Raw genomic sequence first — 275,858 nt, 5'->3', positions numbered from 1 at the left:
CACACACACACACACACACACACACACACACACACACACACACACACTCTATCCTTGGCTGTATAACACGAGCTTTGCTTTCTTTACTGCTGATTAAAGTTTCCAGTAGAACATGGTAAAAACTAAAATGATTGCATTAGAATCTGCTCACGTTAAGGAGGTGTAACCCACCCTGTCTTTTTTGAACAGAGACGAGCCACCAAAACCAACCTTAGCTTTGGAGTATACCTATGGAAGAAGAGCGAAAGGGCATAACACAGTAAGTGTCCTTAAAAGACACTCTGTCCGTTGACACCGGGCCAATCGTGGTAACTTTGTTTTTCCGGGTTTGCTCTGACTGTCAGTCTGTCCGCCCACAGGAAGTTGTGTGAGGCGTGCTAATTGTACATTCTGGTGCTCTCTTGGTACATGAGTTGTGCTGGCTTCTGTTACACCCCGGCTGGGAGGCAGCCGTAGGAGGCTGGGAAAATATTTGAGTTTCTGCTTTATTGTGTCTTGACTGTGAGGATCTACTTCATTTGATAATTTGATCATATCTTTCTCTGGCCTATAAAGTATTTCTTTGGTCTAGTATGACTCTTTCCCACAAGTGAAAAAAAATTGTGAACTATCATCTGTCTCCCAAAGGAACTGCTAAGGATGTTCCAGTGAGCTGTGTTATATTTATAAAAATGTGCTGCATGCATAAAAATATAAAAATTTGCATTTCAAGTATCAGATGCTAAAGTCAGTGATAATTTTTGCCTTGTTTCCCTTAATCCATAAGTGTTAGGGGATAAAGAGCTGGGACTAACTCAGGATCAGGGCAAGGAAAATAACCTGGGGTAAAAACCTAAGAAAAAATATACTGATGGCGGTGGAGGGGGCGGAGAAATCTGAGTTCTATAACTCACAAGAATCCTTGGGTCATCTTTTTGTCCTGAATCTCTTGAGTCTTAAATCATATATTCAAGTATGGGAAAGAATTTTAATATTTCATATAGCAAAAAGTAAATTAAAAGGGAAGTTTTCCAATGAGGAAAAAGAGAGAAATCCTTTTTCAGTCTGTAATCAGATACCAACAATTGAACAATTTAATAGGTGAGGAGTTGTTGGTGCAGAATTGGGGGGGTTGGTGCAGAGGAGAATATTAGCAATGAAAATGCTTCTTATAAAAATGGCATCAGTAACCATCAGCCTTTACCCAAAGTGTTAATTGACTCATGAAGGCCAGTGTTCATTGTTCTTATCTAACTTCCCAGGGCTGAAAAGAGGGGCAGGGAAGTTGGTACAGATTACTAGGGGCATGCAGGCCTACCATGTTGCATATATTTTTGTCTTTCTTGGTAGTATCATTATTTGTAATTTGTAAAACTGGTGAATTTCAAAGAAAATAATAATAATATATAAAATTCTGTCAGTTATCACTCTAATCAACCAAAGAACTACTTACTAAGAACAGAATATATTTTAATATAATTCTTAACAAAATAAAATTGTATTTTATGTTTAGTGCATGCACAGTTATGAATAATGGCTTGTGAGCTTGTGCCATGAACTGAGAATTTCCAAGTATTTTTCACTTTATATGGATATTATCTTCTGTTTTTTGATGGTGTGTCAGGCAGCTTCATCTGATAGTGTGCAGTCACAATTACCCTGCATTGATTGTTTATAAAATGTTGCCTTTTTAGGAATAAAGTCAGTTTAGGAAATTGAGGTATACATTTTTGTTATTATGGCAAAGGATGTATTTTAAGTTATTTATTCTTTAATTACAAGAGGTTAAAATAGCCAACATATAGATTTTTAGCAAAGATATTTATTTTGACTATATTTTTTCTTAGTTTTTAAGTAAACTAAATATTGTCAAAATTATAAAAAAAATTTTTAATTTATTTGAAAAAAAAAATCAGTTGCATTTTGCAAGTAGTTAATCTGCTCCCCTCCCCTCCTTACCTTTTCCCTCTTCTCTCTTTTCCTCCCTTCACTTTCTGGGGAGCTCCTCAGTTTTTCACCCTGATTGAATCCACTCTTTAAAGCCCCACTGCTTCCAAACGTTCATATGCCATATAGCAATAATAATAATAACAACAGCAACATTTATATGACACCTACTGTGTGCCAGGCACCGTACTAAGCACTTTTACAAATACTATCTCATTTGATCCTCACAACAGCCCTGGAAGGTAGGTACTGTTATTATCCTCATTTATACAATTGAGGAAACTGAGGCAAACAGAGGTTAAGTGACTTGCCCAGACACAGCTACTAAGTGTCTAAGGCTGAATTTGAACTCAGGTCTTTCAGACTCCAGGCCCTGTCCACTGTGCAAGCCAGCTGCAAAAAGTTTTGCTCATTTTTTCCTCATAGTAACCCTGTGAGGTAGGTGCTCCCATATCATGTTCTGCACTCTAAAATCCATCATGCCAAGTTCTTGTCCTCTAGTCTCCCGTTTCTTAGACATTTTGTCTGCAAGCACCCCAGCACCACTGGAGACAGCTCAAGAGACTGAGAGCTCCTCAGCTTGAGGGCTGTTGAGAGAGAGAGAGAGAGAGAGAGAGAGAGAGAGAGAGAGGGCATCAGCTGACAGTCAAGAAAGGCTTTCAGCTAGTGGGGAATGCTCCTGCTGCTTATTATTTGGCCGTTGTTTCTCATTTTGTATCAGCTGAGGCAGCCCCACGGCAAACAGAAGCAGCTCTTCATTCCTTCCATGGTCCCCAGACCACCATTGGATGATGGCAGTCGATACCACCAAATTCATCCTGAGCTTGGGCAGCAGAACATCTAGTTAGAGGTTCACCTAGGCACTTCTGGTTCATCATCCATTATTTCTGGCCTGTCTGTGTTGATGCCTTGTCTGTAAATCTAGTTGAGATTGCAAGCCTCAAATCTTGGTCACATGATGGCTATGTAGCAAGTGACAGCTAGGTTCTCAGGAGTATTGTCTTTATGTATGTGTAGAGATCCTGAGGGAGAAGGTACGAGAGGACCTGGGCAGGGAAAAACTTGGAAAGGGGGTTCTTCAGAGACTGGCAGCCTTTTCATCCCCTTCTGTATTCTTCCTCACCCTCACTCCCATTTGGTTATTGTTCCTGCCTAAATCTTTCTGTTCCCCCATATAAGTTTCTGAATGCTGTCACAAAAATAAGCAGTCAGCTCATTTTTAAGTAGAATTTCAGACATTGCTATTTCTTGAATCAGTATGTATAGTATTTTATTTTCTTTTTTGACTACATAATTATTTTATTCACAGAGGTACTCTTCTTTCTTAAGATTTCAAAGAACTTCACAAACACCAGAACAACTCTTGGGATATGAATATTGCTAATTCACATTTTTAAAAAAGGAAGCTGAGGCACGGGATTGATTACCTGAAACCCATGGAGATCTTTCCCTATTCCTTTCCCCATGCTTGAACTAGGGGACAATTTTATAGTATTTAATTTTCATTCTTACCCTATAGATTCACCTTAAATTTGGTGCTTTGGTGTCTTTGAGATTAGAATAGAGGGACCTAGAGAAGATAGAGGAGCCAAAGTCTGTTCCCAGAAAAATATTTATTTTGCTGTTTTCTATATGTAATTGTTACTGGTTAGTGTGCCACAAAGCATTGGAAACATCTCTGTGTCTTTGAGAAATGAAAGTGTAGTAATAGAAAGGAAATCTTCCCCTTTTTTCCAGCCTAAAGACATCGCTCATTTTTGGGAACTGGGTGGAGGAACCTCTTTATTGGACTTAATCAGCATCCCAATAACAAATGAGACTTTGAGGTAAGTGAGGCACCTATGTGACACAGAGGGTGATCTAAAAGAGCTAACAGTCAGTAAATCCTTAGGGCTCACAGAGTGCACATCAGTATGCCTTGATAAGCAACTTTCACTGTATGTGTATTTTATGTTTGCTGCATGTTGGTACTTCCTTGTTGACAGTGTGTGTTAAACTGGTATGTTCAAAGTGGTCAGCATTGCTTTGGCCTTGGCTCTCTGGGATAAGAAGCATTCCCACCATCTCATGTAAGGACGCCCGTGAAACAGAACAACATGTCAAGCCACACATAGGGGAAATTTTACAAATTAGTTGGGAAAGCATCTCTTTTTCCAAGTCTTAACCTGCAGTGATCCAACTCAGCCCTTTGGGCTTTGTCTTTAGCTAGAGCTTGTAGATCTCTGGCTTTTAAATGATCGCAGCTGGGACAGAAAGTTTGAAACAAGAGGAGGCAGTCTTTGGGGGTTTGGGGGTGGGCGGAGGTTTCTTGTTTATTTGCTGACAGTAAGCAAATAGGATTTTAAAACAAAACTCTCACAACCCACTGGTAATTGTGGTTGTGTTCCCTGAAGATTATTGCCACATGTTGGTCAGATGAGATGCGACATCTCTCAGTGTCTCTGGGAACTCATCCCAGCCAACAAAAACTGTGTTATCATCGTCTTGTCAGCGTTCAATGTAAACTGTTGCTACCATCGTGAGCTGTGTATCTGCACAAACATCCAGATTTCCCAAATCATCTAATTCCCACATTTTGACCCAGTTAAGTCCTCTGTATGCTACCAGTTTCCAAGAGAATTGGAAATCCTTCTTTCCTGTTTGTATGCAGCCAGAGGTATTCCTGTTCTTCCCGCCTAGCTCAGGCCCTCATCACCTCATGCCTGGACTAGTTCAATAGCAGGCCTCCTGCCTCAAGGCTCTCCCACTCCGATCCATCCTCCATGTAGCGGCCAGGGGATTTTTTTAGAGTAGTCTGACATCCCCACCCCCATTCAATAACTTCCAGTGGCTCCCTGTACCTCAAGGATCAAATGTAAATTCCTCTACTTGGGATTTAAAGCTCGTTGAAACCTGGCTTCTTCCTGTCTTTCTATGATTCTTACGCTTTACTCCCTTTCCCACATTTTATGGTGCAGCATGGTGGCCTAGTGGTTGTTCCTCACACACGATGCTCTCCCTCCTGTCTGCACACCTTTGCACTAGCTGTTCCCTGGGGTCTGGAATGCTCTCCTTACACTCCTCTCCCTCTTAGAATCTCTGGCCCTACCTCCTAGAAGTGGTAGAGTCTTCCCCTCAAAGGTTACCTTCCATCTACTCTGAGGCAGTTTGGATCAGTGCATGTGTGTGTGTGTGTATCAGTATATAAGCATGTAGGTGGCACAGTGGATAGAGTGCAGAGTTAGGAAGACCCATCTCCCAGAGTTCAAATGTGGCCTCAGACACTGACTAGCTGTGTGACCCTGGGCAAGTCACTGAACCATATTTGGCTCAATTTCCCATCTGTAAAATTAGTTGGAGAAGGAAATGGCAAACTACTCCAGTATCTTTGCCAAGAAAACTCCAAAAGGGGTCACAAAGAGTTGGACATGACTGAAAAATGACTGAACAACAACAGCAATACATACATATGGCAATGAGGCCATATATGAGACAAAATATCAGAGGCATATATGAGACAAAATCTGACGTGGTATGCAGTATTCCACATTTAAACTCCTTGAGGGCAGGTACCATTTTTTTTTCTTTTTCTGTGTATCCTCAGTGTCTGGCACATAGTAGGCGCATAATAAATGCTTATTGATTGTTTTGGTTTGCTAACTTTTCAAAGGCTTTTGTGGCTAGAATCAGCTTAGCAACATTGGTTTCTTGTGCTGGACAAGACCCAGTTTGAGAAATAGTCTTGCCAAGTTTTTACTGATACAGCTTATCTTATAAATAAATGGTTGGTCATAGATCAACTCTAGATACATTCCAGAGACATGAGACATTTGTAACAGAATGTTTCCTGCTGTTTGCTTCCTTGTTTGTGTGTTTGTGTGTGTGTTCTCTTGATTACATGTAAACAAAAATTTTTAACATTTGTTTTTTAAAATTTTGAGTTCCAAATTCTCTCCCTGCCTTCCCTCTCCACTCTATGACAAGGCAAGCAATTCTATATAGATTATACATATGCAGTCATGGAATGCATTGCCATATTAGCCCATATTACAAAAGAAAATTAAGACCAAATAATAATAATAAAGTAAGAAAAAGTATGCTTCAATCTACATTCAGACTACATCAGTTCTTTATCTTGAAGTGGATAGCATTTTTCATCGTAAATCCTTCAGAATTGTCTTGGATTATTGTGTTGCTGAGAGTAGCTGATATTCACATTTGCTCACTGTACAATGTTGCTGTTACACTGTTCTCCTGGTTCTGTTCATTTAACTTTTCATCAATTCGTGTAAGTCTTTTCAGATTTTTCTGAAAGTGTCCTGCTCGTCATTTCTTATAGCATTCCCTCACAATCATATACCACAACTTATTGTCCTTCCCCAGTTGATGGGCATCCACTCAATTTCCAATTCTTTGCCACCACAAAAAGGGTTGCTATAAATATTTTTGTACATGTGGGTCCTTTTCCCTTTTTATGATCTCTTTGGGATATAGACTTACAAGTGGTATTGCTAGGTCAAAGGGTATGCACAATGTTATAACCCTTTGGGCATAGTTCATAATTGCTGTCCTGAATAGTTGGATCAGATCACAACTCCACCAAGAGTGTATTAGTGTCCCAGTTTTCCCACATTCCCTCCGTTGCTTCCTTGTTTTAAAAAGAACATCAGATGTCTTTTGTCTACTAATATAAAAGTTAACACCTTGGTCATTTTATGACCTTGAACCATGCCATTTGGTACAAAAGGTTAAGAAACTTATCCAAGAAATGGAAGTAGACAGGTTGAATGGTCTGGGAATGTACCTGATTTAAACTCCATTAAAACCTGGGGGCTAGACTTGGAAAAGTGGACAGTTTGCCAAAATTATGCTTACTGTTTAATGTCACAGAAGCGTGATTTTGCGATGAAGAATTAAAGACCATATGTCAAAATCTTGTGAACTCAAAGCCAGTTATGTGACAAAAGGACATATTGCACATTGGAAAATTTTTGAAGACATTAATAAAAAGAAAATTGGTCGTTTTAATGTGTTGAAAGCAATATCTGTCATTAAAGAAACATTTTTACTAGGTTTATTTTTCTTTTATTTATAATAAAATTATTTACACATGTGCAATTAATCCTCCACTAGGGACCACCTGCTCTGGGGTCATGGGTTCTCCATGTAGGGTTGGCCTTGGGTTCTCAAAGACTCTGGCAGTGAAGTGTAAGCTTGGACAACTCATGCCAGATTGTGTGTCTCTTGTCTGAATACCAACTGGCCCATCTCAGGCTCCTTACTGGGTTGACTGTAGCATGATGAATTTTTTTAGCCTCAATAACTCTTAAGAAAATAAAAAAAAAATTAAAAATTCTTGTTTTCATCTCTTATTTTTATATCACCTGCATTCCCCAGGGTCTCCCTCCATCTTCTCCTTCCATGAGGCCCTGAGGTACACTGGTACACTCCACTTTCCATTTATAATAACAAAGAAGGGGAAGAGCTCAGCAAAGCTAGCCAACATCATGGAATCTGATGTGGTATGCAACATTCCACACCCATTATCCCCGCCTCTACAAAAGTGTTGAGCAGGCATCTTCATAGAGCTTTTCTTTAGTACCCAAGCTTGGTCATTACAATTTTACAGCATTTAATTTTTATTGTATTATTGTTCCTTCCATTTATGTTGTGGTCATTGTGTGTATTCTTTTTGTGGTCCTGCCTATTTCGAGTCAGTTCTTATAATTCTTCATGTGCTTCTCTGTAGTCACCATATTCATAATTTCTTATGGCATAATAGTATTCCATTAAATTTGTCTGCCACGACTTATCTAGCCTTTTCCCAGTCAATTGACATTTACTCGATCACCAGTTCTTTGCTATTACAAAAGTACACTATAAATATATTTGTATAGAAAGGAGCTCTTCTTTTTTACCATTGAGCTCTTTGGGGTACAAGCTTAATGGTGGACCCAGCAGCTGTTAATGACCACTTACTAAGTAATAGAAAGATTTGACCTGTGTCATTGGTGGGTATTATACCCACATCAGTAAAATTACCAGTCCTTGACTCATTTAAGTATGAAACTGATACCTAATAATTTGTGGTCAGAAAAAATCTTTGGGAGCTTATAATATGAAATATTTTGCCATATTTCAGTTCAGTTCAGCATTTATTGAGTGCTTGCTAAGTATAAACACCTTAACCTGATAGTTTGAAGCACTTTATGTTCTGGCCCTGTGGTAGATGGACCTACCATTTATTGGAGGAGGGGAAGCTGGGATGGTTTTTTATATTTTAAAATTTGTAATTATGGTAAAAATATGCATTTTCAAAATTTACCCCCTGCTTGCTTCTCGCTCTTGCCAGACAAGAAAACACCAGGCTGTCAGATCCAGAAGGCGTCCTCGGCTTGGGCTTCTTTTTGAAGTCTTCTGAATTCATTTGTAGAGCTTGACCTGGTTCATCTAATGGCATATTGATGGACCTTGAAATTTTTCCATATTCAGAACTTCCCATGTCTCCCTAACATCAATTAACAGACTGGATTTGGAATGCAGCACATTTTAAAGTTCTTTATAGGTAACACTCTCAGAAGCAGCAGTACGGAAATGATGACAGACTCCCTCTGATGATCTCAACCCCCGACATGGCTGTGACCTGGGCACTACCACTGCTCCTAGATCCCAGAGAACAGCTACCCTACTGCAGGCCATGGGAGGCTCCCAGAACCCGCAAGGTCCTAGAATACTCCACAACAAGAGCATTCCTAGACAGCCATGGCCCACTTCCACCACCTGGGCTCCTGGGGAGACTAGGTCCATAGCTATTGGTCTTGTGATGAAAATTATAGGTATTGCTAGGCTGCCTTGAGACCTACACCTTTGGTTAAAGCATTGAGGAAGCAGATTCAGGGAGGGGGACCACAGCAAGGGAGCTAAAATAGCCAGTATCTAGGAGACTCCCCACTTATGGATACTCTCCTCCTCTTCCTTCTCCTCAAATTTTACTGCAGTGATTTACTCTCTTCCCTGCTCCTTCAAGTCCTACATATGTTTAACTGTGTATATCATTAGTACAGGGCCTAATACATAGTAATCACTTAACTGTTTGTTGAATTAAATTAATGAGGTGTAGTGAAAGGAGGATAGGTAGGAGCCAAGAAGGAGTATTGTATCATTAGTTCTTGTGGTTTAAGCTCTAAAACTAGGACATTTGCAGCTTATAAAGCTTTACATCTTTTTAGCTTCCTATTTCTTGTAAGTTTTTGTAAGTTTTCCTTGTGGTGCTTAGTAAAAATCCCCTTCTTAAAACATCTAAGAAATATACTGCCTCTGGTGATTATCTGTAGAGAAAGGGAAAGAAGCCATGTCCATTCTCATACCTATCTGGGAATGAAAAATTTCAGGAAAAAGAGGGAAGGAGATAGTGCCTAAGACCCAGGAGATACTTCAAGTGGGAGAAATACTGGAATGCATTTGTTGGCTGCAGTCACTCAAAAAGTGGTATTATTTTAATAATAGCATAGATAAGTGTTGGAACAAAGAGGGACAAAAAGCACTTAAACTAATAAAACTACCCTCACTCAACCTGACCCTTCCCCAAGTGAAGTTTTATAACTAGAATCGTTGTGGTTTCCTCTCCCGCAGCTCCCCACCCCCCCCCAACCCCCTCCACCCCCTGCCTTCAATGCCTTTTGTGCTGTAGTCTCTTTCGTATTTTAAGGGAACATTTCAACATGGTCAGTGCTGGAAATGGGAATTGTCTTGGGACTTAACAAAAAGGAAACATCTTTTGTTTCTTTAGGACATTCTCTTTGGTTCTCGTTTTGGATCTTTCCAAACCCAATGACCTTTGGCCAACCATGGAAAGTCTGTTGCAAGTCACAAAAACTCACGTAGATAAACTCATAGTGAAACTGGGCAAGACCAATGCTAAAGCAGCTTCTGAAATGAGACAGAAGAAGTGGAGTAATATGCAGAAGGACCATCCTGTAAGTTTTCTCTAGGGATTTTTCCTGAAGGCCTGGTTAAAGATAATAGTTGTGAACCTCACAAACAAATTCTTTAGATTTTTATGCATGACGTGAAATCCTTTTGATGCAGATAAACCTGTTCACTGGAAAATTATATCAGCTTAATAAAATCTCAGTAGAGAAAAACAAGATAAAAAAGAATTCTTATGTCTTCTTGTTAGACATCTACTGTGATTGTTATGGCATGTTATACCAGTCAAAAGAAATAGAGTGTTAAAGTAGTAGTTTGATATTGATTTTATAATCTCTTTAAAATGATGATAAAAACTAGACTGTATAAAACTCATCTGGCAAGAGACTAGATGAAGGTACAAATTTAAGCAAAGAGTGGAGTTATAACAGCCTTCACCTCCACTATATATTTTGCATTCAATCAGATGTCTGTCACATATTCACTATCTTTTGATAGTCTGACAACTAATTAAATTATAAAGTTGCAGTGATGGTAATACAAGTCCTTTAAATGCAATTGTGAATATAATCTTTTGGAAAATTTAAGAGTGTCCATATCTGCTGCAAATCTGTCTTATGTGTGTTTTATATATTTAATAAGGCTCATATCTATAGAGTACAAATGTTACAATGATAACAATAGCTAATGTAAAATGGAACCCACGAGAAGAAATGTTTCATAAGAAAAAGTGGAGAATGAGAGAAAAAATATAGATGGATCAATGATGTAGGAATGAGGACAAAGTAGATTTTTGAGTTCACAGCTGAAGTCAAGTTTTCCTATTTTAAGCTCTGAAATATGTGACAATAAACAAATATTGGTATGAACTCTATTTCAAAGAAACAGTGTCAAGTTTGAAGAGTCTGATTGTTCTATATTCTCTCTTATGGACAAAACATAATTTAAAAGTAAATGGAAATTAATGTTCTTATAGTTTTTCAAGTTGTGGAAAGATTGTTTTTGTTTTTGAGAACATAGTAGGTGCTCAATAAGTACTTGATAGGCTGAATTGAATTCTACAAAATTTATTTGTTAATAGGATCGTGAATTAATTGACCCATTTCCAATTCCTCTGGTGATAATTGGAAGTAAATATGATATTTTTCAGGTAAGTAATTCACTTTTCCATTTTCAGTTTTGTTTTGCTATGCATGCTTATCTATGTCAAACACTGTAAGAGTAATTATGAAATCAGAAAGGACCCTGGTATAGTGATAGATTTAGGATCCATGGCTGAAGAAGGCAGAATAGAGAGCCACAAAAAAATAGCCGTTATGTTGGGAATGAGGTGGGGCAAATTACTTTGGGAGAAGACTGTAAAATTTGGATTTTTTAAACAATCAGTGGGACTTCCCTGGTCCTATTTTTAAAGTTGAAAATTAGGTTCACCTACCATCTTTTTTTTTGAAGCATTTGGGATCCCAGAAATGTATGCTTTTGTATAAATTGTCTTTAGCTGAAAGCCTGAGAAAACAAATTTAAGAGAGCTATTGCTAATGCCTTGTTGAAAATAATTAGAGCAAGAGTGTGCTTGTCAGGAAGGCTGAGGTAATACAAGGTATTACAAGAGACCTCGGAATACAGAGCAAAGAAGAGATGATCGGCTTCTCTACTTAATCATTGATATCTTCCTTCTCTTTGTATCTAATCCTAAATCTAATCATTTTTTTTCTCTTTGTGAATATACTTTCCTTTAGGATTTTGACTCTGAGAAGAGAAAAATAATCTGCAAGACGCTCCGGTTTGTTTCCCATTATTATGGAGCTTCACTAATGGTTAGTATAGTCTTGGTTCTGGTTGGGAGAATGGGATAAACCCAAGTTCTTAAAGACAGGTAGTTTGTTGCAGTCATTTATTTCCTAATACAAGTTTCACCCATCCTTAATATCTAGCCCTGAAGGCAGGAGATATATCAACCATAATGTTAAAAGACAGTTTTATTTAAAAGATTCATTCAAAATAGAAAATATTAAAAACACGTTTTTAAAAGTCCCTAAAATCACCTCCCCCCATAGAATGTTGTAATGTGCCTATTCCCCCGTCCTATTATGACAATAATAATGACAATAGCTAGTTAGCTTTTATGTAGCAACTTTGAGATTTGCAAAGCACATTGTGAGATGAATGGAAAGTACTCTGTCAGCATTACGTGAGTCTCAGGTGTCATTGTTTAGGGAGAATAGGATAATAGAAGGAGCACTGGACCTGGGAGTCAGGAGTCCAGGACTCAAGCTCCAGCTCTAACACTTAGAACTGTGGGGCTTTGTACAAGTTACTTAAACTCATTGAGCCTCAGTTTTCTCATACATAAAATGGGAATGATATTTTTACTTCCTATCTCCCAGTAGTTGTGAGGGTCTGTGAAACTGTAAACTGTAAAGCAATATATGAATCTGAGCTATTAATCCTAAAACATAATTTTTTTAATGTTTCAAATAGACTTTGAAACATTAAAAATATATTGCTAAGTTTGTGTGTCATTGTCTTTCCTGCTGAATGTTTTGCCATACTGGAAATTTTTCTAAAACACTGCAGTGCAGAAAAATCTAGTAGCATTCTGTAGTGAATGAGTGATGTATTTTCAAGTGTGTTTTCAATACTTTGTCTTTTGAATAAATGTTTTAAATAATTGGTCTTTTAGCATCCTGCTCTGTTCCCTACCTTCAGGACTAGGTAGTATTTAAAATATAAGTAATAATGAAGTCACTTTATTTGTTTTTTGCTTTTTTTTCTAAGCATCATCTTATCTGTTTTCTCAAAGATCATATTCATTTTTTAGCTACAATTTTCAATTTTACTTTACATGTGAGGTTAACAGGATGCTGTATATGTATCTTTCCATGAAATACCCTTGAAACTGAGATAGATATAGATGAATGTTACCCAATGGCCAAGACAAGGATCACTAATCCTCTAGTTCTTGGTTTCAACTGCTAGGTAGTGCCCCTAGCTTAGTTCCAGTCAAAAGATAACTCTCCTCCTTTTTCAATGCTGAAAGTGAATGGGATACCTATCCCCTGGGAGACATTACCATGCCTTTGCAAAATGCCCCTTCTTCAGTGGATCGGTGAACTTATCAACACGAAGACTCCTTATAGGAATGTCAGTCAAAATCCACCCTTTTCTTCCTCTGTGATTCTTGTTCATGCCCTCCCGTAAATCCTCCAGAGAAGGTCCACCCAACCTACTAGAAGCCTTCCTCTGTATTTTTTAAATATTATGTGGGTATAATATGCTATTTCTCTGTTGTTGCTTACCCTAGCTATACAGCTGGCTTGCTTTATTTTCCAATCATAACAGTTGGATGGATAGTATCTTTCATGCCACTTCTTGAATGCAAATTTTTGTTGATAATGTTTCTCTTTCGTTCATCTACAGTTTTCATTTCACCCTTAGAGCTGGTTCATCAGTCACAGATCCTGGATGGATACTGCAGATGGACTTGGAGCCAGACTCAGGGTTGAATTCGAGAAAGCATTTGCTTTTGGGAAATTGTGCTGTGGTTCTAGTGATTCCAGGATGTTCCCTTGGGGAAATAACAGCATAAAATTTTAGCCTGTTTGCATTTTTCCTTTTTTTTTTTATGGCCAAAGAATTCGTCATTCAATGATTGACCTACTAATGATGAAGCGTCATTAGCTGAATGGAACCTGGGCAACAGGCCTAGTCTCTTGCCAAGACCATATTTGGAGTCTCTCTGTTTGGTAGAAGCTGACAGAGCCTGTGATCCATTGGCACGGTCTGAAAATCCAGTGTTGGCTGGCGTGAACAGGGTGGGGATGACCATGGGTGTAGAAGAATTAGAAGTTGCAGTGGCCAGAGCTCTTGGATGAGGCCAAGTAATTCCCACACTCTGCAGATGCCATATCTTTTGTGCTGAAGGGTCACCAGCTCTCTCAGTGTCTGGTGTTATTTACCTCCTCCCATTGTGTTTGGTGGTTAGGGAGAAGAAGGTGATCTGTAGTTGTTTATACGTAAATAAGAGTTGATGCTGAACTTCACTGATACTTCTGTTTTACTTGCTACTTGGATCACATTTATTCCAGCTACCAAAATAAAAGAGAGAGAAGAAAAAAAATCTAGGGTTGTCCTTGTAACATGATGAGGCCCCAGATTAGAACCTTTTTTTAGGTACACAATGACCTTTATTCCCATTCCCCCCACAGAAAAAATGCAAATGACTGACTGGAGCCCATAAATAGTCAACAAAATTCTCCTCTTCCAGAGAGCCCCATTTTCCCAAGGGTCCCCAGATCCTTCAAACCTATGGCACTCTCTTGTGATTTGGACTTCCTTTGTCAGGGAAGCAAAACTGTGCTTGCAAGTGGGACAACTCCATGACATTTCAATGGGGCTTTCTTTCACCTCAAAGACCCATCTATATAGAAAAGTCATCCTTATATACTGTCCTGAAGGTATGGGCTCTTTGGGGAGGAAAACGTGGTTGGGGTTATTAGATAGGCAGCCAGCCCCCTTCCCATGCAAATGATTCTGTGGTTAATAAGAGGCCAAAATCTGAGTAGCTTATGTTGTCATGGCTATAGTTCCTGGCAGCTGTTCCTACATGGAGGGTGAGGGGAAAGGAGAAGAATTGTAGAGGGTAGAGGGGAGGCATGTATGGTCTTCTTCTTTTCCCTGGAGGATCCAGGCTGGATTCTGGATCTCTTGAACTTGAGCCTGCTGGAGAGGTAATATCTGAGGCCCATCGTTCACGCTCAGAGGCTAGATCTTGGCATCACCATGCACTGGAACTCCTTCCATCCAAGATAGTGGAGCTCTAGAATTCTCTGGCCCCATGGTTCCATTATCTGTGGCTGCTCTTTCTTGGGCTGAGGGATCGGGTTACTGTCTCTCTTAGCCTGAGGCCAGTTCTCTCAGTGAGCCTATCTCTGCTCCCATCTCAAAATTTTAGGATTATAGATTTAGAGGGCAAATGGAGCTCTCTAGCAGTGCCTCTAGTCTTACCCTCCGTATTTTACAGAAGAGAGAATTCAGGCCCCCGGAAGTGAGGTGACTCGCCCGAGGAGACACATTAAGTTAAGAACACAGTTCTTGTCCTTCCAGGTTTACACCCTTTCCGAAGTACCACAGCCAACCTTTCAGAGACTGTGCAAAGAACAAAATTAGCTGTAGTACAACTTTTGTGGAGGTTGCAGAATGCAGATAATCTAAATAGGAAATACACCGTTTTTTAAAAAAAATTTGATTCTAATAGCAATAAAGTCAGTCTGTTTCAATCAGAGTTAGAGTTTTAAAACATTTTATTTGTAGTCTGACACTCAAGATGTTGTTATTTGTATATGCCTTGAATTAAGATGTAAGGATTGCCTGTAATGTAAAGTCATTTGGACAAACATACTGGAACTTTCTCATCCACATGGAAGTTAGCATTTAACTCAGCCACTTAAGGGGGCTATAAACTTGTTTTCGTGGCACTATTATTGCTCAAAACATTCCTAGAACTTGCGTTTTTGGAACTGCCTTTAGAACCAGTTTACAAGTCACACAAGAAAGTGTCTCATACTTTATCGTTGGATTTTAATGCTCTGCCCAGTTTGGCATTCAGCCTTCCTCTACAAGCTTATTCCATGTTCCCTTATTTCACATTCTCTTTCATGCATTCTATGTTCCATGTAGACTGGCCTGTTTTTCTTTCCCATACATGACATGGCATTTCCCATCTCCATGCTTTTGAATAGGGTTGTCTGTGATATCTGGAATTCAGTCTCTTCTCAGCTCTAAATCCCTTAGGTGCTTCCAAAGTTTAGCTTCAGTGTCATCTCCTAAAGGACCTACCCTGTACCTTGTGGACATGTTGTTCCTATCCCGACTATCTACGCCCCCCCCCCCCCCCCCCCTGACTAGGAGAGGAACTGTGTGCTTAGCTTAATGTATCTCCTTGGGTAAGTCATTTCACTTTCCAGGGACCTGAATTTGCTCTTCCATAAATGACTTTGAAGACAGAGACTTTATTATTTTTCCTTGAATCCCCAATGTTTAGCACATGCCTGGCAGAGAGCTGATGCTTAATAAACTGAATGACTAGTCATAAAACTTTGTTTTCAACTCAAATTGTTGTTACTAGGCTTTGTCAGACCCTGTATTCACCGGAGTTGACTCCAGGTGACTTTTGGCCGTTTCCAAAACTCATATCTACTCAGGATGTTTCTACTACTGAGAATTTTCAAACTGATTGCCAGAAGCCTGAATAAAGGTTAACTGTCACGGAGTTCCAAGAATGTTATAACTTGTACTCTTTGAGCTTGGACTAGGTCTATGTGCCCATTCACTGATTAAGTTTGGGAAAATATCCTTGTGGTGGCCATTGCTGGTGTGTGTGTAGGTGGTCAGTAAACATTTATTAAGCACCTAACATGTGCCAGGCATTGTGCTAAGCATTGGAGATACAAAAAAAAAAAAAAAAAAAGCAAGCCCCTGCACTCAAGGAGCTTATAATCTAATGAAAGAAGATAATGCACAAAAGGAAGCTCAAGGGGAAGGGAAGAGAAAGTAGCCAATGAGGGGCATGGTTAAGAAGTCAGAGAAGTTCCAGAGTAGTCCAGCCGGGTGAGAAATGAGGATATGTCTGGGCTGAGCTCACTCCTTAGGTGGAGGGTTTGGAGAGTGTGGTGCCACACTCCAGTCAGAGGAACAGAAGGTGATAATGAGGCGGAATATCAAGGGGTGAGTGTATGTGTGCGTACATACACACATATACAGATATATGTATGTGTGCACATCTCATTTTTTAAATGATGCTGACAGGGTTCACGTCATGATCCATGTGTGTGGGAGTGACTGAAATGACAATTCCAGAATGGCGGACTCTTCCATGTTTATATACATACTCAAGAAGTTTGGCTAAGGAAAATGTCAAATCTTTTTTCTTTAATTTCTTCCTTTTTGCTTTGTTTGAAAAGACATAGCTAGCTTTTAGGTAAATGGTGATTGTCCGATTAAAATGTTTTTATTTTTTCTGTTTCTCTGATGAGAAGGTACAATGTATCATTTACTCTCCTCATTTCCGTAGTTTGCCAGTAAATCAGAAGCTCTCCTACTGAAAATACGTGGAGTTATCAATCAGTTAGCATTTGGCATTGACAAAAGGTAATGTAATAAAAGACAATTAGGACCGTCTTCTCATGTAATTGTCACTATTAGCTATTTTCTGTGTCTAGATTTTCACGAAAAGGAAAATGTCTCAGATAGTTACTCAAGAGATCATTTCATTTGCTTTTTTATATTTAGTAGTTTATAGATTTTTACAGATAAAGTGTGATTAATCATTTTTCATTGAAAGATAGAGTAAAATAATGTTCATATCTTATTCATTTCCTTGGTTTCCTGTTTTCCTCACATTTTACAAAAATCTGTAATCTTTTCCTGCATGGTCAATGTCTTACATTGATTTTTAAGGTGCAGAGAATATATTTAATAATCACCTTTATTAGTCCAAATCCAGTATTATAACAGAAATAATAAGTAAATTCGATCTCTGTTTTTCCCTGGAAAATTTCTTCTCAAGGAAGCACTTTTAATATTAGGTTTCATTTGAGTTAATAGTCATTTGAGGAGAGTGTTTTCACCAGGTTTCACAATCTCTATATATAAAACTTAGCTCTAGCCTTTATGATGAGAGCATTTGTGGCAGGTGCTAAAATAAATTGGATTCTTTTTCCTTCTTATCCATGTAGCAAATCCATATCTGTGGACCAGAATAAACCACTGTTTATCTCAGCAGGATTGGATTCTTTAAGTCAAATAGGTTGGTGAACTTACTAAGATTGTTCAATATTTTTTAATTGCTTATTGATTTCAACCTCACCCATGTTCATATAAAGCTCCAACACCAACATTTTACAGGTTTTCATTATCATTGTTACAATAATTTCACAAGTATCAATGTTATACATACTGGGCATATTGATGTTTTGAAGATGAGCCATCATGTAGCAGACACATTCCTACTCCTAAGCCACATTCCACTGAAACTGTGCGCGTATTCTTCCCTTCCCCTCATTCTGCCTGACTGTCTCTTCCAGAGCCCCAGGGTACTAGAAAGGGTGTTTTGAATTATTTCGGATTTTCCATGTTCTGAGTGGTGACTGACATCTTCTACCTCAGCTGTTCTTGCTCCGCTTCCACCCCCACTAGCTTAAAAGTGACTTGACTTTAAACGAAAAGTTTTTGATAGTGATTCAGAAGGTCGGAAGATGTTAAAAAAAAGGAAGGAGGTAGCTTAGCAGATTTGGTGACTGAAAAGGAAGAATTTTACAGTTTTTAGGAATGGGAATAAACAAACGGGTGAGGTTTTATTTGTTATTACATTGTTATAACGTGCAGTTTTCTAGTATACTTTTATAATTTGGAGTCAAACTTTACTCATTAGGGTCTCCTCCTCTCTCTGAGAATGACATTGGAAAGCTTCATGCACAAACACCAATGGAGCTGTGGAAAAAAGTATATGAAAAAGTCTTTCCACCAAAGGTATGAACTTTTTTTATTCTCTGAAACCCAGACAGTTGGCACTATTAGAGAATAGTCTTGAAATAGTAGCGTGGACTTGTTGTAAGCATCCTTTTACTCCTTCTGTGTAAAATCTTTTCATTTCAGAGTGCCAGTACATCCAAAGAGACCAGAGACCCAGCCCGAGACCCCCAGTATGCAGAAAGTGAAGTTGATGAGATGCGAGCACAGAAAGACCAGGTACTGCCTTGTCCATTTGCTTTATTTCGTAGGAACTTCTACCAAAACAGTGACTCCCAAATTCACCAGGTTTTTAGAATCCATTTGTTATTAGAGTTTGGTAGTGAATTTTACCTCTCTGCTTAAGAAACAAAATTAAGATCATCTCAGTCAAGGTGGGTTAGGGAATTCACATTGCACTGGTGAATTCAGAATTCCTCCTGGCTCCTTTGCTGTTCTCAAGACTCCTCTGCAAAGTCTTCTACTTAAAGAATTAAAGATGTTACAGAGGCCTTTTTGTGGTGCCCTGTAATGCTCAGTAAGTCTCGGCGTTATTAAATATTAGAAAAGATTTGTATGTGGTAAAGTTAGTTGAGGCCCAAGACTGTGCTAATTTGAAATGACTGAGATGTGATATTAAACATGAAATACAGGTGACTTGGTGAGCACTTTATGACAGAGAACTTTTGGCTTTTTATGACTACTCATATTTTATTAGGTACCTTATCAGTTTAATGAAATCACCAGACTGAATTTTTAACTGTGCAGGTGATCATGAGATAACCATTCTAAATCCTAAGCAAGTAATTACTTGATATTCAGCTAAACAGAGCCAGGCAAAGCAAAGAATTACTGTTCCAAGAGTTACTTGAAGACAGTTGTATCCTGGCTTGTTATCAGACAACCTTTTCCAGTATTATCTAAATACCTCTCAGGACCCATGGAACAAGACAATTTTTAGGTAGAATTATATTAAACTGGATCATTTAGATGTAATATTAAAAGCATTCTATCCATATGTAGAACTTTTTGTAATGAAGTTTCTTTAGATAAACCAGGGTGAAAGTCAACATTAGGAAAATGGTGCAGATGACTTTAAGTGACCCCAAGACCTCCAATTAACTCTCTCTCTCACTTGGCTCTAGAGACTAGCTGAGTTGGAAGTTGTCTTAGACTATATATCTAGTAGTCAATAATAAACTCTACCTACCTATGTGAGTATCTGATTATGGTACACAATCATTAGTGTCATCATATTTTCTTATATAATTGAATTAACTGTCACTAAAGGACAAAAGGATTTCTAATCGTTATGATTTATACAAGACCGTTTATATGAGACCGTTTAATTTTAAACATAATGTTCAACTACTCTAAGGAAATCAGTTTAAGCTAACCAAATCAGGCTGCAGGCAATTAGTAATTTCAACTTAGATGGGAAAAGGAAAGACTCTAACTCTGGTGCTGCCTTTCAGACTCGTCATTATCACTGCAAGGATAGGTAACACCATCAGTAGAAACAGCCGTAGTTGGAGACCATTTTTCCAAGCAATGACAGATTTTTTTTTTTTGGCCTGCCTGAAAAGTAAAAATTCCCTCTGGAAGCCTTTTTCACAGTGGCCAACCTATAGCTATATTACACTTGAGTCATATGTTTTAAATATCCAGGTGCCTCCTTGGTGTAATTTGTATATTTCTGCTTTAAAGGTACTTTAAAAATTACAAGTTGGTATTATTTATTTGGTTTAAAGATAAGAATTATCCCAAACGCATTCATATACTTTTTTATTTCCTCGCAGTAGCTTCATATCCTTAGCTTCAAGCTGAATTGATTGATATTAGAAAGGATTTTGATATACAAAAATACTTTATAGATTTTTGTACCATTAACAAGTTATTAAAATGATTTTCTAATGGTTGCTTGTTTTTTTAGATGTCTTGGGAAAAACACATTTCCACTTTTATGGGTTTTTGTAGACCAGGCCTGTGTTCTTTATACAGAGTGCATAACAAATTCATTGACTTAGATGTGGATTTTTATCTGGAAAAAAATATACCTAGTTATTTGCACGTATTTCCTCAGAGTGACTTTCTAAGTTTATTTATTACTTGATTATTGCTAAACATACCATCTTCATTGAAAATAACATTTTTATTTGATCTAAAAAGCACTGTGATAAGCTTCACCTGGAAAAAAACAATTCTCTAGCTACATTCAACTTTAAAATGTCAAAAATTTTCCATAATTACCTGAAAGTGGGTCGTTTTTACAGGAGCAACACTTAATTGCTTAGAGAAGCTCATTTTTCCTTCTTTTAAATACTGATACTCCGTCGATTAGACATATGTCTCTTAAAATACATCATTGCTTTCATGTTAAAAACTGAAATATTGCATTTTGATTTCTAACACATCTTACAAACTTGGTGTCAATTTACTTTCATGTAACAGGGCTTTTTCTGATTTCCTTGGGCTTTGTAGGAGGAGAGATAGTTTTTGGTTTTTGGGGTTTTTTTTGCATTGAACTACAGTGCTACATCATCTCTTGATTGGGCCTGAACATTGTATAGTTTGGGGATCCCTATCCCCAGCTTCTGCTCTACACAAAAACTTCCTTTTCTGCCTTTGGCTCTGAAGAAGAATGGATACAACACCATCATACCAACTATCCATTTTATTGAGAAGCAGCGATGCTGAGCTTGGAGTCAGGAAGAACTGAGTTAAGATTCTGGCACAAACATGCATTAGCTGGGTGCCCCTGGGCAAATAATTTAACCTCTTTTGGACTCAGCTCTTCCTCTGTAAAATGTGGGGGTTAGACTCAATGGCCTTTAATGTCGAATCTGGCTCTAGGCCTATGATCCTCGTGTTCAAATGTAGGAGGATTCTGTTCTAATGAGTATAAATGCTAAAAATCAAATTCTCAGGCAATATGAAGTGGAAGATAAAACAGATTTGGAGCCCAGGCTGTCTCTGAAAAGAAATGCCTTGAGTGTAGGAAAAGAATGTAGAGCCTGGAGTGCTGCCTTTACCCCTGCCTCTTTCCTCCATCAAAACTTTTGAATCTTTATTTGTAAGGTATGGTCATGGATAGAGCACTTGAGAATTTCTGGGGGTTGCAGGTCATTAGAATATTAGGAAAATGATGGGGGTAGAGGGGATCTACTTCATGAGCTCCCCTTGTTTGTAGCACAAATATTCATGCATCCAACAAAGTGTTATTAACCATCTCCTGGGAGCCAAGCTTGCTGGGCAGTGGGGGAGATGGAAAGACAAATGAGAGATATAGGCTCTGCCCTCCAGGAGCTTAAACTTCAGAAGGGGAGATAAAATAACCACAGTATTCAGAGAAACACAAATTAGAAAGTGACAAGTACGTAAGAGGTATGTAAATTGCTATGAGATCAAATGAGAAAGAAATCACTTCCAATAGAAGTATTAGGGAAGGACACTTCATGGGAAAGCAGTCATTTGATCTGGGCCTCTAAGAATAGATAGGGTATTAATATGGGAAACGGTAGAGAACAATGTCATGATCATAGAGAATGGCATGAACCCAGGTCCAGATACAGGACAGCATGATGTAATCAGGGGAGAATGACACAACAGGCCATGAAGCACTGGTGGTAGTGTGAGATATGGTTAGAAGGGGTGAGTTGAGGTCAGATTGTAGAGGACCTCCATTGTTGGTCCAAGGACTTTGGTCTCTATTCAGTGAGCTGTAGAGAAGCTATGATGGTATTTGATAATAGAGTAAGAATTATTCCACAATGTGAAGTAGTATAGAGTTCTATAATGGAATAATCATTATACCAAGAAAATTTACCTGGTGTGTAGGATAGATTATGTCAGTACCCTGTTTCTGTCTTGTCTGGAGAGCAGAGCAAAGAACTCTATAAAGAGGGCAGCCTTCTTTCTTTCCATTTCCTACCCAGCTGCATTTCTTTGGACTAGACTCCATCAACTCCCTACCCTCTTTTTAGCTTCCTTTTATGTGTTGTCTTTCCCCATGGGGGAGAGACTGTCATCTTTTATGTATTTGTATCCCCAGGGCTTAGCATGGTGCTGAGCATATAGTGAGTAGTTAACAAATGTTCATTGACTGACAAGAGGGTAGAAGGAAAAAAAAGTATAAATGGGAAGACTTGTTGGAAAACTGTTTTGATAGACTAGGCAAAAAGGTAATGGAAACCTGAACTAACATGGGCATTGTGGATCTAGTAAGAAGGGGACTGATGCAAGAGATATTGAGAAAGTTGGCTCATTGGCAGCCATGTGGGGAGAAGGAGGAGTCAAAGGTCTTTAACTCCAAGGTCACACACATGAACAACTGGGGAGAAAAGTAATCAGCTCAAGAAGTAGAACTGAATATATTAGAAATGGTGTAGGAATTAGCTTGGGGCCTCTAGGAGGCACAGTGCATACAACAGCACTCAACCTGGAGTCATGAAGACTCATGTTCATGAGTTCAAATCTGGCCTCAGACATTTCCTGGCCTTATGACCCTGAGCAAGTCACTTAACCGTCTTTACCTCAGTTTCCTTATCTGTAAAATGAGCTGGAGAAGGAAATGGCAAACTACTCTAGTATCTTTGCCAAGAAGACCCCAGATGGGGTCAAAAAGAGTCAGACATGACTGAACCACAGGAGGATTTAGCTTAGGCCTCTGAGGTCCCAGCCAGCCCTGAGATCCTGTGATTCCTCAGTATCACAGGTCAGCACCTTTATGATTAGGAAGTTGTGTGGACAATTTTCCTAAATCCCCTCTAGCAATGGTTTCCCACAAATCCATTTTCTTTAGTTCTACTCACAGTGATTTTGGAGGACCTCTTTACTCTCTGTGAAATTAGTGCTTCACCTAGAGCAAGATTGTTACTAAGAACCTTTCTGCATTCTCATCTGCAGATAGATGAACCTAATGCCTTTAGCTCTACCTCATTTGTTCTTTCTTCTCAAAGTCTCATTATTTTGCCGGCTTTGCTCTGGAACCTCTCCAGAGTTTCTCTGCCATCAGACTTTACTTGGGCCCTGAGAAAGAGCCTGGCCAGGGGGCAGCTAGGTGGCGCAGTGAATAGAGCTCTGGCCTTGGAGTCAGGTGGACCTGAGTTCAAATCCAGCCTCAGACACTTAACACTTACTAGCTGTGTGACCTTGGGCAAGTCACTTAACCCCGACTGCCTCACCAAAAAAAAGAAAGAAGGAAAGAGCCTGGTCAATGGTCTACTATTTTTTTTTTCAATTTTGAAGGTTAAAGTAATTCTTAACTTTAAAGGAATGTTAGTGCTTAAGGCATTTAGTTTGGATGACACAACTAATTTGTTTCCTCTATTTTTGGTGTCAAAAGAATCTTTTGAGGCAGTTTTAAAGTCTGAAGAAAGTATTCTAAAGCATTTATTCATCAGGGTTATTTTGCCAAAGGTGAATGAGCCTCATGTGTCTTCCTAAGTCCCCAAATTTAAAAAAAGTCAACTCATTTGTAGTTTCTTTGTTTCTAGGGCACTTTACTTTCAGAAATGTACTTGGGGAAGAATATTCATAATAGCCATTACTGAACCTCAGCTCAGTGTTTTTAACTAAATGTGAAGCAAGAATCTGTTTCTGCATCCTTTACAAATAAACTACTATTTGAACAAGAATTAAAGTAGTTGTTATTGTGTCTACTTTGTGCAAGGCACTGCCTTGGGTTCTGGGGATGCCGAGATAAAAACAAAAGATTCCTTGCCCTCTATGAGCTTACATTCTACTAGGGCACAGCCCTGCCTCACTTAAATCACACACAAGTCACGGCATCACCCTCACGATGTCATTGGTCTTCTTCAAAAACAAAGGACAGGATCGGAGGGCTTGGAATATGACATTCTGGAGGTCAAAGGAGCTAGGACTAAAAGCAAGAATCACCTACCCAGCAAAACTGAGTGTAATAAATGAGGGGAAAAATTGATAGTCAATGACGTAGAGGAATTTAACGCATTCTTGAGAAGCCAGAGCTAAATAGAAAAAATGACTTTCAAATATAAGACTCAAGAGAAGCATGGAAAGGTAAACAGGAAAGAGAAATCATAAGGGACTTATTTTTTTTAATTGAATTCATGTTTAATAATTACTGGCACCGTGCCCCCCCCCCTTTCCCCTGCCCAGGCAGCAGCAGAGGAGGTGTGGGGGTGGGTGGGGGGCTGGGGCGCAACGCCCCCAGCAGCAAGGACGGCCATCCCAAAAGTAATTTTCTTAAAATAAAAAAAAAGGACACCAGGGCTAGGTGGTGGTACCCCACCCCCACACCAATTTTTATGACTTTCTATCATAAGGGACTTATTAAAGTTGAACTGTTTACATTCCTATGTGGAGAGATGATATTTGTAACTCATGAGACCTTTCTCATTATTAGGATAGTTGGAGGGAATATATGTAGACAGAGAGTACAGGGTGAGTTGAATATGAAGGAGTGATATCTAAGGGGTGAGAGAGGAATGTACTGGGAGAAGGAGAAAGGGAAAGGCAGAATGGGGTAAATTATCTCACATAAAAGAGGCAAGAAAAACCTTTTATAGTGGAGGGAAGGTGGGGGGAGGTGAGAAGGAATGAGTGAATTGTACTCTCATCAGCTTAAGGAGGGAATAAGATACACACCCAATTGGGTATGGAAATCTGTCTTACCCTACAGGAAAATGGGGGGGAGGGGGATGAGATGGAGGGGTGATAGAAGGGAGGGCAGATTGGGGGAGGGGTAATCAGAAGTAAACACTTTTGAGAAGGGATGGAGACAAAGGAGAGAATAGAATAGATGGATCCAGAGAGGATAGAGAGAAATATAGTTAGTCTTTCACAACATGACTGTTATGGAAACGTTCTGCATGACTCCACATGTATGGCCTATGTCGAATTGCTTGCCTTCTCAATGAGGGTGGGTGGGGAGGGAGGAGGGGAGAGAATTTGGAACTCGAAGTTTTAGAAATGAAGGTTAGAAATTGTTTCTGCATGCAACTGGGAAATAAGATACACAAGCAAAGGGATATAGAAATCTGTCTTACCCTACAGGAAGATAGAAGGGGAAGGGGATAAGGGCAGTGGGGGGGGGGGGGAATAGAAGGGAGGGCAGATCAGGGGAAAGAGGAATCAGAATGCAGGCCATCATGGGCTGGGAGGAGGACAGGGATGGGGGAAAAATTTGGAACTCTAAATCTTGTGGAAATGAATGTTGAAAACTAAAAATAAATAAATAAATTGGGCGGGGGAGATCATTAAACTTGCTTTTCCACAAATCCTATTAACAAAAAAAAAAAAGGACAGACAACAACAACAAGGTACATCAATAGCCAAGATTAAGACTCAGCAGCTCTCTTACTGTCTCCTGGCTTTCTTAGTTACTCCAAAGTAGCTCTCACAAAACTTGTACCTGTAGCGATGAATGTAGCTGGATACAAGACAGTCTTCCTACCTCTCAGGCCTTTTAAAATAGGACTGAAATTTCCTGAGTTAACTCCAATAGAATTTTCAGCATCTGATGGTTCATTGATGCAACCATTATCATTAATAGAAAATACAATACGAAGAATTTGAGAAGGACCCCAAATAGTCTTCATTCCCTTCTTAGAATGACTTGACTTTCTGGAGGACCAATTGTGAATTGTTTTTTTTTGTCTTAATCTCAGTTGACAATTTGTGAAATATTCTAATAAGAAGGCATCTCAAAGGAGGGTTGTTAGTATTAGTAAAACCCTGAACACTTAGTTTTCATAAGGTCAAAATTTTGAGTTATTGTTTACACTTTATGGACTTGGTCTTTGAAATGGTAAACAGTAGATATCAGATGACCTAAAATTACCTGACTTAATTAAAATGGTAAGCCATAAGAGACTTTGAGATTTGTTAGTTTACAAGATCTCTGCAAAGTTCTTATATAGTTAAAGTTTAACTTAGGTTACAGGTATAACAGAAATCATCTGTAATTGTCTGGTAACAAGAAACTGAATATTATTCTCATAGAGGATGTGAACTTGAATTCTGATAGTGAGAGAACACAATTTATGTTCTTTCCTACAGGGTCATTTTTTTTTAAGTTTGTCCTAGGATCCAGAATGAGAATACTTGTATATAATTTGTATTGCAGTGTTGCTTGCAAGTTGTACCTACCTAAACTGTAGTACCCCTAACCCTAAATCCAGCCTGTAACCTATTTTGTCAAAGTTTAAAGGGGACAAAAGAGCTTTGTTAAACCAGTCCATTAATGGAAAACAAAACCTTAGGATTATTGCCAAAAATTCATGACACTCAGGATATAGTGTTTTATTAGTCTAAAGTGGGAAAGGTATTTTTTTGAAAGTGCTCAATGTAAAGAATTTGAAAAGTTGTTTATAAAATTTTTTATGTTTTAGGAACTGGAACAGTATAAAAAAAATTCTTCTAAATCCTGGAAACAAATTGAGTTTGACTCCTGAACCTAATACAAGTAAATACAGGCATCAGTAGGTTTGTATTTCTCTCTGAAATATAAGTAAGATTTAAAATTTTTTCATTCCTTGTGTTAATATATAAAATATTTTAATAGAAAATGTGTAACTACTATAAAAAGGCCAATTTAATAGTATAACTCTTCAAGTAACCTGAAAGTGTTTTTAAAAAAAAAAAGTAAAATCAAATACAAATATCTGAAAAAGATGAAAAAAAAAATATTGTTACCAGTGCCTCTAAGAATGAGATAATTGTGTTTAAATAATATTCTCCAACATATGTATTTGTATATTTTCTGTTTCTATAGTTTTATAGACTATATAAACTTATGTTTGAAATAGTTACAAATGGAGAATTGTTCTCTCATGTTATAGCAATATCTTTTATGAAATGGTTCCTCTGGAACTAAGGTACTTCTAATCTAGGCTCTGAAGTAGAAGGATACCCTTGAAGTGAAACTTCACCAGAGGTACCTCACAGTAGTTATTTTATTCCATCTCCTATAATCAATCTCATAAAACTCCTATCTGATAGCTTGGGTCAAGATGTTTGCTGAAGGGGTTGTTGGTATGACCAAAGTCTCAATAACTCTAGCGATGTAAGAATTAAGCTCCAATGTCAGTAGGGTAACCATTCTTGAAAAAAAATTCAAATCCACTAGCAGCATGTGTGTGTGTCTGCCAGCCAGCTTAAATGTGTAGAAATCTATCAGTCTGAGTACACAGATTAAAGTCTTTCAGTTGACAGATACTGAACTATATTATTGATGTCTCAAATTAAAAGCTAGCCCTCAACTTTTGGTTGGGTGGAAAGTATAATGAATATGAATTTTCCAAAAATTTAGAATAATTTGAATACTATGTTCATGTATTCATATAAATATTTCCTGGTAGCTAATAGGTAGAGAGGGTCAAGGAGCCTGTTTTATTTGCAGTTCTGCTACTGGGTTGGAAAAATTATTTACTCTGTATCTCAGTAAAATATATATTATACTTAGATTGCTTTATTTTTATTTTGCTTAGTGTGTGTTGTGTAAATCTGATTCATATATGCATCTGTAATTTTTTTAGATTTTGATATGAACCCAGAAGTCTTTGCTATATTAAAAAAAACAAATAAGTAAATTGTTATGTAACCTCTTTATAAAAACACTTAGGGACAGGAATCTATATTGGGCAATATTATTTGGAATCAAATATGGGCAATATTGTTGTGTTTTTTGTAGTATAGGGTCATTTATAACCAAATCCTAGTAATGACTGGATATATAACTTTTCTGTACCTGCTTATTTATAAAGAATTCATGGTCATATAAAAAGCTATTTGACATATATTTCATTGATGGAATTAATGCTAATAAATGTTGACTTTAGCATTAAAAAGAAGTATCACTTCATGTCCTAAACTTTATTCTCTATGCTTTTAACACAATTTAGCCTTTACATGCCAAACATAGATAAGAATAAAAATAGTGCTTTTAGTTCCTTTTCTCAATTCTCCTCTGTTCCAGGTTAAGTACTCATGCAGTCAGAGATCTGGATCTGGGAGGGTCCTTAGAAACCATTGAGTTCAACCTCCTCATTTCACAGATGAAAACACTGAGGCCTGAGGGATTAAGTGACTTGCCCACCATACTGAGTGGCAGGTGGTAAATGGCAGAACTAGGATTCGAGCCCAGGTTGTCTGACTCTTCTTCTATAATGCAGAGCTGGTGGGGGTTCACTACCCAAATATTCATGATCACTAAGAGTTCTATAATTTTGAGCTTATGCTGCATGTAGTAGTTTGAAAAAAAAAAAAGGGATCACTCTCATTTTATAATACTATGTCTTTAAATATTTGCATATATGTGATTGAATTTAAGATGTAACATGTCAGCAATAACTTGTGAAGGAAAGAATTAGGCTGACAGTTGTATGGGAAAGACGGAAGGAAGGAAGAAAGGGAAGGAAAGAGGAAGGAAAGGAAGAAAGGAAGAGAAGGAGGAAGGAAGAAAAGAAGCATTTGTACTATGCTAAGTGCTTTACAAATATTATCTCATTTCATCCTCACAACAGCCTAGGAGGTAAGTACTGTTATAATCTTCATCTTACAGTTGAGGAAACTAACAGAAGCTAAGTGACATGCCCAGGGTCACACAGCCAGTAAGTGTCTAAGGCCAGATTTGAACTTGGGTCTTTCTGACTCCAGGCCTAGAACACGCTCTACTGTGCCACCCAGCTAGGTGTGACATATAAAAAGTTCAAGAGACATGGTTTCTGAGTAATTAATCATTTTATTAATCATGCTGGCAGATAATTAATAAAAGGGGTCAGTGACATTCTTGAGGCCAAAGACTCCTCATAGAGCCCACTCAACCCTATATGCCTTTGGAAGAGTGGGTGTGCCTGAGGGTGGCAGTCAATTCTGATTGTTTAACAATTAATGAAAAGAATGAATATTATGAGAGATGGGCTTATTCCAAAGAGGAACTCTGATCATGCAGTCTTGGACAAAGAGACTTATCTCTTATCCAGACTACCCCATGTGGGTCAATCTACACAAAAGAGGCTCGACTTCTACTGAGACCTGACTGAGTGGAACGCAGTAGGCCAAAATTCACCTTAAATTAAATTGTAAGGTTTTTTAGTTGTGTGTCATCTCCCACCCAGGATCAAAAAGCATGTACCCCGGGGGATTTGGGCAATCTCATCCATCATCCATGTCCTTCAGAGACCAAACAACCTATAGGTTTCTGAAAAAATCTTGGTCCTAATTCAATGACTTATTATTAATGTAAGAGACTAATAATCATTTCTCTCATGGATTAATATTTTATCAGCCTAGTTCTAGTATCTTCTGAGCCATTTACTAAAATATCCAATCTCAAATTATGGGTTTGAGAGTCAGACACTCAAACACTTGCAACTTGGCAAAGAGTGACCAATGCCAGCTAAATGTTAGATCTATGAGCAAAACAACAATAATAAACCACCTGATTTCTATTTCCCTAACATCAGAAGACGAAAAATCGTGAAGGAACGTTTCATATATGATTATTTTCACTCATGAATAATAATGTACAGCACTTAGTAATTTGCACAGTACTTTTCCCACAGCAACTCTGAGAAGTGGGACAAGTTCTGTCATAACAGCTAAGGCTTGGGGGTGGCAGTGGGGGCAGTGTGAATGATGTGTATCAATACCTCAGTTGAGCCAAATGTGACCTTGGAGGTTCAGCAAGTCTTCTTTTATCGTTGTGTTGTCATGTGATGAGATGAGGAAAGTGCATTAAGAGGCCTGAAGTGCTCTGAAAATGTGAGGTCTCATTACAGTGCAGAACAGAGGTTTGGAATGGAAAGAATAGAATGATGGCCGAGGAGGAGGAGGTAGCAGAGGTAGCCGACTGTTATGGTCCAATTGAGGCTTTACCATGATGTAAGAAAATAAATCCGCCAAAATTTATTTGTGCTACATGAACAAGGAGATGTGAGGATGCACAGATATCTCCATGGGCTTTTCCTCATTATCTATAGTGCCGAGGAAATGCTACCTTAATCTGAATTTCAATCAAAGGGGTTAAGATTGGCATCAGGAATTTCTAGGATATCTTCTTTAGGTTAAGGCTTTCAACATCAACCTGACACATTTGATTTCTGTATCTCTCTCCCCATTACGCACCCTGTTGTTCCACCAAAATGACCTTCTCACACATGATGCTCCATCTTTTTTCTCTCTGCTTCTGCCCTGGCTGTGGATGCACTTCCTCCCCATCCTCTTCTCTTAGAAACCCTAGTTTTCTCCAGAGCTCAGCTCACCTTCTGCGTGAAACCTTTCCTGAGCCTCTTAGTGCCTTGCCACCCAAATTCTCTTGCATTCATTATGCACATACTTAGGCAAGCAGGCATGTTTTCTCTCAGTGTAAACACTTCGAGGACAGGGGCTGTTTTATTTTTGTCTTTGTATCTGCAGTACATCGCACAGTGTGTGGAGCTTAATAAACGCTTGTTGTTTGCTTTATGAAGAAACAAAAGTACAGAGAAAAAAATCTCTTATGCTTTATTTGCTGTCTTTATGAAAACATCTACTATCAATAGACCTGGGCTCTGGTAGCTTCTGAGCAGTTAATTGGTCCAGCATGTATATCAGTAGTCTTGAGTTGACTTAGTTGTACCGTAACGTACAGAAAGCCATCTACCTTATTTCTCCATTGCTACCACAGTGAAGCAAGGCTGTGCTTTCTACACCAGGAGATCTGGCCCCAGTGTATCTGAGAACAGGATGCTCATTGTGCTCCCAGCATCTTTAGCTCCAGGGAAGGAAGAGTCAGGTCCCTGCTTTTGTTCTGGAGGGAAAGAGCTCTATTCAGTCTAATTCTGAGCATTTCAGTTTTGTAACATCACCAAGTCAGGCAGACTTCATTTCAAAAAGAATCCATTTCGTAAGAATTGAGATTTTTTTAAATAGTTTATAACTTTTGTCATCTAGTTCAACATTTATTAAGGGCATTCTTATGTACAAAGCACTTTGCTAGGTCCTAAGGAGACAGAGATTAAATAATCCAAATTCTCAAGTATTTTATATTCTACTGGAGGGGGTGGGGGTGGGGTTGGGGGCAGGATACAACTTGTTAACAAGTAGATAATAGAGAATTTGAGAAGGGACTGAGTAGTAATGACTAGAAAGATCAAGAAGGGCTTCTTGAAGAGGAAGAGGAGGCTGATTTCTCATTACTGACACTTTTTCACTAGGGGGACAGATTATCATTGTCAATGTTCAAATGGCCTGTGGGAAGCCATTATTTTTTTTCCTAGAAAAGTATCACTAACATTTAGGAGATTGAATACACATACTATGTCAATTTTCCAAATGCTTCCAAGCTAGAATGAAATATAATCTGCATATGAATAGAAGGGAAATGTCTCCATTTATATTGTAGACTGATACTATGGTAAGTTGAAATCATTGATTTCAAAAGAGGTTCCTATGGGACTCTCTGTGAACTACTTAACAGATCAACTCCAGAAGTGTCTATAATGAGTTTGACATATATAATCTGTAAAGCATCATGTAACTGTTATATAATAATCATCAGTGTCAGGGACCTTTTGTTGAAGTTGACGATAATATTCTGGTAATTTCCCAATGTCTCCAAATCCTTAAATACCCTTCCAGGAATCAGGGTTTTACTGTGTTTTCCTTAATGAACAATTTTTTCTTAATGTAAGCTAGGTTACAAGCTAGGTAACAGTTGCTAAACAAGTCATGTAATCTCCAAGACATATTCTTCAGCATTACTATGAAAACACTGCCAAAGTAAATATACCAATTGCATATTTTCATTTCTGATTTGTGAAATTAATCACTTAAAATCAATCAGAAAGATATTCAGTGGCTTAACCAAAATAGCAAAATAACTTTTAATAGTCTTTTTTACAAGCTAGTTGCTTACCTAAAAACAGAAAATGTAGATGCTTGTTTTATATGGAGCTGTATATCAAACTTTAGATTTTTGACATCTTAGTAAGTAATGATTTTGTCCTCTTTTTTAGCATACATGTTGTATATACTGATAGGATCCCATGTTTATAGATATATTAAGAAACTCCTAAGAATATCGAGGAAATTAATGAAAAAAGAATGCAAAGGAAGGTGGCCTAGCAATACCAGATCTCAAACTATATTACAAAGCAGTAATCATCAAAACTATCTGGTACTGGTTTAGACATAGAATGGTAGGTCAGTGGAATAGATTAGGTACACAAGACACAGTAGTAAATGACCATAGTAACCTAGTGTTTGATAAAACAAAGATCCCAGCCTTTGGAATAAGAGCTCACTATTTGACAAAAACAACTGGGAAAACTGAAAAACAATATGGCATGAACTAGGTATAGATCAACATCTCACACTATATACCAAGATAAGGTCACAATGGGCACATGATTTAGACATAAAGGGTGATACCATAAGCGAATTAGAAGAGCAAAAAATAGTTTACATGTGAGATCTGTGGAAAAGGGAAGAATTCATGACCAAATAAGAGATAGTGAGCATTAACAAAATGTCAAATAGATAATTTTGATTATATTAAGTTAAAAAGTTTTTGCACAAACAAAACCAATGCAACCAAGGTTAGAAGGAAAGCAGAAAGCTGGGAAACAATCTTTACAGCAAGTTTCTCTGATAAAGGCCTCATTTTTCAAATATATAGAGAACTGAGTCAAATTTATAAGAATGCAAGCCATTCTCCAATTCATAAATGGCCAAAGGGTATGAACAGGCAGTTTTCAGATGAAGAAATCAAAGCCATCTATAGTCACGTGAAGAAGTGCTCTAAATCACTTTTGATCAGAAAAATGCAAATTAAAACAACTCTGAGGTGTCACCTTCCATCTATCAGATTGGCTAATGTGACAGAAAAAGACAATGATAAATGTTGAAGAGATGTGGAAAAGTTGGGACACTAATACACTGGCGGAGTTGTGAACTGATCCAGCCATTCTGGAGAGCAATTTGGAACTATGCCCAAAGGGCAACCAAACTGTGCATACCCTTTGATCCAGTAATACTACTACTAGGTCTATATCCCTGAGATCAAAGAAAAGGGAAAAGGACTTGTTTGTACAAAAATGTTTATAGCAGCTCTTTTTGTGATGGCAAAGTATTAGAAATTAAGGGGATGCCCATCAATTAGGGAAAGGCTGAACAAGTTGTGGTATAGGAATGTAATGGAATACTGTTGTAGAATAAGAAATATTGTTGTGCAATAAGAAATGATGAGCAGGAAGGTTTCAGGAAAACCTGGGAAAACTTATATGAATTGATGCAAAGTGAAATGAGTAGCGCCAAGAAAACATTGTATATTGTAACAACAACGTTGTGTGATGATAACTAGGAATGATTTAGCTCTTTTCAGCAATGGTCCAAGACAGTTATAAAGGACTCATGATAGAAAATGATATCCACATCCAGATAAAGAACTGATGGGCTCAATGCAGATCAAAGCATACTTTTTTTACTTGCTTTATTTTTTTGTGTGTGGTTTTTTTTTTCCTTTTGGTCTGTTTCTTCTTTACAACTTCACAACTGTGACTAATATGGAAATATGTTTTACATAATTGTACATATATAACCTATATCAAATTGCTTACCATTTTAGGAAGAGGGGAAGAGAGAGGAAGGGGCGAAAATTTGGAACTCAAAATCTTGTAAAAATGAATGCTAAAAATTGTCTTGACATATAATTGGGGAAAAAATTAAATGCTATTAAAAATAAGATAAAGAAACTCCTACCTTCTTGGTTGTCCAGTTGTTGCCCTTCCCCAGAATATCTACTTTTTCTATCAAATACATTTTTAAGAAGCAATAGCTCTATATGCAAAATAATAATCAAAACTAATAATGAAAACTTGAAAATCCTAACAGATCATGAGATGTTTGGGTGATGGGTGATATCTTTGTTAAGCCATTTGTTCATTTGTGAGAACTAGATGAAGGATACTTCCATGATTCCAATAGTTTTATTTAGAAAGCCTACTAAATGAGGCAGCTGGGTGGCTCAGTAGATAGAACACTAGACCTAGAGTCAGGAAGACATAAGTTCAAATCTTGCCTCAGACACTAGCTGTGTTACCCTGGACAAGACATTTAATCTCTCTTTGCCCTGATCTACTGGAGAAGGAAATGGCAAACCACTCTAGTATCTTTGCCAAGAAAACACCATGGAAAAGCATTGGCATGCAGTGGTCCATGGGGTCACAAAGAGTCAGGCATGACTGAACAACAACTAGACATACTTGGATGTGACCGAGGAAGGTCTAACTTCACCAAACTTCACCACATTGGTAAAAGCATGGTGATTTTTCTCAACCCTAGCAATTTTCGAAGACCAGCTACTAAGTTGTAGTGAATTATTAAATGTTTCAGTGGAAGGAACCACACTGATGAAATCATGAATCTTTAAGGAAATGAAATAAGAATAATGCAGTCTTGCCTAATTCCACAGTGTTTTTCAACCCACAGTTTCCCCACATGACTGTATAATCATTCCAACCATTTCTTTTCACAGATAGCTTTGTCAGAGTAAATGTGATAAATATTAGCATCATTATACTCCGTTCTTTTTCCATGACCTTTTTCTCTGTGTACAGAACCAGGAAGACAAGCTTAAAATGCCATCTCACTATGAACTATTATTACTGACGTTTCATGGAATAGCTGAGTCAACGTTTCCATACACAGCAACTCATGGGGTAGAATGATGGCAACCAGGAGCTCTTTTCCCAACAGTTAGAGGCCCACGTAACCATAGTTGGATCATAGTCTCCAGGATCTTGATGACATCAAGAATGAAAGTCACGGAATTCTTACTTCCAAAATTGTTAGATATATTTATCTTGTAGATTTTTAGTCTTTAGGTTTTAAACTACCCTTGCTTATCTAAAAGTAGGAGTTCATTTTTTTTTTTGAGTGGCAGCATTTGTCACTATCTGCTAATCAGATAATCTCTTATTTTGAACACAATTATTCCTAAAAAGACAAGAAGAGGGATAAATGCATATAAAATGACAAAGTTAGTTGTGAATCTTGACATTGCACCTGGACAGGTTTTTTCAATGTACATATTTCCTTGAGTGAAGAGACAGAGTGGATTTCCTACTGATCCACTTGAACCACCTGCCAGAGAAAAGATTGATAGTATCAGGTGTGGCACACACCAGGATAATTCAGTCAGTAAGCATTTATCAGATGTCTGCCTTGCCTCATCAGCACTGTGCTAGGGGCTGTACTTGATCTGTCTAATTTATCAGACACTCAGAACAGTTCAGATAGGCAGGAAGTCAAGTTTCATTAGATCAGATCATGATTAAAAAAACCAAAACATATTTGGTGCCTTAGGTTCAAAGTGGAGAAGCTTGGGCTGCTTTTGTTTTGGAGTGACCAGTCATACCTCCAGTGCCTTGATGAGAATCAGTCAAGCAGTGCTTGAGGGCATTCTAAAATCATTAATGATTTAACTCCGGATATTCAAAATAACTACTGAATACTACCCCATACATAACTATACCACCCCAAATGTCTGTAGTGGTTGCTGCCAACAGTTGTTCGACTTTGTCTTATAAAGCTTTCGGTGTAAGAAGAATAATGAATGCCAAATGGAATAGTCCTGAGGAAAGCGGATTGCTTCAAGTGAGGAAAGATGAACTAGTTGGGTTGGATTTGTATCTGGGCAACATCTTAGAGACTTAGGTAGATGCTGAGTATTACCATTTGCTCTATACCTCCTTTTAAAATAAGAGGGCTTGGTCCTTCCCCCTAGTTCAGGCTGCTTCTTCATATTCAAGGACCTAAGATGTGGCCTTCACTGAGCCATTTGGTAAGGTCTGATTAACATAGGTTTTCAAAGCAGGTAAACTAATAGAAATTCACAAAGGTTAGAAACTCACAGACAGATCAGAGCACATAGGGTTTCTTTTGTGGTAAACTATTGAGCTATTAGGGACACTAATAAACTATTGAGCTATTGAGGCACTAGGTGGTGAAGTAAATAGAGCACCAAGCCTGGAGTCATGAAGATTCATCTTCCTAAATTCAAATCTGGCTTCAGGCACTTCCTACCCATGTGACCCTGGTTAAGTCACTTAACCTTGTTTGCTTCAGTTTCCTCATCTGTAAAATGAGCTGGAGAAGGAAATGGCAAACCACTCCAGTATCTTTGCCAGGAAAACCCCAAGTGGGGTCACAAAGAGTTGGACATGACTGAAAAACAACTAAACAATAAAAATGAGCTGTTCCTGATAGAATGCAAAGAAACTACTTCAACACCTAAATAATTGTCCTATTCAAATAAAGAAAATAGAAATCTGCAACACGGATTTTGACATGCTTGTTATCTCTGAGAACCAAATGGAGATTTTTAGGCTTTAGAAATGAGGTGGTCAGAGTTCACTACAGCCCCACCACGATACCTTAATGTCTCCAGTTTACCTGTACCCAAGGTAATAGCCCTGAAGCATCCTGGAATTTCTAGCTATTGGTCTTTGTTAGGGGTAAACCAAAAGAAACATGAGGCAATTGGCAAACAAGTCTTTTATTCCTAAAAATGATCTTAAATCTAGTTCTCATGATGGGCAATAACTTAAAACTTATTTCCCCCACTGGTTTAACAGAATAACATACATGAACGATGTACAATGTTGGTGAAGACTTACCACAAGTGAAATTCAGTCCATAAAACTCATTGACTATTAGAATCTCAGAACCATATTTTTGAAACATAAAATAACCGAGGATTTTTAAAGGAGTGGGCATTTCATTTATGTTCCTTAAGAAATAGAAGGAAAAAAAGGTTAAGGTTAACAGACTGGTTATAGTCTCAACAAATGAAAAGTACATACTTAACATTGGATAAACGGATAGAAAGCCTTACTCTCATTGTATGGTATGGGTGACTATTGTTGTTGTCCTTCATTTTCTAAGAGGACCAATGACATCAGGGGGTGATGTTTTGATTTGTGTATGAATTGGATTTAAATGAGGCAGAGTTGTGCAAAGTCACCAGCCTCACTCTCTCTTCCTGAGTCATCAAAGCCCAGTGGAAGGACAAAAGTCAAGACAATTGACTATAACCTAGGATGCAGTGGATGACCTTGGTGTCTTTGATATATACCTACATACACACATACATACATATTCATATATACATACATGTAGATCTCTTGGAATATATGCGTCCTTTGGAAAATAATGGCTACCCGACACCTTGTAGTATGCTGAGCTGTTCAGTCGATATTTGTGGATTATATAGATGGTGTTATTTCTATCTAATTATTCATGCTATTCAGATGCTCCTGTTTGCAAGTGACAATAATGTTAATTGCATAAATCATGGACCGCAACAGAGCCTTTTGGATGAGTTCCATAACTACTCAAAGGAGTTTAACCTAACTTTCCACATAAGAAAATAACACTCATGAAAAATGACTGTTGTTCAGAGTTAGGTATGCAGTTAGATGAACAGCTTTACAGAACTTTTCCACCAGCATATGTATCTTGGATAACACTGAAAATGGACATTTAATTTGATTTTGGCAAATTACAAAAATAAATAAATATTTCTGGGGAGGCAGTTGGGCTTAAGTGACTTGCCCAGGGTCACATAGCTAGTAAGTGTCAACTGTCTGAAGTTGAATTTGAACTCAGGTCCTCTTGACTCCAGGGCTGGTACTCTATCCAATGCACCACCTAACTGCCTCTCAAAAATTATTTTTAACAATCCCCAACTTGTTCCAGAAGAATGTGGGACTTGTGACTGAACTTAGACTTGGAAACTGCAAAAACTAGCTTATAAGAAGGAGAGGGAGAGCAAGTAGTTATTGAGTGAAAGTGGTGGTGGAAGTAGTGGAAAGAGCCCTCTTTGAACTCAGATGGTCCAGCTGTACTACTTACTAGTTGTGACCATGAGCAAGTCACTTCATTTTTATGGACATCAGTCTTATCACCTGTAAAATGAGAGATTTGAACTAGATGATCACCAAGGGCTTTTATATCTCGAAACCCTATGGGGCAAGATTGGAGAGAGATTTGAATGGCAAACAAGGTCATTTGGACTTTTAAGGTGGGAAATCATTAAAGGTTCTTGGACTTTGATATTCTGATAATTCAAAGGATATGTGATCTCTGTGATGGTGGCATGCCCTTCAACCTATTCCTGCCTTCCCATTCTGTACGACTTCCCATTCTGTTCACGTTCTCCCATAGATACTAAAGGGGAAGGAGGCACACCCAATGTGTACCTTCCTCTAGTTATCTTGACATTGTTGGATACCAAAGGAACCCACAGGCCATCCATCAGTTCTCCATCACTCTTGCTTATTTGTTTGGTCTGTCTATTTTTTTTTTTTGTCATACAGCACTCTGATGACATCTTAAAAGTAGTTGTTTAGGAAGAATAATCTGGCAGGCTATATAGTCTATCTTATGTCAACCAGTGTCTACATAGGATAGATTTGAGTAGGAAAATGAATAATAGAGACAATAGTTGGAAAGCCACTGCAGTGGTTCAGGTGTTAGGTGATATGGGACTAAAGTAGTCCCATTGGGAATAGAGAAGCAGCAATGGATCGGGGCTCTCCAGATAGACTTCTCTTTGAAAGCTAGGCCCTTTTCTAATATTATCTCTATATAAAATCTAGTCTTCTATATCTATTTTTTAAATCTGTTCTTATATCTTCTTCCCAGGTAGCTAGCAGGAATAGTGGATAGAACACTGGATTTGGAGTCATAATTTCCTGAATTTGAATCCTGCCTCAGGCACTCCCTGGCTGTGTGACCCTGGGCAAGTCACTTAACCTCTGTCTGCCTTGGTTTTCTAATTTTAAAATAGGAGTAATAAAAGCACCTACCTTACAGGGTTGTTGTGAGTATCCAAAAAAAAAAAAAGGTTATCTATGTAAAGCACTTTCCAAACCTTAATGCTCTATATAAATATTAGCTATTATTATTCTCAAACCCAAGGTTGAATCCCATAATGATTACCTAACAAATTCTTGTTAATTGAGACACAACAGAGGCAAGGATTGTTGATACTTTTGTCTTTGTATTTCTGGAACTGGGCTTTACACATAGTAAGTAATAATTGAATGTTTGTTGAGTTGCTGGGAACAGTTGTCATAGCATTTGATGACTGATTAGATATAGTGAGCAAGGAAGAAGTTCAAGATTTGTCCAGATATTTATTAAGTGGTACAAAGCACCAACTTAGCATTGTAGGGGGAGAGGAAGATAACTAATTAATTATTGCAATGTTTTAAAGTATTTGTTGCTTAAACATTAAGACCATAACTAAACCAATAACATCCTCTTTTTCCCTAAGAACCCAACAATGGACACATATGCCATTAGAAATGGAAAGTCTACTCTAAAGTCATTAGACTTCTGGGTTTCTATATAAAAGGGCATGCCTTAGAATACAAGGTAGTATAAGATCATTAATAAGCACTTATTAAGTGCCAGCATGGACTAGATTAAGCCCTGGTGATACAGAGAAAAAATAAATCTCCTATCTTTGAGGAGCTTACTTCCTATCGGGGAGACAACATGTGTAAGCATAGGCAAAATAAATACAGGATCATTGAGGGTGGAGGAGGAGGCTCTAAGAGCTAAATGAATAAATAAAGGTCTCATGAAGGAAATGGTATTTGGGATGAGCTTTGAAGGAAACTGGGAATTCTGAGAAGTGGATATGAAGAAGGAGTAAGTGCCCAGCCATGGGGGGAAATTGTGCAAGATTCAAAATGGGAATTGACAGGGAAGGAAGGAAGTTTTTTTTTTTATTTTAAAAATTCAGTCTTTGAAGAGACTTAAGAAATCAGACTCAATAGAGTCTCAATATTTCTCAACAGAGAAATATCTTTTGCAAAAACAAAACCCAAGAGTGCTTTCCATTATGCTAAAAACACTCATTTAAGCCCTGTAACAGGAAATATTCATTAAATATGTGTATAATATCAGTCTGAAGAAAATAGTGTGAAGTGTCTAGGCCACTCATTTTCATGGTGACAATTGTTTAATCTTCCATGAGTTGCTATCAGTAACTACCATAAAAGTTACATTTAAAAATAAATTAGTGTTTCATGTATAAAACCAGCAAATAGGAGGGGAAAATTAATTATTGCAATGTTTTAAAGTATTTGTTGCTTAAACATTAAGACCATAACTAAACCAATAACAGCCTCTCTTTCCCTAAGAACCCAATAAATGAAAATGTTACCCAGTTGAGAACTCCTGGGAAAAGGGGATTGGTTCAGATGGTTCAAATTATGTAAATCTGAACTTGTTTCAAATTGGCTTATTGGTTCATGTGAGAATGAGGAAGATGTTGGGTTGGGTCTGTATCTAGATAATTATATGTTCATGACTTTTATAACAAGAGTGACTAAATAGTGCAATAAACATTGCAGATTAGACAGACTTCATGAACTGTCGATATCTAGACCTGCCTTATGGCAATATTCTCTGCAGTTACCAGCAATAAATCAGTTCATTGTAAGAACATGTCTAGATGCAACATCCAAATTTTTAGGTTACTATTGATTGGAAAAGTCATCCATCCTTGAGACAAAGTTCTTACCTCAAAAATCCAGACCCAACAAGGACTCCTATAACGCTCAGCAATGCCCCTACACTGTTGACTATATTGGTATTCTGAACCACACCAAGTAGCACAAGTGTTAGAAGTTCACCAGCTAGATGAGGCACAAAGACAGCAGCAGAGAAATACCCAAATCTGGCCACCTCGGGATGCATGCCCACAGACCTGTAAAGACAAACCCCTGCTTTTAGGCAGCTTTCTCTTTAGGGAGTGTATTGGTTTAGAGAAGGACAGCTAGGTGGCACAATACATAGAGTGCCAGGCCTGGAATCAGGAAGACTCTTCTTCCTGAGTTCAAATCTGTCTTCAGACACTTACTAACTGTGTGCCCCTGAGCAAGTCACTTGACTCTTTTTGCCTCAGTTTTCTCATCTATAGTATGTGCTGGAGAAGGAAATGGCAAACCTTTCCAGTATCTTTGCCAAGAAAACCCCAAAGGGGGTCACGGAGAGTTGAAATGGCTGAAAAACGACCAAACCACCACAAAATTGGTCAATAATGGTGTTATATCATGCCTCCTACAGAACAGAGTCATGGTTGATGGTAAGTTGAAGGAGTCTCCAGGACAGGCAGCACTCCAATTAAACAGGCAGAGGAGAGCCAACATTTCCAGGAGTTCATTCCTGTGGATTGTTTGTACTGGTGTAGGCCCGAAGGTGAGCCCACCTGTTACCAGTCTGCAGTAGTAATTGTCAACAACTGGGAAATGTTCAGTCAGTAGAGACACTGGTTCTTGGCTAACAGCTGGCCCATTGAAAATTACGGTCTGAATCTTCAGGGCTCGACTCCCTACCATCAGTTATGTTTCAGGCTCTTCAAAGGTGATATTCTCCATCGCTCACTCTCCCCGTCCTCATCCAGTGGAGTCTCTTCTCTCCAGCTTTCAGTTCAACAACATGGGAGGCCTTTGGTTCATAGACTTGTGATCTTCAGGAGGCCGACTTCTGAGCATTCTCCGGCTCAGTCTCTCCATTACTAGGTAGAATACACGCTTGCTATCAGGTCCCGTCAAACCAATAGTTAAGTTAACTTGTTTTTTTGTTTTGTTTTTTTTTGCAAGGCAATTGGGGTTAAATGACTTGCCCAGGGTCAAGCAGCTAGTAAGTGTCAAGTATCTGATCTGAGACCGGATTTGAACTCAGGTCCTCCTGACTCCAGGGCTGTACCATGTAGCTGCCCCTTAATTTAATTTGTTAAAAACAAGTTGTCCGACCAGATAGAGAGAGACTGTTGCTGGAGAACTTCCTCCCTCCCTCCCTCAAAGGACCTCCTTTGAATCTCTCAGATCCTCATGTGTCTAAGAATACCTTGTCTTATCCTGGAGTGAGAGGGGTGGGGGGAATAAGCATTTATAAAGCACCTACTATGTACTAGGCATGGTAATATGATCTCATTTGATCCTCACAACAACTCTGTGAGGTAGGTGCTATTATTGTTCCCACTTTACGTCGAGGAAACTGAGCCTGTTTTACGGTCTAGTGAAACACATACCACAAAGACTTTGGTTTTGGCATCCTTACCAATAAATCACGCTGCTGAACATCACCACACTGAGGATGCTGAAGGGAAGAATGTGCAGGATGTAGGCCAGCAGCATTTGCCACTTCTGATATAAACCATCTTGGCTCTGTTGGTCACTAACGGCCCGTAAAGCAGGAACTGTGCAAGGAATGTAGTTTTCATAAGTCAGTCACTCCAGGACTAAGAAAGAGGGGGCAGGCTGAAGCTGAACTGAGCCCAGGGTGCTTCAAGACTGGCAGATGAAGACTAGTTGGGAAAGATTGCACGTTAGGCAGGAACTCACTGAAGCAAGTGACCTTTTCCCAGCTGGGCAGAAAGGAGGTCAGGATGCATCCATGGGGCACCCTGTTTGTCCTCAGAGCCCAACGATTAGGGGTCTCTCAATCTCACCCTGGGCAGAGCTGAGAAGCAGGATCAGAAGAGCCCTATTTTCCTGGAGTACTAGAAAGAACACTGGCTTTGGAGTCATGAGACCTGGGTGTGAATTGCTGTTTATGTATTACTTGTGTGACCTTGGGCAAATCACTTTCGTCTGAACCTTAGTTTCCTTGTTTGCAAAACTGAGAATGGACTAAGGTCTCTTCCATGTCTAGAATGCTAGAACAGCACTGAATTATTGCATTTGTCTGTACAGAATATGAATTTTAATGTAATTTGGTGGTCCAAATTATTTTCTTCTAATTTGAAGTAGCAATTTCACTACCTCAATAGGAAATATATACAAACACCATACAAGATAAGCCCCTGGTGCTTCCCTAAAGACACAAAAGAAAAAAGGATAATGGGCCTTGGTCCCAGCCTAGATTCCAAATAGCTTGTGCTCAAACCCATTAATAGAATATGGCAGATCTCAGCGTAGAGATGGTAGGAAATACAAGATAATCACTGCATCTCAGTTTTTAGATCCTATTTCTAGATTTGTGCCATAAGGAGAGTCCACTGTAAACCAAGGGGCTATATTTTGGTACTTCTTCAGACTCCTGTATTCCTGAATAAATCAGGTATCTGGCTCTCTGCCCATATTGAAATTCTGGTTGTAGTTGCCTCAAAATAATACTGATAAGAATGTAAAAGTATGATATGGTGCAGGCCAAGGGTATGCTAATAAGTGATTTTTTAACAAATGACTCTGAAAATGTACAACACACTTCTAAGTTTAACTGTCATTATTAACATTTTCTGTATGTTAAGTCAAAACCAAATCATAAACCAAACCATGATTTATACATAGCATTTGCCGATTTCCAAGGTGTAAATGCTCACGCCGAAGATTTAACAATCAGCTAGCCAATAGGGGCTAGCTCCAGCACACCCTGGTTGCAGGCCTTTGTGCTCCAAGACATGGAACCCAAGGATAGTACCATTTGGCCAAATAAGTAGGTTATTTGTCTTTCATGCCCCTTAGCTCTCCTTTCTTTACTTTTCCCCATCAATCTCTCCTACCTCCAAGTGCTCCCCCTCCTTACTCTCATTTAAGGGCTCCCAGTGTGTCAGTGTTGCCCAAGGGCCCTTTTTATTACACTCTTTGACATAAGACATCTCATAGGGTAATTCATAAATAGGCTAAGGCATTAGTAAGTTGTTAACACCTTTTAAGTTAACATTTTAATGTTAACACATTAAATTTAAAAATTAAAATATTAAATTAAAATGTTAACATTTTAAGAATAGGGTCTAAAGAGAATAACACTAAATTCAAAAGGAACAGTCATTATTTAGCGGTAGAGTTTTTGCACCATGGAAACTGGGTAAGGAAGATTCTTCAGGGGAAGAAAGACCTTCCTCAAATCATACCATCACAGAATTCCCCACCTCTTGTTCCTCTATGTAAGGTTGGTCTTAGAGCATACTTACAGAAAGCAATAGCATTGAGCATGCCTGTATATGGTAATCCGGCCACACATGTATAAAGAAGGCCCACTCGGTCCTGCACGGCACCCTTCAGCACATCATTCCTCAGTTGAAGGATAAAAAACATCAGAGGCAAAGCCAGGATCACATTCTGAATGAGTCGTACAGATAATGCCATTTTATCTCTCAACAAGTTTCTCATTATTTTCCTGAAAGCCCAAGTAAACTTTTTTAAATTCTTCTGTTTTAATGCTATTCAAGTACCATGTAGGAAGACTGAGTGAAGTACAGAAGGACTTTTATACCAACAAGTTTTAAATGCCAAGATTAAGGTATTGTTAGCGAGTAAGTTCTATTCAAACCTGTTGGTTTCTGGTGGAGCTCTTACCTCAAGAGGATACCCAGTTTGGTGAGGGTTCCAGGAGAAGCCTTAGTTTTAAAAGGAACTGGTGGCAATGTTTGCAGATGTTTTACTCTTTTTATATTCTCCAAAGTTTGTTGATAAATTACTGAAGTTTTGTAGGCAGATCCAATCAATTGCACTCTCTTGTAGGTTTCTATTTCACGTTCCTTACTTTGGGTATCTACTGATGTCAGGTCCACTGGAATTTTCCCAAGAAGAAATTAGCAACTTTAATATTTGCATGTTTCTCTAAACTAGCCTTAATTCTCTAAATTAACATAGTGAATGGTTTTTCATATCTAATCAAAGTCAGCTCCTAAATCTTATGCAATCAGGATTATTATTGTAAAATCTTAATACTTTAGTCCTATATGCACTATAGACATCAGTATTTCAGAAATCTTTCATTTGAAAATAGGTCCAGATATTTCAAGTGGATATGGGAAAAAAATTAGTACTTTAGTGAAGTGGATTTTCATGTGGAGTCACCATAAGTGCTGTAGTTGGATCATAAACTCATAAAATATTAGTTTGAAGGGACTTTGCAGATTGGTCATCTAATCTAAATGATATTTTATAAAGAGGAAGTTATGGCCAGAAAATGATGATTTGACTTGACTTGCCCAAGGTTCCATATAAAGTCACTGGAAGACCTGGGACCAGATCCCAAATCATAGAATCCTAAGAATTGTAGCTCAAAGGAACATCTAGTCCAGTTGCCTGATTTTTCACATGAAGGTCACAAAGGTAGTAATTAGAGAAGCAAGGATTTGAACCCAAGGTCCTCTAACTTTTAGATCCAATGTACTTTCCACTATACCCCACTTTAGAAGTCCCTCAAGGTCCTATTGCTTGACTCCCAAGCCAGTCATCTTTCCGCTCCAACATGGTACATTCTTGCACAGTTAAAAACTATACAGCTTAGATACCATACAAAGCTAGTCCTTTGTCATTTACACAGGCCAAATGACATAGGAGTGAGGCTGCCATTTGGCTAGTGGATTTGGATCAATATATTTACGAGCACCAGCAATAATGAGGCATCATTGTTCCTAAAAGACAAACTCTCTTCATTACATTTTGTTACACAATGAAGACAGATAAGAGTAAGAAAGTCCTGTACTCCACTCTTTGACATTAACAACCTCCTCTAGTTCATAGAAGCTTTACTTTTCTCCACTTAAAATGAGGGCTTGGTAGGGACAGATTCCCCTACTCGCTTTGATTTCAAAGATAAATATTGTTAGTGAGATTATTTCTCTCTAGCTATCATGGTCAAATAGATGCAGGATAAAGAACCAAAGAAGACATGGGGGGCATTTTAGCAGATCATGATGCTTTCAGTTACAAGGATTTGTGATGGGGTGGCAAAAATGAGAAACTTACCATAAAAGTCAAATGGATTTGAGTGTTCAGGACAAGGATAGTTGCAGTCACTGAAGAAGTCAAGCATTTCCACAGGTGTCCCACAGAAAACCAACTCTCCGCAGCTCATGATAGCAATTTTATCAAACAGCTGGTTAGACAAAAGACTGGGTTAGTGTCTGATCATGCTAAGATGTCGATAACAAAAATAAGTTATGAGAGAGTCCCTTATGGATTCTATCCATGTGGAATCTTCCTTTACGGTTTTGGAGGCCACTGCTAACAGTGTTTGCTCTTAACTTTTCTGACTTCATAGCAATAGTGGGACTTGTCAGGAGCTATCGTGGAAGGGACAATTTGTGTAGCGGAAGCCAAGTTCTTGCATGTGACCCTGCTGTCTCATATGGAGACCAGGGAAGCAGCTGTCTGGGGTTGGGTTGTAGGTAGGGAGCAGACCTCACAATGCCCACATCTCAAGCAACAGGAGAGCTGTTATTCTCACCCCAGTGGCCGACAGAGAGATGAGGTCACTTACCTGGAACAGCTCTGAGCGAGGCTGGTGGATGGTGAGGATCACGATCCGATTTCGACGGGCCAGTGTAGAGAGCAGTACCACAATCTGATTTGCTGTCATGCAGTCCAGCCCTGTGGTTGGCTCATCAAACAGCATCACTTCTGTAGGCAGAAAAAGACCAGAATATGGACTAGAGTGATCTTTCAGAGTCAAGGGCTAAGTCTTGGCATGGTGTGATGGGGAAGTTTGAACTTTCTCATTGAACGTGTCTTGACAAACTTGAAGAAATAAATCAGACAAAGTCCAAATGAAGAGAATAAAAGCCAACTTCTACTGTTGGTCCAGGAGATAGACCATCCTGAAAATGACCCCACTCCCTTTTTGGATTTTAGTCACAGAAGATTCTCCATAGAGGCGGCTTTGTAAACTGAAAAATGCTAAACAAATAGGAGTACTGTTTTTTTAAGGGGTGGGGGAGGCAGGGCTAGAGAGGGCAGTGTGAGAAATATACTTTTTAGTAGCCATCTGTCCAGGTGATTTGGAACCAGGACTAGTGCATAGTAAGTCATAGAACTACCTTCATAACAAAGGGCAAGTCGCTGAACCATTCTGGGCCTTAAAAATGATTGGACTACACATCCTCTTCCATTCCAGCTTTAGGTCTATAAACCTATGATTAGAAAAGTTGATTTTGAAGAGCTGAGAGGCAGGAGACTGGTTTTTCTTTAAAATAGCAAAATTTTAACCTTCATCTGCTTTCTAAAACCTGCATGCATTTTTAATGAAGACTAGAATTGCATTTCAGCACAATTTTATCTGCTCATAGGCCTGAGATGCAGCAGAATTAAATGAGCATGTCAGTCTGATTCTTTGGAGTGTTTCATTTTTTTCCAAATGAAGAAAACACACTGTCTTTTTCTTACTCTTTCCTTCTGATAGATAAGGACCAGTTGAAGAACCAAGAGTCTTACTATTGTTTGAATATATAGGAATTGTAGAGATGAGTTTTCTCACTGGAAGAATGAAAAACTTTCCATCAAGAGAGGGTGGTTGCTACCTGGTTCCCCTAGTGCTCATCAAAATAACAAATGGCATCATCATGGGCAAGGGGGATTAAGCATACTATTTGCATTGGTTTTTTCTTCTCCCTTGATCCCTGCCACAAAAGGTCACTTCCACACCAAAACTCACTGAGTTTCCTCTCCTAAAAACTTGGCACAGCTGGGAGAATTGGGGGTAAGATAAGCATGAGAATAATAAATCCCTGTGCATCTGGGACATACAAAACTTGGGCTTCTTTCAATCTACTACCTGCCAATTTAACACTAAAATATAACCCTCAAGGTCCAAAGCTCCCTATTACAATATGTATTTTAAATTGGAGTTAGAGAAATCATCAGGAATTCAAAATAAGTACCATGGTATTTAGAAAATATTTGGGTTTCCAGTTTGGAGAATCCCAACTAATTAAATTTTATAAATACACATAGCCCAATAGGAGCCTTATAGATGGACTGGTGGTAACTAGATATACCATGAGAGACCCTCCAGGAACTGCTTTTGGGTAGATCTTGGTGAATACTCACTAGGATCCTGGAGGAGCTGGGCTGCAATGGAGATGAGGCGCCTTTCACCACTAGAAATTCTCCCAGAGGCTCGTTTCCCAATCAGCTTGTTAGCAAGATGGCTGAGGCTCATTTCCGCCATTACTGCCTCCACCTGCGGGAGACAGAAAGCCCAGGCAGGACTAGAGCATCACTTGTTCCACTTATGAAACTTAGTCCTTCTCAGGTAAAGGAAACACCAACCCTGGCTGATGGACAGAGTAAATTTTTTTTAATTTTTTTTTTTTGGACAGAGTAAATTGTAAATGACCCAAAAGATCCAACTCACCACCCTGTGGGAGTCAGGAAATCAGTAGCACTGTAATAGAAGTCAAATCAATTTGAAATGGGTTCTTTCCTGCCATCACAGAAAAAGTTCCTAGAACCAGCTCACATTGTTTCTTGGCCTTGGTTATGAGATGCCAAGTTCATGCAAATTTCTTTGCATCCTTTGAGCCTGCTACAAAGTTCCAAGGAACAATTCTCCTTGCAGAGAAGGAGTCATGATAGATGAGCTAGCCCTCCAAATGGATGTGAGATCAGGGCCAGAGCTGACGGTATGGACTAAAGCAGGTAGAGGACCAGAGTTGAAACTTGGAGATGGATTTTGTGTTCTCTTTAGACATTATGAGTCTTTAAAACAGAGGAGCAGGTGAAGTAGGGGTACATGAGTATGTGTAGGGAGGAAGAGAAGAAATGCAAATGCCACTAGGGGTTGTTGAAACCTCTAATCCACCACCTTCGGGTTATACCTTGACTTACCCTGCTGCTCTTTGACTCTCCCTAGAGAGATGAAGCTGCAGATTTCTCTGAGGCTGGGTCACTTGAGCATCATTGGAAAAGGAGCTGTTCAACCATGACCCTGTAAGAGTTACTCACCCTATTTTGGAAGAAGTCTTTGGAGCCCTCACGAATGGCCAATTTTGCAGTATAGGACAGTGTCTCTTGTACTGTGAGGTTACTCAACAAGGTTTCATTCTATAGCAGTGGCAGGAAAGAGGAGTAAATGAATAAATGAATGAATGGTAAAAAAGCATTTATTAAGCACTTACTGTGTGGCAGGTACTATACTGAGCACTGAAGATATAAAAAAGCAAACCAGACAATTCTTGCCATACAGAACTTCCTCCCTAATTCCCACTTAAATCAATAGATCTCCAGAGGATGGCTGACTACTACTCTCAGGATTCTAGAATCCTAAGGAGCTAGGTTTCAAATATTGTCCCTCATGAGCCCCCAGTAGTGTCCTTCCCCTAATAATCAGCCATAGTTATCTTTTTAGCAAAGGTATTTTCTGAGATGGTACATTAAGAATAATTACAAAAATATTAGAACTTAAGCTGTTAAAAGAGAAAGATATCAGATTTTCAGGGTTCTGTGTCAGCTCTGACTAGTATACTTTGTGAGTTTGAGATCAGAAAAGACAGAAACCCTACCTGCAGGACATAGGAGAAGCAATCTTGAAATTCCTCTTTTTTCAACTGCTGCCCATTCACACACACTTCTCCAAGGAAGGTACCTTTGCGTCTTAATCTGCCAGATATGGCATCTAGCAAAGTTGTTTTCCCAGAACCTGTGAAGGTAGAAGAAACATCTTCATCCACCTAATTTCTGGGGGTTTGCATTTGTTGTTTGCTGTAAGAATTCATTGCCTATCAAGATGAACCAAAACCAAACAAAAACAAAAACCCTTTTCATTCCATCCAAGACATCTCCCAAATCCTTGCCTGCTACAATGATGCTTCAGCTGCAATGGCCAATGATCCCATCTTGACTTCTGTTGCTGACTCATATATCAAACAAAACTAAAGGCATAAACCATTGTCTTTTACCAGGATACAAACTATGGTATGAATAAGGATATGCTGCTAGTGCTTTTTTAAAGTGTTTGTTCTTAATTAGGTCTTGGATCTGACACTAGTTGTGTGATACTGACAAAATTACCTCACCTTTCTATGCCTCAGTTTTCTGATTGGGGATTTTTTGGGATAAATTGGGGATAATTTTATTTGTACTACCTACCTCATAGGGCTATTGTGAGAACAAATTACATACCTTAAATTGTTGTATGATATAAGTAGTAGTAATTGTTTATTGTTCACTTTTGTCTGGTTATTGGTTTATGGGGGAAGGATTAGTAAGAGGATGCATATTGCAATGAACAGTGCTGGATCTAGACTGAGGAAAGACAGGGGTTCAAATACTGCTCTGTGACCAAGGGCAAGTCACTTGACATTTCTGAGCCTCAGTCAACTCACCAAGATGCTTTTATTAAGTTTTAAACTATCGGGCTGATGGGGCACTAAAATTTCTGCCTTTGGGCTTGTCTGAGCCAGTGGCAAAATGTGGAACGTTAACTTGTGAGCAATTTGAAACAGAAATTTTGCTCTGTCTACAAGCCTACAAGCCTGCACTTAGTGCTGCAAATTTTACATGACCAGAAATAATAAGAGGTACTGACTGTGGCTAAGAGGACTATTACTACAAACTTGTCTGAAGTTTATTTGTGGTGAGAAAGTATTTTTTCTTTGTTTTCACTGGGTCTTATTGGTGGGGTTGGAAGAGGAGTGGGGAGATATGTCTAGGATAGTCTCTTCCATTTGGGCTATAAGTCCAAAGAGGCTGCTGCTAACCATCAGTGAGCTCAGAAATGTAGAGGAGAAAATGTGAGAGGAGAATCTCAGGGATTTCCTGATGCCCTGGAAACAAGGGAGTAGATATCATTCAACGTGTACTTACTAAGTATCTACTTTTAAAATTATTATTATTTTAAACTTAAATACAAAATGCAAATATTTACAACCATATGAACAAAATGCTCCAAATCACTAATGATAAGAGAGTTTGCACACCAAAAACAACCCTGAAGTTTTATCTCACACCTTGGAAATGGGCAAAAATGTCAAAAAATAGCAATAGTCAATGTGGGAGGGGTTGTAGAAGAATAAGCACTGTAATACATTGGTGGAGCTGTGAAATTGTACAATCATTTTGGAAAGCAATTTGGAATTATGCAAATAAAGTGACAAAAATATGCCAACTCTTTGAACCAGATACTCCATGACTAGGCTCATACCCCAAGAAAGCTATTCATGAGGGGGAAAAATCTATTTATTTATAGCAGCACCTTTTTTGATAGCAAAAAATGGAAACAAAGTAGATGTTCATTGATTGGGGAATGGCTAAACAAAGTGTGGTATTTAAGAAATGATGTCTGTGATATGTATAGAGAAAGATGAAAAGATTGATATGAACTGATGCAGAATGAAGTCAGCAGAGCTAAGAAAACAGTATATACAGGGACTACGACAATGTAAAAGGAAAGAACTACCACCAAAAAATCAAAAGCAGACATAACAAAATTATAAAGATCAAACAGGACCCAAAGGAAGAGAATGAGAAGATACTCCTAAATTACCCCTTCGTGGAGGTGGGAAGTCCACAGGTGTTACACATTGTACATCCAGACTTTTTCAATGTATCAATCAATTGGGCTAACTTTTTTCCTTCTCTTAAAAAAATAGTATTTGTCATGTGAGATAGCTCTGTAAGGGAGAGGGGGAGAAGGGGAAGGATACTTGGAATAAGTATAGCGATATGAGAAACAAAAAAATATCAATAAAAACTAAAAACAAAACAAAACAAAACAAAAAAACCTGTGGGATGCTCCTTTCACCTATGCTGATTGTAGCTCCTCTTCTCCTTAGTAGATGGTGTTTGTGAGTTGCTGTGAGGAAAAAGAAAAACCTACATCTTGTAATTCACCTAGTATTTAGTCTTTTCCAACCTCACTAGACTGAACATTGGATAGAGCTCAGGCATCAGAAAAGAATCTGCAATCTTGGGGCAGCTGAGTGGCACAGTGTATAGAGCACCGGCTTTGGAGTCAGTAGGACCTGCATTCAATTCTGGCCTCAGACACTTGACACTTACTAGCTGCGTGACCCTGGGCAAGTCACTTAACCCCATTGTCTAGCAAAATACAAAAATGAACCAAAAAACCTGCAATCCCTCAGCATTGTCATTTGACTTACTTATAGAAGTTAAGAGCCCCTTCGCCTTGCCATCCACACCACCGTTTCCCTCTTCGGACTTCTGAACCTTTCCAGCCATTCCACAGCTAAATTTTATTTTAAATGTTGTGTTCCCCAATCACAATATTCCCAGTACTTAGCACAGTGCTTTGTACATAGTAAGAGCTTAATAAATGCCCTTTACATTCATTTATTAATTAGAGTGATTAGTTCATGCTAAGAATACAAAGATAGTCATTTTCAAATAATGTGCATGAATATATGTAATATACTCCTGTACTATGGACATATATGATGTATTCCTATAATATTCCTGTAATAAATATATACATACTGCAGATACATTATATATTCATATATGTATATGTATGTATATCATAGAAGAGCAACCCACAGATGTCTTAGAGGTCCCCGATGGGCCACTGGTGGTCCAGAGAAGATTTATATGAGCTGATTCAGATTAAAGTAAGCAAAACCAAGAAAACAACCTATAAAATGACCATAATAAAGAAAATGACATTGAAATATATCATTTTTCTAATTGATGCCTTGGGCAATCTTGACTTCAGAAGATTGATGGAGAAGGAAAGAAGCAGCTTCGCTCTTCTCTGCCTACAGCAGATGAAATACTGGTAAAACATCATCAACAACAACAACAAAAGAAATATTGGTGTAGAATGTCAGACATAACCAATATATTGGTTTGTTTTGCTTAACTATCTCTTTGTTATAAGGGAGGGTTCAATGGGCGATGGGGGTCATTGGGTAGTGACAAAGATATAAATAAAAATAAGCAGCAATCAAATGTGGTTCTCTAATCCATGCTCCTCCCCCCAGCCCCATCCCTAGGTAAGACTATAGTTAAATCATTTCAAAAGATAGCAGTGGAGGACTTCTGGGAGCCAAGATGGAGGAGTAAGTAGTAAATTGCTGTAGCTCTCCCTTATTCACCTCCAAACAACCATAAAATAGTGCCCTAGAACAAATCCTGGAACAGTGGAACCAGTGGAAAGATAGGGTGGAATGGTCTTTTAACCCAGGAGACTTGGATGAATGGCAAGAAAGGTCTGTCTCACTTGGGTAAAAGGGGAGCGCAGTCTAGGACACCAAGCATCCCAGCAAACTAGCAGCAAGCCCCACTTCAGCAAACTAGCAGGAGATCCTGAGCCCCAGTGTAGTGGAGGAGCCAGACACCAACACCAGGCCCCTCCACATGCCTTAGCATAGCCAGGGGAACTGGCAGACCCCAGCTCAGAGAACCACCCCATGCTTCAGTAGAGCCTCAGGCAAATAGGCATCTTTGGGCGACTGGGAATGGCTCTGGGCAGATAGGCACCCTCCAGTGGCCAAAGTGCCACAGGCTTCAGTGTAGCCCCAAGGAAACACAGAAAAATCCCACCGGGCCCCAGCACATACCAGGTACCACCACTAGGACTCCAGTTCAGCACCAGGTAAGCTGCCAGACCCTTATGGCCTCCAGCATCACCAGTCACCCCACACACAATACCTCGTTAACACAGCACCAAACAGGAGGGTCCCCTGTGGGCCTCAGGGCAACATCAGCACAGCACCAGGTAAACAGCCAGGACCTGTAGCCATTGGCACAAGAAGCCTGAGACAGAGCACCTTCCACCCTGGGAGCAGAGATCGAATTTAAAAGAAAGGAAAAAAGCACCCCCCCCCCAAAAAAAAGATGAGCAAAAAACAAAAAAAAAATCTGACCATAGAAAAGTTATCATGGTGACAGGGAAGACCAAGTCACTAACTCATAAAAGGACAACACTATCAAAACATTTATAGGCAAAACCCCAAAGAAAAATGGGAAGTGGACTCAAGCCCAGAAAGAACTTGTGGAAGATCTCAAAAAGGAGCTTAAAAATCATTTAAGAGAGGTAGAAGAAAAATTGGGAAAATAAATGAGAGTGATGCAAGAGGATTATGAAAAAAGAGTTAACAACTTGGAAAACTGTTTAAAAAATAAAACTGGCCAAATGGAAAAGGAGATACAAAAATCCACTGAAGAAAACAATTCCTTGAAGAGTACAATTGGCCAAATGGAAAAGAAAATGCAAAAGCTAATGGAAGAAAACAATACCTTAAAAATTAAAATTGGGCAAATGGAAGCTAATGCCTCTATGGGACATCAAGAATTGATCAAACAAAATCAAAATAATGAAAAAATGGAAGAAAATGCAAAATACCTTATTGAAAAAAACAACTGACCTGGAAAATAGATCCGGGAGAGACAATATCAGACACACTGGACTACCTGAAAGCCATAATCAAAAGGAGGACCTGGACAACATCTTTCAAGAAATTATCAAGGAAAACTCCCCTGATGTCCTGGAAGTAGAGTGCAAAACAGACATTGAAAAAATCCACCAATCACCTTATGTAAGAGATTCCAAAATAAAAACTCCAAGGAACATTGTAGCTAAATTTCAGAACTATCAGGTCAAGGAAAAAATGCTACAAGTGGCCAGAAAGAAATAATTCAGATATCGGGAAGTCACAATCAGGATTACACAGGACTTGGCAGCTGCAACATTAAAGGATCAGAGGTCATGGAACATGATATTCTAGAAGCCAAAGGAGCTAGGACTACAACCAAAAATCACTTACCCAGCAAAATTAAGCATAATACATCAAGGGAAAAAATGGTCATTCAATGAAATAGAGAAAGAATTTCAAGCTTTCATGAGGAGAAGACCAGAACGAAACCAAAAATCTGACCTCCAATATCAAGACCGAAGAGAAGCATAAACAGGTAAAAAGAGAAAAGAAAATATAAGGGATTCAATAGAGCTAAACTATTTACATCCCTACATGGGAAGATGATACTTATAATTCTTAAAAATTCTAAGGGTACAAGGTGAACTTGAGGGAATCACATAAAAAACAGATATAAAGGATGAGAAAGAGAAGTACAATGGGTGCAGAAGGAAGGGAGAGGTAGAATGGGGTTAATTATTTCACATGAAGGGGCACTAAAGACATTACAGTGGAGGGGAAAATGGGAGGGTGGGTGAGGAGCATCGCTTGAACCTTACTCTCATCAATGTTGGCTCAAAGAGGGAATAATATACACAATCAGTTGAATATATATCTTACTTGACAGGGAAGTAGGAGGGGAGGAGATCAAGTAAGAGAGAGGGCAGATCAAGGGAGGTGGTAGACAGAAACAAAACACTGGTGAGGAGGGAAAGGATGAAAGGAGAGAGAGGACAAACAGGAGGAGGAATAGGATGGAGGGCAATACAGTTAGTAATCATAACTGTGAATGTGAATGGGATGAACTCTCCCACAAAACAGAAGCGGATAGCAGAGTAGATCAAAAACCAGAATCCTACAATATATTGTTTACAGGAGACACACTTGAAGCGGAGAGACACACACAGAGTACAGTTAAGGGGCTGGAGCAGAATCTATTATGTTTCAGCTGAAGTTAAAAAAAAACGTAGCAATTCTGATCTCATACAAAGTAAAAGCAAAAATAGACCTAATTAAAAGAGATAAGGAGGGAAACTACATCTTGCTAAAAGGTACTATAGACAATAAAGCAATATCAATAAAAACATATATACACCAAGTGGTACAGCATCCAAATTCTCAAAGAAGTTAAATGAGTTACAGGAAGAAATAGGCAGCAAAACTATACTAGTGGGTGATCTCAACTGTCCCCTCTCAGAACTCGATAAATCCAACCAAAAAAATTAACAAGAAAGAAACTGAGGAGGCAAACAGAATATTAGAAAAGTTAGATATGACAGACCTTTAGAGAAAACAGAATTGGAACAAAAAGGAATATACCCTTTTCTCAGCAGCATATGGAATCTACACAAAAATTGACCATGTAATAGGGCATAAAAACCTCAGAATCAAATGTAAAAAGGCAGAAGTAGTAAATGTATTCTATTCAGATCATAATGCAATAAAAGTTAACATTGAACAAAGGACAGTGTAAATAGAGATTAAAAATTAATTGGAAACTAAATCTAATCCTAAAGAATAAGTGGGTCAAAAAAAAAAAAGAATAAGTGAGTCAAAGAACAAATGATAGAAACAATAATTTCATTAAAGAGAATTACAACAATGAGATGACATAGAAAAATTTATGGGATGCAGACAAAGCAGTACTTAGGGGAAAATACATTTCTGTAAATTCTTACGTAAAAAAAAAATGGAAAAAGAACAGCTCAATGAATTGGGCATATAGCTAAAAAAAATTAGAAAAAGAACAAATTAAAAATCCCCAATTGAGCACCAAATTGGAAATCCTGAAAAGTAAAGGTGAGATTAATAAGAATGAAAGTAAGAAAACTATTGAGCTAATAAATAAATCTAGGAGCTAGTTTTATGAAAAAACCAGTAAGATAAGCCATTGGCTAATTTGATTAAAAATAAGAAGAAAACCAAATATTCATTATCAAAAATGAAAAGTGATATCACCACCAATGAAGAAGAAATTAAAGCAATCATTAAAAAATATTTTGCCCAATTATGTGCCAGTAATTTGGACAAATGAGCAAAATGGATGAATATTTACAAAAATATAAATTACCCAGATTAACAGATCAGGAAATAGAATGCCTAAATAACCCCATCTTAGAAAAAGAAATTGAACAAGCCATTAAAGAACTCCCTAGGAAAAAAATCCCCAGGACCAGATGAGTTCACAAGTGAATTCTACCAAACACTTAAAGAACAATTAATTCCAATATTATATAAACTAACTAGGTGGAGTCCTGCCAAACTCCTTTTATGACACAAATATGGTGCTGATATCTAAATCAGAAAGAGCTGAAACAGAGAAAGAAAATTATAGACCAAAGGAATATTGAAGCAAAAATTTTGAACAAAATACTAGCAAGGCGATTACAGCAATGTATCACAAGGATTATGCACTATGACTAGGTGGGATTTATACCAGCAATGCAGGGTTGGTTCAATATTAGGAAAGCTATTAATATAATTGACCATATCAATAACAAAACCAACAGAAATCATATGATTATCTCAACAGATGTGGAAAAATCTTTTGACAAAATACACCACCCATTCCTATTAAAAACACTAAAGAACATAGGAATAAAAGGAGTGTTCCTTAAAATGATAAGCAATATCTATCTAAAACCATCAGCAAGCTTTATAAGATAAGCTAGAAGCCTTCCCAATAAGATCGGGGTGAAGAAAGGATGTCCATTATCACTACTATTATTCAATCTAGTACTAAAAATGTTAGCTATAGCATTAAAAGAAGAAAAAGAAATTGAAGAAATTAGAATAGGCAATGAGAAAACAAAACTATCACTCTTTGCAGATGATATGATGGTATACTAAGATAACCCTAGAACATCAACTAAAAAAATTACTTGAAATAACAACTTTATCAAAGTCGCAAGATAAAAGATAAACCTAAATCATCATCATTTCTTTATATGACCAATAAAACACAGCAGTAAGAGATAGAAAGAGAAATTCCATTTAAAATAATTGTAAACAATATAAAGTACTTAGGCGTCTACCTGCCAAGACAAACCCAGGAATTATATGAACACAATTACAAAACACTTTTCACACAAATAAAGTCAGATCTCAACAATTGAAAACTATCAGTTGCTTATGGGTAGGCCAAGCCAATATAATAAAAATGATAATTCTGACTAAACTGATTTACTTATTCAGTGCCATACCAATCAAACTACCAAAAAATTATTTTATAAAGCTAGAAAAAATAAAAACAAAATTCATATGGAAGAACAAAAGGTCAAGAATATCAAGGGATTTAATGAAAAAAATTCCAAAGAAAGGAGGCCTATCAATACAAGATCTCAAACTATATTATAAAGCATAATCATCAAAACTATCTTGTACTGGCTAAGAATTGGAGTGGTGGATCAGTAGAATAGATTAGATACACAAGACACCGCAGTCAATGACCATAGTAGCATAGTGTTTGATAAACTCAAAGACCCCAGCTTTTGGGATAAGAACTCCTTATTTAACAAAAACTGCTGGGAAAATTGGAAAACAATAGGACACAAACTAGATATAGCCCAACATCTCACACCACATACGAAGATAAGGTCAAAATGGGTGCATGATTAAGATGTAAAGGGTGACACTATAAGCAAATTAGAAGAGCAAGGCATAGTCTACCTGTCAGATCTATGGAAAAGGGAAGAATTCATGATCAAACAAGAGATAGAGAGTATTACAAAATGTAAAATAGGTCATTTTGATTATATTAAATTTAAAAAGCTTTTGTACAAACAAAATCAATGCAACCAAGATTAGAAGGAAAGCAGAAAGCTGGGAAACAATCTTTACAGCAAGTGTCACTGATAAAGCCCTCATTCCTCAAATATATAGAGAACTGAATCAAATGTATAAGAATACAAGCCATTCAACAATTGATAAATGGTCAAAGAATATGAACAGGCAGTTTTCAGATGAAGAAATCAAAATTATCTATAGTCATATGAAGAAGCACTCAATCATTTTTGATTAGAGAAATGCAAATTAAAACAACTTTTACCAGATTTTCTAATATTACAAAAAAGGAAAGTGATAAATGTTGGAGAGGATGTGGAAAAATTGGGATACTGATGCACTGTTGGTGGAGTTGTGAAGTGATCCAAATATTGTGGAGAGCAATTTGGAACTGTGCAAACCCTTTGATCCAATAATAGCACTACTAGATCCATATCCCAAAGAGATCATAAAAAAGGGAAAAGGACTTACATGTGCTAAAATATTTATAGCAGTCTTTTTCGTGGTGGCATAATATTGGAAATTGAGGGAATGCTCATCAATTGGGGAATGGCTGAACAAACTGTGGTATATGAGTGTAATGGAATACTGTTATGCAATAAGAAATGATGAACAGCCAGATTTCAGAAAATCCTGGTAAGACTTGTACTAACTGAAATGAGCAGAACTAGGAAAACATTGTACACCGCATCAGCAACATTGTGTGATGATCAATCATGAATGAGTTGGCTCTTTTCAGCAACACAATGATGCCAGACAAGTACAAAGGACTCATGAAGGAAAATGCTCTCCACATCCAGGTAAAGAACTGATGGAGCCTGAATGCAGATCAAAGCAAATTTTTTTTCACTTTATTCTTTCTCATGGGTTTTTTTAAAATCTGTTTCTTCTTTCACAACTATGATTAATATGGAAATAATTTTACATGATAGTACATATATCAAACTGTCTACCATTTTCAGAAGAGGGGAGGGGAGGGAGAAAGGGAGGGAAGGATGGAGAACAATTTGGAACTAAAAATCTTATAAAAATGAATGCTAAAAATTTTCTTGACATTTAAATGGGGAAAAAATAAAATACTATAAAAAATGTAACAATATGCTCTTTAAAATTTTTAAAAAATTTCTCAGCTTCCGTTGATAAAATAAAATATCAGGAAATAAATTTTTTATTTAGCCAAAAAATAAGCTCTGAGTGGATCAGAGTCAAGCTTAGTTTTTTAAAATAATGACCATTAATCAAAATATCTCCCAGGTTACACTATCTTAGGTCCTTTACAATAAGAAATTTCCCTCTGATCTCCAACCTCAACCTTCTGTTCACCACGAGCCACATCACAGCCCTTTACTCTTCTTCATACTTTTGGTTTGACATTTAGAACATTTCCAACTTACCAGAGTTTCCCAAAATCCCCAGGATCTGCCCACTCTCAACATACAAAGAGATGTCTTTGAGGATCTCTCTGGTCCATTTTTTCCAGTATGAATCAATGTCCCACCAAGGGCCAAAACGCTCCCTTGAAAGGAAACAATGTTGGGGTCAATGTAACACTGAGAACCAACAAAAAGATATCTCTAATTTTTCAACTTCCTTTCATTATCTTAGAAGCATCTTCCCTCCCATAGCACATCCAATTTGGTCCTTCCCCCAAACCCTGCCCATTATACATTTGGCCTCTTTGTTTTGTGTATATGTGTAGCCTTCCAAATCCTGGACCAGCAGAGAAAATTAGGCTTTGAGTGTTCAGAGACTGGCTCAGGTTGGAGCAGAATGGGAGAGGAAGGAATATCACTGACCACTTCCAGCCAGTCCAGGCTTTGATAGCAAGTTCTCTTCTAGAGGAGGTGGAGTCTGGAGGGAAAATGGAAGTGCAAATAGAGCCAGTGGAGTCTCCCCATTTAGGGAGGAACCGTTGGCTTGTCGCCTCCACGTACCCCTGGCTACCAGCCACCTACTTTATAACATCACTGTCAACAGCTCAGAGCCTAGAGACCAGGCAATGGAAGCAGGAATGGAACCCAGCATTTCCTTTGCTTCTCTATCACATTCTCACTCCTATACCATGGACTCCTATCACATCCTTAGTGGGTCCACCCACGGAGAGAGTCAAGAAAAGTCTCAGCTGGAAGAAGTAAAGAAAAGAGCAGGGGCAGCTAGGTGGTGCAGTGGCTAGAGTCCCAGTCTTGGAGTCAGGAGGACGTAAGTTCAAATCCAGCGTCAGACACTTGACACTTACTACCTGTACTAGCTGTGTGACCCTGGGCAAGTCACTTAACCCCGATTACCAAAGCAAAAAAAAAAGAAAAGAAAAGAAAGAAAGGAAGAGCAGGCCTCCATTTATCCCTTACCTGATAGTATAGGAAACCTGGTGAATGCTTAGCCTGTGGCAGGGAGACATGGATGACGAATCAGCTGGTTCCTCTGGCAGGTCCTGGCAGTTTCCCCAAGTCTCATTCCCTGTGCCCCTCATGGCTGTCAAAAGTTGGTGCTTCATCACTAATCAGGCAATGAAGACTGGCAGTTTCTGGGGCAGCCTTCTGCTGATAAGCAAATACAGCAAAAAAAAGCGACAACCAGTCACAGAATACCTTGTCAGGCACACAAAATGCCAACGAAGAGGAAGCCAGGGGCAACCTGTTTTCTCTCGATCAGTCTCACCAGCTAGAGTAAGGGGGAGCATGGGCCTAGCTGGAGTTTTCTTTATCAGATGTACCTTTAGCCAGGAAATTTTCCTTATCTCTAGAATGGAAGAAAATGCCTGCGTGGGCCAGTACTCTGCCCCCTGAAACATTTGCATAGCACAGGGCAAGAGGAGGTAGAACCAGGGCCAGCTGGATTCAAGCAAGAGAGAGGGGAGACACCCATGCTGAAGGGTAGCCATCCCATCCAAGAATCATAAGACAGGAGGAAAGAGAAGCGGGTGCCACCCTGCCCTATGAGGCACCATCATTGAAAACCTCCACCTACAGAGTGATATGAAGAATCTCTCTAGCCAGCAGGATCTCTCGGTAAGTGAAGTCTTGACCAGATTATGTCTGTCTGCTTAGAGTCTCGGAGAGTTTAAACTGAGTGTATCAACAAGGCAGACAGCTGGAGCCACTCTGCTGTCCCTGAGTCCCCCTAGGAAAGTGGTATTTGATCATACCATCAAATTCCTATGTGGCAACACAGGAATGAAAGGTGGCTCAAGAAACTCTGGAGCTGGTTTAAGGAGTGGGCTGGGTGACTCTCGGGTCATGCTTGGACATTCTCTGACCCTGCCCCAGGCGGGGAAACTGTAAGTGAGTGGGCGATGACCGATGACCGTTTTGTGTTTGTATCAGTAGCCAGAGGAATGAGAGCTGATACAGGAATCCTCCACCCAAACATCCTTGGTTTTGTTTTATGATGCTTTGGAAGCAAAAGTGACCATCAGACTGGGAAATGTACTGGAGGGTAAGACAAGGAATTAACATAAAGAAAGGGGCTTTTGCTGGATCAATTTCAAAATGATGGTAAGTCTTAAAATAGCTCACAGGCAGATCAAAGAGAAAAGGAAAGTTCAGAACCTGAGACTTGTTTTCAGAAAGGGAGAAGGGAAGAAACAGGAAGCAATTATCCACCCAAATTGTGTCACTTTTTTTTTTCTGACTGGTACACAAAGGCCTTACATTTCTCTCTTGGGATATGGGAGAGACTAAATGTGAACAAGGAGAGGAGTTAGAAGGACTTAGACCACCACCACCCTCAGCGTTTGGAGAACGAGGGAGGGGTTTAGCACCAAAGGACCCATGTAGATGTGAATCTTTCTTGTCTGGGTGCTCTAGGACAGTGGTCTCCAAAGTGAGGGCACCTGGGGGGGACAATGGGATGACCCATGGGGGTGTTCAACCTACAGAGAATTGAAGATGGGTGGCACCCCATCCCTCCCCAGAGTAGCTAGTTTGGAAGCTTGTCTTTAACACAACTCCTCCACCTCCTTCACCTGTTATTGCTCAACACACCCTTTTCTTCCTTCTACCAGAGTTCTGAAAGTTCTTGTCTTCTCTTCCATTCTCTACTACCAGGTATCATGATGCTCACCCAGGACAGTGTGTGTTTGTATATGTATATGTATGTGTATGTGTATGTGCATGTGCATGTGCATATGTGTATGTGTATGTGTGTGCATGTACATGTACGCGTGTGTATGTGAATGTTGCTATATATCTATGCGTATATGTTTACATGTATGCACATAAACATATACATATACATGCTTACATATATACATACACATATATCTGTGGGTGTATGGATGTATTTTACTATCTTTTTTTTTAACATCCTCATAGATTTTCCCAGTATCCTTCCCCCTCCCCCTCCCAGAGAGCCATCCAGTACAACAAATAATGTTTTTTTTTAAATTAAAAAGAAACAGATGAAAAAAATCAGCACAACCAATCAATACATTTAAAAAGGCCAAAAAACATGCAAACTGGTGTCAGTTTCCCTGCTACAAAAAGGGTGGGTTTCCCCCCAGGATTATGAAAAAAGCTAACTGTGGGCCAAGTACTCACCAAGCTTTCAGGTGCTCATAGGAAGATCCCTGGGAGGCAGCTAAGTGGTGCAGTGGATAGAGCAGCACCGGCTCTGGAGTCAGGAGGACCTGAGTCCAAATCCGACCTCAGACATATAATACTTACTAACTGTGTGACCTTAGGCAAGTCCCTTAACTCCATTGCCTAGCCAAAAAGAAAAGGAAGACCCCTGCTTCCCTAACACAAAGGTCTCTGAGCCAGTGGCCAGATCATCTTGTACCTGAGGCAGTCACCCTCTGTCTGGCTCTGGGCCTCCACCCCTCTTCCATTTGCATGAGCAAGCCTGGGTGGGCTCCAGCCGAGGTTGCAGATCCCATTATCTTTCCCCACCTGCAACCCACCCTTCTTCCAAACTTCCCTGTGTCTGTCATCACCTTGCAGTCACACAGGTTTGTAACCTCTGTCATCCTCCACTCTTCTCCCTCAATGATTGTCCAGATCTTGTCTTTTCCACCTCCACAACATCTCTTGTATCTGTCCCCTTCTTTACTAATTTAACCATTATCCTATTTCAGCACCTCCTACCTGTTGTTACTATTCAGTTGTTTTTCAGTTGTATCTGACGCTGTGTGACTCCATTTTGGATTTTTTTTTTGGCAAAGATACTGGAGTGGTTTGCCATTACCTTCTCCAGCTCATTTGATAGATGAGGAAACTGAGGCAAACAGGGTTAAGTGACTTGCCCAGGGTCACACAGTTAGGAAGTATCTGAGGCTGGATTTGAACTCGGGAATATGATCTTCCTGACTCCAGGCCTGGCACTCTATCCATAAATGGACTCCTAATTGGTCTCCCTACCTCATCTACCCTTTCCAATTCCTCTTCCACCTGGCTATCAAAATGATTTCCCTAAAATACGTATTTGATTCAATAAACTCCAGTGGCTCCCCATGACATCCAGGATCGAATACAAACCCCTTTGTTTGGCATGTAAAGCCCTCTGCAGCCTGGCCCTGTCAGGGATGCTGGGACCCCAAAATCAGACATGACGGTCCTGCCCGAAAGAATTCAACCGAAGTCTTCTTTCAGCCAAAGACAAGGCTTATTAAAGATGAGCCATACAAACCAGACTCTTAAGGCATCTGACCATTTGTGACGCTTATAAGGACGAGCGGGCATGAGGAAGGCTCAGCCCCTAAATGGCGGCCAGGATGGATCTTATATACAGAAAGACTATGGGAAGGATCTAGGAGTGGCCAAGTGGTTTGGGATGACTGGAGGAGGGTCTGGAAGAAGGGGTGTCTTGATGGGAATGGCCAGTAAGCTGAGGTGACTGGAGAGTCTAGGGAGGATATGGATGGGAGGTTGAATGGGACCTAGACAGGATCAAGGATGGGAAGTGGGGTGGGGCTTCCAGTAATAGGCAATGGAGGGCTATACTTAATTAGGGAAACAAAGAATTGGGAGATTGGGCCTAGGTGATAAGAAAAGGTCAATTGAGTGGATTATAGCCTCATGCAATCTCTAGAGACTTCTTTGACCAAGTGAGTTCAAGGAAAGTTCAAGGGTTTTCTGGGGCCTGCAGACAAATGGGACCCAAATTCTTTTTGGGGTGAAGGGCAAAGGTCTTGGCTTGGGCCCATACCGCATCAGCCCCAACTTACTCATCCAGCCTTACTGGCCATTACTCTCCTTCCTACACTTTGGAGGTCAACCAAATGAGTCTTCCTGCTGTTTTTCCTATATAATACTCGCCCTTTCTCACCACCTCTACACTGATGGCCCCCTGTCCCCTAGGGGACTTACTTCCTCCTCATGGCTCCTTCTAGAATCTTTGGTCTCCTTCCAGACTCAGCCCAAGTTCTGCCTTCTATGTGAAGTCTTTCCTGATGTACCCAGCTCCTACAGCTCCTCCAACTCAAACTGCTTGCATTTTTTTGGATCTGGATTCTGTAAATATTTATTCTCTCCACTAACAGATGGAAGATCTTCAAAAGCAGGGACAGTTTTATTTTGGTCTTTTTATCCCCAAGGACCAATGCCTGGTGCATAGTAGGTGCTAAATAAGTGCTTGGTGGTGGGTTTGTTGAGGTTTAGGGGTGCTGGGACCCCAAAATCACAACATGCAGGTCCTGCCCGGAAGAATTCGACCCAAGTCTTCTTTCAGCCAAAGACAAGGTTTATTAGAACATTCGCCATATTGGCCAGACTCTTGAGGAGTCTGAACATTAGCAAGCAGTGGAGTGGCTAGATTTTAAGAATCCGAGCACCTTAATGGTGACAAGATGGACCTTATATACAGAAAGACTATGGGAGAGATCTAGGACTGGCCAAGTAGTCTTGGGTGGGGGGGGACTGTGAGGTAATAGAATGCCAGGGACTGGACCACGTGGCCAAGAGAGACAGACCGAGTTAGGATTAAGGGTGGAAAGTGGCTGGGGGCCAGAGGGAGGTAAAACAATGGAGGGCTAAACTAGGTTAAGGGTAACAGAGAATTGGAAGATTGGGTTTAGGTGATAACAAAAGGCCAGTTGATGGGACTGTAGCCTCAGGGGAACACCAGAGATTTGGCCATGTGGGAAAGTCCAGCGTTTTTTCCTTTTTGGGGTCCAGATCCCATCCTCATCAGGTTGAGTGATTGGTGGAAGAAACTTCCAAATCCATGGAATCACACATCAGTTTGAGTGTTTGAGAGATTCATCTGCTTTGTTTCAAAATTTACAAATTTTACTGAATCTCCAAATTCATAAAACAAGACTGATGATTGAAGCAACCCATAGAAGGAATACTGAAAAAAGATATGAAAGAGGTTGCATGATTTATTAGATAATAAACTGGCCTCAGAGCTGTAGAGACATGGGTTAAAATCCTCCTAATACATAGTGAATTATGACCCTGGTCAAGTCCCCTTAACCTTTCAGCACTCCAAGGTGTTGCAGTCTAGAGGTGCTGGGAACCCTGAAATGCAAGGGTACAGGCAAGAGTCTGCCTTGAAAGAATTTGACCACTCAAGCCTTCCAGTCAAAATAGCAAGTTTATTTGTGACACCAATACAAGCAGGCCAGACTCCTAGTGAGTTTGCTCATTTGATAGGGACAAAACTGACATTTTTATATGGAAAAAGATTGTGGGAAGATTTGGATTGGATTTAGGAATGGCAAGTAGCCTGGAGTGATCCATAGGTAACTGGGAGGAGGGGGGAGGGGTCTGGATTGGATTAAGAAGTGTCAAGTAAGCTAATTAAGTAATCAAGGTGGGCTGGGGTTGGGACAGATGCCTTGGGCGGAGGCATGGGTGACTGAAATGTATGGGAAAATTCAGTGACTGGGTCTGAAGTAACAAAGAATGAAGGACTGGACTGGACTGGATCAGGGACACAATGAAAGGACAGTTGAAAGTGATGTGGATACAAAGGGTGCCCTAGGATTAAAAATAATGTTAATTATTCCCAGGCCCCCAAGGGGGTTTGAGGCTCATTCTGTAGCCCACCCTGTACCTTGAGATCCTGGAACTTGAGAGCTTCTCAAGTCCTTTATCCCTTATCTTAAAATACCATATAACTTGTACCAAAAGAGTTGCCTTTGTCTCCCTTACCCTGTCTTCCTTATCCTGTCATTCATCTTCCTCATCCTATGTCAAGACAATTTTTCCTTATCTTGTAAGCAACCATCTTCCTCATCTTGTTTGTTCTGATCCTGTCCCTAATCTTCAATCCCCATAAGAAACCCTAAAAATACATCATCATCCTACAGGTTGTATAGCTTTCTGTCTTTATAAGCCTCACTCTTTTCCTATATCGGGGGCTTTGTTTAGCTCCTTGCTAACCTCAGTGCTGCAGTGATTCAAACAGTGCCTCACACACTGTTGTTTTCAGTCACGCCCAACTCTCCGTGACCCCCTTTGGGATTTTCTTGGCAAAGATACTGGAGGGGTTTGCCATTTCCTTCTCCAGCTCATTTGATAGATGAAGAAACTGAGGCAAACAGGATTAAGTGACTTGCCCAGAGTCACATAGTCAGTAAGTTTCTGAGGCAAGATTTGAACTTGGGACTTCCTGACTACAGGTCTGATGCTCTATCCACTGTGCCACCTAGCTGCCTGCCTGGCACATAGTAAGTCTCTAACAAATGTTTGTTACTTACCTAAATGCCAGTGTAAAAAACAGCTACTCTTGTATTTTTTGAGTATCATTCCTTACCCCAAGCTTGGAGATTCGATTAGAAGTTAAGAATCACAGTACAATAAGTACGGAACTTGCTACCTGCAAATAAATTTACTTTTGCTTGTCTCTCATGTCACACATCAGTAATTCAAGAGACATTCTGACAGCCATGCTGATTAAGATGTCAGTAGAATAGATATTTTAGTATTTTAGGAATACAGATAATTTGTCAAAACCTCAGGAACGAACCCTAGGCAAGTACAGATTGGAGTAGAAGCAATTCCCATCTGGTACAAAGGTTGTATCCTAAAAGATGGTTGTTTAGGAACCAGCAATCATTTCCCTGTGAAAACCAGGGCATAAAGGATAGCTAGATTTCCAGGCCAGCTCACGAAAGTTCATCTGGCCCACAATGTAGCTGAATTCTAATACTAACGGGACTAGCCTGGGTTGTGGGTCCTGGGAGCAGTGTACCTTACTGTGCAGGAAAGAGGAAAAGGACAAGAAGTTTCTCCCCCATTTCCTGGATTTGGGACCAGGTGTAGAAAAAAAATGGGAATTTTTTTTTCTGTCTTTGGCATCCTCCCACTTACCTTTCTAAGTTCCTCTCCTCCCTACTACCCCCACTGTTCTAAATCCCCAAATACTGCCCCCATCCAGGCCGGCCTAGCCTCCCTTCCAAAATGACTTGTACCAAAATGTCTTACCTCCCTTCCAATTACTACAATTCTCTCAGTACAGATAATCCTAGCCTGGTATTAAGAGGGAAGGAATCTGATAGAACTTCAAAATTCCTTTATCTGATCATAATCTTTTATTATTCCACCTTTCTTTATGCCTTACAATTACCAATTCTGTTCTTTGCCCTTACTGTGATTCCCCTCCACAGTACTTTCCTTGGCTACCATCCCTGCACTGGCTCTGCCCTCCTCCTCCCCTGATCCTGATTCCTCTGAGAAATCAGTTCAACTCTCAGATCCCTTTCCCCCTTGTTTATCTCCTTTGTTTCTATTCAATGGAGTGAAACAAGGCTGTGTGCTTGCTCCCATGCTTTTGAGCATGATGTTTTCAGCCATATTGTCAACTGCCTTCAATGAGGATGAGCATGGCATCAAGGTCAGCTACCACACTGATGGTAGATTCTTCAACTTGAAAAGGCTACAAGTTAAGACCAAAGTGGAAGGAGTGTCGGTGCATGATTTTTTGTTTGCAGATGGTCATGCACTCAATGCAGCCTCTGAAGCTGAGATGCAACAAAGTTTGGATCATTTCTCTGCTGCTTGTGCTAATTTTGGCCCAACAATAACACCAAGAAAACACAGGTACTCCATCAGCCACCACCACACCACCCATACACAGAACCATCGGGTACAGCAAATGGAGAAGTTTTGAATGCTGTGGATGAATTCACTTGCCTTGGCGGTATACTTTCTAGGGATGTACGTATTGATAATGAGGTTGATGCACATGTTGCCAGAGCTAGCTCAGTGTTTGGAAGGCTCCGAAGGAAAGTGTGGGAGAGGTATTAGACTGCCTACCAAACTGCAGGTCTACAGAGCTATTGTGCTGACCTCATTACTGTATGTCTATGAAACCTGAACAGTATACCAGTGCCATGCTAGGAAACTAAATCACTTCCATTTGAATTCGCTTAGGAAGATTCTGAAGATCACCTGGCAAGATAAGATACCAAACACTGAGGTCTTTTCTTGGACTAAACTGCTAAACATTCGAACTCTACTGCAGAGAGTGCAACTCCAGTGGGCTGGCCACATTGTTTGAATGCCAAATGTATGATTGCCAAAAAGACTAATTTATGGAGAATTCACACAGGGCAAGCACTCACATGGTGGTCAGAAGAAATAATACAACGACACTCTCAAGGTCTCTCCGAAGAACTTTGGAATTGATTGTTTGACATGGGAGACACCGGCACAGGACGGCTGAATACGGTGTGCCCTCATCAGAGAAGAAGGCCATTAGTAGAGAACTTCCTCGTCTCCCTTCCTCATCTCACATCCTTCCAACACTATTCTCCATTCTTGCCTCCTTTACTCAAGTTTCTTATGATGAGATGGCCTATCTCCCCACCAAAGCCAACCCCTCTCTCAACCTCCCAACCTCCTTCTCATCTCTACCTCCTAGCTTTGCCAGCCTCCTTCAAGTTTCAGCTAATATAACATCCTCTGTAAGATGATGCCCCAAATCTTAATGCCTTTCCTCTGAGATTTTCACCAGTTTATCGTGTGTGTATGTGTCTTGTTTATACACAGTGGTTAGCGTATTGTCTCCATGTGAGCTTCTTGAGAGGAGGTACTATTTCTTGCTTTAGTAGGTAACTTGCTTAAGTAACCCCGGTGCCAAAGAAATCACTGTCCCAAGCCCATTGGTAGGGCACTCTCTCCTTACTGGTGGAGATTAATGCCCTCTGCAAGGGGAGAGACAGAGTTGGTAAGGGTGCCAGAGAGCTTTCATTTTTAGTCAGTGTTGATGAGATAGTGTCAGAGACTTTTGGGGATGGAAGGATGTTTTGCACTGACTGTATTTCCTATACCATCTTAGAAAATAACTCTTTTTAAAAGCTAATTAAAATGGATATCACATTGTCATCACACTACTGGAGACCTGTTGAACTATAGTACCAGAAAACCACTCCCAACCTTCTCAGGGTAAACCCCTAGACTCCTGAAGGTAAATGTAACAGCCTGTTCTGGGACCCCAGCCTGCCAGTGCCAGTGGGATCTGGGAGAGTCGCTCCCGAGTATCTACACCCTTCTCAACTAAAGTCTGAGAAATCCATCCAAACTTGCGGTTTCACACACTTTCCTCTCTCTCTTTTCTAAACCCTCTGCAATCTGATTCCTGAGGAATTGAACAGTGAAAGGGGAATTGGAGCTGGCACCATCAAACCCCTGACGACCCTAGAACTTTCCTGGTTCCGGTGCTTAGCACAGGGCCTAGAACATAGTAGGCATTTAATAAATGCTAGTTGACTGACTGACTGGACCCAAGGACTATGACTGACTATGCCCTGTTGGCTCATGGGATAGAGAGCTAGAACCTAAATAGATGTTTTTTCTTAGATTGGGGGCAGGGGATAGTCTTCTCCAGTGATTTCAATGATAGGATTGACATTTGGAATAACCATTTTGTCTAAAATTTTGCACCCATATATGTGGATTGTTTACATCATTAGGAATTGTCCACCTAACATAATTTTCTTTAAAAAGTGATAATACCTTGCTTCCTTTGAAAACCAAAGGTGCTCCAATGAGGCTGAATTCTTTATAGGACAGAATAAAATGATATTTCTCATAGGATGGTGTCTTTACAAACACTGTGTATGGAAGTAAAACTGTTCAAATTTATTCCTCTTTATATACTATCTTTTCAACCTCTCCCCATCCTTAATGCTGAGTCAGGAAAAAGAAAGAACCATCTCCAGGTAAGTATTGCTGGATCTCTGCTAAACTCTGGGAAGAGAGCCGGGTTGGGTGCTTCTCCCATCTGGAGATTATCCCCTTAATACAAGAAGTAGATGACACTTTCCAGAGCCATAGGATTTAGAGATTTAAAAGTCTAGCCCCCCTAATTTTATTTTAATGCTATTTATTTTGTTTTGAATTTTTATTCTGAACATAAGCATTTCCATAGAAAAAGTATTCGACACAAAAACTGTGAATTTCTTTTATGTATTATTTGCTTTTCTTTTAAGATACATCAGAAATTCAACATATAACTTTCAAAACTGTCCCTCTTGTTTGGGATCCCTTCTAGCCTTCCTTTTCTTCTCTTCTGTGCATTTAAAAATGTGCTTCAATGACCTCCATTTATTTTTCTTTTTTGGTCTATCTTATCCCTGCCCCCTACTTCCCCTCCCACCCCATCTTATTTAAAAAACAAAACAAAGCAAAAAAAAAAACAAACTAAAACCCTTGTAACAAATATGTGGTCAAGTCAATTCCCACATTCATCATATTCGAAAATGTAAGTCTTCTTCTGCATCTTGAGTTCATTATCTCTCTTTGTTAGTAAGAGGGTAAACATGTTTCATTATCAGTCCTCTATAATCATGGTTGGTAATTGTATTGATTAGGGTTCTCAAGTTTTTCTCTATAATGTTGTGGTTATTTACCCTTTCACTCTGCATCAGTTCACAGAGTTCTTTCCAGGTTTCTCTAAAACTATCCCTTTAATCATTTCTTAGTAATAATAGCAGCTAGCATTTATATAAGCACTTCAAGGTTTTTCAAAGTCCTTTACATAAGCTATCTTATTTGATCTTCACAGAACCCTATAACATATGTGTTATTATCATCCCCATTTTATAGATTATGAAACTGAGTCCCAGAGAAGTTAAGTGATTTTCCCAGGGTCATGTAGCTAAGAGTTGAACTCAGGTCTTCCTGATTGTGGTTCTATCCACAATGCCAGCTAGCTGCTCAAACGTAATTCCATTATGTTTATATACCATAATTGGTTCAGCTATTCCCTAATTGATGGCCAATTCTTTAATTTCCAGTTTTTTGGCACTACAAAAAGACCTGCTAGAATTATTTTTGTACACATGGGTCCTTTTCTTTCTTGCTTTCTTTCTTTTTTAATATCTTTAAGTAATGGGCTTAGTAATGATTTTGCTGGGGCAGTTTAGTGACTTTGGGGGTATGGTTCCAAGTTGTTTTCCAGAATCCAGCCCTTCATTTTAAAAATTGATACAATCAGAGCTCAGAGATAGGAGACTTGTCCCCCACATAGTAAGTAGCAGAGCTGAAATTTGAATGCAGATCATCCAATCTCAATCCTAGGGCTCTTACCTTCACTATTCTACTCCGATTTATTGCTGCTAGTGACCTACTATAAGGCCAGCATCCTGACTGTTCTTGTTCAGTCTGTCAGAAGGTATATCAGTCAGAAAGAGGGATGCCCTACCATATGCTTCCTGCCATGCAGAGGGCTAGCATTAGACTCTGTGGGCAGCCGACTTGAAAAAGGACCTCCTCAATAATGAAGTTAATGCTATGCAGAAAGCCTTTGGCTACCACTTGTATACATCAATCCCTTTGACCCTTGAATGGGGAACCATACAATCTAACTAGGTATTTTGCCCAATATTTCCCCCTTCTCTCTTGCCTCTTCACTAGCCTAGAAAGGACCCCCTAACCTATAATTTATTTCCTACAAATCCAGGACAGCGTGTTCTTCTCTGAAAATGACAACAGTCTGTATTTCACATACAGTGGCCAGTCCAACACCCTGGAGATCAGGGACCTCAACTACCAGGTAAGAGCACAAGTAAATACTTTATGACTGTGTCTGATGGTCTGAGCCTTCCCTGGCAGAAAATTCAACATATGAAACAAGACTGTAAAACTCCCTGAGTTGGGTCTCTTCTCTGAGGATGCAGAAATAGTACACTCCCTGAGAACTACTCCTTGGTGATGCAGTAGAGGACTCAGAATCAGGAAGACCTGAGTTCAAATTATGCCACAGATCCTTATTAGCTATAGCAAGACACTTAATCTCTTTTAGCCTTAGTTTCCTCATCTGAAAAGTGAGGCTAATAGTAGCACCTACCTCCCAAGGTTATTGTGAGGACCAAATGAAAAAATATAATGTAATATGCTTTATAAATTTTAAGATGCTATTATTATCATCATCATCAAATAAGGTAACATGTAAATTACTTTGTGAACATTATAGTGCCATATAAATGCTAGCTATTATTATTAATATCAAAGGAGGTAACATGTAAAGCACTCTGCAAACTTTAAAGTGCTATATACATGCTAGCTAATATCAAATGAGATAATATTAGAGCAGCTGTACAAATCTTAATGCACAATATAAATGTTAGCTATGTTATTATTATTATCATTATGCCAAACTTATCCTGGTTTCTGTTGACTTTCTCTTTCAAAGGAAGCCATCCCTTACATTTCCTTAACTATGAAGCAGGAATGTTCCTTAGCAACCTCAGTTAGAGTTGTGAGGCCCAAAGGCAGAATGAGGTTAAGGGTTTTCAGGGAGAAAAGGATTAAATATTATTATTCAGCAAAGACAAAGCACGGTTTGCCCATGAAAATGAAAAATCGTCTTTTTTTTGTATTTGCATTTGCATTTGCAAAATTCACAGGTCCCCTCACTCAAGACTGGAGACCTCTTCTTTCCCTCTCCCTCTGACTCTATCATTAGGCAGGGAGTGAATGGGGGGAGCTCAGCCTGGGGAGGAGTGTGCCTGGGACCTCCCACTTGGCTGTCTGGGTGGGATGGGCCAAGAGACACAAACAAGCTGGACCGTGGTATGTGTCATCCAGAAAGATGATACACCGACTTACCTGGGGATTCAAGTTTATTTCAGCTTTGCTGTTGTTTATGTCTTTCCCAGTCTCATAATCCTTTGGTTTGCAAATCGGGATGTTTTTGCTCTCTTGGTCTGGACTGGAGATTTCATGGAGGTGGGGAGCTCCCTAATGAAGAAACTCCCTTTCCGGATGCACATCAGCAACTGTTCCACAATTTTTAGTCTTAGAGGAGGGATTCTTAACCTTTTTTGGTTACGGTCCTCTTTGGTGACCTTTTGGTGAAGTCTATGGGCCCTTTTTCAGAAGAATGTTTTTGAATTCAAAAAATAAAATGCATGGGATTCCAAAGGAAACCAGTTATATTGAAATACAGTAATCATAATATTAAAAAAAAAAAACAGAACAAAACATGTTCATAGACCTCAGAACCCTTGTCTTAGAGTATTACTTGGGGCTGCTAGTATCAGGGGTGGGATCTGAACCCACCTGTGTGTGATAGTGCATCTATCCACCCCAGCACTTCACAAAGGGATGAACCACATAATCCTGCTCCCAACAAATGCTGTTTCAAGATGGCATCCCTAAAATATCATAAGAAACCCCCCCTCTACATGGCCAGACCTATGACTGGTGCAGCTGTGACCAGACCAGTTCAGGCCCCTGTTTTGCTTCCTCATGACTGATGAGACCTGATCAGAATCCTTCTCCCCTATCCCCAAGCCCTTCTCATAGCTTGACAGGGTGTCCACTCTGGCTGGTTTCCACTCCCTCCATGGAGCTCTGTTCCTATAGAATGGCTCCCTGAAACATTCTAGATATTATTTCATTCCTTGTACCTGTATCCCCAGGCCCTTGTGCAGTGCCCTGGCCTACTAGCACATAGTAGGTGCTTAATAAAAACTTGTTGGCAGATCAATTGTTTCACCAAATATGGTGATAACAACATGCTTGCAGCTATCTCACATTCTGGGTTCATCTGTGTCTCACCTACAACTGCTGTCTATTCCTTTATAGGTAGCAGATGTATTGTTGTTCTTTGAGCCTATTTTATATGGGCAGCACTAGGGTTTAAGTTCTGTTGTTGTTCAGTCGAACCCGTCTCTCCATGATCACATTTGGAGTTTTCTTGGCAAAGATACTACAGCAGTTTGCCATTTCTTAATCCAGGTCATTTTACAGATAAGAAAACTGAGGCAAACAGGGTTAAGTGACTTGCCCAGGGTCACACAGTCAATACATGTCTGAGGCCAGATTCGAACTCAGATCTTCTCGACTCCAGGTCAGGCATTCTATCTACTGAACCACCTAACTGCCTTAGGGTTCAAATGCTCATGGTCATCCGAGATCACGAGGAAGGAGGAAAGAAAATATAACAAAATGTGACCAAAGGAGCTAACAGCATGAAAGGTACCATCAAATAGACTTTTAAAGATAAATTCAGTTTGGAGGGCAAGACCATGGACCTCAAGACACAAGGCCCAGTGGGAGAAGAGATCCCAAGATATTGCATGGTAAAGGGTTGACAGAGAGAGTAGGACACTCAGAATGGTGGCTGGAGAATGTATTATCAGAGGAGGGAGTACAGCAGGGCTTGGCTAGAGAGAAGTTAGCATAAGGAAGGAAGTACACCAGACACTTTTACCTTATTATATATAGCTCATTATTCTTGCAACTAGGTACTAAGCAACTAGGTTCTCTCTGTTGCTTGTCTCTCTAAATTTTGGCCCCTCTAATTTGTGTCGATACTCCAGTCGCCCTACCCTAGTGGTGGTTCTGGGCAGTTGGACAGAGGCTATTGAGATGGGTCTAAAATGAGCCTATGACATACTCATCAGCATCGTTTAAGAGCATCCTCCATCCTTCCCTTCTCTCAGGTTAAAGGGACCTCCCACATGCCATGGTACGAGCAACTGAGTGAGTTCAAAATGCCTCGTTTGTGGAACCGAGGCCAGGATTCCCCTGTGCCTGTGATCCAGAATCTGAACCTGAAAGTGAGGAGTGGCCAGATGCTGGCTATCATGGGGAGCTCAGGTATGCATCTCCTCCCAACAGGAGGGACCAACAGTGCCAACGCCACTTCCACCCAGGACCCAGAATGGAAACGAACAAGGACTTCCTAGATGTCTACCTCACAACCTACAGCAGCAGGCACTCATTCAGGATGGCTCTACTAGCCCCAGGAAATGATCCTGGCACCACAAAAAGACATCATAAGTACTTAATGGAAACAGACCTACTGTCCTAGCACTCCTCCCCTCACAGATAAGTGTAACACCCTTTATTCTTACCGTTGCTGTTGAGTCGTTTTTTCAGTCGTGTCCAACTCTTCCTGATCCCATTTGGGGTTCTCTTGGCAAAGATACTGGTGATGTTTCCTTCTCCAGCTCATTTTACAGATGAGGAAACTGAGGCACACAGGGCTAAGTGACTTGCCCAGGGTCACACAGCTAGGAAGTATCTGAGTCTTGAATCTGAACCCATGTCTTTCTCACTCCACGCTGGGCACTCTATCCACTTCTGCCCTTCAAATTCACTAGTGTAAGAGAAAGTCTCACTAATAAGAAGGATAATTCACATTAATATGTGCTTTCCTCGCAATAAGTCAGCAAGGTTGGTAGCACAAGGATGGCAAAATGGAAAGTGGTCTAGCTTTGGAATCAGAAGACCTGAATTCAAATCCTGGCTCTGACATTTAATACCTGTATGACCACGGAGAAGTTGCTTCATCTTGTCGGGCTACAGGGTCCTCATCTGTAAAATAAAGGGGGCAGGAGAGTATTGGATGAGATGGCCTCTCGAGGCCCTTCCACCTCTCCATCTAGGAGCTTACAAGTGAAACTGTGTCCCAGAGGAGCAAAGCCCCCAGGCACAAGGTATTTTTCAATGTCCAAGAGTTGGCGGCTGCAGGTAGAACACAACTATGTTAGCCTTTTTTTTTCTTTTTTTTTTTTTTTTGGCTAGGCAATGAGGTTAAGTGACTTGCCTAGGGTCATACAGCTAGTAAGTGTCAAGTGTCTGAGGCCGCATTTGAACTCAGGTCCTCCTGACTCTAGGGCCCGTGCTCCATCCACTATGCCGCTTAGCTGCCCCTATGTTAACCTTTTATGTCTGATGACAGAATTTCCTTTTACATCACAGCATCATTCTAGTTTAACCTACCAGGTCTGTTATAGTCTAATTTGGTCACTCTGGGGCCAGCGGCTGTAGATGGATACCTACATGTTCTGAAATTAGAATCAGAGCTTCTATCTTTAAGAAAGGCGTAAATTGAGATAAGGTTATTAAAAAAATCAGCCCTTGCATACAGCCCACAGCATTCCTAAGTGTAACCTGAGCCAGATTAAAATGTAGTTGGAAAATATTTAACAAACTAAATGAAAATACATTAAAACATAGATAATAGCACATTTTAAAACTAAGCAACAGGCAGTAGGCAGAGCTTCTAAGGTTTCATGGACCCCATTTCCATTTGACAGCATTGTTCTATATAAACTTTGTCACTGGGGACCAAACAGAAGGTCATCTAAGGAAGGACGGGGCTTAGAAAGGAGTCAGAGTACACATCCAGGTCATCTCAGAAAATCAGCAGTACCCCCATAACCCCTGTTACACGAACATTATTTCTCTTGAACCTCATAACAACTCCATCAGATAGGTACTAAAGGCATTTTCATCCCCATTTTACAAATCAGGAAACTGAGGCCCACAGAAGTTATATGACTTGCCCTGGTCACACAGCTAATAATTGTCACAGGTAATATTTGAATCCAGGTCTTCCCGACTCCAAGGCCAGTCCTCTCTCCAATTTGCAACACTGCCTGCCTCTAGGCAGCTAGGGTTGGGAGGTAGGAAGATCTGAGTTTGAATCCTGCCTCATACATACACTTAATAGCTGTGTGATCCTGGGCAAGATACTTCACACTTTACTCCTTTAGCCTCAATTTCCTGGAAAAGGGGATAACAATATCACCTTCCTCACAGAGCTGAGAATCCTCTTTTAGGGGCAAGCGCTCACAGGGTAGTCAGAGGAAGAGATACAAGGACACTCTCAAGGTCTCTCTGAAGAAGTGTGGAATTGATTGTGTGACATAGGTGACACTGGCACAGGACCACCCAGCATGGTGTGCCCTCATTAGGGAAGGTGCAGTGCTCCATGAGCAAAGCAGAACTGAAATAGCTCAACAGAAACATGTAGAGAATTCACCCCAAATGTTTACATTTGTGCCGGACCTGTGGTAGAACATTCCAAGCTCGTATTGGCCTAATCAGCCACAGTCTACACACTGTAACTTGACTCTAGCATAGTGATAGCATTTTGGTCCTCTTCTAGAAGGAAGGACAACAGCCACTACCACCTCACAGAGTAGTTATGAGAATCAAGTGAGATAATGTAGGTACAGTGCTTTACAAATCTAAAAATGCAAGCCCACCTGTTTGCTGAAGTTGACCATGTGGTTTGGGCACCTCTTAAAATGTAGCTCTCTGCTCTTAAAAGCAGCCTGCCTTAAGGGGCCCTAAATTAAAAAAGGAGGCATAAATGACCACGGGAGGAAAATGTTTTGGGGTCACTAGTTGAAACTCCGAGTATCACATAGTCTGCAGTGAGTGGACAAGACACCTGCAAAGAGCAAACATTTTTCAGACACATGTTGGAACTTCCCCCTGGTTCAAAAAACACTTTAAGAAGATAATAAGTCTGTATCCCAACAGAATAAACAGTAATGAAATCAAAGTTGTACCTGGGGGAATATCACTGATAAAAGTAGCCATTCTGTTGGAATCACACATGATGAGGCTGTCTTTGTAGAGAGAACAACTGAGTCTGAATGCTGTTCAGCAAACTGCTCTCAAGCGCTTTTTAAGAGTTTGTGATACACCTTATCAAATGCTTTTGTGAAGTGGATCCAAATTGTCCCTTTACTTCTCTTTATCTGGGACAATCAATATGGCACTTGAGAAAGGATGGCTTTAATTGGACAGCAAGTGATGGCTGTCTTTAGGTACTAGTTTTAATTTTTTTTTTTTTGAAGTACACAAAGGAAGGTCAGAACATGTCTTTCTAATGGGCTGTAGTTTAAAAATAATTTCTAAACCCATTATTTCTTCTTTTTTCATTACTCCTCCAAACAGGCTTGAATTTTGCATTTTTAAAAGACACCCTATTAACGTCCCAAATTAGTCATTCCCATAAAATCAGCTTCTGAACAAAATACAATTTGAATGATGAGACTTTTGCTGGAATGTCAGGGAGCCAAAAATAGTTTTGCTTAACAATGCAATTAACTCCGGCCCTTTTCCAAAAGCAGAGGAAGTGGGGTTGGAAGGCTGAGCATCTTTCTGGCAAGCAAAAGTACGGGATGGTCCCTGTAGTCTTGCCTCCGTGAGAATCCACTCGAAGTGATCTTTGCCCCTGGCGTTGTCAAGCCCTGAATCTTCGAGCTGAGGCCATAAAAAAGTCCCAAGTTCAGGGCTGATCTTGCGGGTTAACTGATCTGTGTGTCTAGACAGCAGTTAAGGACAGCAGCATGAGTTTCCTCTAGTGCAGGTGTGGCAAGAATAAGCATTTGACCAAGGTGGAAATGAGGAATTCCAGCACCAAATTTGTTTGGGGTTCAGGTGGAGGAGGGTGAGCAGAGGCGGGGCAAGGCAAAGAAGGACAGAAGGCAGTCTGATCACTAGTGGGGTTATGGAGTTAGAGGTGCTGTCTTTCTCCCTCCCTGAGGGGTGGGAAGGTAAGGCAGGCCCTGGGAGTGAGTACCACAGCCACACGACCATGGGGGCGGCAGCCTGAAATGCAAGCTGGCAGACGATGAAGTGAGGTGAGGTGTAGGGGAGATGATCACTGCAGGGAGGAAACGAGCTCCGCACCATGTCGGTGCCCTGGTACAAACCCCCGTTTGCCCTGGAATAGTTCCAACTTTTCACATGATGGAGTCCTAGCGCATTGAGGTATCTGGAGAAGAGGCAAAGGATAAGAACCATTTCCCAAAGCTCTTGCTAAGCAGGCTCAGAACTGGAGCTCCCTGACGGAAGAATCCTATCTCTTGCCTTGCTAGGTTATGGAAAGTCTTCCCTGCTGGATTTGATAACCTGCAGAGAGCATGGAGGCAAAGTTAAGTCGGGCCAGATTTTAATCAACGGTCAGCCGAGCACACCCCAGCTGGTGAAGAAATGCATCGCCCACGTGCGGCAGCACGACAACCTTCTCCCCAACTTGACCGTGTGGGAGACCTTATTATTTGTCGCGCAACTCCGTCTCCCAAGAACCTCCTCACACGCCGAGCGCAAAAAGAGGGTGCGGAACTAACTCGTTGGCAAAAGAGGAATTTCACAGAATCAGACAATAATCATGCGCTTTGGGGGCCAGGAAAGATGGTGCAGTGGTTAGAAGCCGGGACTCAGAATCAAGCAGACCTGGTACCTGCTAACTGCGTGATCATAGGGAAGTCGCTTTCTGAGCTTCAGGCAAATCTAACATCATCTTCATCTTCTTCTTCTTCTTCTTCTTCTCCTTCTTCTTCTCCCTCTCCTCCTCCTCCTTCTCCTTCTCCTCCTCCTCCTCCTCCCCCTCCTCCTCCTCCTCCTCCTCCTCTTCCTCCTCCTCTTCCTCCTCCTCTTCCTCTTCCTCTTCTTTCTTCTTTCAAAGTGAACCACTTTGGTATCTTTGCCAAGAAAACCCCAAATGGGGGTCACAAAGAGCCAAATATGCCTGAACAACTACAATCACAACTTTTGTGCAAATTTCTCTTTTCCTAGAGAAAATCCCCTAACCTGCCCAAATCTTGTAAGGAGGGAATGAGTAAAGAAAAGATGGCAATGGGAAAAGGATTCTAACAAGGATGCTAGTTCCACTCTATTCCATATTTTATATTAAATATGAAACTTGGTTACCTTTAATAATAGATGTACACCCAAGCATCCCAATAGCTCTATGAGGTAAGTAATTCAGTTCAATCATTTTTCAGTCATGTCTGACTCCTCATGACCCCATCTTAGGTTTTCTTGGCAGAGATACTGGAGTGATTTGCCTTTTCCTTCTCCAGCTCATTTTACAGATGAGGAAACTGAGGCAAACAGAGTGAAGTGACTTGCCCAGGGTTCCACAACTAAGGAGTGTCAGAGGCCAGATTTAAACGCAGAAAGATGAGTCTTCCTGACTCCAGGCCCCGTACTGTCCACTGTGCCACTTTCATTGATTCTGATCAGAAGAATTCCTGATTTGCAAATCTGTTCCTCATAATGAAACTAATTAATTAAACTGCTACTTGATTACTGGCATTTTGTCTCTGGCCTGTAGTCATTCTCAGGTTAGAGACTGGCTCAGTAAAATCCTGTAAACAGTATCTATATGATGTTAAAAGAACTAGAGGAAGGCTGCCATATTTGGTAGATCCCCTAGAGATGATTTATGGGGGGACATGCACAAGAATTGCCCAAGATGAAGGGGCATGGATAGGTTGAGCATTGGAGGGTGTCCTCACATCTTTGAGATCAGTCAATCAATCAACAAACATGTATTAAGTGATTACTATAAGCTAGACACTATGCTGAGTGCTGGAGATACCAAGAAAGAAAACCATTTTCTGCCCTCAAAGGTTACATTCCAATGGCAGAGAAAACTTGTAAATAGCTAGGTATATACAAGATATATATTGAGGATATGGAAAATAATCTGAGAGGGAAAGGCATTGTTCTGGTGCAACTGGGAAAGACCTCCTGAAGAAGGTGAGACTTGAGATGAGTCTTGAAGGGTGGAGGAGAGGGGGCAGTGCATTCTAGGGAGAGGGGTCAGCCAGTGCAAGGGCATAGAGATAGGGGATAGAGAGTCATGTTTCCAGGGATGGCAAGCCTGCCATTGTAGCTAGAATGTAGAGTGTACAGGAAAGAGTGAATTGTGAGAAAACTGGAAAAGTAGGAAGGGGCCAAGTGTTAAAGAGTTTTCAGTGCCAAACAGAGGACTTTATATTTTATTCTAGGGTTATTGAAGAACCCCTCAAAAGTGTATGTGTATGTGTGTATATATATGTATATATGTATATATACATACATATATCTATATATCCATGCTTAATTGTAGCCTTCAGGGGTGGGGAAGAGTGAAGTAAAAAGTGCACAGCAGAGAATAAAAGAAAACTTACAAGGAAGCAAAGAAAAGATAGACAGCTCTCAACAAAATATATAGTATTTATTACATAGGCTCTCTTAAAAGGGAAATTTATTGCTATGTATTTTGAATCCTGTCTTAAGTTCTGCTGCACTCATGGCAATGCTTTCTTTTTATTTTCTTATTGTGTATTTAAGTTTTAGTATTTAAGTCTAAAAGAAGAATTTTGTATTTAAGTTTTAGTATTTAAGTTTATAATATTTCTTTTTCTTTTCTTATTGTGTATTTAAGTTTTAATATTTAAGTTTAAAATAAATTAAGTTTTAAAAACAGAACCCCCCAAATCATGGAATGATCTAGTTAGATCTAAGCTTTAAGAAGTCTCTTTGGCAGCTTGAATGGAGGATGGACTAGAATGCGGAGAGGCTCTTGCAGTAATCCAGGCAATGAGGGGCTGCCCCAGAGTGGGGGCTGTGTGAGTGGAGAAAACGGGACAAAGGTGTGGGAGACCTTTGGTGAAGGTGTGTGGCTATATACATGCTACTGCCATTAAGACACAGGAGGAATTACAAGCCCATTGAAGGAAGAAAAAAATACCTGAGAATAATGTTCGAAAAGCAAGAAATCAGTGATTTCACCGTTTCCTCCTTCTCAGGTAGAAGAGGTGATAGCTGAGCTCCGTCTGCGGCAGTGCGCGAACACCCGAGTGGGGAATGAGTACGTGAGGGGAGTGTCCGGTGGCGAGAGGAGACGAGTCAGCATCGGGGTGCAGCTACTATGGAATCCGGGTGAGGGGGCTGTTCTGGTTGGTGTGGCCCCGTGTGTGGGAGAAACATCTTTCCCACTCATGGAATCTTTCTCCATCTGATAAAAGTGGATAGATGGGGCAGTGGATAGAGCGCTAGATTTGGAGTCAGGGAGTCTGGAATTCACATGCAGCCTCAGGCACTTACTAGCTGTGTGACTCTGGGCAAGTCACGTAACCCCTATCTGTTTCTTCATTCTCAAAATGGGTAAAAATCTTTACCTCCTGAGGCTGTTGTGAAGATCACATATGTAAAGCCAAAATGTTACAAAAGGCTTTGAAAAAATCAGAGAATGTGTTGCTGTATGAATAAGGCTACATCATCTTCTTTCCTTCCTTTCCTCTTACCTCATCCGGTACTTTTAAGGCTAAAAACTATGTACCCTGCTACAATAGCAACTAGAATAAATATTGAAGGCATGGCCCAGCCCTGCCTCCACTGTCTCACCCCTCACTCACTCCTCAGCTTCTTGTAATCTGGTTTCTGTTCCCCGCCCCTACCACTATTCTCTGGAAGGGAGGCAGTGTGTTGTTCAGTGACGTGTTTCTGATCTTCCGTTTCCTCATCTATAGGCAGCTACAAGATATGGTGGACAGAGTCCTAGTTCCGGAGTCAGAAAGACCTAAGTTCAAATGCTGCCTTAGACAATTACTAGCTATGTGACCCTGCAGAAGTCAACTAACTGCTCATAACCTCAATTTCCTCATCTGTAAAATAGGAATAATAATAGTGCCTATTTCTCAGGCTCATTGTCAGGATTCAATGAGACAACATACGTTAAGGTGCTCTATAAAGTTTTAATAAAGAGCTATACAAATACAAACTGGTATTCAAGTTGGCCCTGATGGCCAAGGGCATCAACTCCAGTGGCGTTTTCTTGATCCCAGCACTGCAGAATGGGCCCTTCTGCCTTGAAATTCTCCCTTCCCTTGGTTACTGTGTTTTGTCCTGCTTTTTTTACCTTGCCGACTTCTCTATAGGTCTCTCTGCCATCAGTTGGTACTCTTCCCTTCCTGTAAATGTTGGTGTTCCTATTTTTGGCACTTTTCTCTCTTTGTGCTGGCCCCTTCCCAGATTCAGCTGTAACCTACCTACAGACATCCCCCCCAAAGTGTATCTCCTGCTGCCACTTCTCCCAAGATCTAGACACATTTCCAACAAATTCCACCAGTATGTCTGGCTGGCACCTTAAACTCAGCAAATCAAAAACTCTACCTTTCACTTTCCCCCAATTTCCCGTTTCCTGTCCAAGAATAAGTGTTTTTGTTCAAAGACTTCCCTTCTCCCATTTACTCAATCTCAATCTTTGTTCTTTGCCTCCCACATCCAGTCAAGATGTCAAATTCTATTGATCTTCCTTTAGCAAGAGTTCTTGCTTCTGTTTACTCTATTCTTTCACCACTGCCTACATCCCAGTTCAAGTCCTCATCATCTCTTGCCTGGACTACTGTAATACATCTCCTAACCGGTCTCTTGGCCTCTGGTCTGTTGCTCAGTTGTGTCCCAATCTTCATGATCCCATGGACCATGCAGTATGGTCCATGGGGTCTTCTTGGCAAAGACACTGGAGTAGTTTGCCATTTTCTTCTTCAAAGAATTAAGTCAGAGGTTAAATGACTTGCCCAGGGGCAAGTAAGCTAGTAAGCCAGCAAGTTAGTAAGTGTCTGAGACTCGATTTGCCAGTAAACCATCTAGCTGCCTCTTGCCTCTGGTCTTTCAATCTCTGCTGTATAAGACACACAGCTGTAAGTTTAATCTTCTTCAAATGCAACTTCAGTTCTATCATAGACCTCTCCCACCTCTAGCTTCCTACCTGCATGTCTTTTGCCCATGCTTTTCCTTCCATTTGGAATGTCCTCCCCCTCTCTCCTCACTCTTCCTGGCTAATTCCTACCCATTTTTCAAATCTTAGTTCAATTCTGTCATGATATATTATTATTGTTAATAATAATAAATAATAATAATATTTCACATTTGCATAGCATTAGAGTTTACCAATATTTTTACATTTGTTTTGATTTTTTTCAACATAATCTTGCATCAGCATGAGAACAGGTATTATTGTGCCTATTTTACAGATGAGGAAACCTTCCTGAAGGAAGGTCAAGTAATTTACTCAAGGTCAAGGTGAGGCTTAAATCTTCTGACTCCCAGTCCAGTGCTCTATAATATCACATTGTCTTGGATATCCTTAGCAGGAAATGATCTCTCCCTTCTCTGAATTCCCAGAGTGCTTTGCATGTACCTCTCTCAGGTCACATTTACTCTCTTGTATATATGTGTATGTGTATATAAACACACATATATACACAAATATACCCACATATATACATATATTTATGCACACATATATGCATACATATATATTAAGAATAAGGTATGATCCTTTCCCTCACGGAGCTTACAATCTAATAAGAAATGATACATACACGTATGCACATGCATGTATACATGTGTATAATATGTAATATATGTGTATATGTGTGTTCATGTTTGCATAGTCTCTCTTATTAGATTGTAAACTCCATGAGGGAAAAGACTTGTTCTTTCTATATCCTCTACAGGGTCTTAATGTTTGTTTAATGAATGAATGAATTACTAGATTAATGAATGAAGAAATATCCACAAGGGCCCAATCCTAAAATGAATCAAGGGAGTTTAGTATTGCTGGAAAGCAAGATATTCAAGGACCTAAACTGAGTAAATTATTCTATGGAACTTCACAAGTGGTTCAGAGAGGGTAGGAATTTACTAATTCAGAAACAGTGAGAGAAGAGTTAGGATAGAAACTGGAAACCTTTTTTGAAATATTAGCTAGAGGCCTGGGAATAGAAATGTAGCACCTGTAGCATCTCCTCTTATATGTGGACTCTCAGGTTTGAGGCACTCTGTGAATCTACATCTACTCAAAAACCACAGCTCACCAGCCCCACACCAATGTGTATTCTTTAATTATTTAGATATGGTGGCTCATAGTCTTGGCAATGGACTAAAGATCTATTAGCCAGCCTTAGTCAGGCAGAGGCTTTCTAGTCACTACATTTTAGGTGATAGGAGCAGAGCCAGTAGGTAGCCCTAAAGAGCTGAAGCCCACAAGAAGGTAACAAATGCAGCTCAGCAATGAGAGAACTCAGCAGACTAGATGATCCCCAGCAAAGAGATGACACCATTAGGAAAGGGGGCATGCACAGTAAAGAGCAGAAATGTGATCCCAAAGGGAGAACAGCACTTTGCAAACCTTAAAGCACTATATAAACTTAGATATTTTTGTTGTTGTTACTAACTAGAGAGAGGATACAGTGGTTGAAAACAAATGATATTTAATAAAAGAACAAAGCAGATAAAGAGACATAAAAACCTGGGCATATATGAGGTATCTCCCTCCTCAAGCTAACACACCACCAATGGAGGGGGCACACACACACACACACACACACTCACACACACACACACACACACACACAGAAAGAAAACACTCAACTAGAGTACATTATAGACAGCATAAAAGGAGGAGATACATGCAGGGGTTGCTGGAGCCAGCTCTTACTGGCTTTTGAGGGGGGTTTTTTGGAATGAATTTTCAGTGTGAGCATTTATACCTCAGAAATCAGCAACCATTACAAATCAGGGTTGATTTATTGTTTTGCTGATTGTCTAGACTTAAGAAAATGTTAATAATGAAGATTAAACTTAAAGATGTATGAGTACTTACATTTTTTCCCCCAGAGCATTCTTGTTAAACATTTACCAGCACACCCCTGTATTGCTCTATAAGCATGGCTTGAGTTGAGCAGGAATGTAATAGAAGTTCAAGAAGTGAAGTCATCATCAAAGTGAAGCCCTGGTGACTGTAAGCTAACAACAACAACATACAAAATAATAACAACAAAAAAAAAAACAAATGGGTTTAGTCCATTGCCAAGACTATGAGCCACCATATCTAAATAAGAGTAGCCAAAAAAAAAAAAGGAAGAAAAGGAAAAAAAAAGAAAAAGAAAAGAAAGAAATAAAAAACCAACCAAAGAGCTGCAGACTAGGATTAAGTCTAATTTTTTGACTGCCAGTGTCTGGTGCTTGTTTCATGCAACTAGACTTAGAAATTTAGAAATTAGATTTAGATTTGGAAATTCCTTGTAACTCCTATTTAACCTCTGATGGACATCCAGTGTACTGACTGACACCCATTTTGAAGACTCTGTCCCAAACAAGACTGTTGTTCCAACGAGAGCCACCAATGGGTAAGAACAATTAAGGCTGCTTGTCTCCCCAAATCCTCCTTGGCTGGAAAAATGAAGTTAAGTAAAAACAAAAGCTAAGAGAAGACGGTAACTACACTTTCTAGGCCCATATTCCTGCCTTTGTTATGTATATCTGTCACTAACACCACCTCCACTACCAACCGAACCAGGACTCTTGGCTTTTGAGCTGTATTCAGGTCAGTGCAAACCCACACTATCTCCCTACAGAAATGTACTGTGAATTTTCTTATGGAGTGTGTTTTATGTGGGGTGGAGTAGAGGTGGGGATTATGTATGGAGAAAGGAGCTCACATGCCTATTTATGGAGATTACTAAATTTAGGATACGTTTATCTTTAAAATAGTTTAGCAATAGTCATGCTTGATAGCTGGGAATTAGTCAGATCTTTGTTGTGTGCCTAGCACTGTGCCATGCCTGAATTGTGATTTGCTCTAATTTATATAGGTAGGAAGGAAGGGGAGGAATTTCTGGCTGGGAACTATTCCTCTCTAAGGTCCTGCCTAACCTGGGGGGTTTTTAATTATGCTTTTTTTCTGTCTTCCTAATCTGTTTCCTTCATTCATTCTACTTTTAAATTTTTTTTAAAGCAAAACATAGTCACAAGGGAGGGATACAAAATAGATAAGACAACTGGCCTCAAGGAGCTTACAATGTACGAAAATATCTATAATGCAAAATAGAATAATACAAAAAGTATATAACTGGGGTACAAATAAGCTACAATGTGAGTTTATAAGAGGGAGAGATCTTTTCCAGTTGGGATGAATCAAGGAGGGCTTCATGGAGGAAAAGGCATTTGAAGGATTGATAAGCTTTTAAGACATTAAAATGGGGATGGGTGGGATAAAGGTATGGAGGCGGGAAGGTTTTCTCATTTCAAGGAAAATGGTTCAGTGAGGAGCAGGACCCAGGAATAGTTGCAGAAACATGGCTTACCCAAGAACTTCATTCTATATGGTCATGCTTAAATCACTGGTACTAGCGGATTGTTGTGGTCTTTTTACTTGGCAGGAATCTTAATATTGGATGAGCCTACATCAGGCTTAGACAGCTTCACATCCCATAACCTTGTGAAAACTTTATCCAGGCTGGCGAAAGGCAACAGATTAGTACTGATATCGCTTCATCAGCCACGCTCAGATATCTTCAAGTTGTTTGATTTGGTCCTCCTGATGACCTCTGGGACCACCATCTACTCAGGAGCAGCTCGGGACATGGTGAAGTATTTCACAGAAATCGGCTACCCCTGTCCCAGGTATAGCAATCCTGCAGATTTCTATGGTGAGTCAACAAAAGCCTTCAGATTGAGGTGATGTGGGTACCTCATCTGGAATGGTCAGCCAGCATTTCTCTTCCCCATCCTAACAGTGCAGAAAACACCAGCTGAACTATTCATGAACATTTCACAGCTTGCTATGAGGCAGGTACTACAAATATCATTCCTATTTTACAGATGAGAAAGTCAATGTTTAGAAAGGTTAAGTGATTTTTCCCTTGAGTAACATGAACTTGGATCCAGATTTCATGTCTACAAAGTGGCTGTTCTTTTCTCTACATCATGAAGCCTCAGAAAAATCTTGAAGGCTATAGGATAATGGTGACGTATAGCTAAACATTGATTTGCTTACTAAATTCCAGATTCTTAAGCTGGGAGGGGTTGGAGGTGGGGTTCTTAAAACCTGAAAAGAGATATTCTTGGGACAAATGACAGGCCTGCTCCAAATTCTATTTAGATAAACTCATGGATATTGTTACCATGAAAGGTGATATACAGGCTGATGGAAGGTTCCAGGAAGGTTTCGGAAAATTTTATCATAATGGGCTATTAAAGCAAGGTTGAGATCAGAGCCATAACTAGAGGCAGGGTACATTGTTTCTCTGAAATGATGCTCCCCACAAGAGAGGAAGAAGAAGGTCCTTGTGGGTAGGTCCCAGGATAAAGGAGAGGCAGAAATGGGGTCTGTGGGAGAGAGGCTGAATCTGGGCAGAGGAACAGTGAAGATCTGAAGTCCAGGCCTCTGGCCAAACTCTGCCTTTGGAGAGGCAGTCATTAAGCATTTTATTAAGCACTTACTAAGCGTCAGGCATTGTGCTAAGTGCTGGGGATACAAAGAAAGGCAAAAACAGTTCCTGTACTCAAGCAGCTTACATTCTAATGGAGGAGACAAACACAAAACTTACTAAGTTACGCAAGGTATATACAATATAACTGGGAAGCAATCTCAGAGGGAATATACTGATAATTGGGGGTGGGTGGGAAAGGTCTTTTGCAGAGGGTGGGATTTGGGGTGAGTCTTGAAGGAAGCCAGGGAAGTTCAAGAGGTAAAGCTGAAGAGGGGGGAGCATTCCAGGCACAAGAGATGGTGAATACAAAGGCGCAGTCAGGGAATGGAGTGCCTCATGTGTGGAACAGATATCCAATATGACTGGATTGTAGAGTGGAAAGAGGGCAATGAAGTGTAAGAAGACAGGGAAAGAAAGGAAAAGTCCAGATTGTGAAGAGCTTTAGTGCTGGAGGGACAGGACATGGAGCTATTGGGTAGGGGAGATGCTTCACTAGCTGTAGGACTTCTCATAGAAAAGGGGCTTGATTTTTAGGGCCATACGGCATTCAGAGACACAAGCATTGCTTCTCCCGGGTGGGGGATGTGAAAGCCCAGTTACAGGGCAGCTTTGGGACTTGTGGTGAACCACAAACCTTCCCCTCTTCCCACATCTCCAGTTTTCCCCAGGTGTCTGAATTCCTACCGAGAGACAACTTTTCTTTGGGAGTTGAGATGAGAGAGGTCTAACTGTGTAATCTCACAATTGTCCTTTGATGGCAGAACCAGAAATCTGGGTTGGAGCCACCACAGAGGGGTACTGAGGCAGGGGCATCCTCTGAGCATCTTGGCTGTAGGATAAACCTCAGTGGGAAAACAGTTTCACCCATCAGCACCAAGTGTCTTTCTGAACAGAGCTTCGGAAGGCAGGAGTGTGACACTGAGGGGAGGTAAGGTGGCGGGTCTATAAATAGGCCCATGGATCTTCAAAGGCAAACTGCCTTCTGAGGTTCTCTCTGACAGAGCTGAGAGACAAGGGGATGGGAAGATGCTATGCTGATGGGTCACAGGGAAGAGCGGGAAGCTCAGCATGCTCATAGGAGGTCAGGGTGATCCAGTCTCCAAGGACCCCCACCATTCCCATCCAAAGCAACGATGGGGTCTGCCATCATGGGTGAGTTAGGACCTAGCCAACTGGTGGCTGGCTCCGTGGCGCTCAGAGGTGCTCCCGATGCAAGGTGCCCAGACTAGGCCATGCATGACCTGGACGTCTGTCAGAGCGCCGGGAGCTGCGGCTTCCAGAGAGTTCCATTATTTGGCACAGGCGCGGGGTGACGTGGAGCGGGCCCACCTCATTCCTTCTTGCTCATAGGATCAGGCTCCAGTCATGGGTTTAGAGCCGGAAAGGGTCTTAGAGGGCATTTTGTCCAACACCCTCATTTTACAAAGGTGAGGAAAATGAGTCCTGATGAGATGGAGAGATTTGCCCAAGGTCACATAACTAACAAATAGCAGAGTTGGGATTCAAATCCAGATCCCCTGACTCCGTGTCGTTTTTGTTGTTGTTCAGTTGTTTCCGTTGTGTTTGACTCTTTGTGACCCTATTTGGGGTTTTCTTGGCAAAGGGGCTGGGGTGGTTTGCCATTTCCTTCTCCAGCCCATTTTACAGATGAGGAAACTGAGGCAAACAGGGTGAAGTGATTTGCCCAGGGTCACCGAGGCTGGATTTAAACTCAAGTCTTCGCCCCTCCAGACCTGGTGCTCTACAGTAGCACCTGGCTGCTCCCAGACTCTATGAGTCCAAATCTAACGCTCTTTCTTCCCTGCTACACTGTTGATGCAGTGTATATGTGTGTATGTGTATCTATGTGTGTGTGTGTGTATCTATGTGTGTGTGTGTATGTGTATCTATGTGTGTGTATCTATGTGTGTGTATCTATGTGTGTGTATCTATGTGTGCATGTGTGTATCTATGTGTGTATCTATGTGTGTGCGTGTATCTATGTGTGTGTATGTGTATCTATGTGTGTATATATGTATCTATGTGTGTATGTGTATCTATGTGTGTGTATCTATGTGTGTGTATCTGTGTGTGTATCTGTGTGTATGTGTATCTATGTATGTGTATGTGTGTATCTATGTGTGTATCTATGTGTGCATGTGTATGTGTGTATCTATGTGTGTATCTATGTGTGCGTGTGTATCTATGTGTGCATGTGTATGTGTGTATCTATGTGTGTGTATCTATGTGTGCATGTGTGTATCTATGTGTGTGTATCTATGTGTGTGTATCTATGTGTGTGTATGTGTATCTGTGTGTATGTATGTGTATCTATGTGTGTATCTATGTGTGTATATCTATGTGTGTGTATCTATGTGTGTGTATGTGTATCTATGCATGTGTATGTGTGTATCTATGTGTGTGTATCTATGTGTGCAGGTGTATGTGTATCTATGTGTGTATCTATGTGTGCATGTGTGTGTCTATGTGTGTATCTATGTGTGCATGTGTGTGTATCTATGTGTCTGTGTGTATCTATGTGTGTGTGTATGTGTATCTATGTGTGCATGTGTATGTGCATGTGGAGGGAAGTATGGGGTGTGGTAGGCAGCAGTAGTAGGGTGTGCTCTGTGGAAGAGGAGCATTCTTTGCCAGAAGCGCAGAAGGGAGGGAGATCTTAACCAGTTTGGTGTCTGGACAACTAAGCAAGGAGGCAGTCTTAATGGACTTAGCTCTTGGACATGAGAGCTTAGTGTAAATTACAACGATGCCAGCAGTTCGATGCCCTACGTCCAATTTCTGCGCTTTTTTTTTCTATCACGTGTTTTGTTAATATACCCAGAGATGAAGGAGACAGAGCATACAATCCAGCATACAAGCCTGAATCAACCCGATCTGGTGTGATCCTTGGTCTGGGGTTAGGAATCAGATGCATCCAGTAGCTTTGACAGTCAGATACAGAAGGAGCCTCTTTATCCCCAAACGCCTGAATGCTGAGGAGCCTGGAGGGTCCTGGGCTGTACTGAGAGTGTGGCTGCTTAATTCTGCAATGTTTTCCTGAAGAAAAAACTCTCTTCACCCACCACTTTTTAGAATACCCATCATATGAGAGACTGTTTGATGTAGTGGCTGGCAAGCTAGCCTGGAAACCAACTTGGCTAGGATTTCAAGTCCCACTAATCACCCCTATGGGCTGTGTGACTCTGGGCCAATATCTTAACCTCTCAGGTGCCGACCGGTCTTCTCATGAGCGTTTTTGATATCAATGAAATAAGTCCAGGTCCTGAACCAATGAACCATTTTATAGTATTTTCTTGAGCATTATCCTTGCTTAAGCAAAGTAATAGAATGTGGGAAAGTAATAGAAGTGGGAAGATAGGAAGGGGGTAGAGGAGAAAATGGAGGGAGAGAAGGTGGTAGAGGGAAGTTAATCAAAGCAGAAGAAAATAATGAGGACATGAACTCCATGGTGAGTTTGTCAAGACGTATGAGAGTATGGCTGCTGGTCAAGCCTACACTGGTCAGACCACACGTGGACTGCTCTGCTTGATTCTGGGTCCTGCATTTGAGGAGGAGCATTGACAAACATTCATTCTAGTATCATCCCTCTGGTAATTATTTTGCTGTTAGTTATTGCCTGTTTATCCTGTATTTGGCTTGCTTTGTGTATATTTGTTTGCATGTTGTCCCCTCCATTAGACTGTAAGCTCCTTGAGGGCAGGGACTGGGTTTTTTTGCCTCTTTGTGTATCCCCAGAGCACATAGTAGGCACTTAAGAAATCTTTACTGAGTGATAGTGTGGACAGATGAGGGTAAACAGGAAGGGCAGGGGGCCTTGCAACTCCATCACATGAAAAACAGTTGAAATGCATACTGAAGGAAGGACTCCTAAGTTGGGATTTTATGACTCATCTTGACCCAGGGTCATAGATTGAGAACATTGACAGATCATTCTGTCCAACTTCCCCCTCCTCCCAGTTTTGCAAATGTGGAAACTGGGGCTTAGAGGTTTGAATTGCCAAAATCACAAAGCTGACCACTAGCTGGATAGAGACTAGGACCCACATCTCCTGAACTCCTGGCCTAGGGCTATTTCCACTAGAGGAGGTGGATTTTCACTTCCGTATGCACCAAAACAACTCTATCTCCTATAGCCTGGGCTAATAATCTGTGAAGTCTTTGCCAAAGCTTCATGATGCTATGAGTGGGCTTTGCCTCCATGTGGCTCCCTCAGGTTTTGGAGTATCTGAGCAGCTAGGACAACTGACTGGAATTTGGCACTTAGAGACAGCAGAGGTATCTGCCCATGGATTCCACCAATCGGGCCATGGAATCTTGAGCTTTTTGGGAAAGGTTTAATGGTGAGCAAATGCTAACTGCTGATGCACATTTACAAAGCTGTGGAGCAGTGGATAGTGCACCGGGCCTGGTATCAGGAAGACCTGAGTTCAACTATGGTCCTGGACACTTAGTAACTGTGTGACCCTGGGCAAGTCACTTTACCTCTGTTTGTCTCAGTTTTCTCATCTGTAAAGTGAGAATAATAATAGCACCCACTTCCCAGGGCTGTTGTGAGAATCCTATGAAATAAAAATTGGAAAGCGTTTAGCACAGTGCCTGGCACATAGTCAGTGCTATATAAAGGTTAGTTCTTGATATTATTGTCACAAAGTATGTGCCCAGACAGCCATTTGCATATGAGATGATATTCTTTTCAGACGCCTTAGTTAGAAAACTTTGTCTGGATTTTGATTTCCTGTTGGCCAGATGGAAAGCCCAGTCGGTGCTAGGGTTTAGACAAAGTCTTACAGGCCATGACTACGTGAGAGATTTAACGTTATGGAGCAAAGGGACGTTTAAAGGAAGGATCCATGGAAGCCAGTTGTGAATTGCCTCCCATTGCCCTAGGTGAGGGCTTTGTAACCTGTGGTTCATGCACTTATAATTTTTAATAATTTGATAGTTCTATTTTGATATAATTGCTTCCTTTATTATTTATCCTATGAACTTTATTTTATGCTGTTAGAAACATTATTCTGAGAAGAGGCCCAAAGGCTTCATCAGACTTTTGCCACAGAGGCCCATGACACTAGAAAGCTTAAGACCCTCTGCCCTAGAGAACCTCACAGAAGGTCCTGAATTGGGGGCCCAATCACCCATGTGGTGGACCCTGGACCCCAAATTCTTTATTACAGGAGAAATCAAAACCCCTGTCAACTGGTAGGTGCATAGGGGGCAGTCAGGACAGAGACCCCATACTCTGTGGATGATTTGATGTTCTGGGGTGGAAGGGACCGAAATCTGTAGCAATGCCCTTGTGATGTTGTAGGAAAAGTCATCCCAAGGGGAGGCAAAAGTCTAGCAAGAACTTGTGATAAGAGGAATATGGCTTACTGTATATCTGGTAGGGGTCTATAGGAGCCAAGAGAACCTAATCCCTAGTAAAGGGTGGCTTGTGCTGGGCTCCTCACTCTCTGTCCCCCCAATCAGTGCCAAATGTTGCCATTTCTACCCTCACATCTTTTCCATCTGACCCCTGTTCTCACACTGGGACCATCTTGGCTCAGGCCCTCATCACCTAGGTTCTTTTTACAGCCTCCTAACTGGTCTCTCTACCTCACGTCACTCTCCACTCTGGCCCATCCTACACATGAACACTAAAGCGATTTGCCACGAAGGCAGATCTGACCATGTAACTCCCCTTCTCAATCAACACCAGTAGCTTCCTAGTACATCCAGGATAAAATACAAATTCCTCTGTCTAACTTTTAAAACCCTTTATAACCTGGCCCCAAACTATCTTTGCAACCTCATTAAACATTATTCCCCTTCCTGCATTCTTTGGCCCAGCCAAATTGATCTTCTCTCCCATTATCTCCTACCTCCAATGCATTGGCCATCCTATGGACTTGGAATACGCCTTCCTTCCATCTTCCCCATGGAGTCCTTCTCTTCCTTTAAGATGCGGCTTGAATGTTGGGCAGCTAGGTGGCACATTGGATAGAGCTCTGGCCCTGGAATCAGAAGGACCTGAGTTCAAATCCAGCCTTAAATACTTGACACTTACTAGCTGTGTGACCCTGGGCAAGTCACTTAACCTTGAGTGCCTCAAAAAAAAAAAAGGTAGCTTGAGTGCCGTATTCTATGTGAATCTTTTCCTAATCCTCCCCAATAGCTAGTGCCTTCCCTCCCTCTCTTGCTACCTTTTATTTAAAGACTATACATACATTTGTATTAATTTTCTTTATGCTTTATATATTTACATATGTATATGTCTTCCTCATTAGAATGAAAGCTGCTTTCCAGTAGGGATCGGTTCATTCTCTGTATTTATGTCCCCAGGACCTAGCAGAGTGTCTGGCACAAAGTCAGTCCTTAATTAATGCTTGTTGATGGATTGATTGAATTCAAGGACTGAGTACGTGCCTATCATAGAGCTACTTGGAGTAGGAGCAGGGATTTGGGAGAGGAAGGGGTACTGAGTTGGGTTCTACAATACGAGGAAAGCTAGGAGAGAGGAATAGTTTGGCGGAGGAATAGTTCCTTGGCGTCAGGAAGACCTGAGTTCAAATCCTGCCTCAGACCCTTACTAACTATATGACCCACCATGGGCAAATCACTTCACTGTTCTCAGCCTTGGTTTTCTCATCTGTAAAATGGGGAAAATAATAATACCTTCCTCACAGGGTTGTTGTGAAGGTCAACTGATGCTACATAGAAGCAATTTATTGTTCTTATATGTATATAATATTATAATATATAATATTAACACATTCTATATATTATGTAATATACAATATTGACATATAATCTATTATATAATAATATAATGGTAGTAGTATTATATATCAAGAAGGTAATAAGACATCTAGGTTTTATCCACAAAGTTGCTTATTGACTTCATTATTTTGAATAAATCAACTTCTCCATACTCCCTATCTTCAAAATGGTTTATTATTAATGATAATAAAGGCAATGTGGTCTAATATATCTTGAGTCAGGAGGCCTTGGGTTCAAATCTTGCCTCTGACTCTAGCTGTATTACTCTAGGCAAGTCACTTAACCGCTATTGACCTCAGTTTCCTTGTCAATAAAATGGGAATAAAAACAGCACCTACCTCACATGGCTGTTAATGAAGATTAAATGAGATAATTGATGTAAAACACTTTATGAACTTTAAAGTTTACATAAGAGACAGCTAAATGGCACAATGGATAGAGCACCAGCCCAGGAGTCAGGAGGACTGAGTTCAAATCTGGCCTCAGACACTTACTAGCTGTGTGATCCTGGGCAAGTCACTTAACCCCGATTTCCTCCAAAACATAAAGTATTATATAAATGTCAGATATTATTTTAAGTCACATATAGTGTTTCAAGATTTAGAAAAACATTTCTCATAACTCTTAGAAAAAGGCAATGCTATTATCAGGCACAGGGCATAGAGCTCATGACTTGGAGTCAGAAGGATGTGAGTTAGAGTCTTGCCTCTGACAATGCCCAGTTGTCTTTCCACCACACCCTGCTGGTTGTTAGCTCCTTATCTACACAGACAACACAAATATAACTATCGTAACCAGTTCATTTGAGGGTCTCTTTTATTTTTATTTTTTTGAGGCAGTTGGGATTAAGTGACTTTCCCAGGGTCACACAGCTAGCAGGTGTCTGAGGCTGGATTTGAAGTTAAGTCCTCCTGACTCCAGGGCCGGTGTTGGGGTCTAACTCTCTGTGTGTGTGTGTGTGTGTGTGTGTGTGTGTGTGTGTGTGTGTAGACTTGATATCTGTTGACTCTTTAGCCTGTAGGCCATGATAGCCACATTTCTTACAGTGGATTTGATCAGCATTGACAGAAAGGATAGGCAACGAGAGATGGCCACCAGAGAGAAGGTCAAGTCCCTCGCTGCCTTGTTTCTGGAGAAGGTTCAAGACTTTGATGACTTCTTGTGGAGAGCTGCCGAAGGGGAAAGTGTGCTGAATGTGTCGGAGGAAACATGGTAAGGCGAGCGTCTGGCAGAGAAGGGCCCCTGACTTTCTTGTTGGAGGCAGTTGCTGGAAACAAAGACCCTGGCCCTGCTCTCTGCTTTCTGACAGGTCTCACATCATTTCAGAAAAGACCATTAACTCATCATCACCTTCTTACCACCAGCTACCAGGATCAATGCAACAGTTCATCATTCTAATTCGGTAATTCAAAGACCTCTGAAGTTCATTTTAAGAGGAAAACTGCATTTAAGCATTTTGATGGTAGCCAGTCAATAAACAATTTTTAAGCACCTGTATGTGCCAGGCACTGTGCCCAGAGGTGAGTTCTAGCGGTAGATAATTGTGGTCCCACACTGAACAACAGTAGGCCCATCTAGCTTGTGTTTCTGAAGAAAGTGGAGTTCTCCTGAAAGTAATTCATTTCAACTCAACAAATATTCATTAAGGAACTACTGTGTGCAGAGCACTGTCCTGAGCTATGGGAGAGGTATTAATCTTAGATAATAATTACATGTAATACCTGCTCTCTTGGAGCTTCCGGTCTAGAAAGGAACTAAGATACATGCTGCATTCCCCCCCGTCAGAATGCAAGCTCATTGGAGGCGTGACTATTTTGTCTTTATATCCGCAGTGCCTAGAAGCGTGTGTTGCATATAGTAGGTGCTTAATAAATGCTTGCTAACTTAAGATAAATAACTATAATAACACAAAACAACCCCTGATCAGCACATGAGAGGCAGGATGCTCTCTGTCAGGTCACTGGGGGGAAGGTGATCACTCCCGGCTGCTGCTAATTTGGTGTCATGCTTCTTAAGCCGACAGATTTCCAATGACTTCAGGGACCTGCCAACGTTGCTGATCAATGGGTTAGAGGCCCTTCTGATGTCCATGATAATTGCATTTCTGTATTATGGCCATGGAGAAATCCAGCGCTCCTTTATGGACATGGCTGCCCTCCTGTTCCTGATTGGGTCTCTGGTTCCCTTCCCAGTGATTCTGCATGTTGTTGCAAAATGTAAGTGCCATGTTAGTTCTGACTATCGCTAAATCCTGAAAATAGCTCAAAGATGGGAAAATGTCATTCATTTGGAATTTACTGGGTTCAGTATCTGTGACACTTTGGACTGGGCTGGCTAGAAGTATACCTTTCTTGGACTTATAAAGAAAGATGAGGTTCACTAAGTAACTGAATAGCAATTACAAGGGGCATAAATAGCCTACAATAACTTCTTTCCTTGAAGCAGGCTTTTAATTTAATTCTGAAACAGCTACTATGTGCAATGTACTGTGTACAAAGAAGAAAAAAACAGTCCCTAACCACATGGAGCTTACATTTTACTAGGACTTGGGCATTTTCTGGGCAATACTTACTAACTTGAAAGTTAAGTTGGGGATGAGTTGTGAAGGGCTTTAAAAGTCAAACAGAGAAGTCATTGTTTTATGCTCAAAATAAGGGTTATACTCAAAAGGTAAATGAGTTGCATTTTTTAAAAAGTCTGTAACTTAGTTTTTCCCCAATTGGATTGGACATTTCCCTGGTCAAAAGCCTCTCCTGGTCATTACACAATAGATGAGTGTTCAAATCAATTCCACCATCCATTAAGTACTCACCGTACGCAGGGCACTGTGCTGAGTGATAGGGTTTACAAAGACCAAACCAGAAATAGTTTCTTCCTTAAAGCAACTCACATTCTATTTGGGAGATATAACAGGTTAAGACTGATCATCTGAGAAGGGAAAAAGGACTGACAGGGACAAGGAAAGGCTTTGGGGAGAGGAGGCAGGGGAGCTGGGCCATGAAAGAAGTGATAAATTGTAAGAGTTAAGGCGAGGCAGGCTCAGAGCCCAGAGGGGCAGCTAGAGGCCTGCAGGGGTTGGGCAAAACCTCAGAGATGGGAGTTATTCTGTTCAGGGAGCAGTCACCTGGCTAGTTTGGCTAGATCAGCCCCTTACACAGTGAGCTCTCCATTCCATAAACAAACACAATTTGGCTCAAGGCCACCAAAATAACTGTTAGCTATATATACAGGGTAATGCAGCAGAAAGTCAGGAAACTTGGATGCTCGAATGATTCTGAATAAACAGATGTGTGAAATGGAGCAAAGTATTGACTTCCCTGCCATAGACCTCAGTTTCTTTATTTGGAAAATCAATCAATTGAAAATATTTATTAAACATCTACTTTGTGATGGACAGTGTTGGAGATACAAAGGAAAGGAACAATTAATCCTTCCTAAGCTTCCAAGAGCTTACATTCTGTGTGTATATGTGTATGTGATATACATTATATATCATATATTATATGGACATTCTTTGGGGATAATATACAACACATATATACATTCTGTGGGGAAGATAACATTATATGTATATATATGATGTATAATGTATCCATATATATTCTAGAACATATATATATACAACATGCATATATATACACACACATTATAGATTAAACACAATGTATATATACATATATATCTTATACACATTATAAAATGAATATAATATGTATACAGCAATCAGTGAAATTTATTAAGCACCTACTATGTGCCAGGCACTGTGCTAAGCGCTAGGGATACAAAAAGAGCCAAAAGACAGTCCCTGCCCTCATGGAGTTTACATTCTAATGAGGGAGACAACATGGAAACAAATACATACATAACAAGTTCTATACAGGATAAATAGGAAATAATTAACAGAGGAAAGGCACAGGAATTAGGAGGGGGTCAGGGAAAGCTTCTAATAAAAGATGGGATTTTAGATGGGATTTGAAGGAAGTTGGAGATTTAGTAGTCAGAGTGGATCCTATTTTAGTTGTATTAAAGGTTATTTCCGGAGACACCAATAAATATTAGTAACTTTGAACACTTCATTCTATATGTACTTCATTTTTCTTCTTCCTTTAGGTCACTCTGAAAGGGCAATGCTTTATAATGAACTTGAAGATGGAATGTATTCTGCTGGTCCATATTTCTTTGCTAAGGTAACCCATTTCTAGGCATATAGGTGTGTCCGCCTGCATATGAAGTGGGCTGGATTAATGCCTGGATCATATTGTTGTGTTTTTCAGTTGTTTCAGTTGTGTCTCACATTTGGGGTTTTCTTGGCAACGATACTAGAGTGGTTTGTCATTTCCTTCTCTAGCTCATTTTGCGGATGGGGAAACTGAGGCAAACATGGTTAAGTGACTTGCCCAGGGTCACACAACTAGTATCTGAGGCCAGAATTGAATTTAGGACTCTTCCTGATTCTAGGCCTGGTACCACTTAGTTGCCTCAATATTAAATTATATAGAAATTATATTAATGTTATTAGGACAAAAATACATGGAACCAAATAGCAAAAAGAATATATTATAACCTATTGTACACTTTGGAGAAGTATTGTCTCTCACAATTCAATTAAATCCAGCAAGCATCCAAAGATCTACTATGAGTAAGGTGTTGTGCTAAGTACTGGGGATACAAAGACAGAAATGAAACAGCTCCTGTCATCAAGGACCTTGTATCCTCCTGGAATTGAATTTTCAGCAGCTACAGAAAGGATGGCCCAAAAAAGGAGTCTTTGCAGAGTGGGGCGTTTCTTTTCTTTTCTTTTTTTTTTTTAAAGGCTATATAGTAAAACTTTCTTAACTTGAACTGACTGAAGGGTAAGGAGAAGGGAGAAGACCTGCCTAAACTAGAAGACTTTTTTTTTCTAATTAATATTGTTTTTATCATTTTCATTTGTATCATTCTATTCTCCCAGTAGAGCATAAGCTCTGAAGGCAGACTTTCTTTTGCACAGTGCCTGACAGAGAATGGTGTTGGAATGCTCATTGGATTGAATTGAATTGTGAGAGAAACTACAAGCATAGCAGATGCTTGATGAATTGGTTTTACTGGAAATGGGTTACCCGTGTGACCTGGCAGAAATGTCATTTAGATGGATAAGAAAAATGTGCAATCCGATTTTGAAAAGCTATGAACAGGGCCATACTGGCCTCTGGCTGACACTGCAATCATACTACATGTGTATATATAAAAGGAAATGCTTTTTAAAATGCTTGAAATGCAGACTTCCCACTCGACCTTTTACTAATTCATTTACTTAGAGGCAACGTTCACTCAATTCCACAAGCCATTTACTATGGCACCAGGTGTTGATGAGCTGGTAGGGATACAAAGAAAACAAAAAACACAGCCCCTGTCCTTCAAGGAGCTTACATTCGAGGGGGCAAAGATGAATTTTAGCCCAGGCTCTAAGTCAACAAGTGAAAAAGTATTTGCTCATTCCGTGCTGGGCCCTGTGTTAAGTGTTGGGAGCACAAATACAAACAGAAAGACAGACAGCTCCTGCCCTTTCAAGGAGCATACGTTTTAATAGTGGAAGACAACCAATGAAAGAAGCTGAAGAGCAAGAGGAAGACCACCTCTTTGGAGATGAGTTGGAAAAAGATGTCTGGGGAGTTAGGAGCAGAGGCTGGAGAGGGGGAAGTGAACACAACTGGCCGGGGTGCTTCCTTAAAACAGAAATTCCGGGAGTAAATGACCAGAGGCGGGGCTAAAAGGAGCAGTGGAGGGATCTTCCAAGGAAAGGTTGAAGGATCACAAATGGAAAGGAAAGAAAGGGAAAGGAATAAGCATTTATATAAAACCTACTGTATACCACATTGTGATAAGTGCTATTAGAAATATCTCATTTGATCCTCACACCTATCCTATGAGGTGGGTGCTATTATTATCCCCCATTTACAGTTGAGGAAACTGAGGCAAAAGAGGTTTGTGACTTGCCTAGGGTCAACTAGCTAGGAAATGTCCAAATTGGTAAAGTTTGGATAGCTACAGGTTTTGAGAGTGAACAGGAAGCCTCTTCACTTTATGGCTCAGAATCTCATACTATAAAACGATGTAAGAACGAGCCTATTTTACTCTTGTAAATCCTGGTGAATTGTTTCCTCTAATTTTTTTTTTTTTCCTCCCTAAAGACCAAGAGGATCCACACTGTTTTAAACCCACAGTCCTTTCTCTTATCAGGTTTTAGGAGAGATTCCAGAGCACTGTACTTATGTGGTCATTTATGGGATTCCGATCTATTGGCTAGCAAACCTGCGGCCGGAGCCAGAACACTTCATGCTGAGCTTCTTGCTGATGTGGCTTGTGGTCTACTGCAATCGTACCATGGCGCTGTGGTGCGCGACCTCACTGCCAACTCTCCACCTGTCCTACTTCATGGTCAATGCTCTGTTCAACTCTTTTTACCTAGCAGGGGGCTTCATAATAAGCCTAGACAACCTATGGACAGGTAAGGCAGCAACCATGGTCTCCCCTCTCAAAACAGAGGGACTTCGAACTACCTTGTACTTTGATCCCCAGGCTGGTAGTATGGATTGTAATCCAAACAAATGGGGATCGTTTTCCATCACTGTGTGGGAGGACATAGGGAGCCTATGAGGACTCATACTCCAATTGTTCGGCCACTCACTGCCTGTGGAATCTCAGGCAATGACAAACTTCTCTGGTCTCAGGTTCCTCATGATTTCTGTGGTTCCTTCCAGCTCTAGATGAAATCATGAGTTTGCCACTTTTACAGGTTCTGCTTTAAGGAACAAGTATTGATGGATTTTCCCACTTGCACCAAGAGGGCTTTCCCACGTTTCTTCACTCAGTTTTCTCACTGCCACCAAAATGACTAATTTGACCAGTGGGGGGAACCCACAAAGTGTTTATTGATCTACTTTCCTGGTGGGATTTTGTTCTGGCCTTAAAAATCTCTAGGGAAGTGCATTTCAAGTCTAATCATTTATTTTTCATTCTCAGTACCAGCTTGGATTTCCAAAGCATCCTGTCTCCGTTGGTGTTATGAAGGATTAATGCAGATTCAATTTAATGGACTCACTTACATGATGCAGGTTGGAAACATTACCATCCCAATAAAAGGAGAACGTGTGAGTGATACACAGTATTTTAATTTCTTTTAAAAACAAAGTGAAAAAAATGGTTTTGCTTTAAAAAGAAAGATGATTGCAATAACATTTCTGTTTTTAACCACAGATAGTTGATGCTCTGGATCTGAATTCACACCCATTGTATGCTAGCTATGCTGTAATTACTGGCATTAGTATCGTCTTCATTGTCTTCTACTATTTGTCCTTACGGTTTATCAAGCAGAAATCAAGCCAAGATTGGTGATAAAAGGTTGAATGCCTGGAATGTGCTGCAGGTTATGGTGTAGACTTGAGTTATGCCACTAACTCTTCTCTCCACTGAGAAGTCTTTTCGTAAAGATTCCTACTGGATGCAGAGCAGTCAAGAGACTCATCCATCCAAAGCACTGATCCTCATCCTCCAGATCATCAGATGATGCAGTGGTACTTGCAAGCCACAGGATGGCAGCAGAATAAAGACAGTTGAAAGTCAATTTCAAGTCTTTGGACTGATATCCTGCTGTTTATTAGAGCATCAATGTGTCTGTTTGATGGAGCTTACAAAATTAGCTTTATTTTCCTCTGGGCCCATGTATTTATATAGGTACAAGACATGGACAAATTACATCTGCATAGGTTCCTCCTATTATTTTGACACATAAGATAGGGTCAAGTGGAAACCTAGAAAAAAAGATATTATGCATACGTAGGGTTTTCCCCCTAGAAATAATCTTCAGGTTAAAGAAAATCTTACAAAACGTATCGCTGAAAAGCTGTGACCTGAGAGGGGTAATAGTCTCCCAGTGATTTAACTGAAGGATGTAGGTAAAAGAATATGTATATAGCAAAGGTGGCAGCTAAGCCCATGCCACCAAGTCCTGTATAAGGGCTTTGGGTTAGAGCTTACAAACGAAGAGTGCTGGCTTTGGAATCAAAGAATATGGGTTCAAATCCTGATTCTGCTACTTTGGGTTTGCCCTTGGGCAAGTCCCTTCCCACTCTGGGCATGTTTACAAATGAGGAGGTAGATTCTGATCTATGTCCATTTCTAAATATCTGTGATCCTATAATACATTGTAGGATTCCCCCACCCCTGCCATGGGCAATTCCATTTTACTTATGTGGAACACCTTATTCCCCAACAATGCCAGATAAATATGAAGTCCCTGAACACAAACAAGTATGTAGGCAGCTAAGTGGTCCAGTGAAGGATGGAGTTCTAGGCTTGGAATAAGCAAGACCTGAATTCAAATCCAGCCTCAGTTTGCCTTGGCATCTATAAAATGGGGATTTTAATAGTACCTACCAACCAGGGTGGTTGTGATCAAGTGAGCAATTTATAAGCAGTATATAAAGGGATTACACACAGAAAAGGGTAGTCACGTGAAAATGTCCCACTTGGTTCCCACTTTGCTGAATATGGAAGCATGAACTGGTGGGTGTGCCTAGTGCAAATTTCCTAAGACATATCTTCAAACTGAATTCTTACCACACCCTGCAAAGTTAATCTGCAGGTGTGTATGGGGTGGGGGTGGAAAATCACTTTCCCAAGTCTGTGCCCTCTTAGAATCACAGAATGTCAGAGCTGGAAGGGATCTTAGACTATCTAGTGTAATTCCCACATTTTCCAAATGAAAAAACTGAAGCTGTGAAAAAAATATGCCCTGGGCAGCTCGATGGCACAGTGGATAGAGCACCAGCTCTGAAGTCAGGAGGACCTGAGTTCAAATCTGGTTTCAGACCAAACACATGACACTAGCTGTGTGACCCTAGGCAAGTCACTTAACCTCAACTGCCTAAAAAAAAAAATGGGGGGCAGGTAGGTGGCACAGTGGATAGAGCACCGGCCCTGAAGTCAGGAGGACCTGAGTTCAAATCTGGCCTCAGACCAAACACTTGACCACTTACTAGTTGTGTGACCCTGGGCAAGTCACTTAACCCCAATTGCCTAAAAATGAAAAAAAAATATGCCCAAGGTCGGTTTTGTCAGTGACCATCATGAGCAGGTAGGTGCTGGTGCTCCAGGTCTGGCTCGAGGCCCAGAGATAGCAGTTTTCTATGTCCTTCCTGCACTGTACCTCCAAGACAATCTCCTGCCTTCCTTAAGGATGCTACCAGTGTCTGGGCACTAACTCCACGCTGTTCTTTTTCCTTATACTTTTTCTAACGGCTGCCATGATTTTGGTAGTAGCAGCAATGGTATTTAAAACATACTTAAATTTACCTAACACACGTTACCACGGAACCTGGTGCTGATGTTCCATTGGGTCTTGAATTAGTCATTCTGATAGCAGCAGCTTAGAGCTCTATTTTTTTTTTTTTGTTTAGAGCTTGACTTTCCTGGGCCTAAGCTGTCAGCAAAATCTGACTGAGAAAAACGGGCAGTATGGCAAAATCATAGCCAGCATTTCGTGAGCTATCAAGTGTGACCTGGAGAGGCGACTTGCTACCTATGCATCAGTAAGTCTAAAAGGATGCTGTACCGGGTCAACCAGACAATAAAGCAGCCATCTTTTGTTGCTGAGATAAACATTTTGAACCTTCTCACAAACAGTGTCTGACTACGTGAGCATGTGTAGCCTATGTAAACAAGCCAAACAGAGACGAAATGACTGCCCCTGTCCGCCAGAATCAGAAAGCATCCGCATCCAGCCAGAGTCAGCCCTGGTGTGCAAATAGCAGACATGCACCAAACCCAGTGCTCTGAGACAATGAACGCACTTTCATTTTTACCAGAGAACCAAAGAACAACAGTTCCCAGTGTTAACAACTATTAATTAAAGCAATAATATTTAAGTGGTAGGTTGAAATATTAAAAAAAAATCAATTCCGTTAAAGGCTGCTGGTGCTAACACTGCTCAGCTTTTCTGTACAAGGCCATTTATGTTTTAGTTCATTTTGTATGAATGCCATCAAGTTGCAAAACTGTACCTTTTCCCTATTTCACAAAGCTGTTTTTAAGAGACTCTTGCTGAAACTACAAAATCATTTATTTTTGTTGGTTCCCCCATTAAGCAAGTACAGCTCGTACTAGGAATACATTTTAAATTGGGTTTGTATTGCACAATAAGGTTCGTGATCCTGGCTTCCAATTGCCCCCTGGCTCTGCTATTCTCTGGCTGGCAAGTTATATACAGTGAGTAGGTGCGCGCGTGCGTGCGCACACGCACACCCCCCCGCACACACACCAGCTCCCTCATCTGTAAATGGGAGGGGGGAGGAGAAGCAGAGTCCAATTTTATGCTACTCCATTTTCAGGAATATTGTGGAGAAATCGCTTTATAAATCTTAAAGTGCTCTAGAAGTACGAGCTCTTATTATTCCCTCCTAGCTAGCTGCATTAGTCTTCCTCTAGAAGGCAGGAGGCCATTCAGCCAGGCCTGCAGTGTAGTAGGCTGGTTTTAAATCCCAATTAGCAACCTTATAGACAATACATTGATTCAAAGCTGAAAGGGCTCTTAAAAGTCATCTAGCCAGGACTCTCCACTTTTCAGAAGAGGAAACCGAGGCCCAGAGATAGCAGCAACATTTTCAATTATGGGAAATGATAAGTGAACATAAACCCAAGATTAGGAACATAAGACAGGGAGAAACAGAAATACAACTTACAGGAGAATAGAACAGTCCTTGAAAGGATGTGGGGGGTGTTGGATGTGACCCTCAGTGCACTATCACACAACCCCAACGAACAACACAATGACTAATTCTCTGGTTTGCCAAACATGCGGCTAAAAGGAGGTTTACTGCCTCCTTCTGAGGATGGCTTCCTACTGGGAAAGGCCGATACACATTGTACTTATGGAATGGCTTGATTTGGTCAAATACTGTAGCTCTCTTCAAATCAGGTTATTCCTTTCCTCCGTCAAAAAAAAAAAAGGCTAAGTGACTATATTGTGTTTGATAATGCAACCATTTCGTATATTTGTACCAGGACTGCATTATGTGGGCTTTGTAATATGCTCAGTGCTGAAAGCATGATACATTTCTATTGGAAACGCTCATGTGCATGACTAACAATAGAGAAGCTAAAAATTACCATAATTTTCATACCCCCTGCAGCTACCAGTTCAACATACACTTTGGGATGTTGTTTTCACTTGCTGAATTTATGGGATTATTGGTCTGTCAGAAAGACACCAATATATAAATATGAAAACTGTAATCAGACGTGTGAGAGGGTCCAACTGCCATGCATGCCTATTGTAGGCTTGAATAGTAGAGTGTAACTGAAGATTGCACACTTCCATTTTCTAAGAGTTCATTTAACATATAAGAATCTAGGTTATGAAACTTGGTGACTGCCTTAACCACCAGAACAAATCAAGTGTTCGAAAGCTGAGTGATTTCATCACTAGGGCCAGATAATGCTTCATAGATAATGCTCACAACCCTTCCATAGTAGTCTTTCATGAGTTATTTTTGCATTAACCAGCCAAACCAACCCCTACTGCCTGGTGATTCCCATTAAGTTATTGGATTAAACTGAACAGAATCCCTTTATAATACACTGCTTGTCAGGACACTGGAAGTCACCTGGTATAGGTGTAATTGTGTATAAAACCTTTTAGGGTACATAGATTCAGGGAGTATGTTACGACCCGGCATAAATTATAGTATGGTCTCTAACCCTAGTCACTCTTGCAATAGAAGCTAGGCCTTGAAAAATCCCAGGAAAAACAACTTAATTCTTTTGGGCTGCAAACCATCTGTTAGGGCCTTTGTTTTGGATAGTGATACAAATGATATCCTGAACCCACTCATCTCTACCCAAGGATGGGTTACTTGCTCCAACCAATGGTATAATGTTCATAAATATGATCAGTGCATTGAGGATGCTTTTTAAGTATAAATGTCTACTTTAATTATTCTTCTTGATATACAGGATTATTATATATAATAGTACCTCCTAATTTTAACTAAATCATAAGATTCAATAAGTTCATCTTCTCCATCTAGATATAACTTGGGGGATTTTTGTTTCCTCCTCCCAGAGATGAATGCTTTGAAAGCATTTTGATGTCTTTAAAATACATTTCCCTCCTTGCATCAAAAGCACCAGAAAAGGAACAACATAGTAGACATCAGTCCTGTAGTGATTGTTGAAGCTCAGATTCTTTTGTTGGGGGTTATGTTAATACATGAAGGGGCTCTTAGCAAATACTTCCCCCATTATGGGTAAAACAAAAATAAAGTTGCTCCTTGGTTTTTGATATGCACTATTTATTCACAATATTAACAGTGAGAAATTCTCCTTAAGCTCCAACACAAGAATCCACCATTTCTTTGAAAGCACTTTCCTAACTCAAAGCTTATCCTGACACAATGCTTTTCTACAAGAATATTTTTGCCTTTTCCTAAAACTTACCTCAGAAAATATACTTTAAGATGTGCTCTGTGAAGATATTTTGCATTTTTCTGGAATCTTAAATTTAAATTCATTCTAGCTTAGCTAACAGTATGCAATTGGTGAATTTATGGGAATGTAATACCTCTATGATATAAAGTACTATAATTGATCCCCAGCCCCCCCCCCCCCCAAAAGCCCCAACCACAAACTGACTTTTCAGGGGAAACTATAGCGTTGTAAGTTGATACAAAACTGCAAAGACTGGACACTCAGGGGATATGCATGAATCAGATCATTGCCAGGAACTGCCTCTGGGGTCTGGCCCATCCCACAATTCTTTATGATTACATCTCTCCAAAGAGAAAGTCAAATCACAACTGTTGTCCAAATGGGTGAATGTTGGCCGATCCCACCTCAGAGGAATGCAAAGCCCCTCTTCTTCCCTTCAATCTGTAGGTACCAAGTTTACCTAATGCACAATGAAGAGCCTGAAAAACATTTCTTTTCTCCCCCTTCACAAATCGGAATTCTTGGGATAAACAGATGAAGCCAAAACAGAGGACAATTACTAATCCCAGGGGAAAAAAGAATAAAAATGACAAGAAGCTCCCCAAAAGGGGAATCACTAAAAGGAGTAAGCTAAGAGAAAAACATTTTCAACTTTTTTGCAATTAACTTCCCACAATAAAGACAATGAATTGTTTTTTATTCTATTACTGGTCAAGAGATTAAACTCAGGAAAGACTTTTAACATTAAAATTCAGTTAATATATAGACAGTTCTTTCTTCCTTTATGTGGAAATACGTGAAAAGTAGGTATTGGTCAGTCATAAAGAGTGACTACAAAACAGGGAGCCTGCCTGGAGTGATGGTGGAGAGCTGGGACTGCCTGGGAACCCCTGCATGGGGGGGAGGGGGGGGAAAGAGTAGCTTTGTTCTGCCATGATCTTCTGGGCCTCAGCTTCCTCATCTGGAAAGGAAGGCTATTAATGCCTGTTGGCACACCAAACACTATAGTGTCCTGTGGATCAAAGGGAGTCTTAGAGGACCATAGGTTTGCAGCTGGTTTTGAGGTCTGTGTGACCCTATATGGTATCATTATGATTATTTTCATGTGTGGCTCATGGGACCAAACTTTTTACTTCAGTCCCAAACGGAAACAAAGAACAATTATGAGAGATCTATATTGTTCTGGAATAAAAACCAGGAGACATAAACCATTTAGAGGAAGACTTAGGCTCAAGTCCTGCTTATGACACATACCAGCTGTGTAACTAAAAAGAAATCACTCAATCTATCAGTGCCTGAGGCAACTCTCAAGACGCCAAGTTGCATCTGAGCTATCATTTCTCCTAGTAGAAAGTGTATTTATACCAGAAGTGTTCAATACCAGTAAAAGCACAGGTCCATCCTCCAAAAACCCTACAATCGCCATCAGACAAAGAAAGACATCATCTGGCAGCACGGTGGATAGAGTGCTTGGCCTGCAGTTAGCAAGACTCAGTTCAAATCCATCCCCCAACACTTGCTAGATGTGTGATCCTAGACAAGGATTCTTGCCTTAACTGATCTGCCTTAGTTTCCTCAGCTGTAAAATGGAGATAACAGCATCTATACCTTGCAGGGTTGTTAGAAGGAGCAAATGAAGTAATGTTTTTAAAGCCCCTAGCACTCAAAAGGCACTAAATGTTTATTTTCTTCCCCTCCTTTTCCTTCCTTAAGATATTTCTTCTTAAGAAAAAATGCCATAAGAAATGTCAAAATACAGATTCACAGGAAACTGGAAAAATGTCTACAAACTACTACCAAATGAGCAGAACGAGTAACAACATAAATGATGACAATCACATTATAGAACAACTTTAAAAGACTTTAGAAACTGATCAACCCCAATGAGTTTAGAAGATGAAAGAAACCTCGTCTCCTTTCTCAGGGGGGATGATCTCAAAATGCAATGAGATGTACTTTTCCAGGCATGGCCAATGTGGACCATACTGAACTATGCGTGTTTATGATGAAAGCATTTATTTTGCTTTATTATTTATTTATTTTTTGTCCTTTGAGGGTGATGGGGGCATAGTAGAAAGGACTAATTATTTAAAGGAATTCATGTTTTCATGAAATGTAGGTAGGGAGTTGTAATACTCAAATTTTTGAAGACTACAGGATCTTTCAGTTTTAGAGTAGAGAAACTTCAAAGAAAATGTTGTAATAACCATTCATTGAAATAAACAGTTAATAAAGAAAAAGAATGGAGTTAAACATGTTGAATTTATTATTAATACAATTGACACGTATTGAACCCATGGTAGATTCAGTAAATAAAAGTACATAAACAAAATTAGTTTCCCATTTTTTTCCCTGACAAACACATTTTAAAACAATGTTTCCATCACAGAATTAATAAAAGCTCAGCAATGCGTAATCCCACCACCTCATGAAGGAGCTTGTACCTCTTCTTTCTTCAACTGCTCTAGGTAGAATTTGAAGCTTTCCTGTTAAGCAAAGGGGAGAAAGGAAAAAAAAAATCAACAAAACCCCAAAGGGGATGAACATCTAAACTTTAAAACTAAGCTTGATACTGGCAATTCAGTCGTTAAGACCCTTGGGGCCATGAGTTACCACCAACTGTTAAGTTTCATTATTATCTTACTATGTTTAGTTGTTCTTTCACTGTCCAAGCCTGATCAGCACAATTATTAAGTCTGAATCATAAGGGTAATCTGATAATTTGGGAGATTCCTGCCCCCCAATAAGGGCAGTCAGGCCAGGGAAGGGAGGCATTCATGTACCAGTGTACCACCATTCCCACCTCATCTTAGTCTTTTCTACTGGTGCCAGGATTAGGTGGTAAGTAGGTAGGCAGGTATTTGAGAAAGAGAAAGAAGAGTAATCAGTGGAGGGGGGAAAAACAATAAAAGGATACTAATCTTATTTAGTATGTTTTTAATTTTACTGTTGGAATGATATGAGGTACTTGCATATATAACACTTCGTGTGTGTTCATACACACACACTCTCTCAGGGGGAAGGGAGACAGAGAGAAAGAGAGAGAGCTAAGACTACCTAGGTACAGAAAATACTGGGAAACCTCCCTGAAATTCAATACCTTTCTCAGACTTCAATCTGTTCTGGTCAACAGAGAAGGTGAAAAGGGAGCAGTTTTTTGGTCACTGGTCCCTTGCCTACTACCTCTTTCTCGATGCTAAGTTTTCGCTAACAGGGAGGGTGCCCTGTCAACTGGGGCTGTATGAAGGGAATCAGGAAGGTATCCTTCCATTGTGAAAGTGATGTTCACCCTCACACTTAGGCCCAAGGAGAAGTGATGCTTATGTCTGTTCTACCATTCCCTCCACCTAGGGAAATTGCTCTCATTTTAAAAATATCAAACAATTCATATTTACAATCAAACAAGTAATTACTAACAACACAACCTATTTGGCTGGCTACTGAAATAACATAAAATTCTATTTAAGGTAGAAATAAAGGGATAACTGCCCCAAGAACATTTGACAAACTAACACCTACAGATGCATAACTGATAAAAATCTTGTATTTTAAACACAATAAGCCCCAGAAGATTTTCTTCTCCCACAAGTCAAATCCAATGCATGATTATACAGTGCCTGTAACACTCAATATCTTAAATATCAGTTCCACTGAGGGCTCTTCACAGAGATCTAATCCTCATGTAATTAAATATTTGATTTTTTTTTATTAATACAGTACATTTATAAATCTGTAGAGGTATTTTTCCTTAATTAGGAAATACTCACAGGGGGTTCGGTGAAAGGGACAGGCTCACCAGCATCCTTCAACAAAGTAGCATACTGTTTTAGAAATACATTGTTCATTTCTATATTCTTTGCTTTCATTTCCTCATATAGGGCTCTTGCAGAAACTACATCTCTGTCCAATCCTGAAGAAAAAAAATTATCAATAGGAAACTTGAAGTCCTTAAAAAAATAACTTATGAAAATCTTCACAAATAAATGAATAGATGCTTAACATTTTTCAAAAGAGTTTAAATCAAAACTACTATGTAACACAAACACACAACACACTACACATTTCATTTAGTACAGGTTAGTCTAACGGAGAAAAAACCAAATATACTACACCTGAAGGTCTTTTGTATAATAATAATAGTCTTACACGCATGGAACATGAGAGAAAGGCTCTCATGGAAAGGAAAAGAGGACAGAGAGAGGTCCTGGCTATTAAGGAAGTTTCCACTCTGTTAAGTCCATCACAGCCACCGTGCCTCTTTATGTTTACCGTGTTTCTCTCATTAGAAAGTAAGCACTTTGAAGGCAGGGGCTGCCTTCGCCTTTTCTCTTCAGTGTGGTGCTTGGCCCTACTTACAAACTGCTTACTGACTGACGGAAGCTCAGCGGTCCTTGGCAACCTCTCTACGCCCGGGGGACTGGCTCAGAGGCTTTTCTGCACTGATCGGGGAAATGTTCTCACTGGGAACACCGTCCATGAAAGCCCTCACTGGCTCTCACCGCCACACACCCTGGCTCAAAGAGTACATAGATGTTTACTCTTAAACAAAAGGCATTACTATGGGATATAAAGACAACAGCTCATTAAATCTCTGCGATGAGCCAGGCGCAGATGCCCTGCAAACACTTGGGGCGTATGCTATTTTCACAGAATCACAGACCTAGCCCTGGAGAGGACCTCAGTGGCTGGCTAGTTCAATTTCAATATTTTATAATAAGATAAGGAAATTATCAAAGTGAGCCTTCTTTTCTTGAACATGCTTCTGTTTGTTTTTTCCTTCCCCAAGCATCATGTGCAAGGAAAAGCAATTTTGGATCCATTTATGCACACACTGTAGAAGGATGTGAATCTAGAATTTCTTAGGTTAGGCTTATAAGGAATCTGGAAATACCCATTCAAAAATCAAGTTTGCCACAGAAAAACCATCCCAGCACAAAGATGGACCAAAGACCAATGCTACACCCACACTACAATGGATTGTTTCTCCAGATAGTGTACATGTCTTTTTTTTTTTTTTGGTGAGGCAATTGGGGTTAAGTGATTCGCCCAAGGTCACACAGCTAGTAATAGTGTACGCGTCTTTAAGCACGGCCGCATGTGTGCTTGGTCAAGGCTGGGAGCCTGAACAAGAGAAACACCAAGATTCAATAGTTCTTAGAAACCCAACTCTTAATTTCTTTTAAGTTCATTTAGTTCATATCCTAAAAGGGATAAATGAACAGTGTGCTTAAATATACCGCCCCCCCCCCCCCAACAAACAAGGACAACAAAACACAAAATGATGACTTACAAGCTGCTGTTTACACAGTCAGGGAGAAACAGCACAGATCCCTGATGTGTCTGCAGCCTGGCCGTGAAGGCCAGGTTTATAACCTAGTACCCAAGCAGGAAGTAGCTTCAATTTCAAGTTCTCTGCAAGGAGAGACTCTGTTTTGCTTTGTCTTCATCTTCCTCTATTCACTGCAAAGAGGCCTTCTGCTCTACAGGCACTTAACCCATCCCCCTCCCCACAAAACTCTGGGCTCTTTGGGAAATAAGAGGGCAAATCTTGAATCATCTGGAATAACCCCTCAACCTTCCACACACCAGCTCCTAGTCATTCCCCTTCAAAGTTCAAACAAAGCCTTCCCTGGCCTCCTGATCCTTTGCATTGGTACAATGCTGCAATAACATACCAAACAATTTGGGAACTTATCCTTCGTTGCACTGGACTGTTTGATATTTCTCATGTATCAGTCTTTCTCTAACTCGCTTATAAGCTCCTTGCAGAAGTGGGCCATGTCTGATCCTCTTCTTGTCTCCCCATGAGGACTCAGTAAAGACAGCCATTAAATCTTGCCTATCACTTACTAGCTGGGTGGCTTCTCTAGGCCTCGGGTTTCTTTTCATCTGCAAATGAGGGCATCCAACTAGAGCAGGGGTGGGAAACCTGTGGCCTTCTAAGTCCTTGGGTGCGGCCTTTGGACTGAAGTTTTACAGAACAAATCCTTTTAGTAACAGGATTATTAATAATTAATAATAAAATAAAAATAATTAATTATTAAGAGGATTTATTCACAAATGAAGTTTGGATCCAGTCAAAGGGCCGCACTTGAGGATCTACAGGGCCACATGTGGCCTTGAGGCTACAGGTTCCCCACCCTTGGACTAGAGATTCAATTTGGTCTCTTCCACCTCCAAATCTAGGATCATAATTGCTGCCTGTCTTATATTGAAATATAAGGCTACAAACACATTGTACAAATACTGAAGGTGAACGACTTTGGAATCATCCATTCTGAATCATTCATGACAATGATCTCCTTCTCAAAACACGAAAAACCCAAGAGCTGGCTTTATAATTTGCTTACCATATCTGCTGTTTCCTCTCTTTCTTCATAAAAAATAGCACAATTCACCATTCACCTAGATTGCACCATTACAGGGGATCAACTATATGATCAGAGGTTCCTACTAGCTCTAAATCTATCATCCTATGACTATGGTTACAAAGAGTTCTGAAATTTGAGAAGCAGAAAACACAGTACCTTCTCTCTATCTCATTAAAACATTTGGATGAAATGTGAAAAAAGTAATACCAACAAGCCAGCCATTCATTCCTCATCACTAGTGCATGAGAATCTGTTCCTCGGCACAAGGGTGCCTTCTTGATACCTGGAATCCCTGACATTTGTTAGCAGCTCCAGCAGGAAATGTATTTTCAGAGGTATGCACAAGGCAGAACAAAAAACAAAAACAAAAACAAAACCCACAAACTTTAAAGGGTAAACAACACTGAGATTGAATTTAATCTTCTGGTTTTCAAAGGTTATATGATAATTTCTTATTTATGAAGAACAATCAAGCAGAAGAGGTTTTCTATACCAAACCAAGCTCTGAAGGGAGATGCACAGACATGTCCCATCAGCTAGACTAGCTTTCCTTCCACACCAGGAAGGAAGATAAAGGAGTTCTGAGTTTTAGAATAGCGTTAATGGTGAGTAGCACTCATTAACTGAAAGGCAGCTCTTATTTCACAGGGGATGGGCAAGGCAAGTGAGAAGCAGGATAGTGGGTTATTTGGCATAGGAGCAGTCTAAAGGCAGAAATGTGCTTTGATTCAAGTTGTCCCATTTCATGTTACATTCTAGTCTGAAGGATCCTGATGAAGACAGGATTGGCACTAGGTACTGAGAAGTAAACTGGGTTCAGGTTCAGTGAAAGCCTTGGAACCAATGTGGTCTTCTTCTAGGGATCATACAACTTTTGAATAATGGAAACAGACCCCAAATCACAAAATAAAATTTGAAAACCAACTGAATAACTTGGCTGATGTTTGAGGTTTTGGTATTTGATTCATTAACTAAAAATTGAATGTACGTAACAATATACAACAAACATCTTATATACCCCCTGTGAATTTTAGTATATTACCATAGCTTCTCATGAGGAAACTGTAGACTTGAAGATGTGCAGTTAACTCAGGAATCACTTCTAATAAGGATTTCAGAATATGTGTCTAGAAAATTAAAATACGTAACAAATCCATTACCATAAACTCGAAATAAAGAATCATAAAATTACAACACTGACACCTGCCCATTATTTCAGAAAGTCTTTTTGGTAATAAATACAACAGAATAGACAGCTCAATTGGAAGGCCACTTTCTCTTTTCCATTTCTTCATATTACAAGCAGACTCAATAATGTAGGGAGGAAAAAAAGAAACTATCATTAAAAAAAAAGATCTCAATGCTGATTATGCTAATTCAGCTACATTTACATACATGCTAGACTTCATTATTTTCCAAACATTAAAACTGTTTAAATATATGTTCAGTTTTTAAAAGTGAGTGCAGTGTGCTGTATGGAAAAGGCCTTTAGAGGTGAAAGACATGGGTCTGAATCCTGACCTTATTTACTTGGTATCTACCTGTATGACCTTGGCTAAGTCACTTAAACTCACTCGGCCTTGGATTACACATCTGCAAAGTGAGGCACGTTGAACATTTAAGGTGGTGACACTGCAGCAGAGTCAGGAGACCCAGACACATGCAATTTTTGTTGAGTTCTTCCTAAGTTCAAGGTCTGACGTGCTTTCATACATGGGATAGGTGAATTTGGTTTATCAACTAACACTGGGCTAGATTATATAACATCGAGTGTCATTCTAGTTCTAAATCTCTGCTCCTATTGGAATTTGGTTAAATAGTTATAGAGCAGGAAGGGCAACGCCTAAAACATTTAGATGAAATGTGAACAACTCAGTTTTATATATGTATATAAAACTGTGTTTTTCATTTTATTTCTGAATTGTATGATGTTACAAATGTCCTGCCAAGTTTTAGTAGATAACAAAAATATACGTCCAAGCATCTATCCCAACGTGGTTGAACAAATAATAGTAGCTATGTGCTTTTTAAAGTTTTGTGCCCTTTCCCCATCTCTACAACAGACAGCAATGATGATTTAAAGATGTGCGTACTCAATCACAGCAGAAAATGTGTACAGGCCACTTAAAGCAATTTCCTTTATTTGCCTTAGGTAGCCCTTTCTGGCCCTGGCCCTCTCCATGATTTCCTATATCTCCATGCTACTCCTGGGGGGAGCGGGGGGGAGGAGACTTTTCAGAGGATGTATTAAGTCACTATGTATCTTTTATCCCATCTCTTACTAACAGTACATTAGGAGTTTTTCAGAATAGCACGATGGAGACATACTTCGAGTAGCAGAATGGGTACATGTGTCTTAAATTTATTATATTTTAAACTCAATTTGGCCATTTTTCTAAGAAAGACATAACAACGATGATCAAAGTCCTATGCAGTTTACATTTTCACACATAAGTCACAGCTTTCAAATGCTTCTTTAGGATAATGAGAGGAACTTGCTTTGTGGCAATATGAAGGACATTTTTTTCTTTATCACATAAACAAAATGTTATTATTGTCAAGTCAGGTTGAAATCACACAATGTACTCAATCCAAGTAGGAGCAGATAATGGTTTTCAATGCTCATTTTACAGTAACAAGACTGTAGGCGCTAGGTCTTTAGGGTGTTTGAAGTTTTTACAGTCACTTAAGCCTGAGACGGGATCACAATGACATGAAACCAAAATAAACTGATGTATCTGGTGTCCTCCTAGGATCACAGATCTATCGGGAGAAAAGACCTTAAGGGTCCCAACCCAACCTCTCACTTTACAGCTAAGGAAACTGAAGCCCAGGGAGGTTAAGACATTTGCCCAAAGTTACAAAGGTAGTCACTGTTAAGTTGGCATTTGAACACAGGTGCTTTGACCATAATTGGGAACACCAAATATTCATAACTCACTATTTGTACCCTTCTTAGCTCCTGTCAATAGCTCCACCACAGTGAGGACAACATAAATGGTACATAGTTTTAAATTCACATTTTCATCGGCTATTTCTTAGAGCTCAATCTATAGCCATAAAAGCAAAAAACTCAATGAGTAGAACTGCTCTACGCTGCTAATACAACTACAGAGATGGACTCAAAGGAATACCCTAGAAAATAAAAGGGTACTAGAGAACAGTTTCTATTCAAATAGGAAAAAAAACAAAAAACAAAAACAAAAAGAGAAAAATTTTCACATGAGTGAAAAAAACAGGCTCCCTTTCTCTCCTCCCAAGATATTAGGGATACTGATCTTTTCATCGCATTTCCTATTTCATAGAATTTCTTAATGTCAATTAGAAATTTTAATTTTATAGAAACAGACATTTTAGAATAAAAGTACTTTTACAAAAGGTCCTTGCATCTATAACAGACAAGCAATAATTTGGAATTCAACATATCCAAACTTGATTTTAATACTCACAATAAAGATATAGAGGAGGTAACCTGTAAAGCATATTACCTGTCCTTGGATCTTAGAGTTCTTAAAAAAAAATCCCAAAAGGACTGGAGTTTGTTCAGCTATTGCACCACACCTCTTAAAAAGGGAAGAGAAAAATTAAAACAGGATTCAATAAGTGCAGGTTCTTCATCAACAAGCAGACTAAGGTGAATATTTCCAATTAAGAGAGTTCAAAATAATACAGCAATATATTATTACTACCAGTAAGGCCTAATAGCTGATCATTTATTTTTTAAAAGAAAACAAGTACAACCCATGCCAAGCTTTTGTAAATGATGTCCTTGGCACTGCAAGTATAAAGTTTGTTTAAAAAGAACAGTAAAAAATTAAACTAATGCTTCAACATCCACAGAATAAGGTTTAGGACTGCAAAGAAAGAGAAAAAAAGAAACACTATTCCTCTCCAATTATACTGCCAAGCATTCACAAGTGAGCTAGGGATCATAAGGTTAATTATACATTTAATAAGGTGTCAGGGAGATAACTGCTCGTTTCTTTATAAAAATTAAAATGTACAAAGCAAGTTCTCTTTAAAGTATAATTACCTACACTTATGCATACAAAAGGACTGATTTCAATCTCTCTATTTTATAAAAGGCTTTCATTGCAACAGACAGCCAGTGCTTGAGAAAGAGACAAAAGTTAAACTCAAAAAAAAAAAAAAAGTTTATGTGACAGACCAGATAAATCAAGTGTCTATCCCCTCTCAGAAGCTATAGTAAAATCAAATATGGCAAGAAAATATTTTAGTTTACACTCATCATAGATGTCATTCTTATAAGTTTTTAAAAGCACACTGCCTTTTACAAGCTTTACACTGTCAATGTGAAATGGAATAGTATAAAAAACACTTTGGGGGGGATACAGAATATGTACAGTATAAGCGGCAGTTTTCAGCACAGTTGAATAAGGTATTCTTCCTTCCATGATCCAAGAATGACCTACAGTGGGCCATTCTCTGTTTGACAAAGTGGTAAAAGGGCCTGAAGAGAGGGTTTATCATTTGAAGTTTCATTCTACTCAAGGGGCGGACACAGTTAAAGGGTCCTGATGTGGGGTGGGCAGTGCCTTGTGGGAACCACGCCCTCCCTGAGGCTGCCGTAAGCTCGAGCAGCACTTGGTGGAGTTGGCACTGATGCTGGGGATCGTCATCCTGGGGCACTTGAGACAAACAACAGTCCTTCAAGATTCAAGGGTCATAACAGGCTTACAAAAGGCCTGCACAGCCTCATCTTCACTAAAGATTATCACCCCAAAATGGTTCAGAGATTAAATGAAAGCAGATGGATAGATCATACAGGGCCAGCCTAACATGACGTTATCCTCAGAGCCAACAACTACAAACACGTTATACCACCTTATAATTTATGGAGCACTTGACATAAAATATAATGAGATAGATATTTTCATTTAAAGATACATTATTTATCAATATGAAAAAATATAAAATGAAAAAGATTCTAAGATTACTGTTTTTAATAAAAAGAAATTCATTCTTTAAAAAAAAATCAGAAAAAATTTCTCGCTTAAGCACATGGATACAGACATAGAAATGGGCCCGTCTGTTCTATTACAAACGGCATACTGTTTATCAATATCTTTCCTTTCCTGTCCTTCCTTCCGCTTAACAGCCAAATGGCCTTAAAGACCACAGAAAAGCTCCAATGGGTGGGCAAGGGTTGCCTTCCTTTTTTCGTACTTAAGACACTTAACAGCTGGCAAAAGCCTAAGTGAACAGAGTCGTATTTACTATCAGAAATTGGTAACAGGCCTCACTTTGACACAGGGAGTCTACACAAACACAGCAATCCCCGGCATCCCCGTGATTGTTTGACTGCCACCTGCTGGGAAGAGACTCCCCGTCTGTGCCTGTTTGTGTACACTGCCGGTGGCAGCTCTTATCACCCACAGTTCATTCTGCACTTGGTGCCGCTTTATATTTAGCGCTGTTAAAATGGCATGAATGCGGTTGTCTCGTTCCCTGAAGATTGCTAATTTAACTGAGGCTCTGGGCCACAGAGACCTGCATTTGTCATTTAATGTGTCTGTGACACACAAGTGAATAGAAAGCAAATTCAACTCTTAATAAACCCTGAATAAAGTGCCGAGAACGTTTGCGGATTCAAGTGAGAGGCTTTACGTGAAAAGCAAACATTTCCTACTTTTTGTTTGCAAACTGTGTTGCTACAGTGATGCACAGTATTTAGAACATTAGTAAAATTAAGGGAAGAAATGAAAACAGATTGTGATATCGTGTGAAAGGATTTTTATCAAAATGAGCAAAGGCCCCAAGGCACTGATCTCACACAGGATTTCTGGAAAATGCTCGTGTTCAGACATTTCTAAGTGCCTGAGAGCCAGCCTTTCTTCTCTTGCGCAGTGAGGCCCCTTTTAACCTTCACAGTGTAGGACTCTGGCTTCTCATCCAGGGCTGTGCTGCCAGGGCACAGACGGCAACTGCTGGGCCCTAGCATCAGATCCCCTCCTCCTGGGCTCTGCTCTCTATACGCCCGAGGATAAACTAAAAGCAGGACTGCCTCACCTCTGGGATGCTATTACCTGCAGTAGAGCTTTTGCATCATCCACCCTGCCTGAATACATGTACTCGAGAAACAGATCCGTGACGGGCCTGTAAATTGCAAATTGATTGGCCAGTCTCTCTGCCATGATACTCACTGAAACACAGGAAGTAAAAGTTTTCATTAGAATCATAAAAGAGTCATTTTTATAAATTTAGCACTACACAACGTAATTAACTTACATTTCTCAGTAGCTGGTTCCAACTTCTCTTCTAGTACTTTTCTGAACACGTAGGCAATACTCGACTGCTGCTTATCAGTGTCCAGAGGCCCAGAAGTAAATAAAGCCTCAAGAAATTTGACTGCGGCATCTGGGTTGTTGCTGCGAAGGAAAAGTTTTGCTGACTTAGTTTGTAACATCATACAGACAATGAAAAGAGGACATTAAAAAAAAACACATTGCTATTACATTGTGGATAGTAAAAAAGGGTAGAAACCTAGTGGATCTTCTTGGTTACTGAGTGGAAGAATAAACAGTGATAAACACAACTAGATTTCTTTTGAGAACATACTCTGACCTCTACCATATATAGTAAGGAAACGTGATGGATGTCTTTATAAAACGTTGTCTTAGATGCAGAAATGGCAATGTGAATAGAAATACTCAAGTAAACAAAGTTTAACTCAAAGTATTTTCATAAATCATAGGCTTTAATTTTTCATCTCTTTGGAAGGTTTAACTATCATATACAAAATATGGTAAACTACAAGGGGGTACGCTACAACATGAAAAGAATAACACACAATGGTTTGAAGACCCTCAACACACTAAGAACTGCATGTTCAGAAGTCAATAAAGGTTTGACTCTAAACGCCATCTGGTATAACTGAAATGTGGAGAATATTTTCCCTTTATATGTAAATAAAAATGAATTATTGTGAAAACATTTTTAAAAATTTTAGTGGCTTAAAATTCAGTCAATATATATTTTGGCACAAAGGATTTCAAAAAATGAAAATTAATGTTAAATTGAACAAACATTTAAAAACTTATGGTAAGGTAAAAGGAAAAAGTTACTTGTCTAATATTCTATTTATAAAAGAAATCTTTGCTGAATTTTAAAACATTTTATAGCATTAACATACCAGGAATAGTAATTAACCACAAGGTACCTTAGAGTTAAATAGTTACCAGAGCATCCATACTTCTTATAACTTGTATTTTAAAATGAATATGAAACCACAGTCTATGTAATATTTAAATTGGCCTGCACAGGGACTATTGAACTCATCTTATTTTTCCTTTGGTCCTAGGACCTATCACAACCAGTTATGCATCCTCTCTTAAGTGACTTAATTATATGAGATTATATGAGAAGTATTGAAGTGTTGCTTTTTGGAGCCTGAAAGAAAAATATTTTCAGACACTCTAATAAAGAGGGGAAAAAAATACCAGTTAAAATAAGTGAGTGTAAGACTGTGCGTTTCTGATTATATATAGGTCCATAATTTTTTTTACTATACAAATCATATTGTGATACCATATCACAGGAAAGTTAGATAAGGTACTAGAGGTAAATTAACATTATTTAAAGGATATCATACCCTAATTTTAATAATTACCCTAAATTTAATGATTTAATTCCAAAATGAAAGATAATTTAAAAAAAAACATGTAAATTAAGTATGCTTGCTGTGATTTATGAAAACTCAAGTACTTATTGAATTCTCAGGGTAACTTCAAGAGCTATTTGACACAGCAAAGAACTGTGCACCCAAATTACTCAATTTTAGAACAAAATGTTAGAATGAATAACATAGCTGGATATGCTTAATATATGCATGAATGAGGGCCTAAGAAGTATGGTCCTCAAATACAAATGGTTGTCATTGTTTATAGTGGAAGTAAAAATAAGAAAAGTACATCAAACCTCAATTCCTCACTGCTTACAAGGCATCAGTATCTCATGTAACTTACAGGGTTGCTAGACCCAATTAATAATAAAAGGATTAAACTTAAAGGAAAGTTATAGTGATGACAGTAATTTCCTTCACCAATTTCCAATAAAAGAAGATTAAATGATATTTGAAAATACTTACTTCTTTATTTCTGCAAAGGCATTATTATTGATAAAAAGCATGCGAGAAAGATGAATTGAATCTTGAAGGCCATCTACCATCTTTTCGATTACTTGTATACTTTCTTTATCACCCTTTGAAGCAAAAGCCTGAACAAGGCGAGTAACCGAGAGTGAAGAAGGTACCTGATGAGAATCTAAGGCTGTCTTTAACGTAGTCAAAGCATCTAAGACAGAAAAGAAAAGAAAAAAAAAGCAGGACAAGTTCATAAACTCAGTGTTTTCAAGCATTTTGCCTTACTTTTAAAATATTTTTTAAAAAAGTGTAAACCATGGATTCCTGAAAGCTTGCCTATACTGTGAAAACTTTTTTTTAAAGCTTTTTTTAAAATTACTGACAAGGGGAAATATAAGCTAGCTTTTTCCTCTAAATTTTTAACTCCAAATGATGGGATAGAATAAAATTCTAATTCAAAAGTTAAAATTATGAATTAAATCCCAAGATTGTTGTCCAAGGGAGAAATATAAAAAAATGTAGAAAACCCAACAATCTAATAAACCTTCATTGAGCGCCTATTTTTTACCAAACTGCCACAAATGTGAAAATTCCCAAAGCCCCTAAGAATCACAGGTTTCAGGGCCAGAAGGGCCCTTGAATATCACTTAATTTTATCCCCTCACTTTACAGGTGAGGAAACAGGCCCTGAGAGGTTATGTATAAGCTTCTCCAGGGCAAAGATTAATTGTTCTATGCAGAGTCAGTATTTGAACGTAGGACTTTTGACTCGACATTCAAATTCTTCCAATCCCAATATTTTTCCATAAACTCTAACTCCATTAAGTTCTTAAAGATATGATTATTACAAACTTCTAATAACCATTTTTATTAAACTTCATTAACTGTGATGCTGTCAGTATTAATGATAACAGCAGGAGCCAAAGGAACATATTAAAATTGTTCTGTAAATTATGCAGATTTCCGTGTTGAGAAACATAGCAAGAAAGATGTGTTCAATTCTTATACCTATGTGTACTAGTTAATAAAAAAAATTTTATTTAGAAAAGAACAAAATTATGGAAAACTAAAGTGAACGAATTAGACTAAAACCTTTTCCTTTGCTTTCATTGTAACTGTGTAAGCAGTAGCCTCATTTTTATGGAATATCTTATGCAACTTTATCAAAGAGAACACTAAGCCATAATGAATCCAGGAATAGGCCCTATCACTGAGTATATCATTGCCCATTATTAAATCCAACAAATATATAAAACTTTTTTCCTCATGAAAATTACAATTTTCAGTTGAACTTTTACTTATTCTCCCCCAAATTCACAAAACATGAAGCCATGCCCCTAGCAATGGTGAGCCTTTTGAGTTTAGTGAACTTGGAAGTAACAATTTACACTGATTTCAGGAACTTCTGGAAAAATGTTTCTCAAAACCATTCTTCCTTTCCCAGCAAACTCTCACATTAATGAAGGAAAGCACTCGGTTAAAATAAAATAGGTATTTCAAGGGGCACTAAATTATCAGCAGGCATTAAAAAATTTCTCTAACTAGAGGATCAAATTGGCTCATCAAATCAGTTCTAAGGGTGTTTACCGAAGAAGACAAAAGTGTTTTCATTTCTTTCAGTGGGTGGGGAATGAGGACATGGAAGTTACACGAGGGTTACAGAAGAGCTGTCTTAGGGAGATCCAAAAGGGTATGTGGGTAGTTGATAGCCAAGGGCAGTAAACCATATGGCCTGTGGAAGGAGGGGCTGCCAATGAGTGTAGGAGCAATGTAGCAAAGGGGGGGAGAAGGACAGCTGCCTAATTTGAGCCAGCTTTCTGCCACTGTTTCTTTATATCCACATCTATTTCATGAGTAATGACAATCTAAAAATAGAACAGAAAGAAAGTTATGTATCGAGCACCAATTATCAGCTCAGCCCTGTGCCATAATATTAGCCAGAAGCAAAGAGAGGAGGAAAATGAAGCATAAAAAAGTACACGAGTGAAAGACATGGTCCCGACCTCAAGGAGCTTATAGTTGATAGCGAGGGAGAAGACAATGATCCATGATACAACGTCAAATATAAGACACCACACAATTAATGGCTAACCATATACTAATTATAAAGACAGGAGGCAGCTAAAACAACATATCCATACTCAGATTCTGTATAAAAACTTTGTAAAGCTCAAGTATTCTAGTTTCTGTTTTCATGTCAAAAGAAGTAGCCATCTGGTGTGTACCAAAAATGAACTTGCCTATATAGTCTCATTTTGATTTTTTGATGCATTTGAAATATTTAACATTCTGAGTAAATGATCAATTTTACATAAAGTTATACTCTGCTCATGTCCTCTACCTCATCTTGCTCTAGAAATAAAAAAAAATTGTTTATCGTAACTATCTCCCCAACACCATTTAATATACAATATTCCTTACTGATGACATGCAGAAAGATGAAAGCCAGCCTGGACTGCCCTGACTAAGGAAGGATTAAGACTGGAACTGGGGGAGAAGGACTTTAAGGGCATCAATGATAGGGTGGTAACATTGAACAACTTAAAAAATTAATCTCTAAACAAATTTGGGCTTAACTAAAAGTATAAATGAAGTCATGAATAGCTAATATACTAAGTTCCCCCTTACAGCACTACAGTTGGGCTGCGCGTGCATTTCACACAGGAGTCTAAAGCCGCCTTATAAAAACTCATAGGTAAAGTATTTTAATACTACTAAAGAAAAATACAAGAACGTAATAAAACAGTTAACGGGAGCATTTTCATCTAACCTGGGAGATCTCTAACCTATGTAAGTAATCACAGCTTTGTCAAATTGCAAACACTGTGGCTGGGAGGAAGAAAAAGGGATACTGTTAAGAGATACTTGTTTTGAAGACCATATCTCCTTGCAAAATAAGCCTCATCAGTTCTAAATCAAAACTACATTGCAAAAACAGAAAATAGCAGTACCATAAAAAAGGACACCATCTTGACTCAATACAAGTTCAATAACCCAACCACCATTTCCGAGATCCCTTACTAAAACTGATTTAAAAATCCTAAACCCTGAGACAAGCACTCTACATTTTATTACTGTTGGTATTGTGAACTATTAAAAAAGTATTAGATTAAGTTTTTTAAATCAATATTATAATCATTTAGTGCACAATCATCCACATTTAACACTCAATTTAACTCATTTGCTATCTCACACAACCAACACAATATGCAAGAAACAACTGCTGAGAATTGTTTCAGATGCTCTAAAGTATGTTAATTTCCAAAGCAAAATGACTTGTGCTGTGAATTTTAACGCACTTGAAAGCCTGTACTTTCTCTCGTTTTGGAGTACAAATTTTGCATGTCTGAAGAGCTGTGATTCATCTTAAGAAAACCCATCTTGTGTTAAATGGAATGGAAACTGGACTAAGTGGTCAAATGACAAGTACATTCATATTCAAGCTGTATTATAAATGCATGTACAGTAATTTACGTCTCTCAGCTACCACAAAAGGCTCTTGATAAGCAGGTAATTTGCTAAATGGACTCCTTTATCCAAGTATTCGAAGGGCGTTACAAGAAAAATCTGCAGAGGCATTAATGTGACGTAAAGGTCAAGCATTGTGACATACCTTTCAAATAATCCCGCCTAACTTGCGTTATGATGAGGAGGCTGTTGGCAGCATCGTTCAGTGTGAAGCCCTTGATGTGGGTCTCAGCACTAAAAGAAGCAGACATTTAGAAAGGAATTACTGACATGCTTCTGATACGATAATAAATGGTTGAGCACCAAGGTGAAATTATAAAAACTACTGTTCGTATGTTAAAAATATTGCTGCAAAATATCGACCTGGAGACAGCTTTTGTGTTATCCTGTCAATGGTTATAGAAGGATAATTTTTTTTTGCATTCTGACAGATGACAAAGTTGGAAATGAGCAACAAAAGAAACAAAGTACAAGATTTTTTTTAAACAATCGGTTCAGATTCTTGAATGCTGACATATTAGATGACTAAAATAACTGCATGCCCTGCATTGTTCTGCTGTATCCTAAGCTGGATACTTTTTCCTCTTTTTATTTTACGTTCACCATAATTATAAAATGTAAAACTATTCTTTCTGTAATAAAATTGAAACATTTATTTTCAGCACTGTATATTTTAAATATAAACTAAAGCATATTATGAACTAACACCATATCATTTGGTTGATTAATTTTCAAATTTCTGTCATGTAGATGCATACAATTTTTAAGCTGAATATGCTGTAGTACTAATGCCTTTGCCACATCAAAATGGAAATGACATATCAATTTTGTGTTATCCTTAAGCTAAAAAACTTTTCTAACTCAAGAGCAAAGAAATATTTGATCACTAAGACCTACTTGTTTTTAAAAATAGACTAATTTTATGCTTTTAGTATACTATTTCTAATGAAATTTAGACAGCCTTAATACCCAGGGATAACTTTACAAGGTTCATTTCCAGATTAAAAAAAATCTCCACAGGCAAAAAAAAAAAAAAAAGCACAAAAGCAATTGTTGCCATTTGCCATATCAAAAATCAAGATAAAAACTCACTGATGGATGTTCTTGTGACAAACAACTGAGCAGCCTATGAACCTGAATTTCTAAGCCTGAGCGGATTGTAGGGAAAGCAAGGTCATTGCTAAATTATTCTCATCAATCCAAGAAAATCCTCCAAAGACACCACAACAAGACTATCCTCTCAGTCACTTTCAGCCTCTGAGGTTCCCCAATGCAGTCAATGAATGCAGGATTTTCTTACTCCCCCAACCAATCCTCTTAATCTCTCCCAAAGCACCCATTGCTCAGTTTGACTTTTTTCCCTTTGTCCCATCTGTCAAAGCCTTTAAGTCAAGTCAACAACTCGAGCATGGGACCATAAATTGCATATAGTAAAGGATTTACTTTCTCCAATCTTTATCACGATTAAATAAACATTAGTCGCCACCATAAAAGCTTTTTTATCATTCCAATACTAAAAAACTTCTTACTCTGTGTACAGCATACTTACCTAAAAGGAAGTAAGATTATAAAGAACCAGAGATTTGCTTTAGATATCACTGAGATATAAGTTTTTTCTAGTCTCAAATTAAGATAGTAATTTTTTTTTTAACCCTTCTAGCTCCCCACTCCCAATTTTTCCCCAGACTCTAAAGAGCTGAGGCTTTGGCAAAAAATTCATAGTATGTATAACACAGAATGGTCTTTGAGGCATTATATTGGTTATATAGCCTAAATAAAGGCCAAATAGCAGCATTCAAAGTGGCAATGTGAAAAGGCATTCTTATCAGGGTACATAAACTGTTGAAAATTATTTACTTATGATCCAAAATTTTGGTTTTTTAGAGGGAAAATCTACATTACTCTTCATTTTTAGCAGTTAGACCAAAGAAATGAACATTCCTTAATATAAACGCATCTACAAAAATGATGAAAATACAACCTATCCTGAGAAAGGAATATTTGGAATATTTTCTCATAACCTTACAAGGAAAGACATAACTAATGTTGAAGAGCATGTATTTACAATGATGGAAATCTGCCTATGGGCTATGCTTAGACAACATACTACAGTGAATGGGAGAAATTTGCACTATTCTAAATAATGAAAACTGGCTTCATCCCAAGGAATACCGGTCATGGCCAAAATGCAATGCAGCATTTCACCATCATCACAGGTCTAGATCTGGAAAGGTTCTTAGAGGCCATCTAATCCAAGTCCCTTGTATATTCTGAACAAACAATACACTATAGGGTTACTTCTATTTTTTCAAACAATAACATGACTAAATACTGGGATTCCATATATGCTTGGTCACTAGAACATTTCCTACTGAGAATTTTTTTTTTCAGTCCAAGACAAGGTGTATTAGAACATCCGTCATATTGGCCAGACTCTTAAGGAATCTAAGCCCTTGGCTAGCTTATAAGAAGTTGAACACCTTAATAGAGACAAGATGGACCTTATATATAGAAAGATTGTGGGAAGGATCTAGGAGTAGTCAAGTAGTTAGGGGTGACTGGAGGAGGGGTCTAAGAAGGATCTGGATGGGAATGGCCTTACTGAGAATTTCTTAATACTCATTTAAAATGGATAAATGCCATAAAATAACTCCTTAACACAGTCTCTTCAAAACCCGGGAAAACTTGTACTAAGTAAAACAGAATAAAGTGTGCAGAATTAGGAGACCAATTTACACTGACTAAAAGGTAAAGGAAAACATCTTTGAAAGGAATCAAGAACTCTGAGCAATGCAATAAGCACCCATGACTTTAGATGGATTGAGGACAAAACATGGTTTCAACCTCTTGGTGAAAAGAGGGCTCTAGGTGACATGGTGAGAGATATATTTTCAGACACAACCCTTAAAACACATTTGTTTCGACTATAATTTTGTTGCAATGAAAGGAGCAAGCATGTTCTTGGGTTGCAGGGTCTGAGTAGCAAGGGAAAACAAAAATGATATACAAAAAAAAAAAAAAAGAACACCAAAGGAACATTTAAAAATACACTTAAGAAGACAGAAGTCTGAAAGGGGACAAAGACAAGCAGGGCAATTTTGGTAATAACATATTAAATTTAATGCCAATTTTGAAAACAAGCTGTATGTAAGAGATTTTATGATTTCAAGTTTGTAGCTGACTTTCTGGCTTATAATAAAAATAAATTTTTTAAAAAGTTAAATATTTCAGAAAGAAATGGATGTGGCCTTAAAAAAAAAGGGTGGGGGGGAGAGATAGACAGACACAATAATTAAGACTTTTATTTCATAAAACGAATAGGGAAATTCCTCACGAAACTATTGTGAAAATGGAATGTTATTTTTAAAACAAAAATTGCCAGGCTATGGTCATCATCTACTACTACATCTACTACATGTACTACTACTACTACTACTAATCAGCATCTATTTAAAAATAAAAATAGAGAGGGATGGTAGAGGCAAGAGAAAATAACTTAGAACATTCAAAGGGAGAAGGGTACATTAATAAAGAGTAGATATATCACTATGACAGTAAAAACCCTAAACTACAATGTTCTTTTATTAGTACAATCTTAACTTTTATCAAACTCCTAATTTTATAATTTTTATTATTCATTGCTGCTTTAATTCCATTATTATTTCCTCATGCTTAATTTAATTTAGACTAGAGAAATTCTGATTGTGATGCATAGAAAGTATAACAACTGGAACTTCGGCAAAAAGCAAAACAAAACATTTTCCTACCCTATATATTCAAAGAGTATAACTGGGCTGTAACCAGCAATTTTAACAAGGAAAAATAAAAACAAAGTTGCCTTCATTTACATTATTGAAAGGTAGCTGTTACTATTATTGCGGGGGTTCCATTACTAGGCTAGAAGGGTTAAATAACCTTGTGGGAAAAAAAATTAAAAGAACTATCACTAGAGGTCAACTGTAGCTACAGCACACTAAAGGATAGCAAAGGTATAATAAAAACAAAGATCGAGTTTTTAATTCATAAGAAAAAAATCGTTGCTCTTAAGGTTGAACAAGTGACATTAAGTAGGTAATTATAGCGACAGACTGCTCTTTTATGAATTGTGAGTAACTGTGCCATGGCTGACATTAGGGCTAGATTATGCTGTCTGTGGGGCTGTGCTATCTTGTCACTAGCCTGCAATAGGTCATTTTGGTCAAACCATGTCAGAATAAAGTTACTTCATCACCAAATTTTTAAAATCTACATTCCCTTTTTACTGATCTGATCCAACTCCTTGATTTAAGAGATGGAAATAAAACAATTTGTCCAAGGCTGCAGAGCTCAAAAATGAAAAGAGGAAAGACTATTGACTCTTCATTCAGTTTTGTTTTGTTTTTTTTAAGTAGAGAATGTAAATTAAATGCAAATCTCAAAGACCTATACTAGAATTGTTTCATCACATTATTTCCTCATCTAGTTCTATAGTACAGTGGAAAAACTGCAAAAGAAAAGGGTCCACAGGAAAGAGGGAGACGGGATAGCTTGCCATTAGAATGGCCTTGGTATTGACATCTTATCTTGATGGGATAGTACAGCAAAGACCATAGTGGTCAGTCCTGCATGGCTGTGAGATAAAACTCCATAAAGATGAAGGACAGCAAGGTATAAACTGAGAAAAAAGGGGAGACTGAAGATCAGAGGACTGAGCTTAGAACTATCATACAGACAACAGTGGCTAGTTAACTGTGCAGGATACCTCAGAGAAAAACTACTCAAGCTCTCCTGCACTTTTCTTCCTCTTTCTACAAGTGATTTAGGTAACATCATAGGAAACAGGACACAGGAGCCATATTACTCTTTCAAAAGATTACAACAGGGAAAAGATGAAGAAAAGGCTTTGAAACTCTTTGGGTTTGGGAAGGGGGGCAAGAAATCAGTATATACACTGCCTACTACGTGGTACTGTGCTTTCAATACTATGCTTTACAATTGATTATCTCACTGGATCCTCATAACAACCCTGGGGGATAGGTAATGTTATTTTTCCCCATTTTATACTTGAAGAAACTAAGGCAGACAGAGGTTAAGTGATGTGATCACATCACAAAGCCAGTTAAGTGCGAGGCTAGATTTGAACTCAGGTCTTCTCAATTCTAGGCCAGTGTTCTATCCATGCATCACCAGCTGCCACGGGACCCAACATGTCAAGGTGGCATTAACACAGCTGGAAAACAAATGCAAATTTCTAAGCCTCTGTTTCTTACATGTTATATTTTCCTACTGGTCTCCTGCCATTTTTTTCTAGCCTTTTTACCTCATCACGTCATTCCCATTTCTTAAGACAAAATGCATCTTTCATTATTCCCAGGGTCTTGCATTTCTCATTATTTCGGAGGAAGTACCAAATGAGGAGAATAGGCAAGAGTTTTTTACTTTTTATTATTTTTGGAAAAAAAATGTACTTCCTTATATTTAAATGGTGAAACATATCTATTTAATAAAAACATTTTTGAGCCACTTATTTTGCTTCAGCCTCAGTAGATTTAAGGAAAATGTATTCCAAATGCATATTTAAAATTCCTGTTTTAAATATGTGTTTAAAATTCGTATTTTCTGTTTGTCTTGGTCAAGTCCTACATGGCTGTCCAAATCCCTGTAAAATCTACACATAAAACCTCCCCAGGATATACACTGAGCCAGAATGCTACAGGGAAATGACTTCCAGATTTGTAAGAGGATCTGAGTTCCAGTTCTGGCTCAGCTACTTACTGTATGACTAAGCATCATCAGGTGTTAGTAGCTCATCTATAAAACTGGGAGGGAGAGAGAAAAAAGTGGAGGAGTAGAGTGGAGAGTGTTGAACTAAAGGGCTTCTGAGATCCCTTTCAATTAAAAAGCTACTATCTGTAACACAAGACATCCTTTCATCTCATCTACAGAAACAGAAAAATTAAAAGGAGACAAATGTATCATAATGGGAGAGAACAAGGTTTCCTTTAAGTATTTTAATATATATAATTACAAGTTTTCATTTCTTATTTGGGTCTGTGTTACGTCTTCCAAAAGAACATAAGCTCTCTGAAAGCAGTGGTGTTAACTCTTTTGTCTCCGTATTCTTGGTGCCTAACATGGACTGGAACATACTGGTGATAATAAAGGCTTGTCAACTAGTTTAGGACACGTTAAATCAGTAAAAGCATAATTTCTGTAAGAAGAGAGAATAAAGTGTCTCCCTCTTTTTTCTACCTAAATTTGTAAGCTAAAAGAATATGGTTAATTTTTTTAAAATTTTGATTTCTGGAAATAAGTAACAGAAAATATCAAAGGCCAACTAGGCAAATTTCAATTACAGTTAAAAGTACTCTATTTCTTCTCATACCCAAAGTGGCAAAGATACAAGAGATATAAATATTCAATAATGGAGAGTATACCAATCCATGACTCACAGTTATATATCACTACAGGAAAAATGTTTTTATTAAAAAGGTGAGCACTTAAAAAACAACAAAAGACAGAATTACTCATTTTTAGAAGGGCTTTAAGAAGATTAATGCAGATTGATGTAGTTAGTAAACACTTTGGAATTATGGGAGAAGTCATCAAATTGTTCATATCCTTTGAACCAGAGACCCCACAGATAGGCATAAACTTGAAAGTGTTCAAAGACAGAAAGGACCCATATAACAAATACATATTTTGTGGGTTTACAAAAAAAAAATAAATAAAAATCGGTAACAAAGTTGATGTCCATAGACTGGAAGTGGTTGGGTAAAATATGGTCTATAAATGTAATAAAATGCTATCCTGCCATAAGAAGCAACAAATACAATGAATTCAGATTAGCATGTAGGAACCCAAGTAGCAGTGAGAAGTGGACTCAGAGCAACAATATGGAGAATAACTCAATAACATAAACAAAAATAACATGAAAAGATGGCAAAATTCAAGTTATTTTCAAGGACCATTCTGGGTTCAGAATAGATGATGAAACTTGCATTCCTTATTTTCAATACCCTGCTGGATGACTATGGGTATGGAATGGTGCATGTGCTGTCAGAAATGGTCTTTGGTCAACTTTCCTTAACTTCTTTTTTTGTTATAAAAGTGAGGTTCCAAACAGATGCTATATAAGGAAATAAATAAGAAAAAGAAACAAGAACTGTTCTAAAACTTCAATTACTTTTTAACCTGGAATCACTCGTGTACATGAGGATAATTGAGCAGTAACTCATTATTCAGTCTGTAAGATAACAGGAAACTAAGCATTTTCTTGGGAATCAACTGGTGACATTTAAAAGAAACAAGGAGCAATCATAATCACAAATATACTTACATGTTTTTCACATTCAAAGCTTCATCAAGACTACCAGAAGCCAACAATAATTTTATGACTGTGGAATAAGCAAGTGCAGAAAACACAACATTTTTCTTCTGTGCCTCCAGAAAAATAGCATATGCATCTACAAAGAAACAGGAAACAAGAAAAACATCCACAAATGTAATTTCAAATAACTGGCAGAAATGGTTTTCAGATTTTACCTAAAGAAAAAAAATTTTTTGAAACAAATCCTTTTCATTCTCCTAATCTTCAGGACAAAATTGCATTAAAAACATATATAAGTTAGACCAAATGGATGTATTTAAACTTGAATTCTTTTTGTTAAAAAATTATTCTCATTGGATTTTTATAACTTAGTAAATTATATATCCATGTCAGTATAAAAATAATCCATCAAATTTAGGTCCATCACTACGATGAGCCAATGTTTCAAAAACCCTGCTAATATTTATTAAACCCCAATCACAGATATATGATTTAGTCTGAGTGAAGGAAAGGAACTATTTTAAAGCTATCTTTAATCTATAGGTGGGTGGTTACAATAGTCGGAATTGCAGCACAACAGTATTAATGTGAATGTAGCCTACAATTCTGGAATTGGGAGATCAAATTATTTGGCTACGACAGGACTTACACAAAAACATACAATTTTCAAATATACTGATATCTAACAAGTAAACTAAGCAACATCTGTTTGACTGATTAACAGTTTTATTTCACTCGTTCACAATAACTGTCAGTGAATGAAAAGATGTTACCCAAAGAGAAGTAACTACACTTTTCAGTCACTTACTTTTCTCAAATAAAATTGCCTAGCTGTAAACATCCAATTGAGACTATAATCCACTCTCTACTGTATACAAACACATCACAGTAAAGATGGTGCACAACTGATCTGTCACATATGGCCTTCAACAGATGTAAGGCTCTTGTTATCAAATATAGCAGCAAGCACACACAAACTCAGAACTAAACACTAATGTTTTAAGAACAATCTAAGCTGATTTGAAGGATTCCTAAGAGAGTATATATATTTGCAAGCTCAGAAAGGGTAATGCCATTAAATATGTTCAAACCAGCAATCAAGATCAGGCTCACATCTTTGACCAGAATGAGAAAATGGGGCACCTCCTCAATAGGCCTTTCAGGTCATCTTTACTGGAAAAAAGGCAGTATAGGGCAGTAAAGACAAGTCCAAGAACAAATCAGAAACATTACAACTTATCATTTCAAAGAGTAAAAACATTGCTACGTATAACTAGGAAGTTTAAAAACTGGGTTTGAACATTTTATTTTACTTCAACATCTGGAAATGACTGGGCTAAAATAGGTAACTACATTTCTCCTATAACATATAAATTAATGTTCAATGAACATTATTATAATTATAATTATTTTTCTTATTAAGTTACTGTAGAAAAACTGTATTTGTGAAAAACATTGTATATTCTACAGCTAGCCAGACGTAGATTATGAGCACTACTCCCCACCCTCCCAAAAAAGGTGAAAAGATAAAGCTTATTTCAATCATTTGACAAATATCATATTTCATAGAAGGCTATAGTAATAAATTTTAAGTTGAAATAAAATAAAACAGATATTCCCTCACACAGTTACTGAAGTACTCTATTAAATTTATTTTTTATTCTACAAATGAGATTTTGTATTCAATACAATTATTTATAGAATACTGTAACATTGTATTCCCAAGAGATATCATCATTTTATTGCAAATCATTTCCTTACAATTATAAAAGCTACTGCTGAGCTTCTCTTATGGCTCTATGAACCATGATATATCACAGGTGAAGACAGTGTTTATAAAATAGTAGGTTTCAGAAAAAAATACTATGAAACTGTATACTGCCATTTTTTATATCACTGTACATTCTTCAGTACATGAAATAATTTTAAAATTCAATTTTACAACTCAGTATCTAAGGCATTTGCTAATTCCTATGAAAGTTCAGTAAAATTGTATATTATATAAGGAAAATATAAGATATTTTAATTGACCTTGAATAATTAATAAGAATAGTCATTGTTTGCTATCTTGTAAAACTTTAAAAACAAGAGAAAAAAACTGAGTCCCGAGTTACTAAAATTACCACCTTTTGGTGAAAAATTATCATGTCTGTACTAAATGTATTTTTCAAAAGACTGCTGCTGTATGGATATAATATGTAAATGTAATTTCCAGTAGTGAAAGCTACAAATTGCTACACATAGTAAAATTTCACGTTGCAAAGCAGCTACATTTGGTACAAAATTTTTTTTTGCTCCTTTTGCTATGTGTGCAAGGCAACTATTGATTTGAGAAAACTAAACTAGGTAAATGAGTTTAAAAAATTAATTAACCCTTATTATCTACCATTCTGCCTGTAAGAATGGAGTTTCAAATAGCGTATTATTATTAAATTAACTGTGGCTGGGATAACAAGGGTTTAAAATTTTTTTATATAAAATATACTTCCCAGAATACTATACTCTATTGTAGTCACATGAAACTTATATTGGCTGTTTACATAAACCTAACAATTTAATTTTTTAATATTTCCTTTTAATAAGACATTTCACAATAGTTGAAATTATTTTTTTAAGAACGATCAAGCTAAGTAAATGGTCAAAGGATATGAAGAAACGATTCTTAAAATAACTGCAAATTTTTAGCAATGACATGAAAGACTGCTCCAAATTAACAGTAACAGAGATGCAGATCAAAACTGAGGTTTTAGTTCCCAAATTGGCAAAAGTGACAAAAAATGGAGTCAACCATAGAAGTGCTGTGGAAGAATAAGGATATCCATAAACAAATGGTCATACACTGGTTTAATCATTTTGGAAAGTGATTAGGAGTTATGAAAAAAAAGTGATTAAAATGACAGCACCTTCTTACCCTGCGATTCTATTGAGAGGAAGTTAGCTCCCAAAAGTCAAATAAAAGTCTCAGAACCACCCAAACGATGTAATATTTGGAAAGTACTCAGCACAGTGCCAGGCATGTAGCAGGCTTTATAAAAATGCTTATCCTCTCTTCCCCTTCCCAAAATATTCATAGCCACATTCGTTGTAATAATAAAGAACTGAAAAACAGAGATGCCCGTTGCTTGGGAATATGGCAACCAAACGTGGTACAGGAAAAGAAGGAAATATTACTACATTGTAAGAAATGAATATGAAGAATTCAGAAAAGATTAGGACATCTAAATTGAAGGAGAGTGAAGTAAGCAGAACCAGAAGAATATAAAGGAGAAAAAAAGGTAAATTTAAATCTTTCCACTTTGATGGAAGTTTCCCCTAAGGCTAGGCCTTAGGCCTCACTTGGTGCCTCAAGTGAATTCTCAGGGGACCAAACTGGCCACAGCTGGGTAGCAGTCCTCTTTGCTAAAGACCATCCGGTTATCTCTGCTCCTCAGTCCTCTGGCTGAATACCGTTATAACAAAGAATGCTTCCTCTTCTTCCTCCTCTGAATAAATTACATTATTCCTTCAGGCCTCGTGCATATACCTGCCTACTCTTCTCTCTTAATAGTCTCCACCATTGAGAATTCTATAGCTCTCATGACCAGAACATCCTGAATCCCAGTTTGTAGAACTGTTTTCTGAATCTGAATTCTAAAGCATCTAATTGATGCAGGATATTTCCAATTACATATTTCTGAACAACTCAAATTCAGTACGTCTAAAAGTGAACCATCATCATCCCTACAAAACAAGGGGCCCTGCATACCATTCTTGTTTCAGCTCAAAGTCTGTTCTTGTGGTCACCTCAAAATAATAATTCACTCTTACTGCCCCTCAAATACCTACTCAGCAAGCCTAAGTGAATCTTCTTTCACAGCACCCCAAAAGATCAGAGGGCAAATTAGGCGTCAAGACCTGTATCCTAGTGTGCAACAGTCTACACAGAAGGTCAGGAGAGCTGAACGAGGTGGGAGGAATGCCACTATGCCAACTGTAAGAACAAAGGTGATGACACTATCGCTAAGATTTGGGGGCTGATAGTTGGTGTTTTGTGCAAGGATTTAAAGTATTGCTATGTAGCTGAAGAGAGTTATTTCTTTACCTTCGCTTTTCTTCTTCTGGCATGCACTCATAAGCTCTTTCTTTAAGACTGCTTCTGGGGGCAGGGGGAGAGCGCTGTGGTGAGGATCAGGTTCAAGTGGGTCATCATACCACAACTTAAAAACAAAATTATTGAGTTTATTTTTTAAAAAGATCATGTCTATAAAAAACATATCTATAATATTTAGATCTGCAAAGTTCTATAATGCACAAATACATTTTTTAAAAGAAAAATTGCTCTCCTCAAATTACCGTGGGCATATCAAATGGAACGTCCTGATTGTTATTTCTGAGGATTTCACCCAACAACTTCAATGTCTTCTGACGAGGAATAATATTTTCTTCTTGCATTTTATTCCAAACAGCATCAGCTCTCTGCCAGTCATTATTTTCCTCTGCAAAATATGATTGGGTCCTGATGTCAAATAAGTTCAAAACCACAAATGTCCAAGTGATGCAAATAAAAAGGTCTAATTTTTAATAAGGATACAGACTTTCTAGTCAAGGCTATTATAAATTAAAGGAAGTAATGCTGAAATCTATAGATTTAGATACTTGATAGAACCTTCAAGATTTATTCTTAGCAGTATCATTTAATCAGAAGCCTTCTGATTTGCATTTCAAAACAAGTGACACAGAAACCATACATAAGCCATGTAAGCAATGAGGCTGTAACGCACATTATACTACTGTAACTATTATCATGTCATAGTTACTATAGCTCAAACACATGCAACATCTTTATGATTACAAAGCATTTTTTATGACAACCTTGTAAAATCATCCTGTGAAAACAGAGATGGTACATTGGGTCATTTAGGCCTAGACAAACAACAGTATCTCTGAGAAGTTCAATGATTTGCCTAATGTTATAAAGCTTAGAAGTACTAATGGTAGTACTCAATGCAAAAGCCAGTGCTCTTACTATTATGCCAAACTGCCATTCTAAGACAAAAGAATTTGCACATGTTGTCTAAGGAAATAATTGTTTTTAATCAAGAAACCGTTTCCCCCTGATCAAACTAGGGGATTCTTACAAGTCAAGATGATTAAATGTATGTTCCTCTACCCCAAAATACATCTCTAGAGTCATATCTTCCTCGGTGTTGCTATGCAGAATCATATAACTGTTGCACTGGAAAGGAATTTAGAAATCAATTTTCTAAAGCCAATAATCGCCTCGGTGAGCCTTCTAATCAATTACATATATGATGGGAGGTTTTGAGAGGAAATGGAGAAAGTCAAAACAGGCAAATGGCTCTGTCTTTCAATATCTATAGCAATCTTATTACTGGACATTATAAGAAAAAAGATTTGTTTCAAGTCTACTTACTCTACTCTGAGAATTATGTTTACATAAGACCTTTTCTTGCTTATGTATTTAATTCAAAAGTCCATAACTGAAATGAAATTCTGTAAGAAGTGACCATTTCTCATGTAAGCCTGCTTAATAACTTTTGGCATATAACAGATGACTATATGAAGGATATAATACATTAAGGGTCTAAAATAATGGAAAGTAGGCAAGTGGTTTATTATGTTTAAAATGACATAAAGCTGCAAACCTTTTCCACTTATTTAAGTAGCTAGAATTGACTGTGTCTTTTCTTGTTGATTGATGATTTGTATGACAGAATTTAATAAATTCTAGCTTATATTTCTTGTCTCAGCAGACATGGCTTGTCAAACTGAGCAACTGGCTGGTGGAGACTATTTGCATTGGGAAGTAGGATTCCCTCCCGAAATGACATTGCTTCTTAAGGACCAGTTGCTTTAGTATGATAAAACAATTATCCATGGAAGCAGAAATAAATTACCAATTAAAATTTATGCAGTCCACAAAACTAACTAAAAATAAATTTTAAAAAAATAGCTAACATTTATATAGAGCTTACTATGTGCCAGCCGACCATGTGCTAAGGGGTCATAATCATCATCTCATCTGATCCTCACAACAACCCCAGGGAGTACATGCTATTATTATCATCCCCATTTTACAAATGAGGAAACTGAGGCAAGCAGAGGCACAGTGACTTGCGTAGGTTTGCAAAATGGTTCTGAAGTGAGGTCTTCCTGACTCCAGGCTCACTGTCACCAGCTACCCAATAAGAATTATTTCTCTACTAGGTTATTCCTTAGTTCTTACCAAATACCTCTTTCTTAATAAGAGTTAATAACTACCCTGATTGTCTCAAGACGACAATATCATGCATACTTAGCACATCAGCAGAAGCCAAGTAGGGATCTTAATGAAAGGAGATAAAGATAACTGACTTCCTAGTACTAACACACAGTGACATAACCCATAACTGAGATATGGTGATGGGATGGTATTCCCTGTTTGAAATGAACAAAAAGAATTAAGCCTACGTTAAATGCTTATTATATGACAGGAGCTCTGCCCTGGGCTAGGGATACAAAGAATAAACAAAACAGTCCCTGCCCTTGAGAAGCTTACATTCTTATGGGAGAGACAACATGAATATAAGTAGGTAATATACAGAGTATCTTAACGCAACCACACCCTGAATCTATCTTCTATGTATCTAGTTATTTATATGTCATTTCTCTCATCAGAATGCAAGTTCCTTGAGGAGAGGGACTATTTTTGCCTTTCTTTGTATCTCCAGAGATTATCATCATGACAAGTACATAATAAACACTTGTTGCCCGCCTGATGCACTCACAATGGGAGAGACAGGGAAAAGTCTCCAAAAGAAAACGGCAAATGAACTGAGTTTTGACATATGAAGCAGAAGTTAGGAGGAAGGGCATATAAAGGTATGGAATGCCAGTGCATGGAGATGGGAAATGGTGTGTAATGTGTGAGAAAGACCCAAGAGCCCAGTGTAACTAAGGAAAAAAAAAAACCAAAACCAACATCCAAAAGTATTAAATAAATTTGTAGCAACCGATGAGCTATCAGTAATCTTTGAGGAGTTAGAGAGAATATTCCTGTCCTTGCCTCAATACTGGAAACAGGCAAAAGTTGATTTTTCAAAAGAGGAGGAAGGAATAACTTTATTGAAATTAAAAGCCAAACAGCTTAACATCAATTATTGGCATGTTATTATGAGTTGGGTTTGAAGTTTATATTCTTAGGGAAGGATTATTATAATTGATCATTACTGAGTCAGCATGGATCAACAAGTACTGATTAATGATATTTTCTTTTTTTCTTTAGTTACAAGATTGGTGAGTCATGGAAATGTTGCAGACATCGCTAATCTAACACTGGCTCATAATATACTAGTAGAGAAAACAAATATATTAATTAGAAGATGGTATACCTAAGTATATTTGGAAGTGATATAATATTCAGATGCAGAAGTAGCGATTAATGGATTGACAGGGAAGAAACCTATTTAAGAAGGTTGAGGGCTTTGTTAACCTTACATATTTACCAGTGATTTGGACTAAGAAAATAAAAAAAATCTATAAAAGGAACATCTATAGCAAATACCTTGGAAGGCAGAATCAGGACACAAAGAGATCTTGATGGACTGGACCAAATGGCCAAAGACAGTAAGAGGAAACTGAACAAGGACATATGCCAAAGTCAACAATAGGCCTAAACAAATCAACTGTACAAGAAGAAAATGGGCAATGCATGCGTAGGCATCAAGAAATTCAGGAGAAAACCACCTGTATATCTTAACTGATTACACCCCCCAAAAAATCTAATATTGTCTTAAGTCTGCATCAATACAAACAGCATATTAACTAACAAACATGGTTCTAGTTGTGATCTACATGCCTGGGTGAGATCACATGTCTGTAATAATAATAGCTTTATCATAATATTAATCTGTAATTTGCCTCTCTGAATAGTGGAGACCACATCTAATCCTATTTCCATTAAAATCTCTCAAATAATACTTGAAGATAGTAATAATAGTTCATGATGGTACAATTCTGGGCATCACACTTCCGTGAGAAAAAGGACAAGATGAAGTGAGCGTCTACAGAGTAGAGCAACTTAAAAACTATTTTACATGAAGATGGTGGAATTTGAGACCTGGAAAGAACTCAATGGTCATCAAGTCAGCCCACAGAAAAAAAAAGGATATCCCACAACAACATTTTTTAATGAATGGTCATCTAGTGCTTGAATGAAGATCAGCTCTGAGGAGGAGGAACCCACTGCCTTTTGAAGTAGCCCATTCCACTGTGGGATGATTCTAATTTCTACCAACCGATTTTTAACTAACATCAAGCTCAAACCGCTCCTGGTCCTGCCTTGTGGGGCCAAATGGAAGAAATCTAGTCCCTCATCTATCTACATGACAGACTTAAATACTTGAATATACCTATCATATCCTTTTTGAGTTTTCTTTTTTCCAAAGCAAATATGACCAGTTCCTCCAACCATTCCTCATGACATAATATCAAGACCCTTTGCCATCTTGGCTATCCTCCTCTGGACACTTTCCAGTTTATCAATGTCCTTAAATTGGGGCACACAAGACAGAACACAATATTGCAGACAAATTCTGACAGAAGCAGCTATGCCGCTCTTAATGTGGATCAATATCTCATTAGCTTTATAGGCTGCCACATCACTGTGACTGACTCATGTTGAACGTGCAATCCACTAAATCCTCAATATTTTTTGGATGAAGGCTTCTCATGTGTTAAGAGAGATTAGACTAGTTATGCATAGTTCAAAAAAGTAGAATTAACATATGTAGAAGACATAGAAAGATTTGGTTTCAATAAATGATAAAAACTTCTTGACAATGAGAGCTGTTCAGAAATGGACAACATGGATAGGTCATTATATAATGAACTGTCCATCACTGGAGGTCAGAGGATCAAGACCTGAAGGAAATTACAGACCATCTAGCTTAACATCCTCACTTTACAGATGAAGAAAAGAAAGCCCATGAAGATTAAGAATCTTGAACAAAATTACAGTAAGTAAAGTGGCAAAGAAGTAGATTGAACCCAACTTGGTCTTCACTGCCTTCCTTAGGAAGCACAGTGGCTGTCCACTCCCTAAGTATAGAAATATTGGTGCCAGACTTAGTGTAAACACTCAACTGACTTCAGCCCAACTGTAGGTACCAACTCTGGAATTCAAGCAATTCAACAGCCCCAGTAGCAGAGATTGCACCACCATGTTGCCAAACTAATTAGTTTTTAATGCAAGGCTCTGATATTAAATATAGCACATAAGATTCTACTTCCATACTGCTAATTTAAGGTTTTAATTGCAAAAAACAAAAACCCAAAACCAAAACACAAAAATAAGGACAAAGCAAAATACAGGCAAGATTACTGAATTACTTACTGCAGAGTGTTAAAAGATTGTAGTACATTTGGTCTCTGTCACATTCAAATAGTTTCTGTGTCAAATCGACCAATTTCTCCAGAATTTCAACCTTAAAATCATGGAATAACAGATCATTATATGTCTTGATGGCTACATAAAATGTCTTTAAAATCTAAAACAGAAATCCTTGACAAATCCTCAACAATATTTGGTAATACACATGAAATCAATTCTCAGTTACTTAGGAAAAATAATCCTTTCTGTTAGGCTTTACCCCAGGCTGATGTGGCACAGGGGATAGAGAAGCACCCTGTGGAGAATGAGTCCATACCAACTTCTCAGAGTTGGAACAAGCAGCTGGGTAGTACTCAAGAACTCTAGGACAATACATAGATATAGTTAAAAAGTTAACCAAACTAATTACATTGTAACTAAAAAATCCCACCCCAAATGTCCCTAACCACTCTGCCCACACCCAATTTACTGTTTTAGTTCATAATAAGGTACCGTGTGTATCACAGAACAGTTGAAGAGAAATTCTACCAGACAGGAAGGCTTTTCTTTAAAATCTCTGGAAGACTGAGGGGAGTGCAATAATTTTAGGTTGTCAAATCAGTGGGGTAAGAAAATCAACCTGGCATTAACAGATGAACATCAATTTAGGACCACGGCTGTAGTTTTCTAAAATTCTCTAATAATGGTAAGTGATGATAGCTCATTTTTACATGCGTTATCCCACAGATACTGTCTCCACTTTACATTAGGCTCAAAGTGGTTTGGCGGCTTGATGACAGTCCCACAACTAATAAAATAAGTGCCTGAGCTGGGATTTGTACTCAGTGTTTTCTTGACTCCAAATTCTGGACTCTTTCTATTCTATCACACTGATCCTAGGAAACTGGAGAACTCCAGCTCACGGTCACATCTATGCCATATTTAGGGAACAAGAGAAGATAAAATAGTTCAGAAATAAATCACTAATAAACACAAACCTGGTTATTTGAAATACATCTTTCACAAAACCATTGAAGTTTCCCAGGACGAGCTCTAATGCCAGGAGTCTGCAAAATAAAATATCCAAAGTGAGCAATTCAATAAGGCCTTGTTCTTCAAAGATACACATTTATCATTCTTCACCACATTTCTCCTACCAACCTCAACCACCAAAAATCAAACATGAACCGCCAAATCAAAGAAACCCCACTATCCTTGTGAAATCAATCTAGAATCTTATTCCTATTGCTATTTTAATTAGCTTTTAATTACTAAGAATAGAGAACAAGTGAGCTAAATAACCATCTTCTTTTAGTCCAAAGGTTCCTCTCAATAGTGACCTAAAGTATTCTCTAAATGTGCAATCTCATTAGATAGTCCACTGATAAAAAAGCTAGGTATGTTTGACAAAAATTTTAGCAAGCCAACTGTCAATATAAATCAAACTCATTAAAAAACAAACAAAACAAACCAAAACAAACTTCCCAATAGAATCTTGTTTGTTACAGCTCAGTGAAAGAGGTATGATGTATGTGTGTATGTGTGTGTGTGTGCATGTATGTATGTATGTATGTATGGCTTTAAAATCAAAGTTTTAAAGACTAGGAAAACAGCTGAAAATCTAAAATCGAGTTTAGTATTATATTTTACAGTATAATTATGTTATAATTTATGATAGTAAGAAGGAAAGCATTCTCTAACTACAATTAGTCAAGAGTAAAGTTCATTAGCTGGGAAGAAGGTACATTTTGAAAAATAATGAGGATGTGAAAACAAAAATAAGTGTATTTTTTAAAAACACTAAGATTTAGCTAAGCATTTGTCTTTGGGTGCAAATATTTCCACTTAGGAAAGGGAATTAAAAAAAAATCAGTTCAAATGATTGATTTGTCACACTCTGAAATATTTTAATCATCCATAAGAAGGAGTCTCTATTATTTCAATCAGTTTACAGAAAAAAAATTTTTAGAAACATCCTGTTAACACTAACTGCTACATTCAAGTGAGCACTTGGTTCCTTCCCTCCTTGTTTCTGGAGAGGAAGTTAAAACCAAATATCTTGAGTTCTGATTTACAGATCCTAAACTCAATTTTCTTTTAGAAATAAGGCAAAGCCAAGGTGGAATGGGAGACCAATGGGTATGTCAGAAAAAGGGACTATCTATAAAATTCTATTTTTGAATTTCATATATAGTAATTCCAAGTTTTTTATACATTAGGATAAAGATTCTTGTAGTGATTAAGTTGATTTCCTATATACTCCTATATAATTGCTACCATAAATATGAACAATTTTCACCTTCCTCTCAAAAATATTTATCCTTATTAAAAAAAAATTTATCCTTCTATTTTGACAATGGAATACCACATTATCACAATTAAACCTGAAAAAATAGTGGGGTAGTTGAATCTGTATATAATTTACTTTAGAACATAACAAAAGTGCCCTTCGACTCAGCAATAGCACTTCTAGGGCTATATACCAAAGAAATCATACAAATTGGAAAAGGACCCACATGTACAAAAATATTTGTAGCAGCTCTTTCTATGGTGGCAAAGAACTGGAAATTGAGAGGATGCCCATCAATTGGGGAATGGCTGAACAAGTTGTGCTATGTGAATGTAATGGAATACTATTGTACTATAAGAAATGAACAGGCTGACTTCAGAAGAACCTGGAAAGACTTGTATGGTCTGATGCTGAGCGAAGTGAGCAGAACCAGGAGAATGTTGTACACAGTAACAGTCACATTGTGTGATGACTAATATGGATAGACTTAACCCTTCTCAGCAATACAAGGATCTAAGACATCTCCAAAGGCCTCATGATGGAAAATGCTATCCACATACAAAGAAAGAACTATGGAGTTTGAAAGCAGATCGAAGCATATGATTTGCTATTTTTTTTCTTCTGTTGTGTTTTGTTTCCTCTTTCTGATGGTTCCTCCTATTGATTCTAATTCTTACTTACAACATCACTTATGTGAAAATGTTTAATAGGAATGTATATATATAACCTATATCAGATTGCATGCCGTCTTGGGGAGGAAGGGAGAGAAAAATTTAAAACTCAAAAGCTTATGGAAGTGATGGTTGATAAATCAAAATAATTACACACACACACACACACACAAAACAACCCAAAAAACAACAAAAGTGCCAGAGCAACATTAACTTAAAAACTTCCCTATCATTGTTAGTGCAGATGCTCTAGACCTAAACAGTCTCAATGGTGAACATGTGCATATAACAAAACTTCTCCATTTTAGGATTGACTTGGTGGTGCCAGCTACAAAAGCAGCTGAGTTATATACAACAGCTATGCTCTTCAGTGTTTTGTTTTGAAACTACAAAATGTTTTCACATAAATCTTTGTTGTCAAAAGAACATCTATTTCAGATGTACAAAATCTCCTATGCTTTCTATGATGGTCCACAATCTCCTGGAATCTTGGTGAATTTTAAAACACTGCAAGTAGAAATCTGAAATGGAAATAAACTATAATGAATGAACCCAAAAAAGTATTAATGCTAAGCAAGATCTGAATGAAATTCTCAATGTGAGTTACCACATAATTAAAATACTAAACTTGCTACCTATCTTTCCTGATCTGTTGAATAGGTAGTAAGTAAAAATAATTATTATAATAAAAAGATGGTCCTATTTGCTTTTATCTGGGCCAGTTTGTTTTAAAATGTTCCACATTTGCAAGTCCTGGGTATATTTTTTTGCAAGGAAAAAAAAACTGAATAAAAAACATAAGGGACTAAAATGTGCTTGTAAAATGTGTCCAATTTATAGGGAAAAAATCTAGACATATCCAGTTTTTAATACAAGTATAGCCTCAAAAAAAAAATCAATTCACCTTAAAATCCCAGGCTTACCATGAAATAAACTGTGACCTTAGTATCCCAGAATGATACTCATCACCTCAAATGACGCTTCACAAATGCCAAAATAAGCACCTACATAATAATACAGGAAAAATATATCCCCAATTCTCTTTACCTTAGAACATGTGTAAAAGAGCTGTATTCTTTTAGCACTTGTTAAGAGTCTATGAAGGGAGAGGATACAAGCTCCAAACACAGTCATAAACTGATTACACAGAATGGAAAGTTTTAATTTCTCTCAGAAAGATCAACAATGTCCTGAGTACTATAGGAAATTCATTCATAAAAGGTTTGTCTACCCAAATTAATGTATATGCTAGTAAGAAGGCAGCAGGATGAGGATAGCCAATGAGATGGAATTGGCTATTCAAAGTTGGGTAGCTCTTCTATATTTCAACTAAGCTCAAGATTTGCCCTCCTTTTTTTCTAACCTTTCAAAGAAGGAATGAAAAAAACTCACAACAAGGAAAAAAATAACTGAGCAGGTCTAAAGCTGACGTTTACACTTTTAAGTTGGTATCCTTGCTTGGTACTGTATTTTCAAAGAAGCTTAGAAAATGTTGTAAAGGTCAGTGTTGGCAGGGAATAATTTTCCCCTACCTTTTGTCCCCTAAGTTTACAAGTCCCTACCTCAAATATTCAAAATAACAGAAAGATATCTTTAGGCTAAATTTTAGCCCAGAAGGTTTCACAGCTTTTTGAACACGCAGGAAAAACTAACCTTCTCCACTAATTTCTGAAAACCAAATTAACTTCCAATCTCTTTCTTCCTCCAAAGACAACATTTGGGACAAAAATTTGACCTTTACAGGGACCTAATTTCATGTCTACTTCACACTTGGAATATAAAACATGTATTGATCAGTGGAATTCTTCTAACATAAACAATTTTATTACATAAAAGCAATCACCAAAAGGTCCCATAGGTTACCCCTGCACAGTCTTGCTTCCACTACAAATAGAATTAGAATAGAAAAGCAAAGAGATGGAGGGAGGGACAAAAACATCTGGTGGATGAGCCAGTTTGGTGACAGCATAGAGTATATCCAAAAACCTAGACTTTATTCTGCATAGAATGAGGAGCCCCTGGAATGACATAATAAGAGCGAGGCAACAGGAGTCCCTGGGTAGTAGCATAAAAAAGACCAACGAGCAGGAAATCATTTAGAAGGCAATTACAATGAGATAAGAAGGTCCTGAATCATACAACTTCTTGTGGGAGTAACAAACATCGAAGTTTCTACCATGGCTTCCCTGCCTCAGCTGACTTGTCACCTTGGAACTTTCCTCCACACCTGTGGACTCTTTTTGTTTTCATTGATCAGTTCCTCCCTCAGTCTCCATTTTGGACCACCCCCCCCACCTGCCTCAGCTTCCCCATTTTTCAGCTTTGCACTCTGTCTTCTCCAATTAGAATGTAAGCTCCTTGAGAGCAGGGGCTGTCTTTCTTTTTGCTTGTACTTGTATCCTCAGCATCTAAGTACAGTGCCTGGCACAAAGTAAATAACTGTTGCTTGCCTGCCTTCACACCTCTTTACATGCAGCCTCTCCTCTTCACTTATACAACTGTAACAGAGCTCTCATTGCCTTCCGCCTCAATCATTGCAACTGTCTTCTAACTAGTCTCCTTGACTCAAGTTTCTCTCCACTCCAAACCAACTTCCAAACAGCTGCTAAGGTGATTTTTCTAAGAGCACACCTAGTTGTGCAGGTCATAACTCAATGCACTCCCATGCTTTCCACTACCTCAAGGATAAGAGAAAACCTTCTGTTCTCCCAGATTACTTTTATCATCTTTGTATATACCCTTTATGTACCTAGCTGTCTCCCCAATTCAAAGGTACCATTTCTTGGCACCCCACACTTGGCCCACGGCCTAACATACAGGGAAAAAAAAAAACTTGATAAACACTTTTTGACATCCTGGATAATGAAGACTGGGCTGGGATTAAGAGATCAATATGAGACAGGTCCTAAGCTGGCAATTAACAAAAGGATTGGTACAAATACTGCAAGTCTACCTGTGGGGAAAACCAGTCAAAACAAAGAAATACATTAAGAGAGCAACATAGTGACATTCTGATTAGGGAGAAAAGCAAATTAAAGTAAAACAGCCAAAGGGGCAATCCAAAGCTAAAGATCTTGATCAATCAATAAATGATCATTCAGTGAGTATCTGGCTCTGTGAAAGACACGGTGCTAAGCACTGGGATTGCAAAGATAGTCATTGCCATCAAGGAGATTACATTTTAAGGTTATTGAGATAATTGAGTTTTGGGATTTTTAAAAAATGATTAATTATGTGTTGTTTTCCTAATATTGAACCATCCTTGCATCCAAGATAAAAATCCAATTTGGTTATAGTGAATGCTTTCTTAGATAAATTATTGTAGTCTGAGTGGATTTTATTTAAAAATTTTGATTCATTATTCATTAATGATATAGGTTGATAGTTTTCCTTTTTTTTTTTTAACTTTATCCTTCCCTGGTGATGTATTTGGACTGTATTTATATCATAAAAGGCATGAAGGAAATGTTCTTCACGTAAGACAGAACTCTCCTGTAAATCCATCAACAGCATAAGCCCCTTCTTCCCCCTTCTGACCTTAACTGTTTAAGATCTCTATTTAGCATTAAAATAATGACAATAATAATAGCAACTAGATTTTATATAGTGTCTACTCATTTTCTGAGTTCTTCCCATTGGATTCTTTTTGTACCTCCAGTGCTTAGCACAGTGCTTTACAAATATGATTCACCTGATCCCCACAACATCATTGGGAGTTAGGTGCTATTATTACCTCCATTTTATGGTTGAGGAAACTTAGACAAAAGGCGTGAGTTGTTTTTAATTCTTCCTAGCCTGTTCTGTTTAACTGGTCTACTTTTCTATTTTTAAGGAGTACCAAATAATTTTGATGATTACTGCTTTATAAAAGAATTGGAAGTTATATCAGAATTAGAAGTATTAGTTTCCCTTCCTTTCACTTCTTTTTTTCATCGTTTTGGGTTTTCCTAATGAGTTGTTATTTTGCCTAGCACTGTAAAATATCTCCTTGGTAGTTTGATTGGCATAGCACTAAATGTGTAAATTAACTTAGATAATGCATCATTTTAATTTTATTGTGAGCTCTGAGCACTGAATATTCCTCCAGTCACTTAACTTGACCTCTATGTCTTTAAGGCAACTGTTGTAATTTTTCTAGAGAAGTGTTGAGTGTGTCTTGATAGGGTGAAGCCCAGATATTTTAAACTTATTTAAAATAACACTTCTTTTTCTATTATTTCCTCCTGAATTTTGTTATTGCTGCATAAAAATGTTGATTTCTGTGGGTTTATTTTCTATACTGTTATTTTAATGAGCTAATCTAAGACATGTGTAAGTAAGTAAACACATGACTGGCAACAGCAACATTTTTGTCTCGTCATTTCCTATCTTTATGCCTTTAATTTATTTCTCTTGTTTTGATAGCTTACATTTACCTATTATGGAATGCACATTTTAATAATTTTATCAAATGCCTATATCTTGGATCTCAGATTTTTATTTAAGGAATTTTATTGATTTTCCTAGCTAATTGTTTCCCTAATTTTAGTTGCGCTAATTTTGCTTGTGAAATAGGCTTAAGGAGGGAACAGTAGCAGATCACCATAAATGACAACATTGCCCAGGTACCAGTGTCATGAAATGTATTTATCCTAAGTACCTCCAGAGTAGTACAGAAATAGGGATTATTCCAGCTGTATTCTAGGTATGCCTGGCATTGAGATATCTCAAAAGAATTGCAAACTATTAACCATGTGAAAGAGTTCACTAAATCACAAACAATAAGAGAAATTCAAATCAAAATTACTGAGGTTTCACCTCCTAGCTAGAAAAGTGGCCAAGATGACAAAAGATGGGGATGATCACTGTTGAAGAGCTTGTGGAAAAAATAGACAAACTAATGAACTGCTGGTGGAGCTGTGAAGTGATCCAAACATTTTGGAAAGGTTTTAGGAGTTAAATGATGAAAATGACTGAAAAGCAGGAACCTTATGACCTGTAGACCTGACTGCTAGGCATATATCCCAAGGAGGTCACTAACAAAAAAAGAAAGGCCCCATTTACCACCCAAATATTTATAGCAGTATTTTTTGTAGTAGCAACAAAACTAGAAACAAAAACAAAACAAAAGCAGACACCCATCAATTACAGACTGGCTAAGCAAGTTGTGGGAGGTGAATGTAAGAGAGTATTAATTGATCTAAGACATCTCCAAAGGCCTCATGATGGAAAATGCTATCCACAAAGAAGAAAGAACTATGAGTTTGAATGCAGATTGAAGCACACTATTTTCTAGTTTTTTTTCTGTTGTGTTTTGTTTCTTCTTTCCGGTGGTTCCTCCTATTGGCTCTAATTCTTACTTACAACATCTCTAATGTGAAAATGTTTAGTAGGAACATATATGTACAGCCTATAACAGATTGTGTGCCGTCTTGGGGAGGAAGGTAGGGAGAGAAAGGAAGAAAAACTTGAAGCTCAGAAGCTTATGGAAGTGATTGTTAATAACTCAAAATAAATTAATTTTTTAAAAAAGTATTAATTACTATGTTATAAGAAATGACAGATATGATGAGTATAGAAGCAAAGAAAGACTTCTGTGAACTCAAATCAGAATCAGGAAAACAATATACATACTGAAATGGAGGAAATTAACAACAAACAAAACAACGCTGTGAAATAATCATGACCAAACCATTAAGAAAATTAGTGGAAGCAACCCAGACTAGTTCTCTCACATAGCTCCTCCAACCAAGATCAAGCCAGGGCATCTGGGAAAGTAGGAATCAGAAAATCCAAAGATAATGCCTAATTCAACATGGAGACACAACCAAAGGCTTGCAGGAATTGGGGAAGTTCTTGACTAGGAAGGCTCATGTAGGGAGTAGGCTGGGGGGGGCTACAGGGCTGTGAACCACCACAGCAAAGAGCAAGTATAGATAGGGCCTGGCAAGGAGCAGGATAAAGAGTTAGGCAGCAGCTATGTTTTCCTGGGACTAGAGATAGGTCACGGATTCAGCCAGCTCCAACCCAAAGGGAAAGTGCCATGTTACTGATCTCTACCTGTAGAACCTTCAAGCTAGATGAGGAAGGAACTGGTGCCAGCAGTCTACTGGAACTCCAACCAGAGGTAATTGTGTTTCCCAGATCCAAACCAGGGTCAGGAGCTCGCTCAGAGTAGCAGACTAGATTTTGTTATAGATCAGACCAGTTGGGTAGGAACCACCGAAAATTTTATAAACTCTTCAGTCTGAGCTGACTCTGAGATCATTGCAGAAAACAAACACTCAAAACCCAGAAAACGCAGCAGCAGCATCATAGAAAATACAGATTGAGACTGTGAATATAAACGTCAGCAGGGCTGCTAGGTCACAGGGCAGAAAGAGTGCCAGGTCTGGAGTTAGGAAAACTCATCTTCTTGAGTTCAAATGTGGCCTCAGACACTTACTAGCTGTGTGACCCTAGGTAAGTCACTGAACTCTGTTTTCTTCAGTTTCCTCATCTGTAAAATGAATTGGAAAAGGAAATGGCAAACCACTCCAGTATTTTTGCCAAGAAAACCACAAATGGGTCCCAAAGACTCAGATACAACCGAAAAGCCTAAACAACAAAATAAACTCCATCAGCAGGCAGAACCTAGCCATAACACTAAAAAAGACGGCCTGGATAAAGAGCTGTTACAGAGCTAGAGATACCCAAGACACAAACTCAGAAAAGGAGGAGTTCTCCAAACGTCTATATGCATATACACTGCGGAAAGAAGAGGAAAACAATTAGGGTGGTCTCAGACAAGGATTAGTCATAAGCAAAATAAACTTCATCCCTGCAGGTTAGAGAGTAAAGAGGGGTTTAAGAGAAAAAAATGAGAAAGAACTATGAATGTCATCTGGAAAAAGGGAAGAAAAGAGGGTTAAGGAAGCACAAGCAGATTATATCAAATATACACTGCTACTGCTGCGCATACTCCAATCTCAATACCCAGCTACTCTCAAAGGGGGTGGGAGGCAAGGAGAGCTGAAAGAAAGGAAAAGCTATAAAAGGACGCAGAAAAAGACACAACTGGCAACAACTATAAACACTGATGGGATGAATTTGTTCATAAAATAGGATAGGAGAATGGATTAGAAATCAGAATCCTTATGGTCTTTATAAGAAATACACTTGAACTATAAAGAGTTACAATAAGGGGCTGAAGAAAAATATATTATGCTTTAGCTGAACTAAAAAAAAAAGCAGGGATAGTAATGATGGTATCAAATAAGGCAATAATAAAAACAGATTTGGTTAAAACAGTGGTAAACAGCAACATTCTGCTTAAGATCATCAAAGACAACTAATATAAAAATATAATACATATGCACCAAAATGGCATAACATCTAAATAATTAAAGGAAAAGTTAAGATACCAGGGAATTAGGAGGCTGGGAGAAATACATTAGAAAGTGGGAAAAGTTATGGAAAAAACAGGCATGAAAATGACAACTGGCTTCTCTCACAGGAAAGGTTATCACTTGGGCAACAGAAACTATTACAAAATGGACACAGGCAGAGCCAGGCAAATTCAAGTAAGCGATTAAGGCAGGATTTCCAGAGAGGACAGTAAGAGTGAAATCTGAAAGGGACGAGGGAGGAATACCTGAAAGCATCAAAGCAGGACAAGAAAAAGCTTCAAACACATATGAAAAATCCACACTTGGTGTGGCAGCTAGATGGTGCAGTAGACAGAGCACCAGCCCTGGAGTGAGGAGGACATGAGTTAAAATCCTGCCTCAGATACATTTCACTTACTAACTGTGTGACCCTGGACAAGTCACTTAACCAGATTGCCTAGCCAAAAAAAAAAAAGAAAGAAAAAAAAGAATTCACACTTGGGCTGGGGGAAGGGCGCTTGAACAGAAGAAGGAATAAGGAACTCAGGTATTTCTATGCATTCTCCCATAGCTTTGGGTGAAGCCCTACAGGCTCATAGAGGTGGCAGGAGAGAATGTTGAGATGCCAGGAGGCTGGCAGTATAGCCTACAGAAATCTCTGTAGGGTAAAAAAAAAGTACTCAATAGATAAACGCTATCAATTACACAACACTGTAAGGTCTTGAAAGGTCTGGGGCTAAGGAATGTGGAACAGTGGGAAAGCATGGAGGTAGGTGTTCTCTAGAACAGCTTCCTGACTTCTTCCCCACCTAAAATCTGTCCTTTAAACTTTTATTAAACCAAGATTTCTTAAACACAATTCTGATCATGTCATTGTTATGCTTAAAATCCTCAATAACTTGTTACTATCTTCTGTCTTCTTATTTTCATTGCTTTAAAGAAAATAAAAACTATTCTTGTATTTATTTTTAAATGAGCATTTTAAACTCAATTTAAACTTTTACAAGTACAAAGCACCATGCTACCTGTTAAGGGAAATAACAAAGATAATAAAACTTTTAGAAACACAGTACCTGCTATCTTCAAGAAACTTAAGCTTGCCCCCCTAACCTCCCCCAATCAGTATCATCCCTTCAACTGATCCCGACATTTCTATATAAACTCTGTCTGCCCTTTCCTCTGTTTTCCACTGTGAAGAAACTAAGATAGCCATAACATTTATATAATAAATGTGAACTACAAGTTAAAACTAACAAACTTTTAAAAAGGTGAATCTAAGAAGCAGTGTAGCCCTGTAGACAGAAAGCTGTGCAATAAAGACCAGGGCACAGGTCCCTCCCCTGACACACACTAGCTAGGTAACTCTGGGCAAGTCACTGCATCTCTCTGTGAGTGGGCAACTGAGTAAGAGAATGAACTGCGATCAGTTATCTGGGTTTGAGAGTTTCCTCACCAAGCTGCTCTGATTAACAATGACATCACAGGTCTGGGCAAAGAAAAAGTGAAGAGTGTCATAAAGGAAAACAAAGCAGACAATTAAATTCTCACTCCAACTAATGCCTGCTCACATATCTATTGACAAGCCCACCATCTTTCCCATCTCCCTGTATGTCATCTCAGCGTCTGACTCCATGCTCTACCTCACCGCCCCCATCCAAACAGCTGACAGAACTAGCTATTTCTTCCATTACAACATCTCTCGTTTGCAGCCTTTTCTCTCTAGTGGCCCCACTTTTCGTGCAGGCCCTCATCACATCTCACTGCCACACCATCCCAACTGGTCTGCTTGTTTTGAGTACTTCTTCCCCAACTCTGGAATAGCTTATATGCTGCTTGCTGCCACATTAATGTTTCTGAAGGGCAATTCCAGTTGCCTCTAGGATCAAATGTAAACTCTTCTGTTTAGCTGTTAAAACCTTACACGATCTGACCCAAGCTAACCAGCCTGTCACACGGGACATTATTTCCCATCTTCTACTTGGTGATGCAGCCAAAGTGGCCATGTCTCTGTCCCTCACACACAATACTCCACCATCCTTCTCCAGGCCTTTACACTGACCACTCCTCATTCCTAGAATGACCTCCCTCCTCATCTTTGCCTCACAGAGTCCTTCTTTCCCTTTAAGACAGAGGACAGGAACCATCTTCTGCAGGAAACCTTTTCTAAATCATCCAACTACTAGTGACCTCTCTCCCAAACTACATTATTAAGTATATATTGGCTTTACATGTACAGTGTGTGTGTGTGTGTGTGTGTGTGTGTGTGTGTGTATGAACTGTATTAAGTATATGTATGTATGTGAGTTGTATAAAGAGTAGCAACTATTTCACCACAGTACCCTTTCTTAATATAATTACTTTATTTTCCTCTCTCCCTCTCTCTCTCTCACAGACACACACGAATGTAAACTCATTAATATTAGGGATTGTTTTCATACATTGTAATTGTATCCCCAGCACCTATCATAGTACCTGGCATATAGTACGGACTTAATAAATACTTGTTGACAGATTCACCAATTAGTATTTTACTATATGCAGTTAAAATAAAAAAACTAACCCAATAGATACAGGGTTGTTTTTATAAGAGAACCAAAATTTCTAAAGAGAAAACAATCATAATTTGGCAACATTCTACCACTGTCCCTTTGACTTATCAATTGCACTTAAGTAAAATTTCAATCAAGTCTAGATAAAATATACTAATCCCAAACAGACTAAGTTTGTCACCTACCACTTCCTATAAGCTGCTTACCATAGAAGGAAAAAAAAGAAGAAATGCTAAATTAAATGCCAAACAGTTGCAGAAAGCACTTGTTTGGCTGATTAACTTGTAGACAAGCATTACAAATAAATCTGAGCCTGGTCTGCAACAAATTAAATTCCAGTGCTTTTAAGAACAAAGAATTCCTTGGCAAAGAGGATTAGCAACTTTACACCCAGGAATGCCAGTTTAATTTAATTGTTCCACAATCCAAGATTTAATATGCAAATATCATTTTGATATATAACAGTGAAATTAACAAAGTAAGGAAACAAATTTAATATACAACCAGACTGTCTCTTCTGAACTGTAATTATACACAATAAAGAAACTGGCCGAGTTCTTTTTTTTTTTACTTCATTATTGGGATTGAATTCTATTAACATGAATCAGAACAAGTCTAATTAAAGGTTAAAATTTTTAAATGTATTCTAATTAAGAGTCTAAATAGCTGCACGATTAGACTACTATAGTTAAAACCCCACCTCAATGATCTTCTTGGCCTCTTTGTAATTTCCTGTCTGCATGAAGGCAAAGAAGAGATCATACAGCATTGTCATTTCCCCTTGCTCTTGGCTCACAAAGTCCATAGCTGGAGAGGACAGGAGAAAATGAATTAGTCTACTATAACATGCACATAGAAATATATGATGTGATGAGAAAATTATCATATAAACTGTTGTTTAGAGAAACTTTAAATGTATGACAAGGCCCCCTTAATTTGTCAAGCAGTTTTTTTTCTTCTGCAACAGACAAATTAAACATCATGCACTCTAGAGCCTGCAAACTGACGATTTAAGTTCCTTTTAGCAAGGAAATGGTTGAAGTAAGATGTAGGTGAGAGAAAAATGCTGTTCCTTATGAAATTCTATGAAGGAGAGCATAAAAACTGTAGCAACAGTATTTTACCATAGTATTCTTTCTTAATGTAATTTCTTTCAATAATTTCTTTTTTATGTCTGAAAATAACTTTGGGTGGTTTTCCCTCTAAAAATTCAGGCCTGAAACACAAAAGCAGTCATTTAATAGGTTCTCTGCTGTTTGTCCTTCATTCTCAGAGGACCATATAGGGAAACTGAATACTATGTAATCATAAGAAGAGATTAGAAAATGTATCTTCCCCTTTTCTTTAGAGAGGTAAGGAACTATGGATGTAAACCACCAACCACCATAACCCCTACACATTTAGCCAGACTCAGATAAGGCCCTTGATAGCTTGGTAGAAGTGCTTCCCCCCCTCCCCCCCCACCTTTTTATTCTATGTTCCAATCAATTAATGAGCATGTATTAAGCGCCTACAATGGGCCAGGCCCCATGCCAGGCCCTGGAGATACACATACAATAAAAAATATAAGGCACGGTTTGCTGCGTGGGTTGGGGAAAATGAAGGTGTTATTAAAAAAAGGATTATCTGTGAAAACGGAAATAAATATTTCTAAAATGTTTATCAAAACTTAATTTTCTGCTCACATCTTTTCCTGCTGAAAGAAAAGGGTTTAGAGACAGGACATCAGATCTGTGATTCAATCGACATAGGGAATTCCCAAATGAGGAACCAATACAAGGTACACCTTTTAGTTCTGTATCATTTAAAGCACTGAGGGATTAAGTGATTTGCCCAGGGTCTCAGAGCCAATGTGTCAGGGTCAGTGACTTCAATACAGTCTTTCCTGATTCTGAGGTCAGATTTAACAACTATGCTACACTGAAAGGATTTTTTAAAAAGTAAAATAATTACACAAAACAAACCTTTTTGAATTAGATCAGTTTCTCCTTTTTCTATCAGTTTACATAAGACCTCATGGATCCTGGGCATTACGCCATATTTCTTATAGCAGTCAACAGCGGCTTCAAGAGCTGCAGGTATATCATCCCTAAAAAGAAAAATGACCAAATGGAAATTAAGATAGAAACATATTGAACAGTGATATCAAGGACACAGAGAATGTACATCTTAAAACTTAAAAGAAGTCTGCTTGTTTATGATCTAAACACTAGGTATTTAAAATACTGGCGTGAGGGGGCGGAAAAGTGGTCTAAGTGCTGATATACAGAAATCTAGAAGACACAAAAAGTTCATCTTTCTTGTCATCCTCACTTTTAGCTTAATAATCTGCCTTTACATATAAAAAAATTAGCAATTCCTGAACATACAGAACAGATGCAGGTGTCTCACAAAAACCTTATATTAAGATACCAGGGCTAGACACAGAGAGTCCAAATGTAGAATCTTCATGAATCGTCCAAAAAAAAACCCTTTGTACTACAATGTATCATTATTGACCCCTACAAGTAAATATTTGGAAAAACCCAACAGACGTTCAATAGCCAAGGTATCCTCAAGGGTATAACTTTTATTTCATCACACTAACACTTCTAGGACAAAGTAAATAAATCACTCTATAAATCCCAAGTTTATCATATATACCTATAGAGTATGTATGATAAAATACCATCCTGAGAACTAAGCAGGTCTTTGAGGAGCAGAGGGGAGAATGCTAGATGTGTGATTTCACTGGCTTCAGAGTAATAGGGATGTCTTTGGCAAAAAAACATCCTCTATCATATATGGCAGCTCTTTTGCAACTTAATTCTCATGGAGCTGCCTGAGTCACTGGAAAGCTAAATGAATGACCCAGTTCTTCCTGACTCTGAATTAGGCTATCAATTCACTATGGCAAACGACCTCAAAAAAGGGACCATGCTCACCTAGTTAGAGGTCTTCATTTTATAGGATAGAAAACTGATGCCCCAAAAGGGTAACCAACTTGTCAGTGGCTGAAACAAAACACAACCTTATGACCCTTTTTAATATATATGTAATCTCAGCTGATGCTCTCAGGAACCACAGGTATTAATCTCCTTAAAAATCCATTTCCCTGTCTACACAAGGTAGATTAGTGAATTGTTCACCAGGCTACTGCTAATAAGAGGCAAGAATCAAATCTGGGTCCTTCCTGTTACCAAGTCCAGTCCTCTTCTCATGAAATCATGCTGTCTCTAAAACTTACCTGTCTCCTTGCCCCGCATACCTACATTCCCCACCCCACATCCACAGATTATGGTCTACAAAACAGAAGAAGAAAAAAAGCTGAAGAAACTGGAGATGTTTAGAGGGGCTATGAGAGTTCTTTTTAATTATTAGAATTATCCCTTGATTTGTTCTGTTTTTTGTCTTCCTTGGTATGCCCAGAACTTCGCATAGTGTTTAGCAATAATAAGTACTTTAATAAACATTTGTTGACTGACTAGTTGGCCCACTGAATTTAGAAGTAACAGGAAGCTTCAAAGAGAAAATCTGAAGTTGAACAAAAGGAAAAACTTCCAATGTTAAAGAGGTGCCTTAGGAGGAAAGATGGCTCCCTTTAAGTCTGTGAGCCAGAGCCGGACACTCATTGTTGGGCCTACTGTACAACGTTTGTTATGAACAAGCGGTACTGATGGATCCTGAGGTCCTTCCCAATTTTGATACACTGTGATAATGTTCAAGAGTTGTAGCTATTGCTGTTCAGTCGTGTCTGACTCTTCGTGAATCCATATAGGGTTTTCTTGGCAAAGATACTACAGTGCTTTGCCTTTCCTTCCTTCAGCTGATTAAGGCAAACAGAGGGTAAATGACTTGCCCAGGGTCACATAGCTAGTGAGTGTCAGAGCCTACATTTGAACTCAGGTCTTCTTGACTCCAGGCCCCCTGCTCTATCTACCTGTTCAAGAGTTAGGTAGGCAATTTATGGGAAAAACTTGTGAGTAGAAAAAAGTTATGGCTCAAATTCACAACCTTTTTGGAGTGAAAGTAAATGATCTCATACTTGTGTAATAGTTCGACAGAATAATCTCCCATTTTTGCTAAACCACTAATATTCTGTCCATTACACAAATGATCTGGTGCTCCAGATTGAATGACTACTTTTATCAAGAACAGGATTTTCACTAAGGATTTAGAGTAAAATACATTCTCCGAAGAAACCCTAATTTTGTTGCAATAATACTGACACCCCGTGAAAATGAGCCGATGGCGGAGTCCGCTCCCCCTTCTCAGCTCCTCACTGAGCCCTGTTGACAGCGCATCTTCTGGCACCCCACAGAGGCATGTGGATTTTTGTCATTTGGGGTGAAGACTAAATTACAGGTTAATTTCAAAACTGCAAGGAGATGCTGCAGGCTAGATTACTGTCATACAGGAGAAATGCAACAGTAGCTACCACAGATGATATAAAGATTTTTATGATCACTCATTTATTTTGCTTTAGATCCAAGTTCTGTTAGCATCTTTCTGTACATCCATTTAATTAACAGCCATTCATATTCCCTTAATAAACAAAATCATGAAATAAATTTTAGAGTTTTAGTAACAAATACAATCTGGGGGGAATGACACTCCAGCTTTATTTCCACACCATTGAAGTAACTTTTTTTTTCAAGGTCTAAGCTATCAATAAACAATTGAATAATCGCATCAATCAAAGAGAAACGTTTATAATCTCTGGCCTCTATATGTATGCTTCTGAAGGTATTTCTATATGTGTAAAACAACAACAACAACAACAAAAAGATAGGTAATAAAATGGAAATTATTTAGATATTTGTTGCTAATTCCATGTGCTAATTCCAGATAAAGGTTTCCCCCTTTTAGTTGCCAATAAAATAAATTAGGGTTGTGTAATAAAATCCTTCGTGCAAAGTACACAGAAAAATTAAAATGCAGAGTCAAAAATAGACTACATGACCCTTTCAGATCTTTTCCATCTTTAAGATCTATTATTTTCACTTCTGACTACTATTCATCACTTGAATAAGAAAAATATCAAACACATTCTTTAAAGTACAATATATCACTAAACTTTTGCTTTTATGGCCTGCAATTACCTTCTTTAGCAATGAGAGAAACACTGTCAAACAATACTCCCAGTAGTGTCATAGATCCCCTTTACAGTCTAGTAAAACGTATGGTGTCCTCAGAATAATGCATCTAAATGCTAAAATAAAATAAATAAAAATACAAAGAAAACTAATCATATTGAAATAAAGATGAACCTATTTAAAACTGTTTGGCCTCATCTCTGAAAGTCATTGAAATAATAAGTGAAGGAGGCGAGCTATAAAGGATGGTATTACTCAGTAGCAAATGAAAACAGTAACAGGAAAGGTAGAGAAAGGAATATACCTGTACTTACACAATTGAAGCCCAATTCACTGCATGTCTAACTTCAGGGGGAAAAAAACAGACACTGAGGTTTAACTCATATGCTCTTAAATCTTAGCTATCATTCACTGATTTTGAACTCTACAGCTCAACCAATCCTGCTAGTATAACAACAGGCATATGAGACAAACTAATATGACAGTCACCAAATTTCCCTTTGATAAGTTTTCTAAAATTTGCTCCAGACCACAGGGTCTTAAATCTGAGGTCCAACATAGATTTCAACAGGTCTTTGAACTTAGACAAGGGAAAAATTGCATCTTTATTTCAATATGATCAGTTTCCTTTGTATTGTTATGTGTTTTATTTTAGCATTTAGATGCATTATTCTGAGGAGACTGTATGCTTCACCAGACTATTAAAGGAGATTCATGACACAAAAAAGGATGGGGAATCCAGGCTCTAAACCTTTAGGAATGTTACTTTTGGAAATAATAGCTTTCATGTTTATGTTAGTACTTTAGTATTATTCCTACAGGGAAATTTTATAGTTTCTTTTTTTAACATGTGAATAAAAGACCATTTAATCTACAAAAGGACCAGAGAACTATAGGCTAGTCATGTAATAAGGAGGAACACAGGCGTTGGAAGAATGGTAAAGAGCCCCTAGATCAACTCTTTCACAGGAAGAAAAAGGAAAGGAGAGAAAAGAGGAGACTGAGTGGGCAGGAGGAAAGGAGCAAAGGTGAGGGCACCTGTCATGGACATACAGCATTAAGGTCCAGAGCTAGGATTCTTCCAAGGCCATTGTTTTGCAAATTAAGCCCCTATTTCTTCCATACTAAATGAAAGTATGGTACCTCATGTGATGTTCTGTGTTATAAACACATGTACTACATCAGACCTAGAATGGGATTGTCCACACCTTAAAAAATGACTGTTAAATTTCATTTTCAGCTATGAAGATTATGAAAGGACAACATTGTAATCAAGTTTAAACTAGTTGTGACTGCTGTATATTAATTTAAGCACAAAGGAATGCCAACAAGATTTGGGGGCTAGGTAGTGGAAGAAATAAAAAATATATGAAATATGGACATCAGACTTCATCGTAACATTATCCAAATCTCAAATTCAGAGACCATTTGAATAAGTAGGTTTTATAAGAAAACAGTAAAGGAGAACTCTGTTTGCTAATGGATGATATCAACAACTGAAAAGGTCTGCCTTTTTTTGAACTATATTTTATTCCATATCTCATATGCTGCTTTTAATTTTATAAATGGATATGATTTAGAATGCACACCTATCAAATGGCATAGTTTCTGTACTAAATGGAAGGAAGTCTGTCAACTCTTCCAAACATACTGCATGTTGCCAGTATACTTTATATACTACCTATCTACCTGAAATAGCTATTTACAAATAAAATTGCTGTATGCCATAAAAACTCAAATGATTATAAAAGTATGAAAGCTATGCTTGACCCATAAAAGGCCAAAAATTCTTAAAGTTATTTTTTTCATATTTCTTTATAAGATAGGCTCAATTAAGTCAAAGACAGCCTTAACAAGGATTTAAGCAACTGTACTTGCAAGGACCAATGGCAAATAATCATAAACTGCTAAGCTTTATGTCATTTCTTTCTATTTTCCACAGAACCTTTGAACCTAAATGCTTTACTTGCAATAAATAACTTTCCAACCCAAAGAATATGCTTGATAAAAATAAGACTCTAAATATTGATTTTAATTGGAATGAAGTGCTTCAACGTTATGCATAAAGCTTTAGTGAAGTGGCAATTTACCTAAGGGGTTTACTGATTGAAAAGCTCTCAAATCTAAAACCACTAGAGAGAGAGAGAGAGAGAGAGAGAGACAGAGAGAGAGGAAAGGGGACTCTTGGGGGATGAGGGAATAGGTGAGGAGCAGAAGTTAAAAAAACACCCACAATTAAAAACACTTAAAAACAAATTCCACGATATAAATCATAAACAGATGTTAGTGTGGAGGGAAATCAATTCAGGAAGAGGCAATCAGCTTTACAAAAAATTATTCTGTTAAGAAAACCAGCTCTTGAAAGAACTAAATGTTTTTTCCCCGTCCTGTTCATCAGCTATAACGAGGAATCTTCAAGGAGACTGGTGTTGCAATTACAACTAATCCTCCCCAAAAAATTAACTGTGTTGAAGGCTTTGTAATTTCCCTAGGTACAATTTAGCTGTCACTTACTTTAAAATTTACTCAAACATGCGTTTCGAACAGCACTAACTTCACATGTCAAGTGCTTTCCAGCCAATTGAGTCTAAACTGGAAGTCGGTGTTAAACAACTGAATGATTAGACAAGATAGCTCATTTCCCTGCTCTTTTGTTCAGAATAAAATGCCACATTTACATTATCAGGCTCAACAGGATTTTCTGACAGAGGGAGAAAAAACCCTAGTGAACACTGTCCGTACTAAGCACATGAAGCCTGTCATTTACCAATCATCCTTCAAAAAGCAATAGCCATGAATGTAACTTAATTACGACCCAATGATCCTTGACGAAAAATCATCTTATCACTGTCCTGTCCCCCTAGGGCAAATGAACCACTTTGTCCTTTGGCACTGATGATGCTAAATTCCTAATTGCAATAATGGAGTAAAAGAGCCAAACCTCCTTAATTTCCTTACAGCACTTATAGAATTTTAAACTAGAAAGCAAGCATTCTATAAATAAAGACAATATCAGTTAAAACAAAAAAGGGGAGAAAGAAAGCAACTATTTCACATAACAATAACTACATATGCAAAAGATTTTTAAAGGTACTCCTTAAACTTATTTTATTATAGCATCGACTTTTTGAAATGCCTTCTGAACCACTGACACTTAACTAACCAAGAGCTTTGTACATATAAATAATCAACTCATGGTATACTTACATATCTGGTGAATGAGACATAAGTGAAACACTTATATGCACATACAGGTTGTGACACAAATTATCCCAAAAGAATCCTTAATGAATAGCACAATTTAAAGCACCTTTGATCACTTGGATCTAATATAATCCAGTTAAATAGTTTTGGCTATTTTAAAAATGCAACGAGACCAAAATAGATCAGTCAACCATGAAATAGGTAAATCAAAAATAACACACAAGTTTGTACCTAACAAACATGGTTTTCATATTATCTCTCCCTTTGTCATAGCAATAAACCTCAACAAAGATTCTTTTAAGATATTTTAAAACAACTCCAAACCAACATCCACCAAAATATAATGGATAAAAGTCTTTTCTTTGAATCATTCACTATTTCAATGAAAAAATAAAAAAAAAAAAAAAGAAATCTAGGTTAAATAACTTGTAGACAAAGGTTATATAGCTTTTAATGTTTACAAATCTGCTTTCTAAAATATAATCTATTAGCAAATGAAAGCAAAGACCAGAACTGTTTTGTTCTCTGAGCTGTTTTCCCCTTCAAGGAAAAGATTATCAAAAGAGACTACAGAAGCAGCTTATTTTTACAAACCTCCTTATATTTTTGAAAATCTGCTAATGTTTGAGAATCCCCCTGAACTGTGGACTGTGGGGGGAAAAAGCATTATACCCATATCCACAAGGATTTTTATATGATTCAGGTAACACAGTCACAGTATGAACCTCTCACCTGTGATTTAATATCTTCAGAGTGACTTTTTTTAAAAAGCTAAGACCTGAAAAAATCTTCAAGCTTATATCTTTCTGGGGAACTCAATATCTCAGACTGTTCAAAATTAAACTTCCTAAGTCACATCCTCTTAGATTATTTTGCAATGCTAGTCCAAAAAGCTGTTCTGATTTGAATGAAAAGGATGAAGAGCTATAACATGTTTTGAGTTTTTTTTCTGATAAATCTGTATCAAGTTTAAGTACGTAGGGCTGATTTCCCAGATGAATTTATACTCCTGCTGGGGTCAATTACATGATACTACTGGAGATTTAAACAAATTTAGTCAAATCAAATGTTTGTGGACTTTCTGCTTTCAAAGAGGATGAAATGATTAATCTAAATAGTTCAATGTAAAGTGTCTTATTACATGATTCTGACACATAGCTAGAAAACAGTTAAAAGATGTAAACTAATCTTTCCTAACATTTTACCATTTCACCATTTAAGTGTCTCATTATTATTTTATACCATTAAATAAAAATGTCTTCATTCCTAAAAGACATACACACATGGGTCAACAAGTGGCTTGTATTTTATTGTATATTAAAATGCAAGACATTTTAAAGAAAATGCTTTTTTCTTTTAAAATATCTCTTAAGAACTCATGGTAGGTAAATAAACTGCAAAAACTTGTGTAGAGGAAACAGTGGATGAGTACCTGCTGTTGGGCTGGGGGCGTTGAAAAGAAGACAAAGGCCCCTTAACAGTACCTGTTTAGGCTCCCAAATAGCTGAAGGGAGCAAAGGTCTAATAAGAAAGTCAAATTTTAATAGCATTAAACAAAGAGGCATCCACATATAGAAACCAATCAGGAGGTTGGGATGCAACAGTAAACATTATCAACTACCTTTATTTGAGCTTGAAACTCTGTGTTCCCTCCTTCCTTTTTTCTCTGAATTTCCACTTTAGCTTGCCAAGTCCTGCTCAGTTCACGAGCCCCATCTGCAGACCTCTTCAGGAAAGAGCCTGAGATCTCCCTTCTCATCAAAGTATTTATAAGATATCTCTAACTAATCTAGCCTCGCTCCTTTCACTGCTACTTATTTTATTTCTGCCTAGTAGTGAAGAAATGTTTAATACTTCTGGGCATTGGGCCCATTTTAATTAAATTCTTTCTAAAGCCTATGCAGAACCCAGTTACTGTTTGCAGAGATGGGTGCTTTATAACAAAAAAAATCTAGTAGGAAACATATTAATTATAGGATTTTCATTTTCAGTAAAGGCTGTGACTAAAAAAGCTCAGTATCCCAATAGCTAGTTGTGTCAGTAGTTCTTAAAAAGCATCTAAGCCTGTGAGATGGTGAAGCTGATGATTTGGCCAAGAGTCCAACACACCCACAATTCAATCTGAAATTTTTCTACTAGTCAATGCAAAGTAACTCAAGGTCACTTTACAAACCTTAACACTCAACACATACGGCCCTGGGAAAAATGCTTTCATTTCAGTGTTCTTTCCTAAATGGAGGCAGTTTGGCAGTTTACTTGCTTTGGACAACTTAATCATTGGATAAAGAAAGAAATGTTGTTATAGTTGGCTATTTTGGAACTGCTATCCAAATTGCCCATGTAGGTTAAGAAAAGAGTCCCAAAATTCTTTCTGATGTTCAACTTAAAACATGGAAATATACATCTATATTAATATCAGTAAAATCAATTTATTGTAAACAGATTACAAGACCCTAAAGTTATAGAATATGGAAGTACATTCAGGACCTAAAAAATAAAATGCAGACCACTAAATAAAGGAAATGGATATGTGCAAGGATTACTTTTTTAAAGAAATGTCTTCCATTACTACAAGGCCTTAAGCTGATTTCTAACACATCAAATTTTTCTGCAACGAACCAAGCACAAAACATTAATTTGCTCTGCAAGTCTATAGAAGTCATTAACTTGTAGCAAAGGAAAATCTTCAAACTCAAAAATTTCGGATTATATCAAGAAAATTAATTTTCTTCCCAAAGCAATATTCGGGGCTCAATGAAAACTCCTAAACATTTACATAGAACAGCAGTATTGGAATACACAATTACAACAAAATACCACATGGAGGCGAAAAGACGCTTCTACCTCATTACCCAAAGAGTGCAATTATGATGCTATAATGAAAAGCCCAGAGGACATTATTTCTTACAATAATCGCAACACTTCGGGAACCCAAAACTGAGAGTAAGGTTAGGAACAATTTAATCTTCATCAGATCTAACTCTACCTAGTTTATAAGGAAAAAAAACCAAGATAGCTAACATTTGTGCAGTGCTTGACGGTGCCATAGTGTTTTATGTGCATTATCTTATATGAGCTGTAGAACTTCTTTGTGAGGTAGGTATCTTGAATCATACTGTCCCCATTTTACAGATAGAGGGAGACAGAAAAGGGGAGAGTAAGCAACAGATGAAGAAGATCTGTGGGAATGCCGAGGCCAATAAAGGTTAAGTAACTTGCCCATGGCAAGAGGACTACTGTCAGAGGCAGGATTTGAACCCAGGCCTTCCTGGCTCCAATTCCACCACATAACTTTTGGGTATACTTGAAGAAAACTGGCATAAACAATTTACTTTAGGACTCCTATAGGGGAAGTAGAACTGAAAGGTGTTTTTATTCAATTTGTTATTTCATAGAAAATACAATACAAAATGATTTTATATCACCATAGATGATTTATATAGACAACCCTCCCCACCCTGCAAATAACTATATTCTTGAAAACCCATATCCAAATTTCAATTAACTTACTTTTCAAGGTGAAGAGTAACCAAAGGGGAACATAGACTGATGCTTGGTTTTGCTAACCCCAGGGTCATGATGGCGTCATGTAACTGCTTAACTGTTTCAACTTCTCCTAGGAAGGCTGCCTCATTTAGGATGTGGAAAAAGGCTGTTCTGTCTTTGAGAAGAACATCCTTCTCTTTTATCTCCTTTAGAATGTTAATAGCATCTACAATGAAGTAACACAAAAGACCCTTAGGTAATTTCATGTAGGGAAAACAAACTGCTATTAAAACAGCATTTCAAACCCAGCAGGAATGCAAATTCTGGTGTATAATGCCGATTTCAAGTTAATTACTACTTGCATTTCTAAACGAGACTACAATTATAAATCCACAATAGCATGGTTTTATCATTTCGCTGCAACTTTGACTACAAATTATAGATAGAAACCGTGTGCCCACTCTGCACCACATAACCTTGTACAGTGTGCCCTATAGCTGCAAGATCCTACTAAATGGATGCTTTTATCGCTCAATGCTAACATCTGCTAAATCACACCATTGTTTCTTCAGCAGATGGCTTGTCAGGAGGCCAGATAATAAAGATGTGTTTACACTGTATATACAGCCAGACTAATGGTCTGATACCGATAGGGCCTGTTTGCTGTGTCGATACTAATTAGCCAAGCAGAGCCAATGAAAGCTTTCCAAAAGACTGAATGTTAAAACATTAGGTTCATTAAGCTTCATTAGGAAGGCAGAAACAAACATTTTCGTATATGGAATAAGTGCATTTTTATAACATTTTTCTTAATTATTATACAGGCAAAATGTTTTGACCACTTTATATGCAAGTATCAAAAGTAGATTAATTTTTAAAAACAGTTTTCAATGTTGTGAATGCTCCCATGGGAAAAAAGGCAATCTTCACATCTTTCCCATAGTGAAACACTGACTTTTGTGGAAATGTAATAAAGAATAGATCACAGCAGCTATTCACACACAGAAATCAAAGAAACTACAAAATCAAGACTTTAATAATACCAAGTATGATTAAATTATTTTTACTTCAGTGACAAGAAAAATGGGTCACAAAAGATGGGGGGCTACTTGAATTTTCAAGTAAAAGAAAAACCCCAAAAGTTGGTTCAAGTGAAGATATTTTAGTGGAACCGACGGGGCGCAGAGGAGAGAACTCTCAAAGTTATGATGAAAACCATTTCTTATTCAGTTTCCTTTAAGGTTATGTTTCTAGGTTTTATGTTCCACCTTCAAACCTTCTTAAGCAAAAACAAAGCCATTAGTGTAGGCACATATGCCATTTGTGCCATAAGTCATGAGTTTCCAACTCGATCCAAGCAGCAATGCTAATAAGAGCTAGCTGCAGAAATGCAAAAGGCACTGAGCTGTGCAAATGTAAATGACAAGCTTGCCAATCCATTAAAACTAATGGCCTGCACTGTCCAAGCATCTCTGGTTGAATTCACATGCAAATTTGTATGCAAAATGTTCAAGCACTTTGCAGGACATGATACACCATTAATATCAATTCACATTTTATTCCAGTGGCAAGACACCTTCCCCGTCCATTTCTATTTCACAGTCAAAGGCAGCAGGCATACCTTGGAGTCGGCCATGCTTCACCAAGACTTTCACAAGGCCTATATACTTGCCCGGGTCGAGAGTAACCAAAGAATCGATTCGTTCTCTAAAAATGAAAGCATAGCAATATTTTGTTAGTCAAGAACTCCTTATTTTTCTAAAGCTGTAAAAGCAAAATCATAATAAAAACAGATAGTTCTACCTATTTGCAAGTTGCTAAGATGTTACCAAATTAGACTTTATTCTGATTTTAAAGTAACAAAATTGAATGACCCAAACAGATGCTGATAGTTATTTTGATAAAGAAACACTTGACTTCTCAGAAGGATCCCTCTCTTACATAAAGTCTAGCTTTTAAGTACGGAGGTATTAGGTGAAGGACTACATATGTAGGCAGACAAACACATTACTCGTCAGTAGGTTTGACTTAACTTTTTTCTTTGATAAGGGCTCTCTTGGAGGGAAGTGACTATGTAAAACAAAAATCATAATTAAAATGTTTTTTAAGCCAAACATCAAAATTAACAATGTCTTTTTTAACGGTCTGCGTAAGCTAATAATTGAAAGTACTGCAGACACCAGAGAAACATCAACAACAGTATCATTTACTTCAGCTCATTCTTCATCATAAACATTCCAGCAGAAAAACATCCTTTTAAAGGTAACAAATGGATTTTTAGTGGGACCAAGACATAAGGCAAGGTGATCAAAAAGCTAACTGACAGTCTAGTCACCACTGGATACTGTTAATTCTCTTCTACAGTTTCCTATTTGACACCATAATGAGATTTCCCTTGGCAACTGGAAATGGGAGTGTCTGTCAACAAGCCTTACGATAGAGTCCTCAACACTGGCTGCCATCTTACTGTAGTGAACAAGCAACTACAGCAGCAGTGGAGAGATAAACTGGAAAATGGGCAAATAAAAGCCTTTTTAAAGATGTGGTCTGAAATGCTGGAATTCTGATGACATTAAACACTACAGAAGAAGAGAAGTAAAGACTATAGGAGCAGGCTGTCAGTCAGCCTGGGTAATTTCAGCCAGGGCTGTGTATCAGCACAAATCTCGGCGACATGTTTCAGTGCCGGCGTACTTACACTTGCTGTTTCAGGTTCACTGCTTCTTCTGCATTATCGTGTCGACAGCACAGACTTATTAAAGCTGCATAACCACCGACAACCATGTCAGATTCATATTTTGTTTTTATTTCAAGAGCTTTCTGCATATTCTAAAAAGAACAAAAGAAAAAGTGAATAAATATAAGTTAACAATGTGCTTGCTTTTGAGCCTGCTTAGTATAAAAATTGGTTTTATCTAACAGACTATATTTAAACTTAAATAAACTTTACCTGTGACGTGCTATTTCATCATGAGCACACAGATGAGGATGAGTGTTTTTAACCAAAAAAACATAAATAAAGTTATATATACTATCATGTTCTAAAATACCAAATGTCTCATCTTTATCTTTCACACAGTAAAAGCAAAATAAGAAAACCTTAAAATTAAATAGAAAATAATCTAATCAGTTGCAGCCCAGTAACTGCAGTATTTTCATAAACTGCAATAACTGAAATCATTTAAAACCACCTCCTACTGTATTTTTGCACTTTATATCAAGGCAAGACACCATATTATCATGTGAAACACAGTTACGACTCTGTTTTAGAATCCCAGTTCTATGATCAAATCACACTGAACTAGAAATTCAACAAAAGTCTAGTGATATCCCACAAATTGCAGTCACACACTAAAATGAATAAGAAGTACAGCTGGACGCCCGCCGAATGACGGCAAGAGCCCCTTTATCTCAGAAAGAGCTTTCCTCCAGCAGGAAAATGGAATTTCAATCCCTGCATTAACAACCTAGTAATATTTGACTTGCAAATGACTACTGCATGTATCAGTTGCTTGACAATCTAGATATAAGAGACCGGAGCCATGGCTTAAAAGGACATTTGGCATGTATGATAAACCTATCACAGCTGTTACTATCATTCACTTTGCAGATTATTGTAAACAAACTTCAGCAACCCCAAAACATGCCATTCAAGGTGTAGCAGAAATTAGTTAATCTTTCATTTAATTATTTTTTGCACCTATATTTGATTTATAACCACAAAGCAAAGAAATCATAAACATTCTACTTAACAGTGCTTAATATTGCTTACAAATAAATTATATTCTTAGAGAAAGCAAATCTTGGAGTTTTCTAAAATAGACTGTATTATTCAAGTTACCTCTTCTGAACATAGTATTAGTATAAGTTGCTTTAGGACATCTCCTATAGGTCGGTTTTCAGCTTTCAAATTTTCAAGTTTCTGTTCCAAGTCAGATGAGTTTTCCACTAAAATCTATGGAAATGAGAAATTCACCAAGAATTATACTTTGTAAGAAAATGTCAATATTTCTTTAAAAAAGAAAGTGTGTGTGTGTGTGTGTGTGTATATTTTTTCCCCTCATTTAAAAATTCTTCCAATAGTGCCAAGAATATGGCATATTCTTTAGGAAGACTACATGACTGAAAATTTGAGACAATAGTCTAACAAGTAAAAAATGTAAGAATTAAAATGGTACTTTTACAAGGATAAAGTGTTCCTTTAACAAATTATTTTACTTTTTTTTTGTAAAAAAGGAAAGAATAATTTTTTTCTACCTGTTGGGAAATGGAGACAACAGAAACATGCTGTCTTGTCATACATTCTTCCAAGTGCTCCAAATCTCTCTTTTCCCCCTCTTCTCCTCTAGTATTCCCAAATAATACTCAGGGGAAAGAGAGGGAGGGGACCGCAGGGAGAGGAAGAGAAGAAATCTGCTGCTAGAATAGGTGGGCAATATAAATGTTTTCTGGGGTTGTCCACTAAATGTGGTTATCACTACATGAAAAGTAGCTAAGACTTACTTACTTTTGAAGAGCCTGAAGTTTGTCTGTCAACCAACAGGGCCACATCCTAAAATCCAGATTTATTATCATGTAATTAGAAACTATGTAAAGTAGATTTGAGTTGTAATTATTTAAAATAAGATTTGAAAGTCAAATTGTCCATCTCGTTTGAACAATCCTAAAGGTAGAGCTCAAAATAATCTCTAAAACGTAAAAATAGTCAAGTATGTAAGGGAACATTTGGGTGTTTGCAGATTAAAAAAGGTTTATTTTGTATGAAGGTACACTGAAAATAAATTTAAACATTTCTGTAGTAACAGCAATTTATTTAAAATAGTTACTATTTCACACACACACCTTAATTAATTCAGGAACATGATGGTTGTTCAGGCGATTACGAATCCCTTTGTAGATGCTTTCAGGAATTGCTATATTCTGTACCAAGAGGTGGAGAAAAAATTATGAGTTTTGAAACACAACTAAACTGAAATTTGTCTAACAGAAATTATCTCAGACATAATTTAAGTCTCTAACTCTTCCATGTCATTGAGAAGTGGTCTGGTTGTACTTAAAAGCAGCAATTTCAAATCTAATAGATACATGTCAGGCAGGACAGGCATTATGTTGCAAAAAATGAAATGGTACCATCTTCTTCAGCTGATGGAAGTATTGTCTCAAATGCTCCTCCTTGGCCTGTACCTCTGAGTCACTCATGCTGTCAATCAAGTTATAAAGAAAATAGCCAACAGCTTCTGTGGAAAAAAACAAGAGAAAGCATTCCACTAAAATTACTGAGACTGTCATGTTATCAAGATTAATTTATAAGAAATCATTTTGGTGTGAGATGTCACCCTGATGAGAGGCTCTGAAATGGCAACAATGATCACTGAGGCATAGAGATTATGTGGTTTGGGAGCACATATCTAACTGGTGAGTGAAAGGAATATTAATTATTTTCAGACCCAGTGACAGCTTTTCAGTACTGAATCTTACTTCAATCTATTTTTTCCACCACTGTGTGACAGAAGTGGTACTGCCCAAGGCCTCCCACCCTTCCCTGGCTACTACAGCAAATAGTAGCCAAAAATACTGTGTAACATATATACATTTTTGAAGGTAAATATATCACAAGAATTATTAAATGTTATATAAGGAATGAAGCAATTATGACGAAAAAATCCATAATGCTATAGAAAGCTGACTTACTGTCAATGGAAGAAAAAAAACCCCAAGATTAAAAAGGATGTTTTCTAAGAACAATAATTTTCCGATGTTTTTGAGCAGAAAACATAGAAGACCAGTTTTTAATGTTTTGGAAACACCTGACCTTTCAGAAAGGTTGTCTTCTTCTGGAAACACATACATTAACCATGTAAACTTGCCCTAAAAATGTTTCTATGCTTCATTATGTAAAACAACAAAAGTATTCAATACAAAATAACAAACTTTTTCCAATAAATTATTCTAAAAGGGGAGATAGGAATAAAATAATCAACAGCAAAATGTAAACATTTAAGTCTGATAGGTGACATAAATAAATGTGGTTAATGTCTGAGCCAGGACTTAAATCACAATTTCTAAAAAATTTATTGCTCTCTTAAAATGTTGTGATTATCATAGTGATTTATATACAACATGTTTTCAAATTTCACTTTTAAAAAATAAGCACTCAGAGTTTATTGTTGTAATCCCTGTAGTCCATCATTACACAGAAGAACAGATTTGTGGATAAGTTACAATCATAGAAATTGAAACACTACCAGTTGGTCCTGGAGGTGCCTGGCAATAACGTCCATCCGTGTACAACTGTTCTGTTATCTGTTCAGAGAGAATAATCATGAATTGCAGCCAACAGAAGCAAACAAGGGCAAATATAATCTGAAATTGAATTCTTGAAATAAAGCATCTCTCCAGTAAGGTATTACTCTATATTGCATCATAGTAATTTAAGATGAAAAAAAAAATTACAAGGAATTTTTTTTGCTGATAAATAAGTTTTCTTTTTAAAAAGTGCAAATAAAAATGCTTTCAGGTGTAAGTCCACAATAATCTAAACCATTTTGCTTACATATCACTTCTTCACTCACGTAATTATAAATAAAAATTACCTACAGAATTTATTGAGTCTGTATTTATAAATTATTTGAGATTTCTAAAACAAAAGTGAAACTGAAGCATACTGACTTTACCCCTTCTATTTAAAATAAAGTTACATGGGAAAAAATGAAATGCATCAACTTGCAGCATTAGTTTTAAATTAACTATGGTTTGTTTTAATCACCTGCAATACACTGCTTAACAGTTTAATAACATTAAACAAAAGAATGTATGCGGGAGGAGTCATATATGAAAATCTTCAACATTTTAGTATATCAAAAATTCACGTGAAAAAGTTTTAATTTATTTCACTTTAAAGGGCTAAAAAATGTGGTTCTGTAGACAAAGAATGGCTAAAAAAACACAGATGATCCCTTTAAGGGATAGTAAGTGTCCCTATGTCTATAATCACTTCTTTCTACCAATATTTTACTCTTCAATAGAAACCATAAAAGTCCAGGAAAATCCATGCTACAGAATATGCTAAAGTAATGCTGAAATGAAGAAAACCAACTGCTTTATCTTCATTTCTAGTGTGAACTAAATGACACATTTGTCTATCTCAACAAAAAATGTCATGTATGATGAGCAAAATATCAAAGTAAACACAATAAAAATCCTAAAAACAAATACCACAGGCAACTATCATTTGAGAAGATGCATTTTTATCCTTATGAACCTTGTGCAAATGTGGCCAAAACTGATATTTTATCAGTACATTGCTTCAAGTTATTTTTTTGTTTCTATATTAAGAATTAAGTACAATATTGTACTTGAGTAAATAAACTAAATTATCTTAAATAATACCATATCCAACTGGTATCTTTTCAAAATATTTAAAAGAAATCACACACCATGTCTAGGCACATTATACTACAAAAGCCACATATTTTAATAGTTCAGTTTATTTATACACACACACACACACATATGCATCAAGCTATATTGATGATTGCTGATAAAAGGGACATTTAAATAACATTTACTGATGATGAATGTAGCATTTACATGCATCATTTCATCTGCATAACTACCCTGTAAATAGGGAAGTACTTCAAACATCATAGCTAATACCAGTAGCATAGTATCATACCTATTTTAGATGAGGAAACTGAGACTGAGAAATGTTAAATGACTTGCTCACAATTACATAGATAGTATGTATGTGAGAGAGGATCAAAATCCAGACCACTTCTGCCTCTGCCTCTAAGGTAACTATCCTTACTAGCAACTCACTCAAAATGGGGAAGTAACTTTTGATACCAGCAGAGAAGTAGAGACCGTACTATGGATTGATAAAGAAAGCCATGGATGTGTAATTGCAGCCATGTGATTTGTGCACTTCAGCTCATTCTAAAATTTGGAACTTGGAGGTACTGGGACCATGCTTGCACTTTCCCTGAACCAAACAATGTACAGCCACACCAATCAATTTGAGATGGGTTGAAAGCTGAAGACCAGTTTCCAGGTTCTACCTCTGATGTCCTTGTGATCTTGGGCAAGTCATTTACTGCTGTGGTTTTAGGTAACTCTTTGAGACCACTGAGTTGTGGAGATGGTGATGGCTTCTACTGGCAGAGGAAGTTTTTATCTATGAGAGTTTCCTATGTCAATGAAACCACACAGGTCTAGTCAGTAAGCTGTTGAAATTTCCACACTTAAAGGCTGCCACAGTCCTGTTTATATTAGACAGTCCTACTTGGAAGAGGAAAGCCCCCTATTGTGGGCAACGAAAGGGAAGATTTCCTTCATGATCCAATTTGTGTTCAAAACTACCTACTTCAGAATTCTGAATTTAAAAATTTACAAAATAAACATTTAATACCTACTATCTTCCAGATGGCATTCGAAAGCTTACAGAAAAATCAGAACTTACCTTACTCCAAAGATTGATATCATCAGACCTGAAGAGGGCAGCAGAGGATAATGAATTATCAAATAACAAGTGACTAAATCAATTTTCTTTGTGAATATAGCATGTAATACCAGAAACATAAAAGAAGTCACTCAAGGTAATGCATATAGTATAGATAAAGGCTTGTTTACAACAAATATCTCTAAACAACAAAGATTTTAAATCTCAGCCAAAATTCCAGTACAAAATAATTGAGAAAATCCCCTGGAAATGCTGAATACAAGATTTAATAAGCACAGCTAAATAAGAAACTAATGGCAAAATAGAATCACATTTTAAAACAATTCCCCTGAACATCTAAGTTCTATGACTAATAATTAAATTCCCCCAAATACCAACTTTTAAATTGTAAAAAATAAAACTATTCTTAGTAAATATATGATTCAAACAAAAACCAAGTGGCATTACATATGTATTCACTACTAAGACTGATACATAGATAATATTCACTTAGATTGGAGGGCAGGGTTGTTTGCTCCTTTGCAAATTTTAAAAAATGAAATGCAAAGTGTCAAAAATGCTCTATGAGAGCATTTTCAGTCAGTCAACAAGCATTTGTTAAATTCCTACTATGTGCCAGGTTCTGTGCTAAGCCCTGAGGATATGAAGAAAGGCAAAGACAAAGATAGGCAGACAAACATGCAAACACCTATGTACATCAAAGGACAGAGGCAGGTGGTTTCAGAGGGAAGGCACTACCACTAGAACCTGAGCTCAGATGTGAAGGATCACTCCAAGCATGCCGAATAGCTGGTGAAAAGGCCCCCAAGTGGAAAAAAAAAAAGCCATATTGCTAGTTGACTCTACTCTGCCTCACACAGTCCTGTGGTGAAAGAATCCACTTGTGAAAGTCTTCTCATTTTGAAAACAACTCATTCTATATTAACTATTTACTAAAGGCATTAAAAAACCAAAACCAAAACCCTCACTGCCAGCCTACACAGTGATAATGTGCATTCTTTTTAATGCCTGGAATCCTATATTTCACAATTAATCTTATTATTTAATGGTGTAAAGCCACAATACAGTATTTAAAGCTGATTTATACCACAGGTATTTCTTTTTGCTCTAAATATTATATCTCTTCTCCCTACCCCTGCTAGCAAATTAGTCCACTCTAGAAACAATTCATAGCTTTCTTCAAGGCATAGACTTTTCTCTAAAATAATTTTTTATTCATCTTGCATACACTTATCTGTATAAATGTCTCCCTTCTACAGAAAATAATCCTGAGGACAGGGGCTATTTCATTTCTGTCTTTCCATTCCCAGCATTCACCACATGTCTGGCACAATTTAGAGACTTGTAAATCTTGTAAATCATCTACTTGACTATAAGAAAGCATAAAGAACTACTTTCCCCCCATCCCCATAAGACCATCATTTTCTTAGAAAATAGATGATAATCTTAATTTCCTTAATGATTAAATAGTTACAAGTTGAAAATTTCCAAATACTTAAAAATGAAAGTACAAATTTTTTTGCACCTCCCTACCCCCTTTTCTTGCATTATACAGACATCATCAGGACGTATGCTGTGCTTTATAAGTGGTATAGGACATCACTTCAAGATTATAGGTAGTACAGGCCATACACTGTGTTTCTATCTTGAGGCAACATTGAAGTGAATTCTCAGATAAAAAAAAATTTGAACTGGTTCTCCTACCCTACCAACCGTCTAAGTACAAAGCAACATTACTGACATCTCTATGCAAAAAGAGGAAGGCAATGCTTATAATGCCCAATAACATCATTCAACAAGGAAAGTTCGAAATTCCTATGGGCAGAATATTTTCTTCCCCCCTAAAAAGGAAAGTTGAAACCTCAGAATCATCAAAAACAAGGAGATATTTTTTGTGAAGTCTTAGGGCAAAATCTAGAATTCTAGCCACTGGAAAGCTTTCAATACTGGCCATTTCTCCCTTAAGGGGCCTGCCCATCCCAGAAAGAAATTCTTACTGTCACACACTGCAAATGACCATGATTAAGCCTCCTATTTCCTTTTCTACTCTACTAAGGCTTATACCTCAGTGTCTCAGTCAAATACAAAAAAAGAGAAAGGATAAGAGAAATGTTTGAATATAACCAATCTAATCTGTGATATCAAGGGATAAAAATTAACTTACTTCTAAACAAAGAGAGGCGCCTTTCCTCTACTTCTCAAAAGATTCCAAGTAAGTTTAGAGGTTAAAAATGATGGTATGTTTTGGCTGACTGGATTTAGCTTGGCATGTTATTTTACATTATGGTTTGAGGCCCCCCTTTGCCTTGTGGAATATGAATAAACAGTCCTCTAAAGAACTGCCAACTATAAATAGTCATATACAAAACAACTAACAATGGAGGAAGGAAGGGAAGGAGGATAAGAGGGATGGAAGAAAGTAAGGACTGAAAAGTTACGAAATTAGAATGACTGATCATGACCAGAAGATGAAATCATTAAATGCACTTTCCTCCCTTCTTTGCAGAGGCGCGGGGGGGGGGTATGGGTGTGGAACACTGCACCTGGTGTAAGGCTCCTTAACACATAAGTTTATATTTTCTTAACATCATCTTCCCACCTTCTCACCTTACTTTTTATTCTTTGTTATAAAGGATGGCTCTCTAGATAGAAGGGGTGTATTTGAAATTAAGTGATATAAAGATATGAATTTTCTTAAGAGACAAAAAAATAGCCAGACAGTTCCAAATCACCAATAAGAGAAATACAAATCAAAACTCTGAAATTTCATGTTACATCACCAAAGTTGCAAAGATGACAAAGAATAGATGGAAATAGTGCATGAAGGAGGCGCTGTGGGAACACAGGTACATTAACACACAAATACTTGTGGATGCATGAATGGGTCAAACTATTTTGGAATGCAATTAAATTATCTTGAGGCTTTGCTCCAGAAATCCCACTGTAAAGCAGTAGCAATCAATGGCAAAGAGACCCAGGATATTCCAGAAGATTTATAAGCAGGACTTCTTATACGAGCGAAGAATTAGAAACAAAGTAGATGTCCATCTACTGGGGAAGGGCTAAGCAAATTTTGGAACATGAATGGCATGGATTATTACTGTGCTCTAAGAAACAATGAATATGATGAATACAGGGAAACATAGAAAGAAATACATATTAAGTTTAGGTAAGCAGAACTAGGACAACAATATTCACAATAACAAAAAACAATGTAAATAGAAAAAACAAGTGAAACTGGATACTTGGAAACATCAAGATGCCAAGAAGGTACCTCCTAGCCTTCTTAGCAAAAATGAGGGACTGTGAGTATAGAACACTGCATATGTCAGACTTTTTCTATGTGCTCATTAGTTTTGCTGAATTTTTTTTACTTTTTTATCCTTTGTTATAAGGAACTGATTTTAAAAAAGGCAACAATGAATAGATTAAAAAGAATAATCAAAGTACCATAGTACTCTCTTACTATCGTGTTAACAAGGCTACAGAGAAACAGTCCTCTAAATATTTTGGATATGGCAATATAGTGGCAGGACCTATATTATATCACTGGTATAGAGATTAGGAAATGCCCTCTACAAAAATACTGGAATCCTTCCTGTAACTCTTGGTCTTAAAGGGCTGCCTAAGAAACTAAATGTCTTGCCTATGATCACACAGTGAGGATACTTCAGAGAAAGGACTTGAATGCACATCTTGCTGGATGCAAGGTCAGTTCTATTCACTATGCCATATGTGCTGCTTCTCATGGCAATATAGAGTAAACAAAGTCACAAAACCGAGTATCTCCTTTCCCCCAAGGTCCTATTGCTAGGATTTTTTCTTGTAAAAAAAAAAAAAAGAAAAAGAAAAAAGGAAATTTCTATCAATCAATGAATCAACACCTAAAGCACCCTTCTATGTGCCAGGCACTGAATTCCAAGCTGATGATACAAAAAGAGGCAAGAGACTGTCCTTGCCCTCAAGGAGCTTACAATCTAATAGGGGAAATGATATGTAAAAAAATATATACAGAAATAAGACATTAGAATTAAAGAGGGTTGGGAAAAGCTTCTAATAAAAGATGTGATTTTAATCTACCTTACCCTACAGGAAAACAGGGGGGAAGGGGACAAGAAAGCAGGGGGATGATAGAGGGGAGGGCAGATTGGAGGAGGGGGTAATCACTTCTGAGGAGGGAAAGGGTCAAAAGAGAGAATAGAATAAATGCGAGGGCAGGATAGGATGAAGGGAAATATAGTTAGTTTTCCACAACATGACTACTATGGAAGTGTTTTGCATCACTACACATGTATAACCTGTATTGAGTTGCTTGCCTTTTCAATGAGGGTGGGTGGGGAGGGAGGAAGGGAGAAAATTTGGAATCCAAAGTTTTAAAAATACGTGTAAAAAAAAAAAGTATGTGATTTTAGTTGGGACTTAAAGGAAGACAGGCAAGTCAGTAGGTAGAGTAGAGGATGGAAAAGTGTTCACACAGGTCTAGACATGGGGACAGCCAGGGAAATGGACAGAGCTGAGATTCTATTCTTGTTCCTAGAACAGCCAGGAGGTCATTGGATCAAAGAGTATGAGTCTGGGAGTAAGGTGTAAGAAGATGGAAAGGTAGGAGGAGGGGAGGTCATGTGGGACTTTGAATACCAAACAGCACATTTTGTATTTGATTGTGGAGATGATAGGGAGTCACTAGAGTTTATTGAGTAGGTAGATGGGTAGTAGGATCAGATCTGTGCTTTAGGAAAATCACTGTGGCAGCTGACTGGAGGATAGACTGCAGTGGGGAGAGGCTTCAGGCAGGCAGACTCACCAGCAGGCTACTGTCAACAGTCTGTGCGTGAGGTGATGAAGACCTTTGTACCAGAGTGGTAGCAGTGTCAGAGAAGAGGATGGAGCATATTCAGAGATGGTGCAGTGGTGAAATGGACAGGTCTTGGCAACAGCTTGGATGAAGGTGGGGAGTGGGGGAAGAGTTGGGTAGAGATAGTGAGGGGTCCAGGACATCTCCTAGGTTGTGAGCCCAAGGTACTGGGACTCTAAATCCAATGATGGTAGAATGGATAGTTGAATAAAGTTCATTACAATATAGAGGAATATTGTGGTCCTATTAAAAGATAAATATGCAAAACCCTATCACAAGTTATACAGAGAGATTATCAGAAGAATACACTAACAACTTCATTTTAAAAAAAGAAATTAAAATAAACTTTGGAAAGAAATGGAAAGGGAGAGAATACATCCTATATTTATCATTGTTTAATTCATTTGGTTCTACTATATTAAATGCAAAGGATTTTGGGTGTACCCCCTCACCCCACAATTCTGTATGTTTGATCATTTCTTAGCAGCTATTAAGACTGATAAAATTTTAAAATTATAAAAAGGAACGATTAATTGACAGGACAATATGTGAGTTTAACACAGGGAATGGCATCACATTTTTGGTTCCCTATTCTATACCACTAAATACATCCTCTTTCAGAAAAACTTTGAATAAAAACAACTATATTTAACAAAGTTTTATTTACTATCTTCCAAATAAGTGACACTGGTAATACTAAAGGACAGCAAAACTGCCCTCAAACATTTGAAGACCATAAAGGCAAAACAGATACACAACCTCAAATAATTCGACATGGGAGAATAACACAATCATACACCAATTCTTAAGGCCCACAACTAGTATGTCACACTTAATACAATATTTACAGGATCTCTAATGTCATCTCTGCAGATACTCCCTCCATGGTGGCAGGTCATAACCCCCTCCATATCTCAAATGGTTTCCTAAGCTGATGTGGCCACAACATAATATCACTTAATGGCCAACCCTTTGAAGACAGTCTCTCTGAACAAAACTACAGTAGACCTAGAACCAAAGCCTTTCCAGCTGTGCTGACTAATTAGATATGGGCTAGGTCATGTTTATACCAAAATGAGGCATTCAGAATAAGCCTAGGATACAAGCCAATGGCTTGGTTAAAAAAAAAAAAAAAGATTCTTGTTGAAATGAAAAATTATTTTACTCAAGGTGATGAAAAAATTTTGGGCAAACTACATTTATCCAAAAGCTAAAGACAGGGGAAATTATTATATCTGACTTGTAGCTGAAAAATAAACATTATCAAAATATAAAAAAAGTCAGCTCATTTTTACAAATAATAATAATAGTACTTTGTATGTACAAAGGACTTAACAAACATCTTATTTTACAATCAAATACTGTTCCAAGTATCTTGACAGGATGTACATTGGCCTTGCCAAATCTCTGGATGAACCCACAGAAGAAGTCCATATATTTATAGGGACTAGACCTATGATTTCACCAATTCCCGGGACCTTCTAGGAAAACTCCCCTCTACAAATCAGCACCTTCTGAGGTGTAAAACATGTGGCCCTTAACACTCTCAAGGGCAGTTAAAATCAGATTAAAATGTAGTCAGAAAATATCTACAAAATAAATTATAAAACATAAACAATATAGTCTTTATGACTAGTACAACGTAAACACCAAGTACAAAAGAGATCGAGGGAATTGAGTGTCACTTTGGTAAAGAGCCTGGCCACAAAAAAGAGATGTGCAATAAGCCCTCTGTTCTGGGAAGGTTGAGAACATTCCTTGTGATATCGGATTTGGCTGACATGCTGGTGAGTTTTACTAAACCGTCTCTTGTGTTTTGTTTTCTTATGTATTAGGGACAGAATTCTGGAAGAGGGCAGAAGAAGAAATATGTTGGGAAAAGTAGATAATATTAATTCTTTCCACCCTCAAACAATAAATTTCAAGACTCTCATAATGCATTATGGTTCACAGGACCACAGACTTAAAGCTGGAAAAGATAATTTAGTCCAACTTCTTCATTTTACAATTGAAGGAACTGATACCAGTTCCATGTAAGCTCCTCAAGAGCAGAGACTTTCTCTTGCCTCTTTTTGTATCCCCGGAACTTAGCACAGTGCCTGACACATATCAGGTGTTTAGTAAGTGTTTACTGATTGACTTGGAAACAGAATTAGGCTTCAAACTCAGGTATTCTTACTCTGAAACCAGGTTTTCACCACACTAACTCCTATAAATCCTTTAAGAACATTACTTCCCTTATTTAAGGTATCCTGCCCTTACTCAAAAGAATGACCTTAAAGCATAATTTCTAAATCCCTACTATTTTTATCTGTATTCAATGTTAGGCATCATCTGGTCCCCACTAAATAGACCTCTGGTGGCCTTTGGTTCACACTGTTCAAAGACTGCATTCCCTCAACCATCCTGGCAGGTACCCCTAAATTCTTCAAGTGGTCAGATGACTAAAGATGTGTCAGTGCAGAAGTGGGCTCTGAGAAGTCACAAGAGCAATCATGAAAGCAACACGTGGAAATACATGCTCTTTCTCACACAAGCGATCTTCCAGCCTCTGTTTGGCTCAGGGTGAGGGAGAGAAGGACAATGGTATGAGAAAGAATATTTCAAAGTGGGGGATAATGAGAACATAAGCACAAAACACTCCAGACTAGATAATCCACAATTAAAAGTTGCTTAAGCTATTGAATTGACAATATAGCTACCATTACTTAAAAGGAAACAGTGCATATTTTCTTCTTTATAGCAGGATTTGTGCCAAAGACATGCTATTAAGCTGGAAAAATAAGTTATGAAATTGCCTATTATTTGAGGTAGTTTTTCAAAAACCTACATAGATGAAAAAGAGACAGGAATCACAAGGACTGCTAAGTAAGTTCCCAACTTACCTCCTAAAGCCTAAAACCAGACTGCCTCTAAAAGAATTCAAATCTATAGACGATTTAGATGATACCACTGAAAAAGAAGAAAGTTTCATTAAATCCCAAGGAAAAAAAAACAGCACACTGTTCTAAACTATAAATTTATTTCCAAATATGTTTTGTTGATTACCAATGTTTACTTTTTAAGATTAGCTTCATTATGAAGATTAAAAAAGCATTCATGTAAAATAAGTAGTGTTGATGATGCCCCCCTTCAGCTTGTATAGCCCTTTTAAATGTTCACATTATGTTCACATCTGTGTCCATACACATTTTTCAATGCAAATGGCAAATACCCACAGAATTAAGTCACGACAAATAGTCACTTAAAAACATAAGTTCTTGCTTATGTGGGGAAATACTAAATTGGACACTAGAGAAGCACTGAGCAGAATCCCTGTCCTCATGGAGTCTAAAATAGAAAACGGTGAGAAAGAAAGCATAATGAAAAGTTCAAAGACATAAAATAAAAACTATCCTTTCTATTTAAGGATGATTAAGTCAATAACATCAGTAGAACACGCATTCTGAACAGGTTTTCAACACAGTGGTGATGGCTTAGACCATTTATTGAGCCATCCATAAATAAAGATTTGCTCCAGTTGTCCTTTTGATCAATGGCATGCATTCATGATCTGCAAATACAAAACAGATCTAACTCTGTGCAAAGTTAATTGGCCCAAACTAATCTCTCACTTCCCTGAAATCATACTGTCTTTGTTATTCATTTTTGTACTTAGGTCATATATTGCTATGTAGTTGTTTTGAGTGCACACGTCTTATTTTCCAATAGACTGTAAATTCTTAAACTTTCTTTCCTATCTTCGTTATTCCCCCACATTACCTTCTATTCGCAAAGAACACAGATTTGAGTTTTAAATTCAATTACCAATTATTTGTAACAACTGTAGACACGAGTTTTAAATTAAATTACTCCCTAACTTTGCATTCAGTTCTTATATCCAAATGATCTTGCCTGTCTTAACTGAAATGTGACTACAGTGACTAGAGAAGATGGAATAACTAAAGAAAGGTAGACTACATGAAGAAAATTAATTTTGAAAAGTAACTGATAAAAATATTATGTATAGATATGCTGCTAGTTATAATTCTACACCCATTTTTAAATATAGTTCTTAAAATTCTTAAGGAAACTCAGCCACCTTTTTTTAAATCAGTTAATCAACAATAACAAAAGCAAAACAAGTAATACACCTAAAGGTTAAATACAATTCAATAAGTACTTATTCTGTGCTTCCAATGTACACGGCACATGCATGGGCTAGATGCCAGAGATACAAAAATTTTTACAATGTACTCCCGGCCCTCTTTTCCCCCCCTCAAATATTTCAAATGTTTTGATTTCAATGGTTTAAGTTTTCTTGGAATGGTTCTTTTCAGTTCTGAAAACTGACACCCATAGAACTAAGTAGGCTCTTACCTATTTTAAGAATTTTATACAGGGGATACAGATAAATCTACATATATTTCATCAATCTCTAATACAATTGGATTTAAAATTTTTAAATGTTCTATGGATTACAAAGTAAAAAAAATTAGTTTAAGGGTTTCAACCTACATTCTGGTAAACCCTTAAATACAGCATGGCATATACTGTAACTTAAGAGATTCTACTGTTGAGCAGGTACCCCAAAGAGGGTGTTGCTAAGGCTCCAAACACACCAAAATATTTTTTGTAGGAGCGAAAAACTGGAAGAAAAGTAGAAGACACTCAATTGAGGAATGGCTAAATAAATTATGGTAGATGAATGAAATGGACTATTACAGTCTGTAAAAAATGATGAATGTGATTAATACCAAGAAGTATGGAAAGGCTTATGTGAACTTATGCAAAGTAAAATAAGTAGACCAAGAAAATATACTTGATGACTACTACAACGTAAAGAAAAATCACAAAGTAATAAAAAAGTTAATACTACAAAACAAAGAACATGTATGGTGCCAAAGAATAGGCATGAGAAGGCAACTCCCTTAACTCCTTTACAGGGGTTGGGCTGGGAGGAAAGTAAAGGTTCCCCAGCAGATGAAGAACATTGCTTATATTGTCACATTTTTAAAATGTATTGGTCAGTTATTCTGATTTCTCTCTTACTATTTTTCTTCTTAAAAAAATCTTTTAAAGGACAGCTATCAAGGAGGCAAACAGGGAGAAGTCTAGGGGATGTAAAAGCAAAAGATTTCAATAAAATTTTATTTAAAAAAATAGTAAGACATAGTGAAAAGACTACTGTACTTAGAATTAGGAGACAGGTATAAATCATAAATCTGCCAATAGTTATAGCTTTGTGACCCCCCCAAAAAACCTTAAGTTCTCTGGGTTTGAGTTTCTTTCTCTATAAAATGCTACCTGCTTCATGGACTTATTGTAAGGAAAGAATTTTGCAAACTATAAAAGAATAATGGAATTATTATACCTGTAATGCCTGTTCACTAAGATGATTACATGACTGATAAAAATACTTTTAAAATTAAGAATGTTAAAAAAAAAAGTTATTGGTAGGATATATTTTCATGCTATCAAAGACTATCTCGTACATTATTAGTCTGATACGGTCTTAGTTACTAAACATCTTCCCTTAACTGACACTCAGAAACAATGTACTGTCCCCATTTCAACCTATATTATGAATGCATCTCTTCCCAAACAGTGTATGATAAAACAGAAAAGAATGAATTCAAGTTTTCTGAGCATAGACAATATAAAGAGCTATAACACATGCAGAAACAAATAGGGAAATTCTGCTAGTACTTTATATTAAAATGAACACATCAACGCATCTTTTTTTAAATAATAATACTGCATATATCTAAGGGAGACTACCGTACTTCAAAACAGTTATTCTACTAGACAGTATACTAAATACTGCTTTGTAATAAAAGCTAAGTTTCATATATAGTAAAAGTAAAATCACTTCTTAGTATTCAACTTATTATTATACTTCTTATTTTACACAGTAACATTTAGCTTTCTCTACATATTGTCAGATTATTTCAAGGAAGGTATGGTAACTTTTTAAAAAATGATTTTCAAGATTTGTCTGCTCGTGCCTAATGAAATCAGTGTTTAATAACAAATCATAGGATCTGACAGGACAGGTCATCCTTCCTTGCTTTTAGATGATACAAATAACTTTGAAGGGGGCACAACAAATGACACTACATCTATTTTTCTTTTCTTTTTTTATTTTTAGCTAGGCAATGGGGTTAAGTGACTTGCCCAGGGTCACACAGCTAATAAGTGTAAATTTTTGCCTATTTATTTTTCTTAAATGAAGAAAACTCGGACTCAGAAATCTGCAGTGAACAGTTCAAGATAACTCACTGAGTAGGTAAGTGGTGGTGCTCAAAGAGACCCACTCTTTTCTTTGTCCAGTGTTCTTTTGCATTATTTAATACTGCATGCTATAGAGAAGAATGAAGTACCCTAGATACATTAAACTTTAACTTAAGGAAACAACTGCCTTACAGCAATTTACAGGATGTCACATTGGTTATGGAAAAACAGAATACTTACATAATGATAAGACATGTTCAAGGTTTCCATTTACTGCTTCATTCCTCAATTCAGCTAGAAGCAATATGTCGTCATTAACTGGACACCCATTTTCCTATGGACATGAGTATTTACGAACAAATTAGTTTTCTTAGTTAACAACAAAGAACATTTTGATATACAATCTCCACCTCTTTGCACCACTGTATTATTTATAACACCTCAATCTACAATATACAATTTTCCAAATAGAAAGGAAATCTATTAGACCAACTCTTTAACATGGAATTGAACTAGACATTTAACCAATGAAGAGTTCAACAAAAATAAGAGGTCTCCCAATCTAGGATTCTTATACATGGGAGGTTACTTACCTCCTACCTTGAAATTATATGAATAAATTAATAATTCATGATAGGTGCTTTCTCTTTATGAGGGGCTACTGAGGGGATTAGAATATCTCCTTTATCAAAAGTGAGGCAAAAAGTCACTGCAATACATACTCCTGTAGACAATGGAAACTTCTATATTTAATGGAATGATGAGATCAGAAGCCAAATTGTCAAGGGTTGAAAGTGAGAGGAGAGAAGAAGATAGGTACCTATTGTAGATGTCCTTTTCAAGGAGTTTAGCTATAAAGGGTAGAAGAAATACAGGATGGTAACAGGGATGGCAGGGGTTGTTAGCAGGGATGAAATTAGAGTTTTTTGAGAATGGAGGAGACAAGGGCATATTTATGGGCAGCAGAGAAGGAGTCATTAAATAAGGAGAGATTGAAAATAAGTCAGAATGGAGATGACAGAGTGGGGAAGTCTGTTGGAAGAGAAAGGAAAGAATGGGATTGTTCTGGCAGAGAGGAGTCTTGGTTAGGAGTAAAGCTACCTCATCATGTAAGACAGGAGTTAAGGAAATGGTGGCGGAAGGTATATCAATGATTTGAAATAAAGAAACAGAGAAGAGGTGACTTAGCTGATAGGAGGGGAAGAGGTAGATCCACAGAAGATTTCAGGTGGGAAGAAAAATTTGAAAGAACTATTGCCCAGAATACGGGTGTGGAACCTGCGGCCTCAAGGCCACGTGTGGCCTTCTAGGTCCTTGGGTGCAGCCTTGACTGAGTCCAAGTTTTACAGAACAAATCCTGTTATTAAGGGACCACATATGGTCTTGAGTTGCAGGTTCCCCACTCCTGGGATAGCGTGTTGATAAGGGAGTGTTTAATAGGATTGCCTAGCAACAGTGAGGGCCCAGTTGAGGTTGGGTAACAAATACGTAGTGGATTGAGTCAGAATGGTTGTGTGATTTACTCTACCTTAGTTCTTAGTGGATGGTGGGAGTGATTTGAGGCCAAGGCTTGGCAGGGCACAATCAGCTACTGATAAAGGGTTACACACTCAAGATGAGGACAGTGTAGAATTGAATTGGTTCACCAAGACATCAAGATGGGGAAGAAAGAGAGAGTGGCTAATGCAAGAGAGATGACCTTGCAAAGAATTGAAGAGTCAAGGAACTGGAGGTCACAATGTGGATGAAGGGTAGCATTTGGTACGGGAAGGCAGAAGGAAAGGTCAGAAATCAACAGATTATGGTCAGATAAGGAGATTTTGGAATTAGTACAGTTGTGGGTGATGGCAAGATCAGGAGTCATAACCATCTTTGTGACTGAGGTGAGATGCGGGAGTAGGGCATGAGAAGTGAGTAAGTTGAGGAACTGAGTAGTTTAAGCTATTTGAAGAAGCAGAGTCATGATGTATATTGAAGTCCCCTAGTATGAAAGCAGGAGTTTTGGAGAAGATAGAAATTGTGAGCCATGTGTTGAACTCATTGAGGAAAGGAGAGTTAGCTGGAGGTCTATAGACAACAGCCACCAAGATTTTGATTGGACCATAGAAATAAACAGCACTAACCTCAAAGGAAGAGAGAACCTAGACCATAAGAAGCGGCAGTGAGGAGCAAAAGGACAGATGGGCAACTAATGGGTTGGAAGCAGGAATAAAGTACACGTGGGAAAGATAACGGGAAAAATCCATGTGCTGTACATTGACAAATGTATGTTGTCACATGAAGAGTCCAAGCAGGTACCCAGATTAGTGAAGCCACAGTTTACAGTATAGTTGAGGATAAATTTTTTAAAAATAATAGCTCTAATACATGTTACATAAGTACATTAAAGAAATTCAAAACAAAGTTGATGAAATGTGAGGGGCAAGTTGAGTATTGATGGGATGGGCAAATGGGTTAGGTTAGAGATTAGGCTTCATGGAGCAGATGACATTGGAGCTGGTTATTGCTATTTATTTTTCTTTGCCTTAGGAGAACCAGATTCTGTATTTAAAAGTTCAGTGAAATATTGAGCAAATCCAAATTAAGTAAATAAATAAAGTAAATAAATCATTCAATATGTTGTATTATTCACGTCCTTTCCCTTAGCAATAGAATTTCATTAAGATTTGTTGAATGCCCATTACATAAGTTTTCTATTAGATCCCTAATGGGAGGGATAATCTCAATTCCTCACTCTCTCTCATCCCCCATATCCAATCTGTTGCCAAGGCCTGTTGATTTTACATTTGCAACATCCCTTCAAATACGTCTTCTTCTCTCCTCTTATATTGCCACTACCCTGGCGCAGGTCTCTATCATCTCACACCTGCATTACTGCAATAACCTGCTGATGGATCTGCCTGGAATATCCTTTGCAGTCTGCTCTGATACCATTCGCCTCTACATACTAAGGGAAAAGGTCAAGATCAAATAAAAGACAAATAAGATTAAAACTTGGTGCAATTTTGATTACATAAAGTCCAACTTTTTGCTGCTACAGTTAGAAGAGAAACAGTTAACTGGGAAAATATCTTAATACCAAAGTTCTCTGATAAAGTCCTGATTTCCAAGAAATACAAGAAACTGGTTCAAAATTTTAAGAACAAGAGACATTCCCCAATGGATAAATTGTCAACATATATGAACAAATAGTTTTCAATGGAAAAAATTCAAGCTATCAGTAGTCATATGAACTGATGCACAGTAAAGTAAGTAGAACCAGGAAAACAATTTATTCAATAACAACAAAATTATTAAAGACAAACAACTTGAAAAAACTTATGATATTGATCAATGCAATGACCAAATATGATTCTAGGGGACCTATGATAAAGCATGCTACCCAGAGAAGTAATGAACTTAAGCAGAATAAGAAGACATGCATTTTTGGATGAGGTGAATTGGGCATTTGTTTTGTTTGACTATGGTTACTTGTTTTTTATTTTCTTTTTTTTCCCCCCAAAAGGTTTAGAAAGAAAAATACTTCTTAGTGTGGTTTCTTTTTTTGGGTGGGGGGGAAACGGGACTATAAGAAACATCAGGGAACTAACAAATGGAGAGAGGAGAAAAAGAACAGATGACACTTGAAGAAAAAATGATTATCACATAAATCTTGCCTTTATCATAAATTTCACGTTAATATTTATAATTAAGTCAAAGATTGAAAAAGCTTTTTAGACATTATAAATGTCTACAAGCATGACTGTGAAGTCAGGAAGCCCTTGCTCGATTCCTACCTCACCCTGTCTATCTTTGTGGTCTTGGCCAAGTCACTCAGCCATTTGGTGGTTTGGTCCACTCTCTACAACTCCAAATGTGAGAGAAGGTACCCAGCTGTGTGGGATCCAGGTGCTCCCTGTACTAACAAAAGGCAAGGATCAGCCCCTCCACCACCTTAAACATAGAACTGGCATGGCAGCAACTGGTTCCCAGACCTTCTCTAAACTATTTTTTTTTGGGGGGGGGGGGGAACATAGGACAGACTGGGACAATGATCTTCCACACTTTTCGCAGGCCACCCAAAATCCTTTGGTGTGCCCGTGGGCCACAAGCAACCCATGGGCCGCAGGTTGTGCTGGCCTGATCTATAGTCTCAAGCTCAAGTATTTGGATCTATATTTCAAAATCAAAAGCCATATTTGACTCACCTGTAGTACAGTACGTGCTGATTGTATACTATCAAAAGCGGGAAAGATATAATTCCCATATGTTTCAGCATCAGGATTTACTCCCAACTCATGCATTCTTTTGACAACTTCAATTATGCCTAAAAAGAAAAATACAGAAGCACAGAACAGGGATGAAGCAAGTGGAATAAAACAGAAAAGGCTCAGTTCAATTTTCCTTTAAAAAAAAAAAACACTGAAGTTTAAATCTTCATAACATAATTTTTAAAGAGACAATTAAATATTGGCAATATCTTGATAAACACAGAAAGGTGGGAAAAAAGGAAAACAAGACTGCTAGACAGAAAAATAATAAAGCATTCCACTCTCACTATGAATTTAGCATGGGGTCCTCCTGAACCAGAGGAAGCAGTAAGTTGGATAAATCCCAAGCATCCCGTTAATCACCTTTTCAATTACAAAACATGTTTATGACTCAAGTATAATAGTGTAAAAGTACCACTTGAAAGAAAAACAAGAATCCTTCATGCGCTGCTACATAGAGGACACACATGTCCTTCATATTCAAGTCAAGCAAGTAAAACTGCATTTCACAGAGTATGTGCCGCATGACAAAAGAGTGGCTCTGGCCATAGTAACGCTGGGCTTAGCCATGTTCCTGGGACAAGGTGCTGGGTTGTAGACTCAACAAGATGGTGGAAAGGTTTTCTTCAGTATGTTCAAAGTAAGGAAACTTCAAAACAGGATTATCATGAATACATGTGGGAAAATCTACTTGCTTCTTTCATTTTTTCAGTTTTAAAAAAACACAAGTGAAGAACAGACGTTTTGCATTTTAATCCAAACACACTAGTTTTTCATTGCATTTAAACCTGATGCTGTGTGTCTTAGTTTTTAAATAATTTCTTGATAAGACGTTTCTTTTACCTCTTGATAACAGACATCTGTCTTTTTAAAAGCGGAGTATGCACACACGCTTAGAGAATTTCAATTTTTCTGAACAAAGTTTATTTCCTAATTGCAAAAGTCTACCTCCTTTTACAAGAACTATTTAGTCATTCTTAAGAATAATGTCTAAAGGGGGCAGCTAGGTGGCACCGTGGATAGAGCACTGGCCCTGAAGTCAGGAGGACCTGAGTTCAAATACAGCCTCAGACCAAACACTTGACACTTACTAGCTGTGTGACCCTGGGCAAGTCACTTAACCCCAATTGTCTTAAAAAAAAAAAAAATACTGTCTAAAACTGGTCAGGTATGAGAATGAAATAAAAATGAACTGGCAAATATTATGGTCAATATACCTAACATCAAGATTATGCTTTTGCTTTAGCAAAGTTAGAGGAAACAATTTCAAGTAATAGCAAAAAGATATTATTTTTATTATTTATCAAACATAAATTTCTCCCTTAAAAATCTATGCCTTTTTCCCAAGGAGTCACCTACAGGAAAGTGACACCTAGTTGAATATTTTATACAATGCACCATGGTGTGCCTTCCCTCTAAGCCCTTCATGATACAGGAAAGACTAAATTCTGCACCTCTGCACAAGGATGATTTGAACAAGATTCTATTTTTGGTTCAAAAAATCAAAAAATATAAAAGAATTATTAATTTTTTCTACCATTTTTGAAATCTTAACTATCAAAATGTTTCTAAGAAATAAAATTACTTTGAAAATGTGGCAAATTTAAAAACCAGCAAGTTATCATATTAGGAAATAATTCAGGTTAGCAGAACTACTCGAGCTCTCAACACAAGCATAAGCACAAAAGTCCACATAACTCTGTGTCTGAAAAACACAAGAGAAAATTGACTGTCCTAACTTTAGGAAACCTGTGTTTATTCTGATGCGGACAACCTATGAATACAAACATATAACACAATTTAGATCTTTGTTACATAATATGACTTTATTTGCAGTTTTCTTAAAATCTTTAAAAAAGAAATCCAGAAACTATCAGTGTCTCTTGTATACACAGTAACTAGCAATTTAATTTGTATATAATATGTTCCTAAACACTACTGAATACTTACAAGTTCAAATCACACTATTGAAATGAATTAACTCTTGAAAACAATGAGGAGTCAACTATCACAAATATTTAATAAGAAGAAACAAGATTTAAAAGAATCTGGATATACAAAAAAAAAAAAAATAATAATCACAACAAAAAGTCGCTGCTCCAAGGAGCTCATATTTCTATCACCTATATCTAATGTAACTCTTCTATAGCCAGCTGTTTTTAATCTCTGAGACAAAGGGTGGCCAAAGAACATAGTATGGCTAATGGATCAGCATAACCATAAACTGTTAACAAAAACCAATTGAAAGTATTTAAGTTTTATCATAGTCATAACTTAAAGCACACACACGTAAATTCTGCAATAAAACGTAACTCTCCTGCTATTTCTGGAACAAGAAAGAAACTGGCCGTTAGTAAATTAAAAAAACCAAGTACACTTACTTTTTATATTAAACACATGATTTCAACTTCTTCATTTTAATTGCACAGTTGCTCTTCCAACTATACAACATTGCATCCCTTTGGCAATTTGAGGAAAACATCTTTTTTTAGTACTATTAACCAAAAACATCTCTTTAAAAGGGTTACTAAAAGTGATTCAAAGTAGATGCAGAAAATATAATTGAGTTTTCATTGCCTATCAAAATACTTTTTGATTTAAACAAATTTTGGAAAAGGTATGATTTGTCCAACTAAGATTTTTGCACACAAGGAATACGAAAGCTGTTATTTTGATCTCATTCTCACTTTCCCTGATGAGATTAAAACAGAAATGGTGCTGGGACAAATAACTGTCCTATTATTCCTGCACATTTAATGTTCTACAGAATACTGCAAGGATAGATGAAATAATTATTTCTGGTATTCACAGGTATGTGAGCTCATCCTTTGTAGACTAACTGAAAGTACCTTTGCTACAATTCTAGGAGCAGGCTGGATAACTGATTTATGTGCTCATCTTGTTTATCTTGGACATTCTTTGTTCTCCTCTGCTAGATCTCTGTGTTTGGAAAGTGTTCACACACCTTCCCCCCCATGTAGCAACGACTATGAGTAATATTGAAAGTGCTGTTCTTAAGACTTATGACTCAATATAATATCCAGGCAACCATTGGCAATAATGTGGTTAGATACTGCTATAGTTGTAATGGTTGAGTTCTCTAAGATACTTCCAGGTCTGTATTTTCACTATGGTAATTTTGTAAGTCCATGAAAGACAAGTGAACTTCTGATGGATCAATTTTACATTGCAAAGTTTCTAACCATTTCCCTGCATTCATCTACATTGACTGTTAAGTTTGAACTCCTTAAGGATAACCCTTCTGTAATTTATGGTAGCAACAACCTGGTCCTAAAACTGCAATCATCATCATCATTAAGCACTGTTCTTCACTTTCTGTAAAGGTCAATTCCCTGTATCTTTAAGTGTATAATAATAATTCTTTATGTCATTAAGTTTTCACCTTTCATATTCATTTTACAATTCCACAATGCATCCTGATCCTAAATTAGTTTGGTTGTTTTTAGTTTTTATCCATTCTCAAAAACTGAACAGTGAAATAAGCTAGGTTTATGAGGATTTTTGCATTTGTGCTATAGAAGACAAAACTAAGAAAAAACACCATGACCCGTCTGAAATTGGAGGTTAAAAAGCCAGAATTCTTTCAAATTTGCTTATGCTTCAGTGGGATATGTGTAGTCAGTTTCCTGGCAACCTTGAGATACTTTATTTGGTGATTTAAAGTTACTTCTTAACAATATCTGTTTTTTGTAGTTTTCTACTCAGATGTATACCTTTCCCTCAACCAAAGCTGAATCTCATTTAAATTACTTCTGTCTGTGTGTGTAAGAGAGAGAGTACACATTTGGCTTCAGGAAGTTTAACAGAGCAAAGAACAACACTTATTCACCTTATGTCCAAGAACAATCTGTCTACTATATTAGTTAAAATGAATGTGCTCTTAATATTAAAGAAAAGTGTAATTATAAATCCTGTCATTGGTAAAAATAAAGGCCAAAAAAAAAGCATATATACACACACATACACACAGGAGAATCTCTAAAAAGAGAAGTCTAGAGTTCTAAAGACTGACATCACTGAGAATCATATAAATTATTGGCAGGGGGTGGGGGGTGGCACGTGTGGGAAGAGAAAGGATTAAACTTTTCTCCATACTCTTATAGGTAGGGCTTATTGTAAAGTAAAAATAGTATTGCTTAACACAATTAAATTATATGATAGGAAAAAAGAAATAAGAACCAGAACGTAGCCAGCCACAGCTGTGTTATTAGTCAAGATGACAGACCTCAAAGAGCCATCCCATTCAAGTTGGGAGGGTCATACTTTTCTCATTTATGAAATGAAGCACTTTAATTAGATAAGTTCTAGAGTCCCATCCAATTATATGATTCTATGTTATTATACCCTAGACTAGGGAGTTAGGGAGACGTGGGTTCAAATTTTGCCTTTGACATTTACAGCTGTGGGATCACAGGCAAGCCACTGAATCTCACTAAATCTTAACAAAGTCCTCAAAAGTAGAATTCTCCACTAAGCAGTAAGTGGATTTGTTGCTAATAAGATCAGATCTTTGATTTTAGATTTAATTGGGCCTGGATACAACTAAAGCTTCTTTTAGGGGATAGTAGCATAAAGTACAAACGAAGAAAAGTGATGTCTGACAGAAAGTAGGTCCTTGAACGTATTTATCCACTCACTTACCTACCATGAATTTAGCAAATCACCTACAGTGATTTAAGCCTAAGGTTTGTTCAGGAGAGCAAAGACTTCACTGACTAACCACCTAAACATTTCAACAACAGTTATCAAATATATTTTAGGATTTGATAATCACAAAAACGATAAACATATTTGAAGGTTGTTTTTAAAAGATCAAATCAGAGAGATAATACATGAAGCAAAGTTTTCACAGAATGATACTAACTTTTTATCTCAGAAACACGAGGTTATAGGTGACCTTGGAGTTTCAAAACTATAAGATATGCAAAGAGTTAATAAAAATGCATAATGTTTTCACAAAGATCTTTCTAAAAAGGATTTAGAGACTTTTATAGTCAGAAACAATTAGGGAATACTTGTTTCAGCATTTCTTCTAAACCCGAATACAACTATATATTTAAAATAAAATTGCAATATGAACAGTCTGCTAAAAGCCCTTTTTTTGTGTTTGTGCGTTTTGTTTGTCACCCAATGTCACACTAAGAACTCTGCATCTCATTCTAGAACACATTATACTGTGAGATAAGAGGGAAAAGACCATTTTTTGTTTCCCCAAGGGGAAAGTACTTCTGTTAAAAGCATCTTTTTATGAGACTACTCTTTCTGAATTACCAATAACGCAAACCAAAGAATTAGACACTGTACTCTAAAATTTAATATTTGTTCCATTCTTATTCATAGCCCATAGACATCCCATGTGTAACAGGGAAAAGTGTGCTAAATGCTGAAACGTACTTAAGGACCCGAAAGACTGCATTTCTGTCCTTCAATCAGCGTGCTGTCAGGTCATGATCACTCATCTGGCAACAGGAGTTTCCTTGCCTTTTCTATTACTGTAACTAAGCTCAAATTTAGCTCATCAGTTAAAAGGAAAAAAAAAAAAAGATGTTTCACAAAGAAAACTATTAAGCTTCTCAGTTGTTTTAGTTAAACCTAAACTTGGGATGTGGCTTCACTTTGAAAGCATCTATAAATATTTAATTTTATAGAGACTGTAATAGCAAGAAAGAAAAGACCTCATTTTAAAAGTTAATAATGGATACTATTTTGCCATTATGCTTTCATTATGAATCTGAATTCAAAAATTAAAGACTAATAAGTAAAATAAATGAAATTTAAAACCATATGTTGTTTTTAAAAATGATTGAGAGAAATCTGCATGAGAGTAAACATTCCCATATGTCCAAAAGAAATTCTTCTACTCTGAATAGTTATCACCAAAGAATTTAATTAGGCTTGCACAGATGCTCCAAGCAGTTATAACCTTTCAAAATGAGTTACTGAATTATGCCTTTAGCAAACATGGAAATAAAACAGCTAACCTTGAATATTTTTGTCTTTTTGATGTCCAGTTAGCAATGGCCAAAAATAGTGTGGTCTGATAGGAGCTTGCTGTTCCTTCATTGCCTTCATGAGGTCAGTTGCCAAAGCTGGAAAAAAACAGGGAATATTATAAAGACTATTTCAAGATAAAATCTACTACATTTTTTTCAATTTAAGAATGGAATACCAGTTTTCTTGGCTTTCAGAGCACAGTACAATGTGAACTGTAAAGGGGCAACATGCAGCTTCTCTTCTTTTAACTTTTCACAAAATTCTTCCAACTTGTTGAAGGGCTAAAAGAAAATGAATATATTTTGTCAGCCTTCTCTCATCTTCTGCAAGTATCCAATATTTTTTTTTCAAAAACAGTGTGAAGGAAAAAGTCTCTATTGGTAATATCATACTCTTATCACAAAATCCTTAGAGCTTCAAAATTTTCTCAAAGCCTATTTTTTTCCTCTGTAATTCTGTCCTAAACAGCAAGTTTCAGGAAGTCAAGAATGAACTGAATACCGTATTCATGGAGACACAATGTTGTAAAAAAAAATTGCCAAAGTTGTTTAGGTTAGAAGCATTTTCTTGAGCGTTCTCCAGGAGTGATTTCGGACATGACACTAAAATTTGCATTGCTACATCTTCCAATCTTTCCGTCACTAAACTCAGACAGAGGTTCATCACATCTAGAAAATAAACACAGATAATGTATTTGCTGTAAATTAAATAACATTACACTTCAGCTACCACTCAAGTTATCCCTTACTTTGAACCACAGTCTCACATTCAAGAGCAATCTGCAGCACTGGAAAACTGATTATCATCCAGAAAACATAACAATTCAAAGACACAGATCACATACATCTACCTTTAAAAAAAAAACAAACCTGATTTTAGAAGTCAAAGAAAACATATCTAAATTAAAACATCCACTTAATTTATCTGAATATAAGTTCATTTAAAATTGAAGCTACTTTTATATGTTGGCTTCAAAGGATTTCTAGGTCCTATGCCACTAACCATAGCTTCGACTGAGATACTTTTAAGAAAAAGTTTTTTCCCCCATAACATTAAAAGATACAGTTCAAATTTTTATCAACTATAATATATCTTTTAAAAATCAACCTGGAATATATCTTCTTTCATATTTCATGCGTTCCAAAATTTCGGAGACGTACTGAGGATAACCAGCCTTGCTGAAGCTAAAGACAATTTGCATTAAGTCTCTGTCCATAAGGTAGTTATCAGTCTTGTCCATCATTTCCAAAGTCTGTAGATAGTTCCAAGATAATAAAAGTTAAGGCTTTCATTCATATTTAAATTTAAAAGGTTTTCTTTTCCAAAACTAAAATAATCACCATTTCTAAAGGTAAAAATAGTAGTTGTTACATTAAAAATAATATATTTAATTTCAAGAATATAGCCATTACATGTTAAAATAACATTAAGTTGCTAAATAACACACAATTCTCCCTAAATAATTCTGACCACTGGAGAATGTTTCAGATGGTAAAATGGGAATAAATTCCACTTCTACTTTCTTGCCTTGTTACATAATCAATTTAAATGTTAGGTGTTTTAAAAAAAAAATCTCTTCAATGTGTAATTAATACTGCATAATTCATACCTGTTTAACATGATCAATGTCGCCTTTCTCAGCATACGCATTCAATAATGCCAAATAAGTATCTGGACCAGGCTCAATCCCTGCTTCTCTCATCACTGAAAGAATGTTTTCTGCATTTTGCATATCCCTATAAATTATTTGAAAGATTTTTAAAAGACATATGTTTTTAAACAAGTCTGCTTATATTGATCTAAAATTGTTTTATTATCTAAGATGGCAACATGTGAGATTCAAGTAAAAAGTAACTTGTATGTATCAATACAATGTTCCAAAGCTTAAATGTATGTAATCACAGTCCAAGGTTTCGGAAATATCAAGATAAATAAAAAGTCATTATTTTAATGAACTTTTACAAATGATCAAATAATTAAGGGGATATTCAGGTAGGACTGATTTAACATGATAAACTACTCTTGGCACCAAATTTACCTTTTCTGAGAATAAGATCACCACTTAAGTAACTTCTTTAACATTTTCAGGAACTAACCAATTAATTACCTCACATAGATAAATTGGGTGAATCTCAATACTTGAAATAGAAATTAATTCTATATTAAGATTTAATTTAATTTAATGGAAGTAGGCCAAGTGTAATGGAAATGATGTACACATTCTTTCTCAGAAGATAATTCAGACTTCAAGGAGATGAAGAGTTAAGGTTTAGGATTTTTATGTCACTAAACAGTTAAAATAGCTTATTTTATATTACCCAGATCTTGCATGCCCTGTAACAAGGGTACTGAATACTATTTCGGTGACTGGAAGATCCTTTGTCTTCATAAATCCAAGAATCTTGCTGAAAGAGAGAAATGATGTTAATCAGAAAAACTATAATGCAATAATGATGGTTTTTGCCATAGTTAGGATTAATCCGTAAAAAAACTTCTTAAATGATAATATAAAAATATTTCCAAAGTGATTATCTGTTTTACTAGTCAAATTTACTAGTCAACAGTAGAGGACCAATTTAGTGAAAATTGAGGATGAAGCAAAGGGCTTTTTCTATGAGCAAAGAACTAGCTCATGGAAAGGATCGCAAAAAGTCCCATGACTAGTCGTTGGTCCAACAGGTAAACAGTGTCAGAGACAGGACTTAAATAAATCCACGTCCTCAGATTCCAGAATCACTTTTGTTTGATAGATGAACTAATGGTAACCATAGCTCTCCCATCTTGATGCAAAGAGCAAGAGGCAAAACCAAGAAGCAACACAAAACAATGACAACAATGGAAATGCAAAGAATAGCAACTGAACAGTATAGTCATCCTAAAAAATGGGAAAAGCTGCAAAAGTAAAAGTTGAGAGGTAAAGGCCTAGGGATGGGAAACCCTGAATTTACAGTTATCAGAAGGGGCAGTGCGCTGCTAAGTTTTCACATTACTTTTTTTAATTCATAAACAAAGGATAGATTTCTGGGCACAAGTAAATGACAGATATGTTTGGAAAGAAAGGGAATAACAAAGCAAGATATCAATAATTTTTTTGAAAAAATACAGTTGGCTTGCATGGGATGGTACTTAAAAAGTATAGGACATGGACAAAAGGAATCTCTCAAGTAGCTAAGTTTTCTTCCTAGAAAACAAATTACAATGAGATGGGTGGGTAATCCTAAACTAATCATCTAGGTCCTTGAGTGTGGCCTTTTGTCTGAGTATAAGTTTTACAGAACAAATCCTTCTCTTAAGGGGATTTGTTCTGTGTAGTTCCCCATCCCTGTAAAACACTAGCCTAAAAAATGAATACACCGGGGTAGCTAGGTGGCGCAGTGGATAGAGTACCGGCCCTGGAGTCAGGAAGACCTGAGTTCAAATCAGCCTCAGACACATAACACTCACTAGCTGTATGACTCTGGGCAAGTCACTTAACCCCAATTGCCTCACCAAAACAAAACATGACAAAACAAAAATCAACATGAAATGAGGTCAAAATGCCTATGAGAGACTAATACTTTATTTTCTTTTGGTGTAAGGATTATATTGTCTGCCATGTTACCAAAGATCTTCGAGTAAATTGTTCCTGGACTTGCTTTTCAATTCAAACTGCATAGTTTTCATAGTAATTCTATGTGATCTCCCCCCAATTTAAAAAAAGTTTTAACATAAAAATGAATACATGAAGTCATACCTGGCACCTTCAATATCTCCTTTATTACAATAAGCAGCGATCAGCCTCTGGTATGTAACCTGTCAAGAAAATGGAAAAATTGGTTTTTTTTTAATTTGGGGGGGGGGGAAGTGGGAAGGGATCTTATTATGTATTCCCCACAAAAGAGACTACTTACTCGATTGGGCTGAATATTTGCTTCCTCCATTTTTGCCAAAAAATCAGTTGGTGAGAATTGATGTTCATTCTGAAGATACACTTTAAGTAAAGCATTGTAGTGACTTATATCATATGTCATACCTGAAAATGAAAAAAGGTTAAATTATCTGAATCATATCATTCTCACAAAGTAGAACATAAGAACTGCCATCTCACAAAAATATCAAACACAGAATGGATGGGCAACAATATCACTTGTGAATTTGAATTTAGAATTATCACTAAAGCATCTTAAGGAGATTTGAGCCTGCCTATACAAAATATCTGCTAGAACTAAGTGCTACCTAAGCATTTTAGAAAGCAATTACTAATAATTAAATGGCATTTATTTTCTTTATATTTATTCTGTATGTCCTTAAGAATGTTCTTGTTGTCTCCTCCATTGGAATGTAAACTCCCTATAAGTAGGGATTGTTTCACTTATTGTATTAGCATTCCCAGCACCTGACATATTAGGTGCTTCAATGATGCTTATTAATGACTGATAAAATGATTAGCCTTCTCAAATGCTTCAGTATTCTAGAAGTAGACTTCTTATAGTCCTTTCTGTTAGAAAATGCTACTAACATTACCATTATGAATATGTTCAAGAGAAACTTGGGGGGCACAAGGGGGTTTGGTCCACAAAACATAGACATTAAAATGTTCATTAGTTCAGTCACAGCTGAAATTTGTATGGCCTGTCTGCTTTACAGCTCTTCAGACTCACATGACCTCAGTCAAATAAATAAAGGTCTCCTGTTAACAGAATCACAAGATCTGAGGTCTCCAATCCTACCTATGCCTGAACAAGTCCTAAAACATACCCAATAAACAGTTAACCAGCATTCCCCTGAACAAGGCCTTTGAAGGGAACTGACTACTTCTTGAGACAGAGTGTCCTAGAACTGGCCTTACATAAATTTAAATTGGCCTCTGCAACTTTTATCCATTCTCCAAAACAGAAAAAGTAATCTTTTTTATAACTATAACAGAATATTATTGTACTGTAAGAAATTACAAAAACATCAGATTCAGAGAAAACCTAGGATAACCTACATGAACTGATGCAGAATGAAGCAAGCACAGGGAGAATAATACTTATAATGACCGTAATAATGTAAAAGAAAATGAGTCTGAAAGACTTAAGAACCACGATCACGACAATACCCGATCATGACTTCAGAAGACTGATGATCTGGGCAGAAGAGGTGACAAACTAGAGGTTTAGAATGAGAAATATTTTCTTGGACATAGCTAATATGGGGATTTGCTGATCTTCAGTGCGCCAACAAGAGGGAAGGGCATTTATTGATGGAGTTGGTAGGCAGAGATAGTGATGCCAAAAAAAAAAAAACCAAAGCATACAAGAAATAGTTTTTTTTTAAATACTCAGGTAACTGAGAGCAGAAGGGAACACAGACAAGCAGGTAAGCTTCGTTACTATCATGTCAAATTTTAACATATACTTTTAAATATTATTTATGAAGGTCAATTTTTCATATATAATGCTTTTTCCTTTTCTTATATTAAAATGTTAAAACCATGGATCTCTATCCAGGCCATACCTCTAACCACAGGTGCTCCGCAGGGCTCTGTCTTGAACCCTTTCCTGTCCTTCTTCTGTGCTACTTCACTTGGTGATCTCATCAGTCCCCATGGGTTTCATTACCAGCTCTACGCTAATGATCTCCCCATCTTGTCCCTCCAATCTCCCATCTCCAACTGCCTTTCAGGCATCTCAAAATGGATGTCCACACATATCTTAAATTCAACATGGTGGAACTCATCACACCTTTCTCCCTAAACACTCTCCTACTTTAAACTTCCCAAATACCATCAAGGGTATCACCACCCAGGAGTGCCCTGCAAAGTCCCAGTTCCTTAGGCTCCCAACCTAGGTGTGATCCACAACTCCTCACTGTCTAACCACCCCTCATATTCAATCTGTTAACAAACCCTGCCGATTTTGCAACATTATTTCAAACATACCTCCTTCTCTTCTCTGATACTGCAAGCCCTCATTATTTCATGCTTGAATTACTGCAATAACCAGCTGGTGGGTCTGCCTGCCTCAAGTCTCTCTTGACTCCAATCCACCCTCAATTTCCTAAAGTCCAGGTCCATGTCACCTCCTTACCCAATAAACTCCAGGAGCTCCCTATCATCTGCAGGATCCAAATCAGAATCCTGTTTGTCATTCAAAGTCTTTCATAACCCAGTCCCCTCCTATCTTCTCAGTATTCTTATACCTACCCTCCCTGCCACGTACCCTATGATCCAGAGACAGAGTCCTCCTTGCTGTTCCACAAGATGCTCCATCTCTTGGCTCAAGACATTGCCCGGAATGGCCTCCCTCCTCATCCCTACCTACCGACCTCTCTGTCTTCCTTTAAGTTCCAACTAAAATCCCATATTCTACAGGAAGCCTTGTCTAAACCCTCTTAATTCTAATTCCCTCTGTTAATTATTTGTTCACACATATTTGGTTGCTTGCTGTCTCCCCCATTTGAGTGTGAGCTTCTTGAGGGCAGGGCCTATAGCCTCCTTTTGTATCCCCAGCACTTAGCACAGTGCCTGGTGCTTAATGCTTTATAATGAAATTAATAAAAAAGAAAATCTAAACAACAAAAATAAACCTTCCACATGACAGCCCTTCAAAGACTTAAAGTTTTCATGCTTCTTTCTGCCAAGGTTCCCTCTTTTTCTTCTGACTACAAATATCCCTAGTTTTTCCAACTTATCTTCAAATAATATGATCTTGGTTCCTCTCACCATCCTTACTGCCTTCCAGCTTATAAATTTCCTGCAATGTTTAAATTTCCTATAATGAATTCCCAGGAATGAACACAATACTTTAGATGCTATCTGACCAACAGAGTATAAAACTGTCATCTCCCTAGTCCTGAAATTTTTCATGCAGTCTAAGATACTGTAAATTGGTTTGGCCACTGTATCTTATAGTTAGTTGTGTAGTTGATTTTCTAAACCCAAGAGTTCAGACTTTGCATTTATTACATTATTACACTACATTCCATCTTATTATATTTAGACCAACATTCCAGCATGATGAGATATTTTCAGACTCTGTTATTTAATGTGTTAACTACACCGATTTATCATCTCTCTAAACCGAGGGTTCTTAATCTAGGATGCACAGGTACCTTAAAACAGAGGTCTGTGAACCTGGATGCAAAAGAAAATTACATCTTTATTTTCATTAACTCTCACTGAAAATTGGCATTTCCTTTAATTATGAATTTTTAAAAATTATTCTTAGAAGGGAACTATGGGATTTACCAGTCTGCCAAAGGGAACCACTATACAAAGAGGGTCAAGAACTCCTGCTCTAAACCTCTTGAAATCTACTGTTCAAAAATTTGGAGTACATGTCAGATTTCTCTCTCTATTACAAATTCTAAGATTAATGGGTCACTTCTCCTCAAGGCTCACATTATTTCTACCCCAACAACCAGTTCTTCCTTACTGGTGAGAATCAGATCAAGAACAAAGGTTCTTTTTGGTCATACCAAGTTTTGAAGGATGAAAATTATTATTAAGGAAAGTCCACAGACTCAATAGAAAGGAGGGAATCCATGGTCAAAGGTGAAGGATATAACTAGCTCTTGCCATATATGTGCATAGTCTTACACATTTCCCTCTTGTTTTTCTTTCTCTCTCTTCTCCTTCTCATCTCCCTATTCCTTTCACCTGAATCCTGTCAGGATCCTAAAATGCACTGGTGGTCACCAAGTATATTAAAATGAAATTTTATAGGGATAAATTTAAAACAAATGTTAGGCTTTGATTAAAAAATCAACTTTGCAATAACATGGAACCACTATACTGAAGCAATAGGTCAACTGATAAAGACCTAGGAAGGGGTTCCAGTTGATAACAAGATCAATTTGAGTTAACAATGGGACAAGGCAGTCAAAAAACTGGATGCCCTCTGCATCTGTATTCAAAGAGGAAGGTACAGAGCTTGTGTTGGGAGAGCTGATAAACCCTGTTATACCCTGTCCTGGTCAGACTACATCTTGTGTGTTTGGTTTTTGGAGAAAAACCAAAGGAAAGATATCTGGAAGGTGAAGAGACTCAAGATAATGTCATGTGAGGACAGGTGGAAGGAAATGGGGATGTTTCCTGTGAAGACTTAGGAAGCCATGTGATACTTGTATTCAAATATTTGAAGGGTTTTTATGTGGAAGAAGGAGAAAGACAAAATATGTCTAATCTAGGCCTTATGAAACCTTCCTAACAATCAGAACATTCCAAGAGTGGAATGGGTCATCTTATGAGATAGTGGGTTCCCTCAACCAGGAAATACTCAAGTAAAGGCTGGATGACCATTTGTAGATTACACTGTAGAAAAGGTTCTTCCTCAGGTATGTATTGGAAGAGGAGACCTCTGAAATCCCTTTCATACGAGAATTTGTGATTATACTATAAATGCCTAACATATATAGCTATTACCATTTTTCAAATATTAGTAGACCATGTTGCTGAGTTCCTAGTAGTTTTTTGTCTTTGTGAATTTCCTCAATCAATGGATATTAACAGTACAACTACTGTCCTGTGGGAGGTCTGAGATTTTTTTTCAAATTTAAGAGTTCTTCTCATCTTCAAAGAAGGTTGAGACCTACTACCCTAGGGACCTCAAGAGACCCAAATATTTATCACTTTAGAATTTAGAATTTAGACACTGAAAAGTCCCCACTATGTTAATTTCCAACATATCTAACTTTGTGTTAAAGGAAGCAGTCCTCTTCCTTACTGTGTAACTATATTACTGTGTAGTGCCAGTCTTAATTTCATTCAGAAGACATCTCTCCAAACTGTAACATGATCATATTTGTCCAGGTTATTCCAAAACCTAATGTTTCCAAGAAGCAGTTTCACTAATCAAGTGAAAAAGTGTATTTCATATTCAGAACTGATAGGTAATATGATGCAAATGTGATTCCAACATCCAATTTTCTTTCCATTTTACTATGAATGCCCCTAGATGTCACTATAACTCCCTAAATGAAAAATAAGATACCATAAAATCTAAATACGTCACATTTAATGAACCATGCTCTTTAAGCAAAATAAAAGGAAAAAATACTTTACAATAGCTATAAGATCCCACATGTGAATTATATATTGAAATAATCGTACCCAACTGTTGTAGTTTGTCCCATATCCTGTGGACAAATTCTGTTCGTTCTGAAGGTTTTAGTTCCGGTAATAGAGAGCCGCAGCTACGCAGCAAAAGCAAAGCCAGGTTACTACTTGGATTTCCTGTAATAAATGTTACATTTAACAAAATTTAAAAAATGGTAATAGAAACAATATTCAGTTGCTATATCAATTTAAAAAACAAAACATAAAAATTAGCCACCAACTTGAAAATTCCCCCAAATTTTCTGGCCTACCAAATTTTTTTGTTAATGCTATGGTTATGTCAAAAAAAAAAAACAAAAAAAAAAACCACACCACATAAACTTCTTTATTAAATGTCATAGATTGTATTTTTAATTTTTTTTACTACAACTATTTCACCATTGGGGTCTAGGACCTTGAAACTGTGCCTCCAATAAAAATACTGGAAATCCCATTTTCAGTGCTTCTGACTTTCCTTAAGAAGAGCTATCACAATCAGCACAAGCAGGACTTAAAATAACCAAGCTGGACAGCAATTTAGGATCTTCCAACGTGCTTCATGTTCTGTAACCTTCCCTTTCATCCTGGTCCCCAGGCAGCCAGAGGAGTCACAGAGCCCTGGGACCTGGGGTCAGGATGGCCATGTGAGTAGATTTATCATCTCCCTCAAGCCTCTGTTTCTGTTGTGAGAATCAGCACTTTGTAAACCTGAAAGTACTATATTAATGCTAGCTATTTTATATCTCTATGGCCTTCACTTAAAGTTTTATAGAATGGCCAGTATCCACATAGTCCAAATAGTTAGAAAATAGATTTTAAGGTAAATAAAAGTCCAGTAAAGGCCAGAAGAAAAAAAAAGAATTTTTGTTCCAAAAGAAACTAAGTACAAGCAAGTAATGAGAAATAAATAAATATGATACGAAGTATATGTTTGCAGGTTTAAAGAACTGATTTATCTTTAATCTCTAAACTACATATATAACTTTCTAATAAAGACAAAAGTCACCTTTAGATAGGTCTGTTAAAAAAAGATAGGAAGAATTTTCTTAATAGAGTCCAGTTATAGGATATCTATCACTGATGCCTTCTCCTTTGGTATCCTTTGTAAAAGAGTCCTACACTATGGGTTAGGTGTTCTTAACCTTAGGAGATAATCTTGTTTCACAAGTGCAAATTCTAAGCCACAATGATATTATGGATCATAGATGTTATTCTATACAGCAATTTGTTATGTATTCTCTCTCGCTTGGATTTCATGTAAATCTATTAAGTCATCCTGCACCTGTCACATAGTGCTCTAGAAACAGAAGACATTCCATAAATGTCCTGAGCACTCAATACTCACCCTCTTGCATTTTCTGGTCCTTACTCCTACCAACTTAGACTAGCGTCCTTCTCAGTCTATTCTGTAGCACAAACATTTATGTCCTACTCCCTAAGCTTAGGTGCCTCTTAGGAGATCGTAAGAGTCTCTCCTGAGTTCTCTTCTCTTCTCTTCTACACCCTTTCTCAGTAAGCTCATCATTGTCCAATGATCCTATGGTGCCTAAACCTATATATCTAATCTTAGTCTCTCTCCAGAGGTCCAATACACCTAACAAGCTTCTTGACAGGTATCTCCAACTACAAAGTAGGCATTTAATAAATGACTGCTGGAAGTGTCTCTGATAAAAGCCCTCATTTCTTAAATATATAGGCAATTTTCGGATAAAGAAATCAAAGCTATCTATAGTCATATGAAAAAATGCTCTAAATCACTATTGATTAGAGAAATAAAAATTAAAACAACTCTGCGGTACCACTTCACACCTATCAGATTGGCTAATATGACAGAAAGGGAAAATGATAAATGTTGGGGGGATGTGGGAAAATTGGGATATCAATGCACTGTTGGTGGAGTTGTGAACTCATCCAATGATTCTGGAGAGCAATTTGGAAGTATGCTCAAAGGGCTATAAAACTGTGCATATTCTTTGACCTAGCAATACCACTGCTAGGTCTATAATTCAAAGACATCAAAAAAAGGGGGGGGAGGGGACAGAGTTGTACAAAAATATTTATAGCAGCTCTTTTTGTGGCGGCTAAGAATTCGAAACTGAAGGGATACCCATCAATTGGCGAATGGCTAAACAAGCTGTGGCATATGATTGTGATGAAATATTATTGTGTTATAAAAAAATGACAAGCAGGATGATTTCAGAAAAACCTGGACTTACACGAACTGATGTAAAGTGAAGTGAGCAGAACCAAGAGAACATTATACACAGTAATACCAATGACTTAGCTATTCTTAGCGATACAATGACCCACGACAATCCCAAAGGACTGAGGATGAAGCATACTATCAGCCTCTGGAGAAAGAACTGATACTGTCTGAATACAGACTGAACCATGCTACTTTTCACTTTCTTTCATTATTTTGAGTCTTCTTGCTCAAAATGAGTAATATGGAAACGTTTTACATGCTTGCACATGTATGACCTATATCTGATTGCTTACCATCTCAGGGAAGGTAGAGGAAAGGGAAGGATAGAATTTGGAACTCAAAACTTTAAAAAAAAGAAAAAAACTCGCAAAAAAACCCCCAAATGTTAAAAAGTTGTTTTAACGAGTAACGGTGGAAAACATAATAAATAAATAAATGTTTGTTGGATTGGGAGAAGAGTAAAAATTCTCCACTTAGAAAATCATTTGATTTGTTTCAAGATAATAAAACATAGTATTAATTATTAATGACAAAGCTTGGCCTTGAGAAGAGGTGAGAAAGAACATTTTCTTCTCTTCTTTGTATAGTATTGCATATACTCTGGTTATTTTTGATGAACTGTTTTTCCCCTCTTTTTAAATTCTGTTATAAGGGATTTTTCAGAAGTTGAGAAAAGGATTTATTCAGAAATGCAGATGATATAAAGCCAAAAGATATCAATAATAAATTTAGAAAAAAAAATTTAAAACCACAATAATACAAAAATTTTCATCAAAAAAAAAAAAAAATTTCACAATATAAGGAGATGGCTAGATAGCACAGTGGATAGAGCCCTGGACTTGACTAAGAGAGGAGTTCAAATTTCAAATCTGGCCTCAGATACTTATAGCTGGATAATAACTCTGGACAAGCCACTTACCTCTGTCTACCTTAGGGACAATAAGGACAGTAAAAGCACCTGTCTCCCAGGGTTATTGTGAGGTTGAAAAGAAGCACTCAGCACTGTGCCTTGCACATACTTAATAAATACTTGTTTAAACATAAACATGTCAGAACTTTTCTCTTTCATTAATAAAGACTACATTTACATGCTTTATTTCTGCTGAGCTTGCAACTTGAGGAATTCAGAGTGTAACTTCAAACAAACAGGAAACTGCCTCTTAAAAAACAAAAACACAACCTGATATAAAAAAATAGGATGAGTATATGGTATTAATATTTTCCAAAACAATTTATTTATTGGACTTTATTACAAATTCTAGTCCAATAGGAAAAAACCCAATGTATACTAGATTCCATTTTTTTATAAATGTTACAAATATGTAAGTAATCTGAAGAGAAAATTCAAAATGTCAAATTATTTGCACAACAATAAGCTTTTCTAAAAAGAACCACCTTTGGCAAAAGTCAACTTAGGGAACAAAAATTCTTATTACCTGATCTGCATATGTCATGAAAAATGTTCTGTAGAAGGGTTTTAGTGATACGCCCGGTTCTTCGGACAGAATTATCTAGCCTTGTCAATGCCCAATCAAACTGGTCTATCTGTTTTTTGTACGTGGAAATAGATTCTTCGTGGTGATCACTCTTTTTCTGAGCCACAGTGGAATACAAGCTGGCTTCATTGATCAGCGGTCTGCTAAATAAAAAACAGCAATTAGCTAACATCCAAAGCAAAGATTAGCCACCCAGTTAGTGTTTTTTAGCCAAACAATAAATAAATAAATACAACAAGAAGGTTTTAAAATAACATTTAAACTATAAAATTTACTTATGTATCCAAAGTGTTCAAATGTAACTGGTTCAAATGAATTGGCCTAAAAGATATTAGACTTGTAACTTTTTTTAAAAAAGGCAAAAGTGTGAAAATACACTCAGGAGTACTTCCTAATATTTATTGGACAATTGCTGAGTGATTCTGAAAAACTACATATGCCCAAGTTTCTGATTACTCAGTGAGTCATAAGCCATCCACCTGTCCTCAATACCCAAGTTTTAGCTCGTGAACAACTGAGGTGTGCCAAAAACTTTCATTCCTCTAATAGGAACCTGAGATAAACAGTTTGTCTGCCTTTCTGCTTCTTCAGAGAAAACCGGAGCCAAATTTTAGCCTCCATTGACAATTAACTTCAATTTCTTCTTAGCACAGATTAACACATCATTTCATAAATAAAAGTGTAACTATGCATTGTTTCAAGGTTATTCAGGTTTGAAAATTTTTAACTACATTTTTCTTTCATTCCTTTTTTGTGTACTAAAAACAACGGGACAATTCCAACTAGGTGCCCCCCAAAAAATTATTCAAGATTCTATAGCTTTAGGAAAATCAAAATACAAAGAATTCTAACAACAAGATTTTCCTAATATGTAAGCACCTTTCAGATAATTCATAATCGAGTACCGGCCCTAAATTCAGGAGGACCTGAGCTCAAATCCAGCCCCAGACACATAATACTTATAGCTATGTGACCCTGGGCAAGTCACTTAACCCCATTGCCTAGCCAAAAAAAAAAAAATTCATAATCTTCAAAGTGTAGAATGTAGTGCTACATAAAGACAAATAAAAGCATTTTAGCTAAACAGGCAGTAAAAACACAGCAACATTCTATGCACATGTTGTTAAGAGCACCTGGGATCTTTGTATCTTCCCCATTCTCCTGGGTGATAGATGAGAGAAGAGGGAATGGATCCTTCTGGCTTAGAGGGAAAATGAGTATAAGGATGGGATTCTGGTAGCTCAGAAGGAATTTTAATTTTAAGTAGTTTTATTGTTGCGTTTTGTTTCTACACCATAATATTTTCCCTTTAACCTCTGCTCCCTTATGCAAAAGAAGGCAAGGAGTTTGAAGCAGCGTGGTACAACTGAAAAGTGTACGGGCTCTGGAGGTGGAAATCAGAGGATCTGGTTTCACTCTTGATCAAGTCATTCACCATTGTTAGGCTTCAGTTTCCTGTCTATACTATTAGGCTAGATTAGATAAAGTTTCTGAAGTCTCTTCTACCTCTAAACATAGAATTTTATGATCTTTTAGCTCAGCCTCTTCGTTTTACAGTAGAAGGAAAGTGGGGTCAAGAGTGTGGAAAAGTCCAATGAATGGCAGACCAAGAACTCAAACCCAGGAATTCTGATTCCACACCTAGGACTTTTGTGTTCTACACCCAAAGACTCTGGCTAGAACCAAATTAAAATGTAACTGGGAAATATTTTAGGTATAAAAATACAATGAACACAGATTATGTTAATACATGGTTTTCTAAGTCAATGTGGCCCAAAGGGATACTTATGTACAGATCAGTGACTAGTTTCTGAGTTTGACCAAACAGCAGACACTTTTCCTACTTTGAGTATTTATCTCATTTCATTTATGAACTATATGTCCTGAATATCTTAATGGCTGTCCAAAACAAAGTTGGTCATTTTTCTCCCCCCTTCTCACCTCCAAATCTGCCCTTAACTTTCCTATTTCAGTTATGGCACCATTGCTGACCCTGCACACTCCACAAATTCAGTCATCTTTGTCTTTTCCAAATCCAATCAGTCGCCAAGTGATGGTGATTCACACTCTACACTATTTCCCACAGCTGTATCCCTCCTTTTTATTTCCACTGACAACATTAATTTGGACTCTAATAATCTGTCACCTGGCCTATTAAAACAGCCTTCTAACTAGCATCTCTACTGCTACTGGTTTGCTCCAGTAACTCCCTAAGTTGCTTGCAGAGTAATCTCTCTGATGTCCAACTTGGATCATGTCTTTCTCCTGCTCAAAAAAATATAGATGCTTGCCTACATCATAAAGCCTCAGAAATCATTGCCTTCCACAATCTGGCTCCAATCTCTTTCCAGCCTCATCTAATTTCTTCGCTTTAAGAGACACTATGCTCTCAATAAACTAAACTATTCATCGTCCTTGAAGTCTTCTGGTACCTTCCTGTTTCTATCAATTTGCCCACACCACACCCTGCTCCTGGAGTTTACCCATTGCTCTAATTATACATGCAGAAATAGCACCCAGCCTTTTAACAAAGCGCCAATACCACCTCTTCCATGAAGCTTTCCCTGATTTCCTAGTCCTCCTCTCAAGCCATAAGTAATTTCCAAATCTGTTGGACACCTCCAAGCACTTCATTTGTACCTCTCTTACACGTCCACCATATTCCACTTGGCACTAGTCTTACTAAGAACTTATCTTGTATTTACTACTAAATGAATTCCTTGGGAAGAGGAACTGGAGTCTGAGCCGTCTTTCACCCCAGCATAGCACAGTAAGAAGTAGTGTGGTCAGTAGATGAAACAGTCAAGAGACGTGGTTTTAAACACTGCCTCAGATGTGTGCAAGCCATTCAGCTTCTCACAATCCCCAGTATTCTCACTGGTAAAAATGAGGATGATAGGGGCAGTGAGGTAGCACAGTGGACAGAGCACCGGCCCCGAGGTCAGGAGGACCACAGTTCAAATCTGGCCTCAGACCAAACACCTGACACTTAACTAGCTGTGTGACCCTGGGCAAATCACTTAACCCCAATTGCAAACAAACAAAAAAATGAGAATGATAATTGTTACTCACTGGACTGTCGTGAAGAAAATGCTTTTCAAGCACTGTATAAATGTGAACTGTTCAGACACAGCACATACATAATCTCATTTGAACTCCTCTCCGATGCCCCTTTACAAGGGGACAAACTCTACATAAGCCTACAATTTGCATGAAAAGACATTAATGGTATTTGCAAAGATGGTACATTTTGACATGTGCTTTTAAAGCATCAATACACTCACCACTTCTGATAACAGGTTAAATTAAACAGTTACTCTGTGTCTGCTATGTGCGAAGTACTATGCTAGGAGATGGTGTGAGGGACTGTCTGATGTTGGCAGCTACCAGGTTGGGCGTTGTGGCAAGAGTAGGGTAAGATCTGGGTATTTTGGAAGTTGAGGAAGGGGCTGTGGTAGGCAGTCATGGTGAACTGGGATGGGCTGGATACGGAGAAGCCCTGAGGCAATGGAGGCAATGGACAGTGCTTGTGAGATAAGCTGGGTACAAGGAAGTAGCTGGAGCTTGAGCTCCTGAGGCAAGGGGCAGTGCCACGTGGGAGTGGGATGGCAGAGGACTGAGTTCCCTTTGCTTAGTCCCCTCCCTATATGCAACGTCATCCCCAGTCGCCTCTTGTGACCTTCCTGACTTCCTGGGTCCCTTTGTGCAGCACTGACCCAGACCCCTCCTCCCAGTGTCTGAGCCTGACTTCCTAGGTCACGTACTCTTGTCTATGCGCCATTTCCAGATGCCTCCTTCCTATATCCGGTCCTGGCCTCCTACGTCACTCCCTCCCCCTTGGTGTGCTAAACTCAGACAGCCCCTTCCAGTATCTGACCCTACAATCATTGGCTAGTAAGCGGGCTGGGGAGGAGGGGCCTGGTAGGTTTTTAGGAACAAGCATGGTCAGATCACACACGCGCTCTCCCCTGGCTCCTGCCCTGTTGCTCTGGCCTTGCTGCTTGGGCTTGCTATGATGGCTTGCTGTGTTGGCCTCTGAATAAAGCTCTGGTGTTGGCGCCTCCCGATGGCTCGTCTCTGTGTGGTGATCCGGCTGAGGACCGAAGACTCGGGTGTGAGTAAGACTCTGGTAGTGTGCTTCTTATAAGAGAAGTGGGTACCGGCGTACGGCTGGCAGAAGGTCGGCGTGCGGCCAGTATAAGATGGGACTACAAAGACAAAACAAGAAAAGACTTCTTGTCCTCAAGGAGATGACATTCTACTTCTATGCAACTTTCAAGAAGCTTTCCTTTAAAAATAGGGACACTAATGCTTTGTTGGTGGAGTTGTGAATTGGTTGACCATTCTGGAGAACAATTAAGAACTATGCCCAAAAGGCTACAAAACTTTGCAAGTGCCCTTTGACTTAGCAATACTACTACTAGGTCTGTACCTCAAAGAGATCAAAAAAAAGGGAAAGGATCTATCTGAACAAAAATATTTATAGCAGCTCTTTTTGTGGTGGCAAAGAATTAGAAACTGAGGGGATGACCATCAACTGGGAAATAGCTGAACAAGTTGTAGTATGTGACTGTGACAGACTACTATTGTTTTGTAAAAAATGACAAAGAAGATGGTTTCTGAAAAACCTGGGAAGACTTATGTGAACTGATGCAAAGTGACGAAAGCAGAACCAGGAGAATACTGTACACAGTACACAATATTGTAATGACGATTAACTGTGAAAGACTTAGCCACTCTGATCAAGACAAGGATCCAAGACAATTCTAAAAGATCCATGATGAAAAATGGTGTCCACCTCCAGAGACAGTACAGACTGAAGCACATTTTTTTCATTTTATTTTTCATATGTGTGTGTGTGTGTGCGTGCACATCTTATTTTGCATGACTTCACATGTATAATCAATATACTGCTTGCCTTCTAAAGGGGTGAAGGAAGGGTGGAAGAGAGAATTTGAAACTCAAAAATTTTTTTAAAAATGAATGTTAAAATTTTTTTAATGTAATTGGGAAATATTTAACAAAATAAACTTTAAAAAAGACTTTTTTAAAAGATGTTTTACTTCCACAGGTATGTGGCAAATTGATGTTCTCAGACACCCAAAAAGGCATAAGATCAAAGATGATATGTAATCATTAAACATTCATCTCCATTGAGCTGAATAAAGTAATGCCTCTGATTAAGAAGAAATTTTGGTAGAATTCGTGCAATGGAAAAAACAGGATGGCTAAACCTGCTTACTTGACTTTACAGATGCAAATTAATATTATTCCAGTAGTAATTAAACAAAACAAAACAAAACATCCTATGTGATGCTAAAGTTTTAAGCAATGAGAGCAAAATTTGAATTCCAATTTTTATACTTAAGTAACAACCAGCAACTTTTCACCTCTTAAAGGCACATCTTTTATCCTATGTGATGCTAATTGCTGGAGTCTTAGGCAATGAGAGCAAAGTTTGAATCCCAATTTTGATACTTAGTAACAACCAGCAACTTTTTCACCTCTTAAAGGGCTCTTCTTCAATGGTACAATGGAGATAATCATATCCCTAGTAAGGCTAAAGTGTTATGAAGATCTAATGAAGTATTTTATGTAAAGTGCATCGCAAACTTTAAAGTGCTATATAAATGTCACCTACAATTAAAAAAAAATCCTTTTAATAGTGGCATAAACAGGATCCAGTTTTCACCAAACTCAGTCAAGAAACCTGTCTCCCTATGGTAAATGAAAGTCATGTTAATTATAGATTTTCAAGGAAGTGTCTCTATGAGCCTTCCTGAACATACACTCACAGTTAAATATTTTTTGTAAAGCTGTATTTCTTTTAGAGTACCACAACTAGGTCAACCTCTCAAGCACTAGCCAAAGTGATAATGATAAAAGAATCATGTGGGGCCCTCAAGTTATTCATTATGTACCCAGAAAAGTGGCAGGGCCAAAAGACTACAGCCTTGAGACTTATACAAGTATAAAAAGAAAAAGATGAAAAAAGCGTTTAGACATTTTGATGACAAAATACCTGTCAATAACTTTAAAGGGAAAAAAAAGTGGGTCCATAAAATTTAATTAGAAGTCAAAAGGCTAAATCCATTAAGCTACAAGTAGCTAAACTTAGATACAGTTTTCACCAAGCTAACATATCCATCATTCAATTTCCTCAAATACAGCAATGAAAATAATAAAATAAAATATATTATGATATCATAAAATATACGCTATATATGATAAATAAAATAAAAGTAATAATAAAAAAAAACTTCCTGTCCTCACACGGGTATTGAGGACTACAAGGATATTTTAAAGGACTAGGCTTTCTCAAAATAAAAGATATAACAGACAAGTGACATAATCCTCTGTGAAGCAAGAAAATCTACAGGACGCAGTTCCAGGTGTAGAGAAGAGGGATGCATGATAGCCTCAGACCCTACTTGACACCTACTTGACCCTGGGCAAGACACTTAACCCCAACTGCCTCACCAAAAAAACAAAACAAAAAAAAAAAGTAGTGGGCTCCTCCCTAACTGGAGGTCTTCAAGCAAAAGCTGCATGGCAGCTAGCTGAGGATTTTTGAGAGGGAATGTACAGTCACTCACACAAAAGTGTTAATTCTCACATTTACATTTTATCTTTAATTTCAGAAAAAAAAAAAGGCTTAGATAGAGCCTTTAAAGAAACTTGGAGGGAGAGGAGGAAAGCCTCAGAAGTCATACTAGCCCTGCTCACACTTCTGGATGACTTGAGGAGAAAGGAGAAATTCCATTTCCCCTCTCCCCCCAATATTCCAAGGGACTGGCCAGTCAGATGCTGGTGGTATGGAACAGAAGGTTACGGACCTTGTCATCCTTCTCTCCTGAACAAGTGCTCCATCTGATCACCATACTGGTATTTCATTGAACTCCAACCTTGTAGATCTCCCTCACTACCTACATACCCTGTTTCTCAACTCACTGACTCACTATGAGCACCTAGTCTCCTGCTAACATCCTAATCCTCCCTATACTCCTCACTCTGAATTTCACTTAGCATTCAATTACTCTTTCCAGTAACCTTCTTTAGAGTTGGGGTGCCTTTAAAGTCAACTGTAATTGCATAAGAGCAGCATAAAGAAGATCAGAAAGTTAATGATTACAAAAGAAGTGGGCCAAGGTAGGAACTTACCCAAGGGACCAGAAGATTCATTCATACAACAGATCTAAGGAAAGACCTTAGCATGTTGAGTAAACCTGTTAATGGAGGATTTAGGATAGAACTTGGATAAGAAAGAACTTTTTGTCTTTAAAATAGTCATTAATGGGTTAAGATTGTCATTTATTGTCATAGATCGATTAAAATAAGTTTCATCTGGGGCAGCTCTGGCCTTGGAGTCAGGAGGACCTGAGTTCAAATCCAGCCTCAGACACTTGACACTTACTGTGTGACACTAGGTAAGTCACTTAACCTCGACTGCCTCACCAAAAAAAAAAAAAAAGTTTCATCTAGTTTATTCTGTTAAAATTAAATTCCTTTAGCACACTGGAATTAATTTTTCTCTCTCCTCTCTATCTTCTAACAAAGAAACATGCTATTGAATTTAAATGTATTTTTTAATTTGTTACTGTTCAAAAAGATATTAAATATTAGCAGGTAACAAAATTCTCTGTACTGGCCAGACCCCAATCTGGGAACAAGATTCAGAATCCTAGGTTAAGCCTTTTTTCACTACACAGTATTAGCTCTAGCTCTCCAGATTATTTTCTTTTGTTTTCACTGTTAATTTGCTAATGTGAAGCCCTCTTCACATACAAACTCCTGCCTATGTACTACAGTTTGCAAATCCCAACCTCCTGCTGCCCTAATTTGTCATGTAGAGCCACCCCTAAAAAAATCCTTTTTCATCTCTACTCTTATTCTCAACCTTATCTATCTAATCTCTAACCCTCCCACCAGCTTCCATTTCTACCTAGTAATTACACCTTAGACCACACCATAGATTTTTCAAATGTCACCTGAAACTACCACTCCACACCCACAAGATGTGAGCTCTGAAATTCTACTAGAGATTGCAATGTGTCCTTCCACCTTTCCCCCCTTATTTCTCCCAAATCTGTTCTTTGCCTTCAATGGCGTCATTCACAAGCCCACATCTTCACTCAAACCTCCTATTTCAGGCAGTTGCTCAATCTTGTTTCTACTCCAAGGCACCTCTCCCATGCATCTCCCTTCTCATATACACCTCCACTTACACAACCATATTCCTAGTTTGGGGTCTTCATTACCTCAACTGAATGATGGAAATAGCCTCTTAACGGGTCTCTCTCCTCTAGAGATTCCCCTAAAGTGCAGGTCTTAGATTTCACTCCTCTACTCAACCAACTCCAGGGCCCCACCATTACAAACAGATCAAATATAAACTCTTCTGTTTGTCATTTAAAGCCCTACACACCCTAGTCCCAACCTACCTTTCCAGCCTTGGTACTATCTTCCCTTCGCACACTCTATAGTGCAGTCAAACTGGCATTTTTACTCTTCCTCAAACATAATGCTCCAGTTCCTGTCTTCATGCAATGAGCTGTACCCCATGCCTGGAATGTACTCCCTTCCCTACTTCTGCCTCTTAAAAGAGTTTCTAGTTTCCTCAAGCCTCAGGTCAAATGCTACCTTCAACATGAAACCTCTCCTGGTACCCCCAGCTACTAATAATACCTTTCCCCCCCAAAAATTCCTTTGCATATATCACTACACATACATATTCTCTCCCTAGATAGACTATAAACTCCTTGAAGGCAGAGACCAGTTCACTTTTGTCTCAGCAGCCCTAGAGACCTAGCAACCACTGTGCCTAGTATATAGCAGGTATTTAATTGCCTACTGATTACTAAATTTTGTTGGTTGGCATCCCTAAAACTTCATGCTATCTAACCTAAACTCTGTCTTCACAGTTACATGGAGATCCTTCTACTGTATTCAGTCTTGATTAACTCCCTACCAAATTGTCCAGTGGCTATTCCAAACTGATTCTCTTCTCTAAGTATGTATATGACCAGAAAAGGAGATGGACATGTTAAGTAGGAAGAGTGAGCGATGGAATGCCCGAGTGCTGCTCGGGCATCCAAAAAACATTAGGAAAAAAACCAAGACCCTGAAACCATGGCAGGAAAGTGGGGCCCACCAGGAAGATAAGGGCTCTAAAAATAACCCAGTCATCACTGAAGGCTCTAGACTAAAGAGAAGAACTGAGAAGCAAAGAGCAAGCAGAGAACTACTTCCAGGGACAAACAGAAGTTGCAGAGAAGCCTGTTCTGGTTCCACAGAAGAAAAGCCTTCGTAACAATCCTTAAAGATCTTCAAATATATCCTGGATGACCACTTGTTGAGCAGTCTTGTCCAAGGAAGAACTGGGCCTTGACAGCCTTTCCAACAAAGTTTGTGACTTGGCCATAGGCACAGAAATCTGAGGATACATTTTGGAATTAAAATTTGGTTCAGATAATGAACCGAGTATCTTTTCATTCATTAAGCTAGATAAGACTAAATCATGTTGTCAACTGTTACTTTCCAAAATATGAAAATAGACTGCAGAAATGAAGCAGCACATTAAAAAAAAAATACTTCACAATAGCTGTTCACAATTATGTTGGACTAAAGCAATTATTACTGCCATAAGAAGTCAGTCAAAACCTCAATGTAGATCTAGACTTCTTTACCTCTATCAGCATTAAATAAATAACTTTCTAAAGGTCAAAAACAGACTAGAAAAGTCAATACTGAAAGGCCAACTTCCAAATTTTAGACATTTACTCTCTATACAAGCTAGTAACAAAATTTATGTTACTAGTCAACAAAAATTTATTAAGCACCTACTATGTACCAGGCACAGTGCTAAGTACTGGGGATACAAAGGAAGGCAAAAACAACAACCCAGTGGCTGCTCTCAAAAAGCTCAATCTAATGGGGAAGATAAAAGGAAAACAACTATGTTCAAACAAGACAGAAAAAGGATAAATTGGAGATAATCAAGAGGGAAATGCACTAGCATTAAGTGGGATCAGAAGGCTAGTAACAGAAGGTGAGATTTTAGCAGGGATTTAAAGGAAGCCAGGAGACAGGAAGAGAGTTCCAGGCCTGGGAGTCAGCCAATTAAAAGGCCCCGTCAGGTGATAAGTTATTTGTGAAGTAAGAAGACCAGTGTCACTCAACCATAGAGTAGGTGGCAGGGAATAAGGTATAAGAAGACTAGAAAGGCAGAAAAAGGCCACATTATAAAGTGTCAAATAGAGGATTTTATATTTGATTCTCGAGCTAACAGGTAGCTACTGAGGTTTATAAAGAGGGTGCAAGTTAGGAAGTCCACTTTGGTAGATGAGTGTAGAACGGACTGGAGTGGGGAAAGCCTTCTAGAAGTCTAACCGTCCCATTACAAACAGATCAAACATAAACTCCAGAAAGCTACTGCAACAGTCCAGGTGTGAGGTGACAGGCCTGCACCAAGTTAGTGGCAATGTCAGAGGAGACACACACTGACTGAATATGGGAGGTGAGAGAGTGAAAAGTTGAGGATGGCACCCGGTTTCAAGCCTGGGTGGCACTCTCTACAGTAAACAGGCAGTTAGGAAGAGGGGAGGCTTTGGGGGGAGAGGGGGCTGAGGAGGAAGGAAAGAATGAGTTTAGTTTTGGACACATTGAGTTTAAGATGTATGCAGGAAATCTAGTTTGAGAAGCCCAGTAGGCAACTGGACATGTGAACCTAGATAGAACTGGAGAAGTAAGTCCATCTTGAGAGTCATCAGCAGTACTAACATCTCAGTTCCTCTGGCACTGATCTACTGCTCACGGGTAGTAACCGAGCTGAAAAATGCAAACCTTCAGGACATACATATACACAAATGCTGAATGCTGGGGTATGTATTTGGCTATAAATTAACTTTATGTGGAAATACTTCAACCATGCAGGTATTGGAGAGACTGAAAATAGAAGATAGTTTAATGAGTAGCCAAAAAACAGTCAACTTCCTATCACCCTTTTAGTGCTGAGCCTCTCCATCCATCCCTCCTTTGGCCTATCACGACTGCAGGGCACCATTCTAAGCCCTTCTAGCTTGGTAGCACCTGCCAGTCTCCATTCAAATAAAACTACCAGATTCCCTTCCAAAAGCAAGGAAATGTGTAATGAATACAGAATTGGCCTCAAAAACCAAGAAGACCTGGACGGAAGTTCCGATGACCCTAGACAAGTTGTTTAACTTTTTGTTGCTCTAGATCAGAGATGTCAAACTCTTGGCCCATTCTCCAGTACACTCAAAACCAGATTAAAATGCAACTGGGAAATGTTTAACAAAATAAATAAAAATACAATAAAACATAGATTAATATTAACTTGTAGTTTTCTAAATCAATAGGTACCCAACAGGAACCTATTCGAGGTTGACACCACTGCTTTAGGTGTTGGTGTCAAGACCTGCCAGTATCATACTGTCTTAATTTTAACATGCAGTGTTATCTGTTTAATTGTATTTTATTTATTTTGCTAAATATTTCCTAATTACATTTGCGTTTGACACCTCTGCTTTAGACAGCTAAGACTCTAAGTTGCAGAGAAGGACCTAACTGTATTGGTAAAGTGAGTTTCCTTACCTGGAAGTTCCCTATACCTATGAAATCACTGGCCAAGTCTTCTATCTCAAGTTTCTTAAAATTGAGACATGGTCTCTACATGTCACTCAGGATGAAAGTGCAAGGGCTACTCATAGGCCAGCTCTTACTACAGATCAGCTACGTTTCTGGCCTGAGCCCACTAACTCCCTCCTACTCCCAGGGGCTTACCACAGTAATGCAGAATGCCTAGAATCTCTTGCTCCAGAGATCTGTCAGTCTCAGCCTCCCCTGTAGTTAGGAGGGTATACCACCACAAAATCATGGTTCAATGAAAACAGCACTGGGTTTGAGTAAGAAAACCTAGTGTTGAATCCAGACATGGCCAGTGTGTATTCTTGGATAAGTCACCTCACTCATCTTTCTGTTCTGTTTCTTCATCTGTAACATGTGAGAATTACCTCTACAGTCAAGTCCATTTCCATCTCCACACCTTGCTGCTTGCACTCTGTCCATCATCCTCATTTCCCTCCTAGCAAACCTTGGACGCTCTCTCTAAGAAGCCAGACTCACTAGGGGCAGCTAGGTGGTGCAGTGGCCCTGGAGTCAGGGGGACCTGAGTCCAAATCCCCAGTTGTCTCACCAAAAAAAAAAAAAAAAAAAAAAAGCCAGATTCACCCATTATTTGGCTCAGGTCCCAGAAAACTGCCTGTCTAGGCCAATTCCATCCATCATGATGCAAGTTCAGTACTCCACGGCTCCTTCTTTCAACACTCTTCTCCCATTAAAATGTAAACACCTTAAGGGCACGGACTTTCTTGCTTGCTCCTATGATTAACCCCAGGGTTTTACACAGTGCCTGGCCATAGTATGCACTTAATAAATGCTTATCTGTCCTACATTCTATGATCTTAAGAGCTGAAAGAAGTCTATTCTTTCATAAAAAGCACTTGATGGTGGCAAAGATGGTGAAGGGATGCCCATTAATTAATAGTTGCATAAGTTATGGTATATGATTATGATGGAATACTATTGGGCTATAAGAAATGACAAGCAGGATGGTTTCAGAAAAACCTGGAAAAACTTGTATGAGCTCATGCAATGTGAAGTGAGCAGAACCAGAATACTGTACACAGCAGGAGTAATACTGTAAAGATGAGCAACTGTGAAAGACTTTGCTACTCAATTCCAAAGGACCCACTATGAAAAATACCATCCACCTCCAGAGAACTTATGAATTCAGAATGCAGACTGAAGCATACTTTTAAAATGTCTTTATTTTTTTTGTTTTATTTTGTGTTTTCTTTTGCAGTATGGCCAATATGGAAATAAGTTTTGCATGTTCTTATATTTAAATAAAAAATTTTTTAAATAATTTTTTAAAAAAAGCACTTTAATGGGGAGAAAACAGATTATCCCAAGATCTGACAATTAATGGAGAGGGAATTTAATTCTGAATTAACTAATCTGTATAGTGGAGATGCTAATGCTATCTTTATCCCTATTCTTCCCTTATAATTGCATAAGTTGAATAGAAAAAAATCAGATATTAAGAATGTAAGCACAAGTTTTAGAGAAGCACATGAAGGTCCTATAGGGTATCCCTCATAAATATAGGACAAAAATGCTCAATATAAGGATTTATTTAAAGACAAAAAAGACTCCACGTACACAGGATATCTTGTAATTAAAAACAAATACTGCTGTGTATTCTATGATTCCATCTACAGAGGCAGAGTGGTAAAGTGAGTGGAGAGAGTAATGGGACTTCCAGAACACGTGGGTCCAAATCCAGCCTTAGAGCTAGGCTTTTTAGTCTCATATTAATCTGTACCAGTGCAGTTCAAATCTCATCATCGAAATTATCAGCACTTCATATTCTGAGAACAGGATTTCTTAACCCAGAGTCTGATAGTTCCTAAAATACATATATAGATAACTATTTCAATACTATTGGTTTCCTTCTAATCTTACTGTTTTGTTTCATGCATTGAAAAACATTTATTCTTTGAAGGGGTTCACAGTTTAGACTGCCAAAGGGGTCTTTGAAACAAAGTGTTTTGGGGACACTGAAAGAAAGCCTCAATGATTTACACAGGTTTACACTGCTAGTATGGGTTAGGGAAGCTGAAAAGACATTTTCCTGACCCCCCCAGAGAGGCCCTCTAGTGAGCAAAGGGGATACAGAGAAAGGCAAAAGCAGTTCCTGCTCTCAGGAATTCACAATCTAATAGGGTGAGACAACAACATAATAGTTAGTTTTAGATAGCATTTACTATGTTCCAGGAACTGGGCTAAGTGCTTCACAAATAGCATCTCATTTGATACTTACAAATGTGCTATTATTATTCCCATTTTGCAGTTAGGGAAACTAGGGCAAAGGTTTGTGACTTGCCCAAGGTCACACACCTAGCATCTGAGGCCAAATTTGAACTCAAGTCTTGACTCCAGTGCCATTTGAACCATTTAACATGCAAACAACTAAGTACAAATAAAATATATACAGGATAAGTTGGAGACAATCATCAGAAGGAAGGTACTAAGATTAGAGTAGAGAGGAAAAGACTTATTGCATACTGGAATGCTCTCCCTTAGTTCTGCTTACTGGTTTCCCTGGCTTTCTTTAAGCCCTAACTACAATCCTGTCTTAATTCCAGCCCCTTAACTCTGGTGCCTTCCCTCTTGTAATTATTTCCTATTGATCCTACATATAGCCTGTCTGTACTTATGTTTGCTTGTTGTCCCACCGGATCACACTGTGCACTCTTTGTGGGCATCCCCACAACTTAGCAAGTGCCTGGCGCATCATAGTAGGCCTTGGTTAAGTGTTTATAAACTGACAGAAGGTGGGATTTTAGCTGGGAACCTGAAGGGAAGCGTGAAGAGGAGACGTTTCTATAAGCAGCCAGGTGGGCAGAGGATAGGTTGTCTAACTTATTAGTCAAGTAAGCTCTAGAATCCTGCCTCAAACAAATCCCAGCTTTATGAAGAAAGTAACTTAAATTTTGTCTGCTTCAGTTTCCTCATGTGTAAAACAGAAATAATAGTAGCCCTCACCTCCCAGGGTTGTTGTCAGAATTGAATGAGACCGTAACTGTAAAGCGCTTAAGCAGAGTACCTGGCACATAGTAGGTCTACACAAAAGCTAACGAATATGGGGAATGGATAATAATAGCGCCTACCTTCCAAGGTTGTTGTGAAGACCAAATGAAATAACTGTAAGTTGCTTAGCACTCTGCCAGGTACACAGTAGGTGCTATATAAAATGGTACCTATTAATAGCCCCAAACCTCCCAGGGTTGCGGAGAGGATCAAATGAGATGTCTGTAAGCGCTGTCCAAACCTTAAGGCGCTAGGCAGATGCTCGTTATTAATTGCAGTAGTATTATTACTGTTACCATCATCACAGACAAGGTGCTGGGTTTGGAGTCACCACTACACTAATCCTTTGTGACCCAGCCATGGAACTTCCAAGCTGGGTGAGCCCCTCGGCTTTGGGGGGTTCCCGTGGGGTCCCCGCTTTCCCAGGCCGGGCCGGACCGGACGCCAGCCCGGGGCGCAAAGCTCCCCAATTCCAACCTCCCGGCTCCGACGATACCCACGTGCGGCGCGTTTCCTGAGAGATTTAAAGAGACAGCGCCCGCCAGGCCCGCGCTCTCCCGGAAGCTTCCCAGCGCCCCCGCGCTACGAGCACACACGTGGTTCCGCGCCCGGCGCCGCGACCCCAAGGAAAGGGGAACCCCGAAACTTGGCTCCCGCCTCCGCACCCCCAGCTGCCTCGCTTTGGAGCTCTCCCACAATCCCCGAAGCCAAGCAGAGCCCCGCACGAGGACTGGCGCCCCGAGCGTTCGCGAGCCCTCCGCCGGGGAGGGCGAGCGGGCCCCGCCAAGCAGGCTGAGAGCTCCGGGAGCAGCCCGGCCCACCCGCTGCGGCAAAGGGAGGAGAAGCGGGTTCAGAGGAGGAGGCGTGGCCAAGCCGCCCAGCAGGGAAACCATGTGGCTGTTTGACCTTCCCGGAGGCGCAGAGGCCCAGTCAATGGCTAAGACGCCTGCAGGGTCTCCGGCGCCCCCCACGCGGAGTCCCGGAGGCTGAAGGCGGCGGCATTAGTCTAGACCTCTTCACCCTCAGCTCGAGCCACGGAATCCCCGGGTGGGAGACTACTGGAACCCAGCAGGGGAGAACGACCTGCCCGAGCACTCACCTAGCAAGAGACCTGGGGCACGCTAGGGTGGCGGCGGCAGCACGCGGGAGGCCCGCCCTGCCCGTGAGGTGGCGCAGGGGGAGCGGGAGGAGCGGGGCGAACCCGGCCCCGTTACGGAGGAGCCAGCGAGCCGGTCTCAGTAGAGCTGCCATATCTCTGTCCCCCGGTAATTCACTCCCGCAGGTTCGCAGAGTACAGGAGGAGCACGTGACCAAACGAGAGCCGGCGCGGCCGAGACCAACCGTTCACAGCCAGGGGGGAGGAACTCTGTCTAGGCTAGGAGGGGCGCCGATCGAAGGATGGGGTGGAGACTAGGGGAGGGGGATTCGGAAATCCTGTCCTCCTTGCCTTTGTTAGCCTTTTCCTGCTGCGTGACCGGGGCTACGTCTCGCGGCTCATTTTGGTCGGAGCTATGATCCGTCCTTCCCTCTCCCCCACGGGCGTGTGGATGGTATGGTCGGAAGGGGTTGGCTCGTGCGAGGTGGCTGCTGGGGGCCAAACGGCCTGCAAACCCTGGGAAATCAGGTGACGTCCGACCAGGAGGGACCCCGGAGTGGGCCACTTTTCTCTCCCTCTCTCCCCTTCCTCAACAGAATTTCTGCCCTGCCAGAGAAATTAGGAGAGCGCTCTGTAAACTTTGAGAGCGCCGTGTCAGTGGTTGTTGTTTTATATCTGAGGCTCCCACGGCCACAAATAACCTGTCTTCCCATGGGTGAAGAGATGTCTGACTGTGACCCCGAAGGGGGCATCGGATGACCTTGTGCCAGTCCCTCGACCTCCCACTGTGAGCCTCGGGTCTCTCTACCGGGAGAGGGGAGGACGTTGATGGAGAGCTTAGGAGTCACCTAGCGAGGAAACTGAGGCTGAGGAAGGTTAGGTAACTTAACCAAGCTTATTCAAGAAGCTAGTGGGAAAGAGGGGATTCGAACCCCAGGTTTTTTGACTCCAAATCCAGCCCTCTGCACCACTATCCAGTCAAGTCTTTATAGAGCACTCTGCTCGCTGGTACCTACAGTGCCAGGCACTGTGCTAAGATCCGAGAAGGAGGGAAAAAAAAAACAAAAAAACCTGCCTTCAAGCATCCTAGGCCGTGTGGGGTGCCTGCCTCCCTGCGCGATTGCTGGAATGGAATAACATTTATGAAAGGGAGATATATGTATATATATATATATGTGTGTGTGTGTGTGTGTGTATGTGTATGTGTATGCATGTACACACGTGTGTATGTATGTTTTGCATGACTGTACATGTATTCATAGTTTGCCATCTCAACAGGTGGGGGACTAGCTGTCAGGAGGGAGAAAATCTGGAACTCAGAATTTTTAAAAATGTTATAAAAGGAAAGAGCCCCATAGTGTCAGGGTCTATATCTGGAATTTTTTCTTTTTGGACATCATTAGGTCTGCCAGGAAAGTCTTCTCAATTCAGTAACTATTAAGCATCTCCTGTGTGCCAGGCACTTGGCTAAACTGGGGATACAGAAAGAGACAAAAGGTAGTCCCTGCCCTCCAGGAGCTCACAGTCTCTTTTTTGTTGTTTCAGTCCGTCTAATCTTAGTGACCTCATGTGGGGTTTCCTTGGCAAAGATATTGGAGTGGTTTGCCTTTGCCTTCTCCACATAATCTGTGTAAACTTCCATAAATTAAATTGGGGGGCAACTAGGTGGGGCAGTGGATAGAGTTCAGGCTCTTCTTCCTGAGTTCTAACCTCAGACACTAGTTGTGTGACCTTAGGCAAGTCACTTAACCCTTTCTGCCTCATCCGTAAAATGAGGTAGGAAATAGCAAACCACTCCAGTATTTCTGCCAAAAAAAAAAACCCCACATGGGGTCACAGAGTCAGGACTAGAAACGACTTAAGGACAAAAATTAAATTGGCTCAAATCTATCTCCCAAATTTCCTAGCAGAAAACAAATTAAGAATTGGACTTTAATGAGCTTTTGTCAGACCATATGCCCTTATGTTGGAAAATACAGTCAGTCACCAAAACCCAGATTGTTCCTGCAGAAGCTTAACGCTTGTCTTATTGACTTATTTTAGATTGAGGATAAACTGGTCAGCTAGGGTTTGGTTTTTGGTTCGGAGGGAGGGGATGTTCATGAGAGGATAAGAAATCTGAAATTCGGGGCAGCTAGATGGCCCAGTGGATAGAGCACTGGCTCTGGAGTCAGGAGAACCTGAGTTCAAATTTGGCCTCAGACCAAATACTTAACATTTACTAGCTGTGTGACCCTGGGCAAGTCACTTAACCCCAATTGTCTAAAAAAAAATGATAGATAAAAATTTCTGAATTGTGGAAGGGGAATTATAATAATTCACAGCAGCCAGCAATTATATGGCATGTGTTAAGGCAGGACAGAACTCAGGTCTTCATGATTTCCAAGGCCAGCACTGTGTGAACTTCACCACCTAGCAACCTAATTCATTGCCCTATCCCCACAGCTCACATCATTGAAGAAGCAATCCAGAGATCACGTCTTGCTCAAGGTCCTTGTTAGTCCATAGCAGAATCTGTACTAAAACCTAGGCTTCTAACTCAAAGTCCAATCCGTTTTCCATTATATTGAACTGCCTCTTGAAAGTAGAGAAGCAGTTGCCAAGGAAAATGTCCATATTGAAGTTGTCTAAGAAAGAATTTGGTTAAGGGAAGACCAGAGGGATAAGTAGAAACGTATGAGGGAAGTATATATGACTTCAGATATGAGTTGGTGTTTGGAATGCAGTCCAGCCTGAACTCTACATGAATTTCTTAAGGAACTAGAGAGAAAGAACCTTTAGTAAGCAAATGGAAAATGAAGGAAATGAAACCAATGTGACTATAAAAGTCTGATCATCCGTTTAACAGTGTCAGACTGAATTGAATAAGGATGGTGTATCTCTGATTGCCTACCTGTGCATAGTTTGTAGCTTCTCAAATCTGCTTATACTGGAAGGAGCAGTTTTTTGCAATTTAACTGGCAGGGTGAGAGCTTGTGGTGAAGATGCATTATGAAGGATGATTATACTAGCTGAAAGATCAGCCCAGATCCTAAAGGTACAATCTCAGGATGAGTAGTAGTACTTGAGCCCAGGGACAAGGAAGGGACTTTCTACTTGGGGATCCTGCTCACAGGGGCATGAACTGCCACAATGCACTATTCCCTTGATTCCAGATACCAAAAGAATAATTCTTTGTTGGATTAAATTAAATTAATGGGACATAAAGAGTATAAGATTTGAGAACTAAGAAAGGTGCTGAGTGACTGTTGTTGTCAAAGGTTTGCTGACTAGGTTAGATGTTTACATATGAAACACCAAAATTAAAAGCCAAACTGACTTTTAATCTTACAAGTAGATACTTAGAGGATTAGCCTGATTTGGGAAAGTGTGGGAGAGAAGAGATATTAGAATGACTACCAAACTGAAGGTCTACAGAGCTGTTGTGCTGACCTTGTTGTTGTAAGCCTGTGAACCTGTATAGTTATAACAGCACCATGCCAGGAAACTGAATCGCTTCCATTTGAATTGTCCTAGGAAGATTCTGAAGATCACCTGGCAGGATAAGACCTCAGACAGAGAGGTCCTTTGTCGAACTGAACTCCCAAGCATTCAAACTATACTGCAGAGAGTGCAACTCTGATGGGCGGGTTGCATTGTTTGAATGCCAAGGGTACCCTTGCCTAGAAGACTATTTTATGGAGAACTCACATAGGGCAAGTGATCACATGGAGGTCCGAAGAAATTATACAAGGACACTCTCAAGGTCTCTCTGAAGAACTCTGGAATTGATTGTGTGATGTGGGAGACAGGCACAGGACCACTCAGCATGGTATGCCTTCATCAGAAAAGGTGCTGTGCTCAATGAGCAAAGCAAAATTGAAGTATCTCAGAAACTCAAGATGCAATCCACCCTAAATGTTCACATGGATTATGTGGTAGAGCATTCCAAGCTCATGTTGGTCTGATCAGCCACAGTCAGGAGGAATCCTAACTTGACTTTAACATAGTGATGTCATTTTAGTCCTCTTCCAGGAGAAAGAACAACTACTAACCGTGATAGTAAAGGAAACAAGGAAAAATACCCAGACATTTCATGGAATTTCGGGAGTTTATAATCTCTGCTTCAGTACTCCTGTGCATCTTCTGTCTCATTAAGGCACTTGTCCAGGAAGGGAGGTCTTGATGAGATCAAAGGCCATTCACGTCTGCACTTCGATTTCAACTCTTTCACTTTATAATGAAAAACAAATTAATCTGATTAAAGGGTTGATAAAGATGCAAGAGATGATAGTTTTTCTAGGAAAAGTGAAGTGATAAGCTTGACATTTTAATTGTTAATGAAAAGGAGAAAGAAAGGTCTCTCTAGAGCAAGGGATTGACTTAGAGATCCCTCTGTTAAGTATATGTACCAAAGAGGTCAAAGACAGGCCCCAAATACAACACAATTCATAGCAGCACTTACTGTGGTAGAAAAAGAACTGGAAGCACAGCAAGTGCCCATTGTTTGGGGAATAGCTTAGAAACTGTGGTACGTGGATGTAATGAAATATTACTGTACCACAAGAAAGGGTGAATGTGAAGAATTCAAAGGAGCATAGTAAGAATAAAACTGATAACAGAAGGAAGTAGATCAAGGAAAACAATATGTAATATTCGTGAGTGAGGACCACAACAGTGGGAAAAGAACAAAAAAAATGAAACTGACTACTGTCATTACAATGATCCTGAAGCCTGACCCCAGGGACAAGTTGAGAAAATGCACCTCCCTCCCTTTGCAGAGGTGGGTGGGGAGTGCTACAGGTACAAGTAAAATTGTTGATGTGTTGGTTTTGCTGAAATTTTTTTTTTTTTACTCCAGATAGGGATATATTCAAAAGTGAAAATGATGTGAAAACCAAATGACATCAATAAAAATTTATCCTAAAACCAAAAATAGAAGTGTCAGTAGTTAATATTTTTTTTTAAATGGAAAAATATGAATAGGGAGCCATGTATTTGAGGTAGGTGTTGTATTATTAGGGGAAATTCAGTAAGTTTTCAAGACTCTATTCTTGTTTAATAACTCCCCAAATTCTCACAGGCTGTTTTATGTAGCATTTACCTGATTCCCTTTTCTTTCCTCCCCACTCCTGCCAGCCCCCCAAACCCCCCAGTTTCCTGATATATTCATTCAGGCATTCAGCAGAGTGGAGAAAGTAGAACCCTACCATCAGCCTAATTCGCACTCTCCCTTTGTATACTCTTAATGAACAAATTAATAGTGGCAATGCAGCTAAGTGGACAGAGAACTGATCCTGGGTGCCAGAATTCTTGACCTTTTTTGTGTCTTGGACCCCTTTGAGAATGATGTTTTTAAATGAATGAACAAATAGGTTTACAAAAGAAGCTAATTATATTGAAGTATATTTTTTAAAAATAAGCATTTGAGAAAAAAATTTTTAAAAAGGGGTAGCTAGGTGGTACAGTGGATAGAGCTCCAACCTTGGAGTCAGGAGAACCTGAGTTCAAATGTTGCCCCAGACACTTGATGCTTACTAGCTGTGTGACCCTGGGCAAGTCACTTATCCCTGATTGCCTCACCAAAAAGCAAAAAAAAAAAAAAAAAAAAGCATTTGAACCCCAGGTTAACTTTTTGTTCAGAGGACAACTTTTAGGCTCTATCTCTCAGACTTATAGCACCTCGTGACCTTAAGCAAGTCATTTTAACTTCTCTGAACCTGTTTCTTCATCTGTAAATGACAAAACTGGACGAGATGGCCTCTGAGGACCCTTCCAGCTTTAAATTTATGATCGTGTGCCAATTAACCTCACTGTTCCAGCCTCCTCTGACCACATTGGGAGCTAGCAAGTGGGAGCAATCTCTACTGGGGTCCCTGCCTTGTAGGCTGTCTGAGCTGTAAAACAAGAGGGTATAATTCCCAAAAGAGGTGAGTTTGGTAGACTGAATCTGTATCACTCAACCATGACCTCCGACTCCTTATGACCACCAGGTTGGGGAGAGGTGGCAATTGGATCCCACCTCAGGCCAGAGCCCTGCATGGTAGGTGGGAAGTTTGGGCTTCCCCCCCCCATAACACCGTACAAGTTAGGCAGATCAGCCAGCCCAGCAAGAGTGGCTACCCAAGCAAATATGCATGTCTATGCTAATGGGCACACTCCCTCTTGTATGGTGTTTTGGTTTTGGCTTCTGAAATGTGATTGATAAAGAAACTGATGGCTGTGGGAATGGGACAGTAAAAGCCTTTCAGCCCTGCTAAAGGCTCAAGCATTATGTAAGGCCTCTGCCCCGTTTGTATGTAAGGGGTCATTGGGCACAAACAGGTTGTGCCAGATGAACCGCAATGGGAAACCCCTGCTTTCCATGGGGTATTTTGGGGGACAGACCTGAAGGGAATGGCATCATGATCTCTTAGGAGTTGAAACTAGTATGGGCATTTATGTCAACCTCTGTTATTGTGCATAGGGCCAAATGGAAACTTGGAGTTGACCAGAGACATCCTGTGAATTTAACACCAAATAATACCAGTCTAGGAGAGCTACAAGCTATTTCCTTCAGAGAAATAGAAATTAAAGAAGTTGGAATAGTTTTCTATACCAGCTTCCCATACAGTAACCCTATAAGGCCAGTGAGGACTTGGGAGCTTTGAAGAAAATTGTCATACTAATTGCTGAGGAAATCCTTCCAACCTCATTGATGTGGTGAACCTGATTGGGTTTGTTAACCTTGTTAATACCGTTTTTACCCCCTATTCATGTCGCTGACACTAATCAAAAGCAATTTGCTTTTACTTGAGAAGGAATCCAGTATAACTTCACTGTCCTTTTCCTGGGCTGCCTACCTCAATTCTCCCTCTTACTGTCACAGTGTGGTAGGCAGAAACCTGAAAAAGTCCTCATTTTCTGAGAGCATTTATGTCCACTACTATATCAGAGATGTTGACCAGACCAGACAGAGCCATAGGGGCAGAAACCCTAGACCAGAAGATGGCCCATATAAAGGCCAAGGGGTGGGAGATTAACCTGAAGAAAATCTGGAATGCAACCTGCTCGGTCAAGTTTTGGGGAATGTAGTAGAAGGAGAGATGATTCCAGTGATAGTGCATAACAAGCCAGTGATGCTCAACACTGCAGCAGACACTGATAGTGGACAGCAGCAACAGATTCTGTAGAGTGGGCAGTGTTGCAGGTATTGGCAACAGCACTAGCAGCTGTGGGCAGTGTCATAGGCACTAACAGTTGGTGTCATTGCTGTCAGTATTCATGGTTAGGACTTCTTCTAGAAATCACTAGTCCCAGCTCTATCACCCCCTTTTGTTAACCTGAGGGGTGGGCCCTTATTTACAGAGATCATTGTTTTGCGTGGTTCTCTGACAGCTACTCAGGTTGCAAGAAAGGTGTACACGATTGGAGCTCAGGGGACAGTTAGGTGTCACAGTGGCCAGAGCACTGGCCCTGGATTCAGGAGGACCTGAGTTCAAAGCTACCCTCAGACACTTTACAAGCTATGCGACCCTGGACAAGTCACTTAACCCAAATTACCTAAAAAAAAAAAAATTGGAGCTCAGCAGCCATCAATCTGGTGAAAGGGTTGCATAATATAATGGATAGTGCCGATAATTCTTGGAGTCTGGAAGACCTAAGTTCATATCCCACCTTAGACACTTACTCACTGTTGTGGGGATTATAATTGCCCAATCTGCAAGAGAAGCCACTGAGGCAGAGCTCTGAGCTGATGGCACTTTATTAAAGGGTCTATGGTCCTCTGTAATGAAGTGGACCTCAGATCTTCCTCACAATCTGAGATGCCTGCCTTGTTTTTATAGGGTTTGATAACAGTACCCAAATATTGAAAGAGGTATGGTAAAATACAGAATCTTATTAGTTGATAGACTTTGCTCTAGAGGGCAAAAAATGACGTATCCGCTGGGAGTGGGGGGGTGTGTCACAGGTTGGGGGAAGCATGAGGCATCACCACTGACTACGTGATCATAAAGTGGTCACCTGCTGATGTTGGACAAGAGAGAATGGTCCCAAGGGACAAAAATAAGTTGGAGGATTTTCCAAAGAATGGAGGTGTCCCATCCATGCTGGGTGTGGACGTGGAATTTTGAGTAAAACAGGATGGAGATATCTTTGTCAGCACTCTTGTGATTGTGCAAGTGGGCTTCATGACCAGTAAACAAGTGGTGAACGCTGCATTAAAGTTTGAGGCCCATTATGAAGAACCTATAAGAACCTATCTTATCTAATTATCTCTCTATGATTTGTGTAAAATATAAAACTGATTAATGCTGATTGGAATAGAGTAGGGGTCCAAATGCATCATTTCTCACACTATCTTCCCATGTCTCAGTTTCCTCATCTGTAAAATAAAGAGATTGGACTGGATTGCCAAGTTTCTTCTAGCTCTAACTCAAGGCCTGACTCAGACTGGTCTCCTAGACATTTAGTTCTGATCATAGAACAAAATGAAATTTTTTTAGGTCATTTAACAGTCACCAAAAACCATAGCATAGAAAGGATATACCCCCTCTCTGTATGGAAACCTGTCTCGTCAGAAAGGCAGGGTGAGGTGACTCTCGGTGACTTAGGATATACCTTAAGTCTGAAGGGTCCTGACTCTACCTAGGTGGATCTTTTTATGCCCTTAGGGAGCCAAGAAACAACTTCCCATGGCCTTAGGCTATATCAACTGCTACAAGGCTTAAGCCATAACCCTCTGAACTAATAAAGTCTTAGAGACAGCTTCTTTTTAGAGAAAAAAGTAGTCTAACCTACATGACAGGGAGAAGAGAACCCTGATATATGTTGACACTATCACTCACCTTGTACACAGTTGTTTATGGAGCTTGTCAGCACCCATCAGAACTAGCAAAAGCTGACTGAACCACAAGGTTGACCTCTTTGTTATTTGCCTTTTGTTTTTGAAGAGGACCATGACATCAGGGAGATGATGCCATGGCATGCAGGTGAATTGGATACCCATTCTAAAGTCAGTAGCCTCACTTTGTCCTCCAGAGCCATCTGGGTCCAGTGACAAGATATAAATCAGGATGACTGAAGATGGTCCTAGTTGCAATGGGAGACCTTGGTCTTTCACAGGTCTCAGTTTGACTGAGGCAATGCCCATTCAGTGATTAAGGCTAGGTAAGAAAGAGGGGGAGAGTTTAGGGAATAATTCCATTACCTCTCTGGATATGGGGGCCATGATGCATTGTGGTGGGTAAAACCCCCTAAGGGCAGGGTAGTTAGCTTTGCCCAATGGGCCTCCCACCCACCTTGGAAAGACCAGGAGGGCATGACCCTGAAACAACTGCTTTTGTCATATACCTGCCTAACAGAATCAAGTGTCCTACCTCACAGAAAGCCATGTCTGTGATGAATCAATGCCAGTCCTAGTAAGGAGAGGGCTAACCAGTTCAGCAGTTTCTTAGATGCAGATTCCAGGAAGACTTACCCAATAAAGAGGGACTGCTTTTGTACATAGTTCTAGCTAATGCTCCCTAGCCTTTTCTTATTCCAGCCAATTTATGGAAGGACCCTCAAAGTCCCTACCCCCTCAGGTGGCTCCATAGGTCTGAGAAAACAACCAAATTTCCCCTCACCTAGACAATCTCCTCTCCTATGAAATGACTCAGACAACTCGGAAAGAGCTGCAGTGGTGTCCACCAAATTAAAAAAGACCTCAAATCCATATGGAGGGCTTATGGAAGAACAAACGCATAGGAGAAGAAGGCATGGCTGGATTGCTAGCAATCTGCTCCAAGAGAGAGTGCTTGAATTCACAAAGTCATGATTTACTAAAGTATTCATTCATACCATGATATGGCCTTTATCATGGATCCCTGCCTAAGAATAACACATTGTGTTTTATTATCATCTGTCTTATATTATCATCAAAATTTAGCACTTGATGAAAATTCTACAATTTAGAAAATATATATATTAAAATTTTGTTACTTCAAAACTTAGAAAACCCTTGGTCCAATATACTTGGACTACAATATCATACTTTGCCAGTAGGTGCTGCCATCTAACAGATGATAAACTTCAGCTTGGAAATCCCTTCAGGTAAACGTGAAATGAGTTAGTTCTCTCTTTTAATTAGTTCTTAATGTTTTCAATTCCATTGATCATATTTTACTTAGAATCAAAACCCTATAAAAATCTATCACTTGAGGACACCTCTACATTTTTTCTGGGATAGAGAATCTAAGGTCTCTTTAGGCTTCTCCCCAGCTTCTATCCTCCATGCTGTTAAAAGTCCCCTCTGCAGCTTTCCTTTGACTCCACCTCTAAATTCTCCACCTTCCTCTTGAACTCTTGAAGGCCCTAAATGGTTACCAGGTTTTCACAAAGCTTTGACCAATGATGAAGATAATTGTGTTACTCAATAATATCATTGTTTGTGGCACTCACTTTTGTTTGCTATTGAATTTACTCACAATAAGGAGGGGTTTGTAGTTATCGTTTTTGGGTGTGTCTACACTGGATGCTAATAATTGACAGACAAATTGAGAATCTAGAATAGTGAAACTTGGAGCCAGGAATTACACTTCCTTGGATCCTCAAGGTCAAAGTCAGAGAGTACATTTTAGTAGTAAACAGTCTTCTTTTCTGCCATTTGATTTTTTGACTGCCCCTGAGATCTCTGAATTGTCACTATTTTGTTTTTTAAAATTGGGAAATTGAGGACATCAGGGTTTCACCTTTCTTACAGTCTAACTATGTGTTTCCTAAAGGCTGAAGTAAATCATCTGCTTTCATGAGGGCAGAATCCTACTCTGTGATTTTTCTATCTGATCCCTGTGTCTCTGAGGGTCAGCACCATAAAGACAATTGATCTTTCTATCCAAGACCAATCCAAACATCCCAATTAGCTTATGTTGTCATTAGAAACACTTTACAGAAAAGATTTTTGCTTTTATTCTGAGCCAATGATAGCTATCATCCTCTTATGCAAAGGACATTCTCTTTTAAATTATAAGTTTAACAAGATCATCAGGGATTTATTTTTAACTTCAAGATTACCAAGTGAAAGATCTCTAGCATGCTGTTCAAGAAAGTCAATGGAAATTAATCTTACTTCAGTTTTCCCCAAGAACTCCCCCTTTTACCTAAGAACAAGTTATGTCCCATCCCAGGAAACCAAAGATTAGAGCTGAGAGTCCACAACTATTTTTTTTTTTTTGCTTTTCCATATTTTCCTTAAACTTCCCTATGTGCCCTCCCTACCAAAACCACAGGTACAAGGGGAAGAGTTGACTTAGGTGTCAATGTCCTGCTTCCTTTCTGTTTGCACCAAAGCTTTAACAGATTTTAAACACTGAATTGAATGTCTATCTGAGATTGTGGAGGAAGCCTATTTGATGAATCAGTACTTAGTTTCATTTATGACTATATTTTTCATGTCCAGGTTAGTTCATTTATGTAATTGCAAGTTATTCAGAAATATACTATTTAGGCTCCTTAGATTCTTTCTTTTTTAAAATTTGTACACATATCCCCATGATTCTCATAATGAAAGGAGGGCTAATATTTTTTAATATGCTCATTATTGTGGCACCCTACAGTAATGTCTATTAAACAAGTTACTTGCTTTAATAAACTTCCAAATTCATAAGACAATAGCATGGTCTTTTCTTGAAAGAAAACAAGTGCTAGGATTGAGAGCTTGGTCCTGATATTTTCCCAGTGTTTCAGAGTGTGAACATTGGAAGTTTGAGTGTTTCCCATTGGGCAGATAATCTCTGGATAAATTGATTGAGTAGCAGTTGCACATTTCAGTATGTAGCACAAGCAGCCACTCTAACATAGAAAGAAAATGGTTATAATTTTTGTGATGGCCAAAAATAAATTTTAATGAGCTTTCACTGTGTGGCCATGTTTAATTTCTATAATGTGTGGTGTATTTCTTATATTTCAAAATTACAGGCCATCATTATCTTCCCTGTTGGTTTGTATATAATGAAAACAATTTTTTGAAGGAACTAGAAACATGTTTAACACACAGCATAGCACAGCAGAAAAGATACTGACCTATGACGTGGGAGCTCTGGGTCCTAATCTCAGCCTTGCTACTAATTCCTTTGCATTATTAGCCCTCACTTCACTTTTTCTCAATTGAAAAATAAGGAATTATAGCAATCAGGTGTTTCTTCCATCTCGGAAACACTAATAAATCCTTGTTGAATGAATTGAGTGAAATGAATTTTTATTCTGATTATCTCTGCCCTGCAGACAATGACTTGGTGACCTTTCCATTTGAACTTCTATATTAATATAAAAATGACAGAATTCTCTCTTTTAAAAATCAACAAATTTAAAGTAGTTTTTAAGTGCCAGAGAGTAAGTTTGTATTGTTAGCATTTTAATGCCTCAGTACCATCTCTGCATTGTACTGCCTCTTAGTGTTGTTGTTGTATTGTTTCAGTCATGTCCAACTCTTCATGACCCCATTTGGGGTTTTCTTGTCAGAGATACTGGAGTGGTTTGCCATTTTCTTCTACAGCTCATTTTAAAGATGAGGAAACTGAGGCAAACAGAGTTAAGTGATTTGCTTAGCGTCACATAGGTAAGTGTCTGAGGCCATAGTTGAACTCAGAAAGATGAGTCTTCCTGACTCCAGGCCTGGCATACTATCCCCTGTGCCACCTAGCTGCTATACCGCCTCCTTAGTGACTTAAGCATGACTTTTCCACTCTAACTTAGTGGAAGGAGTTCCCCATGCAGACAAAAACCACTTAGCCCATTGTAATATAATTTTAAACAACTCAATCCAGTAACTCTTCTACAATTTCGGTTTATTTTTTAGAGGGAAATTTTAATATGTTCTACTTAAACTTTGCAAAGATACATGAAAAAAATGTGTTGTAATAAATCCCAAAGATATGTTTTGAATATAGGTAATATCTCCAGTCTTTTGAGGTATAATGCTTTACGTGTATGTTTTCTTTAAATGTTAATTGGTAGTAATTATTACATTATTTACACTTTAAACTCTTGTATATATGATTTTCTTTCATTTGTTTTGCCATCATAGCCATTATGCTTATCCTTAGAATTTTAAAAGGATCTTAGGAATCACCTGGTTCAACCCCTACCTGACTATGACCTCTGCCATAGGCAACACCAACATCCATGTTTAACTGACCTCATGTTTTTCAATCTCCTCATCTCCAATGACTTCCTCCCCACTTTCCATTTTAGCTATATCCCGATTTGACCAAAGCTTATAGCTCATAATTTCTTAGAACTGCTCCACCTTCTCTATTTTGAACACTAAAATGCCTTTCTCACAGTTTCCTGTTTTTCCACTTCTCCCAGTTCCTAACTTCTTACTAATTAACTCTTTTCTACCATGGCTTCTAGTCCCTCTACCCATCTTCTAAAAAAAATACATGATGCTATGGTTTATTCCTAAGCTCAGCACTGCAGAATAGTGGAAAAGTAAAATTTCATCAGTGAGATTGAAGACTCTAAACTAAATCTCCTAAAGTTGCAACCAAGAGAAAAAATAAAAAGTTTGCCCATGTTAGGCCTTCCTGTGCCCTCCCACCTCTGATAACAACTATTTGTTTCTGAGGCCACTGAGAATATTGACTGTGTGCCAAGGCCATTTGCCTGAAAAATCAATTATGAGTTCAGAAAAGACTGTCCAGCAGCTCAGTCACATATAACTGGCCAATCAGCAATTCCAAACTTTCTAGGCTAATCTTGAAATTAAACTTTGTTAGAAAGTTTCATCAGAGGTAGACTCTTTTCTCTATGTGAACAAAAGAAAATCAGTCTCAAATTTCATCACTGCTACAGGAAAGTCGTGATACTGTCGCATGGACATTGGTGCATGTCTCATATTGATGGCTGGTGTAGTGCCAGAAAATCTATAGTTCCAGTGGAGTGTGTAGACCTAGGTGAAAGCCAAGAAATACCTGGGGGAAGGACTCATGGCAGCTTCATATTCTCTGTACTTTGTACCAATCCTAGATCCCACTGGCTGTCCTAGAGTTGTCAATAAAACCTACTGTTTTATATTGGGCTTTGTTTTCACTTTTTAACTATGCAGAGATAACATTTACCACACAGCTATATATTGAGAAAGTATTTGTTATGACCTGCAGCTAGGTGGTATAGAGGATAGTATGGGTCCTGGAGGAAGACTCATGTTCCTGAGTTCAAATCTGGACTCTGACACTTACTAGCTGTGTGACTTTGGGCAATTTCCTTAACCCTGTTTGCCTCGGTTTCCTCATAAAAAATGACTAAACAACAAAATACTTACCTGAACCTGGATTACTCCGTGAAAGCAAATGTATACCACAAGACTCCACCAAATTGTCTTATATTTTATAATCAGCAGTAAATTCTGCTCTTCCTCATCCATAAGTCCCCCATTGTTCATTGTTAGCAAATGTCAGTAAGGGTATTCAATGAAATTATGAGCAGCTCCTTGGCTCTGTTCTTGTGCTAGTGCTGACTCAGATCTGTTAGGTGGGGTAGTAGATAAAGCTTAAAGTCTGAAAGACCTGAGTTCACGTGTGATCTCAGACCCTCATCAGCTGTGTGACCTTGGGCAAGTCACTTACCTTCTCTGCCTCATTTTCCTCATCTGTAAAATGGAAATAATAAGAGCATCTGCCTCCTAGGGTTGTTATAAGGATGTAGGAGATAATATTTGTAAATGGCTTAACACAGCGCCCTTCCCCCTTCTCAGTTTCACTGCCATTCTTGATGGTTGTGCTGACATCTGCCTTAAAGAAGTTTACATTCTACAGGGGAAATAGTGAATACAAATAAATATAACTGAATTGATATAAAGTTAAATATGGAACTATAAAGAGGGGATCAAATTAGTTTGGCCCATCAACTCCCAGTCCAGTGTCCCTACAATCTCTACTTATCCATTTGCTTCATATATTATTGGCATGTCAATATTTTTCTGATGTATCTTCTACTATATCCTAATGTCTCTAATATCTATCTTAATCTACCTTGAAATTATATCTAAAGCCACACTACAGTTTTAAAAATTTAACATTAACAAACCTCTCATTTAATTCAGTACTGATAATCCTCAGTATTTAAGTCAGAACCTGGGAGACTAAAATGGGGATGACCAAATCTTATGGACTAATGACAATGAGAATATAGACAATTAAGTAAAAGGTTAGTATGTCCATTTGACCACCTGTTTTCCTATAAAATGATAAAAAGAGTTGAAATGTGACTTGAATGAGATTAAACCGTATAAGCATATGATGACGTGCCAGAAGTATATGATAATTTTGACCAGAAACCCTAAGGGTCTCTCACTTTCAGATTGATTTATTTTATTTTTTTTAATTTTTGACTAAGTAAAGAGGCCATTCTTTGCCTTAATTCTTATTAAGCCTTATTCACTGAATGGGCATTGCCCCAGTCAAACTGAGACCTGTTAAAGACCTTAGCTTGAAAAGGCCAAGGGCCCCCACTGCATCCTGAGCCATCACCAGTTGTCGTGATCTATTTGTGACCACTGGACCCAGATGACTCCAGAGCAGAAAGTGAGGCTGGTGACTTTGTACAGCCCTCCCTCACTTCAATCCAACTCACTTGCAGGTCATGGCATCACCTCCCTGACGTCATGGTCCTCTTTGAGAATGAAGGACAGCAATGACAACAACAAGAACAACAGCAAAACAACAGTATGCTGTAGATCTCCACGCCCATTCAAATCTGTCTCTGTTTGCTTACCCTACCTGGAATTCCACAGCTTCTCTTCAACTTGCCAAAAGTTGACATATCCCCCAAAACCCGGACTACATTTTCCTTCCGTGAAATCTTTCCAGACTACACCCAGTTGGCACTTAGCATTTCCTCTAATTATCTCATATATATTTGTCCCACTTTTTAACTAAATCATAACACGCCCAAGGTTAGGGACCATGTCTTTGACTTTTCTGTCTTCTCCCTACCTTCCCCCAGTGCCTAACCCAATGCTGGATGCACTGTAGGTGCTCAGTTTAATTGTTAATTAACATAGGGAGCAGCAAATTAGATGCACTATAGAAACGAGTTTGTATTGGGGTTAAAATACCATTTTAGAGAAAATTTTCAAGTTTGAGATTCAGTAGAGTATGAAATGGTGAAGTTCACTTGCTACCTTTGCTAGTTTGGATATTTAACAAGATACTTCCTTTTTAGGAAAAATCAAAATTATTGTTATTGTTGTTATTTGTTATTGTTACATCATTGTGTTGATCCGCTTGATTTAAAACCCTTTCCTCATTTACTAATGAAAAATTGGCCTAAACACATTCTGTACCTGGAGCTTAGAATAGCTTTTTAAAAAATTTCCCTTTATAAAAAGCTGCCAATAGGCTATTGATCTCCCTCCTTTCCTTTGTTCATTTTCTAGAAATGTCCATGCTGGGGCAACATTACTTATCCAGACTGAAAACACTTTCTAATTGTCTGTCAATGGAAAATTACAAAACTTGTTTGGGAAACCAATTGGTTGAGTTGTTTGTCTCCTTCCATATATTCAGCAAAAAAGATGATGGTGCCATTACCCAGAGCCGCTAAGATCCGCCTCCTGCTTGGAAACTGTTTAGGTTTGATTGCATTGCATTATTGGATGCATCATTACTAGCTTAACCTCTCAAAGGTTTTTCAGCTGCTGTTTTATTTAGCTATACTGATTTCCCTGCCTGCAGCGGCTCCAGGCAATGATTCTCCCAGTGGCATGAATGAGCTGCCCAGCATCACTGCAGAAATACATTACGGCTGAATTTGCCCAGGGAGTTTGGAAAGATCTTAGGTCTTTGGAAATGGAGAATGTGTTTTTTCTTTGTTTTAGCTGGCAGTCAGAGCCTCTGGCATTTTAAAGTTTGAGTCATTAGTGTCCATCGGGCTGATGTTAATATGTCTGAATTTCAATCTCAGGACACTTTCCAGTTGTTTCTGCCACAACAATCTCTGCCATCTCAGTGCTTTCTAAGTCCCCTGTGAATTCAGGAAGCTTTGCAGTGCCAGCAGGAATCACTACAGACTTCAAACAAACCAGCTGCTACCTGATTTTCTCTATGCAGTAGAGGTTCAAAGTCATCCCTAATGAAGCCTTCAAGCAGATTAAAAGGTGGGGTTTCTGTTGGTATGTCTAAAATCAAGTTGAGAGAAATGAGATTTTTTTAAAGGGAAAGTTTCGCCTAAGAAATGAGTTGCTGAACTCCTTGTAGATGTGATAATGGTAGTGATGGGGGGAAGGAGGAGTCCATAGGACTGCAATGCAACATTGCATATAATGTCAGATTTTTTTTTGAAGTAGTGGTCAGTTTTTCTGAATTTTTTTCTTTTTCCATTTTTCTATTTTAATCTTTGTCATTAAAAAATGACTTCCTAGAAAGGGAGAAGAAGGAGGGACACAGGGGAAATCCAGGTATTATAAAAACAAAAGATCTTAATAAAAAATCTATCTTGAAGAAAGGAGTCAGTGAAATGGTTTGAAATACAATGTCAAAATACACACAGATAAGTATTATGGCATGCTCATAGGATTTTTCCCTCATTTTAAAGTTTAGGGGTGGATTCAAACAGGCTGGTAAATTTCGGTGCTGTGGTGTGAGTTATATTCAGCAGAAAAATCTAATACTGTAGGGTGGAGGGAAGAGGAGGAAGAAAGAAATGGTAGCAGCCAGAATGCAAATTAAAACAAAGCTCTTGATCAATTGGAAATGGTCCAGGAGAGCTAGCTGAACCAGATGACACTTGAAATGCATGGATATGTGAGATGGGAATGTTTCAGAGCAACAATGGAAAGAGAGCAGGATTTCTTGTTCTCCCTTCCTTCAGGAGTGTCCCAAGCATCTGCCTAGCTCCTTTTTTATGAGCTATCTCTGACTGCCCCTCAGCTCCAAATGCCACTCAGCATCCTTCCCCCCAGCAATTCAACAGCTATAGCTTAACTATAAAGAAAAAGATGTCGTATTGCCCCAAACCAAATGAAAAGGCAAAGAGTTTTGGTGGTTCTGGCCAAGTTAGACCTTTAGTTTAGTCATCAGGAAAACCAGGACTCTAAGGGGCTGATATTGTGCCAGGTTAATTATTTAAAATGAAATGCTTGGGATTGGACTAAGCATTATCTCATCAACATTCAAGACCCATGTTGGAAGTTAGCTGAGAAAACAGCCCAGATCAGAAGAGGGAAAGATGGAAATGGATCCCAGAAAAAAATAGAAACAGAGTTTCCTTAATTGCTTAATTCAAATTGTCCTTGCTAATGAGTCTTCCTTCTCCAATACCTTACTGGCATATAAATGCCCTAATTATAATTCTGTATCAAATCCATATGATAAGGGATGATTAGCAGAACCTCCTTGATCTTCTGGAATGGGGCTCTTCCCATCAAAGTCAGGATACATCCACATTATACTTTTTTTTTTTTTCAGTAGGACTGGCACTGGTGTAACAATGGTGCGATAGGCTTGCCAAACCCTTTTCAGGGCTGCTCATTCACCTTTGGTGTCCACCTGATTCACTCAACTCTCACCTGTAACTCCAAGAAGCCGTGCAGCAGCCACACCTTGGTAAAACCATCTCAGCAGTTGGACTAAACGAGGTTGAGGGTAACTCACAGGCCTCAAACCTGTCTGTGAGTTAGGGGAATATCTACCCCAAACATAAGAAGACTTTCTTGAATGAGAATAATTTGTTCCAGTGCTGTGGAGTGCTTAGAGCTTGGTCAGACATTGAAGAAGCCCAAGGTCATTCACTGCATCCCAGGCCATTGCCAGTTGTCCTGACTTTTGTTCTGCCACTGGATTTCAATAACTCAGAGGGAGAGAGTGAGGCTGATGACTTTGTGCAACATTGCCTCACCTAAATCCAAGTTGGTACACCACCCCTGATGTCATTAGTCCTCTTCAAAAATGCAGGACAAAACTCATTCCACAAATTTTTATTTCATAACCACTATGTATTTAACACTATGCTAGGCACATTGTCTGTGCAGTTGGCAAGGAAGGGAGTGAATAAGCAGTAAAAAACCATAAGAAATAATGCTGACTAGCTCTCCTACAAGTTTATACTCTACTCTGATAGGATCTCAAATTTAGAGCCGGAAGTAACCACAGAGATCATCTACCAACCCCTTCATTTTACAGGAAATTGAGGGTTGTTGTGGTTGTTTGTCCTTCATTCTCGAAGAGAATCATGATATCAGGAAGGTGATGTTATGACTTGCAAGCGAATTGGATTTAAGTGAGGGAAGGCTATGCAAAGTCACCAGCCTCAGATGGCCTAGGATACAGTAGGGGACCTTCGCCTTTTCAAACTAAGGTCTTTAACAGGTCTCAGTCTGACTGAGGCAATGCCCATTCCATTTACAGGAAATTGAGGACAAGAGAGATTAAGGGACTTGCCCCGTGTCACATGGGTAGTAAATGGCAGAGTTGGATTTGAATCCAGGTCCTCTGATTCTAAACCCAGTACTCTTTCTGCTATACTAAGCTGTTTCTGTAACAATTGGATTATGTGGTAATCTTTTTTTCTCTCTTCTATGAATTCTCCTATTGTTCCACCTCTCAAACACATCTGGCTATATGACCCTGGGTAAGTCACTTGATCTCTGAATGCTCTAGGAAGCTCTCTAAGACTATAAATTGCAGAGAAGGCCCTACCAGCATTGGTAGAGAGTTTCCTCACCAATGAAATCCTGGGTTTAGTCCCTATCCCTACTGACTTTCACATTCCCCAAATTAGCTGCTACAAATTTCTTCCTTCCTCAAGACTCTCACTCACTACCCCTTTTCCCTTAGTGGGTGCAGATAACCTGCTTTCTACCTTACTGAGAAGTGGACACCTGATAAGAACCTAAGGTTGCCTGCTCTAATCCTATAATCTTCTCAAGGTCTTCACTCATCTTCTCCTTTGCTCTGCTCTCAGAAGAAGAGGTGCCTTCTTCCCCACTTCTTGCCAAGGCTAACTACTCCACCTGTACCTTTGAGATCATCTCCTTTAGCTTTGCCCATTACTTTTGTAATAATTTCCTTTTACTCATGCATCTTTAATCTCTCTGTCTCTTCTAGTTCCTGCAAGTCTATTACTGTCTTCTTTATCTTAGGAAAGAAAAAATAAACACCCTTCCTTGACCTTAATACCCTTCATTCTACCATACTATTTCCTTCCCTTTGCTGCCAAACTTCTAGAAATTGTAGTCTAGACTTGATGCTTCTATTCTTTACAACGTATTTAACCCTTCAACTCTCCACAGTCTGGCTTCAATTACCAGTACTGCACTGAAATTGTTCTTTCACAGTAACTTCTTTATTACCAAATCCAGTATTTTTTTTTTCCTTTCATCCCTAACCTCACCAAAACATTTGACAAAGTGAACTATTCCTGCTTTGTTGATACTCTCCCAATCTTTGATCTCCATGACATTGCACTGTTATAGTTATCCTCTGCCTCTCTGATAATTCTCTGTCTCCTTTGCTGCTTCCTCAACTTCCTGTCCCTTAAACATAGGTGGTCCCGAAGGTTTAGTCCTTAGTTCTAGTCTTGGTGATCCCTTCTTTTTTCCTTCACCTTGTCCTTTTGTTATCTCATCAACTCCCATCACTTCAATTATCACCTCTATGTAAATAATTCTCAAATTTGTATCTCCATCTTGAACTTCTCCCCACAGCTGGTGTTATATTTCCAACTGCCAGCTGGATAGCTCCATCTCCATGTCCCCCAGCATCTCAGAATCAGTCTGTCCAAAACCGAACACATGATCTTGCCTCAAAAATCTGCCTCATTCCCCTAACTTCTCTTTGGAGGCAGTGTAGCAACCTGGATTCAGATCCTTCCTCTGACACTATATAATCATCTACCTATCACAAACCTATTATCACATACTTAAAACATATCATTTGACATCTTGGAAGCTGTTTCCTCATCTGTACGTAACAAATTAAACGGTGAGGAGCTTCAGTACCAATTACTCTCACGCTCAGTTTACTGTCTTGGCTCATTTTTATTCCTATGAGTTGTCAATTTCTTATCCATTAAGATCTAGAAAGTTATTCACAAACTCCTTTAACCTCTCAAAGCAAAGAAAGTATACATTTTGTTAGCAAAAGCACAATCATGTATAGGAACTCTATAGGCAGTACACACTTCCAACACCCATGGCATAAACAAGCCACCTGGTCTTTTCCCAATCCCCTCAAGGATAGAAAGTCATGGCCAACCTGGCCATGCTTTTCTCCTCCAGGGGTCAATATAGAGAACCTGGAAATATTTGAATAGTAACTTGGTCATCATCACATGAACAGCGAGACTTCAGGCTGTATAAGCCCCAGCTTGTTGACCAAGAACTTGGCTCAACCCCAGAACTCTAGAACTTAGACCTAGAGCTGGAAGGGACCTCCGAGACCATCTAATTCAATCCTCTCATTTCTGTCCTCACATGAAGGTGCAGCATACCCAAAGTCCAGAGGAGCTTGCACGGTATTGACTTGCAAGTCTTAGCGGGATCAATGAAACCACATGGTGCAACAGCTAAATCAAGCCAAGAAGCATTTTAATTTTATTTTTAAAAATTTTTTTATTAATTTATTTTGATTTATCAACAATCACTTCCATAAGGTTTTGAGTTTAAAATTTTTCTCTCCCTCCCTCCTATCCTCCCTCCCCAAGACAGCACGCAATCTTATATAGGCTTTACATATGCATTCCTATTAAACAGATTTTCACATTAGTCATGTTGTATCAACAAGCACTTATTAGGCACCTCCTATATGTCTGTCACTGGATACAAAGAGAGATAAACTCCCAAATAGTCTCTGTTCTCAAGGAGTTCACAGAGTTACATCAGTACCCAATGGCTAACCTTATCCAGAGAAGAAGAAAAAAAAATCTCAAGGTCCATAAAAACCCTGGTAGCATGTTACCCACATGGCCACTGATGTATTCTTTCTCCCCTCCTTTCCTAATGTTTCTTTGAAGGCTCAGTCCATGTACTTATTATTTTGGAATCAACTCAGTCACTAAGCAGGTCGAGAGGAAGGGACAAACCAAGCTAAATGGAAGAATCGACATGTTGGTGAGGGACTCAAACACCAGTCTTTGCAAGCAAAATGGTGATGACTTCTTTACTACCTACCTCATATAGTTGTGTGAGGCTCAAATGAGATAATGTATTAAGTGCTTGGTAAAGAGTACTATGAATAAGGAGCAGCTAGGTGGCATAAAAGATAAAGCACCGGCCCTGGCACTAGGAGGACCTGAGTTCAAATCTGACCTCAGACACTTGACACTTACTAGCTGTGTGATCCTGGTCAAGTCACTTAACCCTGATTGCCTCCCCCCAAAAAATAATGCTATGCATATAAAGCTATCTTTAATGGTGACTTTTGACTTTCACGTGGAAAAGAACAACCATTATGGTTCATCCATCACACTAATACAAAACAAGCAATGCCTAGTTCAAAAATGTCATCAGTAGCACCAAGAGTTAGCCATAAGGACAGGTGTGTCCTGGAGGCAAAGGACATGGGTCATCACCTCAGGTTTTAAGGGTTAGGGCATCCTACTGTTAATTCTGTTCCAGTTGACTCTAATGTTTAGGCCCATGTTTTTCAGATTATGGAATTAATCAGTCAACAAGCATTTACCATGTGCCTTCTACACCCTGGATTTACAAAGACAGAAGTGAACTAGTCACTGCCCTCAAGGAACTTATAGTCCAGCCAGGAGATAACATGTACCTATATGGGTACGCACGAAGTAGATACAAGGTGATTTGGGGTAAAGACACACAGGTGAGAGGATCAGGAAAGAAATTCACAGAGGTGGTGGTGGCTGAACTGAATGTTGAAGGAGGACAGAGATTCTAGGAGTTGGAGGTGAGGATGGAGTACATTCTAGGCATGAGAGCCATGGTCATTCCATGATGTCTTGGGAGATGACGTTCTGTATATGAAGAACACTAAAGGCCAGTTTTCCTGGATCATAGTGTGCAATGAGAAAAGAAATATGAAGCCCTAGGAAGAACTTTAAATGTCAAACAGAGGAGTTTATATTTACTCCTATGGGTAATGGTGAGCTGGTATATCTTCTTAGGAGAGTCACCTGTCCTTCAGTAAAATCACTTTGGCAGCTGAGTGGAGGATAGATCATGGAGGATAGTGGTAAGACACTTGAGGCAGAGAACCCAGTTAGGAGACTGTTTTGACAGTCCTGGCATGAAGGTGAGGAGGGCCTGAAGTAGGGTAGTGGCTATGGGAGTGATGAGAAGGTACATATATGGGAGGCAGCTAGGTGGTACAGTGGTTAGAGTGCCAGGCCTAGAGTCAGGAAAATCTGAGTTCAAATCTGGCCGCAGACACTTACTAGCTGTGTGACCCTGGGCAAGTCACTTCACCCCTGTTTGCCTCAGTTTCCTCATCTGGAAAATGAGCTGGAGAAGGAAACGGCAAACCACTCCAGTATCTTTACCAAGATATTGTAGAGGTAGAAATGACAAGATTTGGAAACTCACTGGATAAGTAGCATGACTGAAAGGAGTCGAGGATGACTCTGAGGTGTCTAGTTCCTTTGATCTTTTTTCCTAGGCTTGATTTCTAAGCCTCTTCTCATTACCGTGGCCTTCCTCTAAATCATCCCCTTTCCCCTGCCTCACTTTGGCCTAGATCCCATATTTGGAATTGGGTTTTATATATGGATGGTGTGTCTAGGGCTGGGTGTAACAGGATTGCTTCTCAAGACTTCTTACTCTTGGTGTCCAAGTCCACAATGCCAACACAGTAGCGGAAGAAAGCAGCATGGCGAGGATACCGTTACAGTAAAAGAATGCTGTCTCAGGAATAGAAGATGTGTGTGTGCCTGCCTACTGCTCCCCTTTGTAGTGTGTTCTCTGACCTGTTCTGTGCTAACTTCCCTGTCTCTGGACCCTGCCATGATCTCCTTTCCCGCATCCTGCCTCCACTTACGGATATGGTCATTCCATGAACTCATCACAACACCCTATTGACTATTTAGACCATGTTGTCTCTACTTGGGGTATTCTTTTCCTCCAGGTCTATTAATTGCCCAGGCAGCTAGGTAACGCAACTGATAGAATGCTTGGGCATGAAGTCAAGAAAGTCAGAAAGTTTGAACCCGAGTTCAAATGTGGCCTCAGATACTTTGTAGTTATGTGACACTGGGCAAGCCACTTTCCCCTGTATCTCTCAATTTCCTCAGCTGTAAAATGGTGATAATAATAGCACCTACCTCCCAGGGCTGTCATGAGGATCAAATGAGATAGTATTTGTAAAGTGCTTAGCACAGTGGCTGGCACATAGTAGGTATTTATTTCCTTCTTTCTGCCCCCATCACACTTGCTCTAAACAAGGCAGGAATTTGACACCAAGATCTTTTTTTGGGTGCCTTAGTAATCATCTAAACTAGAGATTCTTAACCTTTTTGGGACCATGGACCCCTGTGGCAGTGTAATGAAGCTTATGCACAGGTGCCTCCTTAGAATATTTCTAGATGTATAAAACAAAATACAAAGGATTAGAAAGAAACAAATTGAATCAAAATGAAAATGCAATTTTTTTCCCATTTAAGTTTATGAATCCCCAGGAAATATCTTCATAGTCCCTTGGAGGTCCATGGACTCCAAGTTAAGTACCCTTGGTCTAGAATAGCACAGTAACAGTGCTCTGGGAAGTCTGCTTGATTTTCATTTTCCTTCAATATGATTTCTCTTAGACTCAGTCCAATTCCTTTCAGGCCTCTTGAGCTGACCTGAAGGCTCAGTGAGAAGGCTGAACAAATGAATCATGTTTGTCAACTCCTGTGGGATCCCTGGAAAAGAAGAAATGCTCCTTCGATTTGATCACCTCCCAGCCGGAGCCTGCAGAGGTGGGGGGAACACAAACCTCTGGGTAATGGCTGGGTGATGATGAATGCTCTCTTTTGTCTTGAGATACTAATAGTTCTAGATTCAAAATCTTTTCTCTCTTTGACTGGACCCAGATATAATAAAACAAAAACCCTACAGCATATAATTTGGCATTTTACTGGTATGTGAGGCTTACAAAAATTTTGCTCTCCCTGACAAGGCTCAGAGAATTCTATCAAAATAAATCTCCAAAGGAAAAAAGCCCGCTTTTTAAGTCTATGAGAAGCCTTTTCAAGAACAAAAATAACACTTAAAACTGATATTTTGTATATCTTCTTTTTCATCTCCTCTTTAAAAGAAATTCTGCCCTTTCTGAAAAAATAAAATAAATGGGAAAAAAATGTCAGGAAAAAAATGTCAAATTTTCACCTGCTATAAAGAGAATGGAAATTTTCTCCAATACTTTATATTGAATTTCAAAAATCTTTGGGTACAGTTTGAGCCATACTCAAAGTTCCAGAACTCAGACCCATGATTCTGCTTGTTCACATGTTTCCCTAGCACAGCAGATTTATCTTACCCTACTCTCTTACAAGTTTCTGTGACTATTTTCCTACAAGAGCTTACAGATGCTCCAATGCCCTTATGACTTGGATCAGATGGCCACTTTTGTTGGTAGTAGTGGCAGATGGTATAGGTTGTAGTCATTCGTTCTTGAAGAGAGGACCAAAATGACATCACTGGGTAAGAGTCAGGGTACAGTGTGTCCAACTGTGGCTGATCAGACCAATACAAGCTTGGAAGGCTCTACCACAGGTAGTCTACATGAACATTTGGAGTAGAGATGTCTCTAAATTTGCACAGCTCACATTTCTTTGGAGCTACTGCAATTCTGTTTTGTTCATAGAGCACAACAACCTTCTTTGATGCGGTCACGCCATGCTGGACGGTCTTGTGTCAGTATCTCCCATGTCTCACAGTTGATTCCAGAGTTCGTCAGAGAGACCTTGAGAGTGTTCTTGTATTGCTTCTTTTGACCTTCGTGTGAGCACTTGCCTTGTGTGAGTTCTCTGTAAAATGGTCTTTTAAGCAAATGTACATTTGGCATTAGAACAGCACGGCCAGCCTATCAGACTTGTACTCTCTGCAGTAGATTTTGAATTATTGGCAGTTTAATTTAAGAAAGGACTTCACTGTCCAGTATCTTATCTTGCCAGGTGATCTTCAGAATCTTCCTAAGACAATTTAAACATAAGTGATTCAGTTTCCTGGGATGGCTCTGGTATACTGTCCAGGTTTCACAGGCATACAACAATGAAGTCAGCACAACAGATCTGTAGACTTTCAGTCTGGTAGACAGTCTAATACCTCTTCTCTCCCACACTTTCCTTCAGAGCCTCTCAAACACTGAGCTAACTCTGGCATCAACCTCAGACAAATACAAGTCAAATGACATCAAACACTATGTCCGTCCACAATTGAGTGCTAAATTGGTCTGTGATATAGAGCATAAGGGCTGCCAAAATTTGAAAGAGAGGGAAATCTCTGAGGCTGGAATAATTGGGGAAGGCTTCACAGAGAGGCTGGGCCATGAAGGAAAAGTAGAATTTGAATGACAGGAGAATGAAGAGAGGGTTAAGGGAGGGGACAGGAAGGGAAGGAAGAGAAAGGGAAAGAAGTAGAGCAGAGGGAAGGGCGAGGGAGGGGATGGAAGAAATAAAAGGAGAAGGGAGGATAGATGACAGGAACACTTCTACCTTTATGATTCCATGACCTGTGATCTTCAAATAACATTCTGGAGGTTTAAAAAAAGAAGCATACTTAAAGGCACAGAGGTAAGAATGAACAAGTCATATACCATTCAGATTAGAAGGTATGAGTCAAACAAGTGGAAAATTGAATAGATAAGGTGGAACCAAATTGTGGAGGGCCAACTAATCTGTAAGAGGAGAACAGGAGCACCTGAACTTTATTGGCCCTAGGCTGAATCTAAACCCAGGCATAGCTGCTAACTAAAGCCCTCTGCCAGTGTAGGTACCACCATCTACCCCAACTCCTTAAAACCATTTCCCCCCATCCTCTAACAGCCACCCCAAAAAAGAGAATTGGAGTACCTGCAGCAGTCTTGCTGGCCCACCAACCAGAGCCTTCTACTTGGCAAGGGACCACAGTCACTCCCCCCCCACCCCTGCCCAAGTCTCTACCCCTTCACCAGCCTCTCAAATGAAGGAACATACCCCGGCCCATCCCAGCTCTCTCTGTAACACACCTTAGAGACTGTGAACTTCTGTCCCCATCTGCCACCCATTGTTACCCCTATGGTTTCTCCTGTGGTGTATGATTATGACGGAATGCTATTGTGCTATAAGAAATGATGAGCTAGATGCTCTCAGAAAAACCTGGAAAGACTTACATGAGCTGATGCAAAGTGGAATGAGTAGAACCAGGAGAACACTGTACGCACTAACAGCAATATTGGAAGATGATCAACTGTGAATGACTCAGCTATTTTCCTATTCTCATCAATACAATGATCCAAAACAACTCTGAAGGACTTATGATAGAAAATGCTTTCAATCCCCAGAGAAAGAACTGATGGAGTCTGAACGCAGATGGAAGCATACTTTTTAACCTTCTTTATTTTTCTTAGGTTTTATTTTGTTCTATGTTGTCTTTTGTAACATGACTAATATAAAAAAATATGTTTTGCATGAGTACATATGTATAATCTATATCAAATTGCTTGCTTTCTCAATGAGAGGGATGAGGAGGGAGGGAGAGAATTTGGAACAGATTTTAAAAATGAATGTTGAAAATTGTTTTTACGTGTAATTGGGGGGAAATAGAATATTAAATTAAAAAAACCCAACTAATTAACAAACTGACCTCTCTGCCTCTTGTCTCCCTAATCTATGACATTCTACATATTGCTACCATAGTAATTTTCCTTAAGTACAGATCTGACCATGTGACTCCCCTATGCAACTGTAGTGGCTTCCTATTGCCTCCAGAATACAATATCAAGTCCTCTGTTTAGTTTTTAAAGCCTTTGCAAAGCTGATCTCAACCAATATTTGCAGCCTCATTGAGCGTTCCCAAATTCTTTTTCCAGACAAACTGGCCTTCTCTCTGTACCTCACACAGGACATTCCATCTCTCATCTCCATGCCTTTGTATTTGGTGTTCTCCCATACCCGGAATGCACCCCTTCCTTACCTCTGCCTCTCAAAGTCCCTCCCCTTACATGGAGCTTAGGCACTGTGTTGTCCAGCATGAAGCCTTTCCTAGCTCCTCAACTGCTAGTGCACTCCCTACCAAATTACCTTGTATTTACCTGCTTTGTATATATTTGTCTGTATTAATGTTACAGTTCTACTACATGTATTTTTATATACACTAATTATCTCTCCTATTAAAATGTAAACTTTTTTTTAAGTACAAATTGCTCCATTCTTTATATTTGTATCCTCAGTGCCTAGCAGAAGACCTAGCACATAGTAAGTGCAAAATAAAGACTCATTGATTGGTTGATTGTTGATAAACTTGTTTCCTTGGTTTGCTGGAATTCCCAGAGAAGGAGGGAATCTTTTCCTCTCCTTCTCCACTTAAGAATTCCTTCCTTGACAGTATGCATATCCTCATCCTTGGGGATCTCAAAGCTAAAGACTGGGAATGCTTGGGATAAGCAATAGGAAAACATCATAGACCCTCCAATAGGCCTCTTCCCCTTCTCAGTGTAGCCATCTTTAGACGGGGAGAAAAATGCAGAACAAGCCTACCACAGGACACAGGAGCCCCATCTATGGAAGGCCCATGGGCATGAGACCAATGAGGTCATCTCAACTCACCGGCTGAAAATTCCAGCTGAACATTCTGGGGACCAGCCAGTTCCCCTCAGGTCAAGGCCCCCCCCACCTTTCCTCCCTGTTAGCAACCGAGTTGGCAAAGAGGAATATGTCTCAGGGGCTTGGTAGGGAAAATTTCTGTGGTTTTTGTTTGATTTCTCGATCCTCATTTGCAAGCCTAATGACCATGCTCAGCCTGAGCCTTGGGGTAGGCAGCTTCTCTGTTTTGGAACCAGAGTGGAAGGAGCAAACTTTCTTTGTTAGAGGGAGAAGAGGGAGATAGAAAGGGGAGAGTGAAGGGATGAAGGCAATTATTCTTTAGAATAAAAAAAAAGATGTAGCTTTTCTCTTCCTTAGCCTTTCAAACAAAGGCAATGCCATGCTTCAGTTCTGAAATGTCTCAATTTTACTCAAACATCACAAGGATGTTTCACTCACACGGACAACTCCACTCTGCATTCACTCACAGTGCACTGCACCCAGTAGATGAGCAATACCTGTATACCTGAATTTGATAAAGTAGATTGAGTGGAAATGGAAAGAATGCAAGCACTAGGCCATAGTTTCTTTATCTGCAAAATGAGGAGGTTGAACCGAAATATTCGTAAGGTCCCTTCCAGCTCTACAATGGGATTGATCCCAAGTGTAGACACTCTCCCCAGAAAGACAAAGGGAGACAGACAAAAGACCTCAGACTTGGGCTTTCCTGGGGCAGCTGAAAGAGCAGCTCTTTACGAGGCTTTGAAAATGAAAGATAAATATAACTGTAGTGATGTGCAGAGCAGACTGACATGTAGACGTGTGTGGTGGGTCAGTCAACAGTCAGCACTAATGGCTGATTGCCCAGGGAATGCAGATGCCTGTGCTGGCACCGCAGCTGCTCTCAGGAGCCCGCATGCCCCTGCCCCTCCAGGGATGGCTTGTCATTGTGTGATGAACCTCCTAATTTCCAGGTAGTTTCCCATCATCTGTTTGTAGCACTTCAAATCTAGAAGGGGACTGCCCTACTTAAGAAGACTATGACCCTTCCCTTTCTTCTTTGGAAAAAAAAGACATGCACACAAGGCTGCTTCAACACAAGGCCGCCATTAATCCTTAGACAGCTGGGCCAGGAGGCCAGAGAACACCCTTGGATTGAATCAAAGACGAGAGGAGTGGATGGGTGCATCAGCACCCCAGTCCTGGACTCTCTCCAATTCAGCAGGAGCGAGGAAAGAGCTGTTGGCATTTTCATGTAACCATCGTGGCAGTTTTCAAGGCTTTTCCAAAAATTAACTTTACCCTTTGCACCTCTGTAAGGCGTCACTTGACAACAGTGTTCCAGGTACTTTACATAACTGCTGTATGCCAGAGGTGCCTTCAATAGAATGGAGTGATCAAAGTCCGTATCCTAATTATATTCTGTCCCTGTTTCCTTTCGAAGCCTCTTCCAAAGAAGCTGCTTAATTTACATCAGGCTTCACTCAGCCGGTGGTGCGTGTTCTAAGCTCTGCTATGAATGCGGGTGGGCAATGTTGTTGTGCCATGAAATTGTATTTAGATCAGGGCAGAGATTTGGTTTGTGGCATAAAGTGTGTAGCTTGGGAGATGGTTCAGTGCGGTGCCTGGCACATACTAGGCACTTAAGAAATGTTCATTGACTGACTAATTGACTGCAGCAGAGGATGGGTGGTCAGATTCCAGCCCTTCCATTTACAACCTCCTTGACTTTGGGGAAGGGAAAGGAAAAGATATAAGCATTTTATACAACACCTACTATGAGCCGGGCATTATGCTAAGTGCTTTTACAAATATTATCTCATTTGCTCTTCGTAACAACTCTGTAAGGTCGGTGCTATTATTATCCCCATTTTACAGTGGTGGAAACTGAGGCAAATAAAGGTTAAATGAACTAGTAAATGTCTGAGGCTGGATTGGAACTCAAGTCTTCCTGACTCCAGGCCCAGCACACTTGCCTCCTTAGGCTGTCCATGCCTCAGTTTCCTCATCTGTAAAATGTAAAAACTGTAAAATGTAAAAAAATCTGTAAAATCTGTAAAATGAAGGGTTTAGATTAGATGACCTAAGGCTCCTTAAGGTGCCTTCCACCTCTGGGTCTATGATCCTGTGATGCCTGATGGGTAAACAGGTTCATCTTCTTGAGGGCAGAATCTAGGCTTTACACATTTTTAAGGGACAGCTAAATAGCACAATGGATAGAGCACTGAGCCTGCAGTCAAAAAGACTTGAGTTCAAATCCAGCCTCAGACACTTAATAGCTGTGTGAACCTGGGCAAGACACTTAGACTTTGCCTCCTTCAGTTTCCTCAACTGTAAAGTGGGGATAATAATAGTATTTTCCTCCCAAGATTATTGTGAGGATCAAATGAGTGTAGCATAGTGACAGGCACTGTCCCATCTTAGCAGTTAAACTTGGAGGTACTGGAAGATCTGCCAGAGGTGTATCTGTCACCAAAGGTGAGCCTTGATTTATAGAGGCAATTAGATGACAGGATTGATTAAGTGCTAGACTTGGAGTCAGGAAGACTTGAGTTCAAATCTAGTCTTGATACCTACTGGCTCTGTGAGCCTAAACAAACCGCTTACCTCTGTCTGCCTCAGTTTCCTCATCTGTAAGATGAAGATAATAGCACCTATCTTTCAGGGTTGTTGTGAGGACAAAATGAGATAATATTTGTAAAACATTTTGCAAACCTTAAAGTACTTTATAAATGCTAAATGTTATTATTATCAACAACAAATTCAACATTTATTAAACACTTTCTATGTGTAAGGTATTATGCTTGGTGCTGGAAATAAGAAGACAAAAACAAAACGGGACTCTTTCTTGGTTCTCTTCCTATGGTCTGACCAATCATTCTTGGCTTCCTCTACAGTTGCATCATCCATGTCTCCCACCCTATGTGTGGCTGCACCCCAGGGTCCTGTGCTCAGACCTTTCCTTTTCTCTCATGGTAATCTTACCAGCTTCCGTGGATTCATCCCTGAATTCCATACATTAACTATCATTTCTGTGGAGACAGCTCAAAATTTATGCAGCCAGTCCTGCTTTCTCTCCTGAAATCTGGTTTGGCAACTCCAACCATGTGTTGGACATCTCCACCTGGATGTTCCATAGGCATCTCCAACTCAAAGTGTCCAAAGTAAAACTCAACATATTTCCTAAACCTTCCTCCTCCTCTAACTTCCCCATTTCTATGAAAGGTACCACTGTTCTTTCAGTCAACCAAGTTCATAACCTAAACGTCACCCTCTGTTCTTTATTTTCATTTAGTCCTTGTATCTGGTTAATTGCGTTGCACCTGCATCCTCAATATCTCTCACATTTGTCACCTCTCCACTCACCTGCCAGCCTTTTACTTCAGGCCCTCATGGCTCCTACCTGGGTTATTGCAATAGGCTCCTAATAAAGGCTAGAACTTTATATGAATAGAACAAAAATAGAAGAGATTCAGCTATTGGTTCCAAATCAAGGTATGTGAATAGACCAGAATGTGTGAAGAACTTCTTTACATGGTTCCAGTGACCTTTCAAGTCTCCCTGCATCCAATCTTTTTCCTATCCTCTCTACAGCTATCAAATTGATAACCCTACATTATAGTTCAGTCCATGTCACTCCACAGCTCAAAAAGCTTCTGCGGTTCACTATTGCTTCTAGATAAAACAGTCAATCTTATTGATTGACATTTATTCAGCACCTACTATGTGCCAGGCACTGCGCTAAGTGCTGGGAGTATAAAAAAAAAGCAAAAAGACGGTTTTTGCTCTCAAGGCGTTCACCAATGGGGGAGACAACATACAAATGACTATGTCCAAACAATGTATGTGTATGTGTATGTGTATATATATATATATATATATGTATATATATATGTATGTATCATATATCTATATATATGTATCATATATCTATACACACATATATATACATATATAGGATAAGTAGGAAATAATCAAGAGAAGGAACTAGAATTAAAGGAGATCAGGAAAGATTTCTTACAGAAGGTAGGATTTTAGCTGGGACTTGAAGGAAGTCTTGGAAGCCAGGAGGCAGAGATGAGGCAGGAGAGCTTTTCAAGTATGGGAAATAACTAGAACTGGGAGATGGAACATCTTGTTCAAGGAACAGCAAGGAGACCAGTGTCACTGGATCACAGAGAATGTGAGGGTCAAATGAGATAATATTTGTAAAGAGCTTAGCATGGTGCCTGGCACATAGTAGGGGCTTAATAAATATTTGTTACCTTCTCTTTTAGGTTTCACCATGGGATGCCTACAAGAAGAAATTGGATTATCTTTTGTTGCAAATGTGTAGCATAGATCAAGTTCAAGTATAAGCTATACTTCATGACCTCTGCGACCCCTTATACCTCTGAAATTCTGTGATTGTGCAATAATACCTAGGTCTCCTAATTCCCCATTCAATGCACTATCTACTAGGCTTCATGGCTTCATTAGATGTTTGCTACTTTGTGGGGTCAACATTGGTCTAGTGTCCAATAGTGTCCAGTTCTCAGGTTGGCGAGTTCAAATGTGTTCACCAGGATTCATTAATCTCTGGGGGAGGGAACCAATTCACACTAATGTAACTCATGAAAGATTGAATTTTTAAAAAATAAAATCCTTATTTAAATTGATAGCTCCACCTTGCTCAATAACTTGTATCTGTCATCTGTACGAGGCGTTCTCACCTGAGGGGTTAGTTCACTCAGGAAACAAAATAACAAATTTAGTGTTTTGGGGACTATGAAATGAGAGAAAAGGGAGTTGAAGGTTCTTGAAGGAAATTTTCATCACCAGGCTGTTTTTCTCTTTAAAGTTGCATGGTATTGTTTACAATGAGAGTAAACATTATTCTTAGAAATCCTAAATAAACCCTAACCACATTATTCAGTTTGGCTCCATTTTTTTTTGAGATTCCCTCAAGACCTCCAAACTTCTGTTATGATTTGTAGAGAATATTCTCTGTGCTCACTGTTTTAGAGCCAGGAGGCTACAGCTTCCCTTAGGGTTCTAGGGGTACCCCTGAGGGGGATAGAGTATCTTTTCTCAGTCATTAAACATTTATGAAGCTTCTGCTCTGTGCTAAGCACTTTGGCTACGGATACATATAAGGATAAGAAAAACAGTCCCTGCCTCCAAGGAGCTTACAAGCTAATCAGGGAAGACAATATACAAAATCAAGCTGAAAGTGGGTTGGGAGGAAAGAAGGTACCCAGTGTGGGAACATTGTGGAGTCCAGTCCAAGGAATGCAGCTGGTAGGGAGTGTAGAGCTGGCTGGTCTGTGAACCCTCTTTAAATGTAGGCTTTGGAAGTTCTTCCTCTGTCCTCCGACAGTCCAGTCAAAGAGGCAGAAGGTACTGAGGGTATTGAAGAGGTATGAGTATCAAAGCTTTTCTTACCACTATCAGCTCAAACCCTTATTCTGAGCTTGAATTAAAATGAATTATTTTTTCAAAGGGTTGTGTACTTTGAAGGTATGTTAAGAACATGTCCCCTTAATATCTTGAAATCACACTCCCTCCCTTCAGTGTTTAGGGAGGGTGGGCTCAGACTTAGCACAATTTCTAGTTCATATCTGAATGTTCTAGATGAACCCTTAACTGTTGGGTGGGAGGCAGGGGGGAAGGAAGGGGCGCCTCGGTCATCAATGCCAGCCTGACGGTAAAACCTGGCATTCAGGATTTGACTCCTGAACTCCCAGATGGCTCCTTCTCCTGACCTTCCACAAACTCACAAGGTCATAGCCTACAAGCTTTTCCACCTAAAAAGAAAGTGCAAATCCCGAAGCAGGCAAAGAAGAGGTTTATATTCATGGGCCCCACGTCAGTTTCAATGAGGAGAGAGCCCATGGCCTCTCCTCCTACAGCATTACCTCTCTCTGGATGCTGTCAGCCAGGAAGAAGTCACAGGAAAAGAAAACAAACCAAGAGAAGGGGTCCAACCAAGAGGGAGGGTAAGGCCAACTAACACCTTTTTTGAAGACACTCCCACTTCTTTTTCTACTACTGTAGCCAAAGAGGTTCCATGGTTAGCAGACCAGAAACAGTTACAGAACATCTACACATGCTCTGAAGTTTCTCCAAGGCACTTCTGTCATACATCATCACAACTCTCCTGGAAGCATGATCCCCCAGCCCTTTCCATGTTGGGGAAGTGCATCAGTGGTACTCTTCACATACTCGTAAAGGACTGGGCTCATTGGCCAGACTACCTTCTACCTCTCCACAAAATGAGAAATTACCTTGCCCGTTTTACAATGAATCAGATTACAGTTTATTTTATATAAACTGCATTTTAGATTGTTGCCTTCCTAATGGAGAGTAAGGAAGCATGCGATCCTTGATTGCATTTTTTTAAGGGAACACTAGTTTCACCTACAGCCTGTCTGTTCAGGAGTGTTTGCTGTGTAGGTAGCCAGGCTCATTTAGTTAACATTGATTGTACTTCAAGTAGTGACATTTTCCTGAAATAGTATCTAAATCTGGGGTGTATATCCTATTTGACTCTTGTAATTTACTATCAGCAACTAAGTGGCACAGTGGATAGAGTGCTGGGTCTAAAGTCAGAATAGACCTGGGTTCAAATCTGACCTCAGACTAGTTGTGTGACTCTGGGCAAGTCACTTAACTCTTTTTGCCTCAGTTTCTTCATCTGTAAAATGAGCTGGAAAAGGAAATGGCAAACCACTGTAGTACCTTTGCCAAGAAAACCCTACATGGGGTCATAAAGAGTTGGATATGACTGAAAAACAACTCAACAACAAAACCTACCATGCCAAAGTAGGTGCAATAGATCTAAGTTGGAAACAGGCAGATTTAAGCTTGATGTAAGGAAAGAATTCTTAATAATTAGAGCTGTCCAATTTTGGAATAGGAGAATGTAGGTTATTCCTCTGAAGTGGTACTAAAATCCACGCCTTCCTGACTACAAGTACAGTGCTCTGTCCATGAAGCTTTCAGAACCAGCTCATCCCTTAGGAACACCAGAGAATTCGTACTGAAGAAACACCCCATTAATATAATTACTCTGGAAAAAACCTTTGATGTGTAGACCATTACTCATCAGAGATTTTGTGCTGGAGAATAATTGCAAATAATTGGGGAAATAGTTTGTAAAATTTCATCCTGTTAAATACTGGAGAGTCAAGATGCTGGATTTTGTCATCAACTACACTGTATCATTTTTATGTTTCTCTTTCTTGTTACTCATAACTACCAACAAGTGGCAGTTTGATTGAAAGAATGTAAACTGCTTGAGATTAGAGATTATTTCATTCTTTGTCTGTTCCCAGTGCTTATCACAGAAATGGTAGCTATTTAATAAATACTTTGATTTTATTGGTTAATTTATCAACACAATAGTTGATGTACTAAGGACAAAGTATTTTTTAAAAATTATTTCTATTAAAACCACTAAAATGTTAATTAGCAAAATAGTTCAACTTTTGTAATCAAAGATGGTAGACAACTGGAAAGAAACCCAATTATACTAGGGACCCCTGCCTGGCACCATAACCCCATCCTCAACCTCTCCAATATAGACAAATTTACATAGTGAGTATGTGGATGGTATAGCCTCTATGAGACTGTATCTAAGAACCTATGAAGAAGGTATTCAACTGAACTTCCTCACCATGAGAAGGGGCATCTCTATTTTAGGCTCTCCAAAAGGGAGGTGAGATGTACTTTGCATCCATTTCAGATACTTAAGCAAGATATTTTGATAGGCATCATGGTAGAGTGTTTAAAGGGCCAACCTTGTAATCAGAAAATTCTAAGCTCAAGTTCTGCATTAGACTATATGATCACCGTATGATCATGGGAAATGGTTTAATGTCTCATGCCTCCAAGCAGCTTTCTAAGACTATCAGTTAAAGACAAGTTGTAGTTCATCACTAGAGGGTGTTTGCAAAAGGCGGGTTGCCTACACTAATGAAAGAACAGCTCATCTTTCCTCTACCCCAAAAATCCTTTTTTAAAAATGGCTTAGAATTAAGACTGGAGATAAGTGGAAGACAATCTTTTGGATGTGGTTTGGACATCATGAGTACTTGATTATGCCTTTCTAATTGCCAAATATATCTACCCCTTCCAAGATTGGATTAATGAAGTTTTGGCTTGTGTTCTGGATCAATATATCAGATATATCACGTACTATGTGAATGACATTCTGATTTTTTTACCTTGTGTAAATTGTGCAGGTGTGAGAAATACCCAGTTACTCTGCCAGGGTTTGTGTTTTTTTTTTCTTTTTTCATCCTCACAAATATTAAATTCTTTTGAGTGGTTAGGAATTGTTCAGAAGGCCTTCAACATTGCAGGGCTTGATACAACAATGTCGTCTGCAAAGAGAACATTACCATCTGCAGGAAATTCCTTTCAATTTGGACTCTAAGCTAAATCTCTTCCATGACAATGACATTGGTGAGCATATGCCTCACCTAATATTAATCACCAGAGGTTGAAAAGTAAATTAATTTTTATTGCTTAATTTTTCAATGATTCTTGAATGATTCTTGAAAGAGATTCCTTGCTGGAAGATGGTCTTTAAGGCATTTTGCAGTACTGAATCAAATTGATAAGTCAGTTTGTCAATCAATAAACATTTATTGAGCATATGCTATGTGAAAGGCACTGTGCTAAGTGCTGGGGATCCAAAGAAAGACAAAAACAGTTTTTGCCGTCAATGAATTCACATTCTAATAGGACAGATAACATGTAAACAACTATGTTTGTACAAGATACATTCAGGGCAAATTGGAAGTAATCTCAAAGGGAAGGCACTAACAAGTCAATGCCAAGGTCATATTGGTCTGATCAGCCATAGTCAGGCACACTGTACCTTGACTCCAACATAGTGACATCATTTTGGTCCTCTTTGAGAATGAAGGACAACAACCACTACCGAGCAAAGTTATCTTGTATTGTCAGCATCTTTCAGTCAATTGTACAGTGGTAAGATATGGCTTGTTGTGGAGTATCATTTGTAGAAGCCTTCTTGTTCCCATCTAACACTCTCAACATGAACCCTTTGATGCATGCATAGCTTGTTCTCAGAAAAATTTTATATAGAGAGAAAAGTGGGCATATAGGTCAGTCATTGTTGATGTTTTCTTGATCACCTTTTTTGGTATTAAGAAAGGTATGAAGAAAGGATGAAATTCTTTCTCCCCTGCTGATGGTGTCTTCCACTGCTTGTGAGTCTATCTCTACAGCTCTCCCAGTGATGGCCCCTCTGACGCACATCTCCTTTATGTACATCCAGTCTAACCCAGCTGCTTTTCTTAACTGTTCTCTTTTTTTCTTAACTTCTTGTTCTCTTGTTTTCTTAACTATTCTCTTTAGTTCCATTTCTACTTCTTTTGTAAGCACATACAGGACTATGACATTAGAATCTAAGTTTGCCGGTTCCCCTTTCTTTGACAACGAAAAGTTCGTTATAAAAACCTTTGCGAGGTCTTTCCTATCTACCTTCTGTTGGTTGTCCTTCCTTCTAGCTTCATTCTAGTTCTGACTTAGGCTAATTGAGTCTCTTGTCAAGCTTTTGTTAAACTGATTTGACCTTCCACTGCTTTCTCTGTTTTATGAAGCACTGCTGCTTATAATTATCTATTATTCTTCTCTGTAAAATTTTACAAATAAGTTTATATTCTAAACTGCCATTGCCTCCAGCTACCATATCTCTCTGCCTGTCAAGTAAGTTAGGTTTTTGCTACCTAAGGCACATTTTAGGCTCTTTTGATTCTTCCTGTTATGGCCATTGATCTACATTGGTAAATTTCTTTATGGAAATATTATAATCAGTCTCTATCCTCTACTATGTCCATATCCCGTTTTTAATTATCAGGAACATTGGAATATGGAAGTTGAAAGGTCGTTTTCTTTATTGAAGGCCATGTCTTTTTCTCATTTTTATTCTTTCTTCTGAACTTGAACTAATGTTGATCTAGGGGCAGCTAGGTGGTGCAGTGGATAGTGCACTGATCCTGGAGTCAGGAGGACCTGAGGTCAAATGCAGTCTCAAATCCACACTACCTGTGTGACCCTGGACAAGTCAGTTAACTCTGATTGCCTCTCCAGAATAAACAGATTTGAACTAATTTTGATCTTGAGTAAAATAAGTTGGTGGTCTGCTCATATATAAATAGCTTATTCAGGAATCATTCCCACATCAATAATGAATCTTTTCCTATCTTTAAAAATATGATCAATTTAATTTTTTGTGTTGCCTTTGTTGCTCACTATGTCTAGTACCTTCTAACCTTTTCATAAAAAAAAAGTATCCATGATGTGTAAGTGTGGTCAATGCAAGTGTTTGGCCTCTTTTGTTCTTTACTTCTCATCCATATTTTCCAATATATTTTCACTATATTCACTCATTCTCATTTTTTTGTACTAAAGTCACCAAGTATCAGGGTATATATTGATTAAATTTGGGAAGTCTTATCATGTAGCAGGTAACAAAGTAGAATGCAGACTACATTTCTAAGAAATTTGGCGTCAAAAAGAAAGATAGAGTGGCAGCTAGGTGGTACAGTGGATAGAGCACCAGCCCTGGAGTCAGGAAGACCTGAGTTCAAATTCAGCTTCTTACACTTGACACTTATTAGCTTTGTGACCCTGAGCAAGTCACTTAACCCCATTGCCTTGCAAAAAAAAAAAAAGAAATAAGAGAAAAAAGAGAGATAGGGCAATGGCTAAATGGCAGAAAGATTAGAGGAAAGTATTTTTTAGGATAGTGGATCCTTGGGGATATTTGTAGATTGTACTCTATATTAAACATATAGAGGGTGTATCAGTCAGGAAGTGCTCATCCAGCTAGCACCTGGGCTACAGAAGTGCTCCTTGCACAGCTTCCACTGATAGGCAGAATAGTGGAGTGAAAAGAGCATTATAGGTTGAATCCTAAGACCTGGGTTCAAGTAGTGATTCAGTGGCTCTGTTTCTCATTAAGTGTGTGGTTTTGGGTAAGTCACTTTATAATTTTAAAATTCTACATAAATGTCAATGGTTATTATTATCAGATAGGTTTCAGTAGATGCAGCAGGGATGCAGGCTATGCTTGTCCAACAAAAGTCAGGTGAGAAAGGAAGTGACTATCAAAGTGCCAGGATAATAGAAGGTAGATGGGATGTACATATAGCAAAAACCCAGTAGATGAAGAATGCCTGTTGCCTATGTAGCCCATGAATTTGGATAGATAACCTATAGATCCTGTCAGTCTATATATAAATGTACTAGATGATGAATTGGGATCAAAATTGAATAGGATGAGGAAATCTGATCAATTGTCTGGGAAATGGCAAGATTCTTTCAATGACTTCAAGCAATGAAGGTCCATCTTTTTAATACCAATACTCCTCTTTTTTTTTTGCAGTCAATTTTATTTTATTTTCCATTCCAAATTCTTTCCCTCCTCCAACCATTGAGAAAGCAAGAAAAGCAAAACCCATTACAAATATGTGCAGTTATCCTTTCCACATTGCAAGGGCTAGTTAGGGGCACAGTTCCCCCATGATCTGGCTCTCCCTTTGTAGCAGAGAAGTCTGAATTATTATGGTATGAAAAGAAAAAAACATGTTGATATTATAAAATACTATACACATATTTTGTGAATTTCTGAGTTTCTAATGTTTTTCTGTGATGTCTGCTGGCCATCATGTGTCATCTATGGCTTCCACAAAATTCCCCAAAAGTTCCCTTTTAGTTTCTTATGGTGACCTAAGATATATCAAAATTGAGACGGGGAAAGTCACAATGTGGAGGGGATAACTGTGTAGTGAAGCAGGGACAGCTGGGTGGTGCAGTGAATAGAGCACCAGACCTGAAATCAGGAGGGATCTGAGTTCAAATCTAGGCTCAGACACTTATTAGCTGTGTAACCCTGGACAAGTCACTTAACCCTATTGCCCTCAGCTTGTCATCTGTAGAATGAGATGGAGAAGTAAATGGCAAACTACTCCAGTATCATTGCCAAGAAAACTCCAAATGAGGTCATGAAGAGTCAGACACAACTGAAAAATGATGAAGCAACAACAATGGTCAAGCAAAACAAATTCCTTCTTTAGTCGTATTCCATCCTCTTCTCCCCAAAAAAAGCTTCAATCTGCACTGAGTCCATCACCTATCTATCTAAAGATGGATAGCATGTTTTATCATGAGTCCTCTGGGACTGTGGTTGATTCTTCTGTGTTGGTCAGAGTTCCTAAGTATTTAAAAGTTTTTTGTTATTATAATACGGTTATTGTATAAAATGTTATCCTGGCTCTGCTCACTTCACTTTGCATCAGTTCATAAAGGTTTCCCAGATTTGTCTAAAACCGTTCCCATCATAATTTCATATAGTACAATAATATTCCATTATATTCGTATACCATAATTTGTTCAGCCATTCCCCAACTGATGGGTACCTCCCTCAGTTTCCAATTATTTGCCACTATGAAGAGTTGCTATAAATACTTTTATGGACCCTTTTCCTCTTTCTTTGGTCTCCTTGGGTTATAGACTCAGTAGTGGTACCTCTGAGTCAAAGGGCATACACAGTTTAACAGCTTTATGGGCATAGTTCTAAATTGCTTTCCAGAATGGCTGGGTGAAACAATTTATAGATCCAAGAGTACCAGTTTATAGCTCCAAAAGGCACTGTTTTCTGAGGCACTGTTGCCTCGAACATTTTTCATTTTCTGTTTTTGTCAACTTTGCCAATCTGATGCATATAAGATGGTACTTCAGAGTTTTTGTTTTTAAAATGTGCATTTATCTAATTTTTAGTGATTTTAGAACATTTTTAATATGGCTATTATTCTTCTGACAGGAACACTACAATCTCTGCAGAATAAACTGGAGTTGAGAATCACCTAATGGGTAGCAGAGAGATGCAGAGTGGGTAAACACATTATAAACAAGGAATTATGCAAAAGAATGATAAAGCATGTCTTCAAAAAAGTGTATGGGGCAGAACCAAGATGGCGGAGTAAAAGCAGTAACTTGCTTGAGCTCTCCCCCAAACCCCTTCAAATACCTATAAAAAATGACTCTGAACAAATTCTAAAGCAGCAGAACCCACAAAAAGAGAGTGAAGCAAATTTACAGCCCAAGACAGCCTGGATGGTTAATCAGAAAGGTATATCACACCGAGTGGGGAGAGGAGCTCAGTTTGGCGTGGGCACACTGGCCTCAGCGAACTTGGAGCAGGCCTCAGAGGACTGAATCGCAGGCAGCTGTGGCAGCTTCCAGACTTCTCAACCCACGAATGCCAAAGACAACTTAGAAGGTTAGTAAGAAAAGTCTATGTTTGTGGTGAGAGAGAGAAGCATGGTCCCAGCCCCATTTCCTGAGCATGGCCCTGGGGCAGTGGCTGCTTCCAGAGTTTCTGGCCCACAGACTGAGGGAGAATCAAGAGGCTCATCAGAGGGGGATTGCAGAGATCTCTCTGCTGGTGCAGGATTCTCTTGCTTTGCCCATGCTTGAATCTGGGTCACAGTTCTGGGTGGAGGTCCTGGGGCAAGGAGGAGCACTGGCGTGATGAAGCTTCTAATGGTGGTGGAGAGGAAATTCTCCTCACAGTTCCAAGGCAGAAAAGAGTGCTTGCGGTCACTCACAGACCAGAGTACAGGCCAGGAAAGGAGTAAATGCTTCACCCTTGATCATAGCACCTTGGAAGAACTGAAAATTTACAGGTCCCTAAAAATCTCTCTGAAAACAGCTGCACAAAACTCCCAAAGCTTGGGACAGTACATTCTCTGCACTGGAAGCAGACTCCTACCTTAACAAAGAGTTTATAACTCAAGTAATTGGTTGGGATCATGAGCAAGCACTGCAAAAAGAATCAGACCATAGAATCTTTCTTTGGTAACAGAGATGATCAAAACATACAACCAGAAGAAGACAACACAGTTAAAACTCCTATATCCAAAGCCTCCGAGAAAAATATGTATTGGTCCCAGGCCATGGAAGAGCTCAAAAAGGATTTTGAGAAACAAGTAAGAGAAATAGAGGAAAAACTGGGAAGAGAAATGAGAGTGATGCAAGAAAATCATGAAAAACAAGTCAACAGCTTGCTAAAGGAGATCCAAACAAATACTGAAGAAAATAACAGCTTAAAAAATAACCTAACCCAAATGGCAAAAGAGGTCCAAAAAGCCAATGAGGAGAAGAATGCCTTAAAAAGCAAAATTGGCCAAATGGAAAAAGAAGTCCACAAACTTACTGAAGAAAATACTTCCTTAAAAATTAGAATGGAGCAATTGGAAGCTAGTGACAATTTGAAAAATCAAGGCACTGTAACACTAATCCAAAGGAATGAAAAAATAGAAGAGAATGTGAAATATCTCATTGGAAAAACCACTGACCTGGAAAATAGATCCAGGAGAGATAATTTAAAAATTATTGGACTATCCGACAGCCATGATCAAAAAAAGAGCCTAGACATTGTTTTTCAAGAAATTATCAAGGAAAACTGCCCTGATATTTGAGAACCAGAGGGTAAAATAGAAATTGAAAGAATCCACTGATCACCTCCTGAAAGAGATCCCCAAAGGAAAACTCCTAGGAATATTATAGACAAATTCCAGAGTTCCCAGGTCAAGGAAAAAATATTGCAAGCAGCCAGCAAGAAACAATTCAAGTATTGTAGAAACACAATCAGGATAATACAAAATTTAGCAGCCTCTACATCAAGGGACCACAGGGCTTGGAATATAATATTCTGGAGGGCAAAGGAGATAAAATTACAACCAAGAATCACCTACCCAGCAAAACTGAGCATAATCCTTCGGGGGGGGGGGAATGGACATTCAGTGAAATAGAGGACTTTCAAGCATTCTTGCTGAAAAGACCAGAGCTGAACAGAAAATTCGACTTTCAAGAGAAACATGAAGAGGAAAGAGAATATAAGGAAAGAGAAATAAGGTTGAACTATTTATATTCTGCATGGAAAGATGATATTTGTAACTCATGAGTCCTTTGTCAGTATTAGAGTAGTTGGAGGGAAAAAAATCACATATATGTATATAGATAGATAGATAGATAGATAGACAGACAGATAAATAGAGGACACAGGGTGAGTTAAAGAGGAAGAGATGAGAGCTGGAGAATAAAATTAAGGGGTAGGAGAGGATTATACTGGGAGAAGGAGAAAGGGAGAGGTAGAATGGAGTAAATTATTTCACATAAAACAGACAAGAAAAGGCTTTTACAGTGGAGGGGATACAGGGGGAAGGTGAGAGGGAATGAGTGAATCTTATTCTCATAGGATTTGGCTTAAGGAGAGAATCACATACACACTCAATTGGATATGGAAATCTATCTTACTCTACAGAAAAGTGTATGGTTGAAGAAAAGATAGGCTGGTCACATGGTAAGGGTCAGGAATAACTGATTGATGATCTCTATGCATTGAAGTAAAGTGAAGTGAATGGAGTTGCAAAGAATCTTCTTCAGGCTTTGGCCCAAATGCCTGTGACTCCCTTTGGCTTATTTCCCATGACGTATCATTGTATATTTGTCTTTCTTGGGGTCTTTTCCAGGATAGCAAACCTTGCATGGTAATTAAAATGCAAAGAAGAAAGCTGCTGTCAGCTAGGCTAAACTATCCATCTGGAGAGAAGTGTAAGATAGCAGGGAAATTATGCAAGAACAGCCTCATTATATATATTATATATTGGTGTACAAAAGAAAAATGAGTCCAGTGCCTTTGTCATAATAGCATGTCAAATGCAGTCAGGGTCACTGAGATTGACTGGCATGGTGGAAAGTCAGTTTGGATCTTCAACACAAGATCCACCATCAGGGACACCTGTTAGTACCAAAACAGTTTTAAGTACTATATACATTTCTTCTTCCAGTGGAAAATGGAGTGCCAAGGAGAGAGATTGAAATGAGAGTACAGTTGTCCCTTGCATGTTGCAGGGGTTAGGAGTGTAGTGCCCCCACGATCTGGAAAATCCATGTAAAATTTTTTGGTCTTTGTACCAGAGAAGAAGTCTGAATTATTATGGTATTAAAAGATAAAATATATTGATATTATGCAATGCTATACATATATTTTATGCATTTCTTAGTTTCTAAACATTTTCTGTGTCATCTGCTTGTTTTCATGTGTCATCTGTGGCTCCTGCAAAACTCCCAAAAAATTCCCATTTAATTTCTCATGCTGATCCGTGACATATTGAAACTGCGACGGGGAGAGTCATGATGTGGATGGGATAACTGCATAAAGGAACAGACTTCACTTGTTCAAGGACAAGAAACAAAAAATCCAGCAGTATTCTGGAAAGTAGATGGGAAAAGGGACTAATTTTTGTCTCTTCTGCTTTCCCCTAACCACCAGTCAGCTTTCACAATCTGTATTTTTGCTTTTCCAAGAATGTTTTCCATTTATACTGTTGGTCCTATGGACGTGCCTGACCCTGTTGTTATTATTATTGTTGTTGAGTAGTAGCTGACTCTTTGTTACTCCACTGCTGCCCCATTCCTGCTCCTAGCAACACTATCTCACATAAAACCATGTTTTGGGGGAACCATAACATGGGGAATAATTCTCACTGCTACTCAGGAGAAAGCATTTTGAAGAACAAAAACATAATGGAAACCCTACCACCATCATCACTATTGTCCAACATAGGTGGCCGTCTATGACTCCATTGTCTCAACTGCATGCACCCCGAGAGTGGCTCGAGGGATGAAGAAGAAGGAATAAAAAGCACTTTTTAAAAAATAATGAAAATAATATCTTCAGTCTCTTCTTACCTTGGAGGCTTATTTGGAAAATCACAATGATTTAACTTGTTAGCAGTGTAATTCTTTTTTAAAAAGATTAACCAGGCTAATTATTCATCAGATTTCAAGATCTTTGTCAGCTTCAATAAGGATCTTTTGTTACAATGATTAATGTGTTTTAATTGTAGCTTTTCTCAGAGCAATAATTCGATCGCACAGTATTTGCTGAATCCATGGAAATCTTGGAAATGCTTTGACAGCTGAGCTATTCTTGTGAAATGAAAGTAAAGGAATATACGTAACTAACAAAAAGTGTTTTATAGTATATCATTAATATGGATTCTCCCCATCTGACAGGACTCTACTGACTTCAATTCAATAAGCTGCTTGCTTTACATGCCAATTGCCATGTAAGAATGTGAAGACGTAGTGATGGATTAAATCCAGTAACTGTATTTTTTTCTCCTAACTAGTGCTCTCAAACATGGGATAATAATGCCATAGGTAATGTCCATCAACCAGTTACCATCCATGAACAACCATCAACAAATTAATAGACTGTGCCCTGTGATGACACTTCTATTTTCAACCTAATACTGTGAACATTTAACTGATGGCTGCTGTCCAAATTAAGGGATTTTTTAGCACACCAAAAAACCTGGAAGAGTGATAAATTGTACTTCAAATTATTTACCTCCTCCCCCCAAAGCTAATCATTGCATTTATATATACATTTAATACTAGGGTCTATTTATATAACTTTTTTTTTTTTTTGCTTTTTGGTGAGGCAATTGGGATTAAGTGACTTGCCTAGGGTCACACGGCTAGTAAGTGTGAAGTATCTGAGGCCAGATTTGAACTCAGGTCTTCCTGATGTATAATATTTTGTACTTTCCAAAACATATAATTTATATGTGCATATATACATTATGTGATTCATAAAATTTAAGACTGAACTCTTCTATGTATTTATACAGACACACATACACAAACATGTGTCTGCTTGTGTATATGTTCTCATTTGATCTTCAGAATAATTCTGAGATAGGGAAATAGACTCATCTGCAGATGAATAAACTGAGACTCAGAAGTTAGTGTAAATAATAGCCAAAACAGAAATAATAGCAATAATAATAAAAAATGTATATAACAGATATAATCTGTCAGACAACTACTCATCCCAAGTTAAACAGCAATCCTAGGACAAATCCCAGGATTTTTGTTTTGTTTTGTTTTGTTTTAGGTCTAATTCAGGGCTTTTTCACTGCAAAATGTTCCGATTCCTTAATTAGCAGAGTTAACTAAACAAGCTGAGGTTTGGGAAGAGTGTTAATACAATCATATCATGCTAATTTGCTGTTTGTTGATAGACCTTAGCAATCTTCATTAAGTTACTGCATCAAATGTATAAAGGTCCAATTAAAAGTAACCAAAAAGCACCTTTAAGAATGGATGCTTTAAGTGGGTCACTTTGTATTATATATAAGGGGCTCTGGAGCAGAATGAATGTGCTTCAGTTGACTAAATGATTGGCTTAGTGGTGTGGGTTAGTCCTGGGAGAGGCTGAGTTTGACCTAATAATCCATTTACCTTCAAAAGCTGATAGGCTGATAATCCTTTCACTGGCCTCTAATTTAGCATCTAACTATAGCCCTTGTAATTTCCTCTATTTAAAATATTTGATTCATACCAATTTTGTCCAAAGTAAATAATATTTCATTTTGATGGTGAAAGCTAGCATTTATATAGCATTTTAAGGTTTGCAAAACTCTTTTACAAATTTTATCTCATTTTATCCTCAAAACCTCCCTGAGAGGTAGGCGCTATTTATTAAGCCCATTTTATAATGAGGAAACTGAAGCAGACAGATTAAGTGACTTGCCTCAGGTCACATGGTTAGTTAAATATCTGAAGCTGGAATTCAAATTCTGGTCTTCCTGACTCCAGGTCCAGCACTCTGGTCACTGTGCCACCCAGCTACTGATTTAAAAAAAAAATAAACTTCCTTATTTTGCTTTTTTTTAAATGCCTATTTATGTTTATCTTTTTAAAAATCACTATCACTACCTAGTGATATCTCCCCCAGTAGAATTCTCTTTCATACTAAATAAGTTGATTTAAGTAAAAAACACACACACACACACATTGGCCAATTCAGACAACATATACCCCATTCCGCACCTGTAATCCACCACTACCCTGCTAAGAGGAGATGAATACATTTCATTGTCAGTTCTCTGGCTGCAGTTATTGATCACTGCATTTTGTGTGTGTGTGTGTGTGTGTGTGTGTGTGCGTGTGCGTATGCATGTGCATGTGCATGTGTGTTTTCAGTGTTAAATCATACTCTTTAACTAGCTTTAATATGGCATGTGAAGGTTATTCCTATATGGGACTAATCAGATTTCACACAACTCTCCTGACCCAAATTAGCTAATAATTAGTCAAGCCACGGCAGGGTGCAGGGTGGCACAGAGGATGGAGCTCTAGACTTGGAGTCAGGAAGACCTGAGATCAGATCTTGTCTCAGACACTTCATTACACCCCGGGCAGGTCACTTACTCTCTCTCCATCCCAGTTTCCTCATCTGTAAAATGGGGGTAACAATAGCACCAACCTCACAAGGTGGTTATGAGGATCAAATGAGATAACATAACTAAAGCACTTTGCAATCCTTAAAGTGCATATTTACATTACATAATCTATATAATTCACATATATTCATATATGTTATAATAGCTATAAATGATAGTTATTACTAAGAAGCAAAAGATAGTGGATATAGAGGTAGCCTCAAAATCAGGAAGCACTGGGTTTGGGTCCTACCTTGACACATACTACCTGAGTGCCCCTGGAAAAGTCACTTAACTTCTCAGTGTCCCCAGACTTTGAGTTGCACAACAGTCTTCGTTCTGCATTGATAGAGGGAGTTCAATGATATCACAGGTCTGAGCCAAAAAATAAAAAAATTAATCAAGATTTTTAAATTGATTACTACTCAATTCCAATGAAATGATCAATAATAATGATAACCTTTTATATGTAATTACCATTTTGTAGTTTTCAAAGTGTTTTCATTATCTCATTTGATTCATTTGCTCTAGAATTTGCTCTGGATTTTCATGACATGCTATAACAGAGATTGAATAGTTAATACCTTTCCCCATTCAGGTAGTCAGCACCCAGCTCTGTTTGCCTTTGCCATACCCCATACCATATTCCCATATCCCGTATTCCTTACATCTTATACACAGATGAGACATCTCACTTGGAAACAACCATATCCTCATCTATTCTGAATTAGGAAAGATGGTAGGAAAGATGACCAGAGATGTCAGATGCACAGCCAAGCCTGCAGCATTCTCCAGTGCTGCCAGAATCAGACTAAAAGTAATTGGGAAATATTTAACAAAATAAATAAAAATAAAATAAAACATAAATAATGTTAATATACGTTTTTCTATGTCAACATATGGCCTCTAAATCCTTATGAATGGTTTAGTGGCCCTCTCATTTTGATTTGAGTTTGACACCAGTGGTCCAGAAGCCAAGAAAATGGAGACAAGTTCTTGATTTTGTTGATGACCTCATTTGGGGTTTTCTTGGCAAAGATACTGCAGTGACTTCCCATTTCCTTCTCCAGCTCATTTTACAGATGAAGAAACTAAGGCATACAGGGTTAAGTGACTTGCCCAGGGTCACACAGCTAGTAAGTATCTGAGACCAGATTTGAATTCAGAAAGATGAGGATTCCTGACTCTATGCTCTGCACCACCTAACTGCCCCAATACTTTTCTAGATAAGTATTAGAACAGCCAAAAAACCTACTGAGGAGGTAGGACTACAGGAGGTACGGAATGACAAAGAACCACTTAACTAACAGAGGGAGTTTGACCAAGATGACCTAGGTCGGGGTGTGGTAGCTTGCAAAGGATAAGAAAAAACTCAGTAAGAAGATGGATACCAGGAGTGCTAAAAATAAAAAACAAAAAACAAACCCCTTCTAAGAAGGTACAACTTCTCCCTATATTTGATGGTCTTTTGCCGTAGAGTGTTTTTTTTTTTAGCATACTTTTCTAAGTTGTTGCATTAACAAATGTGTGCTGATTTCTTTATTCTTGTCATCTAAAGACCACCTTGTAGTGCGATGGTGAGCTCTTCCGGTAAGCAGGGCCTGCTGCACTGTCTAATGTCAGAAGTGTCCGCTCATATTACCTCTAGGAGACTTGAGAAGATTCCACATGGTGCCTTCTCGGCAAGCTTGATTTGACAGAATGAGTCCCCACGCTAGCTCATGGCACTTATCAGTTAGTCAGCCTTCCTCAGGGAAGAGAATTTAGAGTGCACCATATTCATTTTCCAAATCAAACGCCGTCCCCTCAGGAAGCTGTGTGCTACATTATTAAAGGAGATGCCCTCAGCCATACTGCCACACTTAAACATTCAGTCACATTAAAAAAAAGAGAGAGAACCTACACTCCAAACTCTTCGCCACTACGTTAACTCTTTCATGCCCCCTTCAATGGACAGACGGACGGTGCACAGGCCTGAGTCAAAAAGTTTCCTATTTACCAGTCTGACATTCCTCCTCAGAGGAATCCATGGCCTGGCATGGCTTGAAGTAACTGGAAAATCTCTTCTAACTAGTAATACCTCCAGTTGGTTCCACTGTTGCTCCTATTCTGCTTCTCATAGAACTCCTACACCAACATTAGAGTTTGAATTGGGAACAAATTTTCTATGCAGGGAGCCAACAGAGTGCCCCTCCTTTACTTGGCATAGACTTCCTCTGTTCACTATAAACGGAATCAAAGAATTGCCTCTAATTTAAAAGTAAGCAGACCTACAACTCCCACTTCAAAATGTGTCTTCTTAGTTGCTGAGAATAAAACTTGCACCCATTTTTATCTTGCCTCAACGAGAAATTGATGAGATTCCCAGAGAAAAGGAGGTATCTTTTGTAAAGCTTCATGTTGATATAAATATGAAAATGGATTAAACCCGGCTT

General features: G+C 38.6%; 4 protein-coding genes across 6 annotated transcripts in view; 2 read left to right on the top strand and 2 right to left on the bottom strand.

The window, feature by feature from the left end:
- The window catches only part of DYNC2LI1 (dynein cytoplasmic 2 light intermediate chain 1), a 44,985-nt gene extending 16,858 nt beyond the window's left edge, over positions 1-28,127 (top strand). The window contains exons 4-13 of one of the 2 annotated variants that reach the window (XM_027865635.1): positions 190-259; positions 3,664-3,752; positions 9,695-9,881; positions 10,916-10,984; positions 11,574-11,651; positions 16,907-16,983; positions 17,571-17,641; positions 18,266-18,363; positions 18,490-18,582; positions 26,715-28,127. In XM_027865635.1, the coding sequence (XP_027721436.1) occupies positions 190-259; positions 3,664-3,752; positions 9,695-9,881; positions 10,916-10,984; positions 11,574-11,651; positions 16,907-16,983; positions 17,571-17,641; positions 18,266-18,363; positions 18,490-18,582; positions 26,715-26,777 (895 nt within the window). In that variant the 3' untranslated portion in view covers positions 26,778-28,127. Of the gene's footprint in view, positions 1-189; positions 260-3,663; positions 3,753-9,694; positions 9,882-10,915; positions 10,985-11,573; positions 11,652-16,906; positions 16,984-17,570; positions 17,642-18,265; positions 18,364-18,489; positions 18,583-23,837; positions 23,979-26,714 lie in introns of those variants that run through there. The other variant, XM_027865636.1, reaches the window with a different exon arrangement.
- A 7,130-nt stretch (positions 28,128-35,257) lies between these two features.
- ABCG5 (ATP binding cassette subfamily G member 5) lies at positions 35,258-60,983 on the bottom strand. The gene is given in 13 exon segments (XM_027865599.1): positions 35,258-35,448; positions 36,984-37,096; positions 40,904-41,089; positions 42,445-42,583; positions 44,300-44,505; positions 44,685-44,898; positions 46,086-46,215; positions 46,600-46,739; positions 48,165-48,336; positions 49,062-49,160; positions 49,619-49,755; positions 59,884-60,005; positions 60,838-60,983. Coding segments are annotated over 13 exon segments (1,995 nt in total).
- A 798-nt stretch (positions 60,984-61,781) lies between these two features.
- On the top strand, positions 61,782-102,999 carry ABCG8 (ATP binding cassette subfamily G member 8). Its single transcript, XM_027865016.1, has 15 exons — positions 61,782-61,811; positions 62,296-62,403; positions 69,832-69,941; positions 72,325-72,430; positions 75,327-75,483; positions 79,509-79,747; positions 82,212-82,344; positions 87,633-87,902; positions 96,491-96,656; positions 96,754-96,846; positions 97,461-97,660; positions 99,555-99,631; positions 101,664-101,931; positions 102,447-102,574; positions 102,681-102,999. The coding sequence occupies exons 1-15, from the start codon at positions 61,782-61,784 to the stop codon at positions 102,816-102,818; spliced, it is 2,223 nt and encodes a 740-aa protein (XP_027720817.1). The 3' UTR covers positions 102,819-102,999.
- A 7,153-nt stretch (positions 103,000-110,152) lies between these two features.
- LRPPRC (leucine rich pentatricopeptide repeat containing) lies at positions 110,153-225,637 on the bottom strand. Of its 2 annotated transcripts, none has more exons than XM_027865255.1 (38): positions 225,452-225,637; positions 209,620-209,822; positions 205,993-206,115; positions 200,810-200,931; positions 200,653-200,711; positions 199,238-199,324; positions 198,529-198,655; positions 198,027-198,171; positions 197,421-197,587; positions 197,095-197,200; positions 196,907-197,014; positions 190,842-190,960; positions 186,895-186,988; positions 183,327-183,393; positions 175,587-175,614; positions 173,374-173,431; positions 172,259-172,365; positions 171,971-172,048; positions 171,636-171,680; positions 170,970-171,083; positions 169,827-169,957; positions 168,750-168,835; positions 167,153-167,354; positions 157,328-157,452; positions 156,064-156,170; positions 143,506-143,574; positions 142,532-142,622; positions 137,491-137,633; positions 137,240-137,354; positions 133,168-133,294; positions 125,995-126,083; positions 122,388-122,592; positions 120,530-120,669; positions 120,328-120,443; positions 117,769-117,843; positions 115,323-115,407; positions 111,677-111,819; positions 110,153-110,395 (listed from the first exon to the last, which is right to left on the bottom strand). In XM_027865255.1, exons 1-38 carry the CDS (start codon positions 225,601-225,603, stop codon positions 110,336-110,338), a joined length of 4,218 nt encoding a protein of 1,405 aa, XP_027721056.1. In that variant the 5' UTR covers positions 225,604-225,637; the 3' UTR covers positions 110,153-110,335. The 2 variants fall into 2 exon arrangements, with proteins under 2 accessions (XP_027721056.1, XP_027721057.1); XM_027865256.1 differs by having other exon boundaries at positions 209,620-209,819.
- Between the last annotated feature and the right edge of the window lie 50,221 nt (positions 225,638-275,858).

This window comes from Vombatus ursinus, unplaced genomic scaffold (assembly GCF_900497805.2).
Source record: "Vombatus ursinus unplaced genomic scaffold, bare-nosed wombat genome assembly UNPS02014778.1, whole genome shotgun sequence".
NCBI classification, from domain to species: domain Eukaryota; kingdom Metazoa; phylum Chordata; class Mammalia; order Diprotodontia; family Vombatidae; genus Vombatus; species Vombatus ursinus.
The sequence above is the reverse complement of the archived record's forward strand: the minus strand, read 5'-3'. Positions and strand labels throughout refer to the sequence as shown.

Coding starts and splice junctions, on each gene's coding strand:
- ABCG8 (XM_027865016.1), top strand. CDS start 61,782: ATGACCGATGACCGTTTTGTGTTTGTATCA. Junction 82,345..87,632: donor GCAGCTACTATGGAATCCGG/GTGAGGGGGCTG, acceptor TTTACTTGGCAG/GAATCTTAATATTGGATGAG. Junction 101,932..102,446: donor CCTAGACAACCTATGGACAG/GTAAGGCAGCAA, acceptor TTTCATTCTCAG/TACCAGCTTGGATTTCCAAA.
- LRPPRC (XM_027865255.1), bottom strand. CDS start 225,603: ATGGCAGCTCTACTGAGACCGGCTCGCTGGCTCCTCCGTAACGGGGCC. Junction 197,015..197,094: donor TCTGAAAGCCAAGAAAACTG/GTATTCCATTCT, acceptor GTTTTTTTCCAG/CTTTGGCAACTGACCTCATG. Junction 169,958..170,969: donor TAATACTATGTTCAGAAGAG/GTAACTTGAATA, acceptor TGTTCTTTTTAG/AATATGCAGAAAGCTCTTGA.